Source organism: Microcebus murinus, chromosome 5 (assembly GCF_040939455.1).
Source record: "Microcebus murinus isolate Inina chromosome 5, M.murinus_Inina_mat1.0, whole genome shotgun sequence".
In the NCBI taxonomy this organism is placed as follows: Eukaryota; Metazoa; Chordata; class Mammalia; order Primates; family Cheirogaleidae; genus Microcebus; species Microcebus murinus.
In genome coordinates this window covers 62635962-62924319 of record NC_134108.1, presented here as the reverse complement: position 1 = coordinate 62924319, position 288358 = coordinate 62635962, and the positions used below count along the sequence as shown (strand labels likewise).

General features: G+C 33.0%; 1 protein-coding gene across 5 annotated transcripts; it reads right to left on the bottom strand.

The window, feature by feature from the left end:
- Nucleotides 1-92244: 92244 nt before the first annotated feature.
- On the bottom strand, nucleotides 92245-270206 carry EPHA7 (EPH receptor A7). Of its 5 annotated transcripts, none has more exons than XM_076003108.1 (17): nucleotides 269861-270206; nucleotides 265374-265438; nucleotides 261054-261723; nucleotides 212032-212187; nucleotides 210838-211173; nucleotides 126695-126819; nucleotides 123874-124042; nucleotides 118280-118388; nucleotides 117596-117651; nucleotides 113087-113200; nucleotides 111886-112071; nucleotides 111239-111300; nucleotides 109625-109834; nucleotides 108585-108734; nucleotides 100498-100691; nucleotides 99207-99362; nucleotides 92245-97402 (listed from the first exon to the last, which is right to left on the bottom strand). In XM_076003108.1, the coding sequence occupies exons 1-17, from the start codon at nucleotides 269955-269957 to the stop codon at nucleotides 97288-97290; spliced, it is 2970 nt and encodes a 989-aa protein (XP_075859223.1). In that variant the 5' UTR covers nucleotides 269958-270206; the 3' UTR covers nucleotides 92245-97287. The 5 variants fall into 5 exon arrangements, with proteins under 5 accessions (XP_075859223.1, XP_012606366.1, XP_012606364.1 ...); XM_012750912.2 differs by having other exon boundaries at nucleotides 113087-113212; nucleotides 269861-269974; XM_012750910.3 differs by having other exon boundaries at nucleotides 92246-97402; nucleotides 113087-113212; nucleotides 123859-124042.
- Between the last annotated feature and the right edge of the window lie 18152 nt (nucleotides 270207-288358).

Sequence of the window (288358 nt, the reverse complement as noted above, 5' to 3'; positions counted from 1 at the left end):
TTCAAGGGTGACCATCCCCCAGACGGTGCACATCTCACTCACTATGTATGTATATACCCACCCTCTCTTTCCCCCTCTCACCTGCCCAATACCTGATAAATGTAATTCTTATATGTCCATTTAGGTGCTGCTTTGTTATTACCAATTTGCTGGTGAGTATATGTGGTGCTTGTTTTTCCATTCTTGGGATACTTTACTTAGTAGTATGGGTTCCAGCTCCATCCAGGAAAATATAAGATGTGCTATATCACCATTGTTTCTTATAGCTGAATAGTACTCCATGGTATACATATACCACATTTTATTAATCCACTCATTTACTGATGGGCACTTGGGTTGTTTCCACAGCTTTGCAATTGTGAATTGTGCTGCTATACACATTTGAGTGCTGGTGTATTTATTGTAGATTGTACTTTGTTCTTTTGGGTAGATGCCCAATAGTGGCATTGCTGAATCAATTGGTAGATCTATTTGTATCACTTTAAGATATCTCCATATTGCTACCCTAGAGGTTGAACTTGTTTGCAGTCCCAGCAGTTACACCAGCAGTGTAGGAGTGTTCCTATCTCTCCACATCCACACCAACATTTATTATTTGGGGACTCTTTGATAAAGGTCATTCTTACTGGAGATAAGTGATATCTCATTGTGGTTTTGATTTGCATTTCCCTGATGTTTAGAGATTTTGAGCATTTTTTCATATGTTTGTTAGCTATTATTGTGTCTTCTTTTGCAAAGTTTCTGTTCATGTCTTTTGCCCACTTTTTGATAGGGTTGTTTGATTTTTTTCTTGCTGATTTTCATGAGTTCTAAATAGATTCTAGTTATCAGCCCCTTATCAGATGTGTAGGATGTGAAAATTTTCTCCCATTCTGTAGGTTGTCTGTTTGTTCTCATGATTGTTTCTTTGGCTTTGCAGAAGCTTTTTAGTTTGATCATGTCCCATTTATTTATTTTTGTTGCTGCTGTGATTGCCTTTGGGGTCTTCTTCATAAATTCTTTGCCTAGGCCAATGTCTAGGAGAGTGTTTCTATCATTTTCCTCTAGAATTGTAATAGTTTCATGCCTTAGGTTTAAGTCTGTTACCCAGCATGAGTTGATTTTTGTGAGAGGTAAAAGGTGTGGAACCTACTTCAGCCTTCTACATGTGGCTATCCAGTTTTCCCAGCACCATTTATTGAATAAAGATTCTTTTCCCCAGTGTATGTTTTTGTCTGCTTTGTCTAATATTATATGGCTATATGAGAATGGTTTTATATCAGGGTTCTCAGTTCTGTTCCACCAGTCAATGTCCCTATTTTTACAATAACTCTTCATTCTTATTTGTTTTTGTTTTCTTCCCTACACTTTTTACTGACTATGTAACTTTGAAATTCTTATCTTCAAGCTCTGAAATTCTTTCTTCTGCTTGTTCTAACCTGCTGTTAAAGCTTTCTCCTATATTTTAAAATTCCCTAAATGACTCTTTCATTTCTTTAAGTTCTATTATCTCTTTTCTAATGTTATCTATATCTTTAGCAAATTTTTCATTCATATTCTGAACTATATTTTCAGTTCCTTTCAGGTTGTATTCTATCATCTTCTCAATTCTGTTTATCCTACTTGTCATCCATAATCTGAATTCCATATCTGTAATTTCAATAATTTCCCTTTGGTTTGAGTTAATTTCTGGGGAGCTATTTTGATCCTTTGGGCATGTTCAGACAGCCTGCTTTTCATGTTGTCAAAGACTTTATGCTGATTCATTCTCATCTAGGGCCTCTTCTTTTAGCACAAAACAGGTAGAAGATACAGTACAACTGTTCTCCATTACTGGGATCTCTGTGCCTTTGTGAAGATAGAGATGGATCCCTGGATAATGTGCTTGAATCCTTGGAAACTTGACCAGGTAGGAGAGGGACAGATGCACTGAGAGCCTTTAACACTGTTGCTTCACTGCATCTCCCCTGTTGCCTTAGCAGACTGAATTCAACAGCATATCAAAAAAATAATCCACTATGATCAAGTCAGATTCATCCCATGGATACAAGGATATAATGTATTATATATATATATAATATATGTATATATTATAATATTTGTATATATAACATAATATATGTATATATAATATATAATGGATTATATATAATATATGTATATATTATATAATATATATTAATATATAATATATATTATATTATATATAATATATATTATAATATATATTATAGATAACATATATAATAATATATAATATATAATGTATTATATATAATGAATATAATTATTCAATGTATATAAATCAATAAATGTGATTCACTACCTAAGTAGAATGAAAAACAAAGACCATATGATCAACTTAATAGATGAATAAAAGGCAACCAATAAAATCTAGTACTTCTTCATGATAAAAACCCTCAAAAAACTAGAAATAGAAGGAATATACCTCAAAATAATAAAAACCATATATGACAAACCCATGGCCAACACCAAACTAAATGGGGAAAAGTTGAAAGTATTCCCCTTAAGAGCCTGAAGAAGACAAGGATGCCCACTGTCACCACTTTTATACAACATAGTACTAGAAGTTCTAGGCAAAGTAATCAGGCAAGAGAAAGAGATAGCAGACATCCGAATCAGAAAAGAGAGTTCAAACTATCCCATTTGCCAATTATAATTTCTTTTATCTAGAAAACCCTAAAAACTCCACCAAAAGACTCCTAGAATTGAAAATTTTAGTAAAGTTTTAGGTTACAAAATTAATGTACAGAAATCAATAGCATTTATTGTATTAATGTACAGAAATCAATAGCATATATACTGATAACAGTTAAGAACTCAATACCATTCACAGTCACAACAAAGAACATAAAATACTTCGCAATATACTTAACCAAGGAGGTGAAAAATTTCTACAAGAGAACTACAAAACACTGATGAAAAAAATCATAGATGATACAAACAAATGGGAAAACATCTCATGCTCATGGATTGGAACAATCAGCACTGTTAAAATGTCCTTACTGCCCAAAGTGATTTATAGATTCAATGCAATTCCCATCAAAATTCCAATGTTATTTCTCATGAATCTAGAAAAAATAATCCTAAACTTCATATGTAACCAAAAAAAAAAAAAAACAGAGCCCAAGTAACCAAAGCCATCCTAAGAAAAAGAACAAATCTGTAGACATCACACCTGAATTCAATTTATACTACAAGGCTATAGTAACCAAAACAGCATTTTATTGGTATCAAGGTAGACATATAGAACAATGGAACAGAATAGAGAAATAATAAAATTCTCCAAAAATAAAACCATATTGCCACAACCAACTGATTTTTGACAAAACAGACAAAAACTTACACAGGGAAAAGGATGCCCTATTCAATAAATAGTACTGGAAAAAAACTGCTTAACCATGTGCAGAAGAATGAAACTGAATTTCTCTCTCTCATCAAATACAAAATTTTTAACTCAGCATGGATTAAAGATTTAAATGTAAGACCTGAGACCATAAAAACTCTAGAAGAAAATGTAGGGAAAATTCTTGTAGACTTTGGCTTAGACAAATAATTTATGAGTAAGACCTCAAAAATAAATATAGCAAAAATAAAAATAATAAATTGGATTTAATTAAACTAAAATGATTCTGCACAATAAAGGTAATAATCAATAAAGTAAATAGACAACCTGTATAATGGGAGAAAATAATCACAAACTATACATCCAACAATGGGCTAATATCCAGGATCTACAAACAACTGAAAAAAAAAACAGGAAGAAAAACACTAATAACACTACCAAAAAGTGGCTAAAGACATGAACAGAATCTTCTCAAAAGAAGATAGACAAATGGCCAACAAATATATGAAAAATTTTCAACAGCACTAAACATCATGGAAATGCTAATTGAGACTGCAATAGGATACCACATTGCCCCTACCAGAGTTGACATTATTAAAAGTCAACAAATAATAGATGCTGGTACAGTTACAGTGAAAAGGGAATGCATATACACTGTTGGTGGGAATGCAAACTTGTACAACCACTATGGAAAGGAGTATGAAAATTACTCAAAGAACTAAAGTAGACTTACCTTTCGATCCAGGAATCCCTCTACTGGGTATCTACCCAAAAGGAAAGAAGCCATTTTATAAATAAGATGCTTGTTCTCTAATGTTTATCACAGCATAATTCATAATAGCAAAGATGTGGAATCAACCTAAGTTCCCATCAACTGACGAGTGGATAAAGAAAATTTAGTACACATATATATATCATGGAATATTACTCATCCATAAAAAGGAATGAAATAATGTCTTTGCAGCAACTTGGATGGAACTGAAGATAATTATCCCAAGTGAAGTTATGTGGAAACTAAACAAAAGATATATATATATATATATATATATATATATATATATATATATATATATATATATATATAGCCATACTGAACAGTAATGGGCATTGAAAAAGGGGAGGTTGAAAGGGGGAGAGGAATAAAACCCTACCTGTCAAGTATAATGTACACCATTCTGGTGATATGTACACTGAAAGTCCTGACTTTAACATGATAACATTTTATTCACATAACAAAAATCACTTGTACCCTTTAAATGTTTTGAAATAAAAAAACAAAAGAAAAGAAATAACTTAATATAAATAATATTTCAAGATAACATAAAAAGACAGAATTTTATACATAATGAATAATTTATAACCAGTAATAATTACAGTTAAGCATTCAGAGGAGAAAAGGTTTATTATAACTCTAGTGGTTAGGCAAAGCTTTGGAATAAAGTTGGACTTAAAAGTGATCTGAAAAAAATGAAATACCATAAAAAGAAAATACTTCACATCTTTAGGGACATTAGAATGAGGAAAAATTAGGAGATAAGAAAATATAAGATTGATTGACGGAGACAGATTTTTAACTAAGTTAGATTGAAATAATGAGTTTAGGGAGGTGAAAAATTATTGATAATATAGATTGAGTATGTACATGTGACTATAAGAGCTGCAGGGTGTAGTAAAAGTAGTATTTCTTTGGAGTGTTAGAGATCTATATTTTTTATCTTGTTCCTATTCCCCATAAACTGAGTAACTTCAGGCTATGTGGAAACTCAGCAACTTCAACATAAAATATGGAATAGCATTATTTAACTTGTAAACTTGATGTAAGAGTTTAATTCATTAAAATGATCAATTGAATGCACTTGACATATAATTGGTCCTCAATACATATTGGTTACTTTCCACACACATCCAGTATCATGTTATAGATACTTTAAATGTTTAAGGTTTGCAGTTTATAGGTAGAGGGAAAGGATTAAAGATTTCTAAATAGGCAGGCAGCATGATCAAAAGTAGGGTATAATGTTAAGAATGAACTGCTTTAATTGTGCAAGAAAAGTAGAAGTGAGACTTGCTAGGAAGCTTACGGAAATATAGACATGGATTAATAAAGCTTACTGTGAACTAGTATCTTAGTTCTATTCCATATATCAATAATATTCTTATATTTATATATGCCTAAAATATTAGCTTCAGTAAGTATTTACTTTTCTTAATACATAATAATGATTGAGAGGGGAGATTTTGTGTGTAAGCATTGATGAATTTTTACCAAGTTTACAGAACTCTGAGTACACTACCCAGAGATAAAGAAGATTGACAGACATTTGGATATCTTCCTGATGCCTGTCCTCAACCCTTAACCTTTTCTTCTCCAAAAGATAACCACTATTCAGTTATCAGTCTTCATGATCATCACATTTAGTTTTGAATTTTACGTATGTAAAACCACACAGCATTTACTCTTTTGGTTTTGGCTTCTTTCACTTCATATTATACTTATGAAATTCACCCATGTTGATCCATGTAATAATAGTTCATTTTTTCTCCTTGCTGTGTACTATTCTATTGCAAAAATATATCACAATCCATTTCAAAGCTGATGAATAGTTTCTTCCAATTTGGGGGCATTATAAATAGTTCTGCTATAAACATTCTTGTACATTTTCCTTGGTTCACAAATGTATGCATTTTTATTGGAAATATACGGTGAAACTGAAGTACTAAATCATAGCATATGTGCCAAGGAATACCTACAAAATAACCCAGATAGTTCATAGATAAAGCTTATAGAGGATAACAAAGGAATGAATTTTTATAAACTTGGAAGAAGAAAATATTTCTTAAACAAAAATTTAAAACAATATTAACTATAAAGAAAAAGGTTGAAAAATCAAACTTCACTAAATTTGAAAATTTAAGTTTATTTCAAGTCACCTTTAAGAGAATGAAAAGGCAAGACATAATGAGAGGACATGCTTTGAATTCATTTATCCAAAGAAAGACTCATATCTAGAATATCTAAGGAATTCATTAACACATCAAGAAGAAAAAAACAGACATTCCAACTTCCAAAAAAAAAAAAATAAGCCAAAGGGAAAAAAAAAAATCAGATACCTCACACAATGAACTATCCAAATGCCCAAAAGATATATGAAAAGGCATTTAACTTTATTAGACATCAGGGAAATGCAAATTAAATCCATAATGAAATATTACTATAAATACACCAAAATATCTAGAATAAAAACAGTTGATGATATCATGTATGGGTGAGGATTTAGAGTAACTGTGACTCATAAGCATTGCTGATGGGAGTGCGATTTGATACAACCATTTTCATTCATTTTTTTTAATACCATGTGGATAAAGCTAAACATATCTGTGGGCTGAATCTAGCTATGATTGCCGATTCAAAACCTCTGACAATTCCTTCATGTAACAGATATAGGCCCTGAGGCACAAAGAAGTTAACTGAAGTTTAATTCAAGGTCAAAAAGCTAGAACCCATGTCTTCTGACTGCTCAATTGGTGTTTTTTCTGCCACACAGTGTGGCTTTCTCCAAATGACTAGACAGGAAATGAACAGTAAAGTATAATGCTTTGAAATTAAACATATTTTACATTGTCCAAGTAAAATCCATTTCATGCAATCATAAGTGAATAAAAGGAATTTAAATCAAATTTATTTCAATTCTACCAAGGAAGTTTTAGGCTTAAAATAATAATAATAGTAAGCCCAGAACCACCTATTAGAGATTAGAATTTAGACAGTTCAAATACAAAAGCCTTTTATAAAAAGATTTCTGGGTATTAGTCACTATTGTTTTCATACATTTGAAAGAACTTAATAACCTACTTTATTATTTTTTTCCTGGAGTACAAATGAACTGTTCCAAAAAGATCAATTAAATAATAGGACTCAGAGGCATCTTTTTATCATAGGGGTTTCTTGTGAATTTACTGCATTAAAGTTAATTCCCTTGCTATTATTGAGGAAATAGTATGGTCCTGTTGGAGTTTTAAAACTTCTACTGATGTAGAAACAGAATTTCTTGGCAGATTAAACAATAGAATCTTTGGAAACACCAAAGCAGTCTTTAAAAAGATCCTCTTGTTTAAATTGATACATCTTTAACCAGAAAGAGAAGTTTTGTCCCACTGCAAGAAAGCTTTTAATTTCACGTCTAGAAAGATGAACCATTATTTTCTCTTCCATAGGAATTTTATGTACAACAACTTGAACGATACAATCATATTTTAAAAACATAGATATAAAACTAGGTGTAGAAATGACTGCTTCTTCAGACTCTTTCTAGCTACATGTCTCTCCTGTCCACTGTGGTGAAGTTTCATGTACTTTTAATTAAATAAATTATCTGAAGCTAGTAAATCAGAGAGACCATATAAAAGTACTTAAAATGCCCAGTGAGCTTCTCTAAATTTCTTAGGTCGTGTTTAAATATTTCAACAATACTAAAGATTTTCAACTCACTGATGAAATTCTACCAATCACACAAACAATAAATATAAATCATACATAATTAATTGTACCCATCATTTTGCGAAAAAAATGATTATAGACTGTTTTTTTTTGTGGGATAGTAAAAGGGCATACACTTTTCTACAAATATTAGTTCACATATAAAATGACCTATTGTGCTTTCTCCAATTTGACAAAACTAAATGTGTTAGCTGTATAAAGGGCAAGAAGCCAAAACATCAGAGAGAGGAAAAAGGAGGAAATGAATTTTCATAGTACATTGTGTAAAAGTTGGTAGAAGACTTTTATTCACTGCTATGAATCCTTCACTTTGATGAGAAATGTATCCAATCGTTATTCCTTTTTAAGAAAAAGCTTTTTCCTTTTTTAAAAAGCTCTCAGCTTTTTTATACAGTAATTGAAAGACTTTTTTTAAAGATTTTAAATATCTTCTTTAAAGGGCTTAAAACAACTGGTTACATTTATTTGAATCCTTCTTTCTCCAAAGAGTTAGAAGGAATAAATATCAGCCTAATAGAGTTAAATAATTTATTTCCTTGAATATTTACCAAACAAACATGCAAGAAAGGTATAAAGACAGATTATATCTTTAGTTTCTTGCCAGTACTTTCAACATGCTAATGCTTCTGTAATATATACATAGTTTCAGATAATGTCTACAATTGGTCAATGTACTGAAAGGAGCATCACAATTTCACTGAGACCTAAGACTCTGATTCTTTTCTTTTTCTTTTTTTCCACTGCTCCTTCCACCCTTAAGAACTACCCAAGTATATAGCCAGAAATATAGTCACATACTCAATACAGGACTCAGCATGTTAAATCAACTAATTCCATTATCATGCCATATCATCTTACAGGTTTCTTTCTGCTTAAGAGGACAGATATGTGCCTTTTCATCAATGGTTCCTTATGAGTTCATACAGACTTATAAACTGGTTTTTTTCAGAGAAATGTTGGTGAACAACAGAGAAATGTTGGTGAGAAAAACTAAGCATGCTTAAAGTTACGTTTTTCTCTGTCCTTCTTTAGTTTTTAAACCATAAGAATCTTTTTAGTCATGAATTATATCTGTAATAATAGAAATATGAAGTCTTCACTAGGAGTGACTTATTTAGAATAACCATAACAAAGAATGGAGAAGAGAAATGTAAAGTTTATTTATATATATAAAACCTTCCCTAATATTAGAGCTTGGGTTAAGGTTAAGCCAATTTATTTTGGATCTTCCTTAAAAATATTTAGCCATATTTATAGACTAGGAGAGTCTAAATACCCTGAAACATACAGTCTAGGTTTTAAATTAGTAAGCTGGGATCTTCTAAGCATACTTTAAAATAAAAAATATCAAAGGGATTCCAATATGGTTTCTCATTCAACCCCTGGGAGGTTCTGAGAAAAGTTTGATATGATTTTCAGAAGAAATCTGGATTCCTCCTGGCCTTCTGAAAACCTGCCAAGTTTCTAGAAGTAGGCTCAGGTAAGATTTTTTATAACCAACCCTCTCCCATGGATTTATTCCCAATTCTGAGCTTTCTTTTATTTCAATTACTGTTAAACATGTTCTGTTCCCCTCTGGGTAATTGAGAGCGATACAGTATTTCATCTGTGCTTGTATTCTCAACAGAGCTTTGGCATTTAGGGAGACAGGGATTCACAGGGTTCCATGAGTATTTTGGGTAATATAATTGGATAATATTATTTTTATTTATTTAAGTTATATTCTATTCTTCATACTTCTGCTGAAAATGTTTTTCATTAAACAAACTAGTTACATGCTTTATATTTCCATTCAGCAGCACATAGAATAATGATGATTGCTATGCCAAAAAAAGTATTTTAGTTACTCACCTTATGTTAGCAACAGTAGTAAATCTGACCCCCCTTGCATATTCTCGCTGTTTTTTTTTTCCAAGTATTGAGTGTGGCAAAAAACATGATGTAGTAAAAATAACTGAGGCAATTTTAGAGCCTGTTTTGCCAAAATCCATCCCTAGTTCTTAAGCCCATCTACTGACACCTCAAAAATTTTTTCTCCTAAAGGAAAAATAAAATTTCACAGGAGGTGGATCTATATTATAGTGAGAAAATAGTTGAAAATGAGTAGTAGGACATAAAATTCTACAAAAGTATTAAATATTAAAATTGTAGTTGGGTGGCTTTGGGCAAATCACTCAGTCCTCTGTATTCCCATTCTCTTATTCATAAAATATGAAATGGTTGATCTATACGGTATTTTTTAATACCAGCTCCAAATTTCTACTTATATATGCTTAAAATTTGATTCACAACTAAATTGAAGGGCAGAGAATAGAACATATATTTGGTCATCGCCAGATTTTACATGACTCAGATCCTTTGAATAAAGTAGAAGTCTAGACAGAGAGGAGAAATAGAAACAATTCTTGAGTATCTGCCCAGACCCAAGTCTGGACTCACACTAACCAAGCATTAAGATACATCTAACCAGCTGGACTTATTACCCATTCACTGCTTCCCATCTCACTTCTTTCTATTCTTTCAAAATACAATTCATTTGTCCTTATCCCCTTGACAAAATATTTTTGCCTTTGACTACTAAAAAATAATGCTTTTCACATTGACTGAAAAACTATGGCTGTTTACATCAAATCCAAAATTTTTTTTTTCAATATTTTTTCAACCTCTCCTAGCCAATAGGACTTCTAATGTTATCTTCACTGAATGTTTTCTGACATCTTTGGGCAGTTGTTTTCCATAAGTGTTTATAATTAATATTTATTTATTTTATGAATCTTGTCTTATATTTCCACCAAACAAGACTGTGTGTGCTATTACTGAAGAACTGACAATTTTATATTTAATCTTTTATTAGTCAAAAAGTCAATGTGCCATTCTTTGATAGATGAAAATTGATAACAGAGGACACAAAAGGACAAGGAAAAAATGCCATTAACCTTCACTCTTTCAACAAAAAGTCAGGCCTGATCAGATAACCAAAGTATAAATCACCTGCTGTAGGAAAGAAGACAAAGTAGAAAAGGAAAAGGAGAGTAGAAAATGACTTTTAAAATGTCATTTCAATTTAAAGAAATATGTGGGATTGCAGTGTCTTAAGGTACATATTATTGCTGACCCATCAATCATTAATGGTGGATTTTATGTTTACATACAAAAAAGTATTTTAATAATTTTATTATATAATTATACATGATTAATTTATATATATAAATTATTACAATAGTTGGGGGATTCTGGGGAGGATACGAGTACCTTTTCACTAGGAAAAAAGGTAGATGAAGTACTGAAATTTACAAAGAAAAGTTAGAAGCATAATGGGCTAGTTCCGTTGTACAAATTATTTTCCATAACTCTAATAATTGAGTGTGTTTAATGAAAAATTCATATTATTACTATAAAATCATTGGTAATAATTTCTTTTACAACATTTTCCTGCTTCTTGTAGCATCAAACAATATTTCAACAGAGAGGGAGCATCACCAGCCTGTTTGTGCAAACATCCATTAAAGTATTGCCACCACGGCTAACATACGAAGACTCGCACATGAGGACATGAGGTGTAGTGATAACTTCCTTCACACTTAGCCTCCACTTCAAAGAGAGTGAACACCTACATGGGAGTCTCATCCATTAAACGGTGCCAGGACATTGAGTCAACAATTACCACAGGAAGAATAACCATAGCCACTTTTTCCTTCATCTGTGCCTCCATTCTGGATTTTCATCATAGAACAATCATACTTATACTGCCTGTTTAGTCCTACAAAATTTGGGGGAAGAGAGAAGATTAAGTGAACAAGCTTAGCTATAAGTTTAAGGGGTTACATGTGTGGCAGTTTATCCAGGTCAGCATACTCTTCCATGCAGCCAGTCAGATGACCCCTTGGCACTTTTCCAATGACTCAATTACCAGAAGCTGCATAAGGTGTACTGGAGAATTTTAATCTATCTGCTTCCATCATAGCTTATTTTACATGGAGTGTTGCAGGGGTTTTAATTTGAAAATGTCTAGCATTATGTCTACCAAGTGAGCCATAGCTTTTTATTATTCATTAGGTACTATAAATATACAAAACTAGGCATTTATTTTTAATGAAAGATAATGTTTTGAATGGTAATAATAGGCCTAGACAATGCATATGTTTTTAATACTTCTTTAAAATAATGTTTTACATTTTTATTTTTTAAAACATATTCCACCTTGCTCTAAGAGGTAGCATATCACTCAGGTGGGATGAAAGACTCTGGAAGTGATGTCAGAATAAAATGATTTTGTAGGCAGTTGAATTTAGCTACTTAGAATGGAATTTATCTGGAGGAAAAAGTCCTCAAAAACTTCATTCCTCCATTCATGTTTACTTTATACATATGCAATATGCAATAGAAACATCCATATTCATTACCCACCTACTTCATCAGAATGTTATCATTAACATTAAAGCTAAGTATGCATTATATAATCTTTAAGTCATTTGGGTGTACTTCTTTAAACTTAAAGCAGAACTGTCTTGCACATGGGACATCATACCAAGGATCAAGGGTTTTGCTGTGTTGTCCCAAAGGATTTTTCTGGATGTCACTTCACTGCCTCAGTTCCTTGCTCAAGAAAAGTATAAATCTACATTTAAAATTAATAGTTAAGATAAGTGGGCATTTCTTTTTGTAAGATTTATCCTCTTCATAATTTTCTCTATGGTAGTGACCCTATCCTACTACTTTCTTGTTCCCAAAGGGTGCACATAGTCCTATAAGTCAACCAATAAATACTATGTAATCAGTAATTTCGTTTTTGAACTTAAAGGCTAAATAGAATTCTTTATCTTACAATCATGATATGTTTTAAGAATCAACAAACAAAACTAATATCATAAATGAGAAAAGAACAAAGTAGGTGAGAACCATAACATATTCTAATTTAAATTTGGTGGATTCTATAGTTTTAAAATAGTCTAATTTAGATTAGTAGGTAATAGCATTCTATGTTTCCATACAAAATGTAAGGATTTAAATCACCATATTATGTTAAATCAGATCTTTGATCAAAAATTTCAACTGTCAAATATAAAAATTAATAATTATATTTCTCTTTGAGATTCAAAGTCACTCAGATCCTGAATCTTTTAATTGGTGTTGGTGATTATTTCTTAAGTTACAGTTTTCTATTTAAGATTGTATCTTCTAAAAACTAAGAGACATGCACAGGAATAGACACTATACTAGATAATGGAAATCAATCGCTGCAGTCTGCTTTAAAAAGCGTAATGATTACTGACTGGCTTTATCCCCATGCTAGGTAGTTGCATGGGTAAAGCACAGGGATAATCAGACACACTTCTTTCAATTCTTGTTTCTTTTCTCCTAATTAAATATCTTTGAAAAGAAAATGCAGAAATTTCACTCCCACTGCAGTGATAATGCTACTATTTCAAAATGAACAAAGTTAGAGAGAAAAAGAAAACTTCAAGGAAAGAAAAATGGAAGCAATATTTAAAAATATAAAGAGCATTGAGGTAGAAGGTAAAATAGGGAGACATTGCCCAAAAAGTTTAGTTATAACATTTATTAGATACTAACACAGTATTGAAATTAAACTTAAACTCTCCTTACTATTTTTAGAGAAATACTGCTTTAGTAAAACCTAACAGTCTATCCTAATAATGTACATTGTGATCTCTAAACATTACCACTTAACATTATTATAAAGATGTGACCTTAAAATTTTTTACAATTGTCAAAGGGCTCTCATTAGGAAAAGAAGAAATTCTGAATATTACAGAGCCATATGTTTACATAGAATTATTATATATAAAGTTGAGTATAGGGAATACTTAAGTATAAAATGTAGAAATATACCCTTTTTGACTGTGTCTATATAAATAAGACTTTTTCATTGTAGGAGAACTAATTTAAAAATAATTAATGCATTTTTCCACAAAGAAAACAATTGCAAATGTGACATTGAGCAAGTACCTCAAGTCTTAAAATAACAAAACATATTTTGTATCTCTATTTTGTAACATTCAAGTAGATCCTCAAATTTTTCATTAGTCTCCTCATTGCCAAACTATGCATTACAGTTTTTCAGTTGAGGCTCAATGAAAACAAACTACAAGTAAACAGCCATCCAACACAATTGATAGACTCAAAAAGGATCTCCGGGAATCAGATTGTCTAAAATATTTACATTAGTCAGCTGTTCACAGAATCTTAATTGCAATTTCCTTTCTTTAATTTTTAATTTTACAATTTTATGGTTTGCTAAAAGGAATTTAAACTAAAATGAATTGAGGATACTTTTTTTCTCTTTTCAATATTCATTTAGCAGTTACTATCTTTCCTACAGGCTCTGACTAGAAGAGAGTATTGCTACCCTTGCCTTTGGGATCTTTCTACTTGTAGACAGTTCAGGGCTCAGAGTTCTTTAGGCAATGTCTTTATGATCAGGATACCCTAAACATGGAGAAAAGATAAGAAACAGAATTTGTTGACCAAAATGAGAATTAAAACCATTGAGACTTTTTTTAAGAAGTGAAAAAGGCTAAGTAAGGGATCAGATTGATCTGCAATGTCTTAAATTAGAAATAAAGTAAAATTTGATGTATATGGATGCTGAAGAAATGCTTTTCATTATATATTTAGTGGGTTACATGTCATGTAGATTACTGGAAATCTATTGATCTGCATATGTGAACAAGAAGGTTAAAATCCAAAAAACTATGTTCCAGTTATACACCAATGAATTTCACAAGAATGGTTTATGTGCAATCATAGAGGGCAAACTCCTTCCTCTACTGAAAAAGATATTATAATAAATACTATAAACATGATAGAGAGATAAAACAAACTCTATTAATTGCTTGGGGAAAGGATAGAATGTGATATATAAAAGTATACTAGCTGGCCAGCTTACAAACATCCCTCCTATTTATAACTTTATCCTTCATTAGCCATAAACTTGTCTTTGCATTTCTACTAAAAAAATCTACACTTACATGTGATAACCCTTTAGTTATTATTTCCTTTTCTAGAGTGGGAATGAGTTGGTGGGGAGGTGAGGGAACGCATTCATATAATGCTAGTTAGTGCTAAATACCAATAGGCACCAGACACAAATAGGGAATTGTTATTAATGTGCATTGTTGATTATCATTCTTATGTTTCTATTATCTATATTAAACCTAGAAAATAAAATTAAATAAAGCATATTACAGATGCTGTGTGTTGTTTACCATCAAGAGACTTTAGAAACTTCCACATCTTATTTCCTAACAGATAGTCAAGGCTTTTAGAGCCAAAGATAGAATGTAATAGCAATTAAATGATTAGCTTTTCCACTAGATAGCCATGCTTTGTTAATTTACAACAAAATATAGCTATTTATCTTCCTACTCACAAATAATCACATATTCTTATTTCTTCTTTTTTCTAGAGGTAGCTAAAAAGTTTAAATAGAACATTCATATTTTGGGGATAATCAACTTACCTCTCAACTTGGAATTCTGCCACAGAGATCACAGTGCTATGATTCCACACAAATGAATCTCCCTGACCTCAACTTTTAGAATTGTAGTCCACTAATAATGAACCTCAGTGGGGCCTTTGTTGGCAGAAAGATTTTAAGACATCATAAAAAGAAAGGAAATGTTAAAGGAAGAATAGCTTTGAAGCTAAAGTATCATTTTTTTTTTCAAAAGTCAAATTATCCTCCAATTATTGCCATTCATGACTTGACCCATCACAATTTACTGTAATGTAATCAGGCTGTTGAACAGACAAAAATCAAAGGTGTAAATAAGTTGTATTCTAAGATTATTTGCTTATAATTAAAATATTACAAGTAGTTTCTGGCTATATTAAGAGTGAAGAAAATAATTTGTGTCATTGTCAAAAGTCTTTCCAGGTTAAAATACTTAATAATACCAGTAACCACACTGCTGATTTTATATCTATTGTAAATGCACACTTAACATATTTTCAGTAAAGTAGCAATTGGTGTTTGCTGGGCACATAGCTTTGTACTTGCCATACTACAGCAGCAGCCAACCTTATATTTGAAATATTAATTTCTCATAAAAGTGGCTTATTCCTGCTATTGAGGTCTTCATTTTTATATATTCTTTTTAATAACCTCATGAAAAGTTTCACTTGGACTTTGCTTAATATCTCTCTAACCTGATTATGGTATTGCTTTTCTTATACACTAATGAAATAACCATTCTTTTTTTCCCATTCCCTGTTTATATGAAAACTAATAGAAAAAAATGAAAGTTAGGAGGTAAAAATTTTGAGTGCACTAAGAGAAATCATACATTGTCAAACATACATTTGAAACATGCAAGGCTCCGGTGAATACATGTATATTTGAACTACTTATTCAGGAAGTTTGCTTCAAGAATTTAAAAATTAATGGATGAGAGAAAATTGATGACACAGATTTCCTCTTCTGATACTTTTAGGCATGGATTTCTCTTGCCCTAGCATTGCTGCAGTCTTGAACACAGGATTCTGTGACATGTCCTCATTGCCTTCTCTGATCTCTGTTGAAGTTAAATGTGTATCCCATCCAAGATTAATAATTATACATCTGTTCATTTAACAGTGTAGTAGGTTTTTGATCAATAGATCTGCATTGTATCTGAAATAATCTGTAAAGCTGAATGAAGCTAACCATATAATTACAAAAAATAAGTCTTTTTTACAAGTCATCTGTGTCACTATGTTAAAACAGTGTTGACTATCATAATGCAGTATTGAGATGATTCGAAAATGAATGCAATGAAAAAATCAAACCTGTCTGGTTAGACTAATGATCTCCTATAACCTTTAAACTGTCAAGATGAGAGATGTAGTCTTGTTAAAAACCTCCTTCTTATTATTTACCATTCTAATAAGGGATTGTGTTTTTTACAAACAGTCCAAATTTCCTTTAGCTTCCAGATATTACCTTCAGATTCTTGTAAATTAAAAATTACAAAATGTCTTAAGGGTCTTTATAAATGAGAATACTAATGTGATTAGAGAAATTTGGGTTCAACTGATCAAAAAAACAAAAAGTTGTCAATTATCTTCCCAAAAGACATCTCTAATTTAAATCCCCAGCCAAAAAAATACAGGGAGGCTCATCTAAAGAGTGTTGTTATGAGCATAGTCTCATTGAGTAAACATGTTAATTTAACTAACATTCAACCAAATATTTCCTTACATTTCTTTAGCTATTGATTCTACTTTTACTATAATTTTTTGCAAGCAATGTAAAATAATTTTTAATTAATTCATAAATAATAAATAAGAAACTACATGTGTATGTTTTGGGATATGAGTATGTTTTGGTCAAAATAAATGTTCCATCCCATTTTCCTTTTACATTACAAAGTGTTTTCATACACTCTAATGATTATTATTGCTATCTTTAACTAAACTAATGTTAATCATAATTTATCTCTATTCCTGACCATATTTTTGTGCTAAAGACTCATATATATCTGACTGCCTTCCAGATATCCCAACTCATTCAATACTGGTTGCATCATCTTCCCACACTTAAATCATTTCCTTACTTTACGATATTTAGAGTCTACAAATGAGACACTTGTAATTCAACTATGATTACTCTCTCTTTTCTTACAACTAGACAATCTTTATGCCATGTTTAATTGTTTCTTAAAAGTATCTTGAAATTTATCATTATTTGTGTTTATAATTATTATCATTATTATTTTATTCTGTTTAGTTCTCTCAGCATGCCATTCCATGTCTCCATGCATTTGTTGTGGCTACTGCCCCTACCTGAAATGCTATTCCCAACTGTCTTCACCTGATTGTTAAAGGACACAGGTTTGAAGTCCAAGCTAATTCCACCTCTGTCACTAATTTGCTGTATGTCATTAGACATTTTGTTCATCCTTTTTTAGCCTAGTAGCCAGATCTGTTAATTGGGTATTTTTCAAAAAGTAGATAGGTAAGTAGATATATATTTCATGGAAGTTTCATGAGGATCAAATTAGTACATATAGAAAAATAATCAACGTATGATAAGCAACCAGAAAGTTTATTATTATTAATATTATTGACAAAACTTGGGTATTATCTGCACTACCGGGCCTTCTGTGAATTCTCATGATTATCACATTGCTTCTTTTCTGGGCTCCCATGCAATCTTGTGCCCATTTCTTATATTATTTACTATCATAAATTGTACTTTTCTGTTTACATGCCACTGTACTATTAATTCCTCTGGAACAGAATATGATTCTGTCTTCATCACCTAGGAATGCAGTTAGCATAACTCCTGGTACAGAACAAGCATTCAATAAGTATTAGTTGAACATAATTATATAACCACAAAGTGATCAGGAGATTCTGAGAAATATCACCCATCAAAAGATAAATAAATGAATGAACAAATGAGTAAATAAACATTTATTTAAAAATTTTGTGACAGCTGCTGTGCTAGATACATACCAAAGGAAATATGGTGATCTTGTGAGGTAATTATTGTCACTTACAATTTCCAAGTGAGATAATTCAAATTCAGAGAGTTTATATGCTTGGCTCGTATTGCCACTAAGAGCTATGAATCAAACTTCAACTTTCACCTATAAAAGGAAATATTATATTATGAAAAACATTAAGTTAGGGATTCAAGTCAAATTATTGAAAAAAATTGGTAATTTCTGTTTTATTCTGGATCAAGATTTTTTAACCTCGAGTCTGAGAATAGCCTTCAAAAGATCCATAAATCTTATATGAAACCATGTACAATGTGTGTATGTGCAATTTTGGGGGAATAGTATTCATGGCTTTTATACTAGCCACAAAATAGTTTGTGAACTGAAAAAGGTTTTTAAGTAAGGTTCAAGATGATATTTTTTTCATTACACAAAATATTTGATTAAACTATAGTACCCTATTTTTTACTACTATTTATTCTGTGTCAGATTATATATAAAACCAGTGTCCAATGATAAAAGTGTATGAGTAACACAATTTTGCATTTCATAAGTGTGGTAAAATTAATTAATTTGACACCAATTTTTGAAAGTGATATTCAATCATAAATATTACTTGACCTATTAAGCAATTAATAACTTTCAAAGTAAATGCATATTCCAATGAACTAAGCCAATTAATTTTTCAAGAATCACCTCTTTACATAAAAGAAATGTGTAAATTATATATCATACTACTTATTAAGACATGTCCCAAATAAATTTATTTGAAAATGCTTTGTTAGTGGTTATTATGCATGTTGGTAAATAATATCATATTTTAAAAAATATTTTAATGGGAGAGGTTCAAATAGCTGGCCTCAAAAGCCACTTCCACTATGAAAATACTCTTTAATTGTTGATTCTTAATTCTTGTGGATAATTCAGACTTTATAAACAAACAAAAAACTATACACAAATATATCACACATGTGGTCCTAATAAATGTAAGAAAAACAATATCATCTATTTTTCCATAAAATGAGCCTATATGTCCATTTTTTTTGCCATGATCTAGCCGTTGATGGTTTCTTTACATACCTCTCCTCTTTTTCATGTCTGAAAAGTCAGCAATAACACTTTTTGTTCATTGATAGCTCTTCCCTTTTAAAAAGATATTTTCCTGCTAGGATTGGCTACTTATTTTCATGTCATAGATGTCGCAGAGTTTAAAAACTGAACTTCTCAGACTCCCTTGCAGATTATGGGCAGGAAACTCATCCAATTCTCCCAAGAAGAGGAATCCACACAGAAGACCTCGAAGCAGTAAGAATCTTGGGGAACTTTTCTAGCTCAAAAGGGGATTGACTTTCTGGCAAATAAAGTAGGGAGTTTCATTTGGTTCTTCTGGGGTTTCTTTAATGGACTATAATGGAGTCAAATCATAAGTGTCACATGGCAGGTAGTGAAGACGACGTGTCTTCAAAGCACTGTTACTTAACGTGCACATCTCAGACAAGAATAAGAGCTTGCACCCAAATATAAACACACTGCTTCTTTAATTAAGAGGTCTGATTATGAAAATATTTTCAACTAAACTAAACGGTGTGCTTAATAACATAGTTGGTTTGCAATCTGATACAATCACTTTTTCTCATCTCAGACTAGAATCAGTATGCACATCAGCAGTTGGCCAACAAACCACACTTGAATTACACTACCCCAGAATAACTCCATGATGTAGTTGAATATTTTTGCTATTTGTGTTTTTCCTGTGTGGTTTTCAGTTGTGTGGTATCTAAACTTTTGACTCTTTTAAAGATTCTATAAACTATATAGTACCTCTTAATAAAACCCTTTTTATCTTAGCGCTGCAATGGACACTGTTTCTGCAACTAATATAGTCCTTGCATGGGAATTTGTTCCTGATAATATTACTGTATGGCCGTGGAGACAAGCAGACTTTAATCCACACTATTATTATAAATGCAAGCTTTGGCCTGCATTTTGCATGCAATTTTAGGCCTCAACTTGCTTTCAAACAAATCCTGTACTTCCTTCTATGATTACCTCAGCTTAGTACCTTTTTGCTCATGCAGATAATCCTTTGAAGAATACTGAGTTATTGAATTTCCTCCATAAATCTTTACCTTCAGCCTTTTAAAAACTTTTTTTAAAGCTTAGAGTAGCAATTGTTTCATAATTATATTATATCTAAAATAACTATGGTTATGTAGCTTTGTTAAGGATTACATTCATATGACACTATTCATATCTAAAGAATTCATAATATGTGTCTAAAAGAATAAAAAATTATATATCTTCAAAGTGAGCTAGGGAAACAAAAGCCTGGATAAGGTCAGACACTCCTAAATTAGCTAACCAAAGACAAATTGGCATTTCCCTGAAGCCATGTGCTGTGGAAATTTACCAAGCAGCTTTCTCTTTCCTACTGTGAGTACTGAAAGCCTGTGACTTTTTAGGGCTTTATCCAACTTATACAATTTTATATTCTGACTTTCTCAATTACATTAAACATAAAATATATCTGAAGTTATCATTGGAAACATTCTCCCATAGAGATTTAATATCTCTCTCTGATGAAACTCCATTGGGATTCATGGAGGACTTACCAGACAGACTTTAAAACAACCTCTGGTTATTTTATTCAGGACTTATGAGCAAATCAGATATTGAGAGTCATCGGTATACAGAAACAAAGCTCAGAACTTTTTAGTCATAGAAAAAAAATTATAACATTACACAATTTTAAGTGAGAAAGAAAACTAAAAGGACAATTCTGAGTGACAGTCTCAAATTCATATAAGATGCTAAACTAGTCATATTCTTTTTATAAAAATTAGGCTAGAGGATTCTTCTGTCCCTCAGGGGTAATTATTAAGCATCTATAGAATTTAAAGTATATTTTAATTATAAATAAAGCAATATTATTTTAAAAACTAAATTATTTACATGCAAATAAAACCATTCCTGGCCACTTCTCTTTCACTCCCTCAAACTATCTACTCTTAACAATAAGGTATGTCTTTTTTTAAACTCTTTCCTGCTTTGGAAATACAGGATGCCAAATATTCCATGTGCTTCCCTACATTTTTCAGTCTCTTTGCAGTTAAGCATGTCCATTTGACTAATTATGCCCATGAAATGTGAGTAGAAGTAAAATTTGTCCCTTCCAAGCAAGGACAGTGCAAAGCCCCAGTAAAATTATTTAACTGTTCTCTGTCTCTTGCTGGAACAACCAATCGACCTTTTGCTCAGGTAGTAGAGCAGAGAGTGGAGTGGTCAGGGTCAATGAGTCACTGGGGAGGACCACTGCCCACTGGAGTCATCCAGACCCACAAAGAACTCACAAGAGTGAGCCATCAATTCTTGTTGCCTTTAAGTCTCTGAAACTTAAAGATTATATATTATAAAGAAGACCTTTTGCTACTGTGACTAAAATGGCTGTGCAGGTAATATATATAATAACAATTGGCAAAAAAGAGTAACTAAAAATACTTTCTTGTTTCTCAAAAAGAAGTATGATAGTATAAATACTAATTTACAACTTGTTTCCCAAACAACACCTTTTGCTTTTCCCAAGGAGAATTTAATACCTTTAATATTAACTAAGCATGTAACAAGCAGCTGATACCCAGATCAAATATTTACTTTAATAATGGATGTATAACTACCCTATAAAATTTATTCAAACTATATGATGATCTGTGATAATATTAATAATCCAGGCCTATCTTATAGTTGGTATGATTCATTATATTAAAATATTAGTATATACTGGCAGGGGAAATGATGAGAAAGTACCACGAAATAGAGGCCCATATACAAGAAGAAAATCCCCAATTTTAAAAAGTCTAATCACTGTATCAGGATTAAGTTTTTATTGGTTCATATTTTAAGTAACATGATCACAAAAAGAGCACCAATGTCAATTTCTATTCCCAAATCTTGAGTTATCATAGTCGTGAGAATCTAAACACTGTCTAATCAATTGTGAATGGATCTTATTCAGTTTTGTGAGAATGCTTGATAGGTCTACATATAAGTAACTGCTAGCTTTAAGGTTAATTGGGCTAGGCCAATAACATGTTTGACTTTCCACACAAGTGATTCTTTTATAGGAAAAGTGGGAAGCAAAATTCACAAAGTCACCTGACCAACCAGTTTGGTTAAGTGGCAGCCTTTATACCTGCCATTCAAGTGACTTCAACAAACACCATTGTAATTGCTAGTATGAACTTGACCTTGAAAAAGAAACAGCTTGAGGATTATCTTGGGTATTGTTCAATAACTCTGTATGGTCAAGCCACCCAGACTTTAAAAGCAGCAGGATGTTATAGCATTGTTTTCAAAGCCTGTTTTTTAGGATTATCAAACATTTCACAGAGCCAAACTCAGAGATTTCTCTTTCTTTGGCACATTATTATATCTCAAGAATGATTACTTCATTCCAGAGGACTATATTTTATAGTTCTTATCTGTTCCATAAGTTTGGAATGGGTTATAGTTCTGCCAACACAAAACATTTTACTTTCTTTACACTCATACAAAGAAATGTTGGCTAGCTCTGCCAACTTTGTACATCCTCTAAAAACTTCCTAAATAGGAAAGACTTATTTAAAGAGATAAAGAAAAAAAGACACACAAGAACTAAACTTTTTAGTTTGGGGAAGAAAGACTGAGGGAGGACCTAAAGTATAAACCAACCATATTTGTTTAAAACATCATGGTTCTTTCACTGAGCTCACCTGAGGAAATTCACATGCTCTGGTAGTAACAGTCAATTAAGTGAACTGACAGCTGCTTCAGTCTGTTTCCCAGTCAGGACTAAGACCCCTTTGTTAAAAGAAAGAGCACACTTTCTCCATTGCTTTATAAACACATGCGAGACTACAAAGTTCTACCAAGTAAAATTGCAAAGAGAGCTATGAACAATCACATTGCATTGTAGTTTATTTACTTTAATGACCCCAGCATAAAATTTATTTTTCATTTTTTATCATGTAATTAGTTTCTGGTATTACCTTGTAAGAAGTGAGGACAAGTTTATTGCAGGAGTGACTAAACCGTCACTATTCAAATTGGGACTGGGATTCCAGCAACTTTGGCATCAGCTGAGAAGTGGTTAGAAATGCAGACTCTCAGGCCTGGCGCCAGACCTAATGAATTAGAATCTGCATAGTAAAAAGATCACCAGGTGATTTACAAATCACATTAAAGTCTGAGAAGCACAGTACTAAACAACTTCATGCTGATTTCTCCATAGCAAACCTGCCTCTTTGTTCATTGGACCAACAGCTTAGGTTCTCACACAAAACTACTCCTAAATACATGAATTAACTGAATCAAGACATTAGTACTTAACAAATGCCAGACATTCTTCTAGGCTCTGCCCAGAGCAGACAAAATCCTTGTTTTAGTAGAGTCAAAGAACTTAAGTGCTAGTGTCCTTAACAAAATAAAACACATTATTTCTATAGAAAATTTTGATGCTTCATCCTTGTCAATTCTTTGGTGAAGCAGCATAATTTAAACAAATAGTGGATCCTTGCTTTCAATAATTACTTATTGATATTCCATATATTACATTAAATTTTTGCTCCTTATCTTTTCAAAATGGATAAAATGGAAGTATTACCTAAACAGCCATGAATATATCAATATTTTATGTAGAGTAATCTTTTTTTCTGGATATCTATTTCCAGGTTAATCCCTGGGGAAGAAGCATTAAAACATTTAACCAGTCACAGAGCACTAAATAGGAAAATAATTGCAAAAGTATACTTCATAGAGAAAATGATTAGTTCTAGGGCAAAAACATATAGTTATATAAATTGTGAGTTAACTTCTTTGTCACCTTTAAATATTGGTCATACATTTCTAAAAGATGTTTTATATAAGGTTTTACACAGTCAAACGTATAAGAAAAACTAGAACAAATTAGTGATGTTAGTCATTTATTAACCTTAAATACATGGTACACAGAATTTGTATGGCATTGTTAATATTTCAATAAGTATTTGACTGTCCAGTAATGAGCTAATTCATTCATAATTCTCAGTGTCTAACTTTAAGAAGAGTAGTAATAGCACACACTGAAAATGAAGATAATTTTTCTCTTTTTATATATACATATACACATTTACATGTATACACATGTACATATATATGCATTTATATACATATATAGACATGCACATACATAAGTATTCTGTGTAAGTATATTGCTGATTATGTTGGTAATGAATGGGAGAATTAGATGTTTACAAATTATGAATCATGGATATAGAAATGTGAATAAGTGAATAAGAGTTTAATAAGTGAAAAGTGAATAAGAGTTTCTAGAAGAGCCTCCCTTATCCACATCTGCTATTGATATCCATGTTTCTTTCTTTCATTTTTACTATTGGATCTTCAGGAATCCTACTTGGTTTCAGAAACTGCCACATTTGCAATTTCAGCAACCATGTATTGAGTGCCCCTCCTAAGCACACCAGCAAGAGGTAGATGAAGGCATTTGAATTGATATACGGTCATATACTTTGCTAAGTATTCCCTTAGACTTGTTTATCAGCTACATTTGCAAAAAATGGAAACAGTGGCATAAAGAAGATTGTGGTTGAATTTGGTGGTAGTAGATCTGTGTATCAGGTTTCCTAGTAAAAATAAAGAAATTCCACATATGTAGGAAAACACTGATTGTTTTCTGCAGCTTGGTAACAAATAGCCACTAACTAAACTTATACAAATGATGTCAACCCACTTGCACTTCTGAATGTTTACCACTCCTGACCTCCATGTTTCCCTAAAACTCCATATGAGTTCTGTCCTCTGCTTTTCTCTGAGTCTGTGCCAGACCAGTGCAGTTCAGGCACAGTTGACAGTAAATTCAACTTTGTGCTTTTTATTCCAGGTATTGTGTGATGGTCTCTTCATCCTTTGACAGTAGATGGCATAACACGTAAGAAAGGAACGGTAACTGCTAAGTGTCTTTCCGCCACAGGATCCCGTAATGCTCAAGTGTATGACCACTACATCAAGCATTTCCTGGGAGCTTGTTAGAAATGCAAATTCTTGAGTCATTCCCAGCTTTACTGGACTAGTAATCTCTTTAACAAGCTCTGCAGGTGACTCTCATACGTGCTAAATTTAGGGAAGCGTTAATAGGAGGTGCAGAGCCTATGTATTAGCCAAAATTCAAATCCCTGGATTACCACCTCCTAAATATTTGACCTTGGATAATTTACTTGACTATTCTGTACTTCAGCTTTCTGTATTATTCAAGGATATAGCACTTAATTTCTAGGGTTATTGAGAAGATTAAATGACATAATGATTTTAAAGTGCTTAACATGGCATGTCATGCGTTGTATAATTTCTAGCTATATTTATTATATTTATTATTATTAGTTTTATAACCATCCATGTGTGGCTTTATAAATCACTAATAACATATTCAAGTATATGCAAATTATTTGCAAGGAAAATAGATATCATTTTTGTATAGACTAATTCTGATTGGTAATTAGCCACAGTTTGGTTTAATCATTTAAACAAATACTAATAACAATAAATAAAAAATAAAAAGTAAATCATCTTGACCTAAGACTACCATCCGCCTTAAGTAGTTTAGTCCCACTCAAATTACCCCAGGTGAAGAACCAGTTTGTATTCAATTTTTTTCCTACTCTGTCTTGGACAAATGTAGGTAAGCAGCTCAAGCTGCAGGTGAGTCACATAGAAGTTAAAACAGAAACTGGCATATCCTTGTTCAATTACACAAGTTCACTCATCTTAGGTTTTGTATGTCAAATTGCCCTGAAAGTTTCTAAACTCTCACACTCAATTTTTATAACTATTTCATCAGAAACTGGAAACAAACAGTTCATAGATCACAATTTGAGTTGCACTGAAATAGAAAATAAAGATAGCTGACTTCAGCCAACAAAGTTTTCTCCCTTTTTCATGTTCCCAGCTAATCCACATGCACTGAGCGTTAATTCAAACTCATATCAAAATGAATGAATCTTTAAAATTATCAATAATATTACACTGCTCTTCACATAATGAGTATTTTTATGCCAAAATTAACAATTAAGATGAATTATTTCTAGATCTTTGAACATAATGAGTATGCCAGCCCTAGTATGAAGTATTAAGTTTAGGAAATTAAGTGAGACACTTGCTTCAGGACACTTGCAATCCAATGCAACAATTAAATTGCACAGTATTGAATATAGGTATTTCAGGGCTTTAAGCAGCAATACTTTTAGTAAACTAAAGGCAAGTTCTCACTACCTTCATTTCCTAGCCACCCATGGCTTTGACAATTCAACCTTTGAAGTATTCATTCTTTAAGAAGTTATTTTTTTCTAATTGGTTATCTAAATATATCTTGAACATTTGAATGTATGAATGGTAAAATCAGTTTCAAATGGGAATGTATCAACTTATCAATAATATAAAAATCTGTATAATTATTAATTATAATTTTGTTATAATCTATAATTAATGGCATGTATTTATATTGTTGATATTAGTTATTGAATACTTACATTATGATGCTATATAACTAATGTATTATAATACATAATTATATTAAAAAACATCAGCAGTTGTAACATAAAATGCCAAACCAAATTCTGTCTATCCAGTGAAGAAAGTAATTATGGGGATAGTGAGCTTGCTTATTCTTATTTGGCAAAGTATGACAAAAGGAGTGTAATTACTAGCCTTACTATTCAGTGTTATCGCCACACCAATATGAATGTTCATGGATCTTTGAACAACCACTTGAGATTTATGCCAACCACTGTAATCCAGTTCTTCATTGTAAGTCCATTGCTGACTATTCACCACTTTCCAGCATAGATTAAGCCAATGCCAACATCTATAAAACTTAGACTCTGCATTCATTTATTTAAAAAAAAAATTCAGGCAGATTTTTTGTTGGACTCCTCTATATACTCTTTTGCTTTAAACTATTCCTGAATGTAATATGCTAAGTGTGAATAAAGGAGCCAAAAGGAAAGATTCATTATTTTGTTTTGTTCTGTTTAAAAAAAATCTAAGAACAGAGAGTAACACTGTGCTACCATAACACTACAATATATAAGTTTGGAATATTTTGTTCTTAGATGTCCACAGGACTTATTTACCAACACATAGTGAAGAGTAAAATTGATTATATTATTAAACAATATGATTTTCTGGACGTACTTTGTAATTTTTTTATGGTCACCTTAATTCTTAAAATAGAATGTATAAAGATAACTTTCATTTTCCTGTAACTGAATGAACTTTGTTCCTTAGTCTCCATTTCTGCTGATTTTGAGGAACTTAATTTTGCTAACTCATGAATGGAGTTGCATCTAGTTTAACATTCTGTCTCTAGTCACTTTAAATGTGCTTGCTCTCAGATTGTTCCCTCTTCTTCTTCCCTTATCCACTGAAGTGATTTAACTTACCAGGATTTTTCTTCTGTCCTGGAATTAGGAGACAATAGTCTCATCTGAGAGCCACGTGTCTTGTCTTGCATGGAGATGGCTGGTTTAGTCAACTAGAATAGGTGAGGTGGTACTGCCAGACCAAAATTTCAGCACTTAAAATCACAAAATTGTATTTCTTTTCTATGCTACATAACAAAAATGGGTCAACAGGAGACTTTGCCCTAGATGTCTTCTCACTAGCTTTGTACCTCAATTGATAGATGCTCCATCAGTTTACAATGGTGACATTTAAACACATTTACACAATTGCCATGACTGGGAAAAAAGAAATAGCAATAAATCCTGTCCCACAAGTAACATATATCAACAACTGTCACACTTTACTTGCCAAAGAGAACTAATTGACACATCTAACTTTCCTATCAAAGGGACAGGAAAGTGCAATCTTTTCCAGTGGTCCAAGGGAATAGAGAACTAAATATCAGTCAACAGTGGTAATTTCTGGCACAAGAATCCTGCCTGACTTCTAGGAGTCAACTCATGTTCTTGTCATAACCTTTGCCATTCTTGAAGACTCTCCACTGTTATCTCATCACCCATTTTCTGGGACTTCTCCCCCAATCTCTGTTGCTCTGTCACTCATACACCATGTTGGACTTGCCTTCCTTTGAGACTTATAATTGGATTGTATGCATGAAAGCCAGGAACCTGTTCTTTTTGTCCTAACACCACCCAGATTTCATAGGGCTTTATGTGAAATTTCAATGGACATCAATGGAATTACAACCACTGGAGGGAGAAGTATACAAAGTCCTTCCACAGGTACTCACCAGGGTCTGTGATTCTATGAATCACATTCTTCTCACCTTTGCTAACTGAAATTTTATTTCCTTTTGGGTAGAAACCAAGGCTCTAATATCATTACACAGTCTCAATAATTATAAGGTTTATAGTTTAAATTTCATATTCTCAGTCCTCTAGAATTTAGAATTTTATCTTTTACACTAGGATTTTAAAGGAAATCAAAAACAAAAAGGAAAATAAACCCTTTACTTTTTTAACCACCTGATTATTAGGATAGAAAGAATAACATAAAATATTGCTTTCAGCACTATTGTTTCATCATACATATAAAGGTTATGCTTCAATAAAATGTTTTACAAAACCCATTTGGGCATTCAGCAATTTATTCTTCCTAGATTCCTGCTTACTCTCCCAGGATGATATTACCTATGGAAGACCTTCTGAGGTACCTGAACAAGAAAAGGAGAGTATTTCATACACAGCTATTGAGGGAGCTAGCTCAATAGCTGGAGAGAGCCTCCTCTAGAAAACTTTTTAATATTTCCAAATTAAATAGAACTCTAAATAGAAATCAGAATCAATTTAAATTTGGTATCCCTAAATATTTAAAAAAAAAGAATTTTTAAAATTCCCCTGGGTTTCTGCAAAACCTCCAGTTCTACCAATATTTTTAAGATTTAAAGAGTTTATAGAGTAATCAAAGGTTTAGAGAATGACCTCAGGAACTCAGACTTAGGACATTTCAGAATCCATGGAAGGAAGTCAGAGTTTTATTTCATTTTTTAAAAATTTATTTTATTTTATATTTTATTGTTATGGGCTGAATTGTGTTCCCTAAATTCATATATTGAATTTCTTACCTCCAGTATGTCAGAATGCCATTGTATTTTGGAGATAGGGGTTTTAGAGGGATAATTAAGGTAAAATGAGATCATATGGGTAAGCCTAATCCAATATGATTGGCTGCCTAATTTAAAAAAAGATTAAGACACAGACATGCACAGAGAAAAGACCATGTGAGGACACTGGAAGAAGATGGCCATCTACAAGCTAAAGAGAGAGGCCTCAGAAAGAAATCAACCCTGCCAGTGCCTTGATCTTATACTTCTAGTCTCCACAACTGTAAGAAAATAAATTTCAATTGCTTAAGCTATGCAGTCTGTGTTACTTTGTTATGGCAGCACTAGAAAACTAATACATTTATTTTACCTGTTTAGGAGCCAGAGATAAAAGGAGAAGAAAGAAGAGTGTCAATTTATTTAATCACATGGAGAACAAATTTTTAAAAGGTATAGAGTGAATGAGTTTGCACTGCTATGGATTTCTGCTCTATCTCAACACTGGTTCCCTCCAAAACCACACCCCTACAATCTTTAAAAGTTGTGATGTGTTGGTCCATCTATTTGTATTTGAGGTCAGAAATCATTTTTTAATAATCACCAAGTAAATCCACTGGATCACAACTTGGTGTTACAATATAATATATAAAGAATAATGTATACATATTATATATTCCCCTATTTTGTCTGAGTTGATGAATTTGCCATACATCCCCAAATTAGAATTTCTACTCTAATTCTTTACTCAGTTATTTTAGTCTTTTTCTCTTCTCTTATAATCAAGCCATAAATATCTGCTAGTAGTTGTTTAAGACTTATTCTTTCTTCCCTACCATCCATAGTTCCTCTTTTTTTCCCACTTATCCTCCCTAACCTTCAATTGGGTAAGACCCTTAGAATACATTTTCTCCTCTTTCTTCTTTCTCCTTCCTCTCCCTGTGCCCAGTGAGACAATTAGAACATTTTCAACCTCTCTCTTCTCCCTCCCACTCAACCCCAACTCCTAAGTTTTGCTGGGATAGCTTAGTGATTATTTGAATCAGTTTTGCATTAAGTCCCTTAGCTTTCAAAACTCCTCATATCTGCATTTACTGAATTTACATATATTAAATGTCATAGCTCTCCACTATTTCTTCTTCCTAAAACTTGTAATCTCTCTTATGGTTAACTTGTCTTTGTTTATGGTCTTTCCACAAGTATTTGCTTAGATAGTATGGCAACCACTTGAGTTTTTGTAAGTTTATCTATATATTTTTGTTTCCCTTTTTTTTTTAAGGTATCAATCTGATACTTTTTACTTTAACAAGAAAATAACCGAGGATGAGATTCTTTGCAAGCTGTTTGTTTTTCTCAAGAGTATTAAATGATCTATTGCCTATTAGCTTCCAATGTCAAATAGTAAAGCCTATGCCAGTGTGGTCATTTTTCCTTTCTTGGTAACTTGTTTTTTTCAAGCTGGTAACATAATTTTTTTTTTCTTTATCCTTGGAGTTCACAGGTTTCAAGGATTTATTTGGTTGTGTATATCTTCATATTAAATCGATCTGGAACTTAGTCCTTTTAATTTCTGGACTCAAATCCTTTCTTGGTCCAGGAAAATTTATTTCTAGAAGTTGTTTAATAATTACCTCCAACCCATTTACTATTTTTTCCTCCTTTAAATCACCATCTAGTGTCCTTTTCTTGGAGCTATTCTCACAGCTTCTTTTTTCTTCATGATTTCTCTTTTTCTTTCTTTTTTGTGCTTTGAGATATTTCTTGTACTTAAATCATTTAGTCATAAATTCTGGTTTCAACAGTAACTGTTCTCCCCTCTAAAACATCTATTTAATTTGTCTAGTTTTAAGATAAAAAACTTGGGGTGTGTGTGTGTGTGTAGCATTTGAATATCTTTAGGTATATTATTTTTTCTTCTTTTCTGTTTTTAAAAATTCATTTATTTGTTTACATGTCACTGGGCATGCATCCTGAATTGCAACGTGATCCTTCTCTCTCTGGCTGCTTTGGCTCCTTACATAGGCAAATATTTTCTCAACTAGCACACTAGAACTCAGTTTGGGTGGCTCAGTTTATTTAGGGCAGGGATTCTCTAAAGGATGAAAGGCAAAAAGGTTATCTCACCCTGCCCTCCTGTCTTTAATGGTAGGCTATCAACCTCTTCCTGAAATATCCCAAAAAGGTCATTCTATTTTCTGGTTTCCCTCCATTCTCATAGCCTCAGGATCATGGAAGACTCAGCAAAACTTTAGTTCTATTCTGGTGTTTAATGGGTCAAGTTCACTAGGATCACTTAAAAGAAGCGATCATATATCTCCTTTTGTGAAAGAGTCCATGCATTAAACACCAAAATACCAAACCCTATATCTTCCCAGGATCTACTACTCACCTGCCCATTCATCTGCTCTTTGATGCCACTTTTAATTAATTGAATAGCCCAAATGGGAGGGACTTAAACAGACTCAGGGATTTCATCCATCCTTGGTCACCTGGAAGTCTAAAAAACTATCAGGCTCAGAAGCAACAAATAGTTTGTCTTTTAGAGCAGGGTGATGGGGCAGTCTTTAGGTTGCTTCTTTTTTCTTATTGTTGTTTAAGTTGGAAAGATGTGGACTAGTTTAAAAATACCATTTAAAGTACGTTAAAGGTTATTAAATGTATAATAAACTAGGATATTAGAGTTTATAAGAGCATAGCACATAAAAGGCAGCATAAGATAGAATGGTAGACAAAGTGTGTTGCCTATTCAAGAAGCACCACCACTCTCCTCTCCCTCTTGGTGCCAAAGCTCTATTTTTGTCAGAGGATCACTCTTTTTTCATGTTCAGGGTAGAAGACCCCACCCTTCCCAGGGTGAATCATGTCTAATATAGGTTAATTCCAATATAGATGTCAATTCTCTTGCCAGTGTCTGATTGAGGCTTGCAAATGTGACTCCAGTCCAAAAATCTGTTTGGTGGTCTCTAGAAAACATCTCCTTATTGATAAAAATACGTATGGTCTTCGGATACTTTCAGCTAAAATAATTCAGATACATGTTATAAAAAATAAGTATGGATTTTGGAGTCAGACTCATATTTGAATGGGAACTCCACAATTTACTTGGTCACATGAAGCACACTCTTTCATGAGTGGTTTACCTATATCCTTGGATTTTGATGAATATTATATTTGATAGTTATGTGATATTTCTATAGATGTCTGCATATATTTGATACTATCTTGAGGTTGTCCCACAGAGGTGGCAGGATCAACTTCTTGCCCAAAATTTTGTTTCAGTATTAGAACAGACGACACCACATATGCACCAAGAAGGTATAAAAAAAGTTTATTATTCACACAATGAGGTCCTATGAAAAGGTCTTATGGAAATGACAGGGTAGCTACCACACAAGTCTGAAAATACCTTGAAAGAGCAAGGAGGAGCAGTTCACTTGGGGATTATATTTAGTGGGTGTATCCAGGGTGAAGGATCTTAAGCACAGGCAGGGATTGGTGGTTTGGACTTCCCACTGGCACAAAGCAGGGAGCAGGAGAGACTTCTTATGGATTTTGCCAGAAGTGGGGCAAGAAAATAAAGAGGCGGGAGTGGATCTTAAAAGCTGTCAGCAGCCGGGCGCTGTGGCTCACGCCTGTAATCCTAGCTCTTGGGAGGCTGAGGCGGGCGGATTGCTCAAGGTCAGGAGTTCAAAACCAGCCTGAGCAAGAGCAAGACCCCGTCTCTACTATAAACAGAAAGAAATTAATTGGCCAACTGATATATATATATAAAAAAAATTAGCCGGGCATAGTGGCGCATGCCTGTAGTCCCAGCTACTCGGGAGGCTGAGGCAGAAGGATCACTCGAGCCCAGGAGTTTGAGGTTGCTGTGAGCTAGGCTGACGCCACGGCACTCACTCTAGCCTGGACAACAAAGTGAGACTCTGTCTCAAAAAAAAAAAAAAAAAAAAAGCTGTCAGCAACCAGACATTAAAAAGAGTCAGATTCCATTACAGATACTGATTTAATGCCCTCTTTACACCAATTTGTTATTTTCAATGATGCACCATGGAAAAACGATTAGGGATACCTTTTAGAGTAGTAGAGGAAAATGTGTTATTGATAGAAAAAAACAATCCATATCCCCATTATTTTACCTATTTTTTGCAAAAGGCATAAAACATATGAACTCATTTGACTCTTAATACTGATTTTAGACTTCTCACAGATCTCATTTTAGAATAAGTTCTAATATGTGGATCATCAAAGACAAAGTAGATAAATAAATGAAAGAATGGAATGAGTGAATGCCTTATTGTTAGTACCATGTAGCTCCCACGTAGGCCTTCTCCATATTGACAGTTAACCAAAATTATTTGCAAACTTAAAACCAAAGTAAAATAGCATATTTAGAGCACTGGTGTTTCTCTCCTCTTTCTGCAGGTTTATTTGGTTAGATGCCAGCCAGCGCTGGCAGGGACAGCTAACAACACTGCCCAGCAGGAGCCACGCACTTGCTGCCTGAGTCCTCACAGAGCAAGGGGAAGCAGCTCTATTTTGCACATTCCTCTCCTTTTGCTATAAAGATCAAAAAGAAGCAGGCACAATACTGTATATTAACGGCACAAAGATGAGTTAATTATGAGCATTTTGGCTTTCTATTGCCTTGGAGAACATATACCTAACATACTGAATGTTTACAACGTTGGTGACTTGGTCAGCCCTTCTTCACTCAGTTCAAAAAGAGACAAATGCTCCTTACGACCAACTTCTCCAAAATTGACTACAGACGTGTGCAAAAATTTTACTATGTGCATTTTTCCAGGCTATCACACAACCTTGTCAGTGCAATTTTTTTTACATGTTCTCTTTGCTCTCTATCTTGAAAAAAAAAATTAATCTTTTCGGTTCACTGCCATGAGCTCTTGGAACACAAAAGCATATAGAACAAGCTATTTGACTTGCTATGCTCTTGATCTCAGGCAGACCTTTATTGCCAACATACTCTCCGCTCTCAACAATGCCTTGCCTTGGCTACCTCAAAAACAGGTTTAAACACCTGCTCACCAGTTATGAACAACTCGCAGGCCCACTACAGAGCTATTTACACAACATCCAGAGGTCTGTTTCTTATTTCATTAGGGATGAATAAGCATCAGTTTTACTTCCCCAGCCAATCTGTAGTCACTCAATCAGTTACTGATTTTTCCATATTTAGCTTTGCAAGCTATGGTCCAAACATTCTTCAGGTTATAGTGAATATATAGTGAATTGTAGGACCTAAATATTGGGCTGGAGGTTTGCCCTCAGCAATGACAAGAATAGGCAAAGCTCAGGTTTGTATGAGCAGTTTAAAAGCCTAAGATGTTTTAAACCATGTGACCTCTCCTCTCCCTTACACATCAATTAGAAGAAAGACAATTTGATTTAGGGAGAAAGGCTTAGAAGCGGGAGCTGCAGAAAAGAGATCCAGTTCCATATTTGCCACTAATTAGTTACTTGTGTGAATATCTTTAAGTTACTGCAAGGCTCTGGGCCTTCATTCCTTTCATTATAGAATGAGGGTATCAGATTTCTAAAGTCCCTTTCAACCCCAACCTTCAATCAAAGTTGCGGCATCTTCTGTCTCCATTTTTCCATGTTGCCTCTTGGAGCTTTGGTGTCTTCTTTTGTCCTTTCCTTCATTCAAGGTTGCTGTTAGCTTGGTATCTCCTGCAAATAAATGTGGGAGAGATGGAGAAAGGGAAACAGAATCTCCAGAGAAACAGCCCTGTCTCCGCACCAATGTACCAAACTCTAATGTGAAACACAAAGGACTGTCTTTGCCTTTGAGAATTCCCTTTTGCAAAATAGGAGAAAAAAAATAAACACAAATACACATAAAGGCTTTCACCTTGGCTCTAGAGTACTCTAATAATTTTCACAGATTTAGAGAGACTAGCAAGATTTATAACGGGTTTAAAATTTTTTCTTCTGAAAAAACCTAATAAAATCTTAAAGCCAATTTTTTTTTCTCAGCAACCTTTCATGAAACAGGGCCAATACCTCACATGAATACACACGCATAAATCAGGGAACAAGCTGCACGTTAACATAGATATTTGATGATTTCCTTGTTTTGCTTAGATGTTTGCTTTACTCAAACCACACCATGTGATCACTGGATTTTGTTTGACTTTATGGTTATTGCAACTCTAAAAACTGAATACAAACACTTATGACAAAAATCCTTGCTCTCTGTGGCCAATATCAAAAATTTTTCCCTGTTTCTTTTGGTCTAAATATAGTTTTAAAGGCCTCTACTCTAATAGTTATGGCTATTTTTTTTTTTGAATAACATAAGAAAGTACTATCTTAAATTGTAAAAAGGCCTATGAAGAAATATTAAAGAAATATCCAGCAGAATTCTTTATATTCTCTGAAGTACCTATACCTATTGCTTTAAATTGTGCAGACTACGAAAACTTACCTCTCCTAAACGATTCTGCAGTGACTTGCCAAGCTGCCTGGCTGTGGAGTCACTTGACCTATCAGAAAAAAGTTTATCCAGTTTATTGCCATCTCTGCCAGATTCTTCTTGCAAACACACATCATTCTTGAGTCCAACACCTCAGAGTATCTTGTGGATACCCCCTTAAACAGCTGCACACTGATCTTCACCTATGATCTCTCTGTCTTGTCTTAATTCATCCCCAAATATATATTGATAGCCTTTGTCTATGTAGCCACCACTATTCTCAGTCAGTAAATATATATTTAAAAAAAAAGTTGTATTTATATCCTCAAGGAGATCAGAATCCGTTTGGGAAGACAAAATTCACATATATTAAAAAATTATTAATAAATATTGATAATATTAATATAATACATAGCCAATCCTCAATCATGTAGTTCATACAGTAAAAGTGTTATGAATTTGGGAAATTAACAATCAATAATAATTATCCTTTAATGATCTTTTCACTGATCCTAGGGGATCCAAACTTTTGGTTGAGAAAAATTGCAATGCAGGTAGTTGAGATGTGTGTATTATTTAATGGTAAATATTAATATCTGTCTGATTTACTTATCTAGGTTATGTGAAATAAAATATTCAAATTCTATATTTTTCCTTTACAGATCAACTTCTTTTCTCTTTTCCTCTCCTCTCCCTCTCCTATTTCCTTTCTCTATTTTTCTCTCTTCCTCAGCTGACAGAGGTTTGTCTAAGAACAGTTTAATGACCTGTGCTAAGTTGGATCATAGGGTAGCACGTGCTTTCAGAAAAATGATTTTAAAACCTTCAATGCTTAACTTTTTTCATATTAAAATCAATTTTTACTTTCTTTACTTAAGGTTTTACTATCACAAAGTGCTCTCGCTCTCTCTCTCCCTCTTTATACTTCATAGAAAAGCAGTTTGAGGCATCACAGTAAAGCATTTCTAGGTGTCACTAGCATGAGGTCCAAGTGTGAAATGTGAACCAAGCAGGGCAGTTCCAATAGCCGGATATCTGAAAATAGAAAGGAAGAAGAAAAGCTATCAGACAGGAAAAGCCAGTTTTAGATAAGAGGAGAGGAGAGAGAAGATGGTGATTTAGAGTAGTGGTGGTATAGGAAAGTGATCTTACAAACAAACTAGAAAAAATAAGAGTAATCTTCTACATTGTACAAATTGAGACTTTATAATTCCTTTAAGCTTTATTCATTTTATCATATTTGCTCTCCATTCTTGCAAAAAAAAATCCCTATCACCAGCAAGGATGCATATTATTGTGTTTTTATTTGTTTGTTTTATATTTTGTTTGTGTTTTGTTTTGTTTTTATGCTCAGAGAAGGGAATGATATATCTACCAGGATTCTGGCATAGAGCAGTTGGCTAAGAGATATAATACATAAAGTCACTAAAAGTGTGTAATATTAGAGAAGAGTTGCATAGATTGAGATGAATAAATACACACTTATACTCCTTAATGCTTTAATGTCATTTAATTTCAAATCCTTAGACATCAAAGCCAAATAAGGCAGCAAATACTGTTATTTCTCAAATGAAAGTAATAGTGAATTTGCGTTCACACCATGATTTACTTGTGCCACAAAATTAAGAGTGCTTTGCTCTTCTTTTCTAAAACTTTGTTCCACGTAAAGAGAAGCAAATAATTTGGCAGCTCCGCTTAATTATTGCTGCGCATTTATTTTAAGAGTAATGAGTTATATTATCATAGTCCTGAATACCAGTAGAACCAGGTAAAATGTCATAGTGGGAGTCTGTTTGCACCTGGGAAATTTGAAATTGATATCCAAAAAACATTATGTTAAATGAGAGAGAAATAAAATTAAAAAAAAACAACAAAAAACAACTGTGCCATTTCAAAGGGAATGTGCCTACTGATATATACAAAGCAAACAATGACGTGTACCACCTGGCTAGTGACTTAATATATATCTTCAATATACATGCTATCAAATTATGTCTCACCTAAAACTTAATTTTAAGTAGTTTATGGAATGGCATGACTTTACAAATTCAGATCTTTTAAAAATAAAAAGTGTTAAGAAAGTTTGCAAAATTCACATTTAAAATACAGAAACAAGTCCTTTAAGAGAAGAAGCTTTCACATATGCTGGAATAAATCTTATGGGTATTTAATTTTCTAGTTAGAATATAGACACCGACCTAATATTTCCAGAGAAGAATCAAGGAGCCATTTGGGAAGCCACCTACATACATGCTTTACTATGAAATATGCCCAAAGGAAAAAGAATTGCAGAAGTTGTAAAGTTAGATATTTTTCTTTTCCATCATTTCTGCCATTAGCAATAGCTTAGGGAAAAAGCCTCTAACTAGGATTAAAAATATCAAATGTTCTATTAGGTGACATAAAGTGTAATAGAATCTCAAGGTTGAATTAATTTTGTGACTTTCTTTATAACTCGAAAGATTACTATCTCAATAACTGGCATCCATAGTCAACACAAGAAGACTAGAATAATTGGTGATTAATCATGACAATTGGGAGACCTCATCCTTTCCAAAGCTTAAAACCTTAGTGATATTATTGAGAAAAAGTAAATCAAAACACATATCTAGGTATAAGTTTAATTTGCCTGTTTGAAAGTACAGTCTAACCTTGCATTTCAAATTTTCATTATACTATGCTAATAAGCACATGAGAATTTTATGAGCTTGGTAGTTACTCATTTAGGAATGTTTCATATCACCAAAAAGTAATACATTTAACTACTAGTCAAACAACCTCATAAAATTCTCGGAGATAAGATTTCATAAAACTTGGACAGCAGAAGGGATGAAAAAAAATTTATCTTAATGAAATTCCAAGACAGGCATCATATTTCCATGGGAGATAATTTCACATAGAAGATACTTCATATCAAAGAACCTAAATTAGGTTGAGTGCATCTTGAAGTGGGAGCCCACCATTGAGGGGGGCTTTAACAAATTCTCTTTTCAAGACCAGCCCTCTATGAAAATAAAAATATTTACACATCTATTTAGTCAGTGACAAACAGAGAGGAAACCATCTGGCCATTTGAATCAGTGTAAATTGCCCAACCACTGTTGTGAAAAGAGAAAGCCAGTCAAATTAAATGCTTATTTTATTTTGGAGCCAAACAATTGTCCTAAACTGTAATCATAAAATCCACATTTGCAGTATCAAATAAACAAAAGCAAATCAGTGAAGAAAACTTGTTTTTGTGTAGTAATTGGCAGGAGGATTAGCATTTCAGTGGATCCGATTTCCTAAACCTCCTCATCGCTGATAACAGCTTCAGTGGTGAGGTGACACACCAAAAAGCATAAATTATCTAAAACTGGAGATAAGCAGAGGCCATTTGGGGGTTCTGAGTGCAATATAAATAGATGCAAAACAGTAGGTGAACCAGCCCATTGAAAACCTCCAAAGGATTAGCTGTGTGAGCTCTAACTCCTTTGCCGTTGTTAGCTGTGATTTATCATCAGACAGTAAGGAAAACTCAGCCTTATCTGTGATAATTCAATGGCTTAATGGCAGTACCTTTATCTGGAGGTCATAATTAAGCTTGTTTGATCAGGCTCAGAACAAGCACCTATGCTGTGCTTTAGCCCTAACTATTGCTTTTGGTGTCAGGGGTATAACATAATAAGAACATCATTGGAAATGGCATTAATAATTTTGCTCAAGTGCTGTAGCAAGTTATTACTTATCTATAAAACTGAATCCCCCAAATGGTAGCAAGAACAACATGTTCCAAATTTAGAAAGTTCTGTATAATTTAGAGTTTAAGAATACTAGTTAGCTTTGGTCTCAGGTGCTTAAACTTAAAACCAATTTGAATATAAAGCTGAAAATGAAGAAATCTTGTAATACTACTTTCCACTAATAAAAACACATGCTATTAAGAGAAATATGAATATTTATTGTATCCTACAATTGAAACATCTTAACAAACACCAGCATCTCTTCAAAAATAATAAAAATTATAGGCATTGATTGAAATAGATATAATAAAACCTCATTAATCAGGAACTATTGGATGGAAGTATTACTTGATTTAGGGAAATAGCTACTACTACATATTTTTAATGAATTATATTTTATTAATTTAAAATCTTACCATTATTTGAACTACCTATGATATATTTCTAAAAGGAGGTCATATCAGGTCTAAATTTAATCAAATGCATTTGGATTTAGCAGTACCATTTGGTAGCAAATAATTATAATGTCAAAACACAAGGACAGAATTTATGCTTTAACTTTTTAAAATATATCACTTATGGTTATTTTACACACAATTGTCTTTTCTTAAAAATGTTCACAGGTGAATTTTATCTAGCCTAGGTATAATTAATTACAAATTCTGAATTAAGGTATTATAAATTTATGTTGTCTTTCAGTATTTGATTTCAGGTTTATGCCACTTCTGATTATTTTATGATATTAAACAAAAACTTTTTTTACAAAGTATTTTCATATAAAACTGAATTGTTTTGATAGATACTTCATCCTAGCTCTCTTTGTATATAATATGATATTTTAAAAAGTTTATCTTCTTCCAGTGTTTAATAAGTTTCTACAGACCAATGCAGCCATGCCAAAGTCAGATGCTCTGGGTTCAATTCACAGTTGTCACACACTATGTGATCTCCCTCAAATTATTTAATCTCTCTAAAGCTTCAAGTTCCTCCTCTGTAAAAGAAAGGTAAGTGTAACACCTAATGGAAGTATTGTGAGGCTTGAGTAAAAAATTCACATGCATATTTGACAAAGTGCCTACTATATCATAATTCATAATGAATGCTGAGTCTTAGATTAGTCCTTCTCCTCCTCTACCTCTTTCTCATTTTCACATAGCCAAGAACATGGGGTTAATTTCTTTAAAAACAAGGATAATAGGAATTTAGAAAAACTAGGTGTTAAGACTAATTAAATAGATGCAGCCAAGACAATAGTTAAAAGTAGCAAATCAACTCCACCTTACTATCTATGCTGCTGATTAATAACCTATTTCAAGAACGTGGGAAACTTTCTTTTGGTGGTCACAAATCTCCATCCTAGTTCTCCTGTCAATAATTGTACTTATAACCTTATGGAGTGAATTAAGCAAAGGAGCATACACGTGGATCATTTCTTTTTCTTTCTTTCTTTCTTTCTTTTTTTTTTTTTTTTTTTTTTTTTACTAAATATTGTAAGGAATTGTCTTTATCCTGAATAAAAAATGTCATTATATATACAATAGTTGAAATACATAAATCATATAATGAGGTTGTTTGGTGGTATATGATTATTTGCCTCGAAAACTTCATTCTTGTCAGAACTCAAGTAAGAGTTTCAGTGTATAGTGTCACAGAGGTTAGTTGCCTTTGTTCTTAGTAAGCAACTGAAATGTCATAAATATACGGTTTTTTTAGGCACACATTGTCAAACCTCCTGTCCTGTAAAACACCGTGCCCCAGTGTTCCAAAGCCTCCAAAGAGCCAAAGAGTTGCCAAAGGGAGAGACCTGACCTCTGCTGCAGGACCCCAGTAGCCATAGTCGGAATGTTTGCCCCTCCACATTTGTAGGCTGGGATCCAATCCCCAATGGAATAGCATTAAAAAGTGAAGGCTTTGGGAGACAGTTAGGTCATGAGCCCTCCACTCTAGTGAGTGGGATTAGTACCCTTGTAAAGGAGGCCTGCGGGAGCTTGTTCTCAGCCATTTGAGGACACAAAAAAGGTGCCATCTATGAGCAGAGAGCTCTCACCCGACGGGTGATCTGCTGGCAATTTAATCCTGGGACTTCTCAGCTTCCAGAACTGTGAGAAATCAATTCCTGTTGTTTATCAGCCACTCATTCTATAGTTTTCTATGACACCAACCAGGATAATATACCAGTGTCATCTAGAAAGGTGGAGAAAAATCCCAACTCTATTCCAACATAGGGAGTATTTTGTTAAATGTACCTTGGTCAGGGTAATGTTTCTATTTTCCATCTCACTACTTAATTAGAGACCAGTAAATTAATTTATGTAGGATCAGGAATTAAAAATACACAGCCACCTTCTAAGTTATGACTTCTTTTATTTTCCAAGACAAAACCTTGGGCCAGGAATTCTTATGAAGGAAAAGAAGGTGGTAAAATGGTGAAAAAGAAGATTCAGCTTGGACTGTAACCAGCTTTTCAAGTGTCACATCTGTGTCATGTTACGTCATCTATTTCAACTACCAGTCCAATAACCTGAATTTTTCTCTGTAGATCCTACTACGTAACTATCCAACATGTGCTTGAACACTTCCAGTAATGTGTAGCTTTCAACCAATAGACCAAGTCTGTCTCTCTTTGAACACTACTGCTAAAAGTTTTTCCTTATTTTTTCTGTCACTTTCATTTATTAGGACTGATGTTTCCATAAGAGTCACAATCTAATCTTCTATCTAGCATCTCTTTGTTTGAAATTATAAAGCACACCCCACATGATATTTCTTTGCTCAAGGCTAAATCATAGGCACAGTTTTGAATGTTTATAACAATTAAATCAGAAAGCTTGGATGGGAGCCAGGCATTAGTAAATTTTAAAGATCTTCAGGTAGTTTCAATGTGTAGAAATGTTTGAGAATCAGCACCCAATAGCCTTGTCAACACACAATAACATTAGATTTTATAATTTTTGTTAATATAATAGGTAAAAAATGGTATTCCATTGGTATTTTTATATTAATAACTCTAATTTAATATTAACTTTTAATTAATATATAATTAATCTCTTGAAAATATAGTTAAAATTAATTTTAATTTTAGAAGTTGTTCACATGTTATCATTCTAATGTCTTCTTTAATTGCCTTTTCATATCATTTGACCATATTTTTATTGGCTTGCTTTTATAAACCAATTTATTGGAATTTTTACACTTTATTAATAATGGTTCTTTTCATTATGACAAACATTTTCTAGCTGTCATGTATCTTTAGATTTTTATTTTAAAAATAAAGATATCTCATTTAGTATGGTAAAATAAATATAGATTTTTCATTGCTTATGCTGTTGTGGCTTATTTCAAAAATCGTTTCCTATTTCCAAAGAAAATTGACTTCATGACGTTGTTGGCCAATTTATGAACACAGTGTAATTTTCTATTTATTCAGGTCTTCTATTATGTCCTTTAACAGCATGTCAGATTAATTTCTAAATATATATTATACTTTTTATATTATATTATCTTTGGTTAAAATTATATTATCTTTGCTGGTATGGGGAGATACTGCTCAATTTTGGCTACCTTTTTCAACCTAACAATCTTACTGAAGTTTTTGTGTATGTGTGTGGTTTTAAAAGCTTATTCCTCTTGTTTTCTAGGTAAATTGCCAGATTATCTAACTAATAACAATGTTATCTTTTCTATTCCATACAGTTTATCATATTGCTTTTGCAGGACCTTGCATAATATGTCGTACAATACAGGCAACACCATGAATTCATGTCTTTTTCTAAACTTTAAAGATAATATTTGTAAAATTCCTCACACACTTGTTTTATGTTTTTGGAAGACAACTTTATCAGGTTAAGGAATTTCTTGTCTATTCCTACTTTCTATGAACTTTTATCATAAGTAAGTGTTGAAACTTTTCAAATGACTTTTCTGCATATATGAAAAAGCCTATGATTTTTTTCCCATTAATGTGATGGAAATCACTGAGAGATATTCTGCTATTTAACTATTCTTGCATTTCTAAGGTAAAATTTACTAAATTATGATGAATTATCTTGTTAATACTCTGTACTTTTTTATCAGCTAATGTTCATTTAAAATTTTTGCATCTATATTTAATTAATATTTACATATAATTTTATTTTCTTAGTGTAAGGATCAAAGTAATACATAATTAAATGAATTGGATACTTTGCTCAATTTAATATATTGATTCAATTTGCAGAAGTATGTTGGGAAGGAGAAATAGAATCTTTCCTTGACATTTTGATAATGTTTACGTGTGATACTCTCTAGGCCTAGAACTATTTGAAGAGAATGCCTTTTTATTACATTCAAATTTCTTTATTGGTTATCAATCTATTTAAATTTGTTATTTCTTCTGCACAAATGTGGGCATTTTGTTATTTTCTCCAAATATACGCATATCTTCAAGTTTATTGACAAGTAAAATGTACATTATACTCTTTATGATTTTAAATATCTATTTTACCTAAGTTTATTTCTCCTTTTTATTCAATATTTGCTCTATTAAGTCTGTTTTAGTATGTGCATAGCATATTAAATATGCTTCATGGGGCATTCCATGGAATTTTTAATGTCTTTTTTATGATATCAGCCCCCTTTGTGAGGCTGATGATTCTTGGTTATAGGCCAATGTTATGAACAATGTTATCCTATCCTGGCCTTTGGCCAACACATAAATGGCATATTAAGGTTCTGGTTCAATTTTAGGGTACTAGAAATCCTTTGCTTTGGAAGCTTGTTCTTAGGAAAACTGCAAAACTGCTTTAATTTAGACACTACCTGCTATTAATAATAGCATCAATCTTGACTGGCTTGAGTTGTAATTTGTCAAATAACCTTGGCTGGATCCACTGGCTTGTAGACATGAGCAATTCTATCTCTTCTCTTTCCTTTAATGGTTTCAATAATTAAAATTTGAGGGTGAGGTTCTTGTATTTAGTCAGGGAAAGTTTAAAATAGCACAGTAGGACTTTAGATGGACACTGTCAAAACTGTTAGAAATCAACCAGAACCAGATTATATGTTCTGTTAGTTATTCAGGCCTCTGGATTAAAATTTCTAACCTTGGTAAAAATGTAGGCATCTTATATTTTTCTCCCTTAATCAGCCTTCTGGTAAGTGTTTAGGACATTTTTTTTCCCTGGAAAGTCCTTTTCTTTTTGATATGTTCATAAATCTTTTTTTTAAAGTGATAAACCATTCATTCATAAGTGCTAAATTATAATTTATTTCATAAGTCCATTCACTAAACTGAGCTGCTCAGATCATATTCTATTAGGTGGGATGAATTTAAATATTTGCCCTTGTTGCAGCATTCCTACCATGGCTTGCTAACTTTCAAATATCTTTTCTCTATGGCAGAAGTTTTATTTTCAAAATATAATCTTGATTGCCAAATTGTACATATATTTCCAAAGAGCATCATTTTCATTATAGAATTAGCCTATGCCAAAAACTTAGCTCGGTAGAAAGCCTCAGATGGTATGTCCAGGCAATAGGTATGAACATATTTCACAGAACTCTGGCAGCATTATCATGTAAAGTTCCAGAGTTTCAACTTTTTTTTTTAATTAATTCTGTGTCTGAACTATCTAGGTCTGTTGCTTCATATGCAACCCCCTTTCTGGTTGTACTTCAAGAGAAATATAATATTTGATGTTGTAGGAAAATTCTAACAAGTCTCCATTGTGCCATATACTTATCACACTGTGTTGGGTTTATAACTGGACATCAGCAGAGACACACAAAGAGGATTGTTAGAAAACCACAAGCAAAGTCTAACATGCAACAGGTAGGTTCTCAGTCCACAGTTACAGGTATACACCAGAATGGATGTGCCATGAGGCCAAATATTTTTGCGTGATTTTCCTTCACCTCTATTTCCAGCACCTAGCACAGTACTAAGAACACAGTAGACACTTAATAAACATGTTTTGATTGAATAAAGTATCACTTCATTTTCTTCCACCTAAACTCTAATTTCAAATGAGATGGTTGAAAATTTAACCTCAGTCATGCTAAGCACTTCTCTACCCTTGGATTTGCATCAAAGGGCTGGGATATATGCAGAGCCAAAGCATGTTTTCTGTTGTTGTCATTGTTTTGTTTTGTTTTTTCCCCGAACTAATGTTTTAAAACATGCACATGGTCACAATAGAACTCAACTAAATATCAATATCTGCTAAGTTCAAATCTAGATAATATCTCGCTCTTCTCTATTTTGAGGGTAATGAGAAGAGGATTGCAAGTAGACAAGGAAGACTGATGGAGCCTGGGGCGAATGGGATGTTGAAACTGGAGGAGTCTTGTTCCTGTATCCGATGAGTGGGACAGTGAGGCCCTCTCCATGTAGAGTGATATGAATGGCGACACAATTACTGTAACAGGAATGTGCTTATCACACATACCGCCACATATCTTTTTCTTTTTAACTATTTGTCTATTTCTTTATAATAGGCAGGACAAAGAAACCTATGTGGTAGTTAACTGTTTCTTGAAGTTGAAAGATATAGTCTTGACCCAGTGAAAGTCAAAGAAGGTGATTTATGACAGCTCTTTTTTTTTCATTGCAAAATTTAGAAAGGAACAAGAACAAAGTGCTCTGGCACCTCTGAGAGAATAAAACATCCGCAATTTACAAAATAAGTGCTTCAAATGACCTATGACCAAACTGACAGCCTCTTTAAAAGAAGATATAACTTGCTAAGATAGACAGAAAAGTTATGACCTGTTCAGAAGGGTACAGGTCTCTTTAGCAGGAGGAGATGACATTTTTGACACCAGCAACATCAAAGACATTGCCCTAAGAAAAGACAAGTTATTTCTCTGTAACATATATCTACATTCAAGCGAAATAATTGATTGTCATCAGACCTTTTATTTTATTACCAGCAGTGCTGATATTTTATGGATCAAAATGGAAAAAGGTAAAGGCGGAAATATATGGTTGAGGTTTGGCTGGGGATACTGAATTCGAGGGTTGTCTCTTCAAAGATTGACTTAATAAGAATGTTTAAAATATTTTTTCATTGATGATGATTCAGTTCATATGAGCAACAGGTAAATCCATTCTACATATTCTCATTTGGTAGGATATTCATATTCAATGAATAAAATAAATGGCATTTGAAGAAGAAGGAGGAGCAGGAAGAGGAGAAGGAAGACGAGGAATGTGAAAAAAGGAGGTATAAGAGATGTCAAAGGACAATACCATGATCACAATGAACTTTAGGACCTGAATTCCTTTCATAAACATCAGAAGCATAAGAAGAGCTCTTACACTGTTTTGAGGATCAATCGAGACAAATTAATTAAAATGATAATATAAAATAAAATTAATGAATCTTCCTCTTTCATATTGTTGGTTTAGATCTTTTCTTGTAAAATGGTTGAAAAAAAGAAATTATGGTAATTATATTTGCTCTTATTGTTTAAGGAAGACTAATTGCAAATGTCAAAATTGCTTCTTTGTATAGGCAAATTAGACTTCTGAAGAAAATCTTAATCATAGGAATGTTATTTCATTATTCTTTTTAAACAACTAATTCAGTTTGTATTTGAGTCTTTGATTTTTCTTCCAGTAGCCATATACTCTGCAAGACCTGGCTTAAAGAAGAATCCTTCTCTTGACCAGAAATTCTGAGTGTTGGTCAATCTTTACATTAAATCCCTGTAAGAAATATCAGTGCCATTTTTTTATTATTCATTATTTTTATACTAGAAATATATGCATGCATTTTTCTTTAAAATATTTGATCAATATAGAAGTAACAAGAACAAAATATAAATGTCCCATTCACTTCTACCAGATTCCCTCTTCTGTCCACAGAGGTAATCAGTATCAAAAGATTAAGTACCATCTTCTCACCCCTATTCCTATCCATTTGCACATGCACACACACGTACATATATCCTTTGTCCTTTGCTTTTTTACACTATTTGATCTACACTGTGGTGTCCTGAGACTTTTTTTTTAGTCTTCTTGAGATCGCTCCATGTTAGTATTTGTAGGTCAACCTCCTTAATGTTTATTTACTATTGCATATAATTCCATTGCATAGATGAAGTATATCTTACATAACCACTCCTTTCAAATCATAATTTTTTTTTTCTGGATTTCAAGCAATGCTGAAGAGAGCATCCTTGCATACATATCTTTATGAGAACATCATTCAGCTGTTAATATTCACAGAAAAGAGAAACCACATCCTATTAATACAAGGATATATTAATAGATTATGATGTGAACATGGTTATGCTTTCCATTTTCATTTTATCAGAAAATGTAGACATTTTAAAAAATAAATTCATTATATATTTTGAATTCTCAGTAAAAATAAATACTACTTATTAAATGTTAATAAGTTATCTGTGTTTTAAAATAAGTATATATCCAACATTTAAATTTTAAATAATTTTATAGAATAAGTGAAGAGTGATTCTATATCATTTTTTAAACTAATGGAACACAGATATTTTTTAAACTAATGGAACCCAAGTTTGAATTATAGTACATGTTGATGCCACAGGTGGAAAATTCCACCCCTGATCTCATAAGACAAGTGCACAAATTATTAAAGATGTTATATAAAATTACCTTCAGGCTATGTGTACAAGGTGCATATGAAACATAAATGGGTTTCATGTTTATATGTGGGTTCCATCGAGAAGATACCTCATTATGTAAAAGCAAATATTCTGAAATCTAAAAAATATTCAAAATATGAAACTTTTCTGGTCCCAAGCATTTCACATAAAGGATATTAAATCTGCATGTATATATTTTGTCTTGGTAATAGTGATATTTAAGCATGTATTCAGGAACAGGCTGAAAAGTAAATATTATGTTTTGAGCCAAGGAGTGAAAGATCAGAGTGATATTTATGAAGTTCCTATTATGTGACAAGCACACAAAGTCTTAATCCTCAAATAAACTCTATGAGGTAGATGTTTTTATTCTCCTTCATACGTGTGCCTACATTTAGCTACTAAGTATTCTCTTTTATTTATTTATTTTTTTGTTTAGGATCAAGAGCCCCTGTTAGATGAGAAGAAAACATATTTATATCAGCTAAAAATTTTAAATCTCCTTCCAACTTGTCATCAATCCATTTAATCTAGATTCTTGGGCATTGTTTATTCAGCCAGGTTATTTCCTTCTAATTGATCTTCAAAGTGATATGGAAATATTGTAAAATGTCTTGCTGAAATCAAGGTGTACTTTGCACATAGAATTGTCCTGATTTACCTGTTCCATAATTCAATGACAAAATGAAGCAAAGCTGTTAATATGATTAGTCTAATTGGGCATGTGCTAAGTAGTTTCATTTTTTGTTGTTCTAAGGGCTAAAATTTATTCTCTAATTTTACCCAGGGTTGTTGTCATCAAGGCTGTAGAGTTTCTGAATTCTGCTGCTGCCATGTCCCTTTCAATATTAAGAAGGAAATTGACATCTCTAGTTATCTGGCAGTTTCCTATTCCCCATGACATTTCAAAGAGAAAATATAATGCTTTTGCAATCACAATTACAAATAAAAGCACTTTGAGGGTAGGATCTTTATGTGTTTTACTCCCTACTGTATGAATAAACACTTAGAACAGTATAGATCCTTGGTAGGCACTCAATAAATATTTACTGAATCAATGAATAAATTGTTACACTAAACTGGGATTGAATTTGTTTCTGCCTAAAGACATGAATTTAAAATATTTAAGTGCTGTCTTATCATCATGCATAATGTTTTCTTTCTTTCCTAGTCTGAATTTAAATTCACTTTTAACACTGTTTTACTATTTTAGTTTGAAGATTCTCTTTTGTAGAAAAGACATGGCACCGATATTATAACAAAATGAAATCATGTTAAGGGAGCTTTTAGGAAGACAGCTCTATTTACCTTCTCAGGTGCTTCTCTCAGCAAAGGTTTCTCAGCTCCATAGCCACATGTGACTGGTTATTCTGAGCAGATTTTATCCCTGCTTAGTTCAGTATAAGAGATCAGACCAGGGCCATTTATTTCAGACTGTCAGGAAGGTACAAAGTTAATCCTTTCCCCGTAGACTACTCCCTAACCTTTAAACTAGAGTGCTATGGTGGCCCTGAACGCAGGTGTTCCCTCTCCCAGGCAAGGTGATCCTAGGGGCAAACATGCAGAAGGGTCCCTGTTTTCTTGTCATGATACACAAAGATAGAGATACTTCCTATTGGTCCAGGTCTTTAGTCCTCTAAAAATGCCTTTAGAACCACACAGAAGGATTGGAAGTCACATAGCCCAAAAGGACTTTTAGATGTTTAAAGCTGGAGAATATCTTAATAATCAGGAAATCAGGGCCCTTTTTGTTAGAAGAAGCCTGTTCACCACTCTGTGGCGAACGTATCTTGCTCTCACTCTCTAAATCTATATCTTGCTCTTGCTTTATAAATGCATATTATCCTCTTTCAATAAACTGTTTCATGCTTGCCTTACTAAATGAATGAATGAATAAATAAATAAGGAAATCAGGACCTGAGAGATAAGTTATTTGTGTAATTATAAGGGTGATTAATTAAGCCTATTACTCTTCTAGGTTGAAGGTAGTGATAAATATAAAAGAAAAAATAGAATATATATATATATATATTCATAACCCTCTCTGTCACACAAACACCCAAACACATGCAGCACTTTATTGGGACATTTCCACTTTTACATTTTTTTTTTTTTTGAGACAGAGTCTCGCTTTGTTGTCCAGGCTAGAGTGAGTGCCCTGGCGTCAGCCTAGCTCACAGCAACCTCAAACTCCTGGGCTCCAGCGATCCTACTGCCTCAGCCTCCCGAGTAGCTGGGACTACAGGCATGTGGCACCATGCCCGGCTAATTTTTTTTTATATATATATATCAGTTGGCCAATTAATTTCTTTCTATTTATAGTAGAGACGAGGTCTCGCTCTTGCTCAGGCTGGTTTTGAACTCCTGACCTTGAGCAATCCACCCCCCTTGGCCTCCCAGAGAGCTAGGATTACAGGCGTGAGCCACCGCGACCGGCCACTTTTACATTTTTTGAGGGCAGAACTTTTTAGTTTAAATCGATGAGTTTGGTAGAGAGGAAATTTAAAGAAGACTGGAAAATTCGTATTAATTTCCATTAAAAAGACAGATATGTCAAACCATATAGCTTGAAGAGAGAGATAAAAAAGTAGGGAGAAAGAGAGAAACTTCTATTCATGCTGGCACTGGGGATAGTTCCAAGAGCAGAGTGGGCACAGGGTGGCTGGTGACTTGGGGAGATGAGTGAGTTATGAATGAAATTCCTCTCTGGCACTTCTTATGTCTCTGTGAAATCTTCAGAATGGCTTCAAATTCTCTTTTCAACACTGGATAAGTTTTAGGGTTATATTTGTTTGTTACATTTGTTTGTTTTCTTCATCTAAAACCAATAAATGACAGTTTAGCTAGACTGGCTAGAAGGGGATATTGTTTTCTAACTTAGAAATGAAAAATCCAGGACTTGTGCTTCAAGTCAAAATGGAACAGGGAACAAATTTTGTATTTTTTACTGAAGCCAAAAAGAAAAGGAGAATATAGCTGAAACAATGGACTTTAAGGTACTAGTCATCAAGCAACAAAGAACAGTGATCCCTGAGAGCTGGGAAATAAACAACATTGGCCCTATAATTACATCAGCTTTCTGGCATGAGTGAATTTTCAGGCTGTGGTTCAGGAAAGGGAACTCAGAAAGAACCTGGCAGATTCCCTTAGTTGGAGAGACAAAGCTAAAATTCTTTAGCGACCAAGGTGCTAGAGCTTGTGGAAGGGAATGCTGCAAAGACAAAGAACACTGGAGACCTCATGATGGTACTTGATTATGCAACATAGTATAGCACACCTGAGTGTGTCAACCACCCAAAGCCATGGAAAGAACTACCCTAAAAGATTAAGAGAACAGTTCCCAGAGCTTATTCATGACTGGGAACAGTGCTTACTCCTATCAATCAAACTGGAAATCCTCATAATTCCTGGGGCATTGCTCAGAAATGTTTGGTGGGGGAAAGTCAGACTTACACTAAATGCAGATCTGGTACCTACTCACAAAACTTAACACCAAAACCTGAAAGAATTAGATTTTTCTAGTGGTGTAACTTCATTGTGTTCCAGAATAAAGCTCAAAGATATTTATAAGAATACAAAAACATCCATAACTTGATAAAGGAAAGTTCACAACATTTGGCGTTTAATCAAAAATTACCATGAATGCAAAGAAACAGGAGTATAGAATGTGTAATAAGGAGAAAAGTTAATCAATTGAAAACAACCGATAATTGAAACAGGTGTTAGAATTAGCAGATAAGGATGTTAAAATAGCTTTTACAACTATAGACCATATATAGAAAAGCCATATATAGAAAAGCTTTTCTAAAAGCTATATAGAAACATGGACAGTAAAAAACACTCATCAAATTCTAGATGTGAAAACTATAATATCTGAGATCAGATTGACAGCAGATTAGACATTACAGGAAAAAAGATTAATGATCTGAAGACACAAAAATAAGACCTATCCAAAATGAAACATGGAGACAGCACAGCCTTTTTTAAAAAAACTGAATGAAACATCAGCTTTGGACAACATTAAGCAGCCAAATATATGTATACTTGAAGGAGAAGGATGGAGACAAAAAATGAAAAGAAATAATGAACAAAAATTTTCCAAATTTGATAGAAACTATTAACCCACACACTAACACAATCACTAGTAGGAGACATAAAACTACACCAAGGAAACCATATCAAATTGCTTAAAATCAGTGATACAAAGAAAATCTTAGCAAAGAAAGAGAAAGAAAGATATCTCATAAACAGAGTAGCAAAGATGATTGAAATAGGGCAAATGAGAAGAAGGAAGACCAGCTTTAAAGTAATGAAAGAAACAACCTGATGACCAATTAAATATCCAGTGAAAATATATTTCAAAAATGAAGGCAAAATAATGACATTTTCACTATACAAAAGCTGAAAGAATTCATCACCAGTAGATTTACTGTCCAAGAAATGTTAATGGAAATGTTTTAGGCAGAAGGAAAATAACTCCAGAGAAAAATGTGGTTCTTCAAAAGTAATGAAGTGCACCTGGAATTGTAACTATGAGAGTAAATACATACGATTTTTCCTGTTATCTTTAAAAGATAACTGGTTAAGCAAGTATAATGATGAGATTGTAATGCAGCAATTACAATATATTTAAAAGTAAAATGAATGGCAACTGTAGCACCAAGACTTGGGGGGGGGCGGAGAAATAAAGTATACTAATGTAAGGTTTTTATAATTTACATAAACTAAAAATTGATGAGCTGATTCTAAAATTCATGTGGAAATGTAAATTACTTTGAATATCCAAAACAAATTTGTAAAGGAAGAATAGTTGGAGTACTAACACTATCTGATTTTAAAACTTATTATAAAGCTACAGTAACCAAGACAGTGTACTGTCCTGGCATAGAGATGGACAAATAGATCAATGGAACTGAATAAATAGTCTCAATATTGACCCATATGTATGGATGATTGAGTTTTGACAAAGGTTTAAGGAAATTGAGTGGAAAAAAAAGATAGTCTTTTCAAGAAATGGTATCAAAACAATTGTACATCTAAATTCAACAAATTTTGAGACATAACTTGTACCATATAAACAGTTAACTCAAAATGAATCACCGATCATAAAGGAAAAGCCTAAACTATAAAACTTCTAGAGAAAATATTTGTGTCTTTGGATTAAAAAACAACTTCTTAGATACGACATCAAAAAACATAACATTTAAAGAAAAGTTGATAACTTGGACTTCCCATATTCTGCCTTTCAAAAGACATTGTTAAGAGAATGATAATATAAGCTACAGACTGCAAGAAAATATTTGCAAAGCATATAGCTGCCAAAGGGCCTTTATCCTATATATATATATATATATATATATATATATATATATATATATATATAAGAACTTTCAAAACTCAACAATAAAAATCATAACCAATAGACCAGGTACAAAGTTACACTTAGACTGGAAGGATAAGTTCTAGTGTTCTGCCTCACAATAGGGTGACTATAGCAAATATAATGTGTTTGTATAATAATGTAATATATATTTCAAGACAGCTACAAGAAAAGATTTTGAATGCCATCACCACAAAAAAAATGATAAATGTTTAAAATGATGAATAGGTAATTACTCTGATTTGATCATTATACAATGTATATATGTATTGAAATATCACACTGTACCCAATAAATATGTATAGTTTTATTTATCAATTTTAATTAAAAAACAATTTTAAAAAAGAATATTCTCAATAAGTACAATCGGTCAAACATTTGAACAAATGCTTCATCTAAAAAGTTATATGGATGGCAAATACACACATCAAAAGACATCTAGCATCATTAGTCCCTTGGAAAAACCAAAATAAACTACTATTATAATATACATGTTAGAATATCTAAAATTAAATAGTATGATCACATTAAATGTTGGTGAGAATGTGAAGTAGCTAGAATACTAATGCATTACTGATGGGAATGTGAAATGTTGCAAACACTTTGAAAGACAATTTGACCCTTTCTCAAAAAATTAAACATACCCTAACCATATGATAAATCAATTCCACTCCTGATATTTACCCAAGAGAAATGAGGGCATATGTTCATACAAGTATTCATATACAATTATGTATAGTGGCTCTATTTGTAATAGCCAAACCTTGGCAACTCAAATATTCTTGAACAGGAGTATGGATAAACAAAATGTAGTATACTCATACAACAAAATGCTACTTATTAATAAAAGGTAATGAACTAGTGATATACCCAATATTATAAATAAAAATCAAAATAATGCATGCTGAGTGATAGAAGTCAGACAAAAGGAGTACATTCTGAATGTTTCTATTCTTATGAAACACTAGAGAATATGGATTCATCTATAGTGACAGCAGATAAATGGTTGCCTAGGGATGGAGGATAGCTGAGGTTTTGGAGAAGTTACAAAGGTATGTGAGAAAACCTTTTGGAGTGATGCAATGCTCATTATTTTTATTATGGTGATGGTTTCATGGACGAGTCATATGTCACATGTCAAAACTCATCAAATTTTTTACTTTAAATAGGTGCAATTTTTGTATGCAAATATACTTTAATACATATGTTTTTAAAGACATTGTTAAAAACTCTAAAAGCCTTCAAAAAAAGTTTAAAAAAGAAAGAGGAAGAGGAAGAGGAGGAAAGCCTATAAAAGTAATACTCCTAACTCCTAACTCAATGGTAGAATTTCTGACATTGTGTTTTCCAAGTCCCAGGAGTCCTCTACTTCTACCTATATACATAACTATCTGATCTCTTATTCTCATATTGGTAGTAGGTCCTGCAAGCTGCTGAATCCAGTGTGAGGTTTTATTCCCTAGAGTTACCTTAGCCTGGCATTTTACTGGACTAAGGTAAAATTAGGTTTATTTCTAGATGGTATGCATATCAGTCTAACATACTTACATATAAAATATTCTTCATTGTTCTTATTGATGAATGCCATGGTAGAGAAGAAAATCCCAATAAGTATATCTTACACATTCTGATTTTCATTAGATAACATCAAAAATGCAGTTTTCTGAAGAACGTGGCCAAAAATAATTTATAATACAGGAGTAGATAGTATAAAATAAAGAAAATAGTATATGCTATTTAGACATTGGACAAAGTATGAATGAATTTTGACCAATGAGATTAAAAGACAAAAGCTTAAAACAAATTTTCTCTCATTCCTTGGTTACTATAAAATGTTACCAAAATATTATAGTTTAAACAGAGAGAAGTGTTAACTGATTTGTGTCCACTTCATAATAACATCCTCTCTAAACCCAAAATTGTGTTTTGTTTCTATGGTTAGTTTATACCATTGCTTAAACAAATTATTCTTAAACTCACAAGTTGAGAAAAATTAAAAGTCACAATTTGAAGTTACAATAATATATGTAGATATATGCTGAATACTGTGCATTTCACAGATTACTTGGCAATATCCTGATTGTTAAAGTGTCTTTAGAAATAAATGCAGATGGCCAAATTATATCTAAAAACTATTGGATTTCTCTTTTCACACAAAAGCTTGTAAATACTGTTTTATATCACAGGATAGCATGGTATGTATACGAGGATCAAGGAAAGGCTTGAGCTCATTTCATAATAATCTTCATGCTCTCCTAATGTTTTATCGTATTTGAGAAGAATTACAGATGACCAAATTTTTGATGGAGCACAGAGCCTACTTTTAACATCTAAATTTTATTCTTAAAAGTATCATCATAACAAGGTCTCTATTTTCCATTAAATGATAATTTTATGTTAATTGGGATATCAATTTTTAGTTGTACTTAATGAGGTGGATAGGTAGTAGAGATACTGTTATGAGACATGTTGGAGTGAAGATTTTGGCAAGAAGGGCAGAGAGAGTGGCAGACTTTACTTTTCAGAGGCTCACAACTCTATCTCCTTACCTACTTCCTCTTCCACAATGACACTTTGGCCTTTTCCCATCAAAAAAGTGCTGTCTGTTTCATTGATGATGGTGGAGTCTGTGACTTCTTTCACTAATAGAATGCAGCAGATAATGCTGTGCCATTTCTGGACATTGACTTTATCTGGTCTGGGAGCTTTTGCTTTCTTCCTCTTGGAAGATGTATGCCTTATAATAAGTGGTGCTACCCTAGAGCATCATGCTATGAAAAGCCTAAAACATGCAGCAAGGCTGTGGAGGATGAGACACCACATGGAAAGGAGAAAGAGACCCAGGAGCATTGAGACACCAGATATAGGGAGTGAAGAGGCATTCTCAGAAGTGCATCTTCTAACCCAGCTGCTGCAGATGATACCTCATAAATCTGTGACAAAACTCCCAACAAAGTTCTTCTCAAGTTCCTGACATGCAAAGCTGTGAGCAAAGTAAACTGGGTGTTACAAGCCACTAAGCTTTTAAGTAATTTGTTTTTAGCAATAAATAGTTAAATTATGAAATTATGTCTTTGAAATGTGGTCCTGCTGTAATAAAAATCTGAAACAAATAGTATTTGATTTGGAACTAGAAGGCAAGCAGAAAACAGAGAGCCTTGAGAAGACTGTTAGTGAAGAATGAAGGACATTGTTATCAGAGCTGTAGAAGAGTCAGGCTCTGTTACATAATGGAGGGATGTTTGGCAACATAGTTTTATCTATGATAACATGAAAAATAGAATATACCTACCTGGTGTGCTTTGCTAAAGATATTTCTATGCAGAATGATGAAAATGACAACTTTTTCTTAGCAGCAAATAATGAGAGACAAAAAGGAGTTTAAAATATAATTGTGGAGGTCCTAGGATAGTCTTTCCAGCCAGTGAAAGTTTCTCAGAGTAAGAAATGGCTTCTTGATAAAGATAAAGTCAACTCTAAGATCCTTTACTGACAACTCAGAAAGATTTAAGGATATGTTTTAAAGATTCTCTGACAAATAAATAATAAGACTTCTAAGAATCTTGAGACTATGCCTTATATGCCTTTTACTTTTTATTTTTATGGATGCATAATAGCCATGCATATTTGTGGGATACATGTGATATTTTGAAACAGGCATACATTGTGTAAAGATCAAATCAGGGCACTTGGGATATCCATCACTTTAAACATTTATCATTTCTTTGTGTTGGAAACATTCCAATTCCACTCTCCTCATTATCTTGAAATATACAATAAATTGTTGTTAACTATAGTTGCCCTATTGTGCTACTGAGTACTAGATCTTATTCCTTCTATCTAACTGTATTTTTACACCCACTAGCCAATCCCAGTTTTTCCTTACCTCCCTGCTACTCCTCCCAGCCTCTGATAACTGTCATCCTCCTCTCTAACTCCATGAGATCAATTTTTTTCAGCTTCCACCTATGAGTAAGAACATTAGATCTTTGTCTTTCTGTGCCTGGTATATTTCACTTAGCATAATGTTCTCCAATTCCCCCCATATTGTTGCTAGTCACAGGATTTCATTCTCTTTTAGGGATGAATAATATTTCATTGTGTATATTTATCACATTTTCTTTATCCATTCATCTGTTGATACTTATTTGATTCCATATCTTGGTTATTGTGAATAGCGCTGCAATAAACATGAGAGTGTAGGTATTTCTTCTTCATACTGATTTCCTTTCTTTTAGATATATTCTCAGCAGTAGGATTGCTGAATTATGTGATATTACTATCTTTAGATTTTTGACCAAATTCCAGACTATTTTCCACAGTGGCTATACTAATTTACATACCCCCAAACAGTGTGTGAGTGTTCACCTTTCTACACATCTTCAACAGTATCCATTATTTTTGTCTTTTTGATAAAATCTATTTTAACTGGGTGCAATTATATCTCATTTGCATTTTATGGTAATTAACAATTTTGAGTATTTTTTCATATAATGTTGGTCATTTGTTTTGAAACATGACTATTCAGATCTTTTGCCCATTTTTATTTGGATTATTTGTATTTTTGCTATTCAGTTGTTTGTGTTTCTTATATGTGCTTGTTATTAGTTCCCTGTCAGTTGAATAATTTGAAAATATTCTTTCCTATTTTGTAGGATGTCTCTTCACTGTGTTTATTATTTCCTTTACTGTGCAGAAGTTTTTTAGATTGATGTGGTCACATTTGTACATGTTTGCTTTGGTTGTCTGTACTTTTGAGATCTGAATCAAGAAGTCTTTGCACAGACCAATGTCCTGGAGCATTTCCCCAATGTTTTCTACTAGTAGTTTCATGTTTTCAGGTCTTACGCTAAAGTCTTTAATCCATTGTGATTTTATTTTTGTATATGGCTAAATTCCTAGATACATACAGCCTAATAATATTGAACCATAACCAAATATAAAACTTTAATAGACCAATAACAAGTAATGAAATAAAAAGTCATAAAAAGTCTCCAATCAAAGGAGAGCCCAGGACCTGAAGGCTTCATTGCAGAATTCTACCAAACCTTTAAAGAAGAACTAGGCCAGGCACAGTGGCTCATGCCTGTAATCCTCACACTCTGGGAGGCCAAGGCAGGAGGATTTCTTGAGCTCAGGTGTTTGAGACCAGCCTGAGCAGAAATGAGACCCCATCTCTACTAAAAATAGAAAAAAAATAGCTGATTGTGGTGGTACATGTCCATAGTTCTAGCTACTTGGGAGGCTGAGGCAGGAAGATCACTTGAGCCTGGGAGCTTGAGGTTGCTGTGAGCTGGGATGATGCCATGGCACTCTAGCTCAGGCAACAGAGCGAGATTCTGTCTCAAAAAAAGAAAAAAAAAAAAGAATAAAAGAAAGAAGAACTAAGAGCAATCTTACTCAACTATTTAAACAATTGAGGAAGAGGAAATACTTTCAAACTCATTCTATGAGGCTAGGATGACCCTGATACCTAAACCAGACAAACAAAACACAAAAAAAGGAAAGTATACCTCAACATTTCTGATGAACAAAAATCCTCAACAAAATACTAGCAAACTAAATGCAGCAGCACATGAAAGCTATATATAACACATTCACCATGACCAAGTGGGATTCACCCCAGAGATACAAATATCTCTGGGTTCAACATAAACAAGTCAGAGAACATAATATATCATATCAGCAGAATGATGAACAAAAACCATATGATAATTTCAATAGATGTAAAAAAAAATTCAATAAAATTCAACATTTCTTCATGATAAAAACTCTCAACAAGATGGGTATGGAAGGAAGATATCTCAACAGGATAAAGGCCATATATGACAAACACGCAGCTAGCATTATACTGAACAGGGAAAAATTAAAAGTCTTTTTTCTATGATCTGGAACAAAACAGGAGGCCTACTTTACCACTTCATTTGATACAGTGCTGAAAGTCTTAGCCATAGCAATTAGACAAGAGAAAGAAATACAGATCAGCTAAATTGGAAAGGAAGAAGTCAAATTATCTTTGTTTGCATACAATATAATTTACGATTCTATGTAATCTCCATTAAAGCCCCAATGTCATTTTTCACAGATCTAAAAAAAAAATAATTCTATGTTTTCTATAAAACCAGAAAAGACCCTGTATAGTTAAAGCAACCTCAAGCAAAATCACTAATTTGGAGGCATCACTCTACCAGACTTCAAGCTAAACTAAAAGGCTATAGTAAACAAAATAGCATGGAACTAGCACAAGAACACAGACATAAACCAATGGATCAGACTAGAGAACACAAATATAAAACCATCTTCATATTGTTGTCTGAACTTTGACAAAACAGACAAAAACATACACCAGGGAAAATAATTCTTATTCAATAAATGGTGTTGGGAAAATTGTATAGCCACGTGTAGAAAACTGAAACAGGATCCACACCTTTCACCACTCACAAAAATCAACTTATAGTGGATAACAGATTCTTTCAGTCTGTGAACATGGAATATCTACATTTTTTGTATCCTCTTCAATTTTTTTAATCAGCATTTTCTGATTTTCATTGTAGAGATCATTTTTTTGCTTAAGTTTATTCCCAGATATATTTGTAACTATCATAAATGGGGTAACTTTTCTGGTTTCTTTTAGAAATGCTAACTGATTTTTGTATGTTGATTTCATATATTGAAATTTTACTAAATTTTTTATAAGTTCTAATAATTTTTGGTGGATTATTTAGGCTTTTCTGAATATAAGATCATATTGTCTACAAACAAGGATAATTTGATTTCTTCCCTTCCAGTTTGGATGACCTTTATTTCTTCCTTGTGTCCACTTAAAATCAAAGAACCATGTATAAAGCCCAAAGGTACATGCAAAGTCCACATATATGTGTTTTACTCAATAGTCTTAGAGGAAATCTCAGCCAACAGCCTGACTACACTGCCAGCCATGTGGGTGAGCCATCTTTGGTATTCAAGCCAGTCAAGGCTTAATATGACTCTAGCCGCAGCTATCATCTGTCTGCAACATGAGAGACTCTGAGTGAGAACTATTCAGTGAATCTGTGAACCATGAGAAATAAGAAAGCATTGTTCCTTTAAGCCACTAAAATTTAAGATTGTTTGCTGCATAACAGTAGATAACCCATACAAAAGTTATGTTTTGTCAGAGGAAAGGAATTATTACTTCAGAGATGTGACAGCTGAAACATATCCACAGCTCAAATTGTAACCCAATGTTCCCCCACTTCCTTTGCTAAACGTCATTGACTGAAAAGCCAAATTCTTTGCATTAGGGAAGATAACACATTCTTCAGTTGAAAAAAAAAAAGGATAAATTATTAACTATTTACATGATCTGTGGTCTGGGTTGTACAAATGTTTGCATATTTAATACTCATAAAATAACAAAGATAATATATTTTAAGGTCACCCTCCTTGATTTTTATTTTAAAGTGAGATAGGTATGGAAAACACATGAGGAAAAATATTTGCAGTATAAGTTGTTGGAAGGGCAAATATTTAAATGCATACATTTTAAAAGAAACACCTTTCATTATCTCTTTTTGAAATATGATAGATAAAAGGTTTTAGAATCTGTCCCACTGGCTGTTTTCAACATATGAAAACTCTCCCAAGATGATTGCAGTTCTTTAGGAGTGAAACCAAACCAGCCCGAGGTAAAACGTTTATTTTTGGTCTTTGGGAATCTTAGCAATCCTCTTGCTCTTGCTATATTGGCAGTGTTCACATACACTTTCTATCCCGTTATCTTTCCGTGTATTAGTTGTGTATGCCCAACCGCACTACTCTTCCTGCAGGCCACTGAACGGAGAGGAACCTGCTTCTTTGTATTCCTTACAGAGCCTGGCTTAGTGATACACTCAAAATAGCTGCTTAGATGGCTGCTGAATGACAACATTTCTTCAAAGTACAGAGAATGGAAAGCCACACTGCATTTTATTTCTACCTTGCATGAGGGTTCTTTAGTTGTGCTATGCCTGTCAGTCTCTGTTCCCAGAGAAGCATCTCACATTAGCAAGCATCATTACTTTCGAAGAAAATCCCCAGCGTTCATGACATAGTTCCACTGAAAGAACACAAATGAAGGTTAGGGAAGGAGAAGTGACGGGAAGATGGTTGTTTGAAAGAAAGATTGGTTTGGTCGCTGAACTTAAAAGTCACAGTAATAAAAAAGGCTTGGGAGGCCCTGGGAAGCAAAAATCCTGGAAGCAGGGATCGGAGTGTTAAGAAACAGGTAGGAATGAGAGGCTAGAGAAAGCAAGAAGCCAGATCCTGGGGAATTAGCCAGAGCCAGAGGAAATGTAAATAGTGACAGAGAGAATTAGTTATAGGTGGACAAGGAAGAGCTTGCAGGAAAGTAGTTAAGGTGGGTAGTTCAAAATAATTTTATACTGTGTGTATATATATGGAATATATCAATATTATAATGTGAAATATACATGTATGTATATATATACATAGTATATATATATACACTGTGTATATAATATATATTATATCTATATATTATTATATATTATATTATATGTACATATATTTTTTATATATACAATAACATTACTGTGTATATAAATATATTATATGTATATATTATTATATATCATATACATATATATTTTATATATATAAAATAACATTACTGTGTTCTGAGGTCATATTTATATATAATTATAATTTATAATTTTTCAAAAAATAAAATTAAAAACTAAAAAAAGCCACAAAACAAACAAAAATAAAAACCAAGCCAGAGGTAAGGAGCTTTATGCAGATTCACAGGAACTTAATGACAGGTCTTGAAATAGTGTACCACGTGGGTAATGCCAATCCACCAACCAACGAAAATTTTAAAAGCCTTCCTTTAGCCCATCTATTCATATAAATATATATTTATCAACTACCTGTGATGAACTCAATGCCAGGTTTCTGGGGATATGGACATATTTAGACAGATCCAGTTATTGCTTTTGCAGAGCTTACATTCTAGAAGAGAAGTAGAGTTGAGTGCATACCACTGGCCACACAGGGGTTACACAGTTCCTCAAGGGTTGTCAAAGAGAGTTCTTCTAGGGAAGTAACTTACTCCCAGATGAAGGGTCTATTCCACCTACATTTGTTCCGTCCAGAAATGATTGCTTAGTACATTTTCAAAATATGGAATTGTAACCTCATTCATTGTGACAGGAGCAAAACTGAGGAGCCAGTGGAAGCCAAATAAAGACCCCTGCTCCATGAGAGCTCACGCTGCACAACGTGGGGAACTCACACGCGTCTTAGTACAAGAGGATCTGCACCAGCGGGCAAGCAGCACCTGCCAGCGGTGGCTGAGCTAGATATAGATGGCTGCTCTCAGTAGCGTCTCCTAGCAGAACTTTCTCCAGGGATTTTTGAACATGGAGTAGGAACAGGAACATGGCAATGTTAAGTAATTTTGTCAAGAATGAAAAAAGCAGAGTTTGTTGCCCCCCGTGAAAGATCAACTATGCCTCCACATGATTCAGAGGCTCATTCTGTGTACCTGGTATGCACCTTAAATCTCCTTTAAACTCACCACTTTGATTTCGATGTACTCAGACATGACTATTGCTCTCAACATTTTACCAGGCAGGCAGAGTGTGCTTCTAAATGATTCCCTTGTTGGAAAGAAGGAAGGAAAGAACAAAGGAAGGAAGGAAGCAATCCTATGAGCAATGAGCAATCACTAATATTTGCCATATACTCGGTTTATAATGACAGCCTTGCCTCCTTCACGTGCATCGTTTGGTAGCTCCTCTCATTGTTGCCTGAATACTAACAAGAAACCTGCTCTTAAGATCACAGCAATAAAGTGAGTGTTTTGAAATTGGAATACGGCATAGAAAAGGTAGCTGCCCATAGCAAATCAGATGTAAAGTAATGAGATTGAAAAAAATCACTAAATAAATATAAATATATATATATATTCATATTGTATTTATGGACAAAAAGTGATATTCTTTCAATTTTTTGTAATTTAATGTTTTAGCAAGCCATTTAAGTTCTCATTCTGAGAAATAATTAGAATATATGAGCATATAAAATTTGGAATCAGACCTGGATTTGAAGAAATTCAGCTCTGCCACATACCAGTTGTGTCATTTTGAGCAAGATATTTAATCTCTCTTTATGTATGTCTCAATTTTACCATCTAAAAAATGAAGGAAATAATCTTACCATGATTAGGGAGAAAAATAATTATATATAAGAATCCTTTGACGTATATTAAGCCTTCAGTAAATGGTCATTAAGTTGCTATCTTAAGAGCCACGTGAGTTGGAACTAAAGGTAGCGCTGCCTAAATTGAACGTATTCCACCCTACATCAGCAGTTGGCAGATGCAGTGAACAAAATCTCTCATAGAGTCCTGCCTTCAAAGGGCCTGCAGACCTGTTTTTCTCTTATGCATCTCCTCATTACATGTCATAATTACCACACAGCAAATGAGCAATAAAGGAAATGTTAGAATTTCCAGTTGCATCGGTGTGTGTCTTAATAAAACAGAAATAAAGAAATTTGAGTATGCTAGTATTAATAGACACTTGAACTGGCACTGGGTTGTCCCACCCAGTAGGATTGGACAACCACCATATCATGGAGGGTCTACACGGAATTTGATAAAAGGTTAGGAGGTAGGATGGAGCACCCTCACTGCTGTCTGCTGTTAGAATTTGTAGTGTTTGCAGTTTATCTATGGTCAATTACATGGATTTTCGATTTATACAATCTACCTTTAACAAAATCAACACTCACAAAATAGACAGGGCTTAAAAAAAGATTTCTACAAAACAAGTATGATTGTTGATAAAACTATTAACGCCAGCACCAGAAAACAAGAAGAATGATGCAGGTGAGTCCGCTAATGTGGATCCCCTGGAAGGCAACCCAGTATGATGTCGCAGCTGTTTCCTCTTCTATGCCTGTTGCAGGCAGGGAGGTGAACCTTTCTGATCTTCCTTTCAAGGAGGAGCTTGCTGTCAAGCTGCAAGTAGTACCATCAGCTGACAGTCTCCGGGTATCTGTGCTGCATCATCTGCTTCTGCTCTACCCTGACAGCCCCCAGTAAATGACTGATCACCGTGGGAGTCCAAGGGTGGCAGCTCAAGGGTCTGGCCATTTCTACCCAATGTGCGCATCCTCTAAGGGCAGTATTTTCTCTGGAGTTCCCTGTTGGGCTGGCAGAGACATTTTCCAATCTGCAACTCAGCATGAGGCGCAGGCTGCCCAATCCTGCCTTTCCCCACCTCCACCCTCTGCCTTCTCTTTCACACTCATCAGCACTGTAAGCAGTGTGATGCATTGAGGTCTGAAAGTCTTTTTCTTTCTTTCTTCCTTTCTTCCTTCCTTCCTTCCTTCCTTCCTTCCTTCCTTCCTTCCTTCCTTCCTTCCTTCCTTCCTTCCTTCCTTCCTTCCTTCCTTCCTTCCTTTCTTTCTCTTTCTTTCTTTCTTTCTTTCTTTCTTTCTTTCTTTCTTTCTTTCTTTCTTTCTTTCCTTCTTTCTTTCTTTCTTTTTCTTTCTTTCCTTCCTTCCTTCCTTCCTTCCTTCCTTCCTTCCTTCCTTCCTTCCTTCCTTCCTTCCTTCCTTCCTTCCTTCCTTCCTTCCTTCTTTTTTCTCTCTCTTTTCCTTCCTTCCTTCTTCCTTCCTTCCTTCCTCCTTCCTTCCTTCCTTCCTTCCTTCCTTCCTTCCTTCCTTCCTTCCTTCCTTCCTTCCTTCCTTCCTTCCCTTCCTTTCTTTCCTTTCCTTCTTTCTTTCTTCTTTTTCTGCCCTCTTTCTTCATTCTGTTTTTATCATCTGTGGATGTTATACTCCAGTAAAACTCTTGAACTCCTAATCCATCTTAGCATCTGCTTCCCAGAGAACCCAAACGAATAGTCTCTGGAAAATGTTCCAGAGCTGAAGCTTGGGACCCGGAAGTTGGGTTTCCACAGAAACTGAATTATTATGGAATGACTTCCCTTTCGTTTTGCTTATTTAGTTGCCTAGTTTTGTTTCCTTGTATCTTTAGTAGTCAACATTCCACTGATACTGTCTACACTTGTTGCACTTGTTTTCACATCATTGTTCACAAAGAATCTTTGGCAGATTCATTATTGAAATATATTTGTACACTGCATTTTTACAATTCTTTCCTGACTTATCACCAAACTTTTTCAGAAGATAAATATAATACTTTTCAAAGATTATTTAATCAAAAATTTATTGAATTTTTACTCTGTAACAGACACTTCTAAGGTACTGTGATACCTGCAGTTAAGGTGGTACCTGGGATTCCCTGTATTTGTAGCACTTATGTTCTCCTCAGATAGCCAGAAACACAACGACGAACCAACTGCCTGCCTCATCAAACCTTCCCAAGGCTTTGTCCCTCACTTTATTTTGGTCTCTGCTCCAGCATCTCTGACACTCCATCTCAAATAGCTCTTTCCTTTGTATTGTTGGATGTTTCTTGTACTTATCGCATTAGAGTTCATGTTTATTTATTCTTTATCCATATGCCCCACTAGAATTTAAGCATCATGAAGACAGCAACAACTTTTTCTGAATCCTAGAAAGGTTTCAGAAAGTCCTAGAGCAGTATCTTTCACCTAGAGCACAGCTCTTCTCCAGCATGGTATGAGGTAAAAAAAATGACAATTTAATTAAAAGTTGTCCCCATTCTAAAATTAAATAAGTAAGATGAAACTGTATTTATTATTGATTGGCTAGGCCTCTTCTTAAGTGCAGGTTAGATCTTGAGAAACTAGATAACAATAGTATGACAAAGAGAAAATATTTAATATATTTCATCTTTAGGCCATTCTTTGAACTGCACACATTTGTGTGTGTTTCAGACATTTTAATTTATAAATAAATAAATGTTCATGTGTGTGTTAAAAAGAATTTTTTGATAGGCTATACAAATATATTCAAGTACCCCTGGCTCTATCCTTTATTATTTATTTATTGGATATTGACAAATTATGATTGTATATATTTGTGGAGTACAAAGTAATTCTATGATATATGTATATAATGTAGAATGATTGACTCAAGCTAATTAACACATCCATCATTTCAAATACTTATCATTTTTTCTTCCTGTCTAACATTGCACTCTTTCACCAACATCTCCTGATCCCCCTATACTCCCCAGCCTCTGGTAACCACCATTCTCTGCTCTCTGCTTCTATGAATTCAATTGTTTCAGATCCCACATATAAGTGAGAATAAGCTGTATTGGTCTTTCTGTGCCTGATTTATTTCACTTAGCATAATGTCTTCCAGGTTCATACATGTGGTTGCAAATGATGTAATTTTCCTGTCTTTTAAGGCTGAGGAGTATTCCATTGTGTATACAGACCACATTTTCTTTATCCATTTATTAGTTGATGGATACACATGATTTCAAATTGCTTAATATAATAGAAGATGTTATGGGCTTAATTCCCTTCCCCCATTCATATGCTTAAGTCCTAACCCCAAGCATCTCAGAATGTGACTATATAGGGAAATAGGGTCTATAAAGCAGTAATTAAATTAAAATGAGTTCCATAGAGTAGGCACTATTCAATATGATGGGTGCCCTATAAGAAGACGAAAATTGGAACACACAGAGACACAGAGGGTATACTATGTAAAGACACAGGGAGAAGATGGCCATCTATAAGCCAAGGAGAGACGAAACCAACACCAGTTTGATCTTGGACTTCTAACCTCCAGAACTGTGAGGAAGTAAATTTCTTTTGTTTAAGCCCACCAGCCTGTGGCAATAGTTGTGACAGTCCTGGCACACTAAAACAGAAGACTATACAGGTTTTTTAAAATAAAATTCTATATAAATTTGTCCTTATTCTTCCCATAATATGTATCGATTTCATTTTTATATATAACTATACTTAAGCTATAGATATTTCAAATCTGATATTTAAAATTATTGTACCACAGTAATGATACATCTAATACATCTAGAAATCCCAGAAATAATGTAGTCATCATACAGCCTCAGATCACAAGATATTTATATTTTAAAACATACACGTTAAATTCTTGTAACCTATATAATCATAAATTTGTCTACTGTTATAATCACTGTCAGTGGAAAATTTAATGCTTAAATGGAACATTTAGGAAGAAAGTAAATATTCTTCCTTAAATTGCAGGGTTTGTTTTGTGTGTGTTATTGAAATCCATCTGTTTATACAAAAGTTAAAACCAAGTAGATTTCTAGGGACACATTGTTCAGAATAAATAGCTGACCTTTGTTTGTCTGCCTGGTGATACACTGGAATCAAGATTATGAATGTGTGTTATCAAAAATGCTCAACAATGGCTCAGTCTCAGCCACGACTCAATATCAGACATCTTATAGATGCTATTGAAATACTGGCGTTGCCAAATGAAACTGATATCCAGAATAAAAGAAAAAGATTGGATTTTGTTCTACTTTCTATGACAAACCAGTAACGAAAGCTGTAAAACAATACAGCTCCAGAACTGATGGCTTCTGGCCAAGATTTAATAAAAAATATATATACATATGGTTATGAATGCTCCAACTAAATTATTTGCAAATTCCTAGGTGAAAAGCAATTTACTACAGACATTGAGATGAGCCAAGTTAGCACTAATACTAAAGAAAAATAAACCAGCTTAGGAATGTTCTTCTTACCCACCAATATTCTTAGGACCCAGTCCAAGGTATTGGTTAACATTTTGGCTCACAGATTAGAAAGTTATTTAATGGTGTGAATCAAAAAGTAGATTCTCATTCAAAAGGATAACATTATTAATAATTTTATTGCATGCCATACATCTCAATCATTGCAGTGGACAAAAGGCACAGATGTTTCATTAGATGTTAAGAAGGAATTTATTAAATTAATTGCCACATACGTTTTACATTTAGTAAAATGTCTAATAGCAAGTAAATCTTTCCAAAAGATTAAGATATAAATTTCAAGGAGGAAGCCTAACATCAATACTCACTATCTCCAATCTCTCTCCTCCCATTCTTCCCTGAATCTGTTCCAATAAATATTTCATCTTACTCTTCTGCAATAGCTGCTGCTGTCAGGGGCCCATTGACTGATTCCCAGTCCTCATCTTATTTCACTTATCAGTGCCAGAGTTGATCCCTTCTTCCTACATGAAGTCTCCCTTTTCATTGTCTTCTAGGACAACATTCTCTTCTGGTTTTCTTCCTACCTCAGTAGCTGCTCCTTCTTATTCTCCCTTGATGGTTCCTCTTTCCCTCCCTGGACTCAGGAGTATCCCAGGTTTGTCCTTGTCCCTTTTCTCTATCTACACTCATTCTTGATTATTTCATCAGTTTCACACCTTTACTTGCCATCTGCATGCTGATATATTTCTGAATTTATATTCCAGCCTCAATCATTTCCCTAAGAGTCGCACTTACCAAACTATTTCTTGCTACCTGCACTTGGATATCCATTAGCCCACAAAGTTAACTTCTCCAAACACAAACATATTTCTACCTAGCCCCAAACTGACTCCTCTTCTAGTCTTTCCCATCTGTTGATAGGATCTTTCTTTTTTCAATTGCTCAGTCCTTGTGGCCACTCTTTACTGTTCTGCCTCTTTAACTCAGACTCTACTTCCAAACAATAGAAATTGTTGTCTCTATCCTCAAAATATATCCATAATCTAATTTTCCTTCCCAACTCCACCACTCCAACCCACTGCAACCTACTTTATCTCCCTCTTAGATCATATTGTTTCATTGAGTGGTCAGGCTGTGCTGCAGTATTGAATATGAGTGTGACCAATGGCAAAAGGCAGATAAGTACTATGCAGACCAACGCATGATTTGAGGTTGCTGAGAGCAGACTACATGCATGTTAGGCCTACCTTGCGCAGATTTACTTACAGCAAAAGGAGAGAGTACACAAGATCCAGCAATGAGTTGGTCCTGCATGGTGAGCAGATACCTTCCATAGCCAATGTGGGTACCGTGGCTGAATACATCCCACTTCGTGCTGCAGGAAAAGGGCCCCAACCCTTGTCCAGTGGAGTGTAAAATGCAGAAAGTTGGGGATGTGCATGAGAGCCATAAATAAGCAGTTCTGCGAAGGTTTACACATGCCCTATACAGAGGGAACAGAGACATTTTAACTGTGCTGTGAGTCCATTGCATGCAAAGTAATTGATGAGCTTGTCAGCATGTCCAGTACAGAGCACAAGATTCTTTTGGGATCGCGGGGTGGGTGCTGGGCTGTGTGAGGATTCTTCCCTCACGAAGCTCTTGACTTGTTCCTGTCCTTGCGTCTCTTCTCCACAGAGTAGCCCAGTAATCCTAAAACAGGACATAAGATCACAATGCTTTTTCTTCTCAAGCTCTCCAGTGCTTTACCATCTCACTCAAGATGAAAGCTGTTACAATACCCAGAAGGTTCTACTTAACCCTACGACTTTTCAGATTTCCTATTACCTACTCCTTACTGTTCCTTAAATTTATCAAGCTTGCTCCTACCTCAGAGCTCTGCACTTGCTCTTTTTGGAATTCCTCTGCCCAGAATGCTCTTGCTGTTTTACCTCCATGAATAGTTTGCTTAAATACCACCTGCTCACTGGGGTCTTCCCCAACTACCCTACTTAAAATTGATGCACATATACCCTGGCCCCACAAAAGAACTTATAGTTTTCTGCCTTTTTTCTGCTGTATTTTTCTTCCCAGCATTTATTAATAACTAACAAAAAATATATTTTACTTAACCATTTTGTTAGTTTTTGGTATCCCCCTACCAAAATGTAATATATATAAGTTTGTGTGGCCTTTTATTCACTGCTATAGCCCCATCTAGACACTAGAACAGTGTCTTCTTGCACATAGTCAGCTTTCAATAAACAGCTGATACATAAATGCAAACAGAAGTATCTTTAGAATATATGACTGAAACTATTATCATATTCAGTTCTGCCAGATGGAAACATGAGTTATATCAGAAAGCCTTTAAAATAATTATTTAAAGGGAAACATTAATAGTTATATTTATTGATCACTAAATATTTTCTAAGCATATATATGTAATTTAACTCATTTTATTTTATTTCGGCATATTATGGGGGTACAGATTTTAAGGTTTCAATAAATGCCTTTTCCCCTCCTCCTCCCACACGTCTGAGTTTCCAGCATGACCATCCCCCATGTGGTGCACATCTCACTCATTATGTATGTATATATCTGCCCCCCTCCCTCCTCCCACCTGCCCAATACCCTATTACTGTAGTACCTATGTGTCCACTTAGGTGTTGCTCAGTTAATACCAGTTTGCTGGTGAGTATATGTGGTGCTTGTTTTTCCATTCTTGGGAAACTTCACTTAATAGTATAGGTTCCAGGAAAATATAAGATGTGCTATATCACCATTCATTGTTTCTTAGAGCTGAATAGTACTCCATGGTATACATATACCATATTTTATTAATCCATTCTTGGATTGATGGGCACTTGGGCTGTTTCCACAGCCTTGCAATTATGAATTGTGCTGCTATAAACATTCCAGTGCAGGTGTCTTTTTTGTAGAGTGTCATTGGATCTTTTGGGTAGATGCCCAGTAATGGGATTGCTGGATCAAATGGTAGATTCACTTGTATCGCTTTAAGGTATCTCCATATTGCTTTCCACAGAGGTGGAACTAGTTTGCAGTCCCACCAGCAGTGTAGGAGTGTTCCTCTCTCTCCACATACACACCAGCATTTATTGTTTGGAGACTTTTTGATAAAGGCCATTCTCACTGGAGTTAAGTGATATCTCATTGTGGTTTTGATTTGCATTTCCCTGATGATTAGAGATGTTGACCATTTTCTCATATGTTTGTTGGCCATTCTTCTGTCTTCTTTGGAAAAGTTTCTGTTCAAGTCCTTTGCCCACTTTCTAATAGGGTTATTTGGTTTTTTCTTGCTGATTTTCATGAGTTCTAAGTATATTCTAGTTACCAGCCCCTTATCGGATGCGTAGGATGCAAAAATTTTCTCCCATTCTGTAGGTTGTCTGTTTACTTTCATGACTGTTTCTTTGGCTGTGCAGAAGCTTTTTAGTCTGATCATGTCCCATTTATTTATTTTTGTTGCTGCTGTGATTGCCTTTGGGGACTTCTTCATAAACTCTTTGCCCAGGCCGATGTCTAGGAAAGTGTTTCCAACATTTTCCTCTAGAATTCTAATAGTTTCATACCTTAGGTTTAAGTCTGTTATCCAGCGTGAGTTGATTTTTGTGAGAGGTGAAAGGTGTGGGTCCTGTTTTAGCCTTCTACAGGTGGCTATCCAGTTTTCCTAGCACCATTCATTGAAATGGGATTCTTTTCCCAGCATATGTTTTTGTCTGCTTTGTCAAAAATTAGATGGCTATATGAGGATGGTTTTATATCAGGATTCTCAGATCTGTTCCACTGGTCAATATTCCTATTTTTGTGCCAATACCATATTGATTTAATTACTACAGCTTTGTAGTATAGTTTGATATCTGGCATATTAATGCCTCCCATTTTGTTTTTGTTGCCTAGAATTGCTTTTGATATTCGGGGTCTTCTTTCGTTCCATACGAAGCGTAAAATTATTTTTTCTATATCTGTGAAGAATGCTGATGGGATTTTAATAGGTATTGCATTGAATCTGTAGATCAGTGTGGGTAGTATAGACATTTTAATGATGTTGAGTCTGCCGATCCACGAGCATGGTATGGATTTCCATCTGTTTACATCCTCTGCTATTTCCTTCCTCAGTGTTTTATAGTTCTCCCTGTAGAGGTCTTTTACCTCCTTGGTTAAGTATACTCCTAGGTACTTTGTTGCTATTGTGAAGGGAATTGAGTCTTTGATTTGGTTCTCAATTAGATTGTTGTTGGCGTATATGAATGCCTCTGATTTCTGTGTATTGATTTTGTATCCTGAGACTTTACTAAATTCATTGATCAGTTGTAGGAGTTTCTTGGTTGAATCTTTGGGGTTTTCTAGATATAGTATCATATCATCAGCAAACAGTGAAAGTTTGATCTCTTCTGCCCCTTTTTGGATACCTTTAATTCCATTTTCCTGTCTAATTGCTGTAGCCAGGACTTACAGAACTATGTTGAATAGAAGTGGAGACAGTGGGCAGCCTTGTCTGGTTCCAGTTCTAAGTGGGAATGCTTTCAATTTTTCCCCATTCAGCATTTTATTTTTTTTAAAAAACCCATGGAGGTAGTTACCCTTATTATCCCATTTTATAAATGAGAAAACCAAGGGACAGATAAACTGAGTGTGCAAATCTCAGAACTAGTAGGTGATATATATTTGATATGAATTCAAATAGTCTAGTTTTAAGGATAAAACTTAAAACATTGAGATACATTATCTCTTCATGGTGGAAAATTAAACCTTACGTTAAAAACGTAAGAAGCAATTACATATTTTAGTAGAAATTGACAGAAATCTAAGTCAAATTAATTTATACACCAAAAAGAATGTATGGTCACATTTAACAGATAAAGAAATGCCCCCAGTGATGAAAGGGACCCAAATTCTATCTTCAGGGCTTTCCTCTTCCCTCTATAAATCTGCTTTTCTAAACAGGTTTGTCTATTTTTTCCATGGTCATACTTTCTTCACAAGGTAGCAACAGATGGGGCAGGGATCTGCAACAGCTTAAGGGACATAAAATTCCTGTTTAGCAACTCCGCAGGAAGGAGAGAGGAGAGGGTTACTATCCATCTCTCAGCATCAGTGTGTAACATACCGTCCACTTTTGATAAGTAGACCACCCTTGGTCCACTCACATAGGACAGTAACATAGGACAGTAACATAGGACAGTTTGCCATGATTGTCATGTCATATGACTGTGATTGCCCATGAGTGAAAAACCCATCCCTGTGGCTGGATGCATTGGGTGTTTAGCTGGCAGATCACCAGAATCAGAACATGAGCAAGGGTCAGTTCCCCAAAGCAAGGGCTCTGGGTAGTAAGAAAACAAAAGCTCTTTGTACACTATCACATGTTTTATCAGGTGGTCAGAGTGTAATGCCGATATTAATTTGACTTTTGGTAAAATCAGTATGAGAAATAATGACCAATGTAATAAAAGATTCATTTAGGACTTTGAGATGTTGGTTGGGTCCATGCGTTCTTATTACAGTATTAAACCAACTAAATTTATGAAAGTAGGCCATTCTTGGACCAATGAAACAAATACATCCAAAAGCCAAGGGTCATGACTAATCCAAACCTGTATATCTAAGGTTCAAATAATAACATTCAATTTAAAAGCCTAAATAAAGAAGGTCTTACTCTTAGAGTTGGACTGCATGTGCAGCAGAAGTGGATACTTTTCTGAAAATAAGAGGATTTATCCAGGAAGATGAGACAATGAATGACAGGTAGGCAATTGATAAATGCCATGACAGGATATCATGAAGGGTTCCTCAATAGGAAAATCGAACCATTTATGGACAAAATGTGCAGTTTTCTCCACTTGTCTTTCTCTTGCTATGCTCTGTTATTCCCTTTCCCAAGCCTAGGTATGTGCTGAGTTACTATGCTTTCACCCTCTGCCATTTCTCTCTGCAAAGCTGCTCAGGAGTAGGCTCTGCATAATGAGCCATATATACATCTGTGCCTGTTAACTCAAAGTCTTACCTTCCACAAAGGGCTTTGAATTACACATGTTATTTAAAGTGGTAGACTGTATGTCCTCACACTCAGATGTAAGAATATTCACAAAAATATGGGAGGAGAAATTTTTCAGTTATGAATTTTTTTTCTTAGCATAGTAAAACTCACAAAAAGCACATGCATGTACACATGCTCACACACATGTGTGATTTACCTTTTGATATATATGACTGACTAAAATGTATAGTAATTAACTAAATATTCTAGTCCAGACATTAAGGGGAATTTATAAACAGTCTTAAATATGAAGATTGACTCTCCTGATTCTCCACTCTGTTTAGTATAAATGTGCTCTATGGTAACAATTACAATCAAGCCTCACTATGCTTTCACTAATATGATGATAATTAATGGGAGCATACCCTGACACCAAACAAGAGCGGAACTGTCATTTCTCCGGGTTCTTTGCTATTCTTCCCACCACACACAGGTCAAAAACCTGTTGATAACTGAGGGACATTTAAAGACCTATGAGTTTCCCTCTCTCAAACTCTATCCTAGTGTTTCAAATCAGCAAACAATTCTTAGTTATGTTTTTCATTATTTATTATACCATTTTATATAATAAGGAGTTCTAACTGCCTAGAAATAGAACATTTTATGAAATATTTCAAAGGCTAGGTGAAAAACCATAATACCAAACCTTAACAATCAAAGTCCAAAGCAGTACCCAGGAGCAAGAGTAGAGTATTGGAATGTCAAATCAAGTGGGAGGACAACATAAAGACTGTGGCTGGATGAATAAGGCTTTTTTAACTCTTTGACTTCTTTGGAAGGTAGCATAAATTACCACCTCACCCTGCTGGCTGAGTTAGCCTGGTATGTAGGACCAGACCAGTAAAAGTCTCACACCTGCCTTAGCATATTAGAAAATAATAAAAAAAGACTCTTGTCCTGATGAAAAATATCTTAAATTATTCCTGTGTTCCCCATATTGAGAAGACTTAGCATAAATTCAGGTGCCAATAATTTGTGTGGATTTATTATAAAAGGGTGGAAAAGGGATATAACATTTTCATAGCAACCTGCACATGTGGAAAAACTAATTTTGGTCTGCCATGAGGAAACTGACCATAGCCTTCTGAGCCCCATGGCTGCAGTGAGAGAATAACCCTTTCATATATAAGTCTGCCCTTGGATTCCTCCTCTGGCTCTTTGCTGACAATTACTTGCTAAGTATAGCAGCAAGAGCTGGGTGACAGGAGAGCGCCTGAGATATCAGGCAACTATATAACCTTGTCCCAGCCTCATGACTGCTAAAGAGCTCTTGTTGAACTTGTCTCTTTGAAAGGAAAAAAAAAGCATTATGGAACTGATATGTATACCCAGAACTCATATCAAAGCTGACACATCAGATACACATTCAAACTACTATGCTGGGCTGTGATAATAATTATTCTGACTGTTGGTATCATTGTGTTCACACTATTACCCAGAAAAATTGCACCTTGAGATTGTTGTGTTGATTCAGATTTGAATCTATTCATGTCTAGAGCTCAGAGAGATACCAAAATAATTTCAAAATCCTTCCTCAGTAGAAGATATAATATCAGACACATCTCTAAAGCGAGATTGAGCTAAAGCATAATTTAGTGACCCAGGGGAAAAGAATTTGAGTTAAACTTGGGGATTTTTCCTTACTAAGATTTGAGGAAGTTAATTTCTCTGTGCTTTTATCAATGTTAATAACAAGAACATTAGGCAAAAGACAATCGGTTAGGTGTTGATTTCATTCCTAAAAAGATATTAGAAAAGACTAAATAAAGCCTATCTATGAGGGTCTTTAGACTCTATGATTATAAGGATATGTTTATAATAGTATTTGTGTAAAAACAGATTGAAAATGTCAATATTAGCTATGTTGTTGGAAGAAAAATTGGGGAAATATTTTGAAATCTTTACATAGAAAAATTAGAATGTTACACATAATAGTGACCTCAGAGGTCATCTAATTCAGTAGTTCTCAAGGTGTAGTCCCTAGACCAGCAACACAACACTTGGGAACTTGTTAGACATATAAATTCCCACACCTAGCCTCAAACTCAGTGAAGCAGAAACTCTTGAGTGTGGAGTCCAGCAGTCTGTGCTTTAACAAGACCTCCTGGTGATTGTAAAGCCCACTAGAATTTGAAATACCCTGACCTAATTCAAGGTCTTCACTTGACAGATGAGGAAACTAATCTCAGAGAGGTTACCAGATTCATTATTTGAGGACTTAGGTAAGATTAGAAACCAACTCTATTTTGTTATTGCTATTTATTCCTCTGCCACTAAGCATTTCCTTGAACTCTCAACTTAGTCATGATTTAAGTAATCATTTTCTTTAAAGACTAGCAGGGAGAACTTAGAAGTGTGACAGGTCTGCAGGGTTGAAGAAGAGAGGTGGAACCATAGCTTCAAAATCATGTGTTTTTTGAGGACTTCAGTCTTGGATCATTATCAGACAACCCTATGGACCTAGGTATTACCTTACAACTTTAGAGCACTAATAGAATAAATTTTAGGTGTTTGTAATTCAGGACTTTAAAATCTTTTCTACTTTCCAAAGATTTTTTTTTTAATTGCATGGAATTTTTCTCATATTTGATACTATTTATACCTGTTTTTCAAAACAGTATAAAATGCCACACCTCCCAGCATCTGAAAACTAGGTTTAAAAGAATGTAATAACATAGATTAAGAAGACAATTATTTTTATTCATTATTCACCATTCCAAATGCTTTCATGTTGCCTGCTGAATTTTATTGAAATATTTATTTCAATATTTTACAACTATACTTTTAATTTGGGAACAGCAAGATAGTAATAATATTCCTTTATTTTATAATTGAAAGCTATTTAAAAAAAGTTAAACCTGTTCCTAGACAAGCCTGAAATAAAAATATTTTAATAAAAGTATTTCTTAATTTACAATTTTTTTATTTTTGACAGTTTAATGGAAAATGTAAGACATTCTTCACATTTTATGGTTCTAAAAAGCTTTATGGCAGGATTCCAGGAATATATACCTGCATTTCTCACCTGCTCAGATGGGAAAACTTAGAACCAAGAAGACAGAAATATACAAATAATTTTAGTAAATATGGTATGCAGGAAAGAGTGTGATGAGTCACTGATGCTGTAAAACTTTGGATATGTTATTTCCTGCTTTAGAACCTGGCTTTCTTGGACTGAGAATTATAATATCTGCCTCGTAGAATTATCATGATAAATTTTTAAAAGGCAACATATTGAGTGTAGCAACTAGACTCCCCCATAGATGGCCTAGATATAATGGTGTCATCAATAAATATCCACCTAAGTTTAGCTGTTAGATTTATATGTTCTTTATTCTTTCAGCAAAAAACTATATGACCCTGTGCTGTGCATTACTAACATGTAAATTTGTGCATGTGTGTGAATTTGTGTGTGTGTTTGTGTGTGTGTGTATGTTATTTTCTGCACCTTCAACTATCCCAGTATACTCTCTGAATTGGGGGCAGTTCTTATTCTTATAATTATATTTATGTTCATCAATACTTTCTGATATTGTTTTTCTATCTGTACCAAAAAATTTAGTGTATTTGTTTTTAAAGATTAACTCTTCTCAGAGTTTGTAGACAATTAACTTATTTGACATTCTATCTAAAAATTACACTAATTTCTATCTGCAATTATGGAATGCCAATAAATTACAAAAAGAATTGTTGCCTTTTAGACATTACCTTAGTACATCAGAACACATATCACCTTCTCAATGTAGCTACTAGAAAACCCTGACGGTTGTTTGGGGTATTTATTGACAGTCCTTGAAAGGAAGCAGTTATAGATTATGCCATTTGAATTTGGTGTGCTAAAGAGCCTGGCCTCTAATACTAGTGTGGTTATCAAGTAATAGGAGGGTAAAGCAAAGATATGATGTTTATACTCCAAGTGGGCAATAAATATTCCCCTTGTATTTAATGTAAAAGTTTTTATTTTTTAAGTAAAGAAGTTTCATTAATTTATATTCAGATAGTAATTCAAATAGAGTCTTTAGTTTTTAAAATATTTATGTGCTTATTCTGAAAAACTATTTTGGATTTTGTTAGTCGTCAATACAGATTATGTAAAAACAAATTGCAAGTGACACCTAGTCTTTGGTTAACAATAAAAAACCCAATATGCATTATGTTACGAAATATCTGGATAGCACGTCACATTGCCCAATAAAGAGTGGCCAATGAATGTTTAAAAACTTTTCTTCAGGATGTTTAGATGTTACATACCTGGCTAAGATTATTACATTGTATTGAATGTGGATTCTGGAAATAATCTCCCTTGGTTTGAATCATGGCTTTCACTGTTTATTCTCTGTGTAATCTGGGCAAATAGTTTAACCTCTCTATTTTATACCTAGAAATAGAGATAACAAAACTCTTCACCTTATTGAATTTTAGAAGACACAATTGAGATAATTCACATAAAATATTTAGCATATTTCTGAAAAAATATGATTCTGTTTATGTTTACCAATATTATTATTGCTATCAGAACATTAACTATTATTTTTGTTATTGTATATTTAAATATATTTGAAGATAATGTTTAGTTAATGCTAGTTAAAGAAAAAAGAAAAACATAAATCTAGTAGTGCTGCTGACATAGTTGGCAAATTAAATTTACACTACTGATTATATATCCATATATATCTATAGATATTACATATCAAAGGAAGACTTCTAATATTTTAACATCTAACATTAAATATGTAAAACATCTAATGTTAGAACATTATCTAAAACCAATTTCAGTACTATGAAATCTCTGGAAATAACTAAATCTTTTTTCTTATTTTTAGACCATGTAAAATGGACCTATACATATTTATTAACCTCACACATGTCCAATAAAAATCAATCAAACCGCATATTCATTTTCTATATTTTTTCTTATAAAGATATTACAAAGCACTATTATTATATGTCAGAAAATCATCATTTATTTGAAAGTCTTGCTGAAGAGACATAACCAAGAATATTTTCCATGAAGAGGCAAAATCATGATGACTATTAAAGAGTTAAATTGATGCAATCATGTAGAATCACTTAGAATTCTGAAATAATAACATTGAGAAAAATAAAACAAGTCTTAGCCTTTGGTAATCTACATAGTATATAGTGAGCCACAGAGAAGCATACTGTTATTCCATGAATCTTTTACAAACCTGAAGGATAGATTCAGATTACTCACAAACAATTTTATAGCAATGGTAAATTTATCTCTGTTGATCCATAGGGATGATCTCAAGGTACCATTTCTTGGCTTAAGAGGATTAACATAATTAACAGAAATAGCCTTCCCTGAACATTCCTCCATTGTAGACATGTCTAAACTTTAAAAATAAAATCATAAGACAGAAGCAACTGTTTCATTTTTCCAGAGGGTTATGAGGGATGGGGGTAGAAAAAAGGTTTGAAAGCTATCATCATTTATAAAAATTCCTGTATGTGAGGCCAGAGCTGGAAGTGTTTTTTAGTCCTGCTCCAAAGCCTACAAACCATAGTCCAAGTCAATGGTTTCCAAACTCTTCTGCACAATCAAATCACCTTAATTTTAAAAAATCTTGATGTGTGGGTTGTACCCCAGACCAATTACATCAAAGTATTCAAGGTAGGAAAAAGGCATCTTTTTAAAGACCCTCAGTTAATTCTAATATGCACCAAATTTGAGAATTAGTAATGTGTTAGCTTAGAGACTTCAGCCCTAGTCTCAGCTCTCTCTCTCTTCTTGTGTATAATATTAACATCAATGTACAAACTAAAGACTTTTTATTATCAAATTGGTATTAACTGACTTAATTGACCAACACTTAAGTGCACATATCATAGTAACATTCATCGGGTGTCAGGCAGGTGGGAAGGGGGAGAAGGGGATGGGTATATTCACACCTAATGGGTATAGCGTGCACCATCTGGGGGATGGCTACACTGAAGATCTGACTCCAGTGGGACAAAGGCAGTACATGTAACCTAAACATTTGTGCCCCGTAATATGCTGAAATAAAGAAGTAAAAAATGAAAATAAAATAAAATAAAAACCAAAAATTTTTACACTAAAGAAAATAGGTGAAATCATTTGTGTTTGGCTGTTTTCTATGATGTTGGCTTTTAAAGAAGTAATAACTAAGAAAAATGGGAAATAATAATAATAATTCAAAAATATACTAGTATTTGGCAAGATTTCAAATTTGGCAATCACAATGATCAGGGCTAACACAGAGGATGCTAGTAGTCATATAGCTGGCAAGAAAATTATAATGAGTGGGTTTAGGTTGCTCCTGAGGAAAGTGAGCCTTACATTGATATATAAAATATTTTAACTTATAACTTACTAAGCAGTGAAAACTTTGCTTTGAAATATAAATAAGAAAACTATTCTTTTATTTATATTTCTTTTTTTTTATTTTGGCATATTATGGGGGTACAGATTTTAAGGTTTCAATAAATGCCCTTTCCCCCTCCTCCCACACGTCTGAGTTTCCAGCATGACCATCCCCCATGTGGTGCACATCTCACTCATTATGTATGTATTTACCCACTCCCCTCTCCCCTGCCCAATACCCTATTACTGTAGTACCTATGTGTCCACTTAGGTGTTGCTCAGTTAATACCAGTTTGCTGATGAGTATATGCGGTGCTTGTTTATCCATTCTTGGGATACTTTACTTAGTAGTATGGGTTCCAGCTCTAACCAGGAAAATATAAGATGTGCTATATCACCGTTGTTTCTTAGAGCTGAATAGTACTCCATGGTATACATATATCACATTTTATTAATCCATTCTTGGATTGATGGGCACTTGGGCTGTTTCCACAGCCTTGCAATTATGAATTGTGCTGCTATAAACATTCCAGTGCAGGTGTCTTTTTTTGTAGAGTGTCATTGGATCTTTTGGGTAGATGCCCAGTAATGGGATTGCTGGATCAAATGGTAGATTCACTTGTATCGCTTTAAGGTATCTCCATATTGCTTTCCACAGAGGTGGAACTAGTTTGCAGTCCCACCAGCAGTGTAGGAGTGTTCCTCTCTCTCCACATACACACCAGCATTTATTGTTTGGAGACTTTTTGATAAAGGCCATTCTCACTGGAGTTAAGTGATATCTCATTGTGGTTTTGATTTGCATTTCCCTGATGATTAGAGATGTTGACCATTTTCTCATATGTTTGTTGGCCATTCTTCTGTCTTCTTTAGAAAAGTTTCTATTCAAGTCCTTTGCCCACTTTTTATTAGGGTTATTTGATTTTTTCTTGCTGATTTTCATGAGTTCTAAGTATATTCTAGTTACCAGCCCCTTATCGGATGCGTAGGATGCAAAAATTTTCTCCCATTCTGTAGGTTGTCTGTTTACTTTCATGACTGTTTCTTTGGCTGTGCAGAAGCTTTGTAGTTTGATCATGTCCCATTTATTTATTTTTGTTGCTGCTGTGATTGCCTTTGGGGACTTCTTCATAAACTCTTTGCCTAGGCCGATGTCTAGGGAAGTGTTTCCAACATTTTCCTCTAGAATTCTAATAGTTTCATACCTTAGGTTTAAGTCTGTTATCCAGCGTGAGTTGATTTTTGTGAGAGGTGAAAAGTGTGGGTCCTGCTTTAGCCTTCTACAAGTGGCTTTGAAGTAACACTATTCCTTCTTTTAAGTTCCAGGTTCTGTCAAGGTTTTTTTGACAAATGATTTCCAATCTGCTGATGGTGTGAGAAAGTGCTAATTCTCATAGGAATTTTGACCAAATGTACTTATATTTATTTGTAAAGATTGATAAGAAATTTACAAATGCTTCTTCATAGTATTATCAAAGTTATGGAAGTAAAAATGGAAATTGTACTTGTCTCGAGATGATCTTAGGCTACCTAGTCTATGTTATTTGCTTAAGTGATTATTTTTGTTTATTTTAAAACAAGGCCAACCTTTCTTCCTTTTTCATCTTTAAGATCTTTACAAATAAATTAGCATGAATTTTCCCTAAGCAATAGGTAAGACACTAAAAGTTTAAAAAAATTATTATTTCAAGCAAGCTACTATTCTCCAAATGAAAGGAGTAAGTTAGAAAATATTCAGCACAGAAATCTTGACAAATGAGTGAAAATACTTCCTAATATGTAAAAACTCATCATTGGAAGTCTACAAGATAGAAGTCATGAAAAACACTTGGTTTTAATTTCTTTAGTAAAATCAGAAAAGTCTAACTACTAGAAGCTGAAAGACAACTTTTTAAGCTTTTCATAGTATTTCAAATTTGGATATTGTCCACTACAACATCATCCTGGCTAGGATTATAATTTCAATGTCTATCTGCTATCTAACTAGAAATTTGCATGCTACTATTTTAAAACATTCACATAAAGATAAGGGTGTATATACTTTCTTGACTTGGATTTTGTTGTTTAGCTGAAGCTCTTTGCCTAGTTATTCTGAAGCTCTTTGCCTAGTTATTCAAATAGTTGCCTTTTATATGCTGAACTGTGCATGAAGACAAGATATTATTTTTCCTGCTGATGACACAATATGGAATGCATATCAAGATAAAGTAGAGGAAGATTGTGTTTTTCTATAATTTTCATGATTTTCCCTACAGCTATTTAGAAAATAGAAAAGAAATTGGTTGTAAACCTATGCAGTTTTATAAAGCCAGGTTGTTGGTATACTTTCTTGAAAATGAACTTCCAATAGGTCATGGTAGTGAAAGAAAAGGGTGTTTGGGGCAAAATGGGAAATTAATTTATAAAAATAACAATTAGGTATTTCACCTTCTTTGGCTTATAAATTCCCTATTAAATTACATCAAGTTTTGAGACACAGTTAGACTATTGTCTCACCCATATTACCTGTAGTATTGAATTGCATTATGATTACAAATGCCAGGGTATCTTGTATGCTCACAAACACCCCATTCAATGAACTTATTTCCTGTGAGTGTCTGTATTGCATTAACTCTTAGCTCATTTTTATTGTTCTACCAATTACACCTCTGCCTCCGCAACTAAATGGTTTTTTCTCTTTTAACTTGACGTTTTTTTATTCTACTTAGATTCTGTACATTTGGGATGGCAGCTGAGTTTTAGAATACACTGTTAATTCTGAGTATTGCATCTTTAAAATTTTGCATCCTAATTATATCCTGGGTTTGGGAGACAGTGGTGGAGACTGAATGCTTTGTGTCCCAGATGTGGTAATAATAAGGAACACTGGCTGTGTCATATCCTGGTTGATTCTTACTAGTAAGGCAATTTTGGGTGCGTACAGGCTGAAAAAATCTGCTCTTTAAGCTTCCTTGGGAAAAAGAGACTAGCTGGGGTTTACATGTACACTGTGGAAGTGTGGTCACTACTACATTTGTCTTGACTGCCAGCATTTCTATCTCTGGATCTCTGGGGACAGATCCTAGTAAAGCAAAAGAAAAAAAGAAAAAGAAAAAAGTCATACTCTATACCTCTGCATGTCCTATCAATCTCTAGGTTTGGTTAAGAGAAGAAAGTAACTAGTTTTTTAATATTAAAGACAGTGTGGTATATATTTTTTTTTCTTTCTTTCTCAGAGAAGGTATTTGAAGCAAGTATTTTAGCCTCACTTGGCTAGGGAGGAAATAGGTTCAAAAAGGGCTCTGAGGCCTAGAAGAATGCTTGACATTTAAGTTGCTCTCAGTGAATCTTTTTGAATGCTTACAATGAAATATTCTTAGATAGGCTCCTGCCCTGGTAACTTATAAATACTAAGGGATCTTTAATAACAGAGTTTAATGCTTAAAATAATAATAATAGGCAGGCCCTCTTCTAAGAGTTTTACATGTATTAATTTATTTATTTCTAACAACAACTTCATGAAACAGGTACTATTTACCATTCTCATTTTACAACAGAGAAAATGAGGCAAAACAGGATCATGTAACTATTCTAAGGTCACACCACAAATAATTGTTAGAACTGGGATTTGAAAGTAGAAACAGAGTAGTTTCCCACTTTCTTTACACATGGAAATTACTAATCTTTTCTTCCAGCCAAGTTCAAGTGTGTGTGGATGTCTAGCTTGCTAAACTTGGTATTATCTGACTGAGAACAGAAGAGACTTAATTGTTATATCTTGGAATCCCTTGAAGGGAATGATTTCACACATCTACTTCTTTTTTTTTTTTGAGACAGAGTCTCACTTTGTTGCCCAGGCTAGAGTGAGTGCCATGGCGTCAGCCTAGCTCACAGCAACCTCAAACTCCTGGGCTCAAGCAATCCTCCTGCCTCAGCCTCCCAAGTAGCTGGGACTACAGGCATGTGCCACCATGCCCGGCTAATTTTTTCTATATATATTAGTTGGCCCATTAATTTCTTTGTATTTATAGGAGAAACGGGCTCTCCCTCTTGCTCAGGCTGGTTTTGAACTCCTGACCTCGAGCAATCCGCCCGCCTTGGCCTCCCAGAGTGCTAGGATTACAGGAGTGAGCCACCGCTCCGGGCCTCACACATTTACTTCTGAAACAAAACAGGGACTGTCCTTACATTTTGCCACCAGATTTTGTAAAGTTAAATTGAAAGAAGATGCTGCTAACTTGATAAGAAAATGTGAGAGCTTTGGGAACCAGAATTTCAGGCTCTTTAGGAAACAGCAAAATGCAAATTAAGATGCAATATGTCATATATTATCAGAAATTATATGGGTCTACACCTTATAGTAGTTATACTTTTCTAGTCAAAGATGGAGAATTACCAAGTAAGTCAAAGTGTTTTTTCTAATAACTCTTTAAAATGTATTTCTTTAATCTCTATCTTTTATATATTTATGTATTCAGTCACAATAGTCTTGAAGTGGTCAGTTTTAAAGCATTACTATTTATACACATGCAAATTTTTTTCTACCTGTCTGAAATATATTAAAATCAAAAAGTGGTAGTGCAGTCTGTCATTCTGCACTGTTTTATTTTAAACAGAATGAGCCATTTGAAAATCCAAAAAGTAAGCCCCACAAAAAGTTTCAAAAATGCCAGTCATTTTACATGATTTTCAAATTATCTGAGACCTTGTAAGAGTTAGAAAAGGCCTGCTATGGCTGAGTCTGATGTGATTATTTACTTCCAAGTTCTAAATCTCTAAAATTATACAGAACCTAAAAGCAATATTGACCAAAACTTAGTCATGTTGTTTCAACTCTAGATGTTCTGCTCCAGTTCTATGCTGACGTTTTAAGACCAACAAACCATCAATAATAATATTACCTAACACTCTCCATACAGTGCTAAACCAAACAAGCATAATCATATATGTGTATAAACAAGATTGAAATAGAGAAATCAAAGTTTACTACGCCCTGGAGCACTACTGAATAAGCAAACATCATTTATTCATGCAGAAGTTACAGTTGTTAAATTCAGGCAGCTTCTACAAGTGCTGAGTAACACCTGCCTCCCATAACCTCAGGGCCAACACACAGAATTCATGATGGCCAAAATACTCCAGGTAGGCTGTAAGAGCAGACAAATAGTATGTAGTTTGGGGAATAAAGAACATGAGTTAGAGTTCATGGGATAGGAGACCTTACAGGTTATATGCTGCAAGATCGCTGGAAACTTTGAGCTAAAAAGAAAAACCTTGATCTTGAGCCTGTGCTTGACTAGAAGGCATTGAAGGGAAAGCAAAGCAGGAGCTACAAGGGACTTCTTGGACTATGTAACACGCAAGTTATGCAGCTTGAGAAGCCATAACAAAGTTAGAAAATGGCAATTTAGATATGAAGAAAATATACCAAAATCATTAATAACTAAGAAAGCATCAATATTTTTTCCTACATTCGTATATTGGAATTTAGCAGGTAAATCAAATACATATGAGAAGGCAACAGGCAAAAAGATATGTTCTTTTCAAAGAGATAAAATCATCATGTTATTTTAAGTGTTACTTACATTATTTAAAGCTTATTTGTTTAATTTCATGTCATCTTCATACAATCACCGAAGAAGAAAAAAAAGCAAGGCAGTTATCTTCAATCTGATGGATGAAGAAGCTAACACTTCTATTGGCAAGGTTGTCTAATATTGAGAGATTCTAACTTTTTTCTTCACCTTGTTTGTTTGTATCCCCTCTAGGTGTGACTTTTTCCTTTGATATCAAATTTATATAAATTTATACATGAGCATTATAACTTAAAAGTCAAAACTGAGATACTGCCAAGTAAGTGAAAAATTATACTTCAGTTAAAATTGAAATGTATTAGGCCGGGCGCGGTGGCTCACGCCTGTAATCCTAGCACTCTGGGAGGCTGAGGGGGGCGGATTGCTCGAGGTCAGGAGTTCGAAACCAGCCTGAGTAAGAGCGAGACCCTGTCTCTACTATAAATAGAAAGAAATTAATTGGCCAACTAATATATATAGAAAAAATTAGCCGGGCATGGTGGCTCATGCCTGTAGTCCCAGCTACTTGGGAGGCTGAGGCAGGAGGATTGCTTGAGCCCAGGAGTTTGAGGACGTTGTGAGCTAGGCTGACGCCATGGCACTCACTCTAGCCTGGGCAACAAAGCGAGACTCTGTCTCAAAAAAAAAAAAAAAAAAAAAAAATTGAAATGTATTTATTTAGCCTCAATGGCAGCTACATAATTTTTCATTCGCTCAAAATTATTGATTATGTACCTACGACGTGTAAGGCATTGTTTATTCAGCCTGTATACAGTGCTGAATGAGTATATAGAACTGACGATCCTTTGTAATAATTCCATGGCCAGGCTTATGCAGGGAGACTCTTTTCACTATTATAATGGAAAGTTAAATCTTTACATATAAAAAGAAAGAAACATGGTGATATGTTCACTCTTGAATGATGGCAAAAGCATGTCATTAAATGCATGTTTCTAGTAGTGGATTTTGGTTCTTATTATTAGCACATTGAATATATGAAGGCAGTAGTTGCAAACCTCTTTGGCTACATTCCCAGACACATTGCTGAAGCAGATAGCAAGGTCTGCTGCTGCTTTGGGAACAGAGAATAGAGGTAGAATGGGAATCATAGCAGCCCAAGGTTAGCCTATTTAACTCAGCATACATAAGTAAATCAATGATAGAGCATATAGGTGTGCATTTTAAGAATATTAAGCTAAAGAAAACAGGGTAAATACTGAATGTGATATTGCCTTGTATTGAGCCATACAGACCTCTTGCTCAAGGAGCAAAATAGCTACAAGACTAGGAAAATACATGCAATGTTTAGCTTGATTATTTGGAAAAGGATGGGGAGAAGAATATATAGATGTTATGGCAGTGGCCATATTTTAACTAATGTTGGTATTTTGGAATGATGATGTTGTAATTACATGTTTGTTTCTCAAGCAAAAAGTTTGTAAGCAGTTAATGGAATATAATTATGATGTTTTTATCCAATCAGAAATTGAGAGGTGACCCTAGATTGCTGATATCACTCGGATTATGTATTCCTATGAGGTGAGTTGATCATTGTGATATTGTGGTCATGAGGTTTCAGATAGGATTATGCCTATCTCTCAGGTCAGTGAGGATGAGAGGTAAGTGAAGAATGGCACAGTGTAATATCTGGGAATCTTTTGTGACATCGGAAAGAGACACACATCAGGAGTATAAGAGTGATTAAAAGTTTTGAGACTGGAGAACAGTCCTTATGTACTAGGTTAGGACCTACTACTAGAGTATCAGAGAGTCCCTGGGTGAGAGGATCTTGTGCCTCTCAATCACTCAGTGTACACCTATTAGGAATTTGCAAGGCACCAGGCATTGTGCCAGGCTTTGGAACATAAACGTGATTTAAATAAAAATTCTACTCCTTATCTGTGAGGCACCATATTGATAGATAAAGAAAACAATGTAAAATATATATAGTATAATTGGGTAATGGGAAATTAGACAAGTTTTCCTAACTTCTTGAAAAGATGGCAGAATAAAGTCATGCAGAAATCTCCCCACCACTGCTCCAACAAATCACAATGAAAGATAAAATTTAAAACATATACTCAGATGAAAGAAAATATAAATTAGCATGCTATATATTTTCCATTAGAACTCAGTAGTTATTCACAAAGTAACTTGTGTTGTCCAGAGGTGTATTCAAGTTTATTGAAGGAGATGGATGCAAAGAAAGTGAAGAAAACTGACATTGTGAAATAAATTATAAATGGAAGAGGAATTGTGCGTTTTTCCTCAAATTTAACTTTTTTTCCAATAGAATATTCCTAATATAAGATGAATCTTAAAGACATTTACATATTCTTACTTCAAGCTATAGGAATAGAAGCCATTCGGGCTTTAACTCTGTTTTGGCACTACATGGGCTCAGTTTATACTAAGAAGAACAAAATGCATTTGCTTAGTCTCAGAGAACTCGTAATGAATGACAAGGGGGTGTGAGAGAACTTTCTATGCTTTGGGAGATGCAAGTAGTCCAATCCCAAAAGGAGCATCGGTAAAAGGGGAGAATGGTTGAATTACATATGGGCAGGGTCCTAATTGTTGATTCTGTATTACATAATTGACTGTGATTCTCTGATCGATGAGGGGCCATCAAAATCTTTTAAACTGAGGACTAGCATGCTCAGATATGTGTTAGAGAAATTACTCAGGAAGTCATAAGTAAAAAGGATTACAGGCAGAGAAACAGCCCCAGTCCATCACAGAATTGGAGGATGTGGCATTAATCTAGGTGAGAGACGATGAAAACCTAATTTAGGTCAGTGGCTGTGGAAATAGTGGTAGATTCAAGGAAGCTGAAAAGCTAAAATCAGTGGAATGTGGTAAAAAATTCTTTACGGCTAGATGAATGAAGTTTGACTCTTTGGATACTGATTTGAGAGATGTGATTAATGATTAAAAATAAATAAATAAAATAATAAAAAAAAACTAAAAAAACCTGAGTAAAGTGAAAGGATTAACTTTAGGACAAAAAATTAATTTAATTCCAAAATTCATTTGTGAGTTAGATGTTCAGAAGTCATAATAGTGTGTGTATAAGTGTTTGTTAAGTTTCTACTTAACAAATTCAGACAAAATATTATAATTCCCAAGGAAATAATAAGAGCTAACATGCATTTCAGCACCCAATATTGTTAAAAGTACTTTCTGAGTATCCATTAATAAATTTAATAACTCTGAAAGTAGGTAGTATTTTTGCCCATATTACAGCTAAGAATGAGAATATAGAGAAATTAAATAATTTCCCCTGGGTTACAGATGTAGTAATAGGAACAAATTCCATATGTTCTGGCTTCAAACCCTCTGCAATCACCCACCACCTGATGCTGTCTTTTCATGATATAAATGCTAAGTAGACTTATAGGCTGGCCAACAAAATCCTACTTTATTACCTTTTTACTTAACTATAGAATTACTGATATAATCTTGAGTTTGAAAGCTGGAATGAAGGCATTTTATTTTTCCTTTACAGAAGAAGAAAAAATTATTTTTCCTTGTCCAGGATTAATTTTAAAATAGCCAAAGTCACAGTTTACATGCTTCTGCATATTACTGGTCCTTCAAAAGCATGCTTACCATGTCTTTGCCCCATTAAATGAAAACTTGGTAAATAACCCTTCTTCATTGTTTCTCATCAAGTCCAATTTCCTCCACTTGATTTCAAGTTTTTTAATCTTTCCCTGCTATTTACAGCCAATGAGACCTCCTATTCCTTTTCGCCATCTGGAAGAGACTGCTATTTGGTACATTCTGGTCTTGTTTACTAATCAGCTCCTTCCACCTTCCTTTCTCGCACAAGTTCACATCACTGGTGCCCCCCCCCCCTCAGCCCTCCAGGGGCATTCCTACAGCCCCAGTCCATCACAGAAGCATCCATCCATGATCTGAAATTAGTTTTCTCCGTCAACACCCATTTTACTAACACTTTAACTGCACCTTGTTCATCCTTCAGAGCACCTGATCCTTGCTACCTTTTAAGAAATAAAAAACAATTTGAATTAATTTACACTTCAAGGATTCTAAAATATTTATAGAGTGTCTACTGAGTGCCAGAAACTGCTAAGTCCCAAAGGACATAAAACAAAGATTTCCATTTGGCTTCTGCCCTCCAAGAGCACTTGATCTAGTGGGAGAGACACACACAAATAATCTGACAGAACGAGGTAGGATAATCGTAGCACCAGCACTGTAAGCAAAGCACAGAAAAGAGAATTAATTCTGGTCCTGCATGTCAGTAAAAAATTTGAGGAAATAAAATCTGAGTCATGTCTTGGAGAGGGGGATTTCCCTCATTTAGAAAAGTGAGAGGGAATGTGAAGGTGGAGTGCAAAGTGTGGAAGCACAGAAGTACAGACAGTCCCTGACTTATAATAATTTCACTTAGAATTTGTCCACTTTACAACACTGTGAAAGTGATATTTATTCAGTAGAAACCAAAATTCCAGAGTAGTTGCAAGGCTCTCCATCACTTACAATGGGGTTAAGTCCTGATAAACCCATCATAAAGTTGAAAAATCAAGTCTTGGACCATGTGGCGTGTTGCCAGCATTAAATGTACTTTCCACTTAGAATATTTTCAACATACTATGGGCTTATGGGGATATAACCCCATCATGTCACGGAACACTATATATTTTTATTGATCTGATTCAGAAATAAAGAATACTGAATTCATATTTCACACATCATTGCCAGACTTTGGGTCCTTAAACTTAACTTTCACCACATCCTTTTTCTGGTCAAAATTGCCAATAGTTTTTCAGTGGCCTCTCCCATTAAACTCAGTTCCACCTATCTGACTTTCAAGATTTCTTGTAATTCATCGCTGCCTTTTATATATAATTTTTGATACAATATTATTTGCTCCTCTTCAAAATATGAAGGATGGTATTATTTGGTGTTTTACTGGTTTTGTTTGTGAGTAGATCAGAGGAGGTTTAATTGTATCGTATTCTGCTGGCTCCACACTGAATGTAACATACAAGGTACTCCTTTATTATCAGAGGAGCCAATGAAGTAGCAGCAGTAACTCATACATTAACTCAGCGGTACCCAACCTTTTGGCACCAGGGACCGTTTTCATGGAAGATAATTTTTTCACAGATTGGAGGGGTGGGGAGGTGGTTTGGGGATGACTCAAGTGCATTACACTTATAGTGCACTTTATTTCCTTTATTATTACATTGTAATATATAATAAAGTAACTATACTTCAGGGGACCCCTGCGATTAACTCATGCTCATTTCTCAGGTAAAACTAAGCATGACTGTTTGTAGTGTCAGCTTCCTGTAGTTTCAGTTAAGTTGGGTTCTGGTGAATACGTGCTCAATGTGCAACTGGTGAGGATATGAGTGAAAACACAGAATTACAATAAGGTCTGCTTAACAGATCTCCAGCCTAGCAGATCCCTGAAATCAGTTCTGCAAATGTCAGGGCTGAAGAAATCCGGGAGTTTCTTTCAACTGGAAAGAATACATTTAGCCTCATATTCTGTCTGGTTTTAATGTAAACAGTACAGATCTGTAGCAAATTGACAGAGGAATATCAGGATAAACTTAGAACTTTCTGTTGTAATTTGCTCTGGAGTCTATGTTGTCAGTGTAATACGTATCTGCAAATTCATGTTACATTTTAAAGGTGTTCTTAAGTTATTTGCCTCATTTCTATGAATTGTGAAATATTTTTAAAATCATACAATTTATATTAACATTAGTTCTGCATAAGTAGTTTAATTTTCTCTATTTGTTTTCTAGAGTTTGTTGTTTAGTCATTCATTTTATTTAGTTTTGGTTACATGAAATGATGAGACTTGAACAGTATGTTTGTCTTTTGCTAAACTAGAACCAACATTATTTAAAACAGATTTGCTCATTGTTTTCCTCTGAGCATCTTCAAGTAAGATTGATGATTAACCACACATTGAAAAAGATACTGTGCATTTTCAGTTATATATAAAATCTACAAATATACCTAATTACAGGTCATGTATTTCAAAGGAGAGACAAAAATAATTTTTAGCAGTAGATATCTGGGACATTTCATTATTTCATTTGAAATAATGAAATACAAGGAGATTTATTTGCTATTCTTGGAGGTTTAAATAGACAACACCTCAGTTACTACTATTGCCCAATTATCAAATTTAGGAATTCCTACTAACTGTTACATACCTACAAAACACTAGACTAGCACATCACTACTTACAAAACTTTATTCAATAGGTCCAATTAAATTGGATCAATTAATTACATTTGTTTTAACCTCAAGGTCAATCACAAGAGGTCTTTCATTGTTTAATTACAGATTTAATCACATTCAATCACTGAACTTGGAAAAAAGCACCCCTCACCGCACTTAACTCTAATGAGGCTCACAGAAGCATTCCCAATGAAATATTTTATCCTCTTGCCCACCTTTTTCAAGGTATGTTGAGATGCATTAGACAGAGAGTAAGAACAGCTGATGGTGTGTGTGTGTGTGTGTATGTGTGTTTGGAGTTGGGGGGTTCGGGAGGGACATCAACACAAAACTAAGAAGATGCTCTTCCCTTCAGAACAGCTTGAAAATTTGCCAGTCACTATGCACTGTCTTTTATCACTTTACTAACTGTAGCTATGGGTTTTGCATTTAGGAATTTGATCATTTGTCTGACTTGTGTTTTCCTTTCAGCAGGTTTCTTCACAATTGATATTGAGTTTTCCTTGTAGCTAACAATATGAAACAAAGTGTAAAGGTAGGAGATAAGTGGATCAACAAAAATTGTTACTGATGTTTAACATAAACCTTAAAATATAATTTTTAGTGATGGAACATGTGTATCTTTCATAATGGCTTTTGATAGGATAGTATATTTTTGTACCACTTATAAATCTAGTACTCTAAGAGATAATTTGATAATTTCAGGGATCTCCTTTAGTGTTTCGGCTATGTAATTATCACTGTGTGAACTTAACATGAGTGTTGTCTCATGCCTTGCATCTTTGACCAACATGTTATTTGTTACCCTGTATATCAGGGATGGGCAGGGCCAGGCCAAGATTTCAAGATTATCTTTGAATTTCAGTTCAGCCTAGCGTGAGCCTCAGCACTTCAAGTATGATAGCTAGTGATAAGCACCTTATCTGGCATTTGACTATTATTCTCATTTTCTTGAAACATGTTTGGATATTTGTTAAGAGTTTTTAGAGCTTAAGATAGTGATATTTTAGAAATACAGAGTATTTAGTTTTCTTCATTTCAGGTGCAATTTAGAATAATCATTTAGTCAGTATCAATATTAAGCAACTCAATCAGACAACTGGATTTCACACTTTGCCCATTTGTTTTGGATTCTATGTTTGCATTGTCCAGGAGCCTAAATGCAAAAAGTCTCCATGTAGACCTATTATATCAAATGTCTAAAATATGTCAGGGTCCAATGACAAAATACCTCCTTTTTTCATGCAAATATTCTTGTTAGTACCAGGTAGTAGTAGTTTCAGAAAGTAACAAAAATGTTTTAATTAAAATGTTTGACAGTGTGGCTCTTTGAAGGCATAGTCCTGTTATTCTGCAATAACTAGACTGGAATTAAGTCAGTGTGCCAGAGGACAAGGGGAAGCAAGGGATATTACTTTTTCTTCATATTCTGATTGGTCCACTGAACTATTTTAATAAAACTTTATCTCTTCTCATAATATTATGTAAGAAAATAAAAAATGTGTTAGGGACATAAAGGAATCCGCCAATGATTGGAGACAGGATTTTCTTTACATTGTCTAATAGACTTGTTTATTATTTTAAGCTGGTAAAAAGAGACTTATGATTCGTGTTGAAGAAAGAGTTATTTGTGCTTGATACATTGAAGACACTGTTCAAAAGCAGTTTGTCCTTATAAAAGGATGACCCCTGTAGTAATTCTTAGGCAAGGAGGGACAAATTCAACCAACAAAAAGCACATCTCACCCCGAGTTCCCCATGATTTCTCCACATATAGCAAAAAAATACACATCAGTAATTTATTTGAACATGCACATCAGTGAGTAGCATAGTTCTAGGCTACTCAGGAAACAAAAGGGAGAATATCAGCATTACCTAAATAAAAAAGAGAGGTGAATTACACCATTTTAATTGTCTTAAAAACACGGATAAGAAGAGCAATAAAATATAGTCCTAAACAGTACTAGCTAATGTAGATTACATAAGTATACAATATGATTCAACTAATAGTGCTCTGACAAGCATAAACCACCAGTTCTAGTAAACAAGGCCCAGATCAATTGCTGAGAAAATGTTAGATTCAGATGTAATAAAGTTACTTTTATTTCAGTACTGAATGCAAAACACAGGTCAAGTGTGAAGACAGTGTTCTAAAAAAGGTGGCTCTATTAAAGCAAGGAGGCCATTTCCTTTTGCATTTCTATAATTTTGGAATTCTGTTTTTGCCGTTCACCTTCTCTACTTTTCCTCCCCTGAGCACTAATTTATCAAAAAATGATTTCAAGGTGCAAGTTGTACATTCTTATCATTATACCATCTCATCTCTTTCTGGAAGAGAGTATTACAATCAGCATTACAATGTTAATTCTTTTGTCTCTTAATATTTGTTTCACATACATGTATTTCAAAATCATAATGTTGTTTGTGAAAAGGAACCTACAAACGAGAATGATGTAATCATACACTTCCTATTGTGCTGTGTGTCTTTCCCATCCATTCTCCCCTTTCCCTGTAAAGAGCTGTAAAAAATTTAAGGCAGATGAGGTATATTGCTGAAGGAAAAAGTTATTTTTGAAAAAAACTCAAAAAAACTTTTATTCTGCCCTTCTACTCAAGAAAGACTACTCAACTATAAATCTAGTGCTAGAAAAAAGCAGGAAAGACACCGTTTGCGTATACCATACTATGTCTTCTATTTCTAGAATGGCTTTTTGTTAATTTAATTTTAATAGAAAAAATAAGCACCTTAAGCTATGAACAAGAAAAGAATTTCATTATTAGTGAGTCTAGAATCCAAACGGAATTAAGAACACTCACTCAAACTCTTTCACTCATTCTCACAAAGGCCAATACTACTGATTAGAATTGTAAAGTGCTGTACTTAGTATAAACACTTGTATACACTGCAGACACTGAAAAATAACCCTCAAGCACATTGTGTTATAGTTCCAAAAATATATTTACAGTCTATTACAAAGATTACAAATGGAAGTGTCTAGGTGACTGTATTATGCTAATTAAAAGTACTTTTACAGATTATTTTTCCCCAGGGACAAAAAACATTTTAGTGAAATTAAAATGATTTTTCTAGTCAATCAAAAAATAAATTAAAATATCAAATAACACTGTACAGTGATTTAAAAGAAAAAGAAAAGGGTGGGGAGGGGTTTGGGAAGCAATCCATTTGAGTTTTTCTATAGCCATCTTTGGTCCTAAATGTGGGAAAACACATTATGTAGCACTGAAAATACCTGTTCTTTTGTGATGCTCTGCAAGTAAAATAGAAAAATATAGTGCATTTTCAATGTATTCAGAGCCCACTACAGAGAAATGTGTGTACAAAACAAGACAGTATAAATAAAATTTACAAGTTTTACAAAGGAACATTTACAGATTTTGTTCTGTTATTTGTTTGTTTGTTTGTGGATGCCCACATTATCAAACAAGACCAATTATGACCGATCCCTGGGATCTTTCTCTATTAAAATCATTATAAACAGCCCAATTCTCTTTGGAAGTACAACAGTTCAATTCTGGGGTAGTTCATGATTTTCATAACTTTTGAAAGCATTACTCACAATATGTATACATTCCTGCAATATCTATAAAGACACATTTAATTATTGCTTATGAAATTCTAACACAGTAATCAAATAATATGGTTTAATAAATAAAGCTTAAAAAAGAAAAAGCCAGATCCTTCACCTCTTCTTTCTAGGGTAAAGAGTGCTTTCATTTAACAAGCTTCTTGCATCAGTGTTCACAAATAAAAGACTTTTTGTTTTGTTTTGTTTTTAACTGCAATGGTGATATTCTGTGCAGCAAATTTATTTTTTAATGGTGAAAATTGTGAACTGCCCCTTTGATCATGCTTCAGAGTTCTAATAGAAAACTTAATTTCTTTCCTTTCATGTTTGGACTGCATTCAACAGAAGAGGTTATAAAATATATGTCAACTATTTCTCCTAAATTTCCTAATGTCACAAGACTGAAAAAATCTCAGATGTGCTCAGATTAAGTTTTAGGTAACACTGGATAGTTCTTGCTTTCAGAGACTTGTCTTCACCAACATTCTTTAGATGAAGTGCCTCAACTATTTTGTTACATAGTCATAAACCTAAAATTTGAGTATTTTTTTTTAATTCTGTCTAGTAAAATCACTCTATAAACAATCTGTTAAAAGTGCCTTATAGTATTTATGGATCATTATTGCTTGTTTCATTGAAAAGATAGTGTGTTGTCTGATCTTTACAAAAAAATTTCTTTTTAAAAAATATCAGAGCTCTTGGCAACTTGCATTTTCTTGACTACCTGCCAATTAGCAAACAATATCAAAACCGCACTGATTAAACAGAATAAAATGGCACAAAAAGGATACCAATGTTCTGACAGAGATATATCTTCTTCAATCATGCTAAGTTTTTTTTTAAATTTGAGATTCTTTCAAAGGTACCCAGTGTAGTAATGTGTTATAGATTTAACACTAAAAAGGTCCAAAGCTATAAACAACTTTCTAAATAAAGTCCTTATGAAGAATAAACACAAATGATTTTAAAAAGGAATAGTCTGAAATCACATATTTAAGGAAAATATTTCATTGATTTTAACAATAAGATCATGATTTTATTTGACAAATATATTCTTTCTTAAATTCTTTATGTACATTTTAAAAAGTCTATAAGATAAAAAGGAGGTTAGAGAGCTCAAGGTGTTTGGATGTTTTTCAGGTAGTACTTTGTTTATTGTCACTGCTGTTTTTCCTGGCCACCAGTGGTGGATCCTAAATTCCCTTTTTATATATTCTGGTGGCACTTAGGAATTCAAGTCTATAGGTGCTTCTAAAATCTTCTATTCACTGTAGGAAGGACCCAGGACATCAACTGTCTTCTAGCAGCATTCTATGCATATACCGAAGGCCAGTACTGTTCTCTCGCAGTCCATGATCTCCCTTAAAAGGGAGAAATGCTTATCACACTTGAATGCCAGTTCCATGTAAATGTAGCATTTGTGCTCTCATAGTCTGAATGCTGCTCATGATTTTCTTTTGATGGCCAACCAGTGTGATCCCTAAACTCATCACATCCCTGAAAAAGACAAATGCATTTTTTATTAGGTACCTCACAAAGAATTATATGGTTCTAAACTGTCATCAACTGTTTAATTACATAATCTGTTTATATTTTAGGCAGCCAGATCTTATCGTAGTGTTCTTGGGTATCATGATCATATTCCTGCAGTGGATCAGATGGGTAACTTGCATCAACATTCTCCTTTGTAAAAACCTAATTGCTCAAGCTCTCAATTTGCCTTGATAGTTATTTTTAAAAAGATTTGAAATTTATATAAGAAATTATTAAGGTCTTAAAAGTATTATTAACTTAAAGAAAGGTTAGGAAAAGTTATTTGAAGTTAGTTCTTGACGCTAATTTGGGTTTAGAAGTTTTTAATTGGAAAAATAGGATATAGTATGAATGGAAACACTTGTTGGGATCTAGAGGAAAGACTGGGAATCACCAATGATCCTGCAAAATGTTATACTTAGTTTAATTATCATGTGGTAATTCTGAGCATATTATTGGTTGTATACTTACTCCAGTTCAGTTCAATCATTTCACTACAGGTTAGGAAGAAAGTAATATTTTTGGAGTAATACTTATGTTTAATAGCTTAAATTTGAAATAAGTTAATTGTATCTGTTTATATACTTCGCCTCTCTTAATAGCCTGAAAGGTTGAGTTTATGTATTTACAAGCAGCTAAAATATTGCAAGAATCTAGTACTATAGTATTTCATAGCAGTGACTTTGAGAAACATGGTTTTTAAGGGTAAAGATCGTTTTGTGATCTAAGTATAAATATGACAACTTCACCCATGTGGTGACTAGAAGAAAACTGAACAAGATAGCATGTACATGATTAAATTTATCTACATGTCATTTTCTGACATATACCAGGAAAGATTATTTGTTTGCTGGTGTCCATCCTATCTGAAAAATGTAGAAGCCTTTTCATGACAGCACATAAACAGTATCCTACAAGAAGAACCATAATTATTGTCTCCCATTTTCAAACCCATTGACTGAGATGAACTGCATTACCCAGGAAAGTTGGATATTAAATATTAAAAGATTATACAAGGCCACATAATCGGTGGTGAAATCAGAAAAGAAAATTAAATTCTTTTAATTTTGAGTTCATAGCAATTTTAAATATTATTTCATCAGGTCATTTTTTAGGTTAAAAAAAATGAAATCAATCAATCATATATCTTCTAAAAAGTAAGTTAAACTCTTAGCTATAGTTAATTGAATGTTTTGATCTCTTCAGAAAGCAGTCATATTGGATATCCTAATGCATTTTGGTATTGAGAATGAAATTTTGAGATTTTTTAAAGTCTAACACAAACATGGTGGAACAAATCCTTCTTTGAAATGAAGAAAGTTTCCCCAGTGAATAGGAACCTAAATAATACAGTGGTTAAGGAAAGAGGAAGCCTCACACTGGGTGGTGTTTAGAACACTGGCTATGGACACATATTAGCTGTCACTTACTAGCTGAGTTAGCTTAAGAAAAATACTTAAATGAATCTATTTGAACATTCAAATATTTAAATGAAACTAAATATTTAAATAAATTTTAGCTTTACTGTCTATAAAATGGGTATAAAATTATTGACTTATTAAAATTGTTATTGTGAGGGTTAAAAAGATAATGTGTTTAAAGGTATATTTAGTATAATGCCTGGCACATAGTAAGCACGTATTAAAGAAATGCTTTTCTTCATGATTCAGGGGTTCATATCCCTTTAATATAAAGAAGATAACATAATGTATAAAGCATGGATTGTACCTCGTTCATTCTTAAATATAATTTTAAAGTTTAAGCTTACTCAATAGTCATCCTGGCCACTGATTCAAGGGAGTTGTAGCCAGCTGCTGTGAAGTTATCTTTATATCTTTCCATCTTAATAGCTTGTAGCCATTCTCCAACTGAACAAAAGGTAGTGAAGTCAGGAGTGTTTTGATCCAGAAGAGGGCTTATTGGCCTATATAAAAATGAAACATAAAAGCAAATATTCCCATGAACTACCAAAGAAAGAATGTCCTGGCCCATCCAAAAATAAAGGAATGCAGAATGAAATTAGATATTTTAATTTACATATATGATAAAAAAGTAAATAGATATACTAATAAAAACCTAAAGCATACATGTGGCCCAATATCTACAAACTCTTAAATTTACATTTTATTTAGATGTGATGACCACCAGCTTGCATCTTCCATATGTTTTTAAAGTATAGCCAACAGCATTTGGAATCAGTAAATATTTGTTCATTTGCTTTTCCAAAAGTCCCTAGGAGTAAAGGGAGCACATTTGGCTGTGCTCTCTTTTGTTCAGGCCATGAGGGTGCTATAGAGACATTAGGCATCTGCTGTACTGATGGCACTCTTGTGAATGCCTGGGGAGTTAGTAGGTGTATGTAAATACCTCACTTGCTATCAGTACAAACCAGAGCATCCAGCTTACCTGGCAGCTGAGGCTGAATAAATACTAATATACATTACAATGGTGTAAGCCAAGTGCAAAGAATGAATGGACTCTTTTTAAGAGGTATACCTCTGTAATCATGTATTGAATTTCTTTTGTAAACTTAAACTTTATAAAATCATTTTATTAAATAACTCAAAGCAAAACAATAAAATAGGTAATATGCACATAACGAATAACCAGGGCAACAGTAATAAAACAACATGTAATTATAATATCAGTCTGAAAATGTGAAATGCCATCTTATCACAAAAATCCAGTTTAGAAAGCTTTAAAAGAAAGATAGCTAGTGATATCTATAACTTTTAAGCAAGAATATAATAATTAATAGATTTTCTTTAAACACAAGTAAAATTAAACAGATGGCTCGATTAAGGTAAGCCATCTGAAAAGAATAAAATAAACTTGTATATACAAGTTTTATATATAAAATATATATTTATATATATATTTATATTTATATATTTTATATATAAAACTTGTGTATATAAAATAAACACGTATATACATGTTTAATATGAGTTTATATTTCAACACTGAAGTCAATTTGCCATTGGGATGGTTGAGGAGATAAATCATTTACGTGAATATATGAATTTCTTCCATATTCCATTTCCTTAGGGATTTCTTACCTACTACAAGTTCCCAGAGGTGTTTTCAGACTATTTGGGTTTCGAATCATTTTGTCTAGAATTCCAACTATCTGTTCAAACTTTGGCCTTTCAGCACGTTCCTTTTGCCAACAATCCAGCATTAGCTGGTGAAGACCAGCTGGGCAGTCCATGGGTGCTGGTAAGCGATAACCTTCTTCTATTGCTTTGATAACCTAATAGCCAAAAGGACATTACATATGTTACTGGCTGAACTTCAATTGTAATACAATGAATTGCCTGGTAGGGCAAATGATTTATCCAGGTAAGAATGAGGCACATTGCTTTACAAAAGGCTGACTTCCTTTTTCCCAAAACTTCCATGAGTATTAAGCATGCTATTAAGGGGTGCATGAAGTGCAGGGTATGATGACATTTCCTAGTTAATTCAGCAATACAGAGCAGCAATTAAGTTCACCCAGGGTATAAGAGATGGAAACATTTTTAATGTCATCCCAGAGGTTTTCAAAACAGAACATGTTATGGAACTATTTCACTTGTATAGAGTTGTGAGTGTACATATCTGCCCACAAATTGAAAAAATTCTGCAAGTTGTAAAAGGAAATTTTGAGTGATCCAAAATGAGACAAAAAAGATTCACTTTTTGCTAAGTTCAGATGACACTTTTAAACAGGATATCATAATATGTGAATGTACTATGACAGAAAATATTACCAGGTACATTATTAAATAATATGAAGTCTGGTGTTAGTGCTATAAGACACGGTGGTATGCTGGAGCCAGTTTGTACTGGTTCAAGAGAGATGATGGCATCCCTTCCCTAATCAGCCTGGGGAAGGGCAGGTGTCAGAAGAGTTACAACAGAAATTGGGAAATCCAGGCTCTCCCACTCAGAGTGCTGGCTTTCACACTTTTATCAGCACACCACTGCCTATTTATATCTAATAACAGCCTCAGATACTGCTTATATAAAGCTTTGAATGCTAATGAAAAATAGGTCTCCATAAATATCTGTACATGTAAATCAGAAAGTCTAAAAGTTACTTATCATTCAAACCTGGGTTTTTTATTTATATGTAAAGCAAAAATAGGTCTTAAAAATCAGAAATTGTTACAAATCTAGGTAGCACAGGGAAGATAACAGGAAGGCAAACCACACAAATAAGAAGAGATTGGAAGACATTAAAATATTATTCAAGGAGGAATAACAAATCCTTTGACACTGACTAATATAATAGCAATAGAAATGTAAGGCAAAATGTCTCTTTGAATAAAAAAGAGGTATCTTTGAGTTTTTAAAGAAAATACAGCTAAAAGTAGGCAGACAAAAAAGTTGGCTTTTAAAAAAGTTAATGACCGTAATATTTTTAGGGAAACATATTCTTAAGATGCATGTTGACATTCAAGAACAACATATTAAAATGTAAAAGGTCATAGGGTATAATGAATAAAGTAACTGGCATCAATAATTTTTGGAAGAAATTCTTTTATATAAGAGAAAAAAGTAAAAGTCCACTTTTTTCTTGAAGAAAAATCTATATATAAAAATTAAGTTTAAGAGGTAAACAGATGAACTAATTCAGAGTAATTTTTGAAAAGTAAGAAAATCTTAGCCCAAATTCTTCCCTGTTCACTAAGTTATATTTCCATCAGTTTATTGAACATCTTCACATGAACTTTCCATAAGTACCTCACTTTGCATATATTTAAAACTGAATTTATCACTTCCCCAACAATCTTTTACTATTTCAATTAATGGCACTTCCAATCTCAGTCAGAAAGCTGAGAACTGCCCTAGATTCTTTCTTTCTCTCATATATACAATTAGTCACCACTTTCTGGAGGGTTCTACTACTTCCTAAATATAGGATATGATCAAATACTATAAAAAATATTTTTCCATACTTACTTCTGTATATCTATTAATATATATCTCCCTGAAGTGAGAGTGATAGAGTCATTATCCCATAAGTCAGTCTTTACAATTTGTCAGGGGTGTTTCCTTATGTACTTTATTTTGAACAACAATTATAGAGAAAGCACCTTAGCCTTAAGTGACCACAATTAGTGTTGCTACTGAATGCAGTAGAGGTCATATGACAGAATTTTAAAAATTTCCCTGTTTAGGACCTCATGATTACAAAAGTTGGGTATCACTGTAAGCATTCCTCTGAAATATCCCTTTAAAAAGCTATACAACACACAAGCAAACCTACCCATGTGGTAATTCTGCAAATATCTCAGGTATAGCTACAGGAGAAATTATATATTTTTAAAAAAACTGTTATAAATGCAAAGAATTTCATGTGGCTTTGTACAACATTCCAGTAATAGCACTGTACTTGGATTCAAAAGTGCCAAACAAATTAGGTAAAGCAAAAATAATTTACTTATGGCAAGTTTAGTTAAATGTTTTGAACAGTGGTTCAAGTTGTAAATAAATAAACAAATAATTTCTATTAATAAAACATTATATGTTCAAAATCATCACACGGTAAACAATTGGAGAGTATTTTTTTCATTAGAAAATGAGTGGTTTTCCTTGTATTTGAAGGTGCTTATAAACATATGCAGTTCTTTTTGATTTGACAGGACTTCATGAATGCTCAGAACATTAATTCAGTCCTCATTATTTCCCATCACCTCCTAACCTATTTCCCTGTTTATAGTTTATCTTCAGGTGTACTGAAAGATAGAGTGATCTTTCTTTTTTCTTTTCCTCCAAAGAGTCTTTTAAAATATAAATCTAAATCTTATCATGGCCTTCCTGACATAACATTTTTCAATAGCACTCCCAGCTTTCACAATAACATTTACAATTGATTCTTTATCTTTGAACACAATATATTCTTAAGTCTTTGTGCCAATGAACAACAGTACCATTAAATGACTTTTACAGGATTGAAAGTTAATGAGCTTCTGTAGTTGTACTGTTGCATCACAGAAATTTGATGATTCCTATTTTTATAGCAGAGAAACAACATTGATCTCAATACAAAATGAAATATCAGGCTATGTTCAAAGATATAGTGGTTTGCAAATTTTTAAAGAAATAGCAACAAAGTATAAAATTTAAAATAATGCATGTTCTGGAGAATGGAATGGAATTTGAGAATGGAATAAGAATGGAATTTGAGACCCTAATACTTCCATTAATATCCACACCCCTATTGACAGGAACTCTAAAAATACTGTCTAGGAACTCTTTGGCCTTTATAGAGCAGTTTGGCATAATCCAAGGTGTGCTTTTTGAGGATAAGCCAGCCAACAGGAGATGATTTGGGAACAAATGAAACCTTAAGATTCTGTAGTTTTTATTTGGTTAGCCTGGGAGAAAAACACTTATCTGTTAAAGACACAATTAATAATCACAGCAAATATTTATCAAATACATACTATATGATTGACATGGTTTTAAACTTGAATTATCCCATTTGATCTCTATAAAATCCTTATCACATGAGTATTGTTATTATATTGATTCTAGAAATAAAGAATCTAAGACACAGATAATAAAGGAAAGGGCCAATTAATATCATGTTGCTGTCAGTAGAGGAGACAAAATTTGACTTGGACTATCTAACCAGAGCCCATGCTGTTAAGAACTGCATTATATTTTCAATTAGGAAAATATATTTTCCGGAAATAGTTACATATATTCTTAGAAACAATAATGCACAGAGGTAAGATCGGGGAACCTCCACTTCTTAAAGCACTATGTAATTATTCACTAAGTTCATTTAAAATATCTCTTTATAAAATTAGTAGAAGCCCAGATCTGCCCTTAGTATTCTAATAGATATCAAAGAAAAACATTCATAAGCAACTCTATATCTAGAAAGTTCCCAGAAGATTAGGAAATGATTAGGCTAAATGAAATTTTTCAAAAGATCTTGATGGGACACACGAAAAGATGATTTCTTTGGGATATGCCGTCAAGTAAAACATAGCAATAAAAACAAAAGTTACTTGCTGAAAAGTAGTTCCATATTATTACCGGATGGCCATTGTAATTAAGAGAAAAAGGAACATAGAAAGACCCCATTATAATGGGCCTGTAATAACTCAAAATGGGATATAACATGATCAGCTTCTGTCCTCTGCTCAATGCTCATTTTCATTTCATTAGCCTCACAATAATATGACCACATTTTATGCAATTAAAAGTGTTGGATTCCACTTACAGGATTATGACAAAGTTTTACACACACACAAAAAAATCATTGCACTTTTGTTTCTATCTTAATATGAAAAAATACAAAGCCATAAATCAGCAGTGACTTTTAAAAGGAAAAATTGAGGGCTAACAATTTAGCTGAGAATAAATCTAATTACAAGTGTGCTATATTTTCAGAGCTCCTAAATAACTTTTAATAGATGACTTTAAGGAATTATCTTTATGTCCCATATCTTTATGGAAGCTTAAATATTTTATCATCCTTATGACTACCTACTAGTAAAATTAACAATTTATTGGCCTTGCTTAAATTAAGAAAAAAGAAAATATTTTGTTGAGTACTAGTAACAGAAAAAATGAAATCTACATAGTAAAGAATTTCAAACTTTCATAATTTGAAAGTAAAAATAGTATCTGGACTAGTAAATATATAAGTTCAATTAAAAAACAACTACTGTGAAAGCCAAGAGAGTACTTTAAATTTCCAAACTATTTATTATGTTTGACTACATTTACATACACAAAGATTTTCTGTGAAAGGCCATTAATGGAAAGGGCTAAAAAATATCTGCAGATTTTTCAGAAGAATGAAAGTTTTGTTAATTTATTTGGAAAGCTTAACCTCTTGATTTTAATAGCAAATAACCAAATCCAATTGCTTCCTTTGCAGTTAAAATTCAAGAAAGTTATAGGCACATGAAAATACAAATGAGTGCTCATGCAGGGGTTAATCAAGTGATAACTTATTTGGGTGCAGGTCTGGTCATGCGCATGCATATTATCTTTTCCCAAGGTTTCTTTTTCACTGCCTTGTCTGGAGTGAAACTAAAGCCTCCTGACAACTAGCTCACTCATTGACTTCCACACCATTCCTTTTTTATTTCTTCAGATTATAAAAACCTCATTTTATTCATTATTCAGCCTGGAATTCTGTGGACTTGCTTAGAAACGTACCCATTAATTTATATCTTGTTTTCATGGCGTCTTATGAAAAATCTTTTTAAAATCTGAGGCATCTGAAATGTGAGGGCTTTCTAAAGTCCTTGACAAATTCCTAGCAGCTAAATTTAAACAATGTAAAGTGAATTGGTTCATTCAACAAATCCATCTAGACTAATTTTTTAAAAAGTGGATACACCTGAAAGTCTGATGAAGGTAAAATACAATATATTTGCAAATACAAAGGGGTTCCCACATGGATCAGGGGGTTCACAGCTCCCTTAAGTCTCTCCATGAACTCCTACTAGAGACTCCAAGTAAAAAAGCAATTATCTAGAAAATTTATCCCAGAATGGAATTCATTATCTTCAATTATTCAATTTTTTTCCATTGACAATCTAACATAATTGGTCAAATAGCACTTGAACAACATAATTATAAAATAGTGAATAAGGCACAATAAGAAAAATGTTAATATCAATTTCACTATACAGACTGAGCTATGTACTACTATATACTACTCTTACTACTATATAAATCAGTGTCCAAATTTATTAGTTAATTCAGACCTTCAAAATAAAAAAAATAGATGTAGCTAAATATTTAATTAATAGGTCAGAACTAAACCTCACTGCAGAAATAATTTCATCTGATCAATAAAAATATTTATTAATCCTTGTTATAGAAATTCTATATTTATGACTTTCATTTTCAAGAAGAACAAAGAAACAATACTTAGGAAATTTTAAAAATTAAAATTGGAGAATTTTTTTTCCTCTTAACCATTTCCATTATTTACTTTGGGAAGTGAAGTGAACTTTGAATTTAAGTCATCGCCGTCAGTCCCTTTATGTTTGAATCTAGTACAGAAGGAAGGTGTCAAAAGAAATGAAACTCCATGGAGTGTCTAGGGAATGTAAATATTTCTCTTTCTCTGCCCCAAGGATTTGTTTGCCCACATTTTGACAGTCCATGAAATCTTTGACACTGAGCCCTGTCAAATATTAACAACTTTGCCTCTGCCAAACGGATTCATCATTTAGACTTTTGTATTTGAAAAACAAAAACAAAAAAGCAAATGAAAAAGTTTCATTTCCTCATCCAATTCAAAAATCAAAAGATTTAGCTGATTTAAAACTTGCCCCTGTTCAGGCTGTGAACTTTTCAATTAATGCAGAAAATTGTAGGTAGATGTATCAAAAAATAACTTTATCAATAAAATATGAAGTCTTACTTCAGTTATCTAAAAATAATGACTTAGAAGTTTTAAGACACATAGGAACCTAATAAAAATAATTGCAAATTAATAATAAAGATACTGATTTAATATAATAATTTGCGTGTCTTTTTGAAAAAATAACTCCATTGTAACCATAGTCAGTTTCTATTGCTGTCCCTGTTATAATACCTCAAGAGTTAACTCCTCCATACCAGTTTGCTGGTCACATCTTTTTTTTCTAAATGATAATGTAGACTTTCATTAAGCATTACTTATTCTTTTTTTTTTTTTTTTTTTTTTTGAGACAGAGTCTCGCTTTCTTGCCTAGGCTAGAGTGAGTGCCGTGGCGTCAGCCTAGCTCACAGCAACCTCAAACTCCTGGGCTCAAGCAATCCTACTGCCTCAGCCTCCCGAGTCACTGGGACCACAGGCATGAGCCACCATGCCTGGCTAATTTTTTTATATATATATTAATTGGCCAATTAATTTCTTTCTATTTTTATAGTAGAGACAGGGTCTCGCTCAGGCTGGTTTTGAACTCCTGACCTTGAGCAATCCGCCCGCCTCGGCCTCCCAGAGTGCTAGGATTACAAGCGTGAGCCACCGCGCCTGGCCAGCATTACTTATTCTTTTACTCCACTCTCTAAGAACTTGTGTATCATTTCTAAACTCCTTCAAAAAAGCCTTTCATCACCCCAACCTAATCTTCATTTCTAATTACCACAAGTGTACTGCATTTCTGTTACATGAAAGTGAGTCAAATTTTTGGTCTCCATACAGCTGGCTAAACCTTTGCTTCTGGACTTTCTAGTATACTCTTTTGGAGAATGTTTTCATCATCTATGAATGAAGGTATTCTCCAGATTTCTAGTATAATCCAGGGTAACTTTCTAGGATGTCATACTTGCTCTACATTTATCTAAATGTCACTCGTATTTTCAATAGGTTGAACTATATGAATCTGTCAATATTTGAAAGTTCTTGACCTAAAAATGGTAATTTTATATAATTCAACCTAATAAAACAAGTATTCACTTGCATCTATGCTACATTGTTTTATAAATGGTCTGTTGGTGTGAGATGTATACCCCCCAAATGGACTGGCATCAGCTTCTTTTGTCAAAGGAAAACAGTATGTTTTATGTTTTAGTACGCCCTCCTGGCAACAGAATATACACATTTAGTCAAAGCCGCCCCTCCACCCCCGTTTTTAGGAATTTCCAAGGATATGCCCACTGAGATTACATTCTAAAATATCACTATGAAACATTTACAGATATTGATCATAAAAATCCAGACTGTCCCATGAAATTAAAATTTAATTAAATCAAGCAACAATAGATAATTTAAGCAGATTTTCTGAGAAACCTTAAAAGAAAAAGAAAGGTAAGCTTCAAAGACAAAACAAAACACAACCTTCCTCTCCCTCCTCTCCACAATGATTATTTTACTCATATGACTCTCCCACTACAGCTGTATAAGGACAGCATCCTTAACTTTACGGAAGGGGAACAATCCTCTGTAGGCTTCTATCATGTACACAGAATTTAAATAAAAATGAAAAAAGTAATTCTTCAAAATGAAACAAAAATAATAAAATTAATAGAACCACTAATTTACAGTAATGTTGTGGTCATTTGTGTTAATAATTGTGGAAAACCATACTTTTTATAATTCTATAAAAATTTGTTCTTAAGGAGCCATTAGCTATGTGTTGCAATAATAATGCATATTTGTGTATTAAATTATTATTTTAAACAATGTAACACCTACATCTTGATTGGACATGTCCCAATAAGGTCTTTCTCCATAAGACATAACTTCCCACATGACTATTCCATAGCTCCATACATCACTGGCTGATGTGAATTTCCGGTATTGGATGGCTTCAGGTGCTGTCCATCTTACTGGAATTTTTCCACCCTGTTAGAAAAAGAAATTGACATTTTTAGATATGTATAACAACTTACAAATCATTTAAGGCAATACCATAAATCAACAGTTAAATATTTGTATTTTTATTTTGCAATTCAGCAGCATCAGGACTATCCATCTTGCTCTCTAAATGTATTTAAAGTTACTAATCTGTTTTTTAGAATCCCATTACAAGTTTTCTCATTTCAAGTTTACAAGGCAACTCAATTTAATGGGCCTTGTGTGGTCTTAGGGCAAGAGTCTATTGAAAAGACAATGACAAATTAGGCTAAATTACTAGTAAAATGGAATGAAATATGAGGTATTTAAATAAATCCTCACATATTTTCCTTTGTTCTAGTTTCATAAAAGGTATAGGAATTAGCATAGATAATATTCTTTTAAATCTCTGTTTAAAATGTGGTCATATTTTTCTGCTACAAATAAGAGTTTTAGTAACTAGATGTCACTGTATGTAACTTTATACTATTTACTATGAACATCTCAACATAAGGTAAGCGTGGTATCATTCTTATCATTACTTTCCTTCTTAGATTATGTATAGATTTTGAAAACAACAAATATCCTTCCCCCCCCAAAACAAAACAATAATATCCTTCCCCCAAAAAAGCAATCACTTAGGGGTGGGGAACCTGTGGCCTTAAGGCCACATATGGCCTTAAGTGAAGCCTTTTGACTGAATCCAGATTTTACAAAACAAATCGTTGTATTAAAAGGGGTGCAGCAGAGAAAGAAGAAACTTCTCTTGCCTACTTTGGTGCTTAAAAGAAAACAATCCTGAAATCAGAAGGCTGCAGGTTCCCCACCCATCAGCTCTGTTTTCTTGGTAGGAAAATCTTAGGAATATGAATTAAGTGCAGTAAAAGACTTTTTCTTACCGTAGTTGTATAGACAGCTTCTGGATCATCCTCTATAACCCGGGACAGGCCGAAATCTGACACTTTACAAACAAGATTGCTGTTGACAAGAATATTGCGAGCAGCAAGGTCCCTGTGAACATATCCCATATCGGCCAAATATCTCATTCCAGCAGCAATTCCTCTCAGCATACCTACTAACTGGATCACTGTAAATTGTCCATCATGTTTCTGCAGAAAGACAAAATAAAATTTCAGTTAGCTGTACCAGAAAAGGGATGAATCACCATGAAAAATTTCAGTATATTAGCAATTAACTATTGTATATTAGGAACTGTTAATTAATTTTCTATATAATATAGATACTTTTGAAAAAACATAACATGCTGACTTAACTGGTCAGCCAAACAAAATAAGATATAATTTTAGTAATCATTTAATTATTTATAATAATTAATTACTTTAATATTAATTAAAAATTGTTTGAAATTATTCAAGTCCAAAAGTATAGAGGCTGACTTTTAATTCAAAGTTTGGTAATGGAATATCCAAAAATATTACCCCTGACCAGGTAAGTGTTTTTCCCACATGCCAAAAATTTTATATAAATAATATAAAAATACATAAAGGAATTAATGTGCATATAATAAGATTTTTTTTTCTCTAAATGCTAACAAAAGGGAAAGGGGAAAATATTTAAGTCAAAATGAGAAACTAAATAGAGAAACTAAGAAGCAGAAAATGATTATAGTGGCTGATTTTGTTTTTATTTCATTTTCTTTTTTTTTTTAAATTTTCTACTGGTAGGAACATTACTCGTAACACAGATTCTCTAAGACATTTTTAACCCACGGATCTCTCCAGTCGAATATAAATATGCTGCATGAAGGATGCTGATTTGAGTTGATGAATTTCCTAGGTGATGCTTATGTCATAATGATGCAGAAATAAAAATTTCTCTAAAGCCTCTGATTGCTTATAAATCTGGGTTGAATTTGTAATTCTGGATCACGTAAAACAACTTGGCATGTCCTCTGATTCTTTAGATTATTTCTCTTTGCCATTTGGAAAAATCTTAATGTGTGTTCATAGTCTTAGGTAAAATGTCTCTGAGAGTAAAACTATTTAGGTTTATACAGTTAGGGTTCATCGTTTATAAAAATCATATACTATTAATTTAAAAATAGTGATGATAATCATATATTTTATGCTTGATGTTCACATAACAATATAATAGAAATGGTTTTTTACACCACAGAGTTGGGATCATAGTGTCAATGCCAAATGGTTGTCTCCCTTTCTAGTCTTCCCTGTATTACTTCTATATTTCATTTATGATTGTATATGTTGTTTTACATTATGTACAAATTACAGGGCTTTGGGTATCTTCTATACTTCAGGTGATAATATTAATGGGAATCATTTTTTTAACATTGTGTCACATAAATGCTCAAAAGATTCTAGTTTAATCCAGTCTAGAATTCTGAGTATTGATCTGATCTTCAAAGATAATTTTCTCACCTTTTACAGTTTACAATGTACATTTTATATTGCAAAAAAATGCATAAAATTATATTGGGAACACACATAGTATATTTAAAATGAGAAAATAATTCTGATAATTCTAGTACTTACTCTAAGAAATGCATCTAGGGCTCCATTTTCCATGAATTCTATTACAATCATGACTGGTTTTCCTAAAATTTAAAAAAATATATATTGTTTCAGAAGCTGTAACCTAAACTTCAGGGTTATTTCCTCTATCATCCCCTATAAAATACATAATGCTCTTCTAAAAGAGTGAATGGGTGAGATAGAAGTCTTTGTAATGTTTCTAGTGCTGCTGCTAAGCTCTAAAAGTTTAAATATCTGCTTGGAACATGGTTATGACCCTTAAGATTAAACCATATAAATAAAAGTTAATGTTTTCTTCTGATTCCTGCTTTTTGAGTAAAACTCAGAGAAAACAACACTTTACATAAAACATGAAGACTAAACTGTATCACCATTATGGCTTTTGAAGCTAAATAAAAACTTTATCACTCATTCCATGTATCTATTAGATTTATTCTTAAATTCTAATCCTACATTCATTTTTTCCAGTTTTTTTCTTGAGGTGATAGCATAAAAGAGTAATTGTTTTAATTGGTTTTGTACCAAGAAAAAACATTCATTTAGACTATGCAGCATGGTCACAATTTGGTTGTTTTATTATGTATACAATAATAGTAATTTCTGACACTCAGCCTATTTGATAACTGAAAGATATAACCAATATCTACCTCTGGTAACAACCCCTTCCAAATGGACAACATTTGGGTGGTCAAACTGCCCCATGATGCTTGCTTCACATAAAAAATCTCTCCTTTGTTTTTCTGTGTAACCAACTTTCAGGGTTTTTATGGCTACGGCAACATCTCTTTTTCCTGGAAGTTTCAAACGACCACTGCAGACTTCTCCAAATTCTCCTGAATTAAAAGAACAAGTAGGTGTATTTTAGTGTCTGAAATATTTCCTTTATCAAAGTAAATGCATTAAATTCTTTAAAATAATTTTTAAAAAGTATTTTCATTAATACTTGGTACAGCTTTCTAAGTCATACTGAACACATTACCATAGATAGGTGATTCTATTTCCTAGATACAAAAGTTGTTTATGAAAATAATGGCATAAATGAAATTAAAACTTGAACATACAGTTAGCTCATTCATGAAAGTTAAGCTTTTCTTTATCTGTTAAACAGGCTACTATTTTTCAATTTGACTAACAAACACTGTTTCAGAGTCAACATTTAGATTTGACTTATGCTGTATAACCCATACCTCCTACTAAAGCATAAGGGCACATTAGCAAATTCTAACCATTGCTATTGCTTTTAAAGTTTGAGAAGCAAATATTTATTAAAGATTTAAAATTCTGAACTGCACATGCAGTATGTCTGCTAGATTTAAGAGAACTAGATTCAGAAATGTATAATTATGATGAAAATACATACACATAGAAAATAATATTGTCTTTAAATAATGCATACATGTTAATTTTCTATGTGGTTTTAAATAGTACAATGGCTAATATCTATGAACATCCCCAAAAGGATAAAGATGAAAGTTTTGCAAAAGATAGTAAATCATGTAAAAGGAAATGTACAGCACAGCAAAAGTCAGGAAAATTCAGATTTTTAAAAAGTAGTAAATCATTTTTTGAACAGGCCAGAGTTATTATGAAATAGCTTGTAGTAGAACAGTATCTTAAAAATCCAACAGAAGACAAAATATATACAGATTCGCTGTGCCATATGCTTTTTTTTTTTCTCACGTTTTTCCTTAAGAATTCATAAACAAGTACAGCCTCACTGCTTCCAACAGTTCAGGTAAATGCAAAAGTTCTATACTTGAGGGATAATTATTTGCCTGTCATTATGATGTATGACTTTCGATCTTGGCTAAATGGAACAGCTGAACAAGGAAGCTACAATAGCCTTACCTGCACCAATCACACGCTCAATTTTAATACAGGAGGCATCTAGCTCCTTGGCGAATTGATGGACAGCTCTATTTGGGTCCTCATAGGTTTCAGGGTCAATGTAGGTTTTGGTGCCTGGAAATTTAACTGTAATGATGTAAGAAAGCATGACTGTGATGAAGCAAAGCACTTATTGTGCAGTCAGCCCAGGAATTTCATTATGCAGAGTGCTCCTTGGAACAGTGAACTTGCTTCCACATCACCTGATTCACAGCAGTTTTAACAGACTACTTCAGTCTGCTGACGTATAGGTATTATCTGCAAGCTTCTATAGGTAACGTAGGATCCATAACATAGGTTACTAACTGAATTGCTTTTCCAGTAAATCAACAAAAGACATCCACCAAAATTTCTGACAAGCCTATCAGACTGGAGGTTTAATTAAATTCACTGCTATCATGGCATAGTTCAAGCCATATGGAGGTTTGTAATGGACTTGGAAACACATTTGTAAATCTATCAGTCAGTCAATCAATCAAATTAATACACTGGGAAAAGAAGACATTTCATTTACAGGTAGCCTACTACACTGACAGCAATATTAAAAACATTTAGACATCTTACTTATTCTTTTGATTTATTTTTTTAAAGACCAACCACTGTTGACATATACATAAAATTAATACAAGATGTGAGGGACTGCTATCACAGAATCAAAGAGAAATCTTCTAAAGACATAGTTTCTTCTTCACCTTGAAGGGCAATAGAAGCCAGATGTACAAAGTACAGAGAAAAGTTAGAAAATTTTACAATATTCCTGGGATTTGTTAACCAAGTATGACAGCGATTTGAAAGAGGAATGGTTTATAAGAACTTTCAATTATAAGGCTCTGGAAGATCTTAACTGCTATAAGGAGGTAGCCAAAATGCCTCACAAAAGGTAGTTAAAATGCAAACAACATAGAATCATCTTAAAAGTTTAAAATCTTAAAATGCACCCCAGAAGCATGCAGGTAACAAATAATGCTATGTCAATTTTAAATCAAATTCAATTACAATAATATATTCCAAATCTAATCATTTGGTTAAAGACAAAGGTAAGATAGATAGGCATATATTTGGTTATATTAATGCAATGAAAAAAATTACACTATATCCTCAAAAAAATCTTTATTGTTTTAACAAAGCCACTGAACAATCTTTTCATCAAATCTTACTATTTGCAGAACAATATATTTCCTTATATATTACACTGCAGCCTAACTGTGCTTATGTCATCACATTAAATTAAAATTATATTTAAAAAATAAACACATAACAAAAAGAAGCAGAATGTATAAAGGAAAATGGGATTTAAAAATCTTGATTTATTCTGCTGTAGTTGATTGTTTATCCAAAATTGATTGTCTTAAACAATTATTGTTGCAGTTTATAAAACTGACAGATGCTCATTTGTTACTAAAGCTGAACATGAAAAAAAAAAACAACACGAAGAAAAGAGAGAGGGGATAGAAGGAGAAAAGAGAGAAGAAGGAGTACAGGGAAGAGGGGGGGAAGAGAAAAAGAGAGAAGGGAAGAAAACAATAGGTTAACCTCCTAGATTGGCAGGCAGATGGAGAATGAGCCATCTTCTCCCTTTTAATTCTCCCTTTCTTTCTTTCTTTTATTTTTTTTTCTTTTTTGTTTGTTTGTTTTGATAAGGGAGCTAGATTGGAGGTAACCTTCTGCATCTCAAACGGTCTCTGATGGTTCTTTATTCAAGCTGTCATAAAACATTTTGACAGGCCAGAGCTATTTTGGCATAAAAACATGAAATACTGCCCAGCTTGTATTTGAAGATATTGTTAGAAGAAATGGTAGGAGGAAACAAAATGTAAATTGGAATTGCTTCACTAAACTCCTCCATTGTGTTTATGTCTTTAACTGTAGCACTTGGGGCCATGGAGAGTTGAGAGCACCTGATACAAATGACTGGACATTCTATTAAATTCAGTGCTCTAAAAGCTAGTTAAATGGTTGCTTTCAAGTTTTTGTAAAAATTCAATCTGGTGTCTTAGCACCTAGGAAAATTGTCCGTGTACTAAAGGAATAAAAGGATGCCAACTTGTAAATCGCTGGTGACCATAGTGTTATACTGTATGTATTTTAGATAGTCATAAAATCAAATAAAATGCCTGGTTCCCATCAAATGACAAGAAAAGATATCCTTGGAAAAAAAGTGATTTGAAAACATTAAGCATTTACCAGGATAGCATATGTTAAGTGCACTTTAGTCTTTCATTACTCATTTAAAAATGGATGTTTTAAAATAAGGAAAATATTGGCATAGTTTCTGAATATTCTGATGTGTTGTTTATCCCAATTTAACAGCATGAGCTTTTTGTGTTATAATATTTTATTTACATTTCCTATGAAAGTCAAACATCTTAAAACCACCATTGATATTTTGCTCTAGAGATGGAAACTGCTTAAACACAGCAAACTTATCTTGTCTATATTAGCAAGTAAGACATGCAGCTATATTTTTTTCTGATTAGAAATTGGATGTGAATGAAATGTGAAAGAAGTGAATGACACCAAAATATTAAAACTGCATGATGACAAGCATAGGCTATACAACAAGTTTTAGATAAGCCATGTTTCAATTTACCTTCTGTGTTAAACTGCAACTTAGAAGCAAATAAACTATTGTATGTGATAATTTGGGGATGTCTCAGATATACTCAATAAATGAAAGAAAAGTGACATACTGATTATGTTTATATTAAATGACTGTGCCTTTAAAATTATTCACATATGGGTAGGAACAGGGATCCTAAGAACTATATAGCCTTATGGTATTCTTCTATATACATTTTACACTAGAAATACAAATTTAAGCATTTAAGTTTCAATCCTCTCCTTCCTGTCTGAAGTGTTAAAAATATTCTCTCATGTAATGAAAGAGAAAAAAAATGTAACTTCCACGTTTTCTGTATATCCTGTTGCTATAAACTATTTGTGGTGCCGTCTTCACTGAGGGTGGTCTCAGGAGAATCAATGCCAGATTAGCAAAAGCAAGCTCTGACATTGGGAGCATATCAAATAACTCCAAGTGGGATGAAGAATCACACATATTCAGTCATAATCAGGGGTGGATTCAAGTTTTGTGTGGCTTGAACCTTATACAATTTGGGATACCTTCTTAGAGGGAAAGGATATATGATTACATATACAAAATTGTTAGGGCCTTCTCATGGCCTTGAAATGGTCCATGAAAGTAAGGGGCTCTAAAGATTAAACTTCAGGACAAAGTCACCCCTGGTTATACCTTTAACTTTAATTTGTAGTAATCTGTAATAGCCCACATACCCTTCCTGCCTGCAGTGGTTGTTATTCCACAGAGTCTCATATTCGATTTGGATGTGTATCATGCAAAACCACTTTTCTTTTGAAAACTTAAAGTCAAAGTCACTGTTGGTTCAAAAATATAGACACACTGAAAAAATTTAGCATGACGGCATTTACTGTTTGTGTATTTAGACCACACATTTTCATTTGAGCTCTTTAAAAAAAAAAAACAAACAACATTCCTGATTGATGGTTAGATATTCTAATGACTTTAGGGACAAGATAGTATCTTTTTAGATACTAACATAAGAATCTATCAAATAACACAATAGAAATATAATTCTGTCATAGGAAATTTATCTATGCATGAGAAAATTTAGTAAAGATTATAGCTAATATGAAAAAAATAATAAAATTGGTTTTTAATATTTTCAAGGATTAAAAATAGGAATAATGGGTTTGGGTAAGAACATTATTAATTATCCAAACTGAACTCACTTGATTGTTAGGTTTCTGTTTTGCCTGCATAAAGTAATAGCATTTACTGACACAGGTCTCATTTTCACTTGCCATCCACATTGCAATGAGAATAATATTAATGTAGATGGGTATCTATTTTCGTTGGGTTCCTAAACTCTCTTCTAAACATGACTTCTAAAACGAACTTTTAAGAATCAACTAACTCAAAACCACAGGAAAACATCAGAGGATTGTATCCTATTACCATACTATTTATGTCCTGTGAAATATCTTTGGTGGTGGATACTTTATAGAAGCCATAGAGAAAGATGCTCCTTAACTTTGCAACTCATGGTAGCATCACTAATTGGAAAAAAAGTACCGATCCTTATAATTTGAAACAACATTCCTATGCTACATCATGGGGACATGTAACATTTAATGGATTATTATTAGTATGGTAAGAAACATTTGGGTTAAGTTTGTAAAAGGAAAAATTGTGATGTACAAGCAGCTGAATACTCTTGCAGTTTTATTACATTTCTGAATATATGTTATTTTTTCAAATTCATATCACATGATTGTCATTCTAAATATCTTGTTCAAGTGCTTTAAAGCAACATTTTGAGCTCATTATATAATTCCAAGCATGCTGCATGAGGAATTTGTTAATGCCAATACTACAACCAGATTTCTGTATTAATCGGGGTACATAATAATAAGGAAAAGCCAAACACTTACAATGAAAGTAAAGTTCTTCATCGCCTTCTTGGTCAGCTTTACTATAACCACAGTGCCTGGAAAAAAGCAAATTTGTGAATCTCAATGATCTTACTTTATATATTTAATATACCTTAGTTACTTAACAACATACTTGTTACAGCTATAAACTAAATACAAAAACTTCCTGCCCACAGTTATAAACCCAGTTAGTAATAATACAGCAATTCACATGATTTAAAAAATGCACAGAAACAATGTCTTTGTGTGACACAATGCAAAAGAAACATTTTTTGGTGAATATGGATTTATCAATGAGTGAATATTTACTTATTACATTTTATGAAAATAAAAACAGATGCTAAATGGTTTCCACAAACTTTCATTTTAATAACTAAAAGAGTAAATCTTTCTCCGTTATCTTCTATATTTATTATGGAAACCTAACTCTGAAAATAATCAAAAAAATTCACCCAATAGAAATTACAGTACTCATTTCCCTTAAACTAGAAGCAGTGTTCAAACTGATATTGTATTTTTGTCTTGGGAGAATGAATATTTATTGATCTCTAAAATTTAATATCAAAGAATGTTTGCATTTACTATGTAAAATTCTAATATACTAAATCAATAAGTAATAGGCTGACATAATTCTGAAAAGTCAACATATTTTATGATAGAAATTAGAACAAATTTATATTCTACCTTCTTCCAATGATGAAGCCAAAGACCATGAACACCAAAATGATGGTCCCTGCCACAGCAACCACGGCAATGATAATAACTGGATTCTGTTCACTGGAGACGGCTGTTGCTGTAAACAGAGAAAACAGGCTTAGAACCACTTGATATCATGCAAGAACTTGAGAGGTTAAATAAAATAAGAGATATCTATTCTATTTATTCACTTCTAATTTCAAATAAATGCATTATATTGTAACTAATGTTAACATTTTTTTTTTTTTTTTTTTGAGACAGAGTCTCACTTTGTTGCCTAGGCTAGAGTGAGTGCCATGGCGTCAGCCTAGCTCACAGCAACCTCAAACTCCTGGGCTCAAGCGATCCTTCTGTCTCAGCCTCCCAAGTAGCTGGGACTACAGGCATGAGCCACCATGCCCGGCTAATTTTTTCTATATATATTAGTTGGCCAATTAGTTTCTTTCTATTTATAGTAGAGACGGGGTCTCACTCTTGCTCAGGCTGGTTTCAAACTCCCGACCTCAAGCAATCCACCCGCCTCGGCCTCCCAGAGAGCTAGGATTACAGGCGTGAGCCACCGCGCCCGGCCTAACATTTATTTTAAATAAAAGTTTATATCTGCATTTTAAAAAAGTGGTAAGGACAATGCTTTCATTATTTTTATTTATCAGCTATCAAATAAACCTATAAATGCCTTATTGAATGACTATACCCCTGGTTAGTTGCTGGAAGCTTAGTTATGAATCAAGAGGTAGACACATTTGATCTGCAAGTGCTATTAAATCCCCATTTGTTCCTCAACAAGGCATTTGATCCCTCTGTGTCTGTTTTTTTTTCCTGGTATATAAAATAGGAACCAAAATACATACCCCATGCATTTTTTAAGGCACCTTAATGTACACTGACTGCTTTATCTCTCATATCACCAATTTATATAAAAAGCATCATGTAATCATAGCAAAACTTCATGAATTTGTAGTCCACTATAATTCAGGAAAAAAGATGAGCTAAATTACTTGTATTTATTCTTATAAAGTATCCGGTAAACGCATTTGAAAGTTTAAGATTACAGAGCAGCTAGCCTATTTATGAAAGACCAAACTTTCTGCAAGTACTTTTAAAGAAAACTTTATCATTATCTAATTATAGATACTTTCCACTGTACAATACTAAATGATTCTTCTATGTTCATTAAAGCAAGCCCAGCTAGATCTTTCTGAAAGTCTCTTTGGGAACAAGTATATGTTTGCATGTTCTTTAAAACAGGCTCTGATTTAGATATTTCAAAATGACATGAACTTATCACTTTCATTTTTCTGAATTAGTCATATTTTCCCCAGAGTATATTTTTAGCACTAGTATAGACTTCATAAAATCATCAGACACACAAAACAATGAAATATATATTCTAATAAATAATCCAGTGGCAAATATCATATAATATATAATGTCAAACTAATATAATTTGCTTACTCTCAATCAACAGCTGTAATCTTTAATTTAAGCAGGATGGAAAAATAACACTCCTTCTTGTTGGTGGCAAGGGACTGGGTCTCTAGAGCAGTAAATCATATGTAGGCAGAATATATCTAGCTACAATAGACAGCATAAAGCTTTTTTGGATTGGCCTTTCTTTAGTTTATCTATGTCTGTCTCCTTTTGACAACTTATCTCTTAATTTTGCACATCAATGCTAAGAAGAGATAGCTCCTGTATTGAAAAACGGTAAAAATAGCTCTGGTTTATGGATGGTTTCTGAACAAAGATATTATACACACTCCCTAATTTACCACCTGGTGATTTGCTCCCTGAGGGAACCAAACAAAGGTTAAAATAAAAAAAAAAAAAAAAAAACAGAAGTAGAAGAAAACAACTTTCAAGCTTTAATTTATGCATTATAGCCTATTATCATACAACAGAGAAAAGATGGCTTCAAGCATTTTTGTTTGGTCTAGGTTTTTTTTTTTTTTTTCTCTTTACCTGGCTTTTTCTATAAATTAAGAGAGGAAAAAGAATGGAGTAGCTCTATTCATGAGGAAGGAAAAAAATTATACACATATGTGTAGAAATTCTTTCCATTCAATCAACATGTCCCATGGGTCTAATTCTTTGCTTGTCTTAGGCTCAGTTCTTCCCTTACCTTTAGAAACAGAACTCCAGAGAGAACACTAAACTCAGGTGGATGTTGAAACAGAATTTGTGAATGTTTATTTATACATTTTTATATATAGTAATGGTCACACTTTAAACTTTCCATAGGTAACATTATGATTAATATTTTCATTTATTTTTATGGATAATACATTTTAAAAGTAATTTGTAATGGCTGTATTCAGAATACCATGGTTTAAAATTGTAAAAACACCAGATCTGACTTTACATAGAAGGGGATTTTAGGATGTATTTAATATGTGCAATGGAATAGACTGTTAGTTAAACATTTTTAAGTTGATATTTTCATGTTTTTATCCAAACTAAAATTACATAACAATAGAAGTCATTATATTATATGATATTATTGTGTGCTATTGTTACATAATTTTAAAAATTATTATGGTACATAATGTTGTATATCTTTATGGAGTACATGGATGTTTTGATACAGTCACACAATGTGAATTAATCAAATCAGGGTAATTCCATCACCTCAAGCATTTAACATTTCTTTGTATTGGGAACATTGCAATTCTGCTATTTTAGTTATTTTAAAGTATACCCTGACTTCCTGTTGATTATAGTCACTTAACTGTGCTATAAAATATTGTAAGCTTCTGTTTTCAAACAATGCTCAAGTGACTTCTCCTCAGTGGCATCTTCCCTCTTGCCCTGCTTTCTACACAGTGAGTCACTGCTGATAACACTGGGTCATGTCCTCCTCCAGGTCTTAACTGTGTGGCCAGAATCTGTGTACCTGTCTCTCTTTCACTGAATTTTCAATAGGGAGCATCAACTGTGCCATGTGTCTCTGTGCATCCCTAATTCTTAGCACTGTCCCTCGTGCTAACTCCATGATTGTCAATGGGTAGCTTGGGAATCCATGAGGGTCCTCAAGAGCTTTTCAGGAAATCTGCAAGGTCAAAATTATTTTCATATAATAGGAAGATGTTATTTGCCTTTTTCACTCTCATTTGTTCACAAGTACTCAGTTAAGTTTTCCAGAAGGTATATGACATGTGATAATGTCTCATTCCTCTCATCGCTAATGAAACGTGTGTGTGTGCTTGTGTTTTTAAAGGTTCTGTTTTAATTTCTAATGTGTTGAATATCCATAGATATAACACACATAAACAAAATTTGTGGTGGATCCTCAGCATTTTTTAATAGTAAAAGTGTTTCTGAGATGAAAATGTTTGAGAATGGCTGTGCTAAACAATAAGAGCTGATACTTGAGACTTTTCCTGCTAGGAACTATCCTTGGCAGCTTGTGTATATTAACTTATTTAATCCTCCAAATATGCTGTGAGTTGGCTACTGCTATCCTAGCAATTAGGGTACAGAGAACTAGCTCATTCAAAGTCCTACAAATGGACATGGCAGAGCTGAGATTGGAAACCAGGCATCTGTCTATAACACTGCTTGATACTTATAATATATTCTATGTCAATGAATGTGAGAGATTCATTGATTGCTTATGGACTTAGTGCCCTCTATGTGCTAAAACCCATACTAGATATTGGCAAGACAAATAGCAAGAGACGGAGATATGAATCCTACATCAACTTTACACGCCAGTGAGAGAGAATATTCCAATGATAAAAATCACCAAGTTCTTCTAATGCAAAAATCCATTTTTAACATTCATTTCATGTGATTATTCAGGCCCCACTACTTCAACTAATTTCTGTGAGTCTTGGTTACTTCTTTGTTAAATAATGAAGCACTCAATAAATAATAGTTTGACCCAATAGTCTCAATTTACAAAGTCAGGAAAAGGCATAAATTCATTTCGAAAATTTTGAACTGTAAATGTGTTTAAATGATATGGAATGTTTGGGTAAATGTTAGATAACTAATTGACATTTCTAATTTAAGTTTAAACTAATCATTATAATATGAAAAAAACATAAATTGAAGTACCTTACTATATTTAAAATCTCAAGGTGATATCATGACATAAGTCTGAGTGGAAAACCATAACAGCACATTTTAACACTAACCACTCAAATGTTTAAATGTTGAAATCTCAACTGAAAATACTTTAATGTTTTTGGGGCCACTAAATTTAGATACTCTCATTGTTGGTCTTACATACTCCATTTAAAAATGATAATCATGAATTATAATGGCACCAATTCATCACACCAACTTATGTGACAAATTTTTAAATTGATGCAAATATGTTTACAATTCTATGTAAATGTTTTGTATTTCAAATTGATTTCCACATACTTTTTAAATTTGTGGCTATGAGAGTTATGGATTTATTTTAAACTGTTACAAAATATTTTGGAAGAAGAACACTGTTAGCAAACTTAACAATCATTAGTTAATGCAAAGTATATTTATCAATTTAATCCACCTTTTACAGATCTATAAAAATCTTTCTCTGAAGTCAAAATATTTTTTATCAAAATTTATGATCTGATTTTTTTAATTGAGGAAAGAAAATCATGTAACATTTTTTCAACTTGCTTTTGTTTAGAATTTTGGAGGAATGCTGGATTGGCAAGAAGAAGTAACAGCTGGGGGAAGCTTGAGTCTGAGCAGTAACACCAGGAGGAATCAAAAACTGCAAAAGACAGAAACACACACTGAGACCTCAGCCCAGCTAAAGAGCCACCAGCAGGGCACTCAACGTGTTCTGAAATTGCAGTCTGACAGTAAACTGGGGCATGTATCCCAACATATTTCTGTTTATTTGTTTATACATACATGCATGTTTACTATACAATCTTATGTTTCATTAGAAAATGTAAGCAAAATTATAAAAGGGCTTCAATAATATTGTTATGTTCTATTTTTAGTCTGAATAGTGGGATATTCATTTAATTATCTCCTTTATAGTTCATATATATTTTAAATATATCTTTAGTAGGTTTGAAATATCTCATAGCAAAAATGAAAGGAGAAATGGAAAACATAAAAAGAAATATAATTTCTAAGATCTTCTTCCTGAACTCCAATTTTTGAAATCATTGCTACAGGGCAAGTAGCTTAAATTAACACAGGTTCTTAGATACCATCTTTCTCTTGTCCACCCTGGTGTACATTCTTGCCTCATTTGGAGTTTTCTGGTGACAGAGAAACTTTGATGGACACAATTAGAGTGAGAACATTTTGAGGGCTACAAAAATATCTTGCGTCAACCTATAAAATGGATGAGTCCTGCTTCTAACTTCACCTTTTTTAAAAAAAAATCCAATCTGTGTAAAAGAGACTAATTTAAATCACAAGGTATAAAGTTACTAAACCTACAGCAAATGTTAAATTGATATTATGAACAACTTTTACAAAGTACATATATATGCATATATATTTACCTGTATATGGAAAAAAACATCTTGCTGCAAATCATCACCCTTGATATTGAAAATAAATATATGCTAGTGTTAGGGAGTAAGAATCCAAACCAAAGGTATAATTACCTTCAAACATTTTACCTGTAGCTTCCTCTAGTGTAGCAACATCAAGTCTAGGACTGTAATTTCCATAACCAGCAGCGGTAAAAGCTCGAATCTGGAAAACATACACTGTTCCTGGTTTCAGATTATTAATGGAGGCTGAAGTGGACTTGGTTTTTACTGTTGAGTATGTCCGTTCCCTTTGATCCTAGAAACGATATTTACAGGAAATATTTAATTGTGATTGAAACCAGATAATCCGACAGCCAATTCTTGCAATTTATTTCAGTTTTCTGCATTATTTTTGTAGAAGCTACATTGTAGGTTGTGGAATATTATAGAGTTGTTCCTAAGTTAATATAGAATATAAATGTGAAATACATGCCTTTGTTCTATAAACTTCAAGGAAAAATAATTTTGTTAAGACATTTATTATGTTTTGAGTTTTTGCTTTTTAGGACAGGGGCATAGTGGCAAGAAATATTTAGCCATAATATAATCAAATGTCCTACTGGTCAAACACAAGTGCACCTGTAAAATCTATGGTTCAGTAGAGGTGCTCTTGTCTTAATTTTTTTCCTGAATATTATTCAGCAAGCAAAAAGCCATATGCTAAAAATTAAGAAAGTTATTAAATCAAGAAATTCAGCTTATACCATCACCACACTGACATATTAATTATTTTCAATAAAAACTACATTTCTCACAGACTAAAACCACTTTTGCAATGTAGTATTTGATGAAGTATTTCAAAATTAAAATTATCAATATAAGCATTACAATCATATTACATGATTTATGGCTGGATACTATTTTAAACATCATTTAGTTCAATTTCCTCATCGGATGTAAAAACTGAGGTGTACAGAGTTATCAAAATAATAAAGTTGTGTTTTTATTATCAAGTTTTTAATCCTATAAGCAACAAACACATTTTATGTACATATATATGACAAGTATAAGAATTAAAGAAATATAAAAATCAAGCATATAAAAAAACTGTACCAAAGTAATATATAAATGAATAAAAATTTAAATCTTCATTAATGTGACTCTTATAGACTATTTATGAATGACACTTATAAAATTATATTTCATAATATACAATTTTAGATCTCATTTGTTCTATAATAAATACCTGCGGTTCAACTTGATAAGACATAACATTATTCTTTGAAATCTGAAATTGTCATTCTGGTTGTTTAATTTGGTATCACAGTGATATTTGCAAAAGTGTAAATAAATATATACTTAAACTCAATTTAGTGAAACTGATCTTTGTTTTAATTATAATCATGTATAAAAATGATAGTTGGTATTATATATATTTATCTCAAAAATAAAACTAGGCATAACTCAGATGTCACAATGATATATAGATCACATTCTTGGACATATTACAATACAATGTAATATGATACTATTATGTCTTCTAATGATTGCCTAGGATGCATATTTTGCAAATCTAGATACATTCTATTTCTGTCAGGCAAAATAATAATTATTTGAACAGATTTATTCGAAAATAAGGATTTGCAAAATATTTCGGATTTGTATTGTGAGAAAATTTACTATCACCACCTAACTTATATTTTTTAAAAATGTTTTATTGCTTTTGAAATTTGATATAATTTCATCAGGGACCTAATAACTGTTATGGAAAAACAAATATAACAAAAAGAGCATTAAAAACAATGATTCCATCTGAAATACATTTGGTGGGGTAAGAGATAAAGCATATAAAATTGAAACTTTGACCATGAAGTTATAAATGTATAATGTAAATAATAAGCAAAATATTTTAAATTTAAAAACTAACCTTATTTAAAACTGTTTTTCTCTTCTAAAAGTTTCCCTTATCAATGGCACTATATACATTTAAAATCATTCAATCAAATCAACTCCACACCAAATTTTTCCAAAGCTTTAGGCCTCTATTTTGTAATTCTATCAAAAACGGTTAAATGGCTATGTATATTACAGCTTCAACTAACTCAATTAAGTCATAATAGTAATACTTATAAAATTACTATTTCTGTTAGGACTAGTAATAGTTTTCATGTTTCAAACCTTGAACCAGGTGTTTCTGTGAGGTTGAGCTTGGGATCATAAATTGTGTATAGGATATATATTGTATATAAGTATTATATATACATATATTTCTCTTTCCAAATGAGAGAAAAATAAATATACTCATATACTCAGATATATCACTACTTGCTAAAGTTTAGCTGTTATAAGGAGATTAAAAAGGTAGCACTTGTTTTTTCAGTCATACTATTTTTCTTGGAGGGAGGGGAGTAAAGAAATTGTAGACATGATAAATATAACATATATGAAGTAAATTTCAGGAAGACTTTGAATGACTGAAATAACCTCATCTGATTCATAAGTTTGGAAAATATTACATTTTTATTATGTAAAACATTCTTATTATTTTATATTAGCAAATAATTTGAGGAAATCATCATTATCACTGAAACCATACAAATTGAATAAATCATTAATGGCCCAGACACATTAAAAGAAACATTTGCAAAAATTCATTTGGCTGTGTGATTTCTGTGGCACTAAAACATCCCACATTTAATTATTATGATATCAAAAACTGAATAAATACATACACTACAAATGGAATATTTTCATTTGTGTAACACAGAAACTTAACACACAGAAATCACAATGAAAATGATGAACCAGAAATTCAGGCAGATGATTATTAAAAGTGGCTAAAATTAACCACTAAGTTTGAAGTAGCTCCAAATAGTTGGCTTAACGACCAACTTTAGTCTACAATACGGTAGGATGACATGAGACACAACGCACATTTCTGTACATTTCACTTGCTCTTAGCACTTACTTTCTCGTAATACTTGATTTCATATTCTGTGATGACTCCATTGGGATGCTCTGGTTCCTGCCAGGAAAGCTCGACACTCCGCTGCAGCACTCTCTCCTTCATTACTCCGCTCACTTGCGAGGGAGCTGTTTGGACAAGATGTGTCAATAAACAAAGAGAAAATTCACTGGATGCCTCAAATCAAATGTCACAACTGATCAGTCCCATGCTGTGCCAGTTTCATTAAGGTAAAAGAAAGCACCTTTTCATAGCTCACAATTCAGAAACTAATGAATATTCAAACAGGACCTTATTACTGTTCATAAACCTTAATAGAAATTTAAATTAAAGTGCAAACAGGAGAAGATAGCATTGTTCAAGTTAGTGAAAAATGGAAATGATGGGGCTGAGAATGACAATTAAGCAAATGAATGCTAATTAGGGCTAGAAAATATGATTTCAGATTAATCTCCAGTGATAAACTAAGTCCAAATATTTATTTCACATGCAAAAGCAATACACATTTTAAAAGAAAAAGAAGAAATAACTTAATATTATGAAAGAAAAAGTAAACAAAATAGCTACTTTAATCTTCAATTAAAGGGTCATACTTTTTGAAATGTTTTCATATTTTACTTTGTGCTGCTGTGTGTGAGATTGTGTGTGTGTGTGTGTGTATGTGTGTGTATGTGTATTCCCAAAGAATTCCAAGTAACCTTGGAAAAAACTGTTATACTTTACCAGGTCAAGATTTGAGAAAATTCCATAGCTGCTTCTACTTAATACATGTGGATGAATACACATACATACACACACAGACTCTTGCACATGTAATTTATACCTACGTAACCTAGGCTTCAAGCTTTGAAAGGAGCAATTCCAAGCGACAATCTTGCTTTCTCTTTCTATATAGATAATAATATGCTTAGAGTTCTTTCATTCTAATTAGCGACATATACTCTTTTTGGTAGCTAAGTCTGTGGAATGTAGCAAACTAATTTGCTCTGTCTAATTTGCTCAGTGATGATTAACTAGTTGTCTACTCTGTCTAAATGAGTAGCTGCTCTGGCTTGGCTGAATTTCAGTGGGGTCATTATGTTCCATGTATCATGCTCTATCTCATTTTGTAAAATATTTTCAGGCTGTTAATTTAATTTTCAGATGTCTGAAATTGTTAATAATCCTGCTGACAGAAAAGCAATTATATGGGACCAAAGCCGTTTAAGCAACCTTCCAATGTTTATCCCTTTGGCTTTATTTTGTTTCTTCTACTTCTTAATATTTTCTTGTATCAATGTTTGGAAAACACATTTTTCACTTCTTTCTAGCTTGGCGATTTTGAAGGAAGGACATGGAAGATGCATGACTCCTATTTCCTCCCAGATTAGTAACAAAAGCATAACTAGAGCAGATTAAGTGGGACAGCTTTCCCTTGAAGGGTATGCAGCCAAAGTACTCAACAAACTGTGTTTACAAGCTAAATGCATTTCTGATATATTTTCAATGAAGCTGCTTTCTAATAAAAACATATTATTTTTATTTCAATTTTTTAAACCTGAATATATGCAGTCAAAAACTTGTCTCTAAAGTGATATGTCTCCCCACCCATAGCATGCTCAGCACATATCAGCAGAGTGTAAATTCAAGAGGCTGCTTCTTTAGGCTGTTGCGTTGGGACACATAAATCCCAACTAATTGTGAGGTGAGATTCTACTTAACAAATAACCTCTAAGAGTATAACTTAAGGAAATCATTAAAAATTGTATTTTAACTTTAATTAGTAAAATAAAATAGAATGCAACACAGGCAAGAATACTGCACGAGTCAATACACTGAGTTATCTAATAGGGCTGCTGGTCTCCGATCAGGGTTTACAATTTATGTGTGCCATTTAAAAATAGGTTAGCAGGAAATAGGTTAAAGAGTTAGTCTGTGTAATCTCTAGGTCTCTTTCAAATAACACACATAGTTTAATGTGATTTTCAGTGTAAGTAAAACTATAAGACATTTTTCTTGGTTTCTATTTCTAATAGTATAGTGAAAGAGGCAGGAGACACTGAATTCTTCAAGTTATGGAAGAAACTTGGGGTATAAATCTACCTCTTTTAGTTTCTGATACATTAAAGGAAGATCTAAATATAAAACAAAATGATTTCTGCAAGATACAAACTAAAATTATATTCATTATTTCATCTTAGAAAAGAAATTTTACCAATAAAATTATAGTAATTAGAGATTGGGGAAAAGAAAGGCACCCTAAAACACATTTGAAATAAATAATATTTTGAAACTCATATCACAGTGCTAACAGTGTAGTATACTACAATGTATTTTCCCTCTTTTGCACAAGGAGTCATGTCTGTAAGTGACTATACTTTTGATTTCTTGTATATTTCTTTTTTTTTAATTCCTTGCTGATTCTACATCAAGTCATACATTTTAAGAGGGTCAGAAATGGAAGTACTAGCTCATGGCCCTTGAGAATGGATAAACCACAGGATAGGAAAAATCTCTCTCTGTTTTATTCCTTCAAATACATCATTTGGTAAAATAAAATGGATTAAATTTTCTCTTGAGTTTCAGTATCTTAGGCATAAAGAATATCACAGGATACACAGCTTATAAACAAAAACATCTCTAATCTAGTCAGATACTAACAAAGGTCCATTATTTGCAGATAAAGTTATACATTGAAGTAAAACTGAAGTGGTATAAGGTATGCTAATCTTAAAACACAGTGATTTCTATGGTTAATATATAATACTTGACCTAAATTAACAACATCATAACAATTTCACTAAGAATGCCCTTACTTTTACACCAAAATATTCCATTAACTATAATCTAAATTCATTTCTCAAAAGGAAATGTACATAACTAAATCATATGCATATTTAAGAAACAATTAGGTGTCATGACTCTTAAATTATAATTTTCATAATTATAAAAATGAAATTAAATATATTGTAATTGGAATTGATGTGAAGTTAATAAATAGTAACCAATACTAATAAAGTTCCTGAATTGAAAAATGTAGGAAAACAGATACTATATATAGAGAAGTTTTTTGATATGAATTTTTAGTAGGGTTTCTAACAATGATTAAGTCATTCACTTAAGTTTCTAGAAATATTTAAATATAAAAATTTATTTCAACTGAAGAAACAGATGGAACTTTTGTTGCCCATAAGGATCTTCAAGATTTATGAGGGACACAAGACACAACAAATAAATAAAATATAAAAAAGAGTAAGCCATGGAGCACATTATTAATGGCAATGACAGATGATATTAGGAAATTAAAAAAATGGTTTCCAGAGTTCAAAGTGGTAAATCTCAACAGCATAAAAAAAAAGTTGATAAAGTTGATGAAAAAAGAAAGCAAAAGTCTAATGAAAGGAAAAAAAAAGTAAATGTGTGAAGTGGGTTTGTTAGTATGATGTTTTGAATTGAAAAATAATCAGTAACAAGAATAGTAGGTTTATATACTGACCTGAACCAATCAACATTTTAAGGATTTTGAGCTTCAAGCACGCATACGTGATCTTTGATTTTAATAAATTTTCAATTAAAATCCAATTACAAAAGATACTTAAATTACAGGATGGGATACATTCATAAGGACTACATTCCACCCACCCCCCCCAAACATATTAAGTTTACTTATATGTAAGGGCAAATTTCTTAGCATAAAATAGAAAAAAAGACAATTTTATTTTATTTTTTTTGGCTTAAAACAACATAAATTTATTATCTCTAAGTTTCTAAAGGCCGAAAAAAGGACAATTTTAAAATACAGCATAGCAGGCAGAATGGTCCCACAAAGATGTCCAGAGCCTAATCTATGAACTTGTGAATATGTAAATGACATGGCAAAAGCAACATTGCAAATGTTTAAACTTATAGACCTATTTAAAATAAAGAGATTATTCTGAATTTTTCCTAGTGGACCCAATCTAATAGCACGAGTCCTTAAAAGTACACAGAGGTGCTGCAGAAGTCAGAGGAATGTGAATCATGATAGGGAATAAACCTGCCATTGCTGGTGGGGAGGGGGCAAGGAAAACATGAGAAGACATAGAAGCAGCCTTTAGGATTAGATTGGCCTTGGCTGACAGGCATGGAGATGGAGACTTCAGTTTTACAAGAGCAAAGGAACCAAGTCCTGCCAGAAACAGGAATGAGCTTGGAAATGGATCTTCCCCAGAGCCTTCAAATAAGAGCCCAGACCAGCTAACAACTTGGTTTTCAGCCTTCTGAGGCCATCAGCAGAGGATCCAGCGGAGCCTTGCTGTGCCCAGACTTGTGTTCCATAGAACTGTAAGATAATAAATGAGTGTTGTTTTTAATTGCTAAGTGTTTATGGTAGATTGTTTTGGCAGCAATAGAAAACTAAGACACACAGTAAAGACAAAAGTATACCTATTGAAATTTTTATGATGTCTAAGAAAAAAGGTTAGTGAAAGCATGGTTAAACAATGTGACATGTCAAATTTTATGCTGAAATGGCATGGAATCAGAGAATATTGATCTTGAGACTAAAACATAATGTTTTACAGGAAAAAATCGCTGTTATACATTTGGGAGGAACATACTTTCGTGGTAGAACTTTTATGAAGCTAATGAATTTGATTTTGGATTAGAAAGTAATTCATTTATACAGTCATCATTTTTCCTACACTTAAAAATTCTGACAGAATTTCAACAAAGAAAGAGGATGGAAAAATATATATACATATATATATATATTTCAATAATACAGTGAGTTAAGATGGATCAACAAGATCATCTTACATATATATATATTTCAATAATACAATGAGGTAAGATGGATCAACAAGACGAAATAACCTTTCATCATCCATATCAAGTTGTTAGGTATATTGACATTTGTTAGATTTCCATTAGGTAAATGAAAAAAGTAAAAATGAAGATATCTTTAGAATAAAGTTAAAGGAAAACTAAATAGTAATAAAATAATAATCTTTTACTGACCACTTTTGTTGGTATACATTATCAGCATTGAATTTATTTTTACTAATTCTTTGAAATGACAAATATATGTGTTATTAGGAATTGTGTATTTTACAATACACAACTTTTGGCTTTCTTACTGTTCCCCACGGGTGTTTCATTTTTGTTCTGCAGGACAAACATATAAATTTATTTCAATAACAAAAGTATACATAGTGTAGTGTATCATGTGACATAGCAATTCTATTTCTAGGTATGTAGATATATGTATAAAAATGCTAACACAAAATTGTACTAAATTTGAATTTCCTGGCTTTGAAAAAAAAAGGTCAGTAATAATAGTATCAACAATAAGTATACAATTTTAGCTAAAAAGAAAAGGCACAGGGACTAAGGGAAATTGAGTCTGTAGCAATTATGAGCAATCCATTTGTAATAGATGTCTGTCAAATTATCTTTGGTTGGAGAGAAGGATGATACGTGGCTAAAAAAAAGTTTCAGTCTAGAACAAGTAGTCGAAAAAATCAGTAAGAAATGAACGATTTTTTTCAAAATTAAATTATGTTATTTCCATTACTGCCTACTTAACATACCAATTAAGATGGTAATGTTTTAAAAAATGTAAAATACATAATATAATAAGCTAAATGACAATAAATATTTAAATAAATTCAAAGAACAGTTACTAAAAAGACAACTTGAATAAGTGATAAGATCTTAAAATTCTGTGAAAAAATCAATTTTATGTTGAACTAACAAAGCAGGAAAATGAAGTAGATAAGGGCCCCATTCAAGAATATATATGAGTTATGTCAATATATAACATATTTTCAGTAAGGTAATAAAATACATAACAGAAACAACAAAAGTCACTACTTCACTATTTGATCAACTAATAGCAGTCCTGTTCTTTAAATAATACAATCATTTTAGATGATTGTAAAAATGATCTAATGATACATCATTCTGAGAATAAATTTTTCTTCTCTGTTATCAACAGATAATTAGCAATCAATTGTTTGGACATTTAATTAATCACTATAGGAGTTAGCACTTCCCAGCAAAATTTCTAAGTAAAATGCTTTAAGGGGCAAAGAGGTGAGGTTTGTGGAAAAAGCTACCATTGGCCATTGGTTTTAAATATATATTGGAACTCCTAATCTCTGCTAAAGTACCGACCAGAATGTCAATTGATGAAAGGGTAAGTTGTAACTCCTGGTACAGTTTTATTTAATAATAATTCTCTGAATGTAAAAAAAATATATAAAATAAAATTTTGAATACAGTAAGCATAAATTAGGCAAATTCCCAGAACTAGCTTTCCTATTCCTAACAGTCCTACTCACAAAGGAATAACTAAATGATGATCTAATATGAAAATTCAGAAAGGTTATAAGCTCTTAATATTGACTCATACATGTTATCTATTTTTTCAATCAACAGGTAATGCTACTTATTTATTTGTTTAATTCTATTCAACAAATAACCCTATGAGGTAGGTATTGTATGTTCTATGTTATTGGTGAAGAAGCTGATTCTTAAGAAATTATTAATCAGTAGTAGCCTCTCAGAAAGGGGCAGATTTCAGATTTAATACATGTTTTTAAGTCCTAATTTCCAGCTATCAACTACACTGCAATAATTTTAGGCTCTGGAACTTCCTGAGAGAAGACAATAGAAAGTGGAAAGCTGAGCAATCATTCATTCATTTAATATTCCTTGAGAATCCATGATGTGTCAGGACATTAAGTTTCGGGATATAGTGATGAGAAGACCCTGAGGGATTTGCTCAACAAGCAGTGGTCTTAGAGCCTGCAGATGTAAGAATAGATCAATCTGAGCAGATACTTTTTACATTACTCTTTTTTAAAATGACAAATACATGTATATGCTACAAAATTCAAAAATTAGAAAAGAATAAAAATTGAGACTGTCTTCCAACCTGGTCCCCATGTCACAAAGATATCTTTCCCTAAAGCAAATATTCTTAGTAATTTCTTTGGCATCCTTCTAGAAATAGTCTAGGTAAATACAAATGTATTCAGTTTTTTCCATGAATGGTATTATTCGAATATTATAGTTCATAACTTTGTTTTTTTATTTACACTGTATTTTATAACTTGTATCATTTAACATATACAGATCTGCATCACTCTTTTATCAGCTGTGTTGTATTCCAGTATATAAATATACCATTATTTATGTGAACAGACCCTGATCAATAAGTATGTTTTTTCCCCATCTCTTTCTCTTACATATTTGATGCAAAGAAATTGCTGACAAACTGGTATTTATATGAATAGGATAATAAAATATTTCAAAGAAATCTAGTGTCCACAAGTCAGAAGAGGTGGGTAAGGTAATATGAATTGAATAGGCAAAATGTGTCCATTATTAAAATTTATTTAAAGTTTTGTTTTAGAAGAGGAAATGAGGACTAAATAAAGTTTATTGTTATATAGAATATTCTAGAGCACTGCCACACAAAATACAGATTGGCTACTCAAAGTGCAGCTGAAAGATTTTGGTCCATAAGAAGGTGAAAAACTTGTGTCAGATGCACATCAACTATGTCATTAGCAAATTTTTGTTGTTGCTGAACTGACATTTTTTTCTTAGCAAGGTTTTCTTGATGATAGAAGCATTTCTTTTTCTTTGAAGTTTCCTTGATCATTTTCTTTCTGGGACAAGCTACTTATCTGTCATACATTGGTACTTTGAGTAGTAGTGTCTTTTAAAACTACTCCAGCATTAGTCTTAGGTATCCTTCACTGTTACACCAAAATGCTCAAAAGGTAAGATCACTATAACAACATTTTTACTGATTTCTGATAAAGCTGCATTAATTCATACCTTCCACATGTAATTCTTCATAACTGATCATAGCATAAAGAAAGTTCTATGGACTACAAAGATGATGAGAACTCATGTCTACCTTCCAGGATATTTTAATCCAGGAAATAAGTTAGAATGTGCAAGTGTACAAATAATTTAATTGTAAAACTAAATATTATAATATAGATGAAATATAAACCAAGTGCCTGAAAATTCTTAGAAGGCAGTAAAGAGCAAAACACACAAAAAATTTTTTCTGCCAAAAAATCACTTGTAATTCAGTGTATGTGTGGTACAACAATGTATTTAAATGAATTGTCAGGAATATTGGCATCATATCTACAATATGCAAGAGATAACATTATATCAATTAGTTAATAATAGAACCAGGTTCAAGACTGAGACCATACTCTTCTCTCCAGTAGCTTCTGCCAATAAGTAACAACACCTAGAATCATTCTCCCTCTGTGACAGCTAATAATGAGCTCTTTTTTGTTTATAGTTGAGTGGGTACACAATGTGGCATTTAATGATTTGATACTTCTCTATCTCCTCAGCTATTCTGATGCTCCTTGAAGGCAGGAAACTTACAGATAGATGCAATAGAGTGTAGGAGTGAAGAGCATGGGCCAAAGAGCCAGCCTACTAGTTTTGCATCTGGGGTACATTGCTTACTTGTTGTGTGACCTTGAGCAAGGAATTGACCCTCTCTGTGCCCATTTTCTTCTCAGCTTTAAAATAGAGATTATCAGAACATATACTTCATAAATAGTATTGTCATGGAAATTAAATACTTAAAACCATTCCTGATACATGATAAGAGTTACAAAAATGTATTATTATCCTAAACTTACTTTGTATTAAAATTGCTGATGTGTGGGACCCATTCTAAAATATTCTGATTCTAAGATCAGATTCAAGCATCAGTATTTTTCAAATAAATTGAGAACAATTCTTTGAACCATTAGTAGGAACCTACATTGTGACTTGTCATTTCAAGGTGGGATTCCAGCACTCTCCATAATCAATGCGGGCAACATTAGATTTTTAACTACTATAGTGACAGTTTTTATTCAATATCCATTTCAGTAAATGACTGATTTATATAATTTATACTGTATATTATATATACTAGCTAGACAGAAAAGTAAATACATCAATGTTAAGTCATTTAGAAGGGACACATCATTGTAAAAAATTAAAATAACTACCAAAATGAGAAGACGACCAACAATGACATCCTTTTCAATATGGGATAATATATATATATATATATTGAATAGGGAGAGACATACTGATGAATACTATTTTGAGTGATGCGAAAACTAGTAATTTAAATGATTTTTAACCACTTTCATATCTGGATTATCAGGCAATCTGGCTCTATCTCTAATTTTTTCCACGACTCCATAGCAAAAGTATACGTTATTTATATGGTGAACTTTATTGCTATGGTGCTTTAATGACAGATTATTTATAGAAATGATTTATCAGGAAGTAAGGGGCAGCCATGACCTCTCTTGGAGGTACAACACTTCAAGTTGTACATATTTTCTTTGACCTTGGATAATGTTGTATTTTTAAATATAAAAAGAATTACATTGTATTCTAATCACAAAAATACTGTAATTCCAGTTGACAGTTTTTGATATGTTAAGTTAGTCCAAATGCCATGTTATAGGTATCTTTAACTGCCATTTTCATAGCTATCTATTTGAATTTTATACATGAATTTCTATACTATACATTATTTTATATTTTGATACACGTAACTGTATTTTCTTACAGGATGTACATCAATGTAATCCTTCATGTAGATAAGGTTTATTTATATTCTATGATATCTACCATAAAACATATGAATGATTCCTATATTATATAATAATATACATAGTAATTTTATGTTTATATATTATTATATGATTAAGTTTATTAGTTCCTCTTCCTAAGTATCTACACAATGTTTAAAATATTGTCTTGTATAACATTCAGGAAATTCATAAATTTGGTATACTTTCCAGAAATAGTAAAGCATGCACTTAAACAACATATACATTGTTTATTAGGGACAGAGTCACTGGAAAGAATATTAAAGAAAGAGGGTTATGAGATTTGCCTTAAAGGCAAATCATATACATGTGTTAATCATATACATTCAGAATAAATAATATTTCTTCATTTGAATAAAAATTGCATAACTGAACACCAATTGTATTCTTGCTCTGTGAGTACACTGCATTTATAATTTCCTAAATAATTTTCTATTGTACTAGGATTTTTCATTATTGTAAAATTAATAATAGTTTGCAACCAAATTTTTACAAAATGAATGAAATAGAATAAAAAGTTCATCGCAAATAATAGTTTCATAAAAATTTGTTTCACATTTGTGAATATGTGCATATGGATAGATATATATCTTTTGTAAATATATACACTATGCATCTGTAAATTATTGTTGATAAATATGTTTAAATGTTTTTTTTATTTTTTATTTCAGCATATTACAGGGGTAAGAATATTTAGATTACATATATTGCCTTTGCCCCACCCAAGTTAGAGCTTCATGTATGTCCATCCCCTAGACAGTGTGCACCACATCCATTAGGTGTGAATATACCAATCTCCTTCTCCCACTGCCATCTGCCTGACACCCGATTAATGTTACTACTATATGTACACTTAAGTGTTGATCAGTTAATACCAATTTGATGGTGAATACATGTGGTGCTTGTTTTTCCATTCTTGTGATACCTCACTTAGTAGAATGGGTTCCAGCTCTATCCAGGATAATACAAGAGGTGCTAGATCACCATTGGTTTTTGTGGCTGAGTAGAACTCCATGGTATACACATACCACATTTTATTAATCCACTCATGAATTGATGGGCACTTGGGTTGTTTCCACATCTTTGCAATTGTGAATTGTGCTGTTATAAACATTCTAGTACTGATGTATTTTTTATAGAATGCCATTTTTTCCTCTGGGTAGATGCCCAGTAATGGGATTGCTGGATCAAATTAAATATAATTAAAATTTTTAAAATTCACTGCATTACATGAAAAACACATAAGTGTGTATCATAGAGTGATATCCATTTAAGTTGATATAATACAAAAATAATACAGTAAAAATGTTTGATAATTTTATATTATACTGTTCATTTACTCTATGTCAAAATTCTTGATAATGGTTGAAGAGAATGACCAATTCCGTTATATTTTGTCTGCTATCAATCTCACACTTTTTCTACTTTATTATTTCTTTTCATTCTATTTTTCTTTGTTTTCTCTACTCTGATATGGATTGCTTATGAGTGAGTTTTTCCTGGCCTAAAAGGCATATGTGTCAAAATGAACCTACTTACTTAAGTATGATTTAACAATATTATTTTTTGCAGAGATTGTTCCTTGTTAGTGGTATTGTTCATTTCATTTTATTTATTTATTTATTCAAAATCATCACTTTGGTGTTCCTCAAAATTAATTTTAATTTCCCATCTTATTGTACATTGAATTATTCCAGAAGAAGAAGAAGAAGAAAAGAAAAGAATAAAGAAAGGAGGAAGAAAAGAACAAGAAGTAAGAGCCGGAGCAGGAGGAGGAGTAGGTGAAAAGGAAGGAAACCTAAAGTAGCTCAAGACTCATTAATATTACCTTATTTAAAATGTACAATTAAAAAAAGCTATCATCTGAATTGCTCCAGTAACTCTGAACACATTCCATCTTAAAAGTGCATAAATTTAAGAAATACATATTGCTTAATAGTAACTTCTCAATACCAGTCAAGACTTATTACTTATTGCAATAACCTGTTACAAACTAAGCACTTAGTTTAAAATAGTCTTCTAAATACATTTTGATTAGCTTTGCAATTTATATTTTAAAGTTGTTGCTTTACAAAGTAGAACCTACTGCCTAGGAAGTCAGGGATAAATGAAACTTGCATTAAATTTCCTAAAACCATATTATACCAATGGTGCAATGTGGCACTAATTTACTATATACAGCCAGGGGCAGTGGCTCATGCCTGTAATCCTAGCACTCTGAGAGGCTAAGGCAGGAGGATTGCTTGAGGACAGGGGTTTAAGACCAGCCTGAGCAAGAGCAAGGGGGCTTGTCTCTACAAAAAAATATATATATGTAAAACCCAGCCAGGCATGGTGGTGCACACCTGCAGTCCCAGCTACTTGGGACACTGAGGCAGGGGGATCACTTGAGCCCAGGAGTGTGCGTGAGATTTGATGGTGCCACTGCCCTCTAGCCCATGTGACAGAGCCAGACTCTGTCTCAAAACAAACAAACTGTTCTATATAATATTTTAGTACCAGAAGAAAATTAATGCAACTTCCTAACGTAGCCAATTAATGCTCGAGGATTACTTTTATGTGCTTGGAAAATATGTCTTATAATGCATGGCTATATGTAGAGAGAGTTACCAATTTATCAATAAATTTGATTCCAAAAGTTAATTTGTAGTTTAGTTGTTTGTAATTTGGACTTAATTTACCACAGACACAATATCATAAATAGCAGATTGCCAAGCCAGCTCACAAATATGTATTTGACCCAGAATGTTGTTAAAATACCGTATATTTGCACAGAAAATAAGTATTGAAAAAATTCTGCTTTAGTACTAATAACTATGCAAAACAGAAAAAAAATACAATTAACAAAATGTGTTTGCTATTCCTACTGAATGCAGGTGCTTCAACACAGGAATTAAGATCTTCCTGAATCCTCCCAACATTGTTGTTTTGTAGCCAGAGACAGAAACTGATCAACTTTTGGATATTGTCTGTCCCTCCCTTTCTCTTGCCACAAATGGAATTTTGACTTTATTCCTAAATAGTCTCCAACCACTAAGAAATAAGTACCTCAAAAACTAAGTGGGACATAAATACAAAGAAGATAATGTTCCCAGTTTCACCTTTTATCAATTAGAGGGAGGGGCATCTATGGCCCATGGGCCAAATCTGACCAGCCACCTGTTTTTGTAAATAAAGTGTATTTGGAACATAGCAGCATCCTGTTTACATGTTGCCTATGGCTGCTATTGTGCTAAAATATGTGATGTGAGGGATTGTCACACAGACAAGAAGGCCTACATAGTATGAAATATTTACTATCTGGTCTTTCTCAGAAATAATTTGTCTTTTTCTGAGTTAAGAGTCTGTTTGGCTGCAAGTAAGAAACCCCAAATAAACAGTAGTTTAAGATTGTTGTTTTATTTTTCCTTATGCAAAAAAAAAATGTATATTTCACAGATAGGCATTTGCTATATTTTACTTAGTGGTTCGATATGGCTGCTGCTGCTGCTATTACAGCTATCACATTCACGTTGGAGTCCTGGAGAAGGAAAAAGCTACGTGGAATGTTTAGAACCTAAATTGAGAAAGCAAATATTTTCAGCAAGTTCTCACAATCTTCTGCTTATATATCATTCATCTAATTCTCTAGGTTGGGGGATGGATTTTTAAAATTTAAGGTGGGGTGTACCATTGCCATACAAAATAATAGTAAATAAGAAGAAAGAACTCCATATTAGGGAGAAAACTGGCAGTGTCTGTCACCTCATCTTTCCAATAACAGGGGAGAAAGAGATCATGCACTTAACTTGATTCTCCCTCATCCTGAATTAATTTCCTTTCTGAATATAGAACAAAAAGGACCAAAGAAAATGATTTAGATTTCCTAAGTGAAGGCACTAGATCATGGATGAAAAGTAACATTTTGTAAACTAGAATTTGGAGAGATATTTATGACAACACTAAATTCCCATCTATCAGTTTTAAAAGCTAGTAAGAATAATAATGTAAAATGTAAAATGGTGCAGCCACTTTGGAAAAGCAATGTCCTTAAAAGTTAGATATAAATTTACCATATGATCGAGAAATTTTACCCTTTGCTGAAATAAATGAAAACATAGGGGCACACAAAGACTCGAATGTGAATGTTCATAGCAACATTCATATAGCCAAAAAGTAGAAACAAACTAAAGATTCACCAGCAGGCAAATTGATAAAATGGAATACATACAAAGTAACAAAATTAATAAAAAATAAATGGACACACTATATGGTACAACATAGATGCACCTCGAGAACCATTATGCTAAATGAGAGAAGTCAGATAGATAAGACCTAGATTATACGATTCCATTTATATGAAATTCTAGGAAAGACAATTCTATAGAGACAAAAAGCAGATTAGTGGTTGCCTAGGTATAGGAGTGGAAACGAGAGTGACTATAAATGGGCACGAGGGACCTTACTAGGGCAATGAAAATATCCTAATACTGAATTGTGGTGATGATTGCACAGAATATTTACTAAGAATCATTGAATTATATACTTGAACTGGGCGAATTTTATGGTATGCAAATTATACCTAATGAAAGCTGTTTAAAAATATTTCATTTATTTTCCATGGCTTTTAGAATAAGATCCAAAATCATTAATATGACATGCTGTCTGAGCCCTATGTATCTTTCTAGCCTCACCATGAATAAATTTCCCCTCATTTTGTGTACCCTAGACTCTTTTCTGTTCCTTAGCTGTGCCAAACTCCTTTTCACACCAAGTTGAGATGTCATTCTGACTGTTCTCTTAAAATAACTTTCCCAACTTCTTCAACTGGGTAAAATTCACCTATTATGAGTATTTGTGGAATTGGGAAATATTCCTGTATAGCAGCTTACAGCTGCTGATTGACATGTGTTTGCATGAGTATTTGATGAGTGTTTATTTCCTTCACTAAACTGCAAGGTCCATAAAGGTGGGAGGCACATATTTTCCTTTGCTAACTGATATGTTACCATTATGTATCATACCACCCACCTAAAGGTATATGTTAAATGCTGGTTTAATGAATGAATAACAACTCTCAATTATCTAAAATTTTCCTCTGAGATAAGAAGCAATTTTTTTTAGGTTCTAGGTTAATTATTCTCTCAAATTAATGTCCTAAAATATCTTGTAGAACTTTGTAAGGTTACACATATATCTTATGATCAGACTATATTTTTGGACTAGTGCTTGCAATGTTTTAATGCAGTTCTCTAAGGGAGAAACATCATAAAATCTCAAATAATAAAAAGAGAAACAAATTAGTCATATCATTTATGGTTAGAATTATAACTTGAAAGTCAGCAATTAATTTTTGATAATTTTCAATATATCACTGAGATAAATTTTGATACCAATGACTTCAAACTATTAACTCACATAGCTTTTAAACTGATAGCTTTTAAAAGTATGTAGAATAATTTTCCCAGCAGTAGTCTGAGGCTTTCTTTTATTTTATTTTAGACAAATATTCCAATGCATCCAAATTTTCTCATTACATTTTGTCTGCTTATCTGCACAGGAATCTGGAGGTCAAATAAGACATATAAAATCACTGGTTATGTATAAATGCTTATTAATAAAACAAAGCCCATCAAAATGTCATTTTAATCCCCTGAATTTTAATTTAAATGGTATCATGATGAAGGATTTTAATTTATACATATTCACCTAGTCTTAAAACTGTTTTGTACAGAGAAACAAAATGTTCACAGATTATAAATTAACAAAAAAAAACTGATGCATACTATATTTACATATATCATGTATCTTCTTAATATTTATTTTAAGTAATTTTCCATATAATAAAATGCTTGTAGTTCTTCATTTATGGTATCTAAGCCAAGAGTTTCCTTCTAAACATGTCATATATATATGTATGCACATATATAAACCTATAATGATATTTATACAAACATTTGTTCATATTTATAGTCAAAAAAATTGAGGACCAACATATTGTGATAATTCTATGACTAGCAAATTCCATAATGTGATCACTCTAGAAATGTATTGTGAAATAAATGACTTTAACATTCTCAAAGATATTTCTTATTTATATAAGATGGTCTTGGAAATTATATTGCAGAAATATCCTCTAAAATGAATTCTGTATCCAATAAATGTATGGGATTGATCAGCTTTCTGCTCTCTATTTGAATGATAGCCAATACATAAGAAATTTTGGCAAAAGACATGAACAGAAGTTTTTCAAAAGAAGATAGACAAATGGCCAACAAACATGAAAAAATACTCAACATCACTAATCATCGGGGAAATTTAAATTAAAAACAAAATGAGACATCACCTTACTCCTGATAGAATTTTTTTTATTAAAAAGTCCAAAAATAATAGATGCTGGTGTGGATGTAGAGAGAAAGAAATGCTTATATACTGTTGATGGGACTTCAAATTAGCACAACACCTATGGAAACAGTATAGAGATTTCTCAAAGAACTGAAAGTAGACCTACCATTCGATTCAGCAATCCCATGACTGGGTATCTACCCAAAGAAAAAGAAGTCATTTTATAAAAAATGACAGCTACAAAAAGACACCTGCACGTGAATATTTATTGCAGCACAGTTTGTAATTACAAAGATGAGGAATCAACCCAAGTGCCCATAGATTCATGTGTGGATTAACAAAATGTGGTATATGTATACCATCCAGTACTATTCAGCCACAAAAAAGGTAAATTAATGCCTTTTGCAGCAACTTGGAAGGAGTTGGGGAATGTTTTCCTAAGCGATATATCTCAATAATGGAAAAACAAAGACCACGTGTATTCACTAATAAATTGGAACCAACCAATGAACACACAAGTGCACAAAGAGAAGTAAAAGTCATTGAAAATCAAGCAGGGGGAAGGCGGGGGGAGGGGAGTGGCAAAACCCTACCTAATAGGTATAGTGAAGTCTATTTGGGTGATAGGTACATTTATAGCCCTGAGTCAAGCCATGTAACAAAAACATTTGTTTTTGTTACCCCCTTAATATTTTAAAATAAAAAAAAAATATTCTTAAAACAAGGAAAAGAAAAGAAAAAAATGACTTCTGAAAAGAAAAAAAGGAAAGAGAAAGAGAAATAGCACTGATGTTTCTTCAATTCTGTGGGTCAGTTTGCCAGGTCAAATTCAGGGGAACTTAAATTAGTCCCTCAGAATTAGAGGAACTTCTGTTATAAAAATCTGATATCTTTCAATTATCTAAATATTTCCTCTGTAATAGAATTTATTCCTTCTTTCCTCTCTCTCCTTCTCTCTTTCTTTTAATTTTAGTTTTAGGTTAATTATTCTGTTGAGATCTATTTGGCCTATTTGGCCTAAACCATTAAATTATATAGAAACTATCACCAGAGCTTGGCAGCAATATGTATTTCCTGAGATGTGAAGCAATACTGGGTACGAGTGTCTTCTATTACACAATTTCTCACTAACTGCTTCAGCAAGGCCCTTCAGGATGCCCAGTATCCTAGCATTTGAAGATTAGTAGCTCAGCAGAAAGACACATGAATGATGACTTAGAAGGCGATTCTACCTCATAGCTAATATAAATCTGATTCTTCATTTCATCATCATCATCAAAAAAACAAAAACAAAAACCCCAAATACAACAGCGTAGTTTAAGCTGCAAATATTATTCTGTAGATGTTCACTAAATACTTGCAATTTACTGACCAACAAATGCTCAAATGCTCTTTAAAATGAGTACACTTTCTGTTTTGTCCAGTAATAAAATTTGTCCAATGGTACCCTTCTCTGGAAAACCCTATTGTACTTATGAACACATCCCCCATTTCTGTCCTAAACTCTCTTGGATGACAAACAAAAACAATTGTATAACATATTTTATCTAGAATTTGCCACATATCAGTGAAAAATGAAAGACATATTCCCTGTGGTTTGTACTTGTTAAGAATTCATTTTGAATAGATAGTTTCTTATGCTGTAATTTTAAGTAAGAACTTTTGAGTTTAACAGAGTTCTAGTGCTTTTATGGTTTTTGTTTTATAAGTCAAAGACAATAGAGAATTAGTATAAAGCACCTAATCACACTGACAAATATATTTCACATGAGTTGAAAAATAGATTAATCTTCCTCCACTAAAAAACAGACAAGAAATACTTTGTAGTGCCAGATTACCAGGTTATGTGTTCTAGAAACAAGAACATTTGTTAGCTGCTTCCCACTGATCAATTTTGAAAACTGTACATTATTCCTCTAATACAGTGCCAAAGGACACATGGCCACTGAGAAAACACATACACATGTATATACACACATGTGCTGTGTATGTAAAATACATGGAATGTCATTCCATTATATCTGAAAGTTAGAAAAGTATTTTCAAATCATTCTAGATTAAATTTTATTTCCCAATTTTGAAATTAAACAACGTATGATTGAGTATTGTTTCATATGCATATATAGTTAATTACACTAAACAGAAAGAAAGTGTATTGCTAAAGAAGTCCTCCCACACTCCTTCACAAGCTTTGAAGTAATGTAGAAAAGGTTCAATTCCAGCTATGTCACTTATTAGTTATGTCATCTGGCCCAAGTTGCTAAACTATTCTTAGCCAGATATTTCTCACCTGCAAAATGGGAATGATAAAGGTGCTGAAAGGATTTATAGAGATTAGAAATGTGAATCATTTAGCATTATGCTTACCAATTAGAAATCTTTCAATAAATATATTATTAAGAAAAATGGATTAAAAGGGAAATAAATGTGCAAACTGACATTAAGAAGAGCATATAAACACTTATATTCAGTTCATCTACATTATATTCTTCCAATGAAAACTAACATTTGAAATTCAACATAAATATCTTAAATACAACATATCTGAATGCTGATTATGTTAATTTAGGTCCACAGAGAAATACTGTACTCAGACTTCTACTGAGCTGCAAAGCTGTATTGTCTCATTTAATTATTATGTTCTCTTATTTAATTTCTTTATATTTTGTGTGTTATTAGAGAACATGCCTTGGTAAATGCTTTACAAAATGTCAAATCCCCCATACAAACAAATTCTAATGTAAAGATAATGTCTACTATAGAAATTATTTTATGGTAGGCTCTAGATATAAATTATAAACTAATGTTTGCTGATTATAGTAAATTTTCTTTGCTAAAAGGCTATTATTTTATTATCTTAAGTAACTTGAAAGCTTGACATAACACATCTTTATTATATCCATTGGGACTTTTCTGAAATATATTTTGATTATGTTATACTGATACATTTAAGAAGCTTTAATAACTCATAGTGTTGGGTACCTTAAGTTATGCGACTTTGGACACGTTATTTCATTTCATTGTGCCTCAGTTTTGTCATCTCTCAAATGGAGATAATAATACCAAGTTGTAAAAGTTTGTTAAAAGCATTAAATAAGAAACAATGGGAAGTGTGCAGCATAATCAGTATACAATAAGTAGATGGTAACTATCATGTTCGCACAGCTTACAAGGTCTGTCAAGTAAACGTGATCTGTTTACTTCTCTAACATCAATTACCTGTTATTTCCTTTTCATACCTATATGCTAGGACTGCAAAACACCTTGAATTTACTTTAGCAGATAAAAATCTCTCTATTCCTTAACTGTCTATTCCATTTTATGGCACCATGGCCATAATTTCCTAATTTGTTCTACATGGAAATCCTTATACCCTAGCCTGCTCGTAAATTTCTGCTCACAATTTCAAGAGAACTGAAAGCTTGGCTTTTTTGTATTTGGTAATACTTCAACTAGGGAAATGACCTGTGTGTATGTCTTTACCCCTTATTAGACTATGAAGTCCACTGGAGTAAGGGCTATATTTGGTTTATGGTTACATTTCCAGACACTGCATAGTACCAAAAGCAAGCCCTTTACACATGTTTGTGAAGTAAATAGAAAGATTCTTTGACATTTAGGCAATGTATCTACTTAAAGAAGCTTTAAAATAGTTTTCACCTGTGAACGCAAAAGTATTCAAACCTATATTTTCAATGCTACATAATATTTCGATTTTACCTTAGTATTTTAAATATCTACGTTCAGATGCCAGTTAGAAAAATAATAGCAGATACACTTGTTATTGGAAAACTGCTGATTTAATAAAAGACAGGCACTCTTACTTACATTGGAAAGTTTTTTTTTTTTCTCTTAAGTTGCCATATGACAAAACTGACCTTGGTAAGAGGTTATAGAATACCACTGTATTATGCTATTAATACCTATTGCTTTAGATCAATATCCAAGAAATTCCCTGCTGTGTTCGTAAGCTCAGCATACTAATGTAAGCATCAATAAATCAGTATTTTACACTAACAATAACCTACAGAGAAGCAACTTAACATCCTCAGGCAAACTTTCATTTTGTAATATAAACATAACAGAATGCTTACAACTTCTGTACACACTAGATAGAGAGGCAAACAACTCACTGAACCACAGGTGATAGGAGCAGTAGATAGTGATGGAAAGGTATTCAAGATAAATCTACCCTCCTGCCAATGCTCCGTTTCTAATCTTTTGCTCTCATTTTGAAGAAGATATAAACTCTTTATACTCATACTCATCAGTGGTAGCCAAGGATGGTAAAAAAGATGTTATTCTTTTAAGTTAGAATATATTTGTAAATCACATACATGAAAAATAACTTTTGACCTTGTAAAATTCAAAAGAAATTATAAATTCTTTTTTCTAATAAGTTGAAGATTTTAAAAAATGATAGATTTATGTACTTTTAAGAATTAATTTTTTTAAAAATTAGGTACTATGTAAAAAAGACTATACATGTATAGACTAGACATGTATAGACTATACATGTAAAGCCATACATGTATATATAATGATTTTTTCTTATTCATATTTTAGTTTGTAAGATATTAAATCTGTTATCATTTAACCTTATTTATATTTTCATTAAAGCAATAACAATTTTGGTGAAATTTAAGAATAATTTTTCAGAATCCTCAGGTATTTTAGTATTTAATAAATTCTGAAATCTTTTTCTTTGGTTTTAAAACATGAGTATTTAACAATATGAACTAAACTTCAGAAAAAGATATAAAGTTAAATAAGCCATTTAGGAAAATTAGATAGGAAGGTTTATCTGTCATGTTTTTACAGTTAGTGTTCGCTCCCAAGATAATCTTTATAAAATCCCCTGTTTCTTTCTTTGACGTTTGAAAGAAAATATCGTCATTCTTATGTCTTTTAAAAACCAATCTGTTGACACTGGTATCAAACAACTTTGAACTGATGTTGAATTGTGTAACAAGTGACAATATCAGCTCCCAAGACAGCCAAAATGCTTGCTTCGTGAATGCATTTTGACAGGTCAGACACCAACCTGATATTTACAAATGTGCAGTAGCAATAAGAGAGCATCACAAATAGTAAGGAAAAGCTTCAATTTCCTTGAAAGATATGTTTCAAGGGAAATATTTTATATTAATTATGGTTCCTTTGTCTTGTCTTTGTTGTGACTTAGCCTTGGTATTGTATTTTTCAATAGTAAAATTTTTGCCACCTGCTTGAGGATAAAAACTGGCCCGCCTATAGGTACTGCTGTTTGTAAATGGCTCCCAAAGGCAACAAGACATCATTTTCCCGGGTGGGCTACTCATTTACTTTCTGTTTTCTTTCTCCCACTATTCATCTATGCTGACAAGTGTCAATTATGGACAGGAGATTTATGGGACAGGAAAGATAAAGCCCAATTTACAAAGCATTTCCCGTGCAAGCAGACAGGTGCAATGACAGAGCTGGCTTGCTGTAATTGAATTTCTTGCTGCTATCTACTCAGTCACAAGAAGATGTCAACCTCAAGGATGTTAGCTGTGGAAAAAGTCTTAATACACTATGATTTTGAATGTAGAGATGACAATATAGTCTGGGTTTTAACTATGGACTCTGAATGAAATATAATAAGTACTTTTTCATGAAATAAGGATTCTCCTTGTCCCGTAAATGGGTAGTGTATCAGGAATAATGTATCAAGGTAGTCTAATTCTCATGACAATTATGGTTAATTAAGAATATGTATACTGATATATCAAAAAGTTGATTTCTATATAACTACTTATATACTAAAACTGAAGAAGATTTGCTGGAGAAATAATTTTTTTTGATGAGTAACTAGTTTGATCCTTTTAAAGGAAAATGTTCTCCAATATCTACAGATTAAAAAAAATAAGATTACAATGTCATAAATTCATAGTTAAATGCTGCTTTGTTTCAAAGAATATATAATATATATCATCATAGAAAACTCTCTATTTATATGAATTACAGTTTACCAGTTCTCAAAATTAATTTATATACCTCTGTTTATTATTTTTACATATGTAGATCAAATGCAACTTTTTCAATGTATATGTTAATAGGTAAGGATTCACATATGGCATTGATAATAAGTTAAAATTATGGAGGGCTACAGAAAGTAGAATAAAATCAAAACCTTTGCTTTGCTTGTACACATATTACTAAATTTATCTGAAGTATGTGACAGCTCTATTTAAAACCAGATTGGCTTGTATAATGGTCATCTTCCCAAAGCTTACTATTCGAAAGTTTTGAATTGACTTTTTTCTAAAAAAAAAAAAAAGCCTAAATCCTACAGTATGTTTACTTCTTGAAATTGACAGGAAAGGCAGGAAGGGGAGGAGGTAGGGAGAGAGAGGAGAGAGAGATACAGTTACTAATTACAGATTACAGATACTAATTAATTAGTAATATAATTTTCAGTTTAATAGATATTGCTACCTTACATATAAACAGTTTTATAAATTTATAGTTTGAACAGAAATTTATAATATTTCCCCTTTGGGGTAAGTGTTCTAGATAATACTTGATATGCTACTATATTTTTAATAAATATTTTATATTTATGTGTCTTAAGTGGTCTTTCATTGCTGTATATTTTTGCAGTTTACTAATTTTATTGATTTATTATCCATTCTTGTTTTTACAGTTTCACACATTTGAGTTGTTTTTCTTTGTCTTAGGGTTTTGTAGTTGTTCTTTTTAAAAAACATATACACTAGACACTGGTCCTGTGTCAAATATATAGGACATTTCCTCCCACTGTGTGGCTTATATGTTCATTCTCATAATCAATAATATCAAACTTTCTTTATGGACTGGGTTTTCTGGGAATTCCTTTTCTAATTAAAGGTCATAAAGATATACTATATTTTCTTCAAAATTGTTATTTTTTTCCCTTTACAATTGTCTTTATAGAATTGATTTTTATTTGTTACATGTAGTAAAATGAATGATGTTATAGTATTATTTATTTATGTCACTTCTGTCATATATACTTCTATATACATTTGAAATTTCTGTTCTATTATTCTACTTACCTATATTTTTGCTGACAGTGTATTTTCCTAACTTCAGGGCTTTATAATAGATCCTCACATCTTTTTCCTTAAAGTCGTTTTAGTTATTTCTATCCATTTTTCTTTTTCCATTCAATTCAGCAATCTGATTAAGTTGTACACACAGACACACATACACATCACATAATATCCTATTGGAAATATGATTATAATCACTTTTAATATATAAATTAAGAAGACTGTATATAATATTAATACTTCTAATATTAATTAATATAATATTAATACTTCCAAGCAGTAAATCGTTTATACTTTTCTATATTTTGAGGTCTTTTTGATGTCATTTGAAAATATTTTTCAGTTTTCTATATAAAAATTTGCATATTACATGGTCCTTTATAGATTTTCATCTGCTTATTTTTAAAACTGTCAATAAAATTTTTAAAATTATGCTTTCTCAAGGAAACCCTTGTATTCTTTTGTTGAGAATGTAGACTGGTGCAGCCACTACAGAAAACAATATGTAGATTCTCAAGGAAATTAAAAGTAGAACGACGATATGACCCAGCAATCCTTCTTCCCGGCATATGTCCAAAGGAAATGAAATTACCACCTTGTAAATATATTCTCACTCCCATGTTCATTGCACCATTATTTACAATAGCCAAGTCATGGAAGAAAACGTATGTATCCATCAATGGCCTAAATGGATAAAGAAACTTGATATGGAGTGAGTGTGGGTGTGTATCAGTGTGTGTCTCTCTGTATATATATATATATATATACAAAATGAAATATTATACAGCCTTAGAAATAGAAATCTTGCTATTTGCCACAATGTGGACGATCCTATAAGACATTATGCTAAGTGAGATAAGGCACAGAAAGAAAAAATATGGCATAATTTTACTTATATCTGGAACGTAAGGAAATAAAGTGAAAAATACAGAGAGAGAATAAAACAATGGTTCCCAGGGATGGGGGGTAGGCAGGGAGAAGTGAAAATGAGACTTAGGTCAGAGGACACAAAGCAACAAATGTATAGATGAAGAAATCTATAGATCTAATGTACAACACAAGGACTATAGCTAATAAAATTTTACTGTATTTGGAATTCCTAGTAAATGAGTAGATTTTACCCATTCTTGTCACAAAAAACAAACAAAAAATGGGTAACTATATGAAAAGATGGATATGTTAATTTGCTTCACAATTTTACTATCTATCTATCTATATATATCCCATGACATCATTTTGTATATCTTAAATATGCACAATGTAATTTATTTTAAAAATAAAAATATGCTTTCTCACTGGTCACCATTCATTTCTCAACTACTGTATGCCACACACTGAGGAAGGTACCCTATATAACTAACTAATTTAATCCTTAAAACTGTCATCAGAGAAGGCATTTTCACCATTTTATAGATAGGAAACAGATTAAAAAAACTAAGTAACTTTCCCCAGATCACCAAACCTGTAACAGTAAAAGCTGACAGGTTTTACTGTTACCAAAATGTGACAACCAAAATGTGAATTCTACGTGGATTAGGCATAGCTTATTTTTCTTTCTGAGGAAAATGGGTTTACTTATTTGCAGGTTATTGTGTTTTTATTTTAAGCGCAGCATGTTTTTTGACTAAAGTTCTCTTTGCTCAATATAGCTGTAAAAACTCCAAACAACATTTCATAACAATAAGTTATAGTTCTCTGTCTCTATTCAAAAACTCTTTTTCTTTCATGTCCCATTTAGTCCTTTGTTTATAATTGGTTTAGGTCTACTATCTATGGGATAACTGCAATGCTGTATAGCCCTTCTGAACCAGAGAAGAATTTTGAGAAATGCAAGGTTCTTTATAAGTGAAAGTTGCCACTGGTTATTAAAATAAAAGCTTTCTCATATACAACCTTGTCAGCAATAGCACTTAGTGACCTACAGGGCAGCTATTTACTAAAAACAGGAACTCAATAATTGAGGCCCACACATACTGTATCTCTAAGCCTGCACTAAGACATATTACAAAGGCCTGAGCTAATTGCTTTTTAAATCACTGAAGTTTCTACTTCAGCACATGTCTCTGCCCAAATACCGGAGTTAGCCCATGGTTCTATTATGATATTTTGTATGTAATTCCCCATTGATTAGAGATGAAATTATCCTTAGTGTGGGTGGGAACAAAAATTAGCCCGCAACTAAACAAGCTTTACCTTTAAATATGTGTCATTTCAAAGATTCTCTTTCAAGGAAATATTTGGTAGGTCAACATCTTATTAAACAGAGACGTTGCTTCTGTGACTTATGTCTCCTCTGTTTCTGACCTTCTATGATTTTTTATGTGGAACTCCTAATATAATTCACAGGTAAAGAAAAGTTCCAATTTTAGTAAAAACAGTATGTCGAACAGGGATGAATATTATCATTTATTGAGCATAACGTTGTTTTTAGGCTCTCTATTAGAATTTCACATATATTATCTCATCGACTCCTCAAAATACACCAGTGGTGTAGCTTTCATAGAATCATTTTACATTGAGGCCCAGAAAGATAAGGAAACTTGTCCATGGAAACATGCAGAAGCAGGGTGGACTGAATTTAAATAAAAATATATAGGTTAAAAAGCCTAGTATATTTCATGGTACTATTACCTCAGCTTCTTGGTTTAGGTAAAGGTTACCAGAGATTTTCTTGTACTTGAATTCCAGTGACTACAATAATTTTTGTAAGGCCAGATTCTCCCCCAGACACCATCACAATTTGTATTACAGGCACAGAGAATATTAGACTCAGAATGATTCTTAGTACACTAGAATCTAGCTCACATAAGGACAGAAATTTTGCCTTGTTCATTGTCACATATCCAGCAAGGAGAACAGTAGTGGGAATACAGTGGGAGCAGAGACAATAAATTAAAATACTCTTTCTAACAGCTTGAATTTCATAGCTGAGGGCACTGAGACTCCAAGAAGTTAAGTGACTTGCCATAGGTAAATGGTAACTTAGTAGGAGAATGGATTAAAATTCAGTTTTTCTTATATCATAGTCAATGGGTTTTCCAGTATGTCAAACTGCTCCTAACCAGGCAGCCACAAGACAAGCCTTTTCTGATCCATGGATTAGAACTACAAAGGACAGAAACAAAGAACATTCTCACTCATAGATGCCTTTTTGTTAAAGAGTTTAAAGAGCTGGACCACTGGGCATGGTATGAAGCACTTCATATACTAAGAAGAAACTCTCACTTGAATAAATTGGCTGAAAGAGAGAGTCATGATCAATTGCTCATAGTGTACTATTTTATGACTTTTTAAATACAGCACATATTGACAAATTTTATGAACTGAAAAGTTGGTTTTCTTATGATAGACCTAGTCTTGGCTCTGAAAACCAACACGTATTTTATTTTCCTTCAGACACATAAAGTCTTTAAGAATCATCACATAGGAATAAATCTAAGAAATTAATAACACCTATATAAAGAAAATAATAGTGCTACACTGAGCAACAGAGAGACATATGCAATTAAATAGAGGAATACATGATGTTTTGAGATGAAAAAACTCAAAATGTTGGACAGGTATTCATTTTATCCAAATTAATGCATAGTTTCAATATGGACAACTAAATATAAACCCTAAGAGGATTTAAAAATGAAATTATGAAAGATAATTTTAATTAGATGGCACAAATTTTAAAATATAAACATCCAAATCTATGATAAGTAAAACAATGTCATATTAGCTACAAAATAAATAATGAAAAATTAAATAAGATTAGAATGTTCAAAAACAGGCTTCAGTCTCTACATGGTCTTAGAAAAAAAATTAGCTTTCAAAATACCATGGGAAGGAAGGATGCATTTTATGATAAATAGTATCAAAGTCACTGAAAAGATTAGTGGGAACAGAGAGTAAGAAACACCCTCACATTGTACACAAAATACATTCTTAATAAACTAATTTTAACAGAAAATTTAAGTCATTTAATAAAAGAAGAACAAATAAAGAAGTATGTCCTAGCTTAGTTATGGATGAGGTTTTTCAAAACATGGTATGAGAAACATCAAGCAAAAGAGAGACTCAAAAAAATATAAACTTCTCTGTGTCAAAGAATAACATATATAAAATTAAAAGATAAAAAACTTTAAACATTTATATACATAATTACACTGAAATATGCAAAAAATTCACACAAATTTTTCATAAATAGTACAGCATCCCAATTTTTAAATTAGAAAGGAGGTCTAGAAAAAGTACATTGATGCACACTTGTACACAAATATACATAGACAAAAAGAAAATTAAAAATATTAAGCCTTAATAGAGATTAGCAATAATATTTTAAATGAGATGTTATTTTGCCTAACACACTGGCAAAGATTGGAACACAAAAGACAATGCTCAATATTGGTAAGAGCTCTTGGCAGTCCAATCTTTCTGCAGGATAATTTGGCAATCTCAAATAAAACTCTAATACCTTTTAACCAAACAAGTCTATTTCTAAAAATTAATTCTCAAAGAACATCAAAGATAGGCATAGTGATTTATGCAGGAGGTTATTTCTCACATTTCTCACTGGTAACAACTGCCTAACATGTGATGATTAAAAGATTAATAAACAATGTTACAACCATAGAATAGAATTCAATGAGAGTTGAAATCATGCACTCAGAGGATAGTTAGTAACATCTGTGGCAATGTGTTGATGATATTGTTGAATGAACACCAGACGACACATTCAAGATGATGCCAATTTTGTCAAAAAGAAATATAAACATATATAAAAATACAGGAACAGTAGAGAGCCATATAGGACATTCACAGAAATATGTAAAAAATATGAATAGTGGGAGTTAGGACAATTTTTATTTTCATACACTTTTCTGTACTTTTATGAATGTCTAAACATGTATAAATTTTATAAAGAATGATTATAAATCAATGCAAATAAGAAGTCCTCAATATTTAGTCATATTTTGCTAAAAATACTTCAGCTTTTTAACTACAAGGCAAATAAATACGAAAACTCTCACAACTGACTTTTACATTTTAAAAATATGTTAAACAAGTATTTCAAATTTTAGACATTTTAGTCAGAAAAAATAAAAGGAATATTTTTAATTTGATTTTTAAGATATCTCAATTTCCTTTGCTGCATAAAATAAACATACAGATGCATCGCTTAATGACAGGGATACACTCTGAGAAATGCAGCATTAGGAAGTTTCACTGTTATGCGACAAAAATAGAGTGTACTTACACAAACTTAGATGCTATAGCCTACTACACTTCTAAGATATATGGTATATAGCCTACTGCTCCTACACTATAAACCTGTACAATATGCTACTATACTGAATACTGCAGGCAATTGTAACACTACCAGAAGTATTTGCGCATCTAAACATAGAAAAGTTACAGCAAAAATACGGTATTACTATCTTATGGGACCACTGTAGTATACGCGGTCTGTCATTGACTAAAATGTGGTTATGTAGTCCATGACTCTATTCCTTATAGAAGTTGATGAAGTGACCATCAGAATTTAAATATCTGACCACAATAAATATATTGTCTCATCTGGTCTAAAGTGTATTTTAAAAAAAAAAATTCTATTTTTTAATTGATATAGTTGCACATATTTTGGGGGTACATGCGATATTTTGATACATGTAATACAGTATATAATGATCAAATCAGAGTAATGGAGCTATCCATCACCTCAAATACTTTCTTTCTTTCTGTTAGGAACATGAAACTTCTTTTTTTCTACCTATTTTGAAATATACAAGAAATCTTAAATATATTTTCTGCCATAAAAATGATCTTACAATTTGGGTAATAGAGACTTAATATTTAAGGAGTAAAATGTATAGAAATCAATTCCAGTTATTAAATACTTATAATGTTTATATGATAAACATAAAATAGATTTTTACAGACAAATAAATAGAAAGTATTTCAAATCATCACTTCTAGTAAAAATTTCAACATCATTCCTAGCTTCCAATAATAGCAATTCTCCCTCACCTCTGCATCAGCAAAACTGATGATAGAGGACCCAAAGTTCTGTGTAATCCTAGAAATACCTTTGCTCCCTCCTTGCTCCATACACTTGCGGTATAGCTAATGCAATCTTTCTCAAAGACAAATTTTTGTCCTTGATACATCAGTTGCCACAAGTACCCAGGACAACCAAGTCATCCTTCACCATCTGAATTCTCACCTCCACATAACTATGCCTCACTCTTACCATCACCGATCAGCAAAATCTTCACCCTCTTCTTGGAACACTCCTTTACCCTCTTGTTCTACAGTTCACACAGAATCTTGCTTACTTCTGAGTGCACATAGCTCTTCTGAAAGCCCTCTCAGGTAGATTTTTTATTCTCCCACCCTTCCCCTGCCACTGGGCCTGAAAGTAGGGTAATTCTCCTTGATCTTCTTTTCCACAGGCTTGAAAGTCATGTCAATTCTTCACTTCCACATAAAAAACCCACAGCTACGATACTCATGCCAACAGATTATGTGACTTCTGTCCCTCTAAACTATCGTCATCTATGAACTCCAGGTCAGGCCTTCTCATTCATTGCTTGAAGATTTTAGCCCTTATATCATTGACCTTTTTACTGATACTATTTCTATCATAATATTTCTGTCAAAGTTCAAGTAGATAATTCTTACTGAACTATGACTCTTGGGTCCCTTAACCTCCAGTGCCCCAGTGCTCACATCTCCAAATACCCCAACCATCCCCTTCCATAGCATAGCCTAGATCTCACCAGTATTCTTTCCATAATTACAATGCCCAGGGTCCCACTCTGTCTTACTGCCTATCATCCTGACCTCAATCCCTTTAGTACCTTGATTGTCATCATTCTCTAACTGCATTGGCAGTTACATGTTATTCTCAGAGAATACATATTATTCTCTGAGATACAGACTGCTCTACCTGCTGTTTCGATTTGAAAACCATATAAATCTGGATCTGAGACCAATAGCATATATCTGAAATGGAGGGAATTTATGAAATTGTTTATACAGGTGGTAGAAGAGTTGCCAAGTCTCAGGCAGTAGTAGATGCTTTTGTCATCTTTACACTGGAAAGGAAAATGGAGAAGGCAGTGTTACTGCACAGGGTTAATGAGGAGAAACTGGAAATATACAGAGGGACCTGGAGTGATGGAAGAGATATAGCTACTGATGGAGACTATATCTCAAGCAGAGAAAGGGAAGGAGAGAAATGCCCTATCTTTATTCCTTCTGGCTTCCAAGTTCCAGCTAGTTATTATCATGGGCCACATGCAGCCAGAAATCTGACAATGTAGCCTGGGACACACTATGTGCAGGGGTGAAGTCCCAAGTGCACACAGAGGAAAGGAACAGTGAAGAATGGATCAGGGAGGCCAGGCGCAGTGGCTCACGCCTGTAATCTAGCACTCTGGGAGGCCAAGGCAGGCGGATTGCTCGAGGTCAGGAGTTCGAAACCAGCCTGAGCAAGAGCAAGACCCCGTCTCTACTATAAATACAAAGAAATTAATTGGCTAACTATTATATATAGAAAAAATTAGCTGGGCATGGTAGTGCATGTCTGTAGTCCCAGCTACTTGGAAGGCTGAGGCGGCAGGATCGCTTGAGCCCAGGAGTTTGAGGTTGCTGTGAGCTAGGCTGACGCCATGGCACTCACTCTAGCTGGGGCAAGAAAGCAAGACTCTGTCTCAAAAACAAAAAACAAAAAAACAGAATGGATCAGGGAGCACAAAGCCATGACTGCATAGGTATAGAAGAGTTGTTTCACACTGAGCATGTGTAAAACCTTACTTGCTGATGCCTATCCACATACCTGCTTTACTCAGTTACTGCTATCCCAATGAAAACTTCATTTTTGCAGTTGCTTAGATAGAAAACTTGGAGTTATACTGAACACCTCTCTGGTTTTACACCAAATCCTACTGGCTCTGTCTTCAAAATACAGCCAGTATCAACCACTTCTCACTACTTTAATGGATAGCACCACACCCTCTCACAGTTTGCTGACTTGCCTCTATGCTTCCACCTGTGCCCACTTCAATCTCTTCCTAGCAGAGTCCAAGGAGCTTACATCCTAATAGGGGTGGGAAGAGGTAGACAAGAAATCAGATAAGTAAAATATATACTATGTTAATATCAGGAAGTACTAAAGAGGGAAAAAAAAGAGCTCTGTGTAGAGATGGGAAATGTTTGGTAATGGCTGCAATTTTAGATCTAGCATTACAGATTACCTTAAGTAGCAAAACCTTACCATAGATTTTCCATAGAAGCAAAATGGAAATAAATGGAGACAAAGGCATACACAAGATCATACGGATCAGCATAGTATCTACTTTGCATTTTTAAATTAAATTAAATAAGCTTTTACTGGAGATTTTCAATGTTGTAATTTCATTAGTAGATAGATGATTTATTATTCTGGAAAAATGAGAGGTGAAGTTGTATTTTAAAAGTATTAAAAAAGCAAGACAATTGAACACTTTTTATTCTATGAATGTCCATAGGAACTCCACCTTTCTTCTATAAGCCACCTTTTTTCCATGAATTGCTCCCCCCTGATTTCTCTTTGATTGAATTGTCAAGCATTATCTGTGGAAACCTTTCTTCTATTACCTGACTACCACTTAATATGCTTCTCACATGCTACAAGACATAATGTATAAGAAATGAATAGGAGAAAGATGATTTTGCATCTGTTGTTAAAGACAGCCTTCACTGCACTCAAAGGAGAAGGACAATGGAAATTTTTCTGATTAAATCACAGGATCCACTAAAGCAAAGTGTAAAGACAAGTAGGCATTTTAGGATGGAGGGACTGTTACGCCTAAATTCTAAACTTTAGATACTTGCTCAAATTACACAATTGGAAAGACAATACAGATGCACCAAAGGCGTTTGTTATTAATTCTTAGTTCTAGATTGAAGACAGAAAGTCGGTTTCTTTTGGAATACGTATTTACAAGGTAAACTAACAGATCTGTGCAGAAAAGATTTCTGGAGCTGCCAATGCTGGCAGCAATGTTTATTTTATCCGTTTTGCTCCAGTCTCCCCAACTAAATCAATAATTCTTTACTGAAAACCACTACACCGCCTACGTTATTCTAGGTGTTCCAGGGGATATAAAAGGAGTGATTATATCTTATGCCCTTGACTAAAAGGAGCATATAATCAGGTTAGGAAAGTAAGAAGTAAGTACAGAAAATGAGATAAAAGTGCTTGCTTTAATAAAGGCCGTGGTTTTATAGAAGAAGGATTCTTTCAACCCAAAGTTGGATTATGTCACTCCTCTGCTGAAACTTCCCATGGTTTCCTATCTACCTCAATAAAAAGCTTGACTTCACTACCTACTGCTTATCCCTTGCTTTTCCAGCAATGGTTTCCTTACTGTTACCATAACTCCTCAGGCGTGCACCAGCCTCACGGCTTCATATATGCTGTTCTGTTGGTTCAGATTATTCTTCCCTTAGATATGAATACAGTGTGCTCACTTTTCTCCTCTGTAATTAAATGTCATCTTACTGTTACTTAAAATTGTCAATCAATCCTCACCTCACCTCACCTCACCTCGTTCCTACTTCCATTCCTGTTTATCACCTTCCAAAACACAATAGGTTTATTAACTTATTTGTTTGTTGTCTCCCCCATCTCCCTACAATGTAAGCTTCATACGGGCTCCAAGTTTTGTCTGTTTTATTCTTATAACTATTTCTATAGCTTCTGTATTACTTTCCGGCACAAAATACACATGTAGAATCAATGTACAACTGAAAGTGTTCATGGACGAAAAGCATGAACTGGACCTTACAGGATAGGAAAAGATTTTATTAAGCACAGTGAACATTGAAAGTGAAAAATAAAAGAAAAGATGGTGATGGTGAAAAGAGAAATTATGTAGGTAAAAGTCCAAGGAATAACATGAGCGGCTGAAGCAATTCTGCTACACAGAATTTAGTAGATTAAAATTCCCTAATAACACCATAGATCTGGTTACAAATAACTTTTTACACTTTCATAATAACAACAAACAAAATAAAATATCTAGGAATATATTTAAGTAAGGACGTGAAAGATCTCTACAGGGAGAACAATAAAACACTGAGGAAGAAAATAGCAGAGGACATAAACAAATGGAAACAAACACTATGCTCATGGACTGGCAGCATCAACATACAGCATCAACAGTATAGACATTGTTAAAATGTCTATACTACCCAAAGTAATATGTAGATTCAATGCAATCTCTATTAAAATACCATCATTCAATTTTGCAATCCAGAAAAAAATAATTCTACACTTCATATGGAATAAGAGAAGACCCTGTATAGCTAAAGCAATCTTAAGCAAAAAAAATAAATAAATAAAAAAAATTGAGAGACATCAATACCAGACTTCAAGCTATACTACAAGCCTATAGTAACAAAAACAGCATGCGATTGGCACAAGAACAGAGACAAGGGTCAATGGATCAGAACAAAGAGCACAGATATAAAACCATCCTCATATTACCATCTGATCTTTGAGAAAACAGCCAAAAACATACACTGGGGAAAATAATCCCTGTTTAATAAATGGTGCTAGAAAAACTAGATTAGCCACATGTAGAAGACCGAAGCAGGATCTGCACCTCTCACCATTCACAAAAATTAATTCACAATGGATAAGAGACTTAAACCTAAATCATGAAACTATAAGAGTTCTAGAAGAAAATGTTGGAAAACTCTTACAGACATAAGTCTAGGCAAAGAATTTATGAAGAAGAACCGAAAAGCAATCACAGCAACAACAAAAATAAATAAATGGAATCTGATCAAATTAAAAAGCTTCTGCATAGCCAAGGAAACAGTCATTAGAGCGAACAGACAACCTACAGAATGGGAGAAAATATTTGCATGCTATACATCCAATAATGGGCTAATAAGCAGAATCTACAGAAAGCAAGTGAATCAGTAAGATAACATCATACAACCCCATTATAAAGTGGGCAAAAAACATGAACAGAAAGTTTTCAAAAGAAGATAGGCTAATGGCCAAGAAACACATGAAAAAATGCTCAACATTTCTAATTGCCAGGAAAATGCAAATCAAAACTACAGTGAGTTATCACATAACTCCAGTGAAAATGGCTTTTATCAAAAAGTCCCAGTACAACAGATGTTCATGTGGATGCAGAGAGAAAGGAACACTCATACACTTTTGGTGGGACTGCAACCTAAAAAACTAGTACAACCTCTATGGAAAGTAGTATGGAAGATACCTCAAAGAACTAAAAGCAGAACTATCATTTGATCTAGCAATCCCACTACTGGATATTTACCCAAAGGAAAAAAAGACATCCACACTCAAATGCTTATAGCAGCACAATTCACAATTGCAAAGATGTAGAAACAACCCAAGTGCCCATCAATACATGAGTGAATTAATAAAATGTGGTATATGTATAGCATGGAGTACTATTCAGACATAAAAAATGGTGAACTAACATCTCTTGTATTAAGTTGGATTGAACTGGAGACCATTCTTCTAAGTGAAGTATCAAAGAACGTAAATAAACATGACAGTTACCATTAAATTGGAACTAATAGATCAACACTTATGTGCACATACGGAAATAGCATTCATAAGAAATCAAGCAGGGGGAAAGGAGGAGGCGATGGATAAATTCACAGCTATCAGGTACAATGCAAACTATCTGGGTGATGGGCACACTTATAACTTTGACTCAAATGGTACAAAAGCTATGTATATAATCAAAACATTTGTACCCCCACAATATTCTGAAATAAAATTTAAAAAATTTACCAGTTGATATCTGTGTGCTCCTTCTAAGAAACAAAAATAAAAACAAAATTTGGGGAAAGGTCAGCTATCTGTATATTGAATGATGTCTCTTGATATAACTAAATATGGCTTTTGTTTTTAAAAAATCATTCCTCCTACACTTCCTATACAGGCCATTACAACCTGAGGTTCCCATGTGAGAAAGAAATGTATACTGGTAACTAAAAAAGCATAGCATGTACAATTAAGTGACCAAAAACTAGTGATTCTGAAAGTGGCTATTCTTATCATTCTTTAATAAATTTTAATGCTAGTTTAGACAACTAGGCATATTTAGATTACTGTGAAAAATAATATATGCTAAACTACCAAGCAAATGAAAACCACAACTAATTAATTTATTCTCTTACCCATGGAAATAGATGTTTTGTTTGATGTTGTCAATATTTCCATTAGTGCCATCGTTGCAAACTTATGTTTCACCAGAAAATAAAAGATTTAAAAAAATTTTACTCTCATATATCCTGAATGTTCACAGATATACAATATTTAAAAAGTCGCTGTTATTCTCATTAACAGATATCCAGTTATTACCCAGAACCTTCTTACTTTAAAATAAATCAACCTGTGTGATGAGTGTCAAAATAAAATATCAGAATATAATCTATTTGGGCCTAAAAAGTAGAAATAGTAGTTAATATTTTTAATTGAAAGGAAAACTAGTGTGAAAAACACTGTTTAAGTGAGAATCATACTTATTTGAATTAAATTAGTCCAAATATGTCTAACTCTATAGAACAATTTTAACAATACAATTTGAATGTAGAATTTTGTATGCAGCCAACAATTTTTTTGCACTCTTATAAATTCTCCCAGTAATCCCAGTTGAATGATTCTTTATTTTATTGATATTCCAAGATTATTTTGAGAAGTTTATGTTTTATCTAACTTAATGGGATAAGAAAGCTATAATGTTAGCTTCTGTGGGAATGAAAATATATATTTAAAAAAATGCCTTTAAGGAGTTTGCCAAAAGTATCAGGTTTGTACCAAGTACTAAAAAGTTTTAGGCACATATTCCTCAAATATCCACATGGATTTAATTAAAGTAAATAATTTCTGTTGTAATAGCCAAATGTGTACGTGGCACAGTAAAATGGACTTAAACATTACAAAACTAGAGGATTTAGAATAAAACAAAAGACCTAAAGCTGGTGGTATTTCATGTAACATACATTATGATAAAGTGAATATATTTTTTATGTGAAACTAATTCCAATGCTTAATAAAGGTTTCAATGTAAATAAGTTGATTTTTTCCTTTTCCTGATTTCTAAGCTCAATCCCACGTGTAGTTCAAATCTATTTATCATGGGATATGTAAGTAATATATATCCTATGTGAATAGTATAACTAAATTTTCAACAGCATGAGAGCATCAACCCTCAGTTTCCTTGACACTAGGATAAAATTTGAACTGAATTCTATAAATGACTGTGGAAAGCTAGGTTTTGGTTCATGAGGTGAAACAAATCAATTCCTTGAAGGAGAAAAACATATTTGTATGAAGATGGACTGAATAAATTAATTATTTTAGTAGCAATTATGATTTATTTTAACAAAAAATATCACAGTGGATAGACACAGTTAGAATCGCTCATATCTCCATTTAATTTTAATGGAATACCATTTTGTAAAAACTGCTATAAAACAATATACTGTAGAAAACAACGATGATGATATATGCATGCACTTATGTTATATACTGATATAGACAAATATTATGACTGTGTTCTTAAACCCTGAATGACTGTGTGGACATGTCCTGTTCTCTTTATTTTAGGGATAGCATTACTCATTTGTGCTTTGAGTAGTTTGGATGAAAGCAGGAAAATTTACTAATAACGAAAGTACCTTTTATGGTTATTCAAAAATAGTGAAGGTTGTTCTCAAATATCAGTACTTCTTTCCAATGAATGTGGATTTGTGTATTTTTGTTCAGATGTCATCACTATCAGAATAAAGAGAGAATGTGATCCTGAATTCTCTCATCCATAGTGTTCTTCCTGAAGGGTGTACAGTGAAAGAGATGTGGTGAAAAGAACAATCTAATGTACCTGGGTAACAGTATCAGAGTCACAGAAACCTGACACTGGTCAAATAGAAAGTATATTCTTTGTATCACATGAAATGTTGACCATTTTTAATCTTTTGAGGTTTAATCACTATTGAGTGATATGGTACATGATAATTCAACCTCTGTTTCAGACTGTAAGCATCACCTTTCCCTCTTGCTTAGGATACTAGAACTTCTCCTCTGTGACTTGATGATCAGAGCACACACACCCGTCAACACCTGCTCTGGCTTCTCTGGAACAAATTTCAAAATATAAAAAGAAAACACACTTTATTATTTTTGCTGCTACAATTAAAATCAGTGTACTATTAATTCTGATGATAGTTAAGAGTTCATAGCTAGTTGAATACCTATTATAGATTTTAAAAGACCCAATTCGTTCTACAATTATTTATAAATAATTCAAATATGTTTAAATAAATAGATTCCAGAGATCTCTTTGCCTTGACAAGTAACATATAAATAAGACAATTTCTGAAATTCTTCATGATATGAAGACTACTTTAAAAATGTTCTCTATATGCATACATACTTTATCATATGAAATGCTAATGTTAAGAAAATATAGTCATCTAAGTTCCAAAATTCTTTGCCAGCATTCATCAAAATGATAATTTAAATGAGAAGCTAATCTTGATATAAAATAATGACTAATAAAGAAATTATCACTTTTATTTAAACATTGCAAAATACACCTTGTACCCAATAAGTCTAATCAAAATGTCTTTATTATATATGCTATTCAAAAGAAATATATTTGCCAAATTTCATAAGCTGTGGTCCTATAAAGTTTGCATAATTAAAAATAATTATATGAGAAAATTAATATATAACTATTAAAGTATTATAATGCCATTATAAAATATTTTATCATAAGACATTTTATTCTTGAGATCAATGTAAATGAAGAACAAATGTTCATGTAGAGACTAGCAATTAAAAGCATTAACATAACTTCTGATATTAAAGGCCATGAGTAGTTGCACAATTAAATGAACAATGGTGAGAACTGCTCTGTTAACTTTCTCACATCCAAAAATAACATTTTTCAGTTTTTACTTTTTAAAAAGGCAAACAAAGAAAGTAATATCAGGGGCATGGAGAATTAATTTTTAAGAGGTAGATTTGAATCACTTTAGTCATTTTATATTTGCTTCACAGTCCTTAGTTCTTTGACAGTTTAATTGCTTTATCAGGCATCTAGCAAGTGCATTTTAAAAGATTAAGACTAAAAGGAGGTATGTTTTTGAACAGTCTTCAATAAAGATGAATTATTTAAATTAACTTAATTTTCATGGTGCTAAAAGGTTTTAGAATAAATTATTTGGCCTATGACATGAGTCAAGTTCATATAAATTTTGGTTATGACCTCAATAGAGAAAGTTCCACTACCACTACCATACCAAAGTTAATTTTTCAGTTTCACTGTGAAAAGCATTAAAAATTAAATGAAAATAAGCCGTGGGAAAAATCCCCCAAATAGATGACATCAATGTTTTTACACAGTGTTTCACTTTATAATCACATAGAAGGTAAAAAAATAAAAATTAAATAAAAGAAAACTTAGAAAAGGTTCTCTCTCTCCTCTATGATATTGTTATATATATTGTACAGTGAAATAAAATCTTTGTAAATGTTTTAAAAGATTAGCACCAAGTCTCTGGGTAATTCAAATTCTGTAAATGAATACTAAATAGATGTCAATGTGGTAAAAAATATATCTTTAAGAAATAAGGTCAGGCACAGTAGAACATATCTGTGGTCCCAGCAACTCAGGAGGCTGAGGTGGGAGGATCTCTTGAGCTCAGAAATTTGAGGGTATGGTACACTCTGATGATTGTGCCTATGGACAGCTACTGCACTCCAGCCTGGGCAATACAGTAAGATCCCTGTCTCTTAAACAAAAAGAAAAAGAAAGAAAGGGTGGGGTTTAAAGAAAAGAAAAAAGATGGAAAATAAGGAAGGAAAGAAGAGAAAGGGATTATCAATACAGGTATACCCTTGCTCATAAGAGAAAAGTTAATAAAAACTAGAGGAGCTAATAAGGTTTGACTAACAATCAGAAGTTTAATACTTCATTTTGTAAGTGATAATTCATGTTGTAACTAATATTCCCATGCACTTCTAAGTGGGGTGCAAATTAGTACATTCCCATAGACGACAACTATGAAAGAATTATCCCTATTGCAAATACAATACACTCTTCGAATAAGTAATTCTACTTAAGATTTTTGTCCACATGAAAAATGACAAAATTCAAAGTTATTCATTTCAGTACCATGTGCAATAGCAACAGCTCATTCTCATGGGACTGGTTAAATAATTTGGTACATCCATGCAATGGAATACCATTAAGCTACAAACAAAAGAATAAAGAAGCTCTTTACATATTGATATGGAAGGCTTTCCAAGATCAACTGAAAAGTGAAAAATAAAGGTATAGAATAGTGAAAAAAAATACAGGCATACCTCAGATATATAGCAGGTTTGGTTATAGCCCACTGCATAAAGTGAACGTCACAATAAAGTGAGTCACATGAATTTTTTGGTTTCCCAATGCATATAAAAGTTAGGTTTATCCTATAGTGTAGTGTATTAAGGTGTATTAAGTTTGTGATAGCATTATTTCTAATAAAACAACGTACATACTTTAACTTAAAATGCTTTATTGCTAAAAAATTGTAAGGGTCACTTAACCCTTCAGTGACTTATAATAATTTTGCTGGTGGAAAATCTTGCTTCAATGTGGATGGCTGCTGACTGATCAGGGTGGTGGTTATTGAAGGGTGGGATGGCTGTTGCAATTTCTCAAAATAAGACAACAATGAAGTTTGCTGCATCAACTGACTCTTTCATGAAAGACTTCTCTGTAGCATGTGATACTGTTTGACAGCATTTTATCCATAGTAGAACTTCTTTAAAAACTGGGGTCAATCCTCTCAAACCCTGCCTTTGCTTCATCAACTAAGTTTATACAAATAATATTCTAAATCCTTTGTTTTCATTTCAACAATGTTCACAGCACCTCTACCAGGAGTATATTTCATCTCAAGAAACCACATTCTTTACTTATCTGTAAGAAGCAACTCCGTACCCATTAAAGTTTTATCATGAGATTTCAGCAATTCAAACACATATTCAGGCTTCAATTCCAATTCTAATTCTCTTGCTACTTCCATCACATCTATAGTTACTTCCTTCACTGAAATCTTGAACCCTTCAATGTCATCTATGAGGATTAGAATCAACTTATTCCAAACTCCAGTTAATGTTGATGTTTTGACCTCCTATGAATTATAAATGTTTTTAATAGCATCTACAATGGTGAATTCTTTCCAGAAAATTGTCATTTTATTTTGCCCAGATCTATCGGGAATCACTATCTATGGAAGCTATAGTCTTATGAAATATATTTCTTAAATACTAAGATTGAAAATTGAAATTATTCCTCTATGGGATGCAGAATGGATATTGTTTCAGCAGGCCTGAAAACAGACTTAATCTCCTTGCACATCTCCATCAGAGCTCCTGGGTGACCAGGTGTATCGCCAATGAGCAGCAGGTCTCAAAAATGGGCCTAACATATTCAGTAAACTATGCTGTAAACAGATGTGCTGCTATCTAGCCTTTCTTGGTTACTTTATAGAGGATAGACAGAGTAGATTTACTATAACTCTTAATTTCCTCATATTTTTGGTATGGTAAATGAACACTGGGTTCAACTTGAAATCATTACCTGCATTAGCCCCTAACAAGAGACTCAGCATGCCCTTTGAAGCTCTGAAGCCAGACATTGACTTCTCCTCTCTAGCTATGAAATTCTTAGATGGCATCTTCCTCCAATAGAAGGCTGTTTCATCTACATTGAAAATCTGTTGTTTAGTGTAGTCACCTGCATCAGTTATCTTAGCTAGATTTTCTGGATAACTTGCTGTAGCTACTAGATCGGCACTCACTGCTTCATCTTGTTTAAGTAGTTTAAGTTTTTAAGTTGTTTAACTTGTTACGTTATGGAGATGGCTTCTTTCCTTAAACCTCAGGAACCAACCTCTGGTAGCCTCAGACTTTTCTTCTACACCTTCCTCATCTCTCTCAGACTTCTTTTATTGAAGAAAGTCATGGCTTTGTTCTGGATTATGCTTTGGCTTGAGGGAATACTGTGGCTGGTTTGATCTATCCAGACCACTAAAACTTTATTCCCAAATCAGCAATAAGACTATTTCACTTTCTTATCATGCACGTGTTCACTAGAGTAGGACTTTCAGTTTCCTTCAAGAATGTTTTCCTTTGCATTTGCAACTTGGCTAATTGGTGCGAGTGGTCTAGCTTTTGGCTTATGTGAGCTTTCCACACGCCTTCCTCACTAAGCTTAATTATTTCTAGCTTCTGATTTAAAGTGAGAGACATGCTACTCCTCCTTTTACTTGAACATGTAGAGGCCATTGTAGGATTGCTAATTGGCCCAATTTTAATATTGTGGTGTCTCAGAAGAGGGAGGCCTGATGGAGAGGGACAGAGATGGGGGAATAGCTGGTCTGTGGAGCAGTCAGAACACACACAATATTTATCAACTAAATTTGCTGCTTATACAGGCAGGGTTTCTGGCACCCCAAAACAATTACGATAATTACATTAAAGATTATTGATCACAAATCATCATAAAAGATATAATAATAATGATGAAAAAGTTTCAAACGATGTGGAAATTGTCAAAATATCACACAGAGACACAGACAGAGCACACGCCACTGGAAAAACAGCACTGAAAGACTCGCTCGATGCAGGGTTGCCACAGACTTCAATATGTAAAAAAAAAAAAGGCAATAACTGTGAAGTGGATTAAACCAGGTATGGCTGTAGTGGTGTAGAGTTTAAAACAACCTAAATACTTTATTATGTTAATATTATTAAAACAGTTTCAAAAAAATAGTCATTTCAAAATATAGTCATATTGAAATACACAATCTTATTGTATTCACATTTTTTCCTGAGGTTAAACCAGCATATCCCAGAGGACCTATTTCTTTTCATTCAGAAAAATATATAAAATAATTTGGGTGTTTTATATACTACACAAAAACAAATTACATCACATAATAAATATTGAGAAATTTCATTTTGTTAATTTTTTTTCCTTTGAAGTGTTATATGGTAAAAATCCTGTATGATACGCTCATTACCACTGCTATTACATTGTTCATAATGATTTATTTATTATTTAACTCACACAGTAATCATCTTAATTACTATTGTGATTGCAACTTTGGAGATGAAGAATTTCAGGCCTAGATGATTAACTAACAAAGCAGTATAGAGGATTCCTGACTGCAAAGGGGCCAACACTTTCCCTGACTTACCTGGCCTTTACATCTCTACTGACTTGCCTCGTAAGCCTTAATCAAAGCATCCACCTGCGGGGCATTTATAGAGCTCCTAGTTCAACCAACAGTTATAAGTCCTCCTTATGTACACGACCTACAACCATGACCAAACTTCAGAGCCACAATTTGAAAACCATATTAATAGCCATTAATAGGCATTATTATGAAGAATACAAATTATCTTATGAAGATAAAATGCTCACTTAAAAAAACTGAATTTATATTTAGACCTTTTAATTGGTAAATATCTAAAATTAAAGTATGAATTTTACTAAATATTATCGTTATTTTAATAAATATTTTAACCTTGTTTGCAATTTTTTCTTAAAAATATTAAAAGTCACTATATTTATATATTAAAAATTTGAAGATTAACATTAAGACTGACAGATTTTCTTGAATAAAAGGTATTAAGTGATTAGTAAGTGAATATACATATTTTCAAATTCCAAAAAACCTGAATATTAAATTATTTCATTGGGTTTAAATCTCTAAATAGAATATGCATCACTTAGGTATTAGCACCTAACAAAAGCTAGGCTAATTTATTCTAAACTATGCATCATTTAAGCTGTGCATCAAATATCTCAAAGATCAAACTATAGAATAAAAAACATAATCACAGAAATATTTCTCAGTTGTGTGGTTTATCTCTGTCTTCAAATGGCCTAAATCATGAAACTTCAAGAGAAAATAATGGTCTTTTGTCTGTGTTTTGTTTTTTTTTCTTTTTGAGACAGAGTCTCACTCTCTTGCCTGGGCTAGAGTGCTGTGACATCAGCCTGGATCACAGCAACCTTACAAGTGTGTGCCACCACGCCTGGCTAATTTTTTATATTTTTAGTAGAGATGGGTCTTGCTCTTGCTCAGGCTGGTCTTGAACTTCTGAGCTGAAGCAGTGCTCCCTCCTTGACCTCCCAGAGTGCTAGGATTATAGGCATGAGTCACCGCGTCCAGCCAGAAAATAATGTTTAACAATCCAAAATGACAAAAAAGAAAGAAAGAAAGAAAGAAAGAAAGAAAGAAAGAAAGAAAGAAAGAAAGAAAGAAAGAAAGAAAGAAAGAAAGAAAGAAAGAAAAGAAAGAAAGAAAAGACAAGACCCAACCTGCTTTCAATAAAGGCTTACTCTAATTTCAGCTAATTTCTCTGGTTGTGAAAACTAATGGTCAAATTTTTTTGTATTTGAAAAATCTCTAAATTTTGGTTTTACTTTTGTGGATAAGTAAGTTATTTGACTTCTTCTGTATACTTTTCAGCAGAAATCTATCTTTGAACTTTAAAATCCACACCTTGACTTTCTGCTGACCTTTCCTCATTCAACTTTTACCATATTTTGTCTTACCAATCTCATGGCCTAAGAAGCTATTTAAGCTTCTCACAATGTGTTCTTTTACTTATAATAAATGTGCTAATAATTCAGTGTCAGTTTTTGATCCTTTCTTCAGAGAACCACAGTTTGTATTTTATCATATGAACCTTGCTGTAGGACCAGACCCTCTGGAGTGTGCACCCTAAAATATACCTCTAAAGGTTTATGAAAAGTCAATTTTGTTATTCCTGTTGTAGAAATTAAAATTTTTTTAGTGAAAGAAAAAATGACTAAGCTAAGCTCTTATCTTTTTTGAAAGTGATAAGAGGGTACAATGAGAACACAATTTAAAAGAAAGCAAATGATTTAGTTATGCTAATATACGAAAGTTCTGCACTGCCATAGTTATAATAATAATTAGAGGGAAGCCAACGGATCATTGGAATGAACCTACTTTCCTCTCTCAAACCACCACTGGTAAGGCAGGCAGAAACTGATTTTTAAAATTCCTCGTATTTAATAATGCGTAGGAGATTATCTGTTTAAGAATAATTGCATAACGCCCATTTTCCAACTTCCTAATTACTTAATGTTTAAAATTAAATCCTTATAAGTTTTTCATTTTGCTGAACTGAATATGTCAATTAGCTTATAACATGAGAATTTACTTTTATAGAATCAACCTGAAAATATTTAGAGTCTTTCCCTGTGGAGCTACAGATATTTTCAGAGACTGTGAAAGCTATTGTTCTAATATTGTTTGTGTTAGATTACACACTGCAATTATAGAATTTCTAGATTGTGTGAAAAATAATTTCAGTGCAGACTTCTATACTTATTAAGCATTATCTACTCTTTTAAATGTCTACCTATCAGGTACAAACTGCTTATTTGATATGCAATTAATCATTTATCTGTAAAAATATCAATTGTGCAAAGCAATTGCTATCTACGTTGATTTGTAAAAATGACTAAGGAAACCTAAGGCATAAATTTTTACTATGTCTGATTATATTTCAGAAGGATTATACATTTTCAAGAATGTCCTGCTGATATTGAGTTTCTACATTATATAAATTAATGGTATTCATTTCAAGATTCTCTGAACACATTTCCTATATGCATGGCTTCTAAATGTACAAGTGATACAGCAATACAAACAAATATTGAAAACATTTAGAAACCAGATGGAAAATAACAATTAGCTTTGACAAGTGGAAAACTAAACCACAGTCCTAAGATGGAATGTAGTAATTTCACATTGTACACTTAGTAAAACTACCTGCTGTGTTTACTAGGGTCATTTCTTCCTGGCTGCTCTTCACCAAACACATAATAATAATGTGCTGGACATTTTAGATTTCCTCTCTTTTCTCCCCTTTCTTTCTTTCTTTCTGCTAGGATACAAGCAAGCTTACGGGCAGATGCTCTTAAGAGCTTTATTCTCTAGTGTGTGAGCTGTATGTTTGCCTGGGTAGATATAAAATAATCTTGCAGAAACCCTACAACTTTCAGGCTTTGTAATTTACCATAGGGATTTTAAAGAAGATTTACTATTTTAATTATGCCTTAAATAAGCTAATATAAAAAAGAATTTGCATTCCCCCATACATGATAGGTGGAAGCATGTCCTGGGAATGCATGGTATAAACGGCAGCAGAAACTAGCCAAGAAAAAAGAGTTCTTCAAAAAAGTACGTGCACATGGTCTGGGGGATGGACATGTTTGAAGCTCTGACTCAGGCAGGGCAAAGGCAATATATGTAACCTAAACATTTGTACCCCCATAATATGCTGAAATAAAAAAAAAGTAAGTGTACTAATTTGGGGAACACATTTATATATGTCCCACTTTTGTCACGGCCCTAGATACTTTTATGTATGAATTATAAGCCATGGATGATTCTCAGAAACACTTTTCAGGTCACTCTGTTTTCACATTAGCAAAGTAATTAATTCAACTATGAATTTTCATTTAATAAGGCCTTGCCATATAGAGATTTAGACTTAAGCTGCATTTAAACTTGGTCACAGACTTACACATAATCACAAGTTTAAATATTAACTGCTTGGATAGAACCCATTTTTACCAGAATTAAAACACAGCTAAGTTGTCTTCTCTCTCCACATCAACTCACCCCACCCCCAACCCACTCAGCTGTTATAAAGGCAGAAATCCTTGGTCATGTCTAGCACCTACAATATGTGAAACTGGCTCCTGCTGCCATCACAGCTGGCTTAGGAATCCCTTGGAGAGTCATTAGTTACACAAAGAGATGAAGTAGCCTATTTAATGAGGTTACATATGAGCTGGAACTCTTCATCCTCCTTTAGGTCAGCCATCCAATAATCATAGCTCTCATTCTTACCTACATACCTTCTTCATAATAATTTTCTGTATCTGGAATACTCAACCATTTTCTTTTGAGCAAAATATTAAACTGCACGAAGCTCGAACGACTAACTCAATTATGGCATTACCCTTCTCAAAAGAAAAATGTACTTATAAGACATGCTGTACTCCTATGTGTTAATATATATCTCTTGCTAATTCAAGGATTTCTTGAATGAAATAATGTATATAAAAACACTAACACAGTGGTTGGTATATGATATGGCTCTCAGAAAGTGTTAGTTTCCTACTCTTGCTTCTATTTTGCCCACAAATTCTAGCACAGTTTTCAGTGCATGGCAGAATAACTTGGCCTGTGTGTCTCCATAGCTTGCCACTATGCTGCCATCTGCTTGGTGAGAAAGTGGAAGATATGTAGAGAAAGAAAAAGAAGCTACTTGGAACCAGGCATTTTTAAGCCAATGAGTTCACCAATCCCTGGTATCTAAGTGCAAGTTTGCAGCTAAGTACGATTTCTTGATGTAGTTTTCACCAGATATTTTAAAAAAACAAAAAAACAGAAAATGCTATAAATTAGTGTGTTTTAACAAAAGTAAAAGATATCATTACTCTTCCAATTATAGTTTATGCTTATACAGTTTTTAAACACAACTGCTTTTAAGAAATAGTGGAGAAAAAGTACACCATTTATATTGTTTTGTTGTTGATTTAGCTTTTTTTGTCTATGTCAACCTTATGGCAATGATGCCGTAATGAGATTGGTTATTGAAGCTTCATGTAGTTTCATTAAAAAAATAAATAAAAAGAAGTATGAATCACTTGTCAGCTCTTCCTTTTTAAAAAATATTTTCTTAATTTTAACATTATCTAAAATTCTAGAATCAGAAGACTATTGCTGACATGGAAAAAATGGTGGTGTTTTCTGAATAAATATAACTGATTTTTCTGGTGTTTTCACCCTCTGAACATTTGCTGTCACTTAAATTCAGACTTAAACTTTTAAGCATAAGTAATATGCATTTAATAATTTATCTTCCTACTAATATCACAAGCTATAATTCAATTCAGTTCGACAATTTTTTATTAAGGGCTTCATATGTTTGCACCACTCTTGTAAGTGTTAGGGAAATAAAATCAAAGAAATATCTATCCTAATGAATCATACATTCTCCAGAAGAAAAACAATAAAGCTAACACTGGATAGTGTAGAAGGTGAGAGGTGTTCTAGAAAGAAAACAAACAAACAAACAGTAGGATAGGGTAAAAGGGTCAGGAATGTCGAGAAGTTACAAGTTGTTATATTAAGTAAAGTTGTTAGGAAACATCTCATTGAGAATATAGGGTCGGAACAGGGATTTGAGGAAGATTTGTGAGGAAGCCAAACAGAATCAGGTGAAGGTAATTCTAAGGTCGTGGGGCTAGCTAGAAAAAAGTTCCAAAGGTAGGAGAATTTCTGGTGTGTGTTAAATACCAGCAGAGACTGGCATGGCTGGAATATGTGAGAGAGGGGGACGATGGCAGGAGATGGGGCAAGAGAGATCAAGGATGGGGATAAGTAGATCCTGTAAGGCCTGGCAGACTTTCACTCTTTTTCTGAGTGAGATGGGGAGTCACAGCAGCTTTCTCAGCAGAGGAGAACGATCTATGCTTTACAAAGGACACAGCTGCTGTGTTTGAAAACTCACTGTAAAGGGCCAAGTATAGAACAACAGGCATCCTTTAGGAAGTTTTGTGGTAATCCAGAAAAGAAATGCTGGGGGTTAGATAGCCAAGAAAGTAAAGAAAGTGGTCAGATTATATATATATATATATATATATATATATATATATATATATATATATATATATACACACACCTATGTGCATGTGTGCATATCTAAAATAAATATATTAAGAGTAAATTTAACAGGATTTCTGAGAGATTACACATATTAACAATCAAATATTATAATAATTTTTGCTTTAATAATCAATAACTAATAATTATAAATTCACATAGGAAATAGTATCTATAAAACAATAAAATAGTTTATTTTATAATTTTTTTCAATTTATGTGGTAAGCTGAAATATAAATGTTCTCTGATGAGACTCTCCTACTAGTACATATTTATTATATATTTAGTATTAAACTGGGTAAAATATTGTAATAAGAAAGTATGATAGATAATTAACACTTTGCCAAACTGGAAAAAAAATTTTTTTCCTGGGGCCCCAGTGTTCTATTAAAACAAAATGATCCTTTCTAATTTGTCATTTTTTATTGTTTATTGTGCATGAGTTATATGTAACACAACCCATGTTTTTAGAATTAAATTGTCAATATTAATTGTAATAATAAGAACGTCAACAAGTAATATTTTCATGAACCAACTGCAAGGTTTTGCTTCATGGGACCCAAAACTAGCCTGAATTAACTACAACTCACATGGCAGTCAATGTGTTAAAGATGTGACTCTGTGGTAAAATCTCTAGCTTGTATTTTGTGCTAGTATTAATGGGTTGCTCATTTAAGGAATAGAAATCACTGATCCATATCATTGATTAGCTAACCTCCTTGTGAAACTGCGGAAATAGTATCTGATATTATATTTTCATGCCTGGTTTTATTTTACTCAGAAGTGCTTTAATAAATGTAATATTTTAATACTAAGAAGCTTCAGCATGTTGGAATATTCTGCAGATTTAACAAAAGCTCAGCAAAGCATTTTAATATATGAGTAAAATTCGAATAAAGATTCAGTATATTAGTTCTTTCATTCCAAAAGAGAATTCTTTAAAATTAACATCATATTACAATGATAGGCAAAGTGATTAGAGAGCAAATATGCTTGGCTATTTTAAAAGAATACAATCATTAGCACAAAATGATTTGTAGTGCAATTTTACTTCACTTGGGAGAAAAACAATTCCCTTTCATATTTAGTAAATATATTTAAGAATTTAGCTAGAAAAAAACAGGTTCTGTAGAAGTATAATGCTTACTATTTTCTTTTACTGTTTTTAAGATGCTATTAAACACAGGTCAGACGTGCAATTAAAGCTAGGGGAAATAGATATATTTTATAATAAAGAAATGTATTGCATTTTTGATAATCTATGAAATTTCCTAAGCATTGGTTGAAAAATTACATTTAAAGCTTACACAGCTTTGCCAATACTTAATGCTTTCGAGACAAGATAGCCCAATACAATTAACCACGTCCTGAGGCAGCATTAAAATGCTGAAATATGGGCTTATAAGAGCTTACCAAGTCAGAAGTTTTCAAAAATAATTTTGATTAGTTAAAATATAGTTTCACTTATAAACTGTCCCATGGTTCACAAAATAATCTGTATATATTTTGTTCTCATATAATAATTGCTAAATAAAATAGCAGTAAGTTCTACTTACTTATCCTTTACCTACAGAATCAAAACTTCCTGATGTGAGTCCCAGCATTTGCATTTCTAATAAGCACCTAATATCAAGTTTAGGGGGATGGAGGTGGTGGTTCATGCCTGTAATCCCAGCACTTTGGGATACCAAGGTGGGAGGATAGCTTGAGGCCAGGAGTTTTAGACTACCCTAAGCAATAACATAGCAAAATCTCATCTCTAAAAAATTTAAAAATTAGCTGAGTGTGGTGGTGCACATTGGTACTTGGGAGGCTGAGGCAGAAGGAGCACTTGAGCCCAGGAGTTGGAGGTTGCAGTGAGCTATGATCACTCCACTGAGTTGGAAAATATAAAATTTTAAGAATCAAATAATGAGAAACAGTAATACATGATTGGCAGATGACATATATATCAATCACAGTCTCAGAGTCTGTTTAGAACACAACCTGCAATGCCTGGCTATGGCTAAGCTTAAAAGTTAATGCAATTCTTGTTTTCTTCCTATATATTTGTTTTGTTTGATATGATGAGAGTGTTATTTATGTTTTAAATTTAATTATTAGACAAAAATTATAATATCTGAAATTTTCACTAAAAAATCTTGATTTCTGGGATTGACATGTCTAGCCCCACTGGGCATGTATGCATTCCCAACAAGAACTAGGAGGTGACTATTCCCATAAAGGAGCTATTTCCTTTCCATGTCCCTAAGGTTCACACAAATCTACATTGGCCTCAACATTCTTTGGTCAGTTCTACGGGAATTTGTTAGACTAATTGGTCAGTTACTGCGGTAAATGTCTAAACTACCCTCTTTAAGATTTGATTTTGACTTTTAGAAATAATAGAAAATTAGAAGGGACTTAAGGCATTGTGATTAAAAGTGTGACTGTGGGTTTGATTCCCGCCTATGTGCAACCTTGGGTTATTTATTCAAACCCTCTACACCTTCATTTATTCATCTTGAAAACGAGAAAATTAACATTACTTACATTATAGGGCAGTGTGAGGATTCATTGAAATAATGAATGCAAAGAACTTAATATAGGGCTCAATATGTCATAAATTAAGCACACAGGTTTTTATACCACATAGATGCATACATTTTATATATACACATAAATATATGTGCATACACACATATATATAATATAGATATATAATGTATAGTATAGGCAGTTTATATATTCTATATCTGTAATATATACTGTAATATATACAGATATATATATCTGTAATATATAGAGAGTATAAATTACAGAGTATAATTTATACTCTAGGAAAGTGATATAAAATAAGTGGAATTTAAGATGGATATTTGATAAAAGATAACATTGTATTAAATAGTATTCTTTTTAAAATTTAGGAAAAATATTACAGTAAAGACATGGGAATCAAAAGCAAGTATTTTTTATAGTCTATTGCTAGCAATTTTTTTGTCGTGTTTTACAAAATAAGCTCCCTGGGGAGGCAAAAAGATTGATTATTTCATAGAGGGGTGTTTTCTGATAAATGTACTAGAATTTTGCAGATATACACTCTTAATTAATTTCTAAGTCTCTTACTGAATCATGCTCACTAAGGAGCATGCTTATCCAAGTCCAAGGTTTTGATAAGGGGATATTTTAAAACAGTGGGCTTAGCTCTGGTTATACTGATGCCTCAATCAGAGAGGTACATTGGTGATTATTTTATTGTGATTATACATTTAAAATTTAGTACCCTTCTTCATGAGGTCATTGGATCAAATTGGGATCAAAAATTCTCTTGGATTCAGTGATTCAAGTAAATTCCTAAGCCAAACCTTACAAAAGTCACCTGCAGGTATTTTTACTCACTATGGTAAACAGTTCTAAGGATTTGGGGAGGCATTATGTCCTCCAATGTGTATGTTATCAGTTTGTATGAATAAATATATTAATCAATGCTATTTAAGGCTCATATAAAATAGCAGTTAATCCAACTGGACATTTTCAGTGAGCTTAATTTAAAAGTTTGAATTAAGATTTTACTAATGTGGTATCCAAAGGGTAAACCAAACACAAAACATGATGGGAAAAATTTTCTTTAACTGCAGTTAGATTTTTGCCCAATTCCTCTCAATGCAAACAATTTCAAGTGCGTAATATAAAACTTTTTGAGTATATATATATTTACACATTTTAACAAAATAGTTTATTTCTAAATAGTCACTTCTCTAGGGGAAAAAATTTGTGCGTACAAATAAGTAGACTGTAGTAATCAACTAAATGCACATGCTCCAAAATTTAGGAGTAAACTCATTATTATTCCTTACTGGGCTAGCCTTTTATCCACCTCAGTGGGGGCTTAAATACTGGCATCCAATGGGGTAAAATGTTTTCAAATGTATTTAGGGCTCCTGTCATTCTTACCCAACTGCTTTCCTTCATTCTCTCAATACTATTCTCATTATCATCTACCACTTCTTACAGTTTAGCTCAAGAAACCAAAATAATGATTTTAAGTATATGGAATATAGAATTCTGGGAAATGTGCGTGTTTATTGTACACTTACAAATATATACTATTCATTAGGTACTAAATTTCAACACACAAAGTAGTCTGTTTTTCCTGGCCTACTATAATCAAGATTTTGGAAAGGCAGCTGTTTGACAATTTTATTTACATTTTCTCAGATTTTATTTTTAAAATTAAAAATTCCATCTGGATGAAAATGTATTCATACAAGGTTAGGAAATCAAAAATGAAAGAACTCTACCCCTAACTGATCATACTGGCTTTCATACAGTGCTGCTCTTTAGCATCTTTCAGTTTGATATCATTTTTGGATGTAGCTAAATGCCAGATACCCTGACAAACATATATTCTACCAGCTGGATCTCCATCTGCTCAACTAAACATTTTCACACCAAATCTGTATAAAAAGCTATGTTTTCAAAGACAGTTATCTACAACTGAAATATTAAAATCTTAACTCCAGGAGTCTTTCCACTTACATATTTCACATGTATTTAATCATGAATACAAAACTACCTCCAAGTATTATGAGTGGTCTGCTTCATGTTGCCAAAAATTATGTTAAACCATCCATGAAGGGGCAGACAGACTTTTTGGAGCACAAGAAATATTTTTGAGATTTTTTTGCCTAAGGCAGAAGTATTGCTACTATCTTTTGATGTGTTTGCTTAGAAAAATGCTGCAAAATTAATGTTAATGGATAGAATGATTTTTTTAAAATCTGCATTAAGTTTGTCCTGGGATAACTTCCTTTGCCTACATATGAATATATTAACTGATATGAATTATGCTTATAATGATAAGCCTTATAAAATTTATCAGAACCTTATGACTTAGGCCCCAATTATGCAGAGTAGCCAAGAAAGTCTCAGGTAATTTTTAAAAATTTCTACCCCAATATCAAATTCATCTAAAATGATGCTAAGGAATATTCCGTAAACCTCAGTGGCTATTAGATTTCTGGCTTGGGGATGAATAATCTACAAACCATTATTAAATTGTGGGAGACCCAAGAACAGATGAAAGGCATGAAGTACAGCAATATAGCAGGATTGGCACTGAGGCAGAAATGGGATAATAGAACTCATATAACACAAATATGAACAACGGAGAAAGTTCGAAAGAAGGAAATGATCCTCTCAAAATTTTGCATACTACTACCCTTAAATAATATCAGTGGCCACACTTTAAAAAATATGTATGCAAAAAAGGAATCAATGGTAGCTTGAAGGTATAAACAGAGAAACATAGATCTTCATTTCTCATCACCTAGGCAAGCAAACATACATTAAGAACTTCACAATTTCTCACAAATCAAGACCTTGATTAGGAAGCAGAAGAAAATGTTTCTGTGTGTTCATAGCAAGAGTAGAAGTAGGCCAGGCACGGTGGTTCTTGCCAGTAATCCTAGCACTCTGAGAGACTGAGGCGGGTGGATTGCTCAAGGTCAGGAGTTCGAAACCAGCCTGAGCAAGAGCGAGACCCCATCTCGACTAAAAATAGAAAGAAATTAATCGGCCAACTGAAAATACATAGAAAAAAAATCAGCCAGGCATGGTGGTGCAAGCCTGTAGTGTCAGCTACTTGGAAGGCTGAGGCAGAAGGATTGCTTGAGCCCAGGACTTTGAGGTTGCTGTGAGCTAGGCTGACGCCATGGCACTCTAGCCTGGGCAATATAGTGAGACTTTGTCTCAAAAAAAAAAAAAAAAAAGAGTAGAAGTAAAAGAGGTTTGTATTACAGGAGGGAGAGGGGTATTTATAAGCCTTGTATCCATAGATTTTTCCACTCATCATTCAATTCTCTATTATTTATTAATAACAATCCTGAAGAAAAGCCTTATTTTCCAGTGAACATATCTTTTTTCAAACTCGGGTTATGTGGTATAAAAAATGGGGGCGTATGTGAGGTGAATGAGGAGAGGAGAGAGAGAGAGAGAGAGAGAGAGAGAGAGAGAGAGAGAGAGAGAGAGAGAGAGAGAGAGAGATATGAGATTCTACCAGCTAAAAAATTTAGAATTGCCAGGAATAATATATGCACATAGGAAAACCCTTACATAAAATGTGACATAGCTCAACTTTAATCCTAAACACAAAAGCAGAATACCAATGGAATTTAGAAAGAATTAGTGCTAAATGGTTTTTATATCATGGAAACTTCAACATCATCTCATTTACTCTTTCTGTAATAAAACTCTTTAAGTAAAAAACTCATTCCCTTATCTTTCTTAAAAGACACTATGCCCCTTTATTAAAACAAAAGTCAGGCCCATCTAGCTGCATGATACCATTGGCCAAAGCAGTGATGAGCAACTGACTGAATTAAATGTTTGCTAGATAAGTTGTTTAAAACTTTTTATAACTGCAAACTTTGTTTAAAAAAGTAAAAATCAGGATAAATCATCCACCTATTCTCCACTCTTTCCCACCCTCTATAGCTACTTTTGGTCTTGCCAAAATTTGTCTACCTAAAGTACCCAGGTAAAAAAAGAAGATGGAATAAATGAAGGGAATTTTAAATTTATTCCAACAAAATGAACTACCACTTTTCTTAACATTGAAAACAGGTGTACATTTAACCAATGCTGATTGCAGTAAAAACATTGTTTTATCTCTACCAGTATACTTAATACTTTACATTTATTCAGACACACTTTGAAGAATTTGAATATATCTAATTGGCTAAGAAAAAAAGGACTTTGAATCATGGAAATATCAATAGAGAAAACTTGCTTAATTCAAGCATTTGCCAAGAAAAACTGTTATCATCAAACACATGAGATTAAATAATTATCTGTTTTCTTTGCTGGCTCAAGATAGATGTAGTGCTGATGCCTACGCTTACTCAAAAAAACGACACAACATCCTCTCTTTGCCATCAATAAGATCTATCAAAGACTCAAGAATAATAATTCCAGATTTATAAATTGCCTGCTGTCTTCATAAAACATTAGCTATACAGCAAATAATTCTATTCATAGCTTAAGATTCATGTAATGAAAATCTCCTAAGAACACTCAAGAATAATGTCATGGTAATAGTGGAAGTAAAAAGGGAAGAGATTGATACCTATCTCTTCCTTTGGTCTAAGTTCCAAGAGAGGTTATGTCCATTTCACCACTGAATCCTCAGCCCTCAGCAAAGTGACTGGCATACAGTAGGCATTCAGTAAATATTTGTTTAACAAATGAGTAAAACCACAACTCACCTTTTAATATACCACTGTACAACATTCAGTATAATCTTGAACATATTAAAGAGTGATTTTAAATGAATGCTCTATTTATATAAAGCATGTGGAGATCATTTCTTATGAGTGGTAAATATCTAATATAGCATAACTGGAGCTTACTTAGAAGGCTGACTAGCATGTGACCTAAAATCATCCATAATTGATGATTTCCAGTCATTCACTGAAACTTGTAAGTAGAAGAAAATATAGAAAACAACTTATAAAACTAAGAAATTATTTGTTCATTGAATCGCTATGGTATAATTATACTTACTCTTTCCTCTTTATCAAGTTTAGCAAGTAAGTTTTCTGCTAATGCAGAAATACCAGAAGTCCTGGGATCTCATCATGGCATATAACATTCTTGGACTAAAATCTTTCAGACAATCTACTCCAGAACACAGGAATCTTGTCTTCTTGGCATGCTACAACATTTCTAGCAGCTAGCAGAGTGACACTTCATGAGCACTTAATATTTATTAAATATATCAATAAATGGGCAGAAACAACAGAGAGACATATTTCAAATGATTATAAGAATTTTCTAAGATTAAAAACTGGAGAATTTTTTGAAGATTACTGTTATATCTTCCTAGTTTCCTCCAAGTTAGCTGAACTCAATTCTCTTAACTGGGTTTCATATTATAATACATGCTTGTGAGTCACCTCATATTTCTCATCACTTTAAAATATATTATTTCTCTGTGTCACTGTTAACCTGTGGTATCTAGAATTGGTCACAAGGCTCCCAACTAGAGTTGACATGAGCAGGGAAGAGCTGAATATCAGACACCCTTAGCCTATAGATCAGTCCCTTCTAAGACACATGAGATGTTCTGATGGCCACCAGACTCATAATGAGTTGATTAGATCTAAAGTTCAGTTCTCACTCCTCACCTTACAGGGCTATCAACAACATATGACACAGATCACTGCCTCCTCCTTGAAATACTTTCTTTTCTTGCCAGTCACCAAACACTGAACTTTCTTCCTGTCTCCTGGCCATTCGTTCTCTGCCACATTTTCGGATTATTCTTCATCACCCAGTACTCTGGCACTCAGCTCTCAATACCCTTTTTGATCCTATTTATACTCACTTTCATTTTATCTCATTTAGTTTAATGCCTTTAAATTACATGTCTAAGCTGAAAACTCCAGATTTATAACACTATCCAAACCTTACATATAGACTCCAGGTTTGTGTATCCAACTAGTAAACTATAGCATTTTCAACTTAGTATGCCTCAAATTGAGTTGCTAAACTTCTTCTAAACCTGTCCGTCTCACAAATGTCTGTGACTGAGTTACCAGCAATCTCATCTTTTCAGTTGCACAGGCTAAAATACTAAAAGCCACCTTTGGTCTCTTCTTTCCAGCATATCCCACATTTAGTCAGCCAATCTTGCTGACTCTATATTTAAATTGTATCCAGAATTAACCACTCTGTACCATTTCATTGCTACTGTCTCAGTGAAGCCATGTTCTCTGTTTTAGAGTACTGCAATAGCCTCACAAACTCAACTCCTGCTTCCCCCCATACCCCCTCTTATCTTTTCTTAACACAGCAGCCAAGTGATATTGTTAAAATGAAAATACATCATGTCATTCCTCTGTCCAAACCCCTCAAAGGCCTTCCATCTCCATCTAAAGGCAATGACCATAATGACCTGAAAACTTAATACAGTATGTTCTACAACCCCATTAACATCCTGAGTTTCGTTTCTTCAACTCTCTTTTATCTGTCCCTACCAGCTACACCCGTCTCCCCACTGAACATGCTATGCATGCTTTTCCCTAAGGACCTTGCACAGACTGTTCTCTCTGTTTAGAATATTCTTCCTTCTTTGGGCTTTGCTTTCACATCTCACTCAGGCTTTTATTCAAATGTCATCTTCTCAATAAAACATTTCTTTACAACTTTAAAAAACTGTAATCCCTCTGATACCCTTTCATGCCCTTCCTACATAATTCAATTTAACATCATCTAATTTTTATATTTTACATATTTAATATATTTTTGTCTCTTCCATCACCACTTCACTGCTACAAGAAACTTCTTAAGGACAGAGATTTCCGGGGATGTTTTTGTTTGTTCATTTTGGTTTGTCTACTGCTTGTTCCTAGTACCTAGAGCAATGTATGAAACTTATACAGAATAAATATTTTTGAATTATACAAGAATGAACGTTGTAAGGGAAAACATTTCACTAGTGAATTTTATGTATCAGATAGCTGGGAAGTGTTTTTTCATGACAGAATCCACACCTTTCTAAAAGTGCATCATAAGTCACACTTTAATGATTTTTCTTTACCCAAAATATGGGTAAGCCGGTCTTTCTTACCTGACTTTGTTATCTTTGGATACCAAGATTTCTCCTAGAACATTGGTTTCTGAGGTATAGCAATTTTAAAGCATAAAAGGGACATTATTCAATCTGGGTAATAATATATTCTCATTAGAGAATTTCCATGGAAGCCCTACATGATCAACGTGCCCCCTCCAAGCACACAACTTAAATAATAAGGAGAAAGATTCACTGGGGGAAAGAGGAGTATAATATGTCATGGTCTCCTTAAGAAGACTACCTGAGCAAAATAATACTTTAATTATACAACAAAACATACAAAATATGCAAACTTCTCAGTTTCTAATTTAAAGATAACAATATTAACAAGGAAAAAGAAAAAGAGATCAAGTCAAGGTCACATTTTGTACAGCAAATTAACCAAGATTGCATTATAAAAATCCATATTCATCTTTCATTATCAAAAACAACAATGACATTGTAATGATCAGTTTCACCATATTATTAATAACACACACATAAATAATTCCTCATGGAATTGAAATGAATAAAGTAGAATAAAGTAATGCATATTTTTAATTACTAATAATTTTTAATTTTTGTTTCTTTTAGGAATTTTATATTTTAATGCCAGATTAAATGAAAATCTTATTTCAGATGTGTTATAATGACATAAGTAATAGACCCCTAAGATAAATAGCTGCAGAGTGTGACCTAGAAGTTCTAAATGAGACACTGGCCACTTCACATTTACCATAGTTGTTTTAAACAGAAGTAACTGAGATTTTTAATTGCCAATCATTAGCAGTCTTCAAACATGAAAGTTGAAAGATTATGCCAATTTACATCTAAGCCAGACTATAAGCCATATTAATGAAAATATAAAAATCAACTTGTCATTTTTAGACATATTAACCAGCAACAGCATATGATCCAAGAGCTGTTCCAAGAATTTTACTCCATACCCAATAAACAATACCATGAACTATGAATCCTGACATACTTGATTTTTCAAATCCTTTTCCAACATAGCTCTTCTTTGTAGACTTTTGAAAATAAGACACTATCTCCCAAAGAATACACTCCATCCATTATAAAGCATGATTGAGTTTAAACAAAGTTAGTGATTTTGTGGATTTTCTCAAATATCCTTGTTATCTCAAATATTTTTGATAATGGCATATATAAAATAATTTTGTTCTATGCATATTATACTTTACGCAATGAGAATCTGGCAGAACTAGAAAGTGAAACCAGGTCTCTTGCTCCAGGTCTGGTTTTCTTTTCACCACAGTTAACAGTTTAAGTGAAATAAAGAAAAACAAACAAACAAAACCCAAAAGACTCATGCTTGGTGCAGCAGATACTGAGCAATACCAATTAATTAAATTATCACCAATGTAAACTCTCATCTAAAGTATAAGCAGATCTATCACTTAATACTAGTTAGAAGAAAAAGTATATTTTCAAAGAATGGAGAAAAACACCATAGTAGAATGAGAGTAGGAGATGATTAAGTTAAAATAACTTTTTTATATAATGTTAAATATAGTAATTAAATTTGTTTTCAAACAAGGCATAAAATGGTAATCATAGAATAAAGGTGACTTTAAAAAATTGAAACATAATCTTACATATTATGGAGCATGCAGTGGTATTTTGATACATGTATATAATGTGTAACGAATGATCAAATCAGGGTAATTAGCATAACCAACACCTAAAACATTTATCATTTCTCTGTGCTGGGAATGTTCAAAACCTTCTCTTCTAGCTATTTGAAAATACACAATAAATTATTGTTAACTATATCACCCTACAGTGCTATAGAAAACTAGACCTATTCCTCCTAACTGACTGTAACAAAATTACAACTAGTTAACCAACCTCCCTCTATCTTTCCCTCTTCCCTACATTTCCCAGCTTCTAGTAACCACTATTCTACCCTCTACGTCTATGAAATCAACTTTTTTAGCTCCTACATATGAGAGAGAACATATAGTATTTATCTTTCTGGGCCTGGTTCATTTCACTTAACATAATGTCCCCTAGGCTCATCCATGTGGCCACAAATGATAAGATTTCATTCTTTTTTGTGGCTGAGTAGTATTCTAATACAGATATATACACATATTACATTTTATTTATCCATTCTTCTATTGATCAACACTTAGGTTGATTCCATATCTTGGCTATTGTGAATACTGTTGCAATAAACATGAGGATGCAGTTATTTCTTCAATATACAGATTTCCATTCTGAATGTGGCTATTTATCCAAGGAAATCAGTGCCATTTTCTCCAAGGTTAAAATAATTACTATTCCTCCTTCCATCTTAGCTTGGGTATCAGCCAAGAAGGCATCTCAAAAGGTGTCAAGTATTTATTGATTCCTTATTCTAGTACTAATCTTAGGATTTTGCTGTATGGAGAACATGCACACTTAACCACAATGTTTAACATTTCTTAAGTGGCTTTTCATTAGACAATCTATCTGTTCAGGTTCACAATCAAAAGTGGGCATACATGTCAATATTGTGATAATGTAATAGCTATTTGAAGAAAAGTATTGCAGATGTTAGAGCGTAAAGTTAGCAACATAGCAAGGTAGTAAACCTGTAAGTTTAGTTATAACTCTGTCAAAGAATATATAAATCGTAGTACTACAAATGAGGGCTATCACTGAATTTAAAAAAAAAGAAGTAAACGGAAATGGCCTAACAGATTTTCTTTAGTTTTATTTTCCACATGTATAGTCACACCACTATAATAAAACCATGTTTTCTAAGGTCTCCAATAATATCCTTGTAGCTAAATCCAAAGGTCTTTTCTCAGTTTTTTTTACCCTTAAACCCTTTCCAAATTCTGCAACTCCTGAACACATGCTTTCCTGAAATATACAGATCATATTTTTAGCAGAAAACAAATATAAAAAGCATGTTTGGGAGCTCCCTTATATCAAACATAGACATGGCTTTTTTTTTTTTTCATTTTTAACTTACTTAGAAACAGATTCTTTCTAGAATACATATTAAATTTATTTCATGTATACTCATAAACATTATCAAGGGAATGATAATGGAGGTTAAATAACCGGAATAACTAAGGACAAAGAATTATTTCACTTGAAATATACAAACAATTGAGGCAATGTTGCTATCCCATTTAGTAATTTCCTCAAGGTAATTTGTATGTGTGCGGCAAAGAGTAATTCAATCACATTACACTGTGTTTAGTTCATCAATTATTTCTTCAAAGGTAGGTTTTTTTTTACTTTTCAGCTGGTAATATAAACTGCTATGTCATTTTATCTTTTCCATATCATCCAGAAGCCAAGATTGAATGAACAGGCTTTCCTTTTATACTTTTGCTTTAAGGCAAACATAGGCAACACAAAGTCACTATTGCCTGACATAGTTCAATTCATTAGAAATAATGTATTAATCTATTTTCTCTAGAAATACCTATTATACAACTATTATTATGTATCTGGCATTATTAGGTGCTTGAATTTTGAAAAACTTTTACTAAGAGCACTTTTTAAAAAATATTCTCACAGAATTGGATTCAAAGTATGTTTACAGTGAAGCTAAACTGCTTCTCGGCTTTTTGGCTAAGACCAAGTGTAGTACAGTGGAGCTCAGTGAACCTGGTAGGAGGTGAGGAATAGAAGTAAATCAAGTAAGAAAAATAAATAAGTTAAAAATCTTGAGAAAATGAATAAATGTAGAATGTTCATAAAGGTCAACTCTGGCAAGATATATTTCTGCTAACTCTGGTCATAAGTCTAAAGAGAACACACTATAAACAATAAACAGTTATCTACAGAACATGAGCTCTGTATTTTTAATCTTATATGAACTTAAATGGTAAATTCCATTTCTCTCTTTGCTAAGTGGCTTATATTTTTATTATATTCAGTTTCTACTTAGGAATTCAATTACAATATTGATAAAATTTCATTTCTGTGCTATACTGTACCATATTTGTGGATGACAAAAATAAGCAAGTTTATAAACATTAATATTGGTTTTTGTGCACATCACATGAATATATCTTAAATTCTAAAGGAAAAACAAGTGATATTTCAGAAAATATCTTAAATTTTCAATACAATTATATTAAAACTATTATTTAGGATATTTTTGAATTTCAAATTTGCAAATAAACTGATTTGATCAACAACGTGGATGGCAAAGCTATAAATCAATTAAATTCTTCAAGGTGTTATTCTGAACATGAAAAAACCTGGTTGAAATTTATGAAAATAATATAAATTAATTTTATATTTCTATTTATATTAATTTTATATTTCTAGAGATAATTTTCTAACCTGCATTACAATACCTACAATTTGAAACACTTTTCAACTACTAGAAATGTACAATGTTGGAAAAAAATGTCTAAAGAAACATTTAAGATGTTACCATTTCTGCTACTCTGCCTAGAATCTGTATCCTTGTGGCTTTTCCATGTATTATAACTAGAATATTCTGAATTGAATCCACAAATATCAAGGTTAAAAGTGTGATTCAAATCCATTTCATTCCCTGATAACCATGAATATATTTGCATGTTTCAGTTTTACACTTAATCCAAAACTAGTATAGTTTGTGATGCCCATATTTAAAAATTTTCCAATATGAGTATGCATCACGTTTGTTAGAATTGATTTTTTTTTTACCAGAAATAGGAGAACACAACTATGAAAATCAAAGATGGGAAGAGATAAATTACCTGAGAAATAAGAATATAGACCACAGGGCTAGACAGATAGTCTCACCCAGACACTTTTTCAGCCTTTTCACCTTGGGCAATTTGCTTACCTTCTCTGTGCATTCTGAGTAATAACATATTCCTCACAAAACTGTTGCAAGTTTGATTCTTAGAGAGCCAATTAAGTGTTAACAGGCAGGAACGTATCCTTCAATATCTTTTATGTAACTTTTTCTGCTTCCAAAACGTATGGAGATACTCAAAAAATAATACAAAATTTCTCCCTATTTCTGTTTTTAGTATTAGAATGAAATGAGACTTTTCATCTATTGTAAAACATAATCATCAACATATGGGATATATTATCTGTCTAGGGTTGTAATATAAGCTTTTTGCCCTGACCAAACCTGGGACACGAATTCTATTTAAAATTTTACAATTTCATTGGTATTTACATTATAATTCCAAAGGATTTGTTAAAGTTCTGGGTGTCATTAAGGACATAAGGAAGTACTTTAAAACAAAAAGCAGTGAAATAATTATATTTCTAAAAAGCACCTGTGTTTTGCAAGGAAGACCACCAGCAAAGATTTAGAAGAGAAAGAAAAAGAAAGGGGCAAGATCCTGTTGGATCTATACAATAACCAGTAATTTGGTAACTTTACAATAGCCATCTAAAGTTTTCATTTTTATTGTATTTTTAATCTCATGTCTATCTATCTATAGCAATTAAGATGGATTCCTGAAAACTATACTTTCTGAATTATTATAAAAATAATTGTTTACTGAAATATGAATAACTATGAATCACATGTTTGTATTTGTTGAAAATGTAAATGGAGAGAAATCATTTTTCTAATAGAGATTGCCAACATTAAAATATCACACATAAAGAAACTTCCTTATTCATGTCTTGACAGAGATGATTGGCTAGAGATCTGAACATGTGTCCAGTATATAAGAGACATATAATGCATCTTTCTTGCTATAGCCTATAAAGGAGGCACAAAACCTCTCCTGGTTACCTAATACAAATTAGATAATATTTTATCATAATTTATATAACTTTGAAGGCATATTTAAAGCAGTATTTTAAAAGAAAAATAGTTCATGTAGTATATTGAGTACTAAAACTTCCAAGCCTTTCAACTACTATGAAGCCTTTTAATATAAGAGACAAAAGTAATATAGAACTATCACATAACTTTATCTACAACCTGATTTTTAGGGTTGTCCAGAGGAATATTCCTTACACTCTGTTCAATGAGTTTAGCATCAATAAACCAGGCAAATGCAAGGCATACATGAAAGAAAGTTTCATATTCTATCCATATGCCATATGTTACAAACTGCTTGCATATAGTGTGAACATCACTTTGAAAGCACAGTGAGCAGTCAAATGCATTACTGTTCAAAGTCCTTTATGCCTTATAAGAAAAGAAGTGAACAGTTCATCCTCAACACCAGCTCCAACAGCTGCTACTGCTTTCAAGTACCCAAGAGTAAACTTACTTTGAATGACATCCTTCTTCCAACTTAACAATTTTGCTATAAATTTGAAGGATGATTAGAGTGATATAACTTGGACACCCTTTAGAAAACATTATTTTAAAAAGAAAAGAAATAACAAGCTTATATCAGCCAATCTATTATTTTTGTTTGCCAACTATAGGGGTAAGGTTAGGAGTAGTTGGAAAAAAGGCACAAAAAGAAGTATAAATGAGTAATTAAAAGTGACTGATGGTGTTATTTTACTGTATTTGGTTAGAGTCTTCACAGAAAGTCCCTTAAACAACACAAGAGTGTATTGCTGCTTTGTTTTCAAATCCACAATTCAAAACCTCACTTTTCTCCCGTGGGAGACTGACCCAGAACACTAGAGAGAGATCCTCAAGGATCAGGTTGCCCAATAATGTCAAAGATTACCAGTGATCAAAAGCAAGGTTCCAATGACCGCACACCATTTCCAAAAGGCCAGAATCACAAGATCTTTTAGTAAGTGAATGTATTTACACACTGATTGAACAAGGCTGTAACAAAAGACTTTATTTTTATTCTTTGAATTATAGATTAGAAATGAGGCCTGATTTTCTGTGGATAGTTCTTTGACCAATTCTACCCTCAGAATAAAGCTACTTTTATAAATATAAAATCTGTTTGGGCATTTTGCTGCATTTTATTTACAAGGAATTTTAAGTGTCAAAGGTAAGAAAATCTCTTTTCAAAGACTTTCAAACAATTACTTTAAAAAATCTTATTCATAATTGTATAATCTATTCAGTAGATAATTGAGTGATTTCTCTCATAGAAAGCTGTCAAAAAAATTCCTACATTTTTCCATATCGAACAGCAGAGTATCACAGACAAGCCTGCTGTTATTCTCACGGCTGATCTTAAACCTGAAGCTCTCAAGTTAGATATACCTCACAAAGAGAAGTAAATATCACAGGGCTGAAAAGGCAGCAGCATCCTGGAAGCAAAGAAATGAATTCTCACGAAACAACTTGCTCTTTGTTCACCATTTATATGATTCTTGTAACATAGGAATATTGATTTCATATTGTAGTATGCTTTTTCCTCTGCACCTAGTTGCTTACCACCAAAACATAAAGAAAAAAAGGAAGCAAGGAAGAGAAGGAGGGAAGGAAGGAGGGGAGGGAGGGAACCAGTAAAAAAGGGAGAGAGGAAGGGAGGAGAGAAGGGAGGTGGAGCAGAGAGAGAAAAAGAAAGAAAAATAACTCATCAAAGAGAATAAAAGCCTTGGACAGGAAGCCCAAGAATATTGTCATGTTGCCAAAAATTCCCACCAACCACACCTGGGAGTTGAAATGTAAAAGACAGACAGAAAACAACTTTCCCAGGTAAAGGAAGGTCTGGGACTGCTGTCATTTATATACTATTCCATCCAAATTCAGAATGCATGTGGAAATCATGTTTCATCCTCTCTCTTTTCTTGTGTTTTACGTCCTTTGGCTTCCCAAGTCTTGCTTTCATTTAATAGTTTGAAATTACTTAAGTAGGATGTATGTATAAGTGTATGTATTTAATAGCTAGAAACCAATAAAATATATTAAATGGGAGAATAGTTTTCAGGTACCTAGTAAGCTCCTCCAGAGCTACTAAAGGGAATATTTTCCTTGTGATCGCATGCCACCACTGAACTATTAAAATTCAACTTTCTCCCCAAGTTAGTATTTGAATAAATCATATTTCGCTTATGCCCAGTGGAGCCATAAATGGGGTTAAATTTTAAATATATATGCTCCCAAATATTCAAAATTTCCTCAAAGTAATCAACTACATCTGAATATTAAATAGTAATCAAAACCAAAAGTAGGTCATTTTTTACGCTCTGATTGATTACTGGAGATCAATACAGGACATATCTTAGAAGCTTAAACAACTACAAATGGTTAATCTTTAGAATCTTTTCAATATTCTTGTTATAAAATCATTATCTTCCTACTTTATATTCTCTAACCCTCAAAACAGAATATAAATTGACTGCAATAGAAGAGGCTATACATTCTGTTAAAGTAGTAGAGGAAATCATATATGTTATACACTACAATATATTGTTTATCAATATATCTCTATGGTTAGTGATTATTAAATTTTATTGTAAATTAAATAAATGTCAAATTTTATATGTGTACATATAATATACATATATACATTTATATAGATATATACATTTATATATATTACATATACATATAGTACAATAAAGTACCAACATTTTATTATATAACTTAGTTTCTCAAAATGCAGAGGAATAAAATATTACATGAATATTTAGCATCATTTCTGAAAAAAGTATAATATGAAAACTAGCAATAAAAATAGGTTTTTAATTTATTGTGTGATAGTGTCTTAAGAATTGAAAGTTCATTTTTAGAAATTTATTACATCTAAAACACCCCATATTAACTCCTGGAATTTTGCCCAGAAATTGGTTTTTAAAAATGTCAACATTATCTATTTAAAGAATATGCAACAATTTATTCTCCTTTTGTAGTCCTGGTTCTTGAGAGGGCTACATATTGTCAAAGTGAAGTTAATCATGTAGAATAATCAGCATTATTTTGCTAATTTTTCCAAGACTATATTTTGTCACAGTTTAAATTTATAGCATGGCTGTGAAAAATTCCATTCTAGTCTATCAACAGCAACAATTCACAACTGCAAGAAGTTTTATTTTATAAAACACTTTTCTATGTATTGTTTTTTGTAATACTGAGATTAACTAATAAGGTAGTGACATTACATTACTTGCCCAAGGTCAAAAAACAACTTGTTCAACTTGGGACTCAAACACTGATTCTAAATCCAGTGTCCAAATTCTCTGATATGTTTTTTATGTTTATCTTTCTCTAAATGTACTATTACATAGAAAATGATTTTATTTTGATATAGGAAAATAATCTGCTCGTCTTAATATATTTATTGACTATGTAAACAGCTCAAACAGTACATGGTATGTCATTACATTTAAAACAATCTATGTCTAAAAAAATATATAAAAGAGAAAGCAAAATAACTCATGGTTAATGTTCCTAGTTAAAATATAATTCCTAAATACTAAACTAGACCCTATTGACTCATTATATGATTTTATATAAATAGTCTCTCTTATTTAAGCCTCGATTACTTTATTAGTATAAAATATATTAATTATATTTTACATTCCAACTCAAAATGATGTTATAGGGAACAATAACAATTACTGAAAAATATAAACTCTCATGATTCTGAGTTTCCAAAAGAAACTAAACATACAGACAGATGTTAAAAAGCCATAAACTATTTGTTTACTATACATGCCTGATTATTAAGGGAAGTATATGTTGATACTACATTTATAAAGGACACACTTCCTTCAAAAATGTATAATATGAATTCATACTTATTCATACAACATGATATATACATATCTGAGTGTGTGTGTGTGTAAATTCACAATAGTGAACCATTCAATAATGAATCTTCCGAGCCAATTTAAATTCTGATTTAACCTACTGTGTTATTTGTAAATAATTATTATGAACATATGTAATCAAAGTATTATTAAATTATTGTATCTTCATTCTAGAAATATTATGAGTATACATTAAGTATCCCTAATCTGATCATCTGAAATCTGAAATTCTCCAAAATTCAAAAATTTTGGAAAGCTGACATTATGCCCAAAGGAAACAATCATTGTAGCATTTTGGGTTTTGGATTTTTGGATTAGGAATGCTCAACCAGGAAGTATAATGCAAATATTCCAAAGCCTGAAAGAATTCAAAATCTGAAACACTTCTGGTCTCAAGCATGTTGAATAAGGGATACTCAAATTATAGTAAAATGTTCCTATATATTCTTACAATTAAACTACTGAAAAAAATTGAAGATCCATTACTAACTGACAAGGGAAGCTAATACTTGGATTTAAAAAAAAACAGGATTTTTACAAAGAGATGTTAAATGCTTCAGGAATCCATATTTATATATTATACTAAAATGTGTCCAATTACTTTTGTGAGAAACAAAGTGTCAAATTAAAGTTACACATTAAGAGATTTTTAAAAACATAAAGTTAGATTTTAGCTGTGGGAAGTTTGGTTTGATGGAGAAATACTTATAAATACAATCGTAACCTATAGCCTTGTGGAGATACAGGCAGGGATTCGTGTGTGAGGTCAGAGCTAGGGGCAGAGATTTATGGAGTTATCTCTATAGGGGTGATAATGAAAGGTGAAAAAGTACTCATCCTTTTTTGCAGTATCATCACTCCAAATTTTCCAAAATATCTTACTGTGTACACATTATAACCTATTTAGTCTACTAAAGATTGTACTGCCTTTACAGCCAAACCATTTTCTCTATATGTTAATTTTATTTTCAGGAAACTCCTAGTGTTTTTTGAAATGTTTCCAAAGTAGAGAAGTAAAATACTATATATACCATAATCATAATTTCCAAATCTGAAAAAGCAAAAATACTTATGTGTTTTTGCACCAGTTATAAAACAAGACTGTAACAGAAAGGCAAATTATATATTTCAGAATTAGTTTTATTGTGTGTGGGGGGCATGTGTGTAACCTATGTTTGTAAGATCACTACCTTTGATATTAATCAGTGTAGGAAATTAAGTAATGAAAGTTGAAGGGTGTGGTGGCCCATGCCTGTAATCCAGCACTTTGGGAGGCTAAGGTGGGAGGATTGCTTGAGTCCAAGAGTTTGAGACCAGCCAGGGCAATATAGTAAGACCCGATATGCACAAAAAACAAAATAACTAGCCAGTTGTGGTGGCAAGTACCTGTACTCCTAACTATTCAGGAGGCTGAGGTGGAAGGATCACTTGAGCCCAGGAGTTTGAGCCCCTACAGTGAGCTATGACTGCACCATTGTCCTCCAGCAACAAAACGAGACTCTGTCTCTAAATAAATAAATAAATAAAGCTTTTGAAAAGAAAATTATCAAAATAAAAATATGGGAAAATATAAAAAGTAAGATATCCATTAATTCAAAATAAAGTTATAGAAAAGAGTATATAATGGAATACAAAGTCGAAGGATAGTCATGTTTCTAATTTTGATCTAATCATCTTCAACCCACATATTTATCTCAGTTCATACTAACTTTAAATCCTGAACTAAAATAATGTACATGCTGAATTTTTTGGAGGTAACTGTTGCAAATTTACATCAGCAGACTGATACAGATGTTAGCTACAGTTAATAAGTTACCCCTTACATACAAAATGACATGCAGATTGGCTACACAGAGAAGTGAAAGGTGACTCAATTTTAATATCATTTTCATGATTATAATAATCTATAGGTTTCTTTGAATATGGAAGCATACTTGTGTTGCCAAATATAATTTATTCACAGTATATAAGAGAAAAAAATTCTTAGGCATAGTGCCAGGATTTGGAAGGCCCCAGATCTCTTTCAGGGTCTATGTGCCTGGTGAAAAAGACCCAAGACCTATTCAAGCACACATAATTCAGGAGGTCTGCCTGCCAGCAATAAAGGCCGAAATTGGATACTTGGTGAGATTAATTACCTAGATAGGGCTTGATAATGCAAGTCAAATGGGAATGTAATTAAAGTGCACCTTCCATGAAAATTATTCATTGCTGATGGATCAGGTGACAGATAAATCAAAAGGCATTTTAAAAAAGCCTACAGGTTAACTTGAAGCAAGTCTTTCCTCTTTTTAAAATTCTGTAATTGGAGGTGTGAAATTCATTCTTGCTGTCCTATCCTCATCATGATACCATAAGACAAAAGATAGACTGTAATATAATCTATTAGAAAAAGAAGCCAACAGAAAAACCATTAAGACCATAGTTACAAACAAAAAGTCAGCTAGACTGGAACCAGTTGGCTGGCAGCTTTCCGAAGTGAATATCACTCTATGTTCATATTATAATGGGGATTGCAACCATAAAAGAAGGCAAGTGATGAATTAATAAGTTGACTGGTCTCCAGGGTGCAATTCTTATAGATAAAAGGCATGCTGGAGTAATCAAACAGAGTTATAAATTAGATAAATCGAATGGCACAAGAAGTATTTTACATCATCATTATTAAATAAAGTTTTCCTGGATGTGCTGTTAATTCTTTACTGTCAATACATTTATTTACAGTCTAAGAACAATATAAAAAAAGTGTTTTATGACAATGGCACAGTAATTTCAGTTACCCAGAGGGATACTAAATCTAATTTCTATATTGAATCTTCTTGTATATGTTGGCTATATACCTAAGAGCAGATAGATAAAAAAAATGTCCAGCTAAATGATAATTATTAGAAAATGTCTTTATATGTTATTCATTTGCCTACTCTAACTAATGTACACATCTTGCTTTTACTCACCTATATAAAGAAAATGCATATTATCTATAAGAATAAACTTAATATTGAACAGTAAAATCACATGATCTAGTAGATGGCATATGTAATTCACAAAAAAAGATAATTACTGTTAGAAAAAATAATAATAACCTTAGCATAAAAGTTTAAAAGATTTTGTTCTTTGGAAAACTTTATATAATATTGATTTACTACAGTCATTACAAACAACAAACACTCAAATAACTATGAGAGTTCTCCAAAAATTTATACTTTTAATTTAAACTCAAAAAAGCCAAAATTTGACTTCAAATTCCCTCAACAATCTATCCCAATATCACATAAAAATCTTTTAAATTAAATGATAATCAAAATAATAACTTATTTTGTACTATCACCAATAAGCAATTAAGAGAATAATTGCTAATATTTTAACTAGTTGTATGAATCATAAATATTTCTAAAATTATTTTAAATAAAAAATAAATTTTACATAGCAGTTCTTTCCACATAGTAAAAACTCCAGAGATAAGAAAATTCATAGGCAAAAACATAATATAAATTTTTAGATGTGTAAATTTGATACATAGGGTTTGCTTTTGAAGTGCTATTAGTAAGTACATAAAAATACATCTGTTAGAGAATTATCTGTTTATAGTTCTCCATTCCTAAAGGTTACGAATTAAAATTGAAAACAGGCATAGCAAATGCCCAATGCATTTTATCAGGAGACACTGCTCCTCTGTACAGTCCCTGCAGGTTTCAGTTAGTAACTTAATCCTAACCAAACTATAAAGTAAACTGCTCATGATTTGGCAGATTAGCTGATGCTTGTCCAGAAAAATGGTCTGAAAAAAAGAGTCACCAGGACACTATAATTGAGATCCATTCATGCATTTCATCCCTGGATTGAGGAAAATAATGAAACATCAAAGTAGTCAGACAACAGTCTAAAAGGAGGTCAGTTAGTATCTTTTCAAACATAACACCGGTATTTAATGCAGCAGGTGTACCAGAAGTGACTTACAAATTATATTAATATCGAAGGTCTGTTAAAATAGCATCCTGGCTTTCTGTTCTTTGTTTAAGTAGTTTTTTTTTTTTGTTTTTTTTTTTGAGACAGAGTCTCACTTTGTTGCCCAGGCTAGAGTGAGTGCCGTGGCGTCAGCCTGGCTCACAGCAACCTCAATCTCCGGGGCTCAGCGATCCTTCTGCCTCAGCCTCCCGAGTAGCTGGGACTACAGGCATGCGCCACCATGCCCGGCTAATTTTTTTTTTATATATATTTTTAGTTGGTCAATTAATTTCTTTCTATTTTTGGTAGAGACGGGGTCTCGCTCAGGCTGGTTTCGAACTCCTGACCTTGAGCAATCCGCCCGCCTCAGCCTCCCAAAGTGCTAGGATTACAGGCGTGAGCCACCGCGCCCGGCCTGTTTAAGTAGTTTTGAATATAAAGAAAATGTGACCAAAAATAACAGCTAAAGGTTTTATTAATATTAACAACAACCGAAAATAGCAAAAACAAAGTTTCCAAACTTTTAGTTGGTTCTACTTTTTACCAGGTGATCACATGATATGGGGGATATAATTGAAAATGTCAGGGATAAATAAGAAGAAAAACTAGAAAGAGAAAATATGAAAACAAAAAGCATAACATAAACTACAACTATATATACATATACACATATGTACATATATACATACATATGTGTGTGTGTATATATATATGCTAATAGCCGACCTCGTCTCTTTATGAGAAGTGTGTAAACAGTCATTTGATTTTATAGCATTTTGTATTAAGAATGACAATCAATAAATTACAGGAGAGACAGTTATAAATGCATAGTTTATCTTTGTAGAATTAACATCTTTCCTTTTATGACCTTTATTTCTGAGATTATCAGGTTTCTAAACAATGAAATTTATGTGAGACTAAATTGAGTTCTTGATGATGTCAGGGATGTGAGAAAATAGGCTGACATGTCAAAACAAGGAGAAAACAAGGTTATGATAATGTATTAGAAAAGAACAAAGGCAGTAATATTTTCTGAACAAAAATTCAGACTCATTCTCTGTCTTAAAGCCGTTACCAGTTTGATAAATGTTGTATGAAATCAGCATAAAAATTAATCCACTACAATTCAGTCTAGCCAACATTGAGCACATATACTATATATGCCATAGTGTTAGGCTTTGTTTTCAACCATGGAAAATATAATTATATTTTCTACCTCCAGTTGTCTAGCAAAACTTTTTCTCATGGCTCCAAATTTTCAAATGCAATGGACTTTCTTCTACCTTCATTCTATTGACCTATAACATTTGATTCTATGATTAACTGACTCTGAGAAAATTTCCGTTCCTTTGGTTACTGTGACAGCTATCCTATTCAACTGGCCTGGCCACTCCTCTCTGGTCTTCATCATGTACTTTTGATATTCTGCCAGCTCCCAACTGTTGGTGTTCTCAAAACTTTGTTGTCAAACTTTCTAATTATAGCTCCAACTCCTCTTTCCAGGAAAGATCATTTGTTAACTCACCATCTATAGTTTTTTAATTCCTAAATCTGTAACATTTAAGCACTACCACCATCCAAACATCCGTTTTTTAGGAATGTATATGTACTTATAAAATGTATGAAGTTAAGTACATAACAGTAATTACTGACTATATACATGTCTATACATGTAAATACATTAGATCAAATGTGGGATAGCCTGATGTAACTAAAATTAAGGGTGCTGTGTTTAAGAGTTTCAGCAATACTTTAATAACACAATAGTACTATGACTTAACCAGTATCTTTATTTTTTATCATCATATATAATTGCCATTATGAATGCCATGCTCAGACAATGTTCTTCACCCTTCTATATGCTGCAGTTAATGATCAATATTATTAAAAATTGGGACACTAATTATCTGATGTCAACATGCTATGGATAATTAAGGACTGCCGGCTTTAAAGCTATGCTAATTGTTTTTCACAAATCTCCTTTTGTAATCCTTGTGTCTTAGAGAAGGCAAGCAGCTACAGGTCAATATGTACATCTCTGCCATGTATTTTGTCACAGAACATACATCATCCACTCTGCCTTGTACCCGATTAATTTTGTTGGGTTGCAGCAATTATCGCTCCCTTTGTGACTGACCTTTTTGTAAATGAAGTGCAGGACATTTGGATTTTTTTTCCCTGGGTTTTTACCTATTAATTGATCCATGTTCACTGCTTACAATAGTGCAAAGGGAACCAAAATCATAAAAACAGTTGAAATTGAAACAAGTAACAATCAGGCTTTTGCAGTTATAATTGAAAGATCTGAAAAGCAAGATCTTGATAGTGTTCTCTCCTTTACCCCATTGCTTGGATCAGTTGGTTAAAACTGTTAATGATCCTCGTGGATCAATGTCTGTTCCTTGTAGCCCTAATTTACTGCATTGGTGGATTAGTACAGATGTTTTTTTGGATGGCTCTGCATCATTCCACCAGATTGCTTGTCTGAATCAAATTTGCTTCAATTCATCACCAACGAAGCAAGGGATAAAATAATCAACATTTACTCCCTCTTAACACTTGTACTGAAAACAGAATAACAAGTAAATGATTGTCTAAATTTAAAGACTAAGATACCTTTTTCCTACTTTTCATAGCTTTCAAGGCTATGTCCCTCAGCTAATCTAAGGCTTAATATGGCAGGTGTGGTTGAAGATAGCAATGCATAAGAATTGTAACGGGCGGCAGGGGAGAGTCAATATGTACTTCAAATTTATGGTCCCAACTTTTTATTATTATCATAATTACTAACATTATGTGCATTTATCTTTACATGCATAATGTATAAAATTACCATTCACTGGCTTTTTATAATCTGAAATGTAGTTTAACGATCTCTCATTGTTAACTGAAATTTTTCTGAAACCGTGTCTGTCTCCACAATGCTATTGCTTTAATAACACTTAGAGAAATGGACACAATAGCTTGCTACACAAGAACTAATTAACAACTCACAGATCAAAACCTGTTTATACAATGGAACTAAATAAATTAGGCAACCAGTTTCAGTCAATGAAGGATTAACCAAAAATCACTTCGTGATTCAATTCATATTGGAAATTTTTTTACAAATGTGTAGTGTGTATTCTTAGTATAGCATTCCTACTGTATAACATATTTGTTATTTTTATGATTTATAATTATGTAGTACCTCCAGAAAGAGAGAATTAATTCAATATATATTGACCTAAAGTTATACACTGAAACAACATACATATTTATTATGTCCCTGCTATTAACTTTCTTTTTATATTTTTTCTCCTAAAAGTAAAGAGCAGGTAGTCTGATTAATCACATTTTAGTTAAAACAGATTTTCTATATCTCACTTGAACAAACTACTTTAAAAGTAAAGTTGTTATTTCTTTATAAATATTATTTTAGTGGGTGAATTTTCAGTCCACTACAATATCCACCCCATAAACTGACAACAGCAAAATGAAGGATCTTCCCTTAAGGGCAATACATATAATAAAAATTGCTCTACATAATTCCATCATTAGGGACTATACTCCAGGATAATGATCCTAATGGGAAGTCATATTTTTTGATGAGAAGAAAGCTTACATTTAGCAAGTCATAAACTTAAGTCCAAAATACAGGGCTGTAAACACTTTTTTACAAGAAAATCCTGAAAGGGCACTCACTTCTTAATCATGTAGAAATTGCTAGATTAAAATTGCCAAGCATATGACAAACCTGCTCAAGCTTCAAAACTCAGGGACAAAACTCTTAACTAATTTTGTATTGAATGTTCTGTTACCATCAATGTAGTAACTTCCATAATTTATTAAATAATGAATTGGCTCTGTTAAAAAAACAACAACAACAAAAAAAACTACCTTGAATATTGAAAGGAAAACATTCCTCTTGGCCATTCTAGCACTTACCAATCCATTACGCTAAGCAACTTTAGTACTTTTTAGAAAGGGAAAAAATCATAGAAATGCATGAAATTTCTACAACTCCCAATCTTTGCCCAATAAATAAAAGTGTTTATGACTTAGCTGTCCTTATGTATATGGAAAACAAACACTTTCCTTCAAAATAGTAGGAGAAAATTAAATTATCTCAGGGATGAGTATTAGTCTGCATTGCCTGCTATAATAAAATACTACAGAGTGGCCTAAACCTGCAATCTCCTCCCCCACCCCCAGTCCCTGGCCTGTTAGGTAGGCACAGCAGGAGGTGAGCAGTGGATGAGCAAGCAAAGCTTCATCTGTATTTACAGCCTCTCCCCATCCCTGCATCACCACTTCAGTTCTGCCTCCTGTCAGATCAGCGGCTGTGTTAGATTCTGCGTTATGGTGAGTTATATAATTATTTCATTATATGTTACAATGTAATAATATTAGAAACAAAGCACACAATAAATGTAATGCACTTGAATCATCCAGAAACCATCCGCCATCCCTCTCTGGTCCATGGAAAAATTGTCTTCCATGAAACCGGTCCCTGGTGCCAAAATTGTTGGGCACTGCTGGCTGAAAGAGAAATTTATTTTCTCGTATTTCTGTAGGCTGGCAGTCCCACAGGGTTCTCTTTCTGGCCTGAGGATGGCTGTCTTCTAGCTGTGTTTTTCATGCAGGCTTTCCTTCATGTATATACAGGAGGAGAGGAGGGGGAGAGTGAGAGGAAAGCAGTTCTCTGGTGTTAATTCTTAATCACTACTCTAAGACTAATCTAATAGTGACTATTCTCACAGGGTTTGAGAGCCCCAGCCTTATGACTTCATTTAACCTTAATTACCTCCTGTATAGGTAGGACCTATGTCCAAATACAGTCGCATTGAGGGGTAAAGCTTCAACATATGAATTACAGGAGAACACAATTCCATCATAAAAGTAGTATACTTGAGTTATTGCCAAAAATTAGCTCTTGCTTCCCAGATACTGAAACATTATTGTTCACAAGGTAGCAATTCTGAGATCAAAGAATTTAAGAAAGATATAAAGGCATTAAACCAAAAATATGAGCGGCTACTTGAAACACTCTATACTAGGTTTCTTTCAAGTGTCCATCTATAAAGAGCAGGTCCACTGAACAGTATGCAAATTTGTCACCCTAAACCCCAACATAAACATAAATATTTTATTACAAATATTTACAACATCAGAAAAGAGTGGATTTGAGAACTTAAAAGGGTAGTGGGACTGGAAAACAGGGTGTAGAGATAGTAAGGTTAAGGTATGGGGATGAGAACAAAGGTTGCTCAGAGGCATTTCCTTATATATGTTTTAATTGAGAAAAGGCATAGCACAGTTATGTGCTGTAGCCTTAAGCTCCACATAACTACAAAAAGCACAAAAATATTAAAACTACAAATATACAAAACTACAAAAATATTAAAATAACACACAAAAAGCTGGTGTCAAGGGTAATAGTCACTAATGAAAGCATCTCTAATCTTGGTCTCTGTTCGTGCTTTTATTAATTCAGCGTTATGTAAAAGGTAGAAATCAATTATATTTTCAGCAAATTTTCAAAATATGAAAAATTGCAAAAGTTTTCAAAGTTAGGTTTATATCTTTACTATTTTGCAATATGATTAAGATTTTGTTCTCAATTTATGCTTAAATTTGGGGCTGGAAACACAATTTAAGTGTTTAAATATACCTACAGTTTCAAGACCAAATTAACAGAATTTCTGTACTTGAAATTATTATTGTATGTATTCACTGTACAATTTCATTAATGCTATATCATTTGGGTTAAAGTAATGTTCTCTATAATAATCTAAATAATCTTAGAAATTCTGTTTTCATATTAAAATATACAAAGTACTTATGTATTCAACAAGTACTAAGCACCTACAGCAGGCCCAAATGGTATAGGGCTAAAGAAATAAGATCAAAGATACTACTATTTTCTTATAATGTGAAGTCTAACAGGAAAGACAAACATTTCACAACTAATATGTGAAGAATGTTGTAAATATATGTGTACTTACTGTAAGACCACATCACAGAAAGATACATCCCAAATTTCCATTACCAGTTTGGAAGGTGAAGATACTGTATAAACATATGGCCCCTTACATGTAAGTGATAAATATCTACTAAACACTCAATAAATCCCAGTTATTAGTATTAATGTCAACATGAAAATTATCTTAAAATAATACCAAAAACATCTTCTTTAGATATATGTTTTAATTACACATAGCTACTAAAGAAAAAATATAAATGTATCTATATGTATATTTTAATATTGATGTCACAAAAATACTTGAATATTAAAGAATTAAATTTCACTGTCTAAAATTTCTCCTTGCTTAAGCAATGCATATGAATTACTAAAATGTCATTCCCTATGGCATGAATTTGCATGACTAAATCTTGCTCTTTCAGATACTTAAAATGACTAGAAACAACAGAAATTTGTATTTCGAACAGTTTACTGTTAAAGGAATCTCATTTGATTGAATTTTCTGGTGCAGATGGCATAGATGTGCATATGTATGTGTATTTTAATAGCATTAACACTATCGCTATGAATGCTTTCTTTTTGCATTTATATCTCTTTTTACCTACTGATTAAATAATTATATCTCCACTTTGTGGAGATTGCTGCATTTAATCTTATTTTATAGATTCAGTAAAAGACTCAAACAATAAAATATATATTCTTAATATCACGTTAAAGTATGTATCAAGTTTATAAATTCCTAAGAAATAAAAAATACAAACTTAAAATGTTATTTATTTTATTAAAGGACACATAACTTGATGTATGTCCATTTAATCACTGAAAAGAGATGATCCAACTTAATTTATGAGAAAGAGTCACAGCTGAGTCACATTAATTTATGTGAGTGATGTTAATTTTGACACAGGAAATGATTTTTGGTTTTGTCTTTTTGGTTATAATTTTGCCCATGTATATAATGTTATATTATATGACTCTATGGTTATATTTCATCTGAAAGATTATGTAAACATTACAAATCAAAGTAAATGGAATACTGATGCAAATCTTCATTTTGGCTGATAAGTTAGATCTGGGCATTGAAAAACATAAGAAAATTAGCCAAATTAAAATATTCAGGGCTATTTTTAAAGTTTCTTGAAGAAGGATAATAAATCATATCCAGAAGGCAAATTCTATATTACCAATGTTATTCCTCAGGGATTATATTTGTTATTAATATTCTCAGGAAATAATACTTCTTAGTTGGACCTCTTTTCTCTTAATAGTTTTTATCATTGACCATTAAGTCAATCTGCAAATTCTCATGTGATGGACTACAAGGCTAAGTTTTTTAAGACAGCAGTCTATAATAAGATTACATGAGTACTTAATAATTCTGAGGTAACCAGTGTATTTGACTGCAATCAACTGAGTCATCACTGTGTGACCTTTGTAAAGTCACACACTCTAACCTTAAACATTTTACCTGTGAAATGCTATCAACATTTGTCTAGTCAACTTTACACATTTACTTCAAATTTTAATAATATATTGTGTGTGAGTGCTAAATAAACCAATCATCCGTGCACAACAAAATTGATGATGAGGGAAAGAAGATGTTTTTGCCAGACATTCTATAACATATCTTAGAAGATAATTAAGATGCCATCATACAATATTGGCTGATTCTCTGATGCCTTCTCATATTTTCAGAAAATGTCTTATTTATACTTTTTTTTTACCCCACAGGAATTAAGGCAAGGTAGAAGAAATATATTTTTTAACAACTACTATATATAACACATCAAATGTACTGTGGAAGGTACACAAAAGTTTAAATTAAAGCAGGATCAATTATGATGCTTGCTTGTTCAAAACATCCAGGTTTCCTCCCCACCCCCCCATTCAGAAGGTCTGTTTCCCTAAAACTAAGCTTTCCCACTAAAGATTCCTACAAATCTATATTCAATCAGTGTATACCATTATTCTCTAAGCACACCCTGAACTTGCCCCTCTTATTCTTTTGCATGATTTAACTATCTGTAATGGATGTTGTGATGGAGCTGCTCATATTCCTGTTGGTGAAAAACTGAAGAAATTATTGCCCAGCTGCTGAGATAGCTGCCAGAAAACAGACCTCAGTTCCCTGCCCCCTTTAGAATTGCCTTGTCTGAAAAACACCACCTTGCTTTTTCCTAGGGAAACCTGCAGCCAATGTGTAGAAAACAGAGATATAAAACTCTCAACTCAGGACAACCTGGGGGTTCATTACAGGTAGATGGGCTCCCATGGAGTTGACTGGGGATTCCAGTGAGATTGCATCACAGCTCAACTTCCCCTCTGCTCAGTCCTGCTTCCTTTCCTTCTCTTCGGGTGTTATTGATCCCAACCAAGCAGTCTCCCTATAACACTCCTGCACACTAATCGCCATGAGGGTGTTGCTTCCTAGAGAGCCCAATTTGGGAAACTACCCCTATCTTTTTTCAAGAGGTTTCAGTTTTCATGCTAATTTCTTTCCAGTGCTTTCCAGAGTATTAAAACAATCAATAGTCCCATTAAAAATTATAGTATATGTACACATATTACTCAGCTATTAGTAATTTGTAGTGAACAGTATAGCAGAGTAATATAGTTTGTATTATATTATTACTTTATTTGTCTAGTTATAGATGCAAGATGAGCTCTGAGAGGTTTTATGTGCTAAATCTCTTGGATGCTCAGGAGGACTACATGAGCCCTCAAAGTTAGATGACTCAACTTTGATGCTCTTTTCATGTACATTTTATATTTAAAAAGTACCAGGAACATGGTAAGTGTTCAATAAATAGTAATTGTTATTATTGCTTTTATTATTATAATTGTTGAAGTCCCACAGCACTTATTTTTATTCTCATAAATGTAACTGGTCTTAAGCTATAAGCTCAGTTTTTAAAATATGTGGGGTCAAATAGTATGATACAATTTTAGGAAAAAATTCAAGTTCAAAGAGGTGAAGTAACTTCCCTAAAATCATGGAATTATGTCATCTAATGTCAAATAGTATGTCTTTTCTATTAATGCCTCAGTGCTTTCACTCTTGTATAATCATTTAATTTTTCTAGTTTTCCCATTGGCCTTAATTCCCCAACATTCTCTGTACAGCTACTATGCAGAAAGAACTGTGTTTTACGGTGGTGACACAGATAAACATGACACAGTTCCTGACCTGAAGGATAATTGCTAAGTCCCCTAAGTCCCTTTCAGGAGAGACCACAAATTATAATTTTGTATTGTCTTTTTTACCAAAGTTAAAAATTGTCTAATTGCTTAAATATTCCCAGAGTGAATGAAGGTATTACAGAGACAGTAATTTTTAGGTGATCCATTTTTATTAACTTTCATACTTCTGCAGACCATTTTTTGTGCTACCATACTTGGTTTGAGGAAGAAATGTAGTGGTAATTACAGTGCTTTAATTGGGGGAGAAGGGTGGTCTTCTTGAGGGCCTAGAGTATACCTTAATTTGTCCTCCATCTGGCAAAATCATATCCAATCTTAAACTCTAGATTCACTGGCATCTTTTCTGTAAGGACTCTCTTTTTTCCAAAGATAGAATGAATAGAATGAATCATTCATTTTTCAGGGTTTACATATCTTGTTTCTAAGGCTGTTCTATAGCATGTGTCACATTATAGTCAAGTGTGCTATTGTTAGATGTGTAACTAGATGTATGTTTGCTACCGTACAGACTCCTCATCAGGAGAGGGCCACTCTTTACCTTCCTAACCTCAGCAGCCCTCAGGGTGCTTGATACACACTCCATACTTAGTACAGTTGGCTAAATTAATATTAAAAAGCAGTCTTAAGACAACCGATGACTAGACAACAAATTTTTTATTTTTTATTTTTTTGAGACAGGGCCTAACTCTGTCGCCCAAGCTAGAGTTTAGTGGCGTCATCGTAGCTCGCTGCAACCTCAAACTACCGGGCCTGAGTGATCCTCCTGCCTCAGTCTCCTAAGTGGCTTGAACTATAGGAGCATGCCACCATGCCCAGCTAATTTTTCTATTTTTCTGTAGAGACAGCGTCTTGCTCTTGCTCAAGCTAGTCTCTAACTCCCGGCCTCAAGCAATACCTGGTCTCAGCCTCCCAAAGTGTTAGGATTACAGCCCTGAGCCACCATGCCTGCCCAACAGTCATAGTTTTTAAAGGCCGAACAAAATTAATTTCTCCCTTCTCCAATGTTATAACATATAAGTGCCAATTCTGTGCTTCCATTATTTCTCCCCATTTGCATCAGATAAAGAAATTGGTGTATTTTGCCTTGACAGGTTCCTAAAGAATTACATAAAAAAAAAGAATAATCACCATTTATTTTGCTATTCCATGCAATAGCAATTTTATGAAAATAAATGTTTTTAAACTTAACATTATCTCATTTAACAGGATAATACAGGAAAGTAGATATTATTTTATCCCTATTTTATTCATGTGAAAGTTTGGTAGTCCACCCAAAAAGCTCATACCTCATAATAGCAGACAAAAAGCTAAAATTTAGGTCCTTTAACACAAATGTCCCTATTCCTCCCCTGAGCAAGGGACAAGGGGTGTTCAATGTACTTCCATTCACACAAACACTGGTATGGGGTCTTGAGCCCCAAACTCTAAACAGAAAAGGAACTACAAAATGCACACACTTCCTTTCAAGGACTGGCTGATTATTTTCCATCCTTACTCTCCATTCTTTCTCAGATACATGCAGGTTCTCTTAATAAATCTTTTTTATACTAGGCATCAGTGGAATGCTAATGGGTGGAATAACTGACCAAAGATAAAGATTTAAATTCATTATTGAAGTGATTGCAGCATAAACTAGGTTGGAAGTGATGCTGTTTGGTTAACAAAAAATGACAATTTCAAAGATTATTGCAGGTTTCCTTGGATATTCACGAACTTGGACAAAGTTTCAAATCATTTCCACTTTAGAAAAAGCAAAAATATTGATGATGAAGAAAAATGGATATACATATGCAATAGAACAATAATCACTAATATATTCCAAATTTCCTCTGTTAAAAAAATAAAACTCTTAACATTACTACAGTATACTGCCTTCTTTATATACATTTCTTTTTGAAAATAAAAAAACCCAACTGTAAATTCATGGGTTTTAGCATTTGAGATATAGTCTGGACTAGGTGAATATAAATTACTGTTTTAATCTGAATGTAACCTTATTTAATTTTTATCGTTTATGTTTTATTATTTTTAATAAACATTATATTTGTTCTTTTTATAATTTTTTCTTTTTATTTAGGTACAATTTAAATACCATAAAATTGATTCATTTTTAAGTATATAATTCGATATTTTAGACTATTTAAAGAATTGTGCAACCATCACAAACTAATGTTTGAACATTTAAATTACCCTTCTCACCTCCCAAAAAAGCAAAAAAAAACCCAAAAAACCTCCCAAAACATAAAGAAACCCACTAAAACTACCAAACCTACTTTGTTCTTAACCAGAAGAAAATCAACATCCAAAGCCATTTAACTAATCACTGTGAGATATTTGACTAAAGATTTTACAGAAATTTGATGACCTATTAAACCAGTATAGTATTAACTTGAAAAATTAAAGAACAGACATTTAAATAACAAGAAAAGAAATCCTCAAAGTGACCAATTTGTCAAAGTCTATTTGGGGTATCAGTTCAGCATCTCTTGGTCATCTTCAAAAATGAATAAAAATATCACTTCTTGATATCAGCAGGAATAAAACATAAAGTTATTCTAGTTCAGTAGACCTAAGAGTTTCTTTTAATGCTTTTAGAGCTAAAGATAGCTCTCATGTAAAAATAATAAACCTAAAATGTTGCAAATCCACTTGCTGTAAAATTATGATGATAAATTTCAATATAAAGCAACACAAATGAAACTAATGACAACGGCATTTTAAAAAGAATGGTTAATAGTTAATGTAAATATTGTTAACAAAATGAATAAATATGAATATCAGTTACATCAGTTATTTTGTCTAATTATTGAAGATTTACATTTCTATGTTTTCTCTTCAGATACCTGCTCTTAAATGAGAGATCTGATTTGAAATAGCCTTTTAAATAAACATCAGAATGAAACCTTTAGAATAAGAACCCACTAATCTGTTCAAAATGGTAAGCATGAGACCATATGCATAGTTTCATTATGCAGATATAATTTAAATAGATAACATTTTGTTAAAATTGGCATGGAAATGAAGAATAGATTAGTCTGTGCACAGGAATTTAGGATAATACTGATTGGTTTTAGACAGCCAGCCAAAAACTAAGAGGACCTTGTTATAAGCCTATCACCATGCTGACACAACTTGCCAGTATAGTGCAGGTTCAATTTTATTACTGACAATAACATAGCACTTGGCTACATCTGCTACATAGCATCTACTCTCAGAAACAAGAAATTTTCAAAAGGTTGAGAATATCCCCAATTTTCAAAACTTTCTTCAGTAATAAGGTTTTTCTTTAGGCTTAGAAAATCTCCAATTTGTATTTTCCAAAATACACTTATCAAAACAAAGAATGACAGAGGAGGGTATCTCAAATGCCTGTGAGAAAATGAATGAAAAGTGTTTCTAGGCTATGCTACAAGTTCACAATTATCAAGGTTATGCCATTTCTTTTGAAATTCTCATGAAATCTGCCAAGTATTCATCCCAATATTATAAAAATTAAATGATCACAAATCTACTGATGAATTTAAAATTCCCTCATGCAAATTTTGAATGCAGATTTTTAATATGTTAAAAAGATCATAGTCTATGTACCAAAAAATTGGTTAACATTAAGTGAGATGGTGCAGCCAACTCTTTCATTATTCCTAATTATGTAGATTATTATCATGAGCAGATACCACAAAAGGTAAAAATATGAAAAATATCCTACACCTCATTTTAACCAATATTTTCCCTCTCCTCCTTCTCTAGATCTTTCAACAGATTTTTTCTGTCTTAGAGCATAATAAAAAGTTTTACAATTTGTCTCCTTTTATTTCTACTGCCGGATCTCTGGAGAAGTTAATGCGGATAGGGACTGTTTAACAGGTAACAGGAGAAATGCCAAGAAAAAGTTAAAGTTGTCAATAATCAACAGGCTAAAAAAAAATCCAGCTCAGTATAGAGAAGTTAATTAAATATTCAAGCAAGACACCTCATGTATGCAGTCACATTATTCATTCAATGAAGATAAAAACCAAACATACCTGCTTGACCAGTAGTGATACTGACAGCCGCAAAGAGCCTCTGGGATCGGCTTAAGTCAGAAACTCCATTTACAGCTTCAACTTCAAAAGTATAATTAGCGTGGGCTAGCAGGTCCATGACAGTGACATAGTTATCCTCTAATCCAGTCTGCTGGGGCATGTATCCAATGTTACTCCCACAGGGAACACATTCGCCCTGCTCCCAACTGCATCGCTTACACAGTATTCTGTAGGTCACATCGTTTCTTCCCCCATTGTCAGCGGGAGGACTCCATTCCAAACTCACTGTGGTTTGGTTGATGTTGAAAATGAGATTCTGTGGTGCAGATGGTGGCCCTTGGGAAACCAAAAATAAATAAACAAATAAACAAAAATAGGAAAAAAAAATACAAACAAAAAGAACAAAAGGATCTATGTGGGACATTAAGCTAGTGGCTCAATTATCAAAGAGAAAACTAGTTGAAATGGTTTCTTTCACATAAACATTTCATTCCTTTACTAGAGAAGCCTTATAAAAGCCTCCTTGAATTCACTTGGCAAGAGGCTTTATTTATTTTCCTTTTAATATATCAAAACGAAAGCAGGATAACAACTGTCTTTGTACTTTTGCCACAGTGTTTAGATATTTTTCTTACAAGTAATTAAAAAAGAACAGCTAATGTACCTAAAAAGCAGTTATAATGGTTGTTTAAAAATAGTTTGCCTTTTACCACATGACAGAGAATACATTTATTCATTCTTAATGTACTCAAGAATGACTTATAGTAATGTCTGGGATTGGCTTTGGATTGGGGTCTCAAAAATATTCATAAAGTGAAGAACCCATATGTGAGATTTGCTCTATTTAGTGTTGGAATTTTAATTCAGAAACCATTACTTTTTAATCGCATTTTGTATCCATGCAAGACTCCAATAACTTTAAACTTTATTTATGATTTCGATTAGATACATGGGAAAACATCATTAAAATGTATCTTAATTTTGCAGACAGGAAAATTACACTGAAGATGATATAAGAGAAATCTATTTTTCTTATTGATTTTATTGACTTTATTGATTTATGGAAACATTTAAGAATATTTAACGATAATTAATGCATTCAAAAATTCAGTATCTATCTCAATGATGTCACAATAGTACAAATGAGTGGAAGGGATCTGAAAGTCCTTCTTTACTTTCATATTATCAACTTACTTGTGCATGCGACATACGGTGGGTCAGATGGAGCCCGGTAATACCCGTCTTCACATTCACATCTGGCAGAGCCCTCTTTATCAGAAAAACTGTGAGTTGGACAACGAGAGCACTGAAGATCTTGAGAGGAAGATTTGTAGAACCCACGGCCACAGGCTGGGTAAGCAAAAGAAAATGAAAATAGGAACATGAGAGCAAATAGACCTTTAAAAAATGCATGTAATATTTAGCAAATAATAAAATATTAAATCTGATTTATGAAAAACAAGTTCTTTATGATAAACTGTGTTTTAATGTATATCAATAATCCAATATTATGACAGTTCATTTTAAACAAAGTGATACAGCAAACTTGTACCTTCAGTTGGCATCAATCCAAGTCTGTAAACCCAAAACTAAACATGAGTATAATTTATTTAGACAAAATCTCAGGATATTTATTTCATATATTTAATTCAAATTTAACTTTGATTTCAACAAAATTGTTAGTCTGCATTAGCACATTTCAAAGTTATGTTTTCTTAATCTAATGTAGCTATAAATTAACTTTTTATATGTTCATGTTGAAAAATATTGATATGACTTTGATTTTCAGACTAGAAATAATAATAATGTAAAAATGTTCAACTGAAAATGATAGAAATGTATTTGCCCAAAATTTCAGGTAACTACAAGACATAATTTCAAACACTTTATGTTGTAAGGCAGGCTGCTTTCCACTAAGTGAACTTCTTTGTTACTAAAAACAATGAAATTCTATTACTAGAAGATGGATGCATGACCAGAAACAAGGGGAAAGTCATCGCCTGTAAATAGACTGTGACCCTGTTTCTCCTATGCTGAGAGAGTTTAGGGTGCAATCACACTAACACAGCAGTTGCTCTCAGCAATGAAGAGAGATGTACTGAGAATATTTCTTCCACTTCCTAATGAAGTTGCTCTTATTCATTTAGATTCTGTTATTAAATCAGGTAACCACGCACCATTAATATCACTTGACATTTTATATATTTATATTTATCTTCAATTAAAATTTAACAAGTTAAATTTTCATTATTTCAATAGTTTATTAATTGATAGTATTATAAATCGAATATATTGAATAAATTCAATGTATTTCTCATATTTATTAAGTGAAAGTCTTTTTAAGTTTTAGTGACCTTGAATTTAATAAAAATGAATAAATAATATCTATATGGTTACTGAATGTTTAACATAAATTTATTTTTAACTTTTAATTTATTACTTAAAAGTTTATTAATATTATCCACTTGGGCATTAATCAAAAAATTAATCACATTTCACTCTTAGGGGGTGGAAAACAGGAACAATCCTATAGTCTCTAGAAAATGATTGAATCATTAATTTTTTTTCACATACTGAATATTTAATGCATAATTGTGATACATCTGAGAATTCAAAATCACTTTGGGAGCTTCAAGAAAATAAGACTTTTACATGAATAATATAGGTATTTAATATAACTGAGAAACTTAAAGACATATTATATTGAGATAGGTAGATATTTATACAGAACAACAACCATTTCATTGTAAATATATGACCCACTACTGCCCTCAGAAGCCAGTCTCCTTTGTTGTCTTTAGTTGGCATCTCAAGACAAGAGGAAAGCAGCACAAACACTTTACACACAAAAAAAGCTTAATGCATTTTCACATGTCCTCAGTAGCAGATATTACAAATCTAAGACACAGAGAGAATAATAAGATGGATTACAACATAATATAACAAAAATAAAAAACCATAAAATGTTTCTAAAGGTATGATCTTGCCATATAAAAGAATGGTTAACCAGTAGGATAAAGGATTTAGCTTAGATTTCTCAGGATGAAATTCTTCTTTCTTTAAATATTCACTGTAACTTGCCATATGTATTATCCATAATTCAATGATCATATATAAAACAGAGAAGGCAATGCTTTACTCACAACCTGCAGCCTGAAACATTAGGGTCCAGAGAAGGAAAAGAGAGAGAGAGAGAGAGAGAGAGAGAGAGAGAGAGAGAGAGAGAGAGAAACAGAGAGAGAGACAGAGACAGAGAGACAGAGAGAGACAGAGAGAGAGAGAGAGAGAGAAAGAGAGACAGAAAGAAGAGGTGTGTGCTGACAAGTCTTTAATGACATTATGTGTATATTTACTTACTATTTTACCGGGAGAGGAGGTTAGGATCAGGGAAATAGAGAACAACAATGGCAAGATGATTTGGCATTTACTAGGTAAGTCTTCCAGAAGTAGTAAGCAGCAAACTAATTATGCCTACTAGTGGAATCCCTCAGAATTCTCTTTCTTCCGTTACAAATAAAAGCCTCTAAATAAAGGCTTATTCCTATTTTTCCCACAAATAAAAGGTACTTTTCTTGTTCCACTTAACATGATTTTTAGAACGTATATGATACCTAATGCAGAATAATACAGAGAAATTTAAAACTCTTATCACTCAACTTTCAAATTACATTAAATTCTGTTACCCTTTTAACAGATGGGAAAACAGATTTGAAGCAAAAGTAACCTGAGTTCTTCAAATAATTTTGTTGGTCTAGGACAAAACTGGATTTAGAACACAGGACTACTGACACAAAGCCATATGCTATTCCACCAGACTTTTACTATTGAATGAGCCAAAGTTTGGCACTTATTTAATGGGTCTTAGAGCCTTAGCAACCCTAAAAATTAATTTCAATGAACCCTTATTATTTTTATTATACAATTTTAATAATTTAGAGCTATTAATTTAATTTAGAAACCTATGAAATAATATCCTACCACAACTTAAGAAAATAAATTAAAGAAGTATTCTCAATTTCATTGTGAATTTTGGCACTGATGGTGCCCACAAAATTATGGAGTTCATGTATGGCTATCATTAAATAGATAGAGGTAATACCAGAAAAAATGTGATCATAAAAGTCTTAACATTTTTTTCTTTGAAGTAATATTCTGTCTCAGTTCAGTTAACATTGAAAATAATAAGTTGTAGCAAGCCAGTTTTCATTTAATCTCTAAGGAAACTATCAATTTAGAGTTATTAAAAATAAGTGCAAAATCTTCAGAGGAATGGTATTAAGAGCAAAGTCAAGACCATGTGAAGACAAAAGCTGTATCTTTGAGGATAATGGTGAGCAATTGGGTGGTAAAAAGCTTGGAAAGGCAGTAACAGATGCTCTTAAAATTAGAAATTGTGATAAGATATCTACACGAAATAGCTACAGTTAAATACCCAATGAGATAAACCGGGGGAAAGTCGCATATCTGAGAGGCATACACATAAGGGAGAATTAGATGAGCTCTCCAACTACGCCCAAAAAGGCTCCACAGAAATCCAGGCAATTTCTCCTCTCTATAAATGCAGCTGATTTTCCAGAAAGTACTAGTAAAAAGTCTTTAGAGGTAAATGCCTTCTGAAACCTTAAACATAAATTTCCTTTATATATAATTATGAAGTATACAAAAATAACTTTTCAGGAATTGTACAAAACTAATTTTACAAAATTTCCTCCTTTGCTTTATTTCTTAATTTGTTCAATAAACACTCAAACTCAAAGCAAATGTTAATTGGTATGTATTGTACTATAGTTAAAGTTACAATAAGAAATATACCATTTAACTTTCTGCATCTTGAGCTTTTTGGTTTTTTAACTGAACATTGTTTTAAAAGTAATGTTTCACTATATTGATAAAAATTGGGGATATTTATAAAACTTGTTTTAAATATTTACTTTTGTAAAAATAATCTTTCACTTATTATTTTAATAACAGTATTGTTCATTGTTACCATAAAGACCTGGGATTGATTCTTTTGCCAATTCTTTCAATCCTTAGGGCCTTATGAATAAAATAAATTCATTATCCTAGAGCCAAGAATTGTAATCTTGTCAGATTTCATATGCTAAGCAAGTTTTTGCTTAGTCTGTTCTTTAAATGGAAAACCACCAAAGAAAAAGGGAATCTAGGAAAACATGAAACTTATGTACACTAGATATTAACAATATTTTCTACTATAATATATCTACTAAATCATATTACAATATAGTATATCATAAGATATACTATATTGTTTACTACAATGAAATAAAAGTAATTTATTATATTAAATTTCAACTATTTTAAACAATAATATATTATACTTATAGGACAAAATTGATTCAAATAATGTTTGGGATTTAAATTCCTTAACAACACAAAAGGCAACAGGATGTCCCATTTATAAATTAATCATTTAAGAATAATAATATTGCACCAAAATTCTGAGAACAAAGATTCTTAAATATACAAAAGAGATGATACTAAAATCTTGCATTCTGATTCTTAATTAAACTCTCCTAATAATCATGCATTCTGTACTTGTCTTCAGTGGATTCGCGTTTAAGCAATAGGATACCAGGCCTCTGAGTCTATATATGTCTGATGTAGTCAGTGGAAGAGTCAAGGCACTGATAAAACAACTCTGTTCCAAATGTGTTCCAAATGGACAATCCTAAAGACCATCCAAAAGTCACAAATTTCCAATCCTCCTTAGGCTAAGCAGTTAGGTAAAGCAGAATATCTCTTCTTCCTGAGTGGGGGTGCAGAACTCAGACTTGCCGTTTCTTTAGATTTATGACCTGTAGGGGTAAGCTTGGGGGAAAGCCACTATATTTCTAAAAACCTCCTTCCCATAATCTTGTCCTAGAAAATCAACATATCCAAAAAGTCCTCCTGGTCCTTAATCGTCATTATTTTTGGATAATCTTAAGTTCTAACTTTTATTTCAAACATACTAAACACCATTCCTGACACAGAGACACTAACAATCCACATCTTAGTCAGCTCTCCTCCATGGCTGCACATTAGGAAAGCTTTGAAAAGACACTCATGCCTTGACTATATCACAATAATTAAATTATTGTGGGTTTGGACATTTCTATATCTTAAAAGTTTTTCAGGCATCCAAAATCAACATCTTGGAGGTTCCAGATATTTTCTCAGACTATTAAAATCTCCAAAGAATGCATGATGTGGATAATAATAAAATATCTCCACTGTAAGAATTACGAGGTAAAATGACATACTAAGGAACTAAAGTAGAATTTTAAGAGAAATAAAAATGCAAAAAAGTAAAATCCATTAATAAGCCAATCAAAAAATAGACAAAGAATCTAAATTGATGTTTTCTCCATGGAAGATATACCAATGTCCAATAAGCATATAAAAAGACGCTCACCATCTTTAGCCATTAGAGAAATGCAAACCCACAATGAGATACCATTCACATCCAGTAGGATGGCTATAATCAAAAAGATAATAACAAATGTTGAGGAAACTATCAAGGAATGAGAATCCTCCTACATTGCTGATGGGAATGTAAAATGATACAGCCACATTTTGAGAAAGACTGGCAGTTCCTCAAAAGGTTAAACATCATTACCACATGACCCAGCAATTCAACTCCTAGGTATATACCCAAGAGTAAGGAAAATATATATATATATACACAAACTTACATATTAATGATCATAGCAGAATTATCCATAATAGCCAAAGTGTAGAAACAACTCAAACGTCCATCCACTAATGAATGAATAAAAACAATGGAATATCATTCACCAATTAAAAAGAGTTAAATACAGATACATGGTATAACGTGGATGAACCTTGAAAACATGCTACATAAAAGAATACAGTCATACTACATATTGTACGATTCCATTCATATGAAATATCTAAAATAGGCAAATCTATAGAGCAGAAAGTACATTAGTAGTTGCCAGGGCATGGCATAGTGAGGAGAAATTGTAAATGACTGTTAATGGGTACAGGGTTTATTTTTGGGGTGATTACAATATTCTAAAATTGATTTGCAGTGATGGTTGTATAACTCTGTAACTATGATAAAAAACAATGAATCATACACTTTAATAGGTGAATTGTATGGTATGGTAATAATATCTCAGTAAAGCTCTTATAATAAAATCCATTAATAATGCAATTTCAAATCTTCACTTAAGCAAGTATTAATTAAAAAATAGCCAGTTTTTCTATCTATATTAATTTGTCTTTCTAACATAAACTTTATTTTCATCTATTTTTATAAATTTGCATTTAAGTGTAAGAAATTAAATTACTGAAAAACACTGGAAATCTATAGTCAATATACTATTTTTTACCCATTTGTTAATTTGGTGTGTACCTTTAGAGTTTCATAAATAATAGCTAATCGTTTATCTGAATAGTATTGATTTTATCACTTAAAAATAGTCTTGTCAATACTAAGATTATATTTAGGGAGATTTTTGATACATTATATAAAAAAAGTTAGTTGTGACTGAATCTGAATAGATCTTAAACATTCCTACTATTTATCCACATTACTTTGACAGACAGGTCTGTTTCCTTCCCCCACCTCTCCACTTCTTCCCCACAAGTTAACTGGATACAACTAGACCCAGCTTCCTCAGGTCTTACTCCATTTCCAGACCTGTAATTTTAAGAACAATAGAACTTTTTCTGAAGGAGTTATGTATGTCTGCGTGTAAAATATAAGGCTATGCAGATGTTTCCGGCCACAATTATGCAGCTGCAAAGAGTTTATTAATTATAAACTATAAGTGGATTGTTCTGTAATTGAAGCTTTCTGGGATTTAACGTTGCTGCAGAATCTAGGTACATAGCTAAGGATTCTAATGAATGCTGCTATTTTATTTATTGCGGATAAACATTTTACTTCATTCAAGCAAAGCCGGTCTGTTTCCACAGGAGCTTTCAAATATTTGTGTCATATTAATATCTATGCTTCTATAAGGCAAAGAGGAAAGCGCAACTTGTAGAAATAGTATTCCCACTGCTCAAAGTGCTGACCTCATCTGGGATGGACGGATCCAGAATCTGTATTTTAATCCTATTGACAGTGCCTCAGTGGGAATAATTACAAAAGTCCACCTGAAATACAGACCTCCTGTCAGAGATATGCTATGATTTTTCACATTGAGAATGAACAGCAGCAGGAAAGATAATAACAACATGATGTAATGAGTATATTACAGTTCATGATACACCATCCATGACACCCTACAGCTAACTTGCAAGAGTTTAGAAAAGATACCAAGCAGAATATAATTTTATTTTTATGTCTTTATTATTTTTCTATTTTCAGTTGGCCAATTAACTTTTTTTTTTTTTTTTTAGTAGAGACAGGGTCTCGCTCTTGCTCAGGCTGGTCTTGAACTCCTGAGTTCAAATGATCCACCTGCCTCCACCTCCCAGAGAGCTAGGATTACAGGCGTGAGCCACCGCACCGGCCAGAATATAAATTTTTGATAATAGGTACTCAAGTGCCTGAAAATAATGTGGGGGATTTTTAAACTAAAAAGAAAACTCATTTCTGGTCATTATAAATTTGTGTATATGTTTACTATAATTTGTGTTATTTAATTGAGTCCTTAAATTTTTTTTGTTATATACTGGGAAAGACACATGTAAAAATAAAGAAGCCTTTAAAAGCTTTGTTTTTAATATTTAGAATGTAAAATAAAATGAAACAAAGCATTATGTAAACACATTTATAATTAAATGATCATCTTGAAATATTCTAAGAATTTTATTGAAGTCTGGAGCTAAAAACACTCCTTATTTTACCAAAATATCACTGTAATGCCAATGTGTTTTTGTCGCCAAAATAATAAAAAAAGGAAAAAAAGTCAATTTAGAACATTTTAGATCTCTTTTGTCTTATTACTTATTCTACTTTATAAATATTTGGGTATTTGAAGAGGTAATGTGACACAGGAAAAGAAAAATGGATTTTAACTCAAAGGACCTGTGTTCAAATCCACTCCACCACATACTATTATATAATTGGGGCAAAGTCACTTCACATTGGGTATCAATTTCCTTATTTCCTTGTTATTAACTCCACAGTATTATGGACACATTCATTATTTTTTTATATTTCTATCTGCAAATTTTTTTTAACAATAACACAGTAATCAAGTATCTAGCTGTTAAGCTGCCTTACAATTATTTCAACTGAAGCACTATCTTTCAGACCACGTATATTTCTACCAGCACCACCCTACATCCCTGCAAAAATACCACATACAAATGTACAGTACACTTACTTAGGTTTTTAGTGATGCCTCAGTAAGAGTGAGGCAGGTTCTAAAAGGGCTCTCCTGTGTCTGCATGGCATCCTGGGTGGTGCCTGCTGCTGCCTGTCAGAGATCCCTCTGCCAAACGATTTACCTCTAGCTCTCACTGTGTCATTGTTGCTGAACCCTGTCTGTATTTCCAAAGATGTTCACAGTCATTTCAGCACATGCAGATAAGGATCCAGAAATAGAATTTTTAAATCATGTAAATTACTGAAAAAAAATTAACTCTCGTATACGGAAACATTCAAAATGAAATGCAAACCCTTCTGGATCTCACTCAATATTGTTCTCATAGACTCACTCTGATAATTCACCCTATAGATAAAAAAATTGAACTATGACATCTCAGAATTTAGTAATAGGATTGGAAAAGCACTAAAATAAAGTACCATGTTTCCCCCAAAATAAAACAGGGTCTTATATTTATTTTTCCTCAAGAAGACACCCTAGGGCTTATTTTCAGGGGATGTGTTATTTTCCCCTCAAAGCCTCAGCTTGCAGCACACACAGGATGGCCAGAATCTGACAGGGGGAGCTGACCTTGGTGGGGCTGCCTGCACCTTCAAGGTCACCTCTGGGATAGTAGCTGTCACGATGGGGCAGATAAGAAGGGCTGCTCATCTTCTTTACCGCTAGGTGACAAAATGCATAGGTTGTGCAGATACGCTGCATAGCCATGCCCATCACTAGGTCCTATTTTCAGTGTAGGGCGTATATTGCGCAAATGCTTAGCAATCCTGCTAGGGCTTATTTTATGGGTAGGTTTTATTTTCGGGGAAACATGGTAATCTTAACTCTAACTCAAGACTGTGACAAAATGGTATGCTTATGGCATTCTCATGGACTAAAAACACTTAAAATTTTGAAAGCTAACTTAATAAACTCAGATATTTACAGTGAAATGCTATTGTATTCTACTGAAAGATTTCCTTGAGGCATGCCTTTAAGTGTCATAAGAAGAGTTCTTAAATCACAATTGGTGTTAGGAAGATTTCAGAAAGTGGGCACAATCTACCATATCATTTATGCCACTGTCAAGTTTATTTTCAAATATTTCTCTTATATTTACTATAAAATCATAAATTTTGCAAATTCAGTTTTATTACTTGTTTTCATTTTGAAAATATATTGAGAAAGGTCAGACAATGTAGGCTTTACATACAAAAAAAATCTAAATTATATGAATGAGAACTCCTCTTTTTAAGGATCATTATTACTCTGGGTTTTACATAGCAATTTAAAACATTTCTCAAAAGATAAAATGCATATTTTGAATGATAGAAACTGTTAGTTTCATTACATAAGGTCTCACTTCAATGATCCTAAAGAGGCAGTTCAGCTTGTCCTTTATATAAATTATGAGTTTGATTGCTCTCCCAGTGTTTATCTGGGTAACCTTTGCTAATTTGTTTAAGTTTTCTGGGTCCAGTTTTCCTGTATCTAAAATAAAGTAATAAGACCACCTTATAAAGTTATTTTAAATTTGAGAACACAGTTCATTTGAAGAATTTATCACACTGCCTGTCATAGAATAAACAGTCAATAAACATTTAACTGTTGTGATTGTTTTAAAAACAATGTCAATTTCCATGCAAAGTTTTTATCTCACTCTAGTTTCTCTACCCCTGATAACCTTGAAACCATTAATAGACGTGTATGTAAACAAGAAATGCAAATTAATTACTAACCAAATATACCCAAATTATTCAATCCTGACCAAATTATTATTATTTGCATGCTGTGTATCTATCACTGTGCCAGGTGGTAATGGACCAAAAAAGTATATCATCTAAAGAACAAATATGATAATCTCTAAATACTACACTATCTTTTTGACCACTAGACTCAAATGGTACAGATAATCAGTTGATGATGAACTTAAGCTAATTAAATTTCTGATATTTCATAGCAAATTACTTATATAACTTATAAATATTATGCCTTAATTTGTATCTTTTACAGCATGCTTAATTATCTCTTATTTCAGTGGTGAATAAAAACTCTAAAGTCACCTTTCCTGCCAAAGCTGTAGTATTTCATCAATGTGAAGTGAGAAAACTACTCAGCACAGGTGGACATGCAGGAAGTGTGTAGGGACACATTATTGACCAATTATATACAAACTGGAGAGCTATTTGTGGCAGTTATTGGCTTACTTTTCAATGAAGCTAATGATGGATACGGCAATATCAGAATATTCTGTAAGGTTAGTTTACTTCAAGTTCATAAAAACTTCAACTGGAGAAGATATATGTATATAAATATTAATGTTTTATATTTCATTATATTTTATAAAGTCAAAAATTTTCGTTCAGCTCAACAGATTAAAATATGAGACTATTTTGTGAGTGGTCCATCAATAATTGGTTTTTCTCCAACAATGTACTTAAATCTATATATTTATAGAAAAACTTGCAAAATCTATAGCTAAAAAGAGAAGATTTAATTCCATCTTAATGTCTTAAAGAGCAGCCTAAGACATAGGCTTTTCACAGTAGTTTTTTGCAATAATTTCAAAAATGATTAAAACAAAATCAGTTAAAGCAATCTTTCTAGCTATTCTGTGAAGACTTTGTTTTCCTTATTTTGTCAGTTATAAAATGTAGATCAATACTAAGTCTTGTGAAGCAAATAACCCTAAAGCAGTTTAAGGCAGTTTGAACATGTGGGGAGATAAATAATCATTTCTGTTATGTCAGTGGAAAATTTTCTGTAGATCATAAAGAAATCAGTTTACCCTGAAGCATGACATTTTAAAAAGATGCATCAGGACAATGAGTAGATTCACTCAATTCTTAATTCTTAGAAATAAAAGAAAATCACAGGCAGAATAAATCCTTACAAAAAAGGTTGAGCTCAATCCTTTTTTTAAATAAAAGAGCTAGCTACCAAAAAAAGGCCACACACACACACACACATACACATACACAGTTGTGAGATAAATACAATTGTCACAGAGAAACAAAGTGTAAGAATTCTCTACCTGGATTTCCATATTTTCTATTCTATAAAAATAGAAAGACAGTTAATTAATTGTTAATTTCAATCTCTACACCAAATAATCTGAAACCGCTTTATCAATAACCTATTAACTTTGCATTCATAGCATTTTGCAAAGAGACAATGTAGGCTGTTAATAGAATATTATTTAATATTTTTAAATAAACTCTTTAGGAAAAGTAGCCAATCTACATATGTAAAGAGACACCCTATATAGTTTAGTCCTTTTTAAAAGAATAACTAATTAATCTCTCATGAATCAGTTTCTTCTTCTATATTTTCTGACCTCCTAAGGCTAGTTAGAACAGTTTTACACTATACAACAAACCACAATTATGGCATTAACACTGCCGTAATTGTTTCTTTATGTGTGTCTTGTCTATCTCTCTGTGAACCCCTCAAGGGCAAGAATTATAAAATATGTATCCATGGATTCCCAAAGCCTAGCACAATGTCTAGCACACAGCAGGAGGTCAACCTATGTTTATGGAATGAAAGAATGGAAAAATCTTCATTTATCCCACAGCATTATGCATCTGGCAATACCATCCCACTTACCAAAGGTTAATTCACTGACACCATTTAGTAAATTTTTCATAGTAATCAGATCAATGGGACTGATGTGGCACCTTCTTAGTAGTGGACAGTGCAGCACTGGATACATCAGTAAGGAGAGACATTTCAGGAGCTTTCGGTCTTAAAGGATTTCCTTGTTATGCTGCACAGGGAGACAACTGCACAGCCACCTTGATATTAATGCTTTAGATGATTTTTGACATGATTCTATTAGCATCCTTAACATAGTAATATGAATAAGTACATGAGTGAGGAAATACATTTTACAAATGTGTAATTGGAATATCTCCTTTGAACATAGGAGAGAGAAGGTTCAAGAGAAAGAAAACAACTAGATTGAGAATTATAAATTATATCAAAACTATCTGTGCAGGGTTCTTTTCCAAGGCAAAGAACTAGGGAATAATAGTTCTCCCTGCTCTGGATTCTTAAAAAAGAACATTTTTCTTCAAGTATATGACCGATCCAAACTCAAAAAAAAAATTCTAGTTTTAACAATAGTAGTTTGAAACTAGACAGGCTGCTAGTTAAATAAGTTCTTCTAATTAACATTTCTATTGGAAAACACAGAAATGTCACAGATGCTTTATGTTATGAAAAATAATTTCAATTTATTTCTTACTTGCTCTAGGGAAATAATCAGGTAGGGCTACACGGAGGAGGTAGAATGTGAACTGAGACTTGAAGAATGGAAACATATCTTTATAAATTTTTTAAAACCATTATTATATAGTAATCAAAAACTAATTTAAATATAAGGGGCTATTGCTTCTTTTATTATAAGCATAAATACACACATATATTCACATACCCTACTGTACATTTGTGTTTTCCCATTCAATTTCATGTGTCTGTAAGACAAATTAATTCATTTGAACTATGACAAAACTAAAAGTTAAAGTATTTATAAGGATATATTCTGCTTTTCTCATGTTAAAACTTGAATCTAATAGGAAAAACTGGGTAAAACCATAAATATTGTAACATAGAGCTCAGAAAAAGTACAGTCAACCCTCCATATCTGCAGATTCTTCATTTGTAGATTCAACAAATTGTGTATAGAAAATATTTAGGAAAAAACAATAAAAAATAATATAACAATAAAATATAATACAAATTTAAAACATAATACAATATAACAACCATTTAAATAGCATTTGTATTATGTTAGTTATTATAAGTAATCTAGAGATGATTTAAATTATTTTAAAGGATGCACATAATTGATATGAAAATACCATACCATTTTATATAAGGGACTTGAGCACTTTCAGATTTTGGTATGCAAGGGAGTACTGGAACAAGTCCCCCATTGATACTGAGAGGTGACTGTAATAGGAAGCACTGCAAAGTATTGGACTCAACACCTATATGCATATATACTTCAATCTGGAATAATTGATAAATTTAGAAGTGAAATACTGTTTTCTCATAGGAAAGAATAATAATGTAAATTTTTACATTTCCTAATAAAAATGTGTTGGAAGTTGTTACAAAGAAAATGATAAACTAGAATATAATTATTGATTCTATCTCTATACTAATGGTATAATAAAACAATATTTTATATGGATAGCTCATAGTGTCTTAAATCTTCCTAATTAATTCATATCAAATCATCCCAAAGCCTGATTAATATTTGGAAATGTTAATTTATACTAACCAGAGGATAGGAAATTAGAAAGGGAAAGAAGCAGTTCAAAGATTGCACCTAAATGAAGTGGTTAAGAACAAACAGAATAAAAGTAGATGACAGATTGTAAAGACATACTGTCACAGATGGATACCAGGTGGAATGGATCAGACAATATTTTTAGAATAGACTTTTATTCAACATTTAAGTTGAACTACCCTTTTGGGTAAATGTTCCACAAAAGACTGATAAGAAAACTAGTTGTACATGTGTCTAAATAAACGGAATATCTAAAAGCCAAAGGGTGACTAACTTAGTCCTATCTAATTTAGGAATAATTAAACGTTGAATAAGAATATGTAAAATAAACACTTTGTGAGTGGATGAACACCAATGAAAAAATGAGGTATCTGACACTTGAAAATTTCCATTGTGCTTTAATTTTGTTTCATCACAATGAACACAATACCTACATTGTGGCAAAAAAAAAGGCAATCCTTGCCAAATGTCAACAACTAAAAAAGGAGAGGCCTAACCTTGTAAGAATATGACTATTCCTTTTAAGATTTTCAGCATGATTATTTTGTAGTTTAAATTAGTAGTCCTTTAAGCAAGAGGCTAAAGAGTGAATCTATTCAAGCTACAGATGTTAAAGGAATAAGTCTAGACATGGTGTCAATAAAGGTTTTAAATTCTTTGATTTTCCCAGACTGAAACCCTTTTCTTATCATACAAATTGTATTTAGTCCTCTAAAATTTTTCACAAAATTAGAATTCAGAGAAAATAATTTTATCAAGATAACATGCATTGCTCTCATTATTTCTATTATGTCTTTGCTTTATAAACTTCCCTTGTAAGTTATGTCCTCAAATGGCATGCAATTTGTCCAAACTTTCAAATAGTTTTCTGTTCATTAATGAAATATGTTGAGTACTATTAAATATTAACATATTAATCCATTAATAAATGGCATGTTTATGTTAAACTTATGATTCTCCAAAAGGGAATACACCAGAAGAAAAGGAAGATGACAAATATAGCATACATTTTTGTCATTCTACATAACTAATTTGGGAGATGTTGGTGAATCCTGAGTGCTAAAAACACCACAAATTTTGATACTGTCATCTAAGCTCTCTTATTAAATGATCTCACATAACCCTGTGTGACAATCCTATGTGGTAAACAACTGGCAAATCAATGAAATATCAGATTCCAAGAATCAAAAATATAAGTTAATGGCAAGATTGAGAACCTATTCCGTAGTATTTCCACAAATGATACTGAATAAAAGAAATGTGAATTAAAAGCACTTTTGTACATGCAAGGCTGCCACACAAAAGTATTAACTGATTGAAGAAATTTAGCTGTGGGATTCATTGTTTCTAAGAAATTTCAGAAGGTTTCTGTTTTATATTTGACTTAAGTCTGTTTTTCACTTGACCAAGTTCCTAAATAGCAAGTTTATATGGAATGTTTGGATTTTAAGAAAAGATGAACAATAATGGCTCTTAGAGTTTTCTGTTAAGTTGTTATTTTTGGTTTTTCATATAGAAGCAAAAAAGTACAATTATTGATTATATTAATAAAATATAATATGAACTATAGAGAAAATGTGATTTCTGTTGGTTTATTTCAAAGATATATTGCTGTAAGTATTGACTGTATGTCAAAATGAATATATTTCTTTTATCATATAATTATGCATCCCAATTAAAATACTTAAATAGAAAACATATAGAGCCTAATCTAGACAGCTATTTCCACAATTGTTTTAAGATATATGTGCTCTAAATTGTAAGTTTGTATACTATAATTCAGAACAGAACATTAGGTTTTAAGAATTCTATTTCCTTTGCAATATACCTTTAATTCAAAGAGTAGTGAAGAAGTAAGTTCATGAAAAATTAGTGAATTTGTGACATAGATATTAAGGTAATGCCAATGTATGAACTTACTCAACTATTATATTTTCTCTGTGAAAAGTAGAAAGTTTAACTAACTATATTAAATAGCAAAAAGGCTATTAGAGCTAGAAGCACAGTACTTTGCAGTTAAGTACTTAAGGCATGTTTTGCAAAAGGTAAAAGATTTCAATCCAAAACTCATTTTATATATCATACTAATATATGAAAGGATAAAGTCTTTCAAATATACCTCAGTGTTTCATGATTACTATTAAGTTTCAAAGAAATACAGTGCAACAATAAATAAAGAAGAATGTATCAAATGTCAGAAGAATTAATAAGAAAGTAACATAATTTTTAATTCCTAACCAAGAGAGAGCCCCAAAATAACATGGAATCACACGAAAGAAATTTAAGTAGATATATATATATATATATTTTTTTTTTTTTGAGACAGAGTCTCGCTTTTTTGTCCAGGCTAGAGTGAGTGCCGTGGCGTCAGCCTAGCTCACAGCAACCTCAAACTCCTGGGCTCGAGCGATCCTCCTGCCTCAGCCTCCCGAGTAGCTGGGACTACAGGCATGCACCACCATGCCCGGCTAATTTTTTATGTATATATATATCAGTTGGCCAATTAATTTCTTTCTATTTATAGTAGAGACGGGGTCTTGCTCTTGCTCAGGCTGGTTTTGAACTCCTGACCTTGAGCAATCCACCCGCCTCGGCCTCCCAAGAGCTAGGATTACAGGCGTGAGCCACCGCGCCCAGCCTTTTTTCTTTTTTTTTAATATTCAGACACAAATCTGGCCATGGTGATATCAAAGAGTAAGTCATGTGGTACTGAATTTTCTGAAAGAGAGTCATTACAAGTATTGTTAAAATTCCAAACCATATCACCTCCTTAGTGAAGCCATGTCTGACCCCTGGTTTAGGTAACTGAGTCACTCCTCTATCTTCCCATGCCTCTATTTTAGCATTCTAGATAAGAATTTGGATATAAATGTAGATATAGATGTAGATTTATCCATCTATCTTACATTACACCCTCACTAAAATCTCGAAGATAGTTATCATACTTCTCTAATTACATGTAAAAGTGTCAAATATATTTCACAATTTAATTTTTCAAAGTCTTTCTTCTAAGGGTCATACCTTTACTTACTTGCAAATCCTTGACACTGCCTAGTATGCTTTAGATATATTTATATAGATTGTAATTTTATTTGCCAAAATAGAAGAAACTTGTATCTGTGAGTACATATTGACAGTTAAGAAAAAAAATTATAAAATAGTAGAAGGTAGAACTTTAGACTGCAGGCTAAGGAGCCAAATACCTTGAGTTCAAATCTTGGGTTCAAACGCTAGACCTACCATTATAGACCTACCATTAGACTATTAATAGGAAACTGCCTTGATTTTCTCATCTGTAATACAGAGATGATAACAACAGTTTCCTCATAAAATTACTATCAAAACTAAATTAAAGAATTTATAAGAGTGTCTGATACACAGTTAATACATGTTAGTTAATATTATCATTATAACATAGTAAAGGACATTATTTTTAAAAGTTAAGACAATATAGCTTCCTCCAAAATGTAAAGAAATCCTGGAATAATCTCCAACCTTTTGCAAACAATCTGTTTAACTGCCTCATTATATAAACCTAAATGTCTGAAAGTTACGACTAAAAATCACTCTAATACTATCAACAGCTAAAGAAGTATTATATATGGAATTCTTTAAAATAATATTTTAAAAAATCTTCATTTGAAAATTAGCATGTTTTCCTTTCTATTGTTTGGTCTGGATAAACTTACTGTGCTTAATATGTTATTTTGGTAGAGGTAAAGCACTACCCCCTACTCTACAAGGAAAGGAAATATGCTCAACATACTTTTCAATACATGTAACTTGCAGTAATACCATAGAAAAACAACAAAAAAACCCAATAAAAACTCAGAGATATGAAAGGCTCAAGAAAAAATCCTAAAAGGTAGTTATTACAGATAAAACATTCGCTGGGGGGGGGGGGTAAGGAAAATAATGAAAAGAGAACAGATTTCTATGATAATACAACCTCTATTTCAAGTCAGTCCATGCTTTTTCTTTGCTATCCTTAACAATGATGTAAGCAGTCATGCACAGTTCAATATCAATCTGCTTTCTATCCAATCTGCAAAATCATTTTTTTTTTTTATCTAAAGACAACTAAGAAAAATGAAAGCACCCATGTTCTTCCTTCATGGCAACAGAAGGAAAAATAAAAATCCACAATATTACAGAGTTTCTTCCATTGTTATTTCTCTTAGCCAGTATGCTCACAGAAACTTCATTATGGGAGATTTAGGAAACACAGGTAGAAGGTAGACAGAAGGAAGTGGAGTGGGTCATCTCATCATTAATATGGAATCTCAAGATAAGCAAGAGATAAAGAGAGAGGAGACTCCAGGAAACATGCTATACTGTCACCAGCAGCAATCAGGTGATGAATTCTCCTTGCAATTTCATTTTCATATACTAACTCAACACTGTAAATCTGCAACCAAACAAGTCACATGAATTCTTTGAGAACATAAGTGATTATTATGTATGAGAACAGAAGACAGAAGATGGTTCTCCCATCTACAGGAATGTGTGTAGCTGATTTTCTGAAAAATTACATCTTCCATTAAAAGGTAAACATTCAGTACCTTTCAAACCAATGCATTTGAACAAAAATAAACTAGGGTATAGGCATAAATGCACAGCCTATAACTGAGCCCCACATACAAGGAAATGTAAGGGCTCTTTCCTCTTCAACCTTTCAAGTCAAGATTCAGGAAGACTCAGGCACTCTGTTCTTCCAACCTTGAGGCAGACTATCAAAACACAAATTAATAATCTTTCTTTCTGTAAGTTCTCATCACTTAATCTATTTCTTAGGTGTCTTTGCTTTCTGAGACAAGGAGCCTAAGGTCCTCACCACTTCAACATTCCTGGCATTATCTGAGAGTAATCACCTTGATGCTTTACATTTTATTAATAACTATTATGAGGAAATATAACACTATACAAAATTTATATGGGAATTACAAGGTTCCAATATATAAAAATTTTTTCTATCTATGGATCTAGGGATATGATTTTAAATTATCCAGTGCAATAGTTTTCAAGTGAGGATGATTTTGTCCCACAGGAAACACTTGACAATGTCCTGGGCGTGGAGGGAAGTTATTGGTATCTAGTAGGTTAACGTTAAGGAAGCTACTAAACACCCCACACGCCCTCCACAACAAAGAATTACACTGCATAAAATGTCAGTAGTGCTACTGTTGAGAAATCTTGCTTTACTACAAACAGGTATCAGTTTTATTTGGAAGCCCTAGGTATCTGCTTGTTAATGGAGCCCAGTCCTAACTAAACAAAATAAATAATGGTTATTGTTGGGTTTTGCATAATTATACGAAAATAAAATATAATTTCGTAAGAAAAGTTAGTTTAGTCTCATCCTTCAAAACTTAGTTTTTCTTCAAAGTTCCCAAGTTCCCTAGATGGTTTTCTTGGAAATTAACTTTGTTTAAATAATTCTGTTAAAAAATAAAAGGCTTTGAACAACTAAAAAAAGTTCTATATAGATTTAAGTTGACAAAAATATTGTTATTATAACTGTCCCTTATCTTACATCAATAACCCCTATTTCAAATTTCAAAAGAAAAAAAAAACTTGGCATTCCTTCAATAGCAAAAAATTTGAAGTTTCTATTTTCCTCCATCTTTCATATTGTTAATCTTTGACATTTTCATTGCAGTAACTCTGTCAAATGTTTATAACAGCTAACCTCAGTTATTGCCCTATATTGCTTATTTGTTTCAGTCATTTGCTGATTCATTCAACACTATTTTGAAGACTTTTTGTGTATTTATCATTCTAAGAACTTTGTAGAAAAACACAATTCCTACCTCACAGAGCTCTCAGTTTACAGAAAGCCAATAATTAAATAAACAATTCTATTTATTTGATAGTAAATCATTATTTATTATGAAAAAGTAGCATCTCCTTTTGTATAACTGAAACCTGCAGAGTAAGAGACATTGAAAAGAGAGCTGAAATAGACTAGTCATAGGCAAAGAAAGAGCAGATGGGAAATAAGATCGTGGCACATTTAAGTCAATGATCATGGTACATTTGAGGCAATGTCAGTGTGGCTGATGTGTAGAATACAAGTGGAAAAGAAGCAAGGGACAGAGCTGGAAAAAGAGACAGGAGAAGGGGTTAGGATGTGTTTTTTTTAATTTTTTTTTCTAAGAGGGATAGGAAGCCATTGAAGGATTTTAAGAAGATAATGTTATGATAAGACTTGCATTTGGAAAGATCACTCCTACTACAAAGGATTAGCAGGAGGCAGAAAAAGAAAATAGAGAGAAGGCTTTTGCAGTAATGCAGGATGACATATAAAAAGATGACAGCCGGCTGAAGCAGGGTGCATCCGTCAGTTTAGAGAGAACTGGACATTAGAAAGATCTTTGAAAGTAGAATTAGGACATTTTTGACTCCATATTCCCCATTTTCTAATCTTGTACTTTCCAATTCTCCAGCATACACTAGTAGATTCAATTTTAAAATACTAGAACTTAAAACACAGCTTATTTACAATAGCAAATAGGGGCCTTAAACATAAGATGAGCAAGACAAGTAAAGTTCTCTCATTCACAGATGACCACAGTGGAGGCTCAGAGACATTAAGTAACTGACTCTCAATTTTGAAATGTTGCTAGGTAGTAAAAATAGGCTTAGAACCTAGCCATCCATTTCTGAATCCAGTCTGTTTCTAGAAAAGTGTATTGCTTCAGAGTCTGGAATTTTAGATTCTGGATTCTGCTTCTAAAACTCTGCCAAAGTCCTGCTACACAATCTGGTACTTGATTACTGTCAGGTATAATTTTCTAATCATTTCATAAATGTATATGTTTATTTACTAGCCATTACACATAGAAATCGAGATAAAAGCATAAACATATTGGCTATGATTGTAGTAAACAGAATCACAAATAAATACTTATATTAATACAAATAATACAGGAAAAAATATATTAGCATTGTTTAGGCTAAAATTGTGTTACACATGGGATAGTTGGTGGTGTGATCAGAACATAAATATGTAATGAAATATAAAAATAAAATTTGCCTTAATACAGGCTCACTCTAAATGCACATTACTTTCAGAGAAGTAAAAAAGTTCAATTGTCTCTTCCTCCAAAACATAATTTTTCTTTCTATTTAATTGCATTTGGCAAGTAATTCTATAAGATGTTTTATATTTTCAGTTCTAAATTTGACTTCTGAAAAATTATAATTAGTCAGTCTGTTATCATGAAATATGAATACCTGAGTCACAATTTAATAACTAAATTTTAGTGAATTATAATTACTTTTGTTAGTAGAAATAATTACCATTACTTATATATCAATTTAATTTTGGATATGATAGGTAACAATAACATTTTATATTAAAGAACATAATATATGCAAGAATATATTTAGAAAAGTGATCATTTTGGAAATATAAAATGAGTGTTAAGGAAAGTCAAAAGGTATATAAAGAAGGTGACGATATAATTTATCATCTAAACCAGGACCCCTTCATGAGAGAAAGAGAAGCAATTAATAATGACAACAGAATGTATGTCGTCCTTAATTTAAAGGGAAATGAACTTTCTGAAAGTTCTTGAAATTACAATGCTGAGTTCCTTAGCAAAAATTCACTTTATGATATAACAACTAAATAACCTAGACATTCACCAAAGTTCTTAAATTTGGAGATTTTGTGAAATTTTGCCAGTGCATCTCCTCTAGCAACGTTTTTAGAAATAGTTAGAATCAATATATTTCACAGTACCAATTTGTTCAAAACTGAGTTTAAAACTGTGAGGTTTTTTGTTTGTTTTTAACATTCCTCCCTGCCAACTAAAGCATCCTTGCTTCATGCTAAGAACCTGGATTCCTTGCTCCAGTTTTAAACAGATTTCAATCTCCAGTAACCTTTAAAAAAATCTATTATTAATTCCATTTAACCCTTGTCAGTCTGTAATAGCATACCCAATTTACTTAAAGAAGCAAAGAGCAATGGTCAAACAAATTAAATCCAATTGAATCTCTCATAATTTGTGCACTTCAGTACTGAACTCTTAATAAGATAAAATAAACATTTTGGTAGGGGGAAGGAAAAATAGTTTAACTCAAACTACTAAAGCTATGAGTTGTGAACCGTAACCATTTACAATATATAATACAAAAACAATGTGTGACCATAAAAGCATTCCTCCATGGATATCAGACATTTTAATCTGTTTTCTAAAAAACATGAGGTATTAAAGAGTTGAAACATTTTTTTTAAGATGCGTGGAGAAAGAAATATCCATTAGTAAGTGGCATTCTCACTGGGATTACATTTCTTGAATATTCTCCATCAAGAAGATGAGAATATCAGTTTTTACACGTTAGTCCAGGAAAGTGATAGTCTGAAATTAGAGCTGCTAAAAACAGGCAGGTACTGTGAAATTCAAAGAAATGCTGCATCAAAAAGCTAAAGGAACGAAAAAAGGATAAAATTCTCTTTATTCTTACAAAATTGGCACATTATTCCAAGTGAGGTAACAGGCAGAACCTTGCAGCAGATTAAAAGGAATTTGAGGACAAATGTTTCATTCAGTAGGCCTTTCTATATAGCAGATAACTTTCCACCCAGTAAAGAAGAGCCTTGTCTTTTATTAACTCCATTTGAAGGTTTGTGTTACTATATAAAACCCCTCTTTTTTTTTCATTTATTCATGAATGTATTGGCAAGGACCTCTGCATCACTCATACTTATAAAATTCAACATGGCAGGTGGTCCTTACTTTTTCACTGAAACTATTAAAAGCTCTGCAGAAAGTGACTGCCTTGTTTCCAGTTGCCTTTCATTTGTTTCAGGTGCCATTAAGCAATGCCTCTTGAACATTTTCATAAAAGCTCCTCTTTAAAAATAATGAAGGCTGCTTTAGGAACAATATATAGTAATTTTTCTGAAATTTTTTACTGTTATTGCAGATATATTTATTTCAAAGGATCACATCTGCTATTTAAAAATTCATCTATTTTCAATGTTCCATGCACATTTGTCCTTCACAACACACTTATAACTTGAGAAAATTCTAATATGATAAATTTTAACTTGAAAGGGAAATAAGCAATAAAAGTTATTAGTTTAAGTTATTAGTATGTAAGTGATACATATTCCATTTTCATAAATCTAGAACTGAAGAGAAATGGTGGGGAACACAAGTATGATCTAATGCAATATGCCTTTAAAAGGTCATATTGTGTTTTACTACCATCTCTGAAACAAACTAAAGGTTTCTATTTTAGAAAATCCTTTTCATTTCAAAATATGGTCCTTAAACACTAGAATTTTTGAGTTATGCTATAAGGCAAATAAGCTGCTTTTTTGGTACTGTGATTATTATACATATATTTAGTAATTTTCACAACTGAATAATTAATAAATAATATCAAATTAAATTAATCACAAATTGGAAAGCTTTGAAACTTTGTATCAATGGTTGATGGAACCAATAAACTAGTAAGTTAGCAGAAAAAAATAGTTACATTCTGGAATTCTGTGACAGAGTATTCTTTTCTTTTTCTTTTTCTTATATCTGTGATCCTTTCATCCCAATTCCTTTGCTCCGTCTTTTGGGAGAGATAAATTGATAGCATCTCCATCTGTCAACAAGTACAGCCATACTTAAGCCATCATCAGCAATCAGAATTTTTCATTTCCCAGTCACAAACTCTGAAATTCCCCACTTTGATCTCAGCCTTGTCTCTTGTTCGTTTCTCACTTTAATTCTATTTTCTATACCCTTCTCCTTGAGGAATCTAGATGATCATTTCTCTGTGTTTGCAAACATTGCTCTAAATACTACTAAGAGTTACATAAAAAGTATTTTTTTCTGAAGTTACTATCCATGTTTTATCAATCAAATAATTTTAGGTAACTTTGGGTAGAAAAAATGCTTTAATACAGACCTCTCAATATCTTTATCTCACATCATAAACCCCCTAAAAGAGGGTACATCCTTTATTATGTGGACAATAAAAATAACTAAAAATAAACTTTTATCCACTCTACTAACAAGTTTACTTTGTCATTTCTCTCTTTTTTTTTTTATGATGCCTTTCTATTCTCATCCCAGTCATTTTCTCACTTTACCATTCATTCTTTGGTTCTTTTGAATTTGGTTTTCTCCCTCACCATTGTTCAGGTGATGGAATGAGATCCTACTTGCCCCAATGTGGTTCTCTCTGAAAAACTCTTCCACCAAGATTTAACCCAACTTGTGTTTCCAGCTTTTTCTACCACTGCTATTTCAAAAAAATTCTCAAAAAGTTCCCAGCATACCCAAGTCATTTCCATGACATATCACTATTATTGCACCCCGCTGCTATCTACAACCACATTTATTTTAATATACTGCTGGATTTTATGACCTGATGTAGGATTCGATTTTAGGAGAAGTGAGTTTTTGAAAGTATTCCTTTCTTCGTCCACTGACCCCAATCAATAAATCTTTGTTCTGTTTTGATAGCCTGGCATTAAGAAGGCTCAATTTGACTGCCCATCATTTGATAGGAGAGTCTCCTTCCCAAATACCTTAAATCTTCTTCAAACATCATCTCTCACACACAGCCTAAAAATTAAAATAACATTTACTAAGCCTGTATTTTGTTTCAGGGATATTACTTAGTAATGTATGTGCATTATTTAATTTAATTATTTTATTTAATGTTAGTAATAATGTTGCATATTACTCAGAATGCATAGATTATATCATGATTCATTAATTTAAGATGAGGAAATTGAGGTTATATGAGATTAAGTACCTTGCCCAAGGTCACAACTGGTAAGTGGTAGAGTAAGAATTTGATTCCTAAACTCTTTTGCTTCACCATGAAAATCTAGTATCTTAGGCAATAACTTATTTGTAACAAAAATATAAAAATAAAATATTCTGGGACGTCTAGGAGAGGGGAGATTATGATCATGAAAAGGGAGATTTTAAGCCGGGCCCGGTGGCTCACGCCTGTAATCCTAGCTCTCTGGGAGGTGGAGGCGGGCGGATTGCTCGAGGTCAGGAGTTCGAAACCAGCCTGAGCAAGAGCAAGACCCCGTCTCTACTATAAATACAAATAAATTAATTGGCCAACTAATATATATAAAAAAATAAAGTTAGCCGCGCATGGTGGCTCGTGCCTGTAGTCCCAGCTACTCGGGCGCTGAGGCAGCAGGATTGCTTGAGCCCAGGAGTTTGAGGTTGCTGTGAGCTAGGCTGACGCCACGGCACTCACTCTAGCCTAGGCAACAAAGCGAGACTCTGTCTCAAAAATAAATAAATAAATAAATAAAGTTATCACTTCAGCATAACCTTTAGTATTATGCCTTCTTTAAAAACTCTACATGATTCCTTCATAACTACAAAAAGTAGTACATATTACCTAGTATGGCACAGAAAGCCCTCCAGACTTTAGTCCAATTTATCTTTCTATTTTCCCAGATTTATCACTATAATCGTTCTCACACAAATCCCAGCTATCTGATCACCAGATAGGACCTGCAATTTCATACATACCACATGTCTGCTCAATTCATGTTCACTGTGCCTGGAATTGACTTCATAGGATCTCACATTTGTTTATTAAATCCCAGTATATATAACATCTCCTGGAAGCCCTTATTTTTTCCCCTGGTTGAAGTCTATTTCCTCACTTAAAATTAGAATTCATACCCAGTTTACCATCTTCTGACTTATATTATAACTTGTTATTTAAACATTCATACTTTGATGAAAATATAAAGTCTACCTGAAAAGTACACAGAATATGTGCTCAATATAGCTTTGTTTTGTTCTTACGGTTTTGTTTTGTTTTTCAACTACTGAGTGAGGAGATAAATTTAGGAGGAGATTGCCAGTGGAAGCAGAAGTTTTCCTGGTAGAAGTATAATGCTGGGCAACAGCTATTGTGATGGGAAAACACAGGCTGTGGGAAGCCTTTTCCATCCAGTCTACTAATCACTAGTTTCCTGGTGCTAGCTACAGAAGCTTCTATCTAAGATTGAGACTCTGAAATAATATCCATCTCCCCTATTTGAGTAGAGAAGCCCGTTCCACCAAAGATTATACAGGTATAAGAAGGGTTAGAGGCCACATATTTTTATATCCTTAAAAATTTATTCTAAATTAGACTCTATTTTACAACTCACAGAAGATTTGTCTCTCTAAAATATTTTCTGTGTCAAGTATGAAAATTAGTGTTAATTCCTTAAAACATACCTACTGAATGCATGAGAATTTAAAAATATATTTCTGATGGAACTAGTAAGCCCAGAGATTGTGGATATGCAATATCAGACAATCAAAAATTAGTTGTACTACAAATACAAATAAATGTGTAATATACAGGATATGGTAAGATTCAATATGGCATTTAAAGAGATTATAGTAATATATTCACTTCCTTTTAGTAAAGTTATATAATTTATTTGTTCTCTTTTATGGAATTAATATACAATTATATACCAATTTCTTCCTTACACACCAAAAACCCATATTTACCTTTGGAGAATTAATATATAATTCCCGTTAGAACTCATGCTGCCCATTTGCACCTTATTGTATAAATGATATTCATTGCCACAAACAAATGCAATCGATTGCAAATGTTAATGGCTTCTTAGTAACAGCTGCAGCTCAAGGACTAGTAATATGGAAGCATAAAATATACGTGTACATGCATTTATATTTGCATATATAGAGATATAATATATTTTATACATTATAATGTTTTTAAATAATCCATTTCTCTCTATGTCTTCTAGCAGTCAGAAGGGCATCAAAAATTAAATGCTTCATACTTTTAAATCCCACAAAGCCCATTTTCCTTCTACATTTATGATATTACATTTATTAAATTGGTCCAGATTTTATTTTTAATTTATACTAAAATATTCTTGAAAATAAGGAACCCTGTATTGACTAACTGCAATGGTATCCTATATTTTTTAACAACAACCAACAAAGCACTTTTACTCTACATGTTAGTAAGACTGAAAAACAAGGCAAGGGTGGGTCAATTTTGTCATGTTCTAATCACATGACCCTTTTTTTTCTTTGTAAAACTATAGGTAGATTAGACAAATGTAGAGATGTGTATATATGTATATACAGATACATACATATTATATATAGCAATACATGATCCATGCAGAAAATAGTAGCCCAAATTGTCTACCAGCCATAAATAAACCACATTAAAAATATCATATATTTTCAATTATTTTCCTAAAAAAAGGTATCATATTCTTTTGTGCATTTATTTTTATTTAGCCTAATATTGTGAACATTTTTCCACGTAAACAAATATAATGACATGATTTAAGAGTCTCAATGACATCTCACCATATGGATACTCATGATTGTCTTAAGCCCTTATTCTTGGATATTTAAGTTGGCATTTCCTTTTCAAGAGTAATAGGACATTTTCTTACCTTCAAAGTGAGTCCCTATTATTATCAGAATTATCATTATCAAAATTTCTTGTTGGCACTTAACTGCAGTTTGGATAAGAATATGTAATCTCTGCTTCCTGCCTTACAGACTTTAAATAACTCCATTTATATGCTTAATCATTCCTCTTTTATTTACTGAGTAGGTAGGTAAGCCAGGAAGGGTGCTAGCTGTGAAGGATATAGAGGAAGGCCATTACTCTTCAGTAACCTATAATCTAATGGGGCATATTACAGTAAAGCTAATGCATCTTGGAAAGCTGTCTAGCCAGCATGGCTGTGGGCTTGTTAGGAAAGGAATAGAGAGGAGAGTGAAGGGTGATCCGATGTAAAAAATCCTTCAAGAAAGAGATGACAATCCAAACAAAAATTATGATACATGAAAATCACAGGGGAAGTAAAGCATTTAGGAAACTTTAAATTATTCAGTATCATTGGGTGATGCATAAAAATGATAAGCAAAGGTAAGTTTGAAAGGATTTGGGATTAGACGTGAAGGAAGATCTTAGAAATTATGAAAGGAAATGATATATTTTAAAGAAACTCATGACATGATTGAATTTGCATTTTTAAAATGACTGGAAAGTGAGTAGAAAACATATTGGGGGGGGGGAGCAAGATCAAATGCAAGTAAGTAAATTAGGAGGCTACTGATATTCTGTAAGATAGAAAGGATAGATTTAAACTAAAATAGTGCCAGTAGGTTATAGAGAAATTGATAGGATTGATCAGAGAGATTTTATGGATGGAGAATCAATAAGATTTCTGGATCACTTCCAGCCACATTCACCAAAATACAAACATAGAATGCAATTCTTAGAAAAACAATTATAGCTAATGTTTATTGGTTGCTTATCATGCATGTGTTAGTGTGTTAAATGCTTCATAAGCATCAACTCATTTGTATGCATATATATTGTCCACTTTCTATGCGCTAGTGCTTTACATATATTAGATCATTTGTTCATTCACAATTTCTTGAAATAGATATTGTTAGTATTCTCCACTTTGAAAGTAGGAGACAAAGAGATTAAGTAGCTTGCCCATTCACACAGCTAATTAGATGGTAGGTTCTGGACTGGTACTTCTGTCTATCTCTATTCTAGAATAAATATTCTTAACTATTATTTACCTACTTTAATAGATATGCTGTCATTCTGAAAAATGACTCAAAAGTCTTCTGAGAATGAAATACTTATTCACTCATTACAAAGGATGCATAAAAATAAAGATGAATTGAGCTTCAGAGGAAAAAAATGTAATAATAGAAGAAAGGTTGGAATAACTGAGATAGAATTTCAATCTTAAAAATTATGAACTGACCTAAAAGTAAATTAATATTCAATTCCATTCTCTTTATGTAGAAATTAAAGAGATGGGTTTTAAAAAAAATAATCACTCTTTTATTAGAATCTATGACAACAACAAAAAGTTGAGACTAAAGAGAGAAAAAACTTTTTATACAGAAGAAAACAAACTACTAAATATATTAATAGAAGCAATAAAGAAAATAGAAAATTGACAGTTTGCAACTTTCATTTTAGAAAATACCCCACTTGACATCAATGGATGATAAAACACTAGATAAAAGATTGTAAGGGAATTATAAAATTACAGTGTTTCCAAGTATCAATGAAAATGGTAAATGTGTAACAGATGGATCTGGTATACATAACCTTATAACCAAGTCATTAAACAGCATCACAAATAAGGGGACAAAGTGGCATGATGTGATGAAATGAAAAATAAACCACATCAAATATGTTGTATCCTTGCCAAAAAAATTAACTTGAATCTAACAACAAGCAGAGATAAACAGGCAAATCTAGAGGTGTTATATTTTAAGAGGTAACTGGTCTGGATTCTTAAAAAAAAAATCCAGTAAAGTAAAATAAGAAGGTAAGGCAAAGTTCTAGATTAGAAGAAAAGAAAAGAAATATGGCAATGAGACAAATACAGGATCCTTAACTGAATCAAGTTTTGAACAAAATATCAGTTACAAAGGACAGTTTGAGGCAGGTGGGAAATTGGCATATGGACTATATGTTAAGATAAACTTTTCAATAAATATTGAATTTCTTGGATTTGAACTATGGCATTGTGTTGATGTAGGAGTATATCTTTATTTTTAGGAACTATGCTAGAGTCTTTAGGAGTTAACTGTCATGAGGCCTGTACCTTACTTTCAAATGGTTCAAACAGCACAAAAATGTTTATGAACATACATACACACATATGGGGCGAGGGGATATAAACGTGGCAAAATTTAAACAATTGGAGAGTCTAAACACGATTAGGATGTTCATTATACCATTCTTTCTACTTTTATGTTGATTTGACATTTTAAAAGGAAAAAGATTATAAGGTAGAATTTAATTTCTTAAATGGAGTTAAAAATGCATTGCTAAATTGTTAACATTATTCATTTTAAGTGTTTTTGGCAATCTATAAACTCATGTAAGTTTATCTCTCCCCAACAAATTTATCATAGTTAATCTGTAAACAAAAAGCACTCAAGAAATGTTTGTTGAACTAAATTGAATTGGTTTTATATTCCAAACATTTTTCCCCAGCAGTCTTTTTAGTACTGAATTCTTGTTAATGCCAATATTTTGTTGTGTTTGATCTTCTACTCTCCATGCAGCACTGAAGAATTCCTAATCCTCCCACATATTATATTCCTGTCAGTTTCATAATTTTCCCTCATTAAAATGCATTAAATTTTGGTAATAATTTAAATTGTCAACAAGTATTTAAATCTAGCCTAATAGTACTTGTAGCCTTGTTATGAGTATACTCTAATAAGAACAATCCCCTGAGAATTTTCTACCAGACACTAGCTCCCCAGTGGTTCATAGATATTCTGAAATATGCCTCTCTACCTTGAGGGTAAGAAAGGTCATTACTGGTAAAAAAGTATGAATGGAAACTTCAGTGTTTTCTTCACTTGAGAAACTACTGATATGATTCCACTGTCTAAGAAATAAACCAAAACAGACAACCAGCAAGAGAGGAAAGAAACTGGAAAATACTTCCCAATATTCAAATGGTGAAACATAATTATTAATATACTATATGATATTACCAACAACAAACTGTTCTTGTACATGGACATGACCTCTTTTCATGTTAATATTTATTCCTTGATAGAAAAGGAAGGAGGAGGGCCCAAGGGAAGTAGCCTGAACAAGGCAAATCTCACTGGACAATTTCCTCAGTCACAAAGGAAAAAAGGCGATAAGAAAACACTTATTGCAGAATTTATTGAACTGAGAAAATTATCTCTATATTTGTGAATATATCTATATGTTTATAAACTATCAGAATTATATGTATGAATATAAATAAATGATGGAAAAGAGGAAGGATGAGAGGGGGAAATAGAAGAAGGTGAAGTGAGTTAATTAGTTAACTGGATAAAAGATAAAGGCAGCAGAATAAAATACTGCACTTTTCTTACATATTACTTAGTAATTTACCTTCCAGCTGGTTAAAATTAGAATAAAAGTTAAATTCTTCATGGTTTAGAAGTTAGAAAACCTAAAACGAAAAATCTAAGATCTGGTTTGTAGTTGTTTTTTGACTCATTATAATGTTAATACTTTGGAGCATATAAGACAGCGTTAGACTCAATTTCCTTAAATATAAAATGGCATAATCTAAATTTAAAAAAAAATCATATGGTATAATCTAAATTTGTAAAATTATATACTATAGTCTCATGCTCTACAGAAGAAAGCAATTTTTACACTCAATTCCTTCCATCTCAGGATTCTTTTACAACTGTCGAAGAATGCCACAGCCCTGCTGACAAAGCAGGGCAGAGTAAACTCCAATCTACACATAACTCCAGAGACCTGCAGGGACAGAGAGTGAAAATCACCCACTTTTCCTGACAGCAAACATAGGTCAAGCTTCTCAAGATATCCTTGACCCCTGCAGCACAGTAAGTATCAGAAGTAAAATCAACCATGCCCTCAAAGGGATGGCTACCTTTTCAGTGGTCCTGTGTGCTTTTACCTGGCTGCCACAATAGGAAAAGATGGGAAATGTCAGGCCAGGTATTAGAACTACCAGTTTATCTTTCCCTCCCGATTAACACAAAGGAAAAAACAGCAACTTATATGGCTCATAGTTACAGATGTCACAATTTACCTGATGATTCTCCAGTTGATTATACTACATAAACCTGTCCCACTTTATTAATATAATTTTCAAATAGGAAAAAAAAAACATTTAAAACTGAAAAATGTTCATTTACCTTATTTTTTGGTAAATTATTTCTTAAATATACAAAGTAACATTTAGTATACTTTAACACAGCACAGAAAATTCATACCAAGGAATAGACTGACCTTTATTTTTGGCTTAAATGTGAAATATTTTTTTTCATATTTAAAATTGTAAGCATGTCAAACCTATCCATTACATAATAAGTCACTATTTATTACTTAAAAATAACAAACATAATGTGCATTTTGATATTATATATTTCCAAGGTGAGGGCTTAAAAATAAACACATGTTAATAAAAGGTAAAATTAATAATTAATGTACTTAAAATGTTTTTCAATATTTTTGAGAATAAATAAAAATAGAAATTATTGGAAATAATTGTTTAACATTTACATAAACTTATTTATTAAATCATTTATTGCAATTTCTGACTTTCTATAGCATGATGAAACTAATACTAGTTAAAAATATATATCATTTCATTTAATAATAATATATAGCAATAACTGCAATCAACTCTGAATACAGGTGCTTTGATTCTACAGTGTTACTGAATTTAAAGATATTTGAAACTCATTTTAAGACCTGTTCTAGCAAATCACTATTCTTACTGAAGTGGTGTGATTTATTTAGGCATCTTTAAAAATCCTCTCTATTGGCATCTTTTCTCAAAGCATAGCCCTCAGTTACTATTGCTTTCTGACTGATATCTATAAATCCCAGTTAATTCAGGCATTATTTGGCTCCTAAAGTCCGATACAAATCACTATTGTATGTGGATATAGTATCTAAATAATCTCAAATAATGGAGCTCAATCAATGATTATTAAATTAGTATATGAATGATATTTAGTATCTTCCTGGTCTTGGAATTTCCATCCAAACAATGCATCTAAGAATAAACCAAGAGGTCCTATGAGACGACATCACTGGACCAAATGAGTCAATGTCAAATAAATAATTTTAGAAAGCTACCAGATGCCTTTTTGATACCATAATACACTGATTCACATATACATTAATATTAATAATAAAAAAATCTACACTGGGTTAGCAAGATTGAACTGGACTGAACTCTGTAAGCTCTCGGGGCAAGGACCTGAAACTTACTTAACAGCAGCATGAAATGCCACTTCGGTTTCTAAACCTCAGTGTTGCTAATCTAATATGACTTTTGCAGATCATAAACTACAATTGGCCTTTTCAATTTAGATTCAAACACCTGGCTAAATCCATTAACCACTGAGTCCATGAAACAAAATCCATTGCTTTTTAACTAATTCTTCTTTTTTTCCCTTTGTTATAGAAACTCTTTGAATAAGATTTCTGAAAAAAAAAAAAAAAAAAACCAGAAAATCCATGACGAAGTACTGAAAAAAATGCACAAAAAATTATATCTGTACTCCAGACAGCTTTTTCATAATTTTTTATGAGGAGACTGTGTAGATCACTTATACAAAATTATCTCCATAAGAGGAGGCTTCTGCCATTTCTGGAGTGTATGTGTTTATGTGAATTTGTGTCTGTCTCCACTGGATTTATCTCAAAGACTTTTTGAACAAACTAACTATTGCAATTCAAAAGATTTGAAAATCAGCTCAATGTAGTCTACCACCATAATCACCATCACCACCACTAACAAAAATAAAGGTTATTAAGCTATTCTTTGTCAGGGTACTGCTTCAAAATTAATTGCTTCACTGACTGAACTTAATATCTGTATGTGCAGATAATTCATAAACAAAGCTACAACTCTAACACATGATATATATATATATATATATATATATATATATATATATATATATATATATATATCATAGTTAAATCCTGCAAAGGATAAACAACTGATGAGAGAGAGTTATCAGAACTCAGTAAAGTTACTATCAACACAGATAAGTTTTCTTTGGTCTTTGAGCTCCATTTTACTTAGAAGAGTTCTTAGATTCAGGCAAATGTGGGGAAAAGAATAAGAATTGACTAAACACATGTTTAGTGTCTTTGTATGATTAGGTTCAGGAACATTGCCAGGAAGAAACTTTGTGTACAAGCTCATTTGATTTTAGTTACTTGTCAAAAAGGAACTGAAAAGAGAATATCTCACTGATCAGATGCTGTCTTTTTAAATTTGGTAGAACAAAAAACATGTTCATTCCTTTAATAAGAACAAATAAATGAGACTGATGAGGTGAACAAAAATCAATACACAGATTCCAAAAATTTTACAACTGTTTATTTTCAGTCCAAACATGATTGATGTCAAATTAGATGCAGATCTGTCCTGGTGATTCTCATGAAATCTACCATGTCAGATAATCACCTTTCATGAAACTCTGAAAATCCACCACTATCATTTAATTTATCTTTTCCTTAAATCCTAAAATTCCACACTTTCTCTAAAACTATTCTTTTATATTTTTCACGGCCACTTTTCCCATTTCTGTTAATGGTAATATTTTACTTATAGAATACAGAAGTGACTTAATATTATTGATTTAATGGATATTTATATGAGTGCTAGCATATTTTAACCCTTATTTTCATGAGAATTTTTAAAAAGTACTATGGAAAATCCTTCAGAATGAAATGCACAATATTCAATTTAAAATATACTCTTCAGTAAGCAAAATATGAAAACCGTGATTTACAGACTAAGAAAGACTATTAGATTGTAACAGACATTACTAACTAGAAACAAAAAGAGCTTTTTATACAATGCTTCAAATATGACAAAAAATTACAGCCTTTCGTCATGCTCTCTGAGACAATACATTTTTTATATTCATAAAGAAATATATTCTGCTTTATTATGTCTTGAATGTGAACTAGTAACTCAGAATTGTCTTTGAAATTTACAGCTTTTATTAACAGAAACTGAATCTTCTCTCTGTGTGAGGTGCTGCATTTAGAGACAGAAGGAAGCCAAACAAGAGCTTGTTCTGCAGCATAGTCAAGCTCTGCATGTAAAATGTCATGGCATGTAAATGAAAATAATACAAAATTAAATTTGTGTCAAAATGGTAAATCTGTGGTTACTGTGAAAATCAACTAAATATATGGAGTAGCTAAAGGATATGTCTTCACTTATTTGACCAAGACATACACGCAACAAACACACACATACTCTGTCCATCACTCACTTTTTGAAGTGTCAGATAACGTTATTTCTCAAATGACACACGGGGCTTCATTTGCTATGCATAAGGTCAGTGAATATTAGCTTCATTTACACTTGGCTGAGAATTGGTTGGTGTCAACAGAAGAGGCTTAGTTCCTCCACTGAACAGGGTTAGAATCTGACAGAAAGCTGCCACTGAAGAAGATGGATGATCTTCCTTGCTGACCCTGCTCCCCTGAAAGTGTCATAGTTTGGGTCTCTTTCTATCTCTACAACAAAAGACCCTCTCTGAGCTTCCCAGTGGCTTTCAGCTTTATTGGTGCTAACAGGTCCAGACATTTTCATCGATTGGCTTCTCTACCTTTTAAACACAAGAGCTTGCCCTTTTTGGCTAGCTAAACTTTGGCACAGATGTCTTTTTTTATAATTGCATCTCTGCTGTCTATTGGAAAGGATGCAATCAGACAGGCAAACATCATGTCAGCACAGAAAATGCTGAACTATTTATCTCAGTTTCTCAATATCATTTTAATGAAAGTGATATGTTATTGATCTGTCAAAATTAACCCTTAGATAATCTATAGTATATTTCTAAGTGGAAGAAAAATCCCACACCATTTTGATGACTAATACACAAATAAATATTACTTGAAAACTATTCAGAAGGGAGGAAAAATGTGCTTTTCAGTCATTTTATATAAAGTTATCAACAACCATATTTTAAAATGTATATACCTGAAAAAATTCTACATGATCTTCAGAACTCTATTTTGCTTTCTAATAGTGGCATACCCTGTGATATATGGCCAACTCTGACTAAAAAAACACATAAAAATATTTAATATCTAACAAAGATGCTATAATGGAAAAATAAATTACAAGCTGCTTTAAGATCCTGGCTGTCAGCTATTTTAGTGTGTTGGAGATTGTTATTATTGGTACTTGAATAATTTGAAAAAAATTACATAACCTCAAATTCCAATGTTCAAAAACACAAACACTAAAATGATGACAAGTTCTTGCAAATAGATTTACATGTAACACACTTTAGGAAAAATGACTATTTTGAGTAAGTATGGATTTATAACTCAGAAGCTCTAAAATATTATAATATATAACTGTCAATATTATTTATTTCACACAAAATAATATTTAAGATTTTCATATTTGGAATTACAGATTTAGCCAATAAATATATGTTCATATAAATATAACAATCCCTAGTATAAAAGGGTGAATTAAAAAAAAAGATTTCAATAAAAACAAAGATTGTACTAATTCTAACTCAGGTTAACCTTTTTGTTAGACTGCAGAGAAAACATAATTTTTTTGCACTCTGAAATAAAAACTATTTTTAAGCTTATAATAAATGATTCAAAAACTGCAATTATTTTTTAGTATTCTTGTTTTCATTAAAGTTGAGAAAATTAACAAATTATAGTTGAGAACAATTACCAATTAAAATTTCTACAGTCACTTTGTTCTAGATATATCACTTACAACTATCCTTAAAATAAGCATATTTATTGAAGTGGAAAAATCCATTAAAAATACATTACTGACAGTTATTTAAGGAGAAATACAAGAATATAATTCCCTTTTATTTTTAACTCATATAGACTGTGCATCAATGACTCTTCATTTCTATTCTCTCAGGTAAATAATATTTCCGCAAAAAAATTCCAGGAATCTCAGGCATGTATACACAAAGCAAGTAGCAATTTTTATATAGAATTCTTTCTATAAAATGGAGTGAACAAAATCAAAATTATTCCTCTAATACACGAGCCAGCGGCACCAGGAACCTGGTTGTATTTAAAATCAAAGCAGTCAATACTCTTATGTGATAACTATGGTGCTAAAAATCTAAAATTAATCTTAAGAATCAAATGCGTTCTTGATAATATGTAATTCTTTTTAAGAATTAAGAAATGTAGCAAGAAGATTCCTCATCTCCAAAGTTGGGTCCAGGATGGTTTATGTGTTCAACTGACCTAAGCAGTCTGCCTGTGCATATTGTCATGAGTACATCCATCAATCAATGTCAACATTCTATCAGATTCTACTCTGACTGGCAAGTGACAGCCAGTTATCTATTGGCATTAATGAATAATAAATAACCATGCCCTTTAGGTTTATATGAATAAAATGTATATTGTTTTCCATGTAGATTATCTTACATGCAAAAGCAGACTTGTTATTTTTTTGTTTATTTTTTCGTCTTATTATACATTAGGAAGTGGTTAAAAAGAAAGAAAGAAAATGAAATAGAAATAAGAAAATGGCTGCAATAAAAAATGTGTGCTTAATGTGAACTCTGGTATACATCAGTGATTTGTTTTCCAAAAAGTCAACCTTGTCTCAGTTTGTAATATAAGCTTAAATGAGCTGTATTCACAGGCTCCTGAATATTTATGCTCTTTTACAGACCTAACATGCAGTTTGTTGTATCGGCAACAGAGTATATAATGACAGAAAATCCTTAAAAACTAAAGATTAGAAGAAGTTGTGTCAGTATTCTAACCTTGTTCTCTCTTACCTACTCACCTTAATCTGCCTTCCTGGCAGCAAAATCTGTTTATATTATTTTTATAGTCTCATTTGTTGTTAGTCTCTCTTTCTCTTTTTTCAGATTTAAACATACTATAACAGAACTGTTACAGCTTTTGGAATAAATAAGGATTAAGAACTTTGACTGTATACTCTTACATACATCTTGATTGAGATCGTTTATGGCACTAACAACAGTAATTCTGGAATTATATAGTCACGTTCCAAATGTTACAAAAGTAACTATAACTTTCAGCATTGATCAAAGTTTGCCATACATTATTATGATTTACAATTTTTATTTTAAAATTTACCATTTTACCTTGCCATTATTAAATGATTTTCTAGGTTTAATTTATAAGTTGTTGTTAATAATGAGCATTATCAATGATTTGAAGAGGTAAAAAGTAGACTTCTTGTTATGCCAAACTATGAATTCTACCTGAAACAAAAGCATGGATTGCAGTTCAAAATAGAGGTATTTTCCATAATTAGATGAAAACTTTGCAATGATAATAAGTAATAGTTAATAAAGTTTAATTTTTTATTATTTGACTATTAATATGTATAGCACTGAATTATAATATGTGAAACCATTATCATATAAAGAAGGGAAAAGGGTAAAATGTTGCCAGCTATCTACTTATATTTCAACAAATAAAGACAGAATGAAGAAGCAAGATGTACTTTCACTATTTTGATCCATTTAATAGATGGAAAGGTATGTTCTAAAATGTCTTAAACCAAGAAATAGTGTAGAATTTTCTGAAAAATACATAAAAAGCTAATGCCTAAGTCTTAAACACTGTAAGGAAAGATGTGGAAGAAAAAAAAAAAAAAAGAAAGAAACCAGAAAGAGGAGGGATGGAAAAGAACATCCACTTTACCAGAATTAAGAATGAGGTATACTAGAAAGAAGGATGAATACATATACAGTGACGGCCTAGTAAATAATCTCAAAAATCAATGAGAGAGCTGTTTGCAATTGAAGTGAGTGGCAATGTGGTCCTATTGGAAAAATTTACGAAGGGGGCAATGATCAAACTATTATGTTTGGCCATGAAAAACACAGTTCTCTTATACAATAGTGTTTGTGCAGAATAAACAGTAGCCACAGTAAAAAGCACGGACTCCATCATGAACTTAAAAAGTTCCTGTGAGGGTTTTTTTTACAAACTAAAGTATGGCCTCAACTTAAACCTGGAGCTACATGTTTTCCCAATTCCAGCTCGCAGCCTGAATGTGTAAGCTTAACATGTGTTCATTTTAAAAGTCAGTTTCAAGAAACAGATTTTGCAGAAGCCTGATTGCACCTCTTCCCTTTCAAGCACTTAGAGGCTGAATGAAGTCTGAAGATTTCTCAGAGATCTAGTCAGAAACCACATGGTTAAACAGCAGAGTTTCTGCTCCTTCCCAAATCCTAGGTTTTTGATAATTAGGAGGCGCCCACTATTCTCATTTTAAAACATATTTACACATAATAGTCTCAATATTCAAAACATGCTAAATGCTGAAATTCAGCTTCTTCAGTTCTAAAACAGTACAGAAATTTAGAGTATGGAAAAAAGTGAAATTTGCTTTCTCTTCTCTTCCTAGACATAAATAACTTTCAAGTATTCCATATAATAAAAGAAACCTGGGCATCTACTTGAAAATAAAGATGTTTCTTTATAAATCTTGTTTTGTGAAGCAAAATTTAAAGATATTACTAAGGAAGCTTTTTTAAAATTTTTATAATATGCAATAATTCGAGAATATTCTATAAGAGTTTTAATTATTATTTGAGATTTCCACAGAGAAGAAGATATTAATTATTCAGCACTTGTAAATTAAGTAATTAGTACATAGCAATTTAGAAATTTAAAAATCGGTCAAGAAGAAAGATAATTTTTTTCTTTTTTCACTATGTTAACTGAGTTTTTTTTTTTCCTCTTGGTAGGGGTAGGAGTATGTGTGTATGCATATAAATATATATGTGTGTGTGCATATGTATACATATATTTATAAATGTATGCTTATGTGTATATATGTATATGTAGTGTCTATGTATTGTGTGTGTGTGTGTGTAATGTTGAAGTAGGGAGGAAACTGGAAAGAATAAATTGTGATTTTACTTTTGGATTTGTCATTAATGAACTGTTAGGACTATAAATAAGGACTTTAGTTGCCTCATTTATATAAAAATAAAAAGACAAAAAAACCTCTCTAATTTATCTTTAAGGTATACTTAAATCCTAAGAATTCATCATTCTAATTGTCTTGTAAGGGATGATACCTTCTGGCAGTACAAGAATGTCCATAGAACATTTGTGTTATAAAAAGTAAGTATATTATATTTGAGTGGGTAACAGGCATATCCCATCTCATTTCTCTTGTCAAGGGTAAAACTACTTTATAGAAAAATGTCAACTAAACTAGAAACATTATGTAGTATAAGTTATTTCACTTTGTTAAAAGTAGAAGATATAATGAAAGGTTTTAAAAATCCATTAGGTTTGTTTATTTAACCCATATTTTAGTTTAAATTAATGTCATTAGGTAAATTAATGTCATTTGGTATCATTATTCACATGGAAACTATAATAGTAAATGACTATTAAAATAAATATGTAATATATAAATCACTGGAAAATATAGAATAGTATGGTGAATTTACTAATCTTCTGTTTATTTTTCTCATAATAAAATTTTATCTAGTGATTCCTCATATAAACATATTCTTTAGATATATTCTACCTCTCTACATCTATCCATTACCACTCTAATCTCTCTCCTACCCTAACTCTCTTTTAGAAAGAATGATCTTCTTAAAAAGTAGAGTAGGTTATATTAATATAATAGATTGTTGACCATTCAACTTCAGTAATGATAAATGTATGATATATAGTTAATATTATATCAGATTAACATTATACTTTATTAATAAAAGCATCATAGTGTTCTAGGTTTTCAATGAAAGGCTGTAATTCAGTGTTAATGGCTTCAGAGCAGGTCTGAGGCTAACACCACCATAGGTGAGGGGCTAAATTAGGTGTTAATTGGGTGACACAAAACAAAATATAAAACACAGTATGTGTCCTTTCAAAGCCACCAGATTTTATAATACATTGGAAGCAAGAGATAACATAATCATCAACAGTAAATAAGTGAATGAGCCAAATTTAAAAAATTCAAAATGCATACCGTAAGTATATAAACATTAAAAACTTTGAAACTACTGCACCCACAATATATTTTCTGTATGATTCTTGGTACCACTACCTTCATACACACTAGACTAAAAAAAGTAAACAACATAATAAACCTTCCACACTTCTTCACAGTATGAAAGACTTTGAGAGAAATAATGCACATTTATTTCAATTGATGTATATATTATTCTGGGTTCCCAAGAAACAGTGTCATTTGTGATTAATACTGTAACATATACATGTGGATTCTATAACTTTTAAGGAAATTTATAAAATGGGTAGAAAAAAAGAAAATAATATACATAACTCATTTATTTGACCTGACCTCAAAGTTTTTGCTACCAGATTAAAAAATAAGAACTTAAATGATTAAGTACATTTATTTTGCATATATTAACCTCCCATGGATACTCTATTGAAGAGATGCAGCCATAAAACTAAATATGTGAGATATTGTGCAGGGGATAGGATGATATAAAAAGTGATGCCAATTTGAGGAAAACTGAAATAAAAGGATTTTCTGGTTCACATATCATATTTTTAGGCGCACAGAGTAAAATATCAAAGATATAGCTGTGTTAAACTTCTCCCATGAAATAATATTATTATTTACACAAAATAACTAATTATAATCGATATTATCGTGAATAAAATATTTGATAGTGATAATTATCTCAAAGGAAATGGCTAGAGATTGTGTAGAAAAACCAAATCAAATGGAAAATGTTAAGGCATCATTGCCTGCCAGAAACTGATGCCAATTTAAACTTCCACAAAAAGTATAAAAGAGTGACTGTATACTTGCCAATATTAGGTTAATTAGAATGCTCTGAAGTCATACACTAAGATTATAAATCATAGGAAACTAAATCAGACATGTCAATTTCATATTTCCTTTCTCCTTTCCTTATTTTCTCCTCCCTTTCATTAGTTCTCCCTTCTTTTTAAAATAATTTTATTTCAAAATATTAGGGGGTCCAAGTGTTCTTGTTACATGTAGTTCTTCTTTCTATCCTTCTTTATTTACTGAATAAGTACCATGTTTAACGAATTGTGGGTACATACAAAGATGACTAAAGTTGAATAAAAAGAATTATAATTTTAAACAAAGCCTACAATGTTCTAACAGGAAATTTTGAGTTGATCCTAATTTTAAGAATCACAGTGCTCTTTCTCCATAGTTTTAAAGAAATTATGAGAAAGTATCACTTCAAAATACACAAAAACCTGATAATAGTAGTTGTACCTGGGGGAAGGAAAAAAAACTGTGGGATTGGGTCTCAGGGATGACATTTGTTTTAGTCTATGTGTATTACCTATTTAAAAATGTCTTAAAACAAGTATTGTGAGCTTCTGAGCATGAATAATCTTAAAAATTGTAAAGGTAACATATATAGGTATAACTCAAATAAGGCAAATACATTTTGATATAATACAGAATTTACGTAATTTCCCATTTAATATTAGCTTAGGGATTGATTTTCAGATTTTGCTTCTTTGCATTATTTTTTGTTTGTTTTGAAGTTCAACTTAATATTCACTAAGTATAATTTGGAAGCAAAACAACATCATTTTATAACCAAGTCACTTTCCCATATAAGATAAACATAAACACACTTCAAGACCTCCCTAATTTAGAAAACGTTATCAGGTTCTTGGATCTCTCTGTTTCTCAAAACAGAGATAATGGTAAAGAGGGTGAAATGCCTTTCACTTCATCAAAGGCGGGAGACGAGAAACTAGGGAGAAAGATACACAAAGACAGGGACAGAGAATGGGAATGTGACAATGAATAAATAGAAATCATTATTTTCATAGAAATTTCTCAAATCTGGAGCAGAATCCTGCTCATGTTTGCTAATTATAATATTAGTGCATCATCCTGCTGTCTGCTATGAGGAAAATAAAACATAAGTAAGGGTTTTCATACTCACAAAGTTATGGCTACTTATAGAGACCAGCCATAAAAACAAAGAATTAAACAGTGATATGTATTCAAAGTAAGAAAATATTTGTCTGAGTAGTGAGTAGTTTATGAGTAATCCTTTAAGAAATTTGGTAAATATTTATTGAAAGAGTAAAGTGGTATCAAGAACTATGCTAGGGACTATTGTAAGTAAAAAATGTAAAGTTGCTAAAAAACCTAAAAGTTGTAAATGGAAAATATAAATAATGAATAACATCAGACACGTGTGATGATTCCCACAGGGAAAGGGCAAAGTACAATTATTCAAAAGGAGCCAGGTGCAATGGCACATGCCTATAGTTTAAGCTACTCAGGAAGCTGAGGCTAGGAGGATCACTCAAGCCCAGAAGTTCAAGGCTATAGTGTGCAATGATGGCACATGTGAATAGCCATGCCATACCACCTGGGCAACACAGCAAGACCCTGCCTCTAAATACGTACATAAATAAGAGATTATCTAACAGGGTGTAAGCAGTATTCAATTTGAAATTGAAAAGAAAGGCAGAATTTCAACAGCAAGGAGACTGTAAGAAAAGGTACGGTAGTAGAAAGACGCAAGATATATTAAGAATCAGAAGAATGGTACTACCATCAGAATTTGAAAAAGAACTTAGGGATGCTTCTTCAAGAACATGTAAGATTAAGGTACAATAGGTAATTGTGAGAGGCATAACGGTTAATTTGTTTTTCTGTTTCTTTGAGGCCAACTATTAAATAATGAGGCATCACAGAAATATTTAAGGACATGGTTAAGGGAGAGTGAGAGACCAGTCCCAAACAAAAGGAGCAGGGACTTCAGCTATGACGAATATATGACTGAAAGTTAGAAAAGATTAGGGTCAAGATGAAGAAATTTAAATGCCAGCCTAAAATATGGGGAATTTTTATAAGTAATTAGAAGCATAAAGCCTTCTGAATAATAAAGTGATACTATGTTGTGTTTTATGAAGTAATTCTGACTGCTGACTGCCACTTGAAGAAAGACCTAGAATAGAAGAGAGAATGGCCACGCATGTGAAATATTTAGAATGTTAGGAAAAGTAGAGATAGATATTTTGAAATTATTATAAATGAAACAAAATACTCAGATTTGTATCACCTTTTAAGATATTCTGGAAAAAAGTTTACTCTTAAACTCTACAACAGATAAAAACGTTCCCCTGTAAAGAGGTGGCCCAGGATATTGGTTAGGGACAAGAATTCTAAAGCCAGACAAACTTGAATAAACAGCAATACCAGTCTCTGTGATTATTGAGTACTTGACCCATGCTCACTGTACTGTGGTTTCCTCATATACAAAATGTGTGTGTGTACATATATATAGATAAATATACACACATATATATCTTATATAAATAATATATCTTATTGAAGTATATTATTAATACTTCAATAGGAGTATTTTTCTCTTTTAAACTGGGTAATAACAGTGCCTATTAGATTAAATGAAGTAGTAACATCTGTGTTAAGATTAAATTAGTTAATACACATGAAATACTTAAAACAGGACTTACTATCTACTAATAAATAAAAAACAAACAAAATATATGAGCTGCTTTTATTGAATGCCTTGAATCTCCCCCCTTTTATATCATTTAAACTACAGTTGCTATTTACTACTGCTCTACTTTGTGAGTCCTGTGTCTTATACATATGCTAACATAATTTAAAAACCCATATTTTGAGATACAATTCAAGTTGTCTTTGCATGAGCTATCAGGTTACTTATAACTTATATTGTAGAAAAATAAAAGTTAATGTTCAAGGTATTTTAAAAGTATGGAGAGCAAATGATCACCCACAATCTCACTACACTGACACATTCATTTTTATATTTATGCTCCCATCTATTATTTTTTCTGAGTATATTTTGCAGAATTTTAAGCATAAGTGTATAAGCATCAGTGTATATAAAATTTTATTTTTTCATTCAAAATTATTAATAAAAATTCAAAATTCCAATATGGCATCATTGATAGTTTATGGATTAAGTTCAGTCAAGGTGATACACCTTAACTTTGGACATTCAGATCATTTCCAATAATTCAAATCATATACGTTCCTGAGGAAAAATAAAGGTTATATACAAAGTTTTCTTTTATTAACATACCTTTATAGATAAATTGTCAGGGGTGGGATTACTAACTTAACTATTTGTATCCTAGGAAATATACATTCATTCATTCATTACCATGAAATTTCTTTACTTAGCAAACTTGTTGTTGCATTATTAATAATAAGATAACATCAAGCATTCATTGATTATTTGCTATGTCCTAGATATTATTCTTAGGATTTTTACATGCATTATTTCATTCAATTCTGATAATAACCCTATGAGGGAGGTACTATTTTTATTAGCCCCATTTTATGCTTGAGGAAATTAAGGTTTAGAGCGATTGTCCTACTTTATGTACCAGATAAATTGGGGAACAAGGATTTTAAACCTCTGTGACTCCAGCATCTCAGCTATTAACCTAGTAGTGTATCTTACATACCAGTATATCTATTTAATTATAAATACTATATATTTGGAAGACCCGTTTTTATTACAGAAATTTGATGGTACAAATTACATGTCACTTGTCTGTGAAATTAGAGCAGTTTCCAAAAAAATTAATCAAGAAATAGATTTTAAATATTGTTAATACTATTAAAGTGAAAGGATGTTTTAACTTATTAAATTATACATGTTACACTTACATAAATATATTATTAAAATAATGATAGATCTGTTAACTCAAAAATATTAACAAGTAAGTATTAAGGAAGTGCCTTTTAAATTATAAATCTATGATTATTTGAATTCCACTTTACATGAAATCATCACAAAAGAAAATTTTAAATCTTTGCCTTCAGAAAACTTAAATTAAGCAACATAAATAATTCAATGAACCACATTTCTATGTTCTGATATATGTACATGTAAATTGTATTATATTTTTGAATGTTTTTTAAATAGGTTGACCAAGTATTTTATCATCTAAATCAGAAAGAACTCTTTAGAAACCAAAAAGAAGCAGTGTTAATAAGTAAAACAATTATCCCATGCAAACTGAACATGTGGTCATCCTATTTAGAATAAAGTTTCATTAGTTCTTCATTAACTAAATTCTACTGATTCAAGTCCAAAACAAATTTTCAGGAAGTAATATGGTGTAGTGTGGAAAAAAAGACTTAAACCACTAACCAGGATTTTGGAATTCTCATCCAATTTTGTTACTTATTAATATCCCTGAGCTTCAGTTTCTTTATATGATGAAAGAGAGAAAAATAATACCTTCCATGTCTTAGTGATGTGACAAGGTTTAAATGAGAAAACGAACATGATTATTCAGTGTAAACTGCAAATTCCTTATCCAAATCCAACTTATAATATCTAACTCCATACTTTGACAAACATTATTCTACTTTCTAAATGGAATAAAACTTTACAAAAGTTATAAAAATTCAAAATATATTTTAGTATTCAATGTTATTAGTCTTCCCAGAATATTTATGTATGTAAAATATAATATAATCTCTCAAAGTTTAAAATGGCTGTACTTTTTGTCTAACAAAAATACTGGCTAGTTCGCATTAAAGTTGTTACATAATTTATAAGGTTACTTCAAAAAGGACTTTTGACAATAAAGGTATGCTAACTGGAATTCTATAATATAAAATGACTGTAAAGAGATGTCTTCATAAAAATACTACATTTAAGAATTAGACAGAAGATCTCCATATATCAGCAGACTTAAGAAACATTTCTTTTCAAATTGAGTTTTTCTTTCAGTCATGAATAAAAGCTCTTACATCAACTGATCGAAACTGTAATCAGTTTTCTTAGTTATCCATATTTCATATCATCCTTTAGCAAACCTCACAATGGGCTGCCACTTCAGAAAGTGCCCAGATAAACTTGCCTTTAAGTGGCTAACCACTCTCATTTGGCTAGGGAATCACTAGCATCCTCTCTCAAACACATTAGTTTTCCTCAATATGGGACTGGAATTTGTTTTCAAACTCTTAACAGGATCATTGAAAAGAAACAGGAAGAATACTATAAAGGCAAGCCTGGAATGATTCCAGAGGCAAGTACTCTTGCAGCAATGCAATGGAATTATGCCAAGGAGGGAATGGTTTTGCAAGTGAACATAGTTCCACAGTTAAGTATAAAGTATTTAATTATCCTCTGTCAACAACACCAAGGCTAAAATTTCAGAAAATTATGTCATAAACAATTTACTTGACTTGCAACAATGAGCACATAGTCTTTTGGTTAAACCATAAGGACGCATCCTGCCTCCTTTAACCATGCTTTTATTTTTTATTAACACTTACTATTAATACCTAATTCCACCTATTCCAATGCAGAATTAATGAAGATGATAGAGGAGTCATTGTATTTTATTTTTAAATATCTTACTATGGTTTTCAGGGGACAATAATTTTGGTACTCAAATGTTTCAATTCTTGAAACTAAAATAAATACAAGTGAGTAATTTTAATAGTACAATATTTAATGAGATGATATTGCTCATTTGAAAGAAACTGGTATCTTTTCTTCACGGTAAATATATTTGTTCACTGTGGTTAAAGACTGCTTTTCTTATTAAATTCTATACTTAGAAGTATAGAACTCAAACAGTTCCTGTTTGGTTTTTCTTACCAAATAAATGTGGAAATCATTTGAGTTAAATTATACAAAATGAAACAAAAAATTATAATCTACTTTAAAAATCTTTAAAAGAGCAGAACTTTTAATGTTATTTCCTAGTCTTTTCCCAGTAAATTTAATTGTGCACTTTTATATGTATTTCTGCTTTATTTGTTATTTTTCCAATTTTTAATTATGAAAACTTTTCAATTCTACTTTCACAACAGTCAAGATCTTCACAATATTGAAACTGGCTGCTTTTACAGCTAAAATGTAATAACATTCTTAAAATTCTCTGTAATAGTGACTCCACCGGCACTCTCAGGTAACTGTTAACTTCTGGTCAATTAAGAACATTGCCTTTCATTGAATTGATTAGTTCACTAAGAATATTTCTATACTTACCCAGTGGAATAGGATTCTGCCTACTAATAGTGATTAATTTTCATCAGTTTTTGATTTCCACTTACATGGAACCTGCAGGATTTTCTACTCAGTTAGAAATACTGCTAGTGAGGAATGAGGGAAGAAGACAATGGGAGACAGGTTTGACTCCTTCAGGGGATATAAAAGGACGCTGCTAAACTGGCCTAAGGGAGCTGAACCTATAGCATCTCCATTTGTTTTGCTCAGAGTTCACTTCACAATGTCAGCTATGGTATAGATAATAATTGAGTACAGGGCCACAGGTAACTTTACATGCTTAGTGACCATCCACCTGAGGTCTTTAACTCTTCAAACAGGATAGAAAAATATATTTACTCAGTTATTCCATCTAAAAAGTGTAACCAATAAAAATATTGTGTGAGCCACAAACACAATTTTTAAATTTCTATTAGCTGCATTAAAAAAGAGTAAAAAGAAACAGTTGAAACTAATTTTAATATTATATTCTATTTAAGCCAACATATCTAAAATTATTTCAACAAGACACATTAAAAAATTACTAACAATGTATGTTGCAGTTTTTTTTTTTTCTGTAGTATGCCTTCAAAATCCAGTGTGTACTTTACACTTATAGCACATCTCAATTTGGAAGAGCTATTTTTCAAAACCTAAAGAGCCAAATGTGGCTGCTGGCTACCGTATTGGACAGCGAAGACCTAAATATACTTTTAAGTATTATTTCTTTTTAAACTATTCTACTAGAATGAGAATTCTATGGGAAAATAATATAATTTATATACAATATATATGTGGGCACCAAAACACTACCAGTGAGACATTTACATTAACACTAAAATAGAGTATTTGCTAGGATTCATCTTGCTTTGTGATGAAAACTAGAGTTATATTGTTGCTAAAAGTCTAGACTCTAGAGTCAGAATGCCCTGAGTTTGAATTTAAGCTCAGACACATATTACAAAAGTAACCGCAAGTAAGCTATTTATCCTTGATAGTCCCAATTTTCTATTGTGCAAAACAGAAATGGCAATGATACATACTTTCTAAATTAAGCTTGCATATGTAAAAAACACAAGGCAGAGTATGTACACATAATAAGTTATCAAGAAAACTTAAGTTGTAACAACTATTATTAGTGGTATTCCCCTCTTACTAATTGCAAATATTAAAATTATGCTGCTGGCTTAGGAGTACAAAGGATATATAAAAATTATTTTTTGAAATATACTATGTTTTATAAGCTAAAAGAGGCATAAGTAATATAACCTTAGTATATTTTTCAGGATATGTGTGAGCAGAAAAAATATTTGTCTATTTGGAAGATTCACATGACAGTTTTAAATATTTGACTACATAGCTCTATTAAGAGAAAAATCCAGTTTTATGAAACAAAGAAAAAGCTTTATGAATTCATACGCTATTATTGCTTCCAAACAAAAAGAAAACATGTAGCTGATGTACTGAAATAACTAAAACTTTACTTTGGCCCACTTCCACAAAAATGTGGTCATTTTATTATTTAGTCCAGAAAAGAATTATAGCTTTGGCAGAAGTAACCACAGAGATTTATTAAATGAAATTTGATGATTTTATATCAAAGTTTTAGTATTTATAAAAGATTATAAATGTATTTCTTTATGCCTTTGCCTGTCAATAGAACTCTGCCCCCTTAACTTGCCATTTTCTGCTATTTGCAGGCCCAGACAATATGGGTTTAAAAACAGGAGAAACCACATCTCATTAAATCCTAACTAATGCCACCTCAGTCTTTCCAGGCTAAACTCTGCCTACCAGTCTCCTTTCTTAAACTCTGTAGTGCAGTGTGTAACTGTGGACTTCCATGTCAGGCATAGGACAACTTACATTTTAGTAACAAATACCATTATCACCAATGTTTATTGCACATCTTTGGTACACATACGACTGGATAATCACTAAGTTCAATAGTGAAGTGACTTTGTTTAAGATCTACTGAATTGGACTGCTTGTCTAGAGCAGATTTACTTGTTATTTTTATTGATATAGAAAAAATTGCAAAGTAGAGTTTTAATAGCACATATTACTTACGTTCACAAGTGTCCCCTTTTTGCTGGTAGCCTGCTTTGCAGATACATTTTCCAATGGGCACTAACCATTCTCCTTCTGCACTGCAGTGCATCCTGGGGGAGTTTTCCGCCTCTTCTTCTGCACTGCTGACACATGTCCCTCGAACCTCGACTAAAGAGGAAAATTCTGAACCAGTCACTGTATCTGGAAAGATAGCTAAGTTCTCAATAATGGACCAGCACTTCTTGTAGTACACTTTGACAGAAACCAAAGCTATGCAAGCCCCTACATCCTGAAAGGCAAGATAGAATCCCTTTTTGGACAAAGGTCCAATCTCTCTCACCTCAGTGTTAAGCTTCATCTTTCTTTCACCAAGGTCACCTTGGGTAAAACTTTCATCTGCAGCAATGGTGTCTATTTTTACATAGAGGTTTTCTCTTATATTCCTGCCAGTGTCATAGTCTGTTTCATAATAGTACAAATTAAAGGTTTCCTTGCAAGTTCCCAGTACTCCAGGAAGACTGTTACAATCCCTCAGGGTGAATTTCAATTCTACAAAAATCCTTTGTGCATTGCCTTTCGAAATCCAGTTAGTCCGCAGCCAGTTGTTTTGGTTGGGCTCCATGACCTGGCACACCTGGTATGTTCGTATTGGGGTATAGTTCTCATCCAAACCACTAATTTCTTCCCACTGTAAAATTTAAAAAAGGCCATCAGTCATTCAGCAAAAAATAACATTTTGCTTTTGAAAGTGCACATATATCCCAAATACTGATCTTTGAAAGAGTTAGGTTGATTCCTACCCTGACCAATACTGTAAACCAGAGAATGTAAGATTCTCGGTTTTCCTTCATCCTGGTGGCAGAACATCGCTTATGTTGCTCGCATTGTTTGTACACAGAGTTTCATTTTGTTTAATATCTGCTTGCAAGTGCATTGGTATTACTTTTTACATGTTTGTTTATATCTGTGTACTCCATTGAGATTAGAATTTTGATAGACTAAAGCTCACAATTATTTCAAATTACTGGTTAAAGCATATATATATATATATATATATATATATGTATAGATGAATGGAAGAATTTTTGATAACTCAGTTTACATTTTAAGTGTTCATATTATACTTACAACTAGAGAGTACCTAAAAACACAAAGAAGAAAATGCCAAGAGTACTCTAAAATGTAAAAGCATTCAACAATATGTTGATACTTATAATGTGGAATATTTTACAATCTTTTCAAAATGAGGTATAAGGCAGTAACATCTTACAGAACTATTTATTTGTTCAGTATCATATATAATATTGTTCATAAAGCTACAAAACAATAAATAAGTGGCTATAAAAGTATGATTCATCTTTATAAATAAATTTCTTTCAATAGACAATCAAATGTACATGACAAATCTGCATGCTGGATCATATTTAGTAAAAGCTTTCTGATGGAAAAATATCAGATGCTTAAAAATATACATTCATATGCTGATACAATGTATATTACAAGCAAACCAATATTATGTATTTTAACAAAAAAGGAAAAAATAATACATTTAGCAAAATTTGCAACAATTCCAAAGACTATTAAACCATATATAATACTCTTTATTGCTCATTAGCGAATACATTAATTTCATCTAATAGACTTACAAGCCTAAAATAATAGTTTATATTTTTTTACCATTATCACAGAATTCCCCACTTTACATTTATGATGCCTTAATAGTGAAATTGTCATCTACTTTTATTCATTTCCCCAATAAAAATACGAAATATAGAAATATATTAATGCTCAAGACAAAAGTCATATAGCACATAATAATTTAAACCACTGTTTCAAGAAAAGCAGATGGGAAAATAAACTAATAACCATGTGGTAAAGAGTTTTACTTTTTAAAACTTGATCAGAGTATAATTTGTTTAAATATTCTGCATAATATTAATATTTACTTTTAAAACTGGTTCATAGAAAAGTAAAGAAAATGACAAATTAGCAATATACTGTAATTCAGAAATTCCCTGTATGATATTATATAATATTTGCTACAATTTCATTATACAAAGCCTGATATCATCAAAGGTACTCAAATGCAGCAAAGAACCCATTTTAATGTTCAGCTTTTACTCAGTACAACTTGTATTTGTGACTAGTTAACAGTGGGCATATATTTCCTTTGCTTCAGTTAGATGTTTATAATGTGATTGGTCTCAGCCAAATAGATACAAATTCATCCATTTGGATGAGTAGATGTGAGTCTCTTAATTGGATTGAAATTATTAGAAGTAAAACTAGTAATGGAATCTACCAAAAAAGCAAAAGCTCCAGAGGTCAGTGTGTTTGTTCTTTTTAACAATTCTCTACTTTGAAGAAACCAAAGCTATTTATTATAAAAGAATATATCCCAAGAATTCCTTTAATTTCAAGGACAATTATATTATTTTATTCTAGGTAAGAAAAATCAATTTTACTACCCTTGAAACCCAGTTAATTTTAATTTGTATTTAAAAAGTTTATTCCAGAGGGGAAAATACAAAGAAATCTATGATATAGATAACAAATAGGGAGACTATATAAATGCCTTTAACACAATTCTTATTTTATTACCTCACTTTCTAAGAGACTGTAATCATTTCCACAAATGACACCATTGGGAAAAATGTCTTAATTCAGATACTGCATTATATATACTATTTTTACAGTATGCTTACAAAAATATTTTCTCAAAACTTTTGTTTTAGTAACATTTTCTTTCCAGTTAAGATATTTAATCACATGTGAACAAATTTATTTTAAACATGGAAAATGCTGTTGATCATTATTTTCTAATATTATTTGTTGATTCCTACAGATATGTAGGGCTAACTGTTAACTCAAGATACTTTGGACTGATAAAATGCCCATTTGAGTCCAAGATAACATTACCAGTCATAATTTATCATTTTGTGGATTACATAGATGAAATACTACAATTATATATCAGTTTACTTCTCCTCAGAGATATAGCCATCTTCTATCTCTATTTGTTTTAATTGATGGATGGTAGAAAATGGGCTACATCTGTCATTGGCAAGAAAGGTGTTTCATTTTTTATCATGAATGGCTTTCTACAATGTATATTATTTTACTCACAGAAACTACTTCACTTTAAGAAAAGTATTACATTTGTACCGCAAACTCAGTGAACTTTTTATATTTAATCTGTAAAATATTTGTCATTTTTTTGTAATTTATTGTGATGAATAGATAATCATAAGAACTAAAGCAATCTTTCAAAACTTATATTTAATGAAACGTCTGAATATTTTAAACAGATTTGCTTTGTTCACATTGTGCATTCTTAAACTGACTTTCAGTACCTGACATGCTGATTTTATGATGTTGTTCTTATACTGAACAATGCCTTTCCGACTTTCATTCCTATCTCTGCAAAATCTGCTACAGTTTTTACATCCCCACTCACACTTCACACTCTTTTAACTTCGGATTTCTTAATGTGCAAAATATAACTTAAGTAACAACAGAATATATTCTCCTTTCTCAGAGTCTTCTTCCTTAATACAGGATGAAGATTGTGTCCTCTCTCACAATTAAAAATAAGATCTGAAGACATGAAAATTGAACTACATTTAAGTAATATATCTTTCTGGATATATAAAACATAATAGTCAGTGTTTTTTTTAGGATTTACTTATATTTTGATAGATTTTTACTGGATAACTCTCACTCATTTTTATTGTAACAGGTTTTTACTGTAATGTGTGCATGCTATGCCATCACTTCTGATTAATAACAGCAGATAGCACATGATATAAATTTGGTGAATCTAAAAAATATATCATAGCACATTTTATGCCATAGTGTTAAGCATAGTACATTTTTAGTTGCCTTTTAAAGTACATTTTGAATGATGCTAAAACTGTTGTTAAAAGAGAAAAACAGATTACATACTGTTTTAGAGAATTACACACACCCTACTTGGTGATTATACTTCAGAAGTATAAAGCAACTAAAGAGGTTTAAGTGAGTTTGTGAAAGGAAAGTTTGCTGTAATTAGTTAGCATTTGTAGCCTGGACCCTGAGGTATGATTCCACTCACAATGAGGACTCAAAAGACTATGGTTATGGGGAGTTCTTGTCCCCCCCTCATTTCCCCAAGTTCTAAGTATACCTTCTTTACTCAGAGAACTCAATGTCTCATTATAAACACAACAAAATATTGAACAAGATATTTGGAATTAAAACAGTTCAAATATGAAGAATGTAAATAATTCCCCTGCAGGAGTAAGGTTTTGTTTCTTTCTTTAAAAAATAAAGTGGTATTTTATGAGGAAAAGCACTTACCCCATTGGGCGGAGAGGAAATCCATTCCAACTCTGTTTGTTGTGCTTTAGAATCCAGCAGTAGTACTGAAAAAGAAAGTTCATTTCCAAATGTTACATTAACAATTTAAACATATTTGTAAACATTTTTAAGATGAATTTAACTTTTTATATAATTATCATTTTATGACTTAAGATATATATATATATTTACTTATGTAAATGAATGGTGAAATGAACAGCCACTTGATACAAGTATATTTCAATTTCTTAAGGGGAAAAGATGTTAAAACGCCAGTATTATATATGGTACTCTTTAATTAAAGTATTGAAATAAATTTTAAAATGCAATAGTAGAATGAAGGTGAGGGTAAAAAATTGATATGTGATATATTGATCCTATAGCAATTATATACTATATTTCTGTAAACAACTGAACCCTCTAAACTTTGTCAAATATAACATAAGCATAATGAGGTATAATGCCCATATTACTCTTCAGCTATTCATTAATTTGTAACATTATGCCAAGAGTATTTCTTATTGTCTTTTGAGAATTGGAGTTTACCTTTTTAAAAAGCTTTCCACACATAGTGTTTTCTCTTAAGCCAGAATCAATATAGAAAGGTTAAAAACCATGTTAAGCAATGCAATCAGGAGAAAATAAATTGCATATTATTTATAAGATATATTTCTGGGTTAGTCAAACATCAGTTTTCAGTATACATTTTTTTAAATTTCTAAATATTTCAAGATATTAGCTAATTCTCAAAATAGTATGTGTAAACTCTGACTTGACTTCTAAAAACAGTTGTATTCCACTTTTAAGCTATCAAAAAGCATAGTGCAATTTAATATTTACATAAAGTGTGAAATGCTTCTAATAGTATTAATATGAGAACACGTTAGAAAGTCATACATCAATACACATCATTCTCCCTATTTTATATATTGCATTGCTTATTTTAGGACAATTTACTCTCCTAAACCACTGACTCTTTTGGCCAAACTGGTTACAGAGTTACATGAGTTTTTGCACTTTAAAAATATTTACCTAACTCTACAGCATTTTGACAAACACATCATTTTACCAGAAATAATAGTGAATATATTTTAAGTATGTAAATATGCTTAACATCAACCTCTGCAAATTGTTAAAATTTTGACTTAAATACTTGCTATGTAAACTTTTAAATATTGACCCTCAATGTGGGGGAATGAGTATTTGAAAGATAATGGAAACATGTTATGCTAAGAAAACAAAGGAACTGTTGATTACGTGTTTAATTCCTTAGCACTAGTCAAGGTTATTCCTTGTAATTGAAAATATAGAAACACGGGGTTTGGAGGGATTTTTTGTTGGCTTGTTTGTTTGTTTACTAAGACTCTCAGGGAGTCTATAACAGGAAAAAAAAAACCTTAATCACAAACAGTTGACTCCCTTTCAAATAAGAAACACACACACTTTAAAAGTATCAGTTTGTATTTCAACTTGGAACATCAATGCGTCGTTAAACTAGTGAATTTATATGAAAAGTAATTTTTAAAGTTTATTTTTACCCTCAACAATAAAGACGAAGCACAGGGAAACAACGTGGGTTCCAGGCACTCTTTTTTGAGATGTCCTTTTTCGTGTGCCTTCTGTACTGAATACAGATAACTGGATTTGAAATCCAGGTGACATTCTTGGGTCGTTTCTCAGAGTGAAATAAGCACTGCAATGATTGTTTATTGCCGTTCTGCTACCCCTCAGCTCTGCATGAGGGTAGAAGCCAGGGACCGACCGAGGCAGGGCAGTGATAGCAAACAAGTTAAAAGAGAAACACACCAACAAATTAAAACAAAACAGAAAGCAGCCCGACAGCGTTTAATCAGAAGCAGCCCTCGGGTGATCAGTGTGTCCCTCTCCCCGCCGTCCGCTCTCCGGACAAACCCGCAAGTGCGCGCTTTCCCCCTTCCCTGTCCGAGCAGAGTGCCAGCCCTTCTTGCCGCCCGCGGACGCGCAGTCCGGCCGCCCACCTGGACGCGGGGGCACAGGCCCGGGACTCCGGGGCTCAGCGGCCTGCCGTGCGGGGCAGGCGGGGGCGAGGGGGGACGGGCGAGACGCGGGGCGCGCCCGGGCGAAGCCAGTGGAGGGCAGCGCGGGCAGCGCCCGGCTTCCCGGGGCCGGGGCGGGGCCGGCGGCGGGGCGGGGCGGGGGCTGCCAGACTGGCGCGCCGAGCGAGCATCCATTACGCCTCAGCCAGCCAGACCTGGGCACTCCAGGGAGCCGGTGGCGCCCTGGCTCCAGAAGGAGCCGGAAGGAGGAGAGAGGCTTTCGGGAAGCATCTCCACTGAGGGAAAGACGGCGGCGGCATTTACGGAAAGGAAAAGCAGCAGCTGCACTTCGCCTCCAAGCGTCAGACTCTGACAGGCGCTCCCAGTAGCGGCAACTGACCTCCCCAAGAGAATGTGCACAGGGAAAGTGGAGGGAGAGGGGCCCTTTCTGCCTCCAGCCACCTCCAACCACCCTAGGAGGCCGGGCACCTGCTCGAGGCGGTTCCCCGCGCTGGCCCAAGTGATCCGCCGGCTGCCTCAGGGCTTGCATGTACCCAGAAAGCCAGCTCTTGATCGCCGCTGCGCGCTGGGAGCGTCGCCACCGAGAAGTCGGGCGCACTCGCCACCCGCCGCCACAGAGCAAGCCCCCCCAGCCCCCGCCTTTCAAACATCTCACTTCTGTATCTAAAGAATTCAGGCTCCTAGAATCAGAATCCTCTCCACGTAGCGAGCACCCAGAAGAGCAAAGTGAGAGAGACATTCTGGCTGCAGGAACCTCTCCCCCTAGTGATGCAGTTATTTATAGCCCAAACTCCTGCCCGAGTCTGCGTGTGTTCGCGCGCGGGGCTTCGCAGCGCCGGTGCAAACTTTTCCTCGGGTCTCGCTGTTCCGGAGGAATAAGGACAAGGTGCCAGGCCTGAATGTATCTGATCGCTAAAGTCAGGAGAGTAGAAATGTGGTTTTTGGTTTGTATCGGTGTGCGTTTCTAACCGACTTTCATCCATCTGCAAACACGTAACCGTTAGCTCGGAGGCATGGGTTTCTCTGAATGGGTTCAGCGTCAATACAGGTTGCAGACGTGAAAACTGGGGGGTCACAAGGTCTGGGTGGGTGAAGGAATAGAATATGGCTTTGTGTTGGGGATCTGAGTGAACGAAGAAAGGTTCGCGAAGAAAATAAGGAAAAGCAGCGCTAAATGACTAAGTTTTCAGGAATAGATGAAACAAGGACTGATATGTACCCCCCCATCACCACAATGACCTAAATTTGGTAACAGATTTTTCCCCCCTCAACACTTCATAAACAAGTAATTATTCGTATTCTGCTTTTAAAAGATCGGAAAATCAACCTTCAATGCACAGCCTGGAAGACGGGGGAAGGGGGCTGAGGGGGACTGTGGCAGTGCTCAAAAGCAAGACTCTTCCATTGACAAGATTTATTTTTCCCCAGCTCCAACTACAGGCACTGAAAGGTATTTTACCTTCTGTCAATGGTTAAAAAAAAAGAAGAAGCAAAAAATAACCATTTACAGGCGTATCTAGCTGGCCGAATGAAACCTGCTCTCTCCCACCAGAACTAATCCTCAGAGTCCAGGTCTTTCGCAAGATTTGGCCACTCAGACCCCTCAAGTACCGGACTGTGAGGCAAATAATTGGCGGTTCCAAGCCGCCCAGGCGGCATCTCTTTACAAATTGCACAGCCCCAGCCCGCCCCCTGCTTGCCCGGCCCGACCAAGCCGGTGGACTGCCGCTGACCCCGCGGCGCCCGGCCCCGCGCGCAGCGCGCGCCGAACGGAGACATCCCCGGCCCGCGGGGCGCGCGCCGCTCGCCCTGCTTCACCTCCGCGGCGTTATTGTTCCGCGCTGGCGGCCGAGCGCCAACCGCAGGCCCGCGCCGCCGCCTCCGACGCAGTGAGCACTTCATTAGTAACCCGAGCTTTCCGAGCTCACAGAAGTCTCGGCCCCTCTGGGAAGGCTCCGGGCTCCCGCCGCTCGCCCGCGGGCTGGCGGGGACTCTAGAGGTTGCACTCCCCATTCTCCGACCCAACTCCGGGCTGCTCCCACCGGACACGAACGCGGAGAGGAGGAAGACCACAGGGCTAGAGGAAAAGAAGTGACCTTCCCGGGGTCCTAGAGAATGAGCTCGCTGGCCGTCCCCCAAACCCCACCCCGGCACCCTCAGTTGCTGCTCACGTCCTCCGGACTGCCCGCGCCAGGAATCCCGCACCCGTCGGATGGACGGCCCCGGGAGCGCGGTTGCAGGCGGCTGAAAGCAGCAGCGGTTCTCAGCAGCCCCGGCTTGCCACCCGCCAGTCCGGCAGGAGCGGCCCAACCGGTGAGGGGGCGGGGAGCCGGCGAGGGAGGGTCGCCCGGAGCCGGAGGCGCGGCCGGCAGCGCGGCGGACGATCTGGCTCGTGCAGGTAGACAGCTAAATAAATAAGTCAGAACAAACTTTGCTTTCCCATCTCCTTACCTTCCTTCGCAGCCTGCGCCTCCCCCGTGTGTGCAAAGCGGAGCAGCCAGATGTAGCATAAAATAATCCATGAAGGGTACCGAGTTTGAAAAACCATGGTGCATGAGCAGGTTTTATTTTAGGTTTCAGTTATCTTGAGTCGTAGCTTTTTAAATGCTGTTTGCTCCGAAGTGGGTTTTTTTTTATTGCCCTCCTTGCATCAGTTCCCCTTCTCGGTCCCTGGCCGGCTGCTCCACGTTTAGGTTTTTTTATATTCCCCCCCTCCAGTTCGTTCGCACCGTGTTTGCTGCCTGCAAGTCTCCGACTGCAGACCGGCCGATTGCTCCACACTCCAATAATATCAATTAGGGGGGAGGGGGCGGGGCTCCGAGCCGAGAGCCTCCGCCACTCGGGCTGAGTGGCAGGCACAGCCGGCCTGCCAGGAGGCGATTCCCAGGGCCAAGGGGCGGGTCCTGGCGATACAGCCGCCCCGGCCTCGGGGGCGGGGTCCGAAGCCTGAGCCAATCGGTGCCGAGCGGAGTCAGGTTGCTGGTCCAGGATTCCCTCCAGGTTCTGAGCTCCGGGTTCCCGCTGGATGCTCGGAGAAGGAGGACGAGGACTGTGGCCGAGGGTTCGTGCTGCTCTGGGCGTTCTGCTTTTAGCAACCGCAGCTTTCGTGGAGCACAATCAATTCGAGAATAATGCTCCCAATTTAGACTCCCGTCTATAGCTGTACTCCTCGCGGTCTTTCAGGAGCCAAAGGCGAAGCAAGCCTTCTCTCAGCTACCAAGTACGGAGCCCGGACAGGGAAATGAACTGTACCTTTAAGTAAAGTGCGTTTTACTTTTATGTTGTTACTCACAACCTCTGTGGGTCGGGTAACTTTTTTTTTTTTTTTTTTGCCTTTTTTGAAAAGTTTCTACTTCTCTTTTTCTGTTACTCCAAAGGCAGTCAGCTTTGGGCACCACCCACCACAATCCTTAGAAGAATAAAATTAACCAAATGTATTAGGTTTAAACAATGTTTCCAAGAGTTTGCAACAAGCTCTGGCAACAGAAACAGAGGAAAAGGGAGTGGGGAAAGGAAGTCTTTTGTTTTAGGCGCCCATTCACCCCCGCCCTATCTTTTCACTATAGTTTGTTGAGTGAAGTGAGACGTTAAAAGAAAACCTTTAGACGGTTCTATATCATTTTTTTTCATGTTTATCATTTTCTGAGGTTTTCTTTGCATCGCTCCACTTTGATCGTTTTACATTTCCCTTTATTAATTATACTTAATTTTCAAGAATGCCACTACTTGTTAAATTCATAAACAAGACCTTCCTCTTTCGCAAGTATTTACTTTCAGGAATTATTCAATAATTAACTTTCAAAGGGAAACTAAGAATAAATAATGTCACCAACATCTCCAGTTGAATTCATCCAACCCGGACAGCAATGATGACTGCATAAAGAAATCAGTTTTCCATTAGGCAGTTTTAGACACTTAACATTCAAGAGGTGGGTAATAAATAAGAGGAAAAACTAAAAACCGTAATTGCCAAATCATCAATTTCAAATGTTTAGCAGAGTAACTTGATCACATTTTTAAGATTATGTTTTCTTCTTGTACTGCATTTCTTCCTTTAAGAAATTTTCAGTCATTCATGACTCCCTTTATTTCTGATAGGTACAAAGTTTGTCTCACTGTAAGGCTCCAAACTTTTCCCATCCTTTCTTCTGGAAATATACAGTAAGTTGAGTTGTTTCTGGTATTTATAGTAAAGACTTCTCAGAGATGACAGTCCTCAGATATTTTTATTTTATGGTAAATTGTCTCATGTAGTTTTTACTTGCTTAATAAAATTACACTGAAGAAAGAAATGAAATTTTATTTCCCTTTAAACTCTTTGATTCTGCAGTTTCTGTAATATTTCTTAAATGTTAAATGTTCCTAGCCATTATGCCTATTAAATATTTTAGAAATTGTATCAAAAAGCATCTTAAGTGCCCTTTAAAAGACAAAAGGAAATGTAAATTGCTTAATAGATTAACCTTGCAAAGAGAAAAAATATATATAGGGAGAGCATACTTGTTATAGAGAAGATGAAGTAGTATTTACATGAATAGATACTTAATGGTAAAACTTATAAACTAAAACATTAAAATTAAAAACACAAATCCCTACATATAGGCTTTAAAACTCAAGGAACTACAAACTCACAAATATTAAACCACTTATAATAGCTAAAATAAATTTTCCAGGATTTCAACACTTTCCCCAGGGTCTCATCCCTACTTTTTAAAGTGACACTGAGGTAGACTTTAAAGTTTAAAACATTCCTTTCATCTATTGAATGACTAATACTCACTGATGTGAATACAAATACTTTCCCATTAAAACCAGGAAACCAAAGAAGTAACATCCTTCACTTCTCTGATGAGTGTAAGTGGTATAGCAAGTCCCCTTATTGTGTCCTCTCTCGCTGTCAGACTGAGGGGCATGTGCAGCCTCACTCTTATTTTTAGAGACAAGAAGCTTCACATTAAATGCACGTGTGCCAGGCTGCTGACAGTTCTCCCTGCAAAGCTGCACAATTATGCTCATTTTAGGTTTACCAACCTTCCTTCTTTTGTAGAATCTAGGAATATTGGTAAAGAATTCACAGCACTTAAATGAAAATAAATGACTGAGTCAAAAAGAGAATGTTTGTCATACAGTGTTACACAGCACAGTTTTAACACATAAATTTACATCAGACTGTATTTGACTAACAATAAAACATATAAACCTATTAGTACTGAAAGCCACTGAAATAAACACTAATCAATACATAAAACGTCCACATTTTAAAATAACAAATAATAGTATATTTCTTCACATCCTTGTAGCTTATATTGCCTTGACATCTATGATTTATGTATATTATTTCTAAAGTAATTTTAAAAATAAAGTGTTTGTATATAAAGTGAATTGGAACTCATTTTACTGAGCAATACTAAATAGCGTATGCAACCAATACACGTGAGCCAAAGCAGAAACTCTGAAAACTATTTTTCAATTTTTATGTATTCTTTTTACAATGCATTCAACAGAGTAGCCTGCTTATATTTAACAAATTTTAAGTAATGGAAAAAGAGACTAAAACCATAATATTTCCATTTATATCCCCTCTTTTGAAACATGTATCATATACTATAAAGATGAAAAATGCCTCTCTTCAGATACAATGAAGATATATCCAATTTTAATGTATTTTGTATTATTCTATCAGTATAAAATTACTAATAATCACAGATAACTGTACACAGATAAAAGTAGATGCAAAAATTCAAGACATATATCCCAAATGAGGGTACAGCTGTTATTTTCTTTTAACTTGCTACAATACTAATATTTACCTCACTGTTTACCTCAGGGAACTATCCTCTGATTTTAAGTGAGAAATAGTTGCTTAGGAGTAAATTATAATGACTTTGGGGAATAAGTTCTATGAATTTTCAAATAAAAGAAAAGGCTATGTGTGTGTGTGTGTCTAGTATTCGGGCCTCAGAGGGTAAAGGAAAAATTGGAGACTTTAATGTGTTACCAATTCAAGACTGTCAAACTAAATAGTTAACAACAACAACAATGAAATCAAAGGGCTGTTTCTGAACCTACTACTTTTGCACTTACCGTATAAATGCATTCACAGCTGGTAAATGTGAAAATGCAAGTTCATCACAGAAAAAGGGGTAATTTAAACTGAATTAGAAAAGGTACTGTGCAGAAGAAACTGATTATAAACAGAAAAGAAGCATTATGTCTCAGTTAATAGATGTCACAGAAAATTGAGTTCTCTGTGATTTCAGTCAAAATAAAAACAATATTTCCACTATGTAGGAAAATCATTTACATATTTACATTAGCATGATTTATGTGGTATATATAAAATATTTATTTGCAGTCTAATGTAAGAAATGCACATAAGGTAAACTCATTAAAAACATATTAATAATTTCATTTATTTTTCTAAGCTTCAGATTAAGGTGACAGAATAGGAAGTCAGAGGTCAGGAATTAAATCATAAGTCAAGACTCCATTTTGTGCTTTTATAAAATTTCACCTACTTTTGTGAGGTCAGACAAATGGGTAAAGTTTAGAAGATTTCAATTATAATTCTTTACCCACAATTACTCAGTTAATTTAAGATAGCTTAACAAATAAAAATATAATCTATATATAAATTGTAAGAGTCCACTTAAATATTGCTAAGATGTCACTGAAATTTTCTAATTACTTAAAATATTCAAAGTGTTAAGGTAAATCACTTTTATTATTTAGTTAATATTAAAAGAACTAAAAATAGCTGGGAAAATGTGTCACATGATACTTCAAATCATTTAACACATGTTCAATTTTTTTTTTTTCAAATTTGATTTTGCCTGGTGAGGTTCTTCCCTTCCATTACTTACACTTCATTTCGCCATAAATTACCAGCACTGATAGGAAGAACTGGCTTAAATTATGCACAACACTTCTACATATTTTCCTGGTTTCTCATCTTGCAAGTGTTTCCCTCTTCACCCAGTGGATGGTTTCTTGTCAAGGAAATATATGGTAATTCAGTGACCACCAGGGGGCACCAGGACCTCTGAGTGTCCTAGCCAATCAAGTTCACACTGAATACAGACTAGCTAATTATGAAATTTTGTGTGTGTGTGTGTGCATGTATATGTACATACTACATATGAATATATAATATTTGTTCCATTGATATTATAATTTCTTATCCTCCCTGTACCTATGCCAGCCTATTAAAGGACTTCATAAAAATGTGTGAGATGTCCTATCACCTATTTTAGTCTATAGAGGCCAATTTAACTGAATAGACTTAAAGATAAATTAGACAGTGAATTATATTATGGGAAAAAAGCTCCGTTCGATTTTTCAAAAACTAAACTGAAGAATTCTGAATCTCCAGATATACCTTAGATATTCTCTCTCCTACTTTCCCCCCACTTATCTTATGGTCTTCTACCCTAGGAACAGGGCAAGGTTGGGATGGAGTGTGCTCTGGGACTTGACAGTCCAGAGTTTTTTAAGGATTCTCTAAAGTTCCCAGAGAATTCTCTTGCTTGAGGAGTATTTTAGAGACCACCCCTCATCAGAGTCTTCTGAATAATTAATACTAAAAATGAAATACTGTTAAAATTTCCCTGGCTAATCTCAAGGAAGTCTAAGAAGAATTCTTAACAGTATGAGTCTCTCTATATTGTAATAACTTAGAAGAAGCATTTTGTGTTATGGAGAAGAAAAGCATGAATAATGCCTGCTAGTTGTGAAATTGGAAAGCTGTGAGCATTCTCTCCACTGAAGAAGGGTGAAATTCTATGCACTGCCAAAGGTAGTGCCATAAAATACCCCTTGACTTAGCATGCAGTTGTTCTCTGTGGAGAAAGTTGGCAAATTTGTGTATGAGACAAGAGTCTTTCTGGGAGGAGAAGACTCCAACCCAATCCCATTTGACTTTTCAACAGTATTAGAAGCTCTGAAAAAGTGGGACAGTTCTGACTGAGAAAGAAGTACCTCAAGAAAGTGCTCACTGAGAGGAAAGGAACATTATGAGCCTAAAAATTGCCGGCTGAAGACATGTGCCTGATACTCAAAGGTCCTTATAACCCAGAAACAAAGCTTGGGTATTTGTACTGATTATGTGATTATGAACTAAAAGAGCTATACCATTGTAGCTCAGATGTCAAGTGACATTACAGTGGGGGGGGGCATCTATAGAACAAGGTATCCCTGTAGCAATACTATATAAAGCCAATTTTCAAAAGTTATACAATATGGTAGTGATGAAAATAATAAATGTTCAGTAGAGGACTGAACATTGTTATCATTTGGATAAAATCTGACCCCTTTGGACTAAGTGTACTCCCATAGATTCTTAGACAATCGAGGACAGGAAAAAGCCTCAAAAGGGAGATGTTAGATTCCCCCTAAATTTGGGCAAGCCAACTATATAAGTGATCATATTTCCTTTTGATTTTGAGGCTCAAAATAATTACAGATTCACAATATGAATAACATAATATTCCAGAAAGAGAATGCTGACCAAAACCTCAATTAAAAAATAGGCTTTTCAAGTATTTATTAAATATTTAGAAAAGTACTGGGGGCATATGTAGATGAATAAGGCATAATCCAATACTCAAGAGACCTAACACCCAGGATGCCTTTGTGACTCAGGGAGCAGATCATATGCTTTGAGAAATAGGTAACTAGATAGTTAGTCTCAGTGTTGATTTCAGCCATATCAAAAGTGATGATAACTTCATAATCATGCTACTAACCATAAACTGCAAGACAATTCAATGCACAATAAGGATTTTCATCTTCTGGCTTGTCTAAAGTTGTTTTGTTTTCCCCTCCCTTCACCCAGATTAGAAAGAAAGTTTTCTAAAAATTTTTTACTCCTTCTCAGATTCTATTAGTTTATCCTTACCATTATTTGTTTTCATAGCTGTATTGCTGTCGATAAAACTTCAGAATTAACCTGGCACATTCTCTAGTTGATTTTAGATTGATGAAATGACTAAGGTCAATCTCAGTTTAATTAAGAATTTTAATATCTGATAGTCACTTTTTCAGCAATCTTTTAACAGGCAGGCTTTGGTGGCAAAGTCTATAAAATTTAAAGACATTAAAACCTTGCAGAAAGTTGCCTCATTTAAAGATAGATGATAACCATAAAAGAAAAAAAATCTACTTTATTTACTTCACAAACACAGAGAAAGGGAAAATTCTCCTGCATTCCAATTAACAACAGGATCACTTGTAAGACTTCTTTCAACTTCAATTTAATTTTTGACTACTATCACATCTGTATTTTTAATAATTTATAGATTACCTGCATATACCTTTGATTTAAACTTTTCAGGGAACAATTACTTTCTAAGTTTGAATAAAGCTATACAGTACTTATAATAACATGCATACCCTCAGGTGCATTGGGGAAAGTCCAGTGGATCATTACATTTCAGATAAATGGTAGTTGTGTCCATTTTACAGAATGAATAGCTGTGACTTGATCAGTTATACTGGTTCCAAGGCCCTAAAACAGTGTGAGGAAAGGTACTGAATGAAAATAAAAGGAGAGTAGTAATGAGTTAAAATCAAAGAGTTCTACCTATTCACATACATCAAAATATGATTAATATTTTTAAATGCTCTATATTCAGACATCTAAATTTTAAATCAAATTTAAGACATAAAGAAATACATTGATTTTTTTGACCAGAAAATGAAAGTATATATTTAGTGTTAGAAATATGTTATAAAAAAGATCTTTAAAGTTATAGTTGAAATTTGAGTATGATAGTGTATATTTTTGTATAATTGTACAAAATGTATAATTTTGCATTTCATAGATTTTATAGATTAGCATGAAATATATATATTCTCTAGTAATACTTGTAATTTAAAATTTTAATTTTTCAGAATTCACCATTATAAGGAATTTATCCCAATGTTAAAAGTAAATGCTTATCATGTCACATTTATTTATGTTGTCTGATTTGAATCACAAACACAGGCCCAGAAATATTCACCTATTCAAATATACATAACATGTATCATTTCCAAGATCTACTTGACTCACAGATTTTGGATGTTTCTCTACACCCAGTACAAGCAGAATGGCCTTTATCTTAGTATCTATCCAAACTAAGTCTAGCCCTAGGAAGGCAGCATTCAAGGAGCATGAGTTACATATTCAGAGGACTACAGTTTCATTTTTAAATCAAAGTCTATATCTGGTTTTCTGAATTTGGTATTCAAATCTCTGTTTAGACCCATAGTGCAAGTCCTGTAGGTCAACTTTCAACTTTGCACTACCCTTGTCCCTCTAATAGAATTCCTGTCTAGAACCTATATATATATTAATGTGCGTGTGTGTGTGTGTGTGTGTGTACATATCAGAGCAATAAATCAGACTGGGGAGAGCATGCTGAAAGAGAATGACATTTTAGATGGACCTTGGGTTGCAAATAATAATATCTGGTCAGACAAAGGTAATGGGAGAAAGGAAATTTCAGAGAGGAAGATAACATGTAAAGGGTACAGGAGAAAGTATATGTATTACATTTTATTGAGGAAACAGACACCACCCTAGACATTGTAAGCTAAAGAAATTTAATTTGTAAAATTAGATGCTCACAAAAATTTTTGAAAGTTCTTGTATTAGTTAGACAAAACTGCATAACAAAGACCAAAGTCAGTGGCTTAACAAAACCAATATTTATTATCTCGTAGTTTCTGTGGTTCAAGAATCCAGCACAACTTAGCAGGGTCCTTTGACTCAGGGTCTCCCACATGGTTGCAGTCAAGGTGTCAGTCTGAGCTATGATCATCTTAAAACTTAAGGGAAGGATTTGCTTCTTAACACACACAGCTGTTGTTATACCACAGAAGAGATCTACTTCCAAGGTTAATCAACATAACAGTGGCAGGCCTCATTTTCTCACTATCTGCTAACTGGAGATGTCAGTTCCTTGCCTTGCTTACCTCTTCATAGGGCTACTCACAACGTGGTAGTTTGTTTACATTCAAAGCCAGGACTGCAAAAGAAAAAGTGTGAGAAAGGGGAAAGTAAGATAAAAATCACAGTTTTTTCATAACTTTAACTCAGAAGTGATACCCCATACTTTTCTATCTATTACAAACCAATCAGTAGGTTCTGTCCACTCTTGAGAGGAAGCTGATACACAAATGAAACCACCTGTATCAACATAATGTAAGGCTGTGAAGCAAAAAGTGTGGTAAAGGTCTGGTTTCTACAGAAATATAGAGTTAGATAAACATAACCAGCCATTGTTTCTTAGCTTGCCTTGCTATAATTACTTACTGCTTAAGAGTCACATATCTTTGGCTGGTGTAAGGTTTGTGACTTACCCAATTGCTTCTATAGATATTAATAACATTGCTATTGTAAAATGTAAAATTGGCCTTTGAGATACTTTTCAGACTTTGCATTCAGGAGGACTAACTGACACCAAATGGACCAGTGGGCATATGTGGGAACTGACTCAACAGGTCCTGTGACCCTCTACCTAGGAACTGTCTTAGCCAAGATGACCATTTTTGAGGTAAGATCTTTCAGAGGCAGAGGGCTCTGATCTCATGAATGCATTGATGCCATTGTTGAAGGAGCGGGTTAATTATCTCAGGAGTGGGCCCCTTATAAAAGGATTTCTGCCTGATTCCCCCTCTTGCATGCTCACTTGTCATTATTCTGCCTTCTGCTGCAGGTGGTGCAGCAGGAAGGTACTTGCCGGATTCCGAACCTTACATTTGGATTACCCATTCTCCAGAATTATGAGCCAAATAAACTTCTATTGTTTGTAAATTACCCAGCTGCCTCTGGTATGCAGTTATAGTAGCAGAAAATGGACGAAGACACTCTATATATAAGTAAATTAGAAATTTAAGTGAAAAATACAACATTTAAACTTAAATATATATTACTTGTCCCATAGATTTTGGATTAGTCTGTTAAATTGGGCTCTCTGTAGCATTGCCCATCCAGCTAAATTCATCTTTTTAAAATATATATCAGAACACATAACTCTTGTGGTAGAAACTCTACAGTGGCTCCCAGGTCATTAGTAAAGAAAGTCAAGCTCATTAACAGCTTATACAATCTCACCAACTGTTACCCCCCTCTCCTATTGCCTTTTCCACTTTCTCACCCTTTCTTATCACATTGGCTCCCAGCTCTTCTAAAGGCCAAGCATGCCTTTGGCTCAGGAAATGTGCATTTCCTCCCCAGGAGTATGGATCCTCTCCATATTTGCATGGATCATTCCTGTACTTCCTTTAGATCTACACAATTGTCTCTTCTCACAAAGAGTTTCTTTAGACTTCTCCATTCTCTTTGTTCTATTCCACAGATCTTATCACCATACAATATGTTATATATTTACTTACCATATTCATTGTCTCTTAAACTAGAATGTAATACTCATGAGGACAAAGGAATTTTCAAATTCTGTTATTCTGGTGCCTAGAGCAGTGCTTAAATACATACTAGAAACTTAGTTGTAAAATAAATGAGTGAATAGTTATCAATTAGTTTGGCCATGTTTTTTTATAATTAGGTTTATAAGGTTATTTCTAGAGAAATGTTCTACAATAACATTTCCTGCCATTTAGATTATCTGGAGGCAAGATTTTTGGCAGTGCCATTAGTAATAATAATTCAAATCTTTGAAGAGTATTAGAGTAACTAATATATAAAATTCAAAAGAGAGAAAAATATATCAGAGGATGTATATTCATTTTTAAAGAGAACTATAAATATTAAAACATAGCAGATAATTATTAGGAAATAGGCAGAATTAAGCAGGATAAGTTCTTATTATACATGCTTAGTAAATTTTAAAAAATCATCTCTGGCAGGATCAAGATGGACAGCTCACCTTAGTCCTAGCTTGCTACTTAGAAATGAACTGTGAAAAATAAAAGGTGTGGATCTGAGGACATGAAAAAAAAAAATTCTCTAAAACCCAAGTTTTCTTTTTTTTTTTTTTAAATAAATCATGTAAAGACTCTAGAGCAGGAGTTCATTAGAAATACCTTGAAAATACATGCAAATTATCTGTGAATGCATTTTTCTGGTGGATAGTTTCCCAAATACAATTGTCAAAGAAATCATGGCTGAAAAAATTAAGAACTCTACCTTAGATCAGTGATTCTCATACCCGGTAGCACATTAAAATAATCTAGGAAGCTTTTAAAGATTATCAAGGCCAGGGTTCTATTATCAACAATTTGATGTATTTAATTTAGCTTAGGGTATAGACATTATGGATTTTATTTTAAGCTCTTTCAGTGATCCTACTGTATACTCAGAGCTGAAAATAAATGCTCTAGAGCAGTTTTGTTCAATAGACATATAATGTGATGTATAGTGGTAATTTAAAATTTTGTTGTAGCCACATTAAAAAAATAAAAATAAATGTGTGCAATTCATTTTAATAATACATTTTATTTAACATAACATATTAAAAATATTATCATTTAAACATGTGGCACTAACCATATTTCAAGTTCCCAATAGCTGCATCTGACTAATGGCTGCTACATTGGACCAGTTATGGTTTATCTCCCTATCCAAAATTTATGTAAATGTCCCCTCCAAAATTTATATTGAAACTTAACCCCCATGTGGCAATATTGAGAGGTGAGGCCTTTAAGAGCTGATTGGGTAATGGGAGCTCATGAAGGCATTAATCCAGTCATATATTAATGAATTAATGGGTTAACAGACAAATGGGTTTTCATGGGAGGAGAACTGGTGGCTTTATAAGAAGAGAAAGAGAAATCTGAGCTAGTATATTAGTATGATCAGCTTCCTCACCATTTGATGCCCTGTGTCACCCTGGGACACCACAAAGAGTCCCTACCAGCAAGAAGACTGTCACCAAATGTGCCCTCTTGATCTTAGACTTCCCAGCCTCCATAAATGTAAGAAATTAATTTATTTTCCTTATAAATTACCTGTTTTCAGGTATTTTGTTATAAGCTACAGAAAAATGGACCAAGGCAGATATTATCCATCAGAATGACCTAGAAATCTTGTTGAAACCCAACACGCTAGTTCCCAATCTAGGAATTTCTGAAGCAGTAGATCAAGGACGGGGCCAGAGAATTTGTATGAGTAACCAGTTTCCAGGTGATGCTGATGCTTCTGATCTGGGGATCGCACCATGAGAACCAACGCTGTGGAACACCAGTTTTCAATCTTGGCTGCTCATTGGAATCACCTGGGATGTTTTCCCTTCCCTACTACCCACATCCCACACCCTGATTTTGTTCTGAGATGATGCCTAGATTTGGTTTTTTTAAAAGATTCTCAGGTGATTTTTTTAAAGAAACTGTTAATTTTGAAAGAGTTATAGATTTGCAGAAGTTGCAAAATTATGCAAAGAGGAACTGTACACCAGTCATCCAATTTCCTCCAATGTTAACATCCTTAAAATATTAAACCATAAAATTGACATTGGTATAATCCAGAGAGTATTCAGACATCATTAGTTTTTCATGCACTCACTTATGTGTGTGTTTAGTTCTATGCGATCTTATCCCACATTTAGATTAATGTAGCCACTACCATAACCAGGATACAGAATTGTTTCATCATCTCAAAGATCTCATATGCTTCCCCTTTATTGTCACACCTACCTCCACTCCTCAACCTCCCTAAGCCCTGGCAACCACTAATATCTTTTCTATCTCTCTCATTTTGTTATTTTAAGAATGTTTTACAAGTGGAATTGTATAGTATGTGACCTTCTGAGATTGGCTGTTTTCGCCTAGCATACTATTCTTCATCCAAGTTGTTGAGTATATCAATAGTTTCTTCTTTTTATTGATGAGTAGTAGCATTCCATTCTGTGAATGTACCACAGTTTATTTACCCATTCACTCCTTGAAAACAATTTGGATTATTTCTAAGTTTTTACTATTACTAATAACATTGCTCTGAAAGTTCATGTATAGCTTTTTGTATGATCATAAATTTTCATTTACTGGGATAAATTCCCAAGAGTATAATTTGTGGGTCACATGGCAAGCACAAGTTCAGTTTTGCAAGAAATTGAAACTGCTATATTCTCCTTCATAGTAGCGGTATCACTTTACATTCAGATTAGCAATGTATGTTATCCAGTTTCTCTGCATCCTTGCCAACAGTTGAAATTATGACAGTTCTTTAATTTAGCACTCATTTAGGTATGTAGTGATTTCTCATTGTGGTTTTAATTTACATTTTTCTAGTGGCTAATGATGGTGAACATTTTCCCAAGTGATTGTTGGCCCTATACATTTAAAAAATGATCACATTTTTAAAATGTTTTTTAAAATTAAAAGAATCTTAAAAATTTTAAAACATTTTAAAAAGCATGATCATTTTTAAATGTATATCCTCTTTGGTGAAATGTCTTTTCATGTCCTTTGCTCATTTTCCAGTAGGATCCTTTTTTAATTGTTGAGTTTTGAGAGTTCTTTGTATAGTCTACAATAAATGCAATACCTTTTTAGATATGTGGCTTACAAATATTATCTCTCCCAATCTATAGCTTTTAATTTTCTTCACAAAGTCTTTCACAGGGAAAAAATTTAATTCTGGTGAGGTCCAATTTATCAATTATTTTTTAAATTTTTTTTATGTATTTCTTTGCTTGCCCTAGATATTAAAGACTTTTCTCCTATGTTTTTTATGAAATGTTTGATAGTTTCACATTCTACATTTAAGTCTGTGATCCATTTTGAGTTAAGTTTTTTATAGATGTGAGGTTTACGTAAAGATTCCTGTTTCATTTCTCTTGCCCATATTCCAATGGCCCCAGTACCATTTTTTCAAAATATTTTTCCAGCAAAGTTTGAAACTACAGCGAACTTTGACAGAGTAATACCACCGCATTTACTTCCCCACTCTGGTGCATTACACAGGTTATTAAGAAGTATGCTTCAAGTGCCTGGGAGTCTCAATTTACTAACACATCTGGGTTTTGTCTAATTCTAGTATTCTGATTTGAAGTTCAGATATATCAATAAATTTCTTCACTTTCTTCTCTACCTCTCCTCCTCCCTCTTTTCCTTTTATTTTTCTCTCTGTCTCCCTTTTACTCTTCTTTAATATTAATTCCTTTTTCCTTCTTCTCATAACTGCTAGGGATGTAGAAATGAATAAATTCTACTTCTCTTCATGAAGTTTATATGCTGCATGATGGAGGCAAATAATGTGAACAAATAAAAATAACATAGGTTCAGAAAATAATAAGTGTTTGGAGACTAGTAAATGTTGGAGGTATTATAAAGTTGATTAGAAGAGAAGGCTATTTTAAATCATGCTGTAAGCAAAGTCCTTTCTTAGGAAGTGATGTTCATGTTGAATCCTGAATAATGGAATGGAAGGAGGGAATTAGGCTAAAATCTAAAGAAATAGTGTTCCAGGTTGAAGGAACCATTGATACAAAGTTCCTAAACTGTCATTGAAGTCAATAGTTTTTGAAGAATGCAGAGGTCAATGTTGCTGAAGTTGGGAAAAACAGTTTGGTTCTATTTTGGGTTAGCTGACGACAGGCAATCATGTGGGTTTTTGCAGGACCTGGTGGGGAATTTATATTTTATTTTCAATTCCTTCAAAATACATTGGTGGTTTCTAGACAGAAAAGTCATGTGATTCACATATTTAAATGATCATTTTGGTTAATATGTTTGTTTGAAAAGGCATGTGGGAAACAGGCAAACTAGTCAGTAGATTTTTTGGAGAAATCTAAGTGACAGATGACGGTGATGTGGACCATCACAGTAGAGATTGGGAGAAGTGCTTGCATTCGAACTATATTTTGGGTAGAGTCAAGAGGACTGCTAAATATAGTGGATGTATGGAGTGAGCACGAAAAAAGTATCAAAGATAAATTCTTGATCTGAGAAAATGGGTCAATAATGTTATAATTTACTAAGATAGGTAAAACTAGTGGAAAAATTGATTTGGGAGAGTGATGAGTATCTAGTGTCTGCTTTGGACTTGTTCATTTTGAGATGCTTACAATACATCCAAGTTGAGATACCAAGCAGACAAATACAAATACAAATCTGGAGATCAAGGGAGAAGTTATATACAAAGACACACATTGGTGATATAGCATTCACATCACATAGGGAGAGTTTATATCTATATATACATCTGTATCTATATCATCTAAAGGAGGACTCAAGGGAATTCTGACCTTTAGAAATTATCAAGGAGTAGAGCAGCCAGTGAGGAAGGGAGCAAACAGAAGAGGAGTGCAGTGTTCCAGAATACAATAGGGGAGTGGTCAGCTTTGCCAAATGCTAACAAGAGGTCAAGAACAATAAAAATTTGAATCAAACAGAGAAGTTGTCTTGGGTTTCAAAGGGTGGAGATTGTTAATGACCTTAGCAAAGCCAATTTGTATGATTAACTCTTCATTACCAAAGAGGAAACTAAAGCACAAGATTTTAAGTGCCTTGCTTAAAAATATACAAAGAGTAAATTGTAGAGCTAGGAATTGAACCCCATTATTTCCTAATTTTTTGAAATCTAATTTTCGAACAGAAGGAAAAGGCTCTATACATAGGCACTTTATGATGAAGGAAATGTGAGGACAGAATCTTTTTGCATTTCTGGTCCTAGTGTCTGAAGGAAGGATAGAAGCAGAAGATGAATAATTTGACTTTATTAAAACTTTTTTGGTATTGTGGCACATATAAAGTTGGAAAGTAGTTTGGAAAGCAATGTAACTAAATGTAGTTGAAAATGTATTGGCTCATCAAAGACATTTAAGAGTTAGGATTAGTTTTAGGGTTAATGGAGGTAGGAAACCAGTCTCTCCAAGGCTCTCTCTCTGCTTATGTCTTTACTTTCCTCCCTGCTTTGTTGGATTCCTTAATCTATTTTCTGGAGGTTCTTAGACTTAGCTAGGGAAAGGCAATTGCAGGGAGGTGGTATTTCTGCAGGAGTAGATTGAGACAATAACCAGGATAAGATGGGCTGCAATAAATTATATAAACACATATTTCAACAATTTTTCCCTTTCTATCCATAGAAAAGGCTACTAGAGAGTTGGCTGTATCATCTCTCTCATGTATATATATATATATATATATATATATATATATATATATATATATATATACACACACACACATATACACACACACATATATATACACACTCACAGAGTATAGCATATGGATATAGAGATAGATACAAATGTCTTACGGTGGGTTTTAGAGTTTTTATAAATTAAAATACAGAATGTTTCTGAAAAGTAGATAATAATGTCGTTCTAATAAATACCTCAACTGCAACTTAAAAGAACTAGGCAATGGTATTTTAATATGAAGCAATCGCAGGAACACATTCAAGGCTAGAATCAGGAACCTGTTTAATGAGACTGCATGTCCTTCTGACATAAATCTAGCTTTACTTTTTAATGTTCAAATTATGTTCATAACAGACTGTCAAGTGCTTCTTGATCACTGTTTTCAATATGTAGTATAATAGATCAAAACATGTACCACAATAGATTTAAAAAGACAAGAAAAGGTAATCTACTAAAAGAAAAATAGATACAAAAGTGAAAACACACTGCTGTTTTAAATCTCATCAAGCCAAATTCCTAGGGTCTAACCCAATTCCTAAGCCATTCCTGAGATGAAAGATGGTCGAATGCCACTGACAAACTCTCTTTGCATGTGCTATGGCAAAGATGAAGTTCCTAGCAAGGAAAACATCTTTAAAGGAAGTATGCAAGGCTGAAGTTCCCAATAGAATTTGCTGTCAGAACTTGATGGAGCAAGATCCTTTTAGCTTATTACAGAAACTTGTGCCAAAATAGAAGTACATTTATGCATATATACGTACTTTTATGAATATATATTTATAGTTGACCAGAAAAATGCATTGCACATTCCTATAACAGGTTAAACTGTTCTTTATACCCATAAACAATTTCTCTCTACATATTGCAGATCCCACAGTTTATGAGTCATTTTTAATATCCTTATCTGAACTCAGTTGGGCAAGAAAATATAGTTGCAAATGCTGAAAATATATCATCCTCTTTCAAAGACAAAGAGACTTTTACTTCTGAGAAAAGAAATTATTAAATCAACCCTTGATCTGCCATGTACACAGAGAAACAAGTACTATTTTAATGTCATGCCCCCCAGCAGGGTTTATGGGTTTTTGGTGTAAATTTCTTGGTAGTGTGTGTGATATTTTTCTCAAATCAGAGGGTGTTTCCATGGAACAGCTCCCTTTCTGTTTCTTCTTTAGGGATCTCTTCTTCAGATTGTATCATGACACAATCTCAAATATTGCTTCATCAAATTTCCTGGGCACTTGTTCTTTTCCTTATGTTACCATTATGTAGAAGTTGATAATGAATTTTCTATTCTGTCTCACTATTTGCTTTCATCAATTTTCCTTAAAGGTTCTAAATTACTATAGCTTCAGTATCTCAGTCCTATCTAGGTTCTAAGACTGGACTGTTTGAAAAGTCTCATAAAAGGAGCAGAATTGGCAGTGCCTAATTGAATGTGATTTTTGTAATAAGTCAAGATCTTAATTCTAGATATATACCTTGGAAATAAATACTGTTTAGGGAGCACTATCAAAAATGTATTACAGTCTTAGTCTGAGGTACATTGTTATATAATACATAATGACACTTTCATGCATATCTAGAGTTAAATCTCAGTCCATATTCTTATTTATTTTGTGATTTAGGACAGGTACCTTCTAGTTGTTGAGTGTCCGTTTCCTCATCTGCCTAACAGAGATGAAAATATGTATTCCCAGAGATATAATTTGCAATTATGTATAAAATTATCTTATTAATTGCAGTTAGTAGTCTTTAAACAAATTTTACAGAAGTGGTCTTTTAGCAAAGGGACTTAGTAGTGTTTTAACAAATTATTGTTAATAATAAATATTTCTGATATTACTGTGGACGACTTACTAGTCTAATTGATATGTATAGCAATTTGCTAAATAGGTCCAGGTTCTTACTTTATTCCAGAAATCCCTACTGAGTGTGTAATCCTCTCCAATAAACCCTGTCCCTCACCTGGCACCAGCTACAGATTTTTGCCTTGCTGTAACCCTCAGTGTATCCGTGGTAGGACAGGGGAGCCTCAATCTCTGAATACTCCTGTAGAATAGACCCTGGGTTGATCTGTGCCATTTTGCCTACATTTCCTGAGAACCTGGTACTACAGATTTATTTAAGTGGTGTTGGTGCCTTAGAATGGTAAGAATGTCCTATATTCCATTTCCTGGCCTGGGCCTAATAAATGTTTTTCTTCATTCTACCAGTTCAAATTTCCAATGGCTTATCTTCAGTCTCAATCTTCCACTATTATGTCTCTTTAGCCATACATCTGTTTTAGAAGGATTTGCCTCATGTTATTTTATTGTAAATTTATTTTCAAATATTATAAAAATACCATGAGCTTACTACAACGAGATAAAGCAATGATTCATAAAGAGAAATTGATAAATTTCCCACTACCCTCTTCATTGCTTCCCATCCCCCAGTGTGATGCCATATAAACATGTTAACATTTTGGTGTGTACCTAACCAGAGCTTTATTCATCTTCTTACAATGTGGTCACTTCCTTACGTTTACAAAAGTGTTTTAAAAAAATCATAACATTTGAATCTGGAACTTGTTTTTCTCACTTAATACATCAAAGGAATCTTTTCATTTTTATAAAAATAAATTGTTCTTCTAAAATTTATATTTAAACATTTAATTTATTACAAATTAATTTTGCATATGGTGAGTTCTGTCTTTATTTTAGTCATTCAATTTCATTCATTCTCTCATCTTTCTTGCTTGTCCCCAACCCAACTCTTTCCTCATCTGTTCTCTTCTCAGCGCTACTCCTAAATCTTTCCACTGTTTTCCTGCTAATATTGGTGGTATACCGTCAGTAAGTATTTCAACCTCTTTTAGGAG

Excerpts from the sequence above, each read along its gene's own strand:
- EPHA7 (XM_012750910.3), bottom strand. The coding sequence starts at position 269,957 with ATGGTTTTTCAAACTCGGTACCCTTCATGGATTATTTTATGCTACATC. Across the intron at positions 124,043-126,694 it reads AAATCAAGTATTACGAGAAA|GATCAAAGGGAACGGACATA; the intron begins GTAAGTGCTAAG and ends TATCGTTTCTAG. Across the intron at positions 117,652-118,279 it reads GGCTTCATCATTGGAAGAAG|GCACTGTGGTTATAGTAAAG; the intron begins GTAGAATATAAA and ends GCTTTTTTCCAG.